General features: G+C 37.6%; 2 protein-coding genes and 1 pseudogene across 2 annotated transcripts; 2 read left to right on the forward strand and 1 right to left on the reverse strand.

The window, feature by feature from the left end:
- The first annotated feature begins 41,468 nt into the window (after window positions 1-41,468).
- Window positions 41,469-197,544, forward strand: TMPRSS15 (transmembrane serine protease 15). The gene is made up of 26 exons (XM_042230017.2): window positions 41,469-41,742; window positions 46,170-46,300; window positions 46,796-46,863; window positions 56,440-56,591; window positions 58,677-58,721; window positions 60,366-60,401; window positions 73,609-73,740; window positions 82,080-82,191; window positions 100,643-100,749; window positions 109,337-109,477; window positions 110,164-110,313; window positions 118,055-118,160; window positions 118,507-118,657; window positions 120,937-121,072; window positions 128,048-128,137; window positions 133,781-133,906; window positions 136,021-136,161; window positions 148,414-148,524; window positions 150,213-150,345; window positions 164,987-165,082; window positions 169,682-169,731; window positions 169,890-170,064; window positions 185,971-186,152; window positions 187,849-187,944; window positions 192,498-192,637; window positions 197,182-197,544. The coding sequence occupies exons 1-26, from the start codon at window positions 41,598-41,600 to the stop codon at window positions 197,335-197,337; spliced, it is 3,108 nt and encodes a 1,035-aa protein (XP_042085951.1). The 5' UTR covers window positions 41,469-41,597; the 3' UTR covers window positions 197,338-197,544.
- A 2,319-nt stretch (window positions 197,545-199,863) lies between these two features.
- On the reverse strand, window positions 199,864-224,647 carry CHODL (chondrolectin). The gene is made up of 6 exons (XM_004002816.6): window positions 224,182-224,647; window positions 212,977-213,286; window positions 212,675-212,832; window positions 207,364-207,450; window positions 204,318-204,420; window positions 199,864-201,248 (listed from the first exon to the last, which is right to left on the reverse strand). The coding sequence occupies exons 1-6, from the start codon at window positions 224,258-224,260 to the stop codon at window positions 201,164-201,166; spliced, it is 822 nt and encodes a 273-aa protein (XP_004002865.1). The 5' UTR covers window positions 224,261-224,647; the 3' UTR covers window positions 199,864-201,163.
- Window positions 224,648-282,793: 58,146 nt separating this feature from the next.
- Window positions 282,794-283,594, forward strand: LOC114109637 (dnaJ homolog subfamily A member 1-like; annotated as a pseudogene).
- The last annotated feature ends 4,764 nt before the right edge of the window (window positions 283,595-288,358 follow it).

A 288,358-nucleotide genomic window follows, 5' to 3' on the forward strand; every position in this document is an offset into this window, starting at 1 on the left:
CATCTGAGTTAAAATCACCCATTCCAGTCCATTTTCGTTTTCTGATTCCTAGAATGTTGATGTTCACTCTTGCCATCTCCTATTTGACCACTTCCAATTTGCCTTGATCTATGGACCTGACAGTCCAGGTTCCTATGCAATATTGCTCTTTATAGCATCAGACCTTGTTTCTATAACCAGTCACATCCACAACTGGGTATTGTTCTTGTTTTGGCTCCATCCCTTCATTCTTTCTGGAGTTATTTCTCCACTGACCTCCAGTAGCATATTGGGCACCTACCGACCTGTGGAGTTCCTCTTTCAGTATCCTATCATTTTGCCTTTTCATACTGTTCATGGGATTCTCGAGGCAAGAATACTGAAGTGGTTTGCCATTCCCTTCTCCAGTGGACCACATTCTGTCAGACCTCTCCACCATGATCCGTCCATCTTGGGTGGCCCCACACTGCATGGCTTAGTTTCATTGTGTTAGACAAGGCTGTGGTCCATCTGATCAGATTGGCTAGTTTTCTGTGAGTATGGTTTCAGTGTGTCTGCCCTCTGATGCCCTCTCACAACAGTTACCATCTTACTTGGGTTTCTCTTACCTTTGATGTGGGGTATCTCTTCACAGCTGCTCCAGCAAAACGCAGTCACTGCTCCTTACCTTTGACAAGGGATATCTTCTCATGGCCGCCCTTCTTGACCTTGAATGTGGAGTAGCTCCTTTCAGCCCACCTGAGTCTAAGGATTGATAAAGATTAACCCTTAGACTTCACCCTGTTATCTCACTATCAACGAATCAGAGAATTGTATATGAGAGGATCACATATCTTGGGACTCCCTTTCCTCACTCACCTAATCTCTAAGAACACTTTGCTGAAACCCACTGGAGAATTTGAGTTTTGGGGAATTCAAGTTTTTCGGTTGGACTCCTTGCTTGGTGCCTTATAATAAGTGCTGCACTTTCCTTCAAAACAACCTACTGTTAGTAGATTGGTTTTACTTCGTCTGGGAGAGAGGACATAGGTTTTGGTTTATTAAAAAAAAAAAAAACAAAACAAACAAAAAAAACGGATTAGCAGTCCCCATCTCACAGCATTACTATGTGCATGGAATAGAATTCAAAATATGAAAGGTTGTTTTTTTGTGTGAACTGTTAAATTTTGTATTGTATATAGAAATTCTATTTTTCATATAAAACTACATTTTCAAAAACTCCTGGAATTAGGTCATAATTCATTGGATAAATAGTAGCCTCTTCCCTTCTTTTTCTCAAATAAACAAACAAAAAGATCAGCAAATTTTCGCAGTGTGACCTTAGGTCAGAAGAGCAATTTATGTTCATATATTTTAATTTCTCAAATTCTTTAATTTCTTTAATTTAATTCTTTAATTTCTCAAATTTCTCAAATTCTTCATTTACCAATTAGTTTCATATAACTCATGTATACCAAAAGCATAATTATCAGACATGTTTTGAGAGTCATTCTTGTTTCAAAAAAAAAGAATTAAACATACTGATATATTGTAAAATATCAGGCCACTTTCAAATCATTGATAAAAATGTTTTATGTTACTATGTAGTAATTAATTTGTTTGGTTACAAAGCCTAACAGCAGAAACAGTAAATAACAGCTTATCTAAGAATAGTCTCGGCATTACAAATAAAAGTTGTAAAACAAATGCAAATATAATGGATTCTGGGTGTCTGAATATCAGAATGAAGCCACATTGCAAACGATTTAAAATTATATAAATGCCTCATGTTGTTATTATAAAGATTTCTTTGGTGGTTCAGTGGCTAAGACCCCATCTCCCAATTCAGGAGGCCAGATTCAGTCCCTGGTCAAGGAACTAAATCCCACATGCCTCAACTGAAAGATCCTACAGGTCACAATGAAGCTCAAAGAGCCTAGTTTTAGTGCTGCAACTAAAACCTGGTGCAGCCCAATAAATAAATAAATAAAAATTTTTTTTTTAAGCATCTTCTTGGATTCGCTAGGGCAAATGAAATCAGAATGCTTGGTGATGGGTCCGAAAATATATATCTTTTAGTCTAACTTTAACAAAATCCCCAAATAATTCTCAAACCCATGATATTTGAACAACTCTATATGCTTTCAAAACAGGATACAGTCTGTGTTCTCAGCCCCTAAAACATACACAATAGGTAAACTCAATAAATATGTTAAACAAAATAAATAATGTATGTCAACAAATCCTTTCCTTTACAAATCAATAATAAATAAAAGTGTTAGGTAGGTAGAATAGGGAAAAGGAGTCCAAAATGGCGGTGGCTAAAAGACTAGGAAGGTCCAAGGACTGGAGTGAGGCCTTCGGGTAGAACAGCACTCCTGACTAAACCCAATTTGCATAGGGCAAGCCCAGAGGGAAGAAAAACAACATATAAAAAGAAGAGTCAAAGGACTCTCTCTCTCTCTCTCTTTCTCTCTCTTTCTCTCTCTCTCTCTCTCTCTCTCTCTCTCTCTCTCTCTCCCTCTCTCTCTCTCCCTTACGCATGCATATGCTTTTTCTCTCTCTCTCTCCCCAACCCACCCCCACCCTCACCCTCACCGGCGCATTCCTCCACTCTCTCTCTTCTTCAAGGATGAATTCTCCTTCTATCTTTTAAATAACATAGAGCTGTAACAGTGATTTTTCTAAAAGCTATGACACGGTTTGCTCAAGACCCGAGAGCTGTGACGTGCCAAGGGCTTTAGTGTCTACCACCCCAAATCATTGTTGTGACCAGACAAAGAACCGAAGAGCATACACTCACCTGACATGTATTAAAAGCAAATATATTTGCCATAATAGATGCCCCCCATATGCATATATGTTAAATCAAACCAGCTTTCTTGGCTTCTTTCTGCTCTCATTTTGCTTTACCTATTCCACCACCAGGTCAATCACTCCTGCACACTGCTCTAGGATTGATGAAATACAAAGGTGAAAGACTTTGGTATTATTTAAATATAAATAACTGCTTTGCAAAACAAACAGAAATCTCCTGTGAGGATCATATATGTCTAAAACACCAAACTTATTATTTTTAGAATTAAACACAGACAGGGAAAATATAAATATTCTCATTTTTAAAATTACAATTTTCACTGTCAACTTTCTGAAACAACTGTGTCTTTTATTTCATTTTCTTTTAATTTTTGCAATAATTTCCAAAGTTGTCTTTGCATATACAAGTAAAGGGTATCCCAGGTGGTACTAGTGGTAAAGAACACACCTGCCAACGCAAGAAGCCCAAGAGACCCATGTTCAGTCCCTGGGTTGCGAAGATCCCCTGGAGGAGGGCATGGCAACCCACTCCAGTATTATTGCCTGGAGAATCCCATGGACAAAGGAGCCTGGTGGTCTATAGTCCATAAGGTCCCAAAGAGTTGGACAGGACTGAAGTAACTTAGCATACACATACAACTACGAGTCCCAGTACAAAATATCACATGACCCTGGGTGGTATCTTTAGGCATCTATGACAAAAGAATACTCTCCTTTCCCACAATATTGGATATTTATGTTTGTTTTTTTTAAATATATGAATGTTTATTACTTTAAACTGAAATGATCATTAGAGAAGGCCTTACATCTATGGTTATCTGTAACTTTCCCTAAAAGTGATTGGGTTAATCACATGTTAGTTGTTGTTTGAAGACAAGATATATAAATTTGAAATGCCAACCTTGGAGAAGCTGTTTCCTTAGATGAGTTTGAATACCAAAGACGATTCTGCTTGTGCCTAGATGGTATGGATTACTGATGATCTCTGCCCTATCATCAGTAATGGGCATGAAGACCAAAACCAGGGCATGAAGATTTTCCTTTTTTGGACTGTAGGTATAAAACAGTTGTCTTAGACTATTCAAGCTGCTATAAATAACAAAAGACCATAGTCTGAGGTGTTGGGGGTGGTGCTTAAAAATAACAGCAATTTATCATTTATTTCTCACAGTTCCAGAGGCTAGAAAGTTCAAGATCAAGGCCCCTGCAGATTGTGTCTGGTGAGACCTCCTTCCTAGTTCAGGGGTGGCTGTCTTCTCTCTGTCTTCACATGGCAGAAGGGGTGGAGGAGATCTCTGATGTCCCTTTACAAGGGCAACTCATCCTATTCCTAAGGGCTCTATACTTATGACCTAATCACTTTCCAAAGGCCCCATCTCCAAATACTTTCATAGTAAGAAATAAGCTTCAACACATGCATTTTGGATGGGCACATTCAGTCTACAGCTGCGAGTTGTTTAAACCAGATTATTCTCTGGCAAGTTCCTATTAAACTGCTGTTAGTGGCTATCACCTGCTATTTATAAGTTCTTGACTTAAGCTGTGAAATATAATGGTAAAGAGCTGCTCCCCTTGAGGCCAGATTTGATAGTAAGAGCAGCAAATAATGTTCAGGGAAATTAGCCAAGGGAGAAGGGACTCATGGCTAAATTGAGTCTCCCCATTTCCAACAGAAACTTCAGAACTTTACTTTAGAAAGACAGCAGTCTTGTAATTTTTCTCCCTCAAGATTTAGTATCTCCCCTTGCCTCTTCTCTTGTTCTGTTTCCTCATGTCTTGTTATTCTACACTGATTTGATTTAAGTTAGCTTGTTGGTTTTTTCTTAACTGTATATAAACAGAGGCTTCTGCAGTGGCTCGGTGGTAAAGAATCTGCCTGTAATGCAGGAGGCTCACAAGATGAAGTTTCTATCTCTGGATTGGGAAGATTCCCTGGAGGAAGAAATGGCAAACAAACAAAATGTCCCTGGGTAATCTTCAGCGGTGGGGAATACACAAGGCCAACATATCTGAACATAATTGGTACCATCTTACAGAGTCACCTGCTTTCCCTAACCTGTTCAATAACTTTTCTCATAAAACCTTCTGATGACTGTATTTATCATATCCAGAGCTGATTTGTTTAGGCTATATAGAATTTATAAATTAGAAACACACTAAATGGATTCTACTTTGGCACTTATTTTATTCACACAGAACACTATCTGTGTGAACCCCAGAATGAAACAGTCCTAAAAAAAATTGGTTTTGGCTGTGCCACGCGGCTTGTGGGAACTTAACTCTTCAACTAGGGATTGAACCCAGGCCCCTTGCAGTGGAAGCGCATTGTCCTAACCACTGGACCATTGCTGATGGACAGGAAAGCTTGGAGAGCTTCAGTCAATGGGCTGAAAAAGATCAGATACAACCGAGTGACTGAACTGAACTGAACCACTGGACCACCAGAGAATTCGCACAATAAAATTCTTGATAAATAGTTTGACTTTAATTTAGAAAGAATTATCATTGACTACCTGAAAAAGAAAATAGACTGTAATATTTTGAATTTTTGCTCAACTAGCTGAAAAACTGAGAGAGCCTCATCAGCTGTCCCAAACTCACTTTGATAAGAAACAAGATTTTCAAGGTTGTGGGGCTTTGGCCTTGTATGATGGAGATTAATTTTCTCTCCTAAGGATGCCTACAGAAATTGTGTGTCATTAAAGAAAACCTGGGTTTCCCTGGTGGCTCAGCAGTAAAGAATCTGCTTGCAATGTAGAAGACCTGGGTTTAATCCCTGGGTCGGGAAGATCCCTTGGAGGAGGGCATGGCAACCCACTCCAGTGCTCTTGCCTAGAGAATCCCATTGACAGAGGAGCCTGGCAGGCTGCAGTCCATGGGGTCACACAGAGTTGGACACGACTGGAGCTACTAAGCAGCAGCAACAACAAAGAAAGCCTAGCATTGATGATCATGAATAATTTCTCTAAAACTACAAATAATTAATAGCTTAATTTCCATTTTAGAATATAAGTTTGAAAAAGTGAATGAAAAATACCTATGAGGAGAAAAATACAAACAAAAACATTTGTCGGTTCACTGCTTAGAGTAGATAATCTGTTTGATAACCATAATTGTGTGATCACTCACCTAGAGCCAGACATCCTGGAATGCAAAGTCAAGTGAGCCTTAGGAAGCATCATTACTAACAAAGCTAATGGAAGTGATAAAATTCCAACTGAGCTATTTCAAATCCTAAAAGATGATGCTATGAAAGTGCTGCACTCAATATGCCAGCAAATTTGGAAAACTCAGCAATGGCCACAGTCCTGGAAAAGGTCAGTTTTCATCCCAATCCCAAAGAAAGGTAATACCAAAGGACATTTAAACTATCACACAATTGCACTCATCTCACATGCTAGCAATGGCACCCCACTCCAGCACTCTTGCCTGGAAAATCCCATGGATGGAGGAGCCTGGTAGGCTGCAGTCCATAGGGTCGTGAAGAGTCGGACACGACTGAGTGACTTCACTTTCACTTTTCACTTTCAAGCATTGGAGAAGGAAATTGCAACCCACTCCAGCGTTCTTGCCTGGAGAATCCCAGGGACAGGGGAGCCTGGTGGGCTGCCATCTGTGGGGTCGCACAGAGTTGGACATGACTGAAGAGACCTAGCAGCAGCACATGCTAGCAAAGTAATGCTCAAAATTCTCCAAGCCAGACTCCCACAGTGAATCGAGAACTTCCAGATGTTCACACTGGAGTTAGAAAAGGCAGAGGAACCAGATACCAAATTGCCAACATCCATTGGATCATAGAAAAAGCAAGAGAGTTCCAGAAATATATCTGCTTTTTCTTTATTGATTATACCAAAGCCTTTGACTGTGTGGATCACAATAAACTGGAAAACTTTTTAAGAGATGGGAATACCAGACCACCTGACCTGCTTCATGAGAAATCTGCTTGCAGCTCAAGAAGCAAAAGTTAGAACTGGACAAGGAACAACAGAGCTGGTTCCAAACTGGGAAAGGAATACATCAAGGCTGTGTATTGTCACCCTGCTTATTTAACTTATATGTGGAGTATATCATGTGAAGTGCTGAGTTGGATGAAGCACAAGCTGGAATCAAAATTCCCAGAAGAAATATCACTAACCTCAGATATGCAGATGACACCACCCTTATGGCAGAAAACAGGAACAGAAGAACCTTTTGATGAAAGTGAAAGAGGAGAATGAAAATGTTGACTTAAAGCTCAACATTCAGAAAACTAAGATCATGGCATCTGGTCTCATCACTTCATGGCAAATAGATGGGGAAACAATGGAAACAGCCCAAGATTTATTTTCCTGGGCTCCAAAATCACTGTGGATGGTGATTGCAGCCATGAAATAGAAAGGGGCTTGTTCCTTGCAAGAAAAGCCATGACCAACATAGACTGCATATTCAAAAGCAGAGACATTACTTTGCTGATAAAGACCTATCTAGTCCAACCTATGGTTTTTCCAGTAGTCATGTATGGATATGAGAGTTGGACCATAAAGAAAGCTGAATGCTGAAGAACTGATGCTTTTGAACTGTGGTGTTGGAGAAGATTCTTGAGAGCCCCTTGGACTGCAAGGAGATCAAAATAGTGAATCCTAAAGGAAATCATTCCTGAATATTCATTGGAAGGACTGATGCTGAAGCTGAAACTCCAATACTTTGGCCACCTGATGTGAGGAACTAACTCATTGGAAAAGACCCTGATGCTGGGAAAGACTGAAGGCAGAAGGAGAAGGGGATGACAGAGGATGAAATGGTTGAATGAATGACATCAGCGACTTAATGGACATGAGTTTGAGCAAGCTCCAGGAGTTGGTGATGGACAGGAAAGCCTGGCATTTTGCAGTCCATGAGGTCACAAAGAGACAGACACAACTGAATGACTGAGCTGAACTGAGATAATCTGCTAACAAATGCATTAAATGTGTCCACATGAGTAGTTAATGAGTAGCAAATTAGGAAAAATATCAAGATTTGGAAAGAGCTGTATTTGATGGAGAGATCAAAGAAGATGTGGAAATATTTCTTTTTTAGTGAAATTAATGATAATAACACTCAGGATAGCTATGAAAGAACATTCAATCATGTTAAAATTTAAACTGTGTCATTTGGGAAGATAGGAATTTAATAACAGAAAAGATGATCATCGTGAAATAAGGATACAGGAAGAGGAAAAAAATGAATAGAGATTGGCTTAAACTAAGGAAAAACTTGCTCATCAGAGAAGGGAATTTAATAAAATCGAGGTATCCTAAAGCAGATAAGTTTTATCATCTTAATTTTCTTCCAGAATCTCCTACATGTCCAATTGTTCACAGAGTTCATCTTAACTCTTGCTTTTGGGCAGTGCCTTGATCATTTTGCAACATTAAAATAATGATCTTTTATGCAGAGAAAAAAAATATCATCAATCACTATGTTATACTGATTTCCTTTCTAATTAGATCTTTAAAGAATGGAAGGAAAGCTATCATAATAAACATTCATATGAACTAACTAACATTCATATGAATAGGTCATGACAAAAATTTAATGAAGCACTATTTGAAATTTTAAATATACCACTATTCAAAATGCATGAATACTGTCTAATTGTTTAAAATTGAGGGTTTTTTAAAATTATTTAATATCAAATTTTAAAAATTATCACACTTGAAAGTATGTCCAGGATTCTTATATATAACAGATCCATGAATTTGACATGGAAATAGAGGTTTCAGTACTTACAATCTCAATGCTTTCTCCTTTCGGGTTACACAGACCCTTTGTACTGATCCTCATAGAAAGATATATTGTTGGGCTGCACCCCACAGGCCTACAAGATTTGCAGTTGCCCAGCTTTGAAACTGAAGAAAGAACCCAGAGACAACAGAGATATCAGTGGTTTAAAGGAGAGAGGATCCTACATGTCTGAATCAAGGACGTGGAGCCTGACAGGGCCAGACACCAAGGTAGCAGTCTTGGCTGGGGTGGAGGCAGAGGGTGAGGAGGGGATGAACTAACAGTTATTGGGGAATTGGTTGGTTTCAGGTGGACTCATTTGTTACCAGAGAAACCAGTAGAGAAACCAGTCGTACCCCTCAGCACTACTTTGATAAGAACAATCACTATTTCTGCCTTCTAAATAAGATCATCTATACCATTTTTCTAGATTCCACATACATGAGTTAATATATGATATTTGTTTTTCTCTTCCTGATTTACTTCACTCTGCATGACAGTCTCCAGGTGTATCCATGCCTCCCCAAATGACCCATTTTTTTAATGGCTGAATAATATTCTATTGTACATATGTACCTGTTGATAGACATTTAGGATGCCCTGACTGTTATATACAACACAGTGGAAACTAACACAACATTATACTCCAATAAAAATTAATAATAAAAAAGAACAATCAGTAGCTGGGGCTTGGAGCAAGTATGTACCAAGGTCAGTCACCTGTGTAACATATAGGTGAGTGGGCCCTGGTCAAATGGGGATGTACTGAGAGAAATAGAATAGCCATCTTGGGTGGCCTGACCATACATATCTGCAGTTTTTCCAAATAAATTCACATAGGTAAGATTTGTCTACAGGGATTCCCTGATGGCTCAGTGATAAAGAATCTTCCTGTCAATACTGGAGATGTAGGTTTAATCCCTAGGTCAGGAAGATCCCCTGGAGAAGGAAATGGCAACCCATTCCAGTATTCTTGCCTGGGAAATCCCTATGGACAGAGGAGCCCGGTGGACTACAGACCGTGGGGTCACAAAGGGTCTGACATGACTGAATACACACCTACAAGATTTGAACATAACTTTCCCTGAGCACTTTGTCTGGGAATCCAGCAACCCCATGCTCTATAATTATAAGACATTATGATAACTCCCTACCCTCTTTGCAACAATTCCACATGAAAATATTCTATGCCCTTTAAGTCATTATCTCAGACCTCTACTCTCTGTTCTCCAGTGATTTCTAGCTTTGTATAAACTTCTCTGAACCGGGTTGTACAGCTAACCACTCAGAAAACTTTGCATTTAAAAGGAGATTTGAAGATGATAGCCAGTCTCTCTCCATCCTATAACATGCTATAATTTTCTGCTTCTAAATCTAACCAGTCTGTTCTTGTCCACCTATAAATACAATGAAATATATGCCTCTCCTTAACCTGTCTTCCTGTTATTGACTTTGAGCATGATACTTTTATAACTCACCTTTCAAAATCTTATTTCTCTAAGAAAAGGTGATGAATGCTATTTGCAATGGAAAATACTATAAGTGTGAAATTTTCAGCTATATATTTTATAGTTTGATGACTCCAGAACGTAAATGTTTTTAAATAAAATTTAAAACTTATTCACTATTCTTACCTGAAATTCTTCCAAAACTTTATTATACATACTGAAAAAAGACCACTTCAAAGAAAGAAGACTGCTGAAAAATAGATATCCTTGCCTTGATATGATTAGCCAACTGTTCCCTTGTTGACTATTTGTGGGTACATTTTTTAAACCCTTAGAACTAAAGTTTCTCCATCAACAATATGATCACAGAAATCATTCTTTTCTTTTGGAGAAGTTAGCAGAATTACATTAATTTCTAAATGTAATGAACTATTTAAATGCAAAGCATTATAACAGACAAACAAAAAAGGGCCATTTGCCATGGGTAAATTTGTCAAAGCATATACAGAGATGAATATGCGTAAATCTCAAATGGCCAGCAGTAACTCCTGAGGAGTATAGAAGAGATTTTATCTGAAAGTGGATATGAAGGGAGAATTGACTTTTTAGAGCAGATTGTTTTCATCATTGTTCAACCCTAAGAAAAAAGATTTATAAGAAAGAATGCAGAGCACAGATTAATTAAAAGATTTCAAAGAAAACCATATGGATTAAAGGGCTTCAGACTTTAAAAAAGAACAAATGAATGATCTATAACATTCCGCAATAAAGCATTCTTTTGTGATGATTTGAAGTTGTTAATTAAATCTAGTTCAGGGTTCTCATAGTGAAATTTCAACTTCCTTTAAATGGTGGCTGCAAAAAGAAACCTAATTTGATGTGCATCCACAGCCGACACACAGATTTTCTGCTTTAGATTTATTTTCTAGGCCAACACGTACAATGCATTAGTTTTCAAAACCGCACCGCTCAGATTTACTCATGCATACACACGCAAAAATGCATTCATGCGTGCATATATTTTGTATATAATAGAGTATGATTGGATATTAGATTATTGCTTTTTTTCTGTTAATCTCCCTCCTGTGACTCAGAACCAGTTTTATACTGTTAGTAGTAATTTATAGTATGCAATGCCAGGTGGTTCAGCGGTTAAGAATCCACCTGCTACGCACGCGTCTCAGGAGATGCAGGTTCAATCCCTGAGTCAGAAAGTTTCGCTGGAAGAGGAACCCACACCAGTATTCTTGCCTGGAGAATCTCATGGACAGAGGAGCTTGGCGGACTACAATCTATAGGTCGCAAAGTCAGACACGACTGAAGCAACTTCACATGCATACAGTGATATGAAAGCCCTTGAAAAAGACCGCATAAAGCACCACACAAGTGTAAAGCAATATTTATAGTTGTTACTTAACCACTTTTATACCTTTTAGCTTACCACATGCTGATATAAAGGATGATCTGAAGAGACATTGGTAATTATATTAATCTTCCCTTGAATAATTATCATTTTACTAAGTAAAGTGGAATAAAATGCTGGACAGATGTTTTCAAATATTCAAGATGAGACAACAGTTAATTACGAAACTCCTACAAAACTGCAGAACAAATAAAGTTTTCGTGAAAATGTACAGAAATAATGTCAGTGCCTGAAATGTATATCTGAATATATTTGGCCTTTACCAAAATAAGAGGTGACTACTTTTGGGGAGATAGGCTAAATCTTTGTTATTTTTAAGAGAAATGATGTGACAAAAATTCCAAGACATTAGTCAAAGAGTTTCTCCTACTTCTTTATTTTCAACACTACCGTGTAGAGCATGTGAATAACATCAAACCGGCTTCATTCCACTATTCTTGAAACCTCTTTTTTTTTCCATAGGTCACAGAGGATTAGGCCACTCCTCCCCATCATCTGGGCCATTGGACAGTTCTAAGATTAAAAGGACAGATGCTCTTGGCAGTGGTAAGATCAGGCAATGTCTCCATTGCCCCAGGGAAAGCAAGCCTCATGAACAGCACACTTGCTATTATTTAATATTAACATTAAAAGAGTAAATTTGTATGCTTTCTGAACTGAGATTTTTTTTTACCAGGGTATTTAGCTCAGTTAGTAAAGAATACATCTGCAGTGCAGAAGACCCCAGTTCAATTCCTGGGTCAGGAATATCTGCTGGAGAAGGGATAGGCTACCCACTCCAGTATTCTTGGGTTTCCTGTGTGGCTCAACTGGTAAAGATCTGCCTGCAATGCTGGAGACCTGGGTTTGACCCCTGGGTTGGGAAGATCCCCTGGAGAATGGAAAGTCTACCCACTCCAGTATTCTGGCCTGGAGAATTCCATGGACTGTAGAGTTCATGGGGTCGCAAAGAGTACAACACGACTGAACAACTTCCACTTATTTTAGGTTTTACATGTTCCATTTCTCTGCAAATAAAAACTTCAATAAGACAGAAATCTTTGTGTAACTTAATAAAAATAGTTGTCATAAATGATTACTCCCAGTTTTTTGAAGGAAAAAATTATATAATGATTGATGAGTATAAAAGAGAATTTGACTATTTCTCATATTTAAGATATCCTTATGCATCAATTTCCTAGACTGCAATAACAAAGTACCACAAAATATGGGGCTTAAATGAAGTCCAAAATCAAAGTATCAGCCAGGCTGTTGTTTAGTCGCTCAGGCATGTCCATCTCTTTTGTGACCCCATGGACTATATAGCCCACCAGTCTCCTCTATCCGTGTACTTTTTACAACTCCATGGTTATAGCTCACCTGACTCCTCTATCCATGGGATTTCCCAGGCAAGAATCCTGGAGTGGGCTGCCATTTCCTTTTCCATGGAATCTTCGCAACACAGGGATCGAACATACTCACCTGCATTGACAGGCTGGTTCTTTACCACTGAGCCACCGGGAAAGCCTCCAGCCAGGCTGTACTCTCTCCAAAACCTCTCAGGGAGGATCTCTTCTTGTTTCTTCCAGTTTCTGAGTGCCTCTGACATTCTTTGGTTTGTGGCAGCATCAGTTCAGTTCAGTTCAGTCGCTCAGTCTTGTCTGACTCTTTGCGACCCCATGAATCGCAGCACACCAGGTCTCCTTATTCATCACCAACTCACAGAGTTTAGCCAACTCATGTCCATCAAGTCGGTGATGCCATCCAGCCATCTCATCCTCTGTCGTCCGCTTCTCCTCTTGCTCCCAACCCCTCCCAGCATCAGGGTCTTTTCCAATGAGTCACCTCTTAGCATAAGGTGGCCAAAGTATTGGAGTTTCAGTTTCAGCATCAGTCCTTCCAATGAACACCCAGGACTGATCTCCTTCAGAATGGACTGGTTGGATCTCCTTGCAGTCCAAGGAACTCTCAAGAGTCTTCTCCAACACCACAGTTCAAAAGCATCAATTCTTCAGTGCTCAGCTTTCTTCATAGTCCAACTCTCACATCCATACATGACCACTGGAAAAACCATAGCCTTGACTAGATGGACCTTTGCTGGCAAAGTAATGTCTCTGCTTTTCAATATGCTGTCTAGGTTGGTCATAACTTTCCTTCTAAGGAGTAAGCATCTTCTAATTTCATGGCTGCAGTCACTATCTGCAGTGATTTTGGAGCCCAGAAAAATAAAGTCAGTCACTGTTTCCACTGTTTCCCCATCTATTCCCCGTGAAGTGATGGGACTGGATGCCATGATCTTAGTTTTCTGAATGTTGAGCTTTAAGCCAACTTTTTCACTCTCCTCTTTCTTATATGTTACATAACTTATAAGAATCAAATGAGGATGTTTCCAGACCAGAAGAACTCTTTTTTGTGCAAGCAATGTACTTACGTGCATTATTAGAGACTTCATATACTGATATGAATCATTTCTTCCCATGTAGCAAGAAAGAACAGCAGAAGCTGCACTGGTGACACTGACCCCACCCTACTTTCCCTGTGCCTTGCACCCTTGAAATGATAGGAGACCACAAATCTAGGTTAGATCACCACTGTGTGTGTGTGTGTGTGTGTGTGTGTGTGTGTGTGTGTGTGTGTGGCTGATGTTGACAGTCCAATAATGTGTTATGTCACCAGCAAACAGAGCAGCAGATGGTGACAATCGTGATCACCCTTCATTTAAAATGTATGGCATAAGTGAAATGCAGATACTGTCAGAGATGGCTCTTATTAAGGCACACCAAACAAGCCAAAAAGTGCTCAGGTGTGTTTGACCTATTACAGCAGAGATGAATGGATCAATCCCCTTAGAATTCAATCTTCCTTTCAGGTCATCATCAGTATATTTCCTGTTCACAAAATTATAACTAGACCTATGATCAAGTAACAGAAAGTTGACCAAAGGGAAAAATAATTCCCTTTTCTGTGTTTACTGGAACTAAATGTTTTTAGCAGAGACTTAGAACTCTTCTAAGAGAAAATACCTAAACTATCAATATCAAAATAATATGAAACTTCCTTCAAGGAAAAAAAGTCACTACTTATTGTATATGTTACTACTCACTAACATGGATACACACCTAATAGGTAGCTTAACTCATAGCCCCAAATTTTACTGCCTCCTTAAAAAGGATTACTAAGAACGGCAACTTTTATAACTATGGCTGACACTAATACTATGTAAAGTTGATTGGGGCTAAGGCTCATCAGTCAGTCATGATAAATATAATGGGACGATTTATGAGCTAAAAACACATCCATATACATACGCATATTTTTAATTAGTTGGAGTCACGTTCAGTGAACTAAATCTATATCTAAAATCAAGAAATGATTTGAACAGAAAAATTATATCTGTCTTTAAAATTCTTAATTAATGTGAGAGACATCAAGAGATTCAATGATAGTAGAGTATGTTGGATGATTTTCAAAAGAAAACTAGATGAAACTGCTAATACAAGGCAAGTGATCCCTACTTACCAAAACTAGATTTGAAACTTGGTTCATCTAAGCAGGACCTCAAAAAGGTCATTCTAGTCACTTAAAAGCAAAACAGAAGATTGTTAGAGCAGAGGACTCAATACAGACTTCCTACTACAAGATATTAAGGAAAATATTTTTAAATATTTTAAGTAAAAAAGAAAGAAAGCTCACTCTCCTTGACCGGTAACAGTGATCTTAAAAAGACACATGAGACACATTAAAAGTCAAGATCAAGCTGACTAGCTTTTTTTTTTTTTTAACGAAAGGCCAGGCACATTTTAAAAATTGATTTCTGGCTATCCTGGCTCTTAGTTGTGGCACATGGCCTGTTCAATGCTGCCGCAGGCTTTCTCTACTTGGCGGTGAGCAGGGACTACTCTCTAGTTGCCACGTGCAGGCTTCTCATTGGAGTGGCTTCTCTGGTTGCAGAGTACAGACTTGAGGGCACATGGACGCAGTAGTTGTGGCCACAGGATTAGTTGCACACGACGTGTTGGATCTTAGTTCCTGGTCAAGCCATCTTCCCTGCATTGGCAAGTGGATTCTTAACCACTGGATGACCAGGGACATCCTGAGTTGCCTTACCTTTAAGAAAGGATCCAAGACAAGTCACACAACATGTACAATGACAGCTAGTGGAGGTCCAAATCACTCTGCATTTGGGGCACATGTATGCTAATTAGTGAAAAGGCTGAATGAATGGGCACCCCCTCAGCTCAGGGAGGTTGTCAACCCAGGAATCCCTTCCAGCCTCATATCTTTCTCATCATATAGCTTCTTTGGGCTGTCTAGTGCCATTCTCCAATGTGGCTGCATCTCACCCATTACTAGTTATTCAGTGCTTACAGAATCTTAGGAAGAATCTTGCTAACCCACAAGACAGGCCCTGAATTGGCATAGAGTATATTCTGCAATGTTTTCCACTGTTCATTTTGATCCTCTGAATGTTCCTTAAGTTGGTGTTGCAAGAGGCATTTCGCCAGAGGAAATGTCACAGATCCAATAGTAATTCTTTCTTTCTGGAGAAATATTTCACCATGATTTCCAATTGGATTAAATGAAGGAGAAAATTTTGAGACAATTAAAAACTTTTCAAATGAGCAACATTTGTACCAAATTGAAAAGCTGAAAGAAGTATGCTGAATACTGAAGACATATAAATCAAGGACATAAAAGACCAGCTGAAGACACTGGGCACCAGAGGAAAAGCCTATGTTTGTGTGTATGTTTACACATGAATATTTATTAAGTAGTAAATATTATGAATATGAAAATTTAAAATTTTAAGAAGCATGATTGCTAAATATAGATGCTTTCTTATATGTGAATTGGAATTTCTAAAAAAAAAATTACATAGGGGCTTCCCTGGCAGTCCAGTAGTTAAGACCTCACCTTCCAATGCAGGGAGTGCAGGTCAGGGAGTTAAGATGCCACATGCCTCCTGGCCAGATAACCAAAACCTAAAACAGAAGCAATATTGTAGCAAATCCAATGCAGGCTCTAAAAGAAAAGAATTACAAAGAGGAAGAAAAGGGAATAATTAAATAAATATTAATAATAGAAGAACACTTTCCTGATTAAGTCAGACACGACTGAGTGACTGAACTGAACTGAACTGAACTGAACTTCCTGATTTAAAGAAAGATTTGAGCAAATGCGTTTATTAGGCCAACTTCATAATAAAATATAAATCCCCAGACACATTTTAGTGAAACTTTTTGAATTTTAAAGATCTGGCGGGAGAGGACATAACAAAGTTATCATGGAAGAAGCACATTTGCCTCAAATAATGCTTTGGTCTTTAACATCACCAAAATCTGCTCCTGGATAAGACAAAGGAGTTAAACCAAGAGCAATAGAACCCTGCATCTATGACATTTTCTTGAGAGAAAATAAACCAGTGAATGGAAATACGATGGGACAACCTTTGGTGAAATCAAGCAGTGCTGATCAGTTCTGCTTCTGGTAGTAAACTTGTAATAAATGGCTGTGACTAAGGTCCTCCACCAGCTGTGACTACAACAAAACAGTTTTTATTCACACGGAGTCATGAAAACAGGAGGCTCTGCTTGAATCAAAGCAGCTGCTTAATGATATAAAAAGGTAAGAATTTTCTTTTTAATCTTTAGCATATTGACTTCATTTTCTTACATATAATAGCAAGTGAGATGAGAAATGTAGAAAATAGGTAGGTCAAAGATTAGACTAACCGTGATGGTTTGTTGAAGGCTGCATACTTTGACACCCTCCTCAAATTTGGGGTTCTGTTAGCAAAGAAGAAGGGAAGCAGAATTTTGGTTGTGCATCTAACCCTGTATGCCATAGACAGAGGCAGATGAGTAAGTGGTAGGCAGGGCTGAATCCATTCTCAGAGAACCATTGCCATGCATACCTTACCTGTTAACTTGACTCTTAAAGCCGATCACTTTCTCTGTAAGAACCAACTAAACCAACAAGCAAAACCGTTGCAATGAAAGGGATTCCAATGACATATTTTATCACAAATGCAAACTCTAAATAGGATTAATTTACCCTAAACCAGGCATGGTGGAGGATGGGAATCGGAAAGGAGACTTTTTTTTAACTTTTCTATTTCATAACATTAAATTTTTTTAAAAAAAATTGTCATTTAATGCCTGTGGTAAGAAGAATTCACATTATGACAATGTGAGTAAGCTAGGAAGAATTGAAATATATTATCACTATACTATTAGCATAATTGGTGAACCAGTTGGCAACACATTTTCCCACCTCTTTAGTTTTCAAATTTTTTTTTTTTCAGCTGTGCCCTTATTTTCCCAACCGGAGATCATAACTGGGCCTAGAGCAGTGAAAGTATGAAGCCCTAACCACTGGGACACCTAGGAATTCCCTATTTTTTCAAATTTTATCATTGAAAATATACAATTTTATAATGATGGGACTCTTTGGAAAGCAGGAAATAATATAACCTGAATTCAACAGAATTAAATAATGGAACAAATTTTATTGAGATGGTCAATCTATCAGAAAGGATACTTTAGTAAAACCAAGAAGTAGGAAGTTTTCTAATTGGTGAGCAGAAGACACTGAATTCAATTCCTCACTGAGCCTCTCATTACACATCACAATATTGCGCAGAAGAGAATGTAAATGTGACCAGGTCAGCTGACTCCAGAATCTGCCACTTACTTGCTAAGTGACAATCCAAGAGTGAATTAACTTCTCTATTTTTTGGTATCCTCTTCCATTTAAAGGGAATATTATTATTTCCTACCTTATAGAATACATATGCTGGAGAAGGCAATGGCACCCCACTCCAGTACTCTTGCCTGGAAAATCCCGTGGACGGAGGAGCCTGGTAGGACTGAGCGACTTCACTTTTCACTTTCATGCATTGGAGAAGGAAATGGCAACGCACTCCAGTTTTCTTGCCTGGAGAATCCCAGGGACGGGGGAGCCTGGTGGGCTGCTGTCTATCGGGTCGCACAGAGTCAGACACGACTGAAGTGACTTAGCAGCAGCAGAATACATATGCAGATTAAATGAGGTTACATCTGTAAAGTATAAGTATTTAGGGTATCTGTCACATATCTATATGTGTGTATAGTTATACAGACATAGATCTACATATATACCTAGTGGCTAAATAAGAGTTTATGAAATAAAGTAAATGTATGTCTTTGGAGACAGAAAGGAAAACAAAGACATCATTACAGGAAAAAAGGTATGAAGAGTTGAAAAAGGTTTCTTGAAAATATTTAGGGAGGAAATAATTATATCAATACAAAGAGATATTTTGTTAACATTTATCACATTCATAGCATTGAACCTGTGCAGAGCCAAAAATCAATGTTAATGTCTTTCTCTTTCCCACAAAATACTGTATTTTTGTTTCATTCAGGTTTTTGACATCAAGCATGCTTGAAGGTCAGAATATCAATATATCTGAATCATCACAATCTCCAAGAGAAAGATGTACAAGTATATTTGGAAGATATTTTTAAACATTTTTTCCTTCCTGAATGTGATGTAACGTATAATATTATTTAGGTCTTGGTGGTTCGGATGGTAAAGAATCTGCCTGCAATGTGGGAGACACAGGTTTGATCTCTTGATCAGGAAGATCCCCTGGGGAAGGGAATGGCTATCCACCCCAGTATATTTTCCTGGAGAATACCATGGCCAGAGGAGGCTGGCAGCTAACAGTCCATAGGATTTCACAGAGTCAGACACAACTGAGCGACTAACACTTTCACTTTTTTTCAATATTATCACAGCATTTAAAACTTTGGGAAGTTCTTATCTGCATATATATTTGGTGGTGGTTTATTCGCTAAGTAGTGTCTGACTCTTGCGAGCCCATAGACTGTAGCCCACCAGGCTCCTCTATCCACAAGATTTTCCAGGCAAGAATACTGGAGCGAGTTGCCATTTCTTTCTCCAGGGGATCTTCCTAAACCAGGGATTGAACCCTGGTCTTCTGCACTGAAGGCAGATGCTTTACCAAATGAAAGGGAATTCGTGTGTGTATGTGTGTATATATATATATATATATATATATATATATATGTATGTATGTATATATGTATATATATATATGTATATATTTAAACTTCTCAAATGGTTTATATATGTTACTACATAAGTAGTTGCTAAATAATAAGATATTACTTATGATGGCATGCGAATCAAGACTGACAGAAATAGACACATCGCAGGAGAAACCAAAAGAGCCATAGTTTCTCCAACAATAGAGATATTTTAGGTTACTAGTGGAAACTGTTTGCTCAATGAAAATTTACATTATGGGACTTCTTTTCTTTCTATCCCTTATTTTTTAAATTATTCTTAAAAACTGTAATAAATATTGTAACCTAGGCAGATTTTCTTTAAGTTTCATTCAAAGGCAAGACAGCAGAAAAGTTTTGAAAACCTACTATCCATAATTTTAAATTCAGATTTGACTGTGGGTTCCTACCAGGCAGATTTGCTGATTGAAACAAAACATGGATGGCCAATCAATATGGATGCAAATTTCAATAAAAATACTTTTCTGCTGGCAGGCAGTTACTTTACTACTTTCCTTGAAGAGATTATAGTGTCAGCATTCCAATGATGTCTTCCTTTATTTTGGCTTCTTTGTGAACAGATACTATTCTGTATTGTATTAGTCGTACATTGCTAGGGAATTCTTTGCCCTGAAAATCTCTGGCATCTTACTTTTTCAACATTCTATTCAGTCCCCTTTGTTTAGTTTTTTCATCCTTTCTACTGCTGTATTTACATGAAGAAAACATAAACACCATGCAACTTAGTAAATTGCCCTTGCTTTTCAGCCTCTTTTCTAGCTGTTGGATTCCCAGCCTTTCTTGAACCATCAGCTGACAGCTTGCAACTTTTCACAAAGCATAATTCATTCATGTGTACAGTCTTTGTTGCCCTACTGCTCCTTCCTTTTGTCAGTTCTTTTTTGAATCTGCGGAGTTGGCATTGCTTAGCTCTGATTCTGAATTAAACCTATCAGGGACTTGCTTACTTTGTGTTTCTTATTTTAAGCAAAACAGCAGCATAGATTTTATGAATCAAAGGATTAATGAGCCCTCTGTCATATTTTGCAAGAATGCCTCTGTGAATCACTTTTCTGACTTTAACTGGCACTGGGAAATTACTACCTGTAAATAGACTCTCAGAAATGTCAAACTAGAGGGTAGAATAAAGGAATGCCTGTATGGTCTTCACAACGTTCGGCTGGGCTGAGAGCTTTGTTAGACCACTGGGAGACATCTGGGCACTGGAGGTTAAGCAAGATGTTCAGGATGTGAAAAGGAGTATGAAAGAGCTGGAGAATAGAATTTTCTTTCAAATGAGCAGAAGTTATGAGCTTTGGAAATTATTGCTGAGCTAAATGGAAACCAAAAGAATAAATACAAGGTCTCAGATAACATTATGAATCTATTGGTGAACATTTAAATTATTTTCTTTGGAAGTGGAAAATATAATGGCTTTCCATTTGAGAATTTAAAGAGGAACTCTCTATAAAAATATTTAGGCAAACTCTTGACACCTAGTTGAAATGACTTTTTCTTTAACTAAAGCAACTTTCCATTTTGGTTCATGTTGTGATAAGTCTTCTATTAAGGAGGATGAAGATCAAGATGAGGTTGATATGAAACATCACTGAGTCTTAATGTCCCTTGCATCATGCTAAACACATTGAGCTGTAATCTGTTAATACAAGGAAAGAGTTACTTTTATAGATAATTAGTATTTTTATTTTAAAGAGAAACATATTAGTGAGGATTCTACTAAGGAATAAGAACCACTGAATAAATAAATTCATTTGGGGGATTAGAGTCTCCCCAGTTATGAAAAAAAACACCAAAGGAAAGATCAGGAAAGGTATGGCTGGAGGATGAGAGAAAAGTCACTAACAAAGAATCACAGACAAGAGTTGGTGAAATGTATGGAAAACTGTTTGCAGAAGAAAATGCAACCCATTCCAGAATTCTTGCCTGGAGAATTCCATGAACAGAGGGGCCTGGTGGTCTACGGTCCACAGGGTCGCAGTGTCGGACACATCTGAGTAACTAACACACACATAGAAGACTGTTGCCTCTGCATTTGGAAGTGGACAGACAATAGATCAGCAGGGTTGCACCTAAAATGAAAATAATTGAATAAGAACCCATGAGGACAAACCAAAATCCACGGGGATTAAACTAAAACCTGTATTTTCATTCATTCCTTCCTTATCGTCTCTAATGCAACACATAGCTTTGAATGACCTGCAGAAGAAGCTGGGGCCCTTCACCTTGGCACTGCATAGGAGCCTGGCTGACAACTTAAACCAGAGGGAGTTCTGTGCTGGCTGCCCATGCTGAGATGAGCTAGCCAGTCAGCAGCAATGTGAGACCCACAGTAATGCCTGGATCCTTTGCACCAATCTCCTACTAATAGCTTACTAGCTGCTTTTTCATACCCATCTTCCAAATCTCATTCATTTATTTGGTGGCCACCCTAGCCTATGTCGACTTCAAAAATGTAAAATGTGACAGTTTTGAGTTAAGTTTTATTTGGAGCAAATGAAAACAATAGACAGAGAGGCAGCATTTCAGATAGCTCTGAGAAACTGCTCCAAAGAGGTAGGAGGAAGGTCAGTATTTATGTGACTTTAGTGAAGGGAGAGTACACACAATCAAGCACGTATTCTTTGCAGAAGGTTTCTGCTAATCTCATGAGGTTACTGCTAATCATGAGGCTCAGATGTCACCTTAAAGGAATTTAGTGCTTTTCTAGATATGAGGAGATGCAAGAGCTGATGAGATGATAAATCAGCTCCTAGAAATATCTGACTACTTGAAGACTTGTCCTACCAGTTTTTCCCAGATCACAGAGTGCCTTATTTCTGCTCTCCACTCTGAACTCTTCTCATGGAGTGTTGAAGGTTAGCGGGTATTGAAGGCCAGCAGGTGCAGCAACACATGATTTAATCCTTGGAAAAATAGACAACAATTACCAATTTGTAGTTGACACCCAGAACCATACAGAGAAGGACACTTGAAACATCATGCTAATTTACATAAATGGACACATGTAAAACCATTGAATTTGCTCTTTAAACCTAGATTACTTGAATTTCCTGTATTTGGTGTTTACTGGCTCTAGTACCTCAGGCTATTCAAATGTTCAGTGTCTCAGTTTCCATATCCGTCAAGTGGGAATAACAGTAAAACCTTACCCATAGTGTTATTATAAGAAGCAAATAAGTAAATACATGTAAAGTTCCTAGAATGACACATAGCCTAGAAAATGACCATTAAATATAAGTAATTACATATTATTTTATTTAATCTCTTTTTACTATATTTTCAAAATAGTCTCCTGAAATGGTGTCTTGAGATCTGTTCTTAAATAGCATGCTTCTTCTCTAGTTAGAGCATGCTGTAATTTTTAAAAACCATAATAAGACAAAATATCAAGACTCCAAGGGTTTTATTCTCTATTTATTGTCTATTAGGGGTAATACGTTGCTTTCAGCCCTCTGCTTGAAGGCAGAAACACCAGAAGTGTAAGAAGACTTTTGCTCCAAGCTGGCATTATAATTTTCAGTGGACATAGCCAAAGGGATGTGTCAATGACAATTTTTCTTAGGGCAGTGAAGGTTGAACTTAAAACAGATGATGAAATCTACTTACAATCTCCCTGAGACTTAATCCGTTATCATTCCAGGCAAAATTTGATATCAGAAAAATGCTACTCAGACCTTAAACAAAGGAGCAAACTATTCCATAATAGAGAAAGGATAAATACATTCATTGGTATAGGAGAACTATCCCCAAACAAAAGGATGGAAATTGCACGTTATCTTTTATCTTTAATGAAAGTGGGTAGCTATCTTCCAAAAATATGCTGACCTCTGGCATGTCTAAATTAAAACACTAGGTAGAATCTTATTAGAACTGTAAGAAAGGAAACATTGTTATCTGACCAGGCATAACAATATCTGGTATCAAAGGAGAACTTTTTTGAAGTTTTCCTTTAACAGATAATTATCATATCCATTGTATTGATAAGGAAACCAATGGTCAGGGAAATTAGGTAAAATCTACTTACATCTTTATAATTAGTAACAAGAGGCCAAGATCTGAACTCAAAGTCAGTGTTGTTTTATTTTTAATAAAGCAATGCCTTTGATTCACAATCAGCAGGGAACATTGAAAACTGTGGCCAAGGTCTTAGAACATAAAGTTACAGATTCTTCTATGCTAGACCAAGAGCTGATTTGAAATGTTTAATATATTGCATATTTTTATATCATTGCAGGTCACATTAATTCTTTATTAATGCTCTTTCTCAAAATTAGCATTTATTAATATTTATTTTCTCAATGTTTACAGTTATTAGTAGATAGTATTCCCTAGTAATACTCAGTGCTATATTAGTCCCAAGTCAGATATTTAAAATAACAGTTAAAAAAAGAATTTCTGAGTTTCTCCCTAAGCTTATTCTTTGAAAAGTCTGTACTTCCAGAACTTTTATATGCATATAAGTCATCTGAGCATCTTGTTAAAATAGAGATTCTTGGTAAATTATTCGGGTGAGATTCTGCATTTCTAACAAGCTTCCAGTTGATGTTCAGAGACTTAACTTTGAATGGTAAAGGTATAACCACTTCATGTCCTCTCTAGATAACTCATAGGAGAGAAAGAAAGCCCACACACCAGGAAACTCTTTGATTATATATTGCTGGGACAGACTGCAGTGAGGTCTCTAATGTCACTAAGCCCCAGGATCACATCTACATGGTGAATCCCACTAGGAGTATCTTCCCACTGCCCAAGCCTGGCCATGCTATTTATACTAAACAGAAAATCAGAAATCAAAAGCTTGTTTTACACAGCAGCAAGATCAAGCGTGCTTGTTATATGTTACACATCTTAATCCAGTATGGTGTCATAAAGAATAACAATATCACTAAATCAAATTGCTAATTGTTTGAGGAAGTATATGAGTTTTACTATGTGTAAGGTAGTAATGGTGATTGATCTGATTCTTACTACAACCCATGAATTTTTATTATGCCTCTTAAATGTTGAAGATTTTTTAAAGCACATAGAAATAGCAAATTCAGTTGAGTTTTTATTCTCTCCAACTACAAAGTAACTTCCTGTTACCTAATAAAGAAATAATGAAAGGAAAGATTATGGCAAAGCTTGATCATAGAGTTAAGGGTTAAATGTTTGTGTTTCTCCCAAATTCCTCCAAATTCATATGTGTACCTCCAATATTCATATGTTGAAATCTCAGCTCCAAAAGGTGGGGGCTTTTGAGAGATGATTAGGTCATAAGGTAAAGCCCTCATCAATGGGTTAAATGATCTTAATAAAGGGGCCTCAGATTGCTCTCTTGTCTTTTCTGCCATGTGAAGATACAATGAGAAAATGCCCATCTGCAACCAGAAGGGAACCTTCACCATAATTTGATCATCTGACACCCTGATCTCAGACTTCATACTCAGTTCAGTTCAGTCATGTCTGACATTTTGCAGCCCCATGGACTGCAGCACAGCAAGCTTCCTTGACCATCACCATCTCCCGGAGCTTGCTCAAATTCATGCCCATCAAGTCGGTGATGCCATCCAACCATCTTATCTTCTGTCTTCCCCTTCTCCTCCTGCCTTCAACCTTTCCCAGCCTCAAAGTCTTTTCCAATGAGTCAGTTCTTTGCATTAGGTGGCCGAAGCATTGGAGCCTCAGTCCCTCCAATGAATATTCAGGACTGATTTCCTTTAGAATTGACTGGTTTGATCTCCTTGTTGTCCAGGAACCATCAAAAATAAATTTCTGTTGTTTATAAGTCACCCAGTCTATGGTATTCTGTTGTTAGCAGACTGAAAATAAAACAAATGGTGACTTTAGGAATGCTGCTTAAGGTTACTCTTACCATAGACTCAACAGTGTTATAGCTGGCCAACTTTGTCTCATCCAAAATATTCATTGTATAAATGCAGAAAGTGAAACTTGAATAATTCAGTTAAGTTGTTTAAGAAAAGGATTTTAAATTTTTAGCTCTTAGTCTGGTGTTTAGGGAAGAATGACTTTCTATTTGGATATACCTACCTCCACTATGGGCGCCAAAGAATTGATGCTTTTGAACTGTGGTGTTGGAGAGGACTCTTGAGAGTCCCTTGGAGATCCAACCAGTCCATCCTAAAGGAAATCAGTCCTGAATATTTATTGGAAGGACTGATGCTGAAGTGGAAACTCCAAAACTTGGGCCACCTGATGCAAAGAACTGATTCATTTGAAAAGACCCTGATGCTGGGAAAGATTGATGGTGGGAGGAGAAGGGGATGACAGAGGATGAGATGGTTGGATGGCATCACCAAATCAATGGACATGAGTTTGAGTAAACTCTGGGAGTTTGTCATGGACAAGGAGGCCTGGTGTGCAGCAGTCCATAGTTGTTGCAAAGAGTCGGACATGACTGAGTGAACTGAATGACTGACTGACCCCACTATTATTATTAGATCAATCAGGACAGGCCGAGCTATGCTGCATTAGAAAATGATTCTCAGGTCTCAGTGGCACACAACAACATCCCTTTCTTACCCATATTGCGTGCCCACAATTGGCCAACTGTGACTCTGCTTCATGTTATCTTCATTTTGTGGCCCAGGTTGATAAAGCAGTCCTGTGTGAGAGATTGCTTTTCTCATTGCAAAGGGAAAATAATGATTTTTTCCACTCACATTTCATTAGTCCAAAACAACCATAAAATGACTGCATGCATTTTCTATTTGCAGAGAGGAACATAGCAAGGGCCATGGTCACCCTTGATGTCAATGGAGTAGAGAAGAGTATTTTCCTATTAAGTTAGTGTAAAGACTTCCCCTGGTAGCTCAGACAGTAAAGAATGCACCTGCAATGTGGGAGACCTGGGTTCGATCCATGGGTCAGGAAGATTCCCTGGAGGAGGAAATGTCAATCCATTCCAGTATTCTTGCCTGGGAAATCCCACAGACAGAGAAACCTGGTGGGCCATAGTCCATGGGGTCAGAAAGAGTCAGAAATGACTGAGCGACTACTCTCAATACTTTCAGAGTAGAATAAATAGTATTTTTAAATGACACAGTTTTCTACAATTACAAATAGTGTCAATTCTGTTGCTTTGGCATAGATCTAGTGCTTATAGTATATACTCAATAAACAGCCCATAATTAGTCCATTTTCTTCCCGTGGTGGTTCCAATTTCAATGATGTTTGCTAGCAGAGATTGGTCAGGTTTATTCTGAAGAACTGAAATGAGAGTATCCTCTTTTGTGAACTAAAAATATAGCTTACATATATATGTGTGTATATATATATACATATATATATATTATAATTATAGAAGCAGTTTTGTTTGCTTGGTATCAGCAAAAGGCAACATCTACGGGAACCTCCAAGCACAAGAAGGTTGACTCAAGCTTAAGGTTATAGCCCAGACGTCTGATGTATACATGTGGATAATTCACTCTCACAAAGACGTGACCGCTGTTATTTCTACTTATGTGCCTATAACGTCATCAAGAGTCTAACCCACTGGCTACAAAATGACACCCTCATTCCAGCTGGCCACTGCAGATAAAAATGAGAAGATGCAAGAAAGACCACAGGGCACTTCTCAGAAGAAGGACAACTCCCTCATGCCTAATCCACAGAAGCAGGGTACCCCTTAGACTCTTTTGGATATTGTCTGCCAGTTAGTACCAAATATTAACGTTGATGGATGAAATGAAGCCAGAGGGGAGGGTGTGTTTGGGAAAGATGGAGAGAAGGTATCATTTCTTCTGCGTTCATTGGTTTTGACTGAGAGAACAAATGAATAACACATTTAGTTGCCATTTCTCTGAAGAAAGAGACCAGGATACAATGACTGTTTTTCTTAAATCACTAGGCAAGTTCAGTTTCTTCCAACAGCTCTGCAAAGGGAAGATCAGCTCTTCAATTTCTTCTAATGGATTACTTGTGAAATAAATAAAGCATTTTTAGCAGTTGTACTTTAATACGCTTATGTGTGTGTGAATATATGTCTGCTCTTGCAGGAAAATGTATGGATTCTGAGTATGTGTGTGTACGTGTGCACGCTTATGCACAGGTGCATGTGTGTGCTGCTTATGTGCATGGCTGTCCATGTGAGTCTGTGTACATGTTCATGCTTATATGTATGTAGGCTACCAGTCTGACTGACCCTTTAAATCTGTTTATGATGATAACTTCTCATTATTTTTATAACATGATCCATTCACACTAAGCAACAATAGTTTCTGACAATCTATTTGAATCGTTGCACTGAATAGTTTATTTTCTAGATCAGAAACATCTAGATACAGACATATGAGAAGGCTGAGTCTGTTTTAACATAAGGTTGCTGAGTTCAAATTGCATTGTGAATATAGCAAAATTTGTTTGACACAGATGCTACTTAAGTAATCATTGAAGTAAAGTGCTTCAAATAAATGTTTGTTTGTTTGTTTGTTTGTTTTAAAGTAGTCTTCTGCTATTGAAAGGAAATGTGGTAGCTATTTCAACTGCATTGTGTGCTTTAATTGAACATTTTAATTACATAACCATGTTTGGGACTCTCTTCCCAAGTGGCGCTAGTGGTAAAGAACCCACATGTCAGTGCAGGAGACATAAGAGATATGAGTTTGATCCCTGAGTCAGGAAGATCCCCTAGAGAAGGGAATGACAATGCACTCCAGTATTCTTACCCGGAGAATCCCATGAATAGAGGAGCATGGCAGGCTACAGTCCATAGGGCTGCAAAGAGTCGAACACAACTGAGGCAATTCCGCATTTAGCACTGAAACATCTCTTCTTTTATTTCTTTTTTCTAAATGAAATATAGTTGACTTAAAATGTTGTGCCAGTCTCTGTTGTAAAGCAAAGTGACCAGGTTATACACATATGTACATTCTTTTATATAGTCTTTTCTATTATGGTTTATCTTGGGATACTGAGTATAGTTCCCTGTGCTTATGTTGCTGCTACTGCTGCTAAGTCACTTCAGTCATGTCCGACTCTGTGCGACCCCATAGACGGCAGCCCACCAGGCTCCCCTGTCCCTGGGATCCTCCAGGAAGGAACCCTGGAGTGGGCTGCCATTTCTGTCTCCAATGTATGAAAGTGAAAAGTGAAAAGTGAATGTGAAGTCGCTCAATTGTGTCCAACTCCCAGCGACCCCATTGACTGCAGCCTACCAGGCTCCTCTATCCTTGGGATTTTCCAGGCAAGAGTACTGGAGTGGGCTACTATTGCCTTCTCTGTGCTTTATGATAGGATCTTGTTATTTATCCATTCTGTATGTACCAGTTTGTATCTACCAACTCCAACTTTCAGTCCATCCCTCTTTATCTACTCTCCCCATTGGTAGCCACAAGTCTGTTCTGTATGTCTGTGAGTCTGTTTTTGTTTTGTAGATAGATTAATTTGTGCCATATTTCAGATTCCACATATAAATGATCTTATATGGTGTTTGTCTTTCCTTTCCTGACTTACTTAGTATGATAATTTGTAGCTGAATCCATGTTGATGCAATTGGCATGATTTCATTCTTTTTTATGGCTGAGTAGTACTCCATTGTATGTGTGTATTAATATACCACTTTTTTTTTTTTTATCCATTCATCTGTCAATGGACATTTAGGTTATTCCCATACTTTGGCTATTGTGAACAATACTCCTATGAACATAGGGGTGCATGCATTTTTTTAAATTATAGTTTTGTCCAGGTATATTTCCAGGAATGTGACTGCTAGATTACATGGCAATTCTATTTATAGTTTTCTAAGGGACCTCCACTGGTTCCCATAATGGCTATATCAATTTATATTCCCACCAACAATGTAGGAGGATACCCTTTTCTCCAAACCCTCTCCAGAATTTGTTATTTGTAGACTTTTTGAGGATGGCCATTCTGACTAGTGTGAGCTGGTAATTCATTGTCATCTTGATCTGCATTTCTCTAATAATGAGTGAGGTTGAGCATCTTTCCATGTGTCTACTAACCATCCGAAGCAATGTCTCTATTCTTTATCTTTAGAGACCTCAGGTGGGCTGTCATTGCACCTGCTTACTTGCTCTGGCATAAATTTATATACAAGGGAGACAATAGTAGGATTATGTAAAGTGCAAGAATGCTTCATTTTTGCCTTCTTATCTTCACAAAGTAGAGACTTTCTGATTGAATTTTTAATAACATATTTTTGGTGAAAAGGGGTAAAAAAAAAATTAAAGCAGAATGGACAAATAAATGGTGATTAAACATGTCCAAAATCTTGAAACTATTTTTTGAGCCATTTTATGTAAATTTGGCATAAATATTACAATCAATGTGACTTTTTGATTACAGTTAATTCTATATCCACTCACTTCAAGCTGCTATATCACACAAAAACATTAATCTTACAATTATCAAAATGTGAATTGATATGATCATTTTATCATTATCATCAAAGAGATAGAAAGTGGACTGGCCTGACAATTCAAATTAATCTAGTGTGAGCAGACTTTGCCTTCAGAATTAATGTCTTAAAACCTCATTAAGGCAACATAAAGATCATTGAAAATGTGTCTACAATAGACAAGTACATTAAAGGTATCAGCAGGATACAAATGTGTATATTCTTGAATGAATAAGCTTATTATATCCAATAGCAAGAGATAAAGAAAATCAAAAGCTCTGGGTATTTTACAGTAAAAAGTAAGAACACATTTTTAAAATGCTTTAGAGTATGCTGCAAAGAGCTTGTGACTTTATCAAAGAATTTCACATTGTGGCTAAATATTAGAACTCCACAAACTAAAGTATCATTCTCACTTTGTTAATAGTATAGATAAATCTATACTGTTAGGAATCAAACCAGGTCTCCTTCAATGCAGTTGGATTACTTCCCAAGAGAGTTATCAAGGAAGCCCATAGATAAATCAGAGGGACTCAATCACACATGTCCACTATTTAAAAGATATTTAGGATGATCAGCGGAGAAGACAATGACACCCCATTCCAGTACTCTTGCCTGGAAAATCCCCTGGACGGAGGAGCCTGGTAGGCTGCAGTCCATGGTGTCGCTAAGAGTCGGACCCGACTGAGCAACTTCACTTTCACTTTCCACTTTCATGCATTAGAGAAGGAAATGGCAACCCACTCCAGTGTTCTTGCCTGGAGAATCCCAGGGATGGCGGAGCCCGGTGGGTTGCCGTTTATGGGGTCGCACAGAGTTGGACACGACTGAAGAGACTCAGCAGCAGCAGCAGCAGGATGATCAGAGTTTTAATTTAGGATATCCTGGAAAATTAACAGTTAACAAGGAGTATAAATACTGTAAAATCATAAGAATTAGAAAAACTTTTAAAGAAACTAAGGAAAATAGATAAGATATTTTAATTAATATTCTAATGGCAGTGTATTAAGTTGAGAACAAATACATTCCTACACTTGAATAATTACTCATGGAAAAGAAAATGTTATCAAAATATCATAATTAGAGAATTTCTATTTTTAAATAAACAAAGAAACATTTTCTAAAGATGTTTTTAAAATCTTTTAAAAGTATATCATGGATTATATTGAAATTCCTCATAAAACTCACAGTAACAGTTTACTGTATAAGTGAGATAAAGAAGTAATAAGTTGATTAAATAACACAGATGTTTGTTTTCCTCTCTATATTAGTGCAGACACAAAGGACCAGGGCATGTGACTGGCTCTGCCATTCACAAGTATTAAGAGTTTCCAAGACCACTACTTTTCCTCATTTTCTAGCCTTCAGAAAAAAAGGAGAAAATTCTAGCAAGTCTCTATAAAGAGATGATCCAGAAGTTGCACATGTAACCTTCTCTCATACCCCACTCTCCTGAATTTAATCACATGGCCACATCTAAACTGAAAGGGCTGTTGCTTGTGGCTCACAGGGAAAACTCAGGGAGTTCCATGATTAAAAGGATGAAGAGAAAATGAAAACAGGGAAAGACTGATCTCCACTACATTTTTGTTTACATAATTTTTTTCTTATTTTAATGCAATCTCTCCAATGACATAATGTAAGAAATCTTAGTTAATATATAAATATATATCCTGCTTAATTCCTGATGCCTAACTAACTTTGCCAAACTCATGCCTCTATCATTGACTTTGCATCTTAAAATAGTGGCTTAAGATCAAAGCTACACTCCTGGTTACTGCAAGTTATTTTATTTTTAATGTGTATAATCCCCTCTTAGCAGTAGCGGCAAGAAACATTTATTAAACACACAATTCTGGATACATTACATTATTTAAGCAAAAACTGCATACCTGACCACTTTCATCTAGAAACTGACACTCAATAAAAAAGAAGTAAACAAAATTCATATAAAGAAGATATGCATTGATATTTACTGATATTCCCTGGTGGCTCAGAGGTAAAGAATCCGCCTACAATGCAGGAGATACGGGAGATCCCTGATTCGAGAAGATCCCCTGGAGGAGGATATGGCAACTCACTCCAGAATTCTTGCCTGGAGAATCCCATGGACAGAGGAGCTTGGTGGGCTACAGTCCATGGAGTTGCAAAGAGTCTGACACGCACGCATTACACTTACTTGGTAAAAATATTGCCAAAAGAATTTATCTGGGTGTCATCTAAAAAAGCATAGTCATAGAAAATGAAGTGCAGAATTTTACGTGGGAGGTTGAGATCTGGATCAAGGTGGAAAACTTTAGTTTTCTTAAGTAGATGATTTCTTAGTTGGATTTTTATTTTTTTAGTTAGGAAAGAAAAGAAAATGAGCTTTCTGGAACTGTTTTAATGACAGGACAGTGAAAACTGCTTTCGCAAGTTGATGTGGAAAACTTGTTCTATGGAAAAACTAATGCTTGATAGAAAACTTTAGTGATGATAGCAGGGCAATTAGATGAAAAGGAATTGAGAAAATTTGACAAGTAGGCTGATTCCCTTTCAATATCCAAAAATCTTTTGACCTCCAGGAACTGAGATGATTAAAGTAAAAAGAAACATGGTGAGATGATAAAACCAGCCTGAGCTACAGATGTGACCATCTCAACAATATAAAATCGTGGGGTTGTGAATTGGTTGGGATTCTGGGTACATAGGGGGTTTCTTTGAAAATGACCTAAACTAGCTGCTTGTAGGGAGGAACATGCTGATATTTTTTCAGAGCTCCCTACTAACCAACTAAAATGCTATAAAAAGTGTGGTAACCCCTACTAGGAAAAACCAATCTCTCCCAGCCTAGTATATTTTTCTTTCCTGAAACACAAGTCTATTTTTCATTGCTGTCATTAATAGAGTTCTCTTTCGAAACAGTTAAGCGTTATGCAGTTCAGCATGTCCTGGTGTAATACCTTTGATTTAAAAGTTTCATAATCCACTTTATAGACAAAAGTAGATTAGGGAGATAGGCTTGGTGTGAGTGACTTTCATATAGCAAGGTAAGAAGCTACATGCAGAGCAGGAACAAAGGATGAACTTCAATGCACAATTTGCATTAGCAAAGGGAAAGTAAATAGGGTTTCACTGTCCTCAGACAAGAGAAGGCTAAAAAAGAAACAGCAGTGAGAATGAAAGGTCAGTGGGAGAGATGAAGGAAAAGATCTTAAGAAAATGTTTGAAAAGACATTGTCTCACATGGATAATTTTTTGGTGAATCTCTGAAAGAAATTTGGGAAACAAAGACTTTTAACGTGAAGGGTCATAAATCATATACTTTCCTTTGGAAGGCATCATAAAAGTCATAAACTCAGGAAATTTTAGAAATAAGGCTGATTTTAAGGTCAATAACTGTTCTCCGGATAATAAAACTGAAGCTCAAAAAGAGGTTTAGTGGAATGCCCCAGGTGCATGGTAAGGGTCTATGGCTTTACATAAAGGTGAGCTTACTGTCTACAAGACTAGTGCATTTTCCATAACCTCATGCCCCCTTCTTTGAATGGAAAATACATTTTTTTAACAATTAAAGACTGCAGTTTTACAATTTAAACAGAATATTTCAGTATGTAAAAACTTAAAGGGATTTCTTTTTACTATCAGCCTAAAAGTAATAGAGGAACCCAACAACTGGTTGATGGGACTGTAAAATGATGTAAGAGGTTACTATAAATTGAAAGGAGTGTTATTCTCTTTATTTTCAGTTTTCATGGATGCACCTTTTGGTAAACTAATATTTAGCTGAAAACATGGTCCATAAGTGAACTTAGTGCTATTGTATCCTAGGAATTTTTCAGAGCCAAGAACTTTTGATATGATATATAAATTAATGTTTAGGTATAGTTTTAGTGAACAAAATTTGTATAGTCTTTAGGTCTGAAATTACAGTGGATAGACTTTTGAGTAAAGTCTGAAATGAAGCCTAACACATCCTTCTCTAGAATGTAATTAAATGAGTCATAAACTAGTTATAAGCTGAAACTCACCAATGGGAGGGAGGATGGGGTGGTGCAGAAACCAAGCAAACAAACTAACGACAACAGCAATAAACAAAGTTCTTGGCAAAAACTTTGTCCAGTAGCAAGAATATTATGAGGCTCAACCTGTCTCTCTTTTTCTATTAGTTACCTAATAAACCCTATCCTCCCCACAACCCTTTGGACTGTAGCACACCAGTCTCCTCTGTCCATAGGATTTCCCAAGCAAGAATCCTGGGTTGTCATTTCCCACTCCAGGAGATCTTTCTGACCCAGGGATCCTGAGTCTTGTGCATTGCGAGAGGATTCTTTGCCACTGACCATCAGGGAAGCTCCCAATATTGCTGACGAGAACTAAAAATAGTTTAATTTTTTAAAATATCTTGCAATCTGTAGAAAAGCAGGTCAAACTGGTAAACCAGGTAGTGGTAGTGATAAAGAACCTGCCTTCCAAAACAGGAGTGTAAGAGACGAGGGTTTGATCCCTGGGTCAGGAAGATCCCATGGAGAAGGAACTGGTAACCCAATCAAGTATTCTTGCCTGGAAAATTCCATGGACAGAGGAGCCTGGTGGGCTACATTCCATGGGGTTGCAAAGAGTCTGACACACTGAAGCAACTTGGCACCCAGCACAGTGATCCCTAGTGACTACTGACTGCTAGGGCATCTCAGTGTAGACAAGTAGAAACCACAGGGCCTTTAATCTCTCAGTGCTATTCACAAATTTGTAGGAAAGAGTATAAAGCACAGTTGTACCTCACACACATTCACAAACAAAATAAACCCCCACATTAGTACAGGGGGAACTTTGTTGTAGGTTGTTTGACAAAATTGCAGGAGAGAAAGAAATATGAATGGTCATAAATATGGACTAGATAGCTTCTATGAGTTTGTTCTCCATCCTCAAAACCTTCTCCCAACTCCTCAGTTTACAAAAAACAAAAAAGCATATTGTATGAATTCCTCAAAATGTAGCTCCTACAAAGGCATGGAGAATTCACCAACTCTATGGGAAAACTATGGGAAAGAGTCTAAGAAAATGAAGCAAACCAAATAAAAAGAAACAGCATGGCAGCCATGTGAATAAACCTCAGAAGGAAAGAAGGGAGAAGGGAAGAGACTAATTTATAAAACGTTGTCCAAAAATCTGACTCTAGAAGCAGTTTCAACCAAAGGAAAGTCTTCTACAGTTTTGTTGTTGTTATTCTGTTGCTAAATCATGTCCAGCTCTTTACAACCCATGGACTGCAGCATGCCAGGTTTCTCTGTCTTTTCACTATCTCCTGGGGTTTGCTCAAGTTCATGTTTATTGATTTGGTGATGCCATCTAACCATCTCAGCCTCTGCTGCCTTCTTCTCTTTTTGCCTTCAATCTTTCCCAGTATCAGAGTCATTTTCCAATGAGTCAGCTCTTGGCATCACGTGGGCAGAGTATTGGAGCTTCAGCTTTAGCAACAGGCTTTCCAATGAATATTCAAGGTTGATTTCCTTCAGGATTGACTGGTTTGATCTCCGTACAGTCCAAGGAACTCTCAAGAGTTTTCTTGAACACCACAACTCGAAAGCATAAATTTTTCAGTGCTCAGACTTCTACAGTACTACTTATTAAAAAATGTGTTAATAAGAAAATAAGTTCAAGATAGTAGTAAATCAACAATAAGGTAATAAAACATAGAAGTGGTAAAAGATAAAGATTATTTAAGAAAAGTGCAATGTGAATCAACAGCATTATACAAACTATCAATAAATTAGAAACAACAGAAGAGAAAGCATAGAATTCAACATCATACATAACTAAAATATATGAGAAAGTTACAGATATGGTAATAATTAGAAGAAATGTATAAATATACAGAAATTACTGAGATAATACAACCAAAATAATTGGGCTCCAGCCCCCAATAAGATATCCAGTAAATTGAACAACGGAAAAATTTTTTAAATTTTGATAAAAGAAGATTAATTTGTATTTATTTTTTAATTAAATTTATTTATTTTAATTGGAGGCTAATTACTTTACAATATTGTATTGGTTTTGCCATACATCAACTGGAATCCACCACATGTGTACATGTGTTCCCCATCCTGAACCCCCCTCCCACCTCCCTCCCCATACCATCCCTCTGGGTCAGAGACTTCAATCATATGCTTCCCCTTTCATTATATATATATGTTGTGCTTAGTTGCTCAGTAGTATTCAGCTCTTTGCAACCCCATGGACTGTAGCTGGTCAGGTTTCTCTGACCATGGGGATTCTCCAGGCAAGAATATTGTGATGGGTTGCCATGCCCTCCGCCAGGAGACCTTCCCAACCATCAGAGCCACCAGGGAAGCCCAAGAATACAGGATTAGGTAGCCTATCCTTTCTCCAAGGGAACTTCCTGACCCAGGAATCAAACTAGGGTCTCCTGCATTGTAGGCAGGTTCTTTACCAGCTGAATTACCTTGGAAGCCCATATGAAGTGAAAGTCGCTCAGTCGTGTCTGACTCTTTGTGACCCCATGGACTGTAGTCTACCACACTCTTCCGTCCATGGGATTTTCCAGGCAAGGGTACTGGAGTAGGTTGCCATTTCCTTCTCCAGAGGATCTTCCCGACCCAGGGATCAAACCCAGGTCTCGTGCATTGTAGGCAGATGCTTTACCATCTGAGCCACCAGGGAAGCCCATATATATATATAAACGTATATATAAACTCTCTCCAGTGTTCTTGCCTGAAAAATTCCATGGCCAGAGGTGCCTGGTGAGCTGTAGTTCTTGGGGTCACAAAGAATCAAACATGACTGTGTGCACATACACACATACACAGACATACATATATCGTGTGCACACTCAATCGTGTTTGACTCTTTACGGACTGCAGCCCAACAGGTTCCTCTGTCCATGGGATTTTTTCCAGGCAAGAATACTGAAGTGGGTTGTCATTTCTTCTTCCAGGGATCTTCCCAACCTAGGCATGGAACCCACATCTCCTGCATTGATAGGCAGATTTTTTAACACTGAGCCACCTGGGACGACCATACATATATTAGAATAATGCAAAAAAACTATTAATTCATGTGTCCCAATCATCTACTTTGGTCAAGTTAACATGGTTCATTAATTTATTTCAAAATTTTTAAGAGAATCAACACAATGCAAATACAGTTGAAGTCCCCTTGGTTGGTATTCCATTCCCACACTATCCAATCCCGTTCTTAGCTAGAAGTAATCATTATATTGAATTTTTAATTTATCATTCATAGGTAAACTTCCATTACATGTAACTCATCCCTAAACAAATTTGTTTTCTTTTTTTACTTTAAAAAAGTTTAACACTGCATATATTCTTCTGCAACTTCTTTCTTGTTTTTATTGAAATATATTTTGACATACAATGATATATTAGTTCCAGGTGTGCCACATTGTAGCTGACTTCTAGTTCACAGTCTCTAGTCTCATCTCATAAGATGCTTAATATGAGTTCAATCTTCTTATATTTGATAGGCTTGTTTTGTATTTGGTCTAGTATTTGATCTATCCTGGAGAATGTTCCACATCCCTTGAAAAGAATGTGTATTCAGCAACATTTGAAAGGACCTTCTATCTGTCTGTCTGTCTGTCTCTCTGTTCGTGGACATGGCTAGATCTTGGGGTTTAACTGGTTTCTTTATGTAAAATGTTTATTGATTATTTCCAAACTGTTACATAGAGTTCCGATTTGTACACTTGTAACATGCGTAATATTTTATCATGTAGAAAGTACAATTCATTTCCCTATTGATGGACACAGCTTTCTCTCTACTTTGTGAGGCTTAAGGTAGTTTCATGATGAATATTGTCATATTGTCTCATTATCTGCATGTGTTAGAGTTTCTCTAGGAGGTAATTACAAGATGAACTTGGGAGTCAAATTCTATGTGTATATTTAGTTTTGAAAAATACTACCAAATTGCTCTTCAATATGATTTTAATTTTCTTTCACAACTAATAGTTGCCACTGCTTAGCAATACTAAGGATGTTAAATGTTGCTAGTATATTTGAAGTCAATAATATTTCATTTTTTAATTTTAATTGGAATTCTATAATTATTATTGAAGTTGACCATCTACTAAAATTGACTGCCTATAGATGTTTGTGTTTTTGTGTTTTATTTCTTTAAAATTTGTTAGAAAAAAAATAAATAAATAAAAATAAAATTTGTTAGGATTTGTGCTTTTGTTAATTTCTTGGTGTTTGTCTTTTAAATGTTATTTAGAAGAAATTCTCTGTGAATTCTTGAAAATATTTTCTCAGTTGGGAACTATAAGGGTCCTCCCCACATGTGCTCTCATTCATCTCTGCAAACTAAAAGCAATTTTTCATGAATGTTCTATACACACACAAGGTGAGCTGAAAGTAGGAAAGTTAAAGCCCCAGAAACTACTGTCTGCCGGTGAGCAAGGCTATTTGGTTAATAAACATCTCTGCTTCCTTGCCCATTAATTGGGGTAATCCTGAGGACTTTTCTCTCTGTTTCACACAGTCCACAGCAGGATTATGTTCCTGAGCCTACGGTGGTTTCTGGCTTGATTATAGTTTTATTGCCTTGATTGTTCCCCACTTTTCACTTCCCAACTCTTCTCATGGACTTTGTTTGAATTACCTTCCAAATAAATTTGAGACACTCATACAAAATCTTAGCCTCAGTTCTGTTCTGCTGTAGTCAAATAAAAACATACACAGTAAAAAATGAAGAAAAAAAAAAAGGAGCAATGTACTTTGTGTTTTGTTTTTACTTTCATTGTATGTCTTCTGTTTAAAATCCAGTTTGTGTTATTATTGGCTAAATTTATCAATATTCTTCCTAGTTCACATTTTTAATAAAATGACAATTTCTGTAGTTTTTGGTTTATTTATCCACCTGGAATTTATTTTTCTTATGATGTGAGATAAAGATCTAATTTTATATCCCTAGAAGAATAACCTGATGACCCAGTATTATTTATGAAATAGCATTCTTCTTCACATGTTAGTGAGACTATCTTTTTGACATATGAAATTTCCATATATGAATCAAGTTGCTTATGAATTCCTTATTCTGTTCCACTGAAATATTTTTTCACTTTTGGCCCAATATCACTCACTCTTTATTATAACTGAGTAATGAGTTTTGTTATCTGAGATGCTAAGTTCTGGGCTTCTCTGGGAGCTTGGGGGACTTCCCTGTGGCTCAGATGGTAAAGAGTTTACCTGCAATGTGGGAGACCTGAGTTTGATCCCTGGGTAGGAAGATCCCATGGAGAAGGAAATGGCAACCCACTCCAGTATTCTTGCCAGGAAAATTCCATGGGTGGAGGAGCCTGTCAGGCTATAGTCCATAGGATCACAAAGAGTGGGACATGACTGAGTGACTTCACTTTCTTTCTTGTAGCTCAGCTGGTAAAGAATTCACATACAATGCAGGAGACTCCGGTTTGATTTCTGAGTTGGGAAGTTCCCCTGGAGAAAGGATAGGCTACCTACCCCAGTATTCTTGGGCTTCCCTGGTGGCTCAGATAGGAAAGAATACACCTACAATGCAGGAGACCTGCATTCAGTCCCTGAGTTTGGGAGACCCCCTGGAGGAGGGCATGGCTACCCACAGACATGGCTGAGCAACTAAGCGCAGCACAGCATGACAAGTTCCATTTTATTTTAGTAACTTTTTCAGTTTCAAGACGTATAATTTGTCCTTTTTCATATTAACCTTTCGTCTTCTTTCAGTCTGTCCTTCATATATCAACATCTTTTTAAAGAAAAGCTATTCCTCCACTTATTTGTCTGAACATAATAAGCATAGTCACTTAAAGCATATAATTTGAGGAAAAATTATAATATGAATGCTGATTTCATTTCTGAACATAAGTATATAATTGATGATTTTCAATCTTCTGTTTAACATATTATTGCCCTGTGTGGAGGATAGTGCATGAACTAATTTTGCTGTCTTTTTCTTCCCTTATATAAAGTCAAAAGAAAATTCTACTTGGTTTTCTGAAAGCAATTGCCAATGCAACAGCTATAATGAAGAAAACAGTCATTTATCTCCATCTTATTGATTCTCCAAATTCAAGGGGACCCTCTCACGTCTCCCATTGTATAGGAGCGTCTCACCTATCATTAGAATCATCTCCTAGAACATGATGAAGATGAAGCTCTCCCAACTCCATCCATGGTTTCTCTCATTTCACGTGTATTTTAAAGTGATTAAGAACACTTAGTATGAACTTAGTTAAATAAAAAATATAAATATATTCCATGACATACCTTTATTTATTTATATTCCAAGTTTTATTAGTAAGGCTTTCAGAAAGCAACATGTGGTTCTTTTTATTCAAGAGTAAAGGAGAAGAAACAAATAAGTTATTGCTTATTTGAGCCAATATAATACGCCACCCTTTCAACACATTAACCCTGGACCTAGTACTTCCTTGCCTCTGACTAGTTTTACTCGTGGGAACCAGAAACAAATTGGCTTACTTCAGAACAAGTTTGGTTTTATTTATTAATTTGAATTCTAAATTAATTGTTATTCAAAGTGTGGAAGGCCTCATGATGAAGTGTACTTTTATTACCAAAGGACAGTCTTGGTTTTCACATAACTATCATCATGAGTGTGGTTATCTCAACCTGTCCTGTCATTATTGTGGGGATATTTAAAATAGTAAAGTTCAAGGCAAGTGAGTAATGTCTTCCCCACCCAGAATACTTCCTTAAAAGAGAAAAAAATGCTTCATTCCTCCCACAGCAGTTACTCTTGTTCATTGATAACTACGTGAGGAATTTAAAATGTTGGCATGTGATGCCTTGTTTACGTGGACTTTCCTTTAGGTTAGATCAATACTCCCTTGCATTGCGAAACTTTAGATGGGTGACATAATGAAGATTGCCAAATTTGTGATTGCTTCATGTTTGACTGTTTGTGACTCCCATGGACTGAGGCCCACCAGGCTCCTCTGTCCATGGAATTCTCCAGGCAAGAATACTGGAGTGGATTGCCATTCCCTTCTCCAGGGAATTTTCTCCACCCAGGAGTTGAATCCAGGCCTCCTGAATTGCAGAAGGATTCTTTATCATCTGAGCCAACAGGGAAGCTCCCAATTATATATGTGTATATATATATATATATATATATATATATATACACACACACACATATTCTCTCAATATATATATTGAGAGAGAGAGAAAGAAAGTGGGAGAGAGGGAGGGTAGGAAGAGATATAAGTGTTAATATATATGTTAGGCTATTTATCTGTGCTTAAAAGTTATCTTTAGAATGTCTAAACCTACATAAAACAGGAAAAATGCCTTAATAATGACCTGAGTCAGAGGGTAGAAGGTTAATCTGTTAAGGACTTACTACAAATATCATGTGTGTGCCCGATGACTAATTTGGCTATCGTGAATTTCATATTTCTTCTACCAGTTCTCAAAATGATAAAGTTTCATTTTTGTTTACAACATGCAGTTAGTTTCATTCACATTGACACTGACCTGCTTAGGTGATTAACATTTATGGCTCTAAACACCTCTGTACTCACTAATATTTTATTAAAGATTAACTTCTTACAGATTAAAGCTAGTTAATGTATAGAGATGCAATGCTGCCAAATACTTATATACAGTCACTTATATACACTGACTAGTAAGACTAATGTAGATTTGTTGTTTGACAAAACTTCTTGGAAAACTAGAGAGTTTCTGCTCTTCAACTGCTGCAAGCTTCTGTGCTCTTCCAGACTCCTTAGAGTAGCAAACCTTCAAAAACCAAAAATGGGGTCAAAGCGAAGTGCACCATCAAGGCGCCATTCTCTCACCACCTATGAAGTCATGTTTGCAGTTCTCTTTGTCATGTTGGTGGCACTCTGTGCTGGATTAATTGCAGTGTCCTGGCTGTCAATCCAAGGATCAGAAAAAGGTAAGTTACATAAGGTTGGCTACAGAAAGTGCTCACAGGTGAATATATACACTTCAGTCTCCAGAATCCTGCCAGCATTTTATATCCATTGCTTTGACTGGTTTCCTGGCAAGGTATTTTTATTGCATCCAGATGCTTCACCTTAGTTCACATCATAGGAATTTTTTAAGTTGGTATATAATTTTGAATTTAATTCAGAATTTGAATATGAGACTAAGTATTTAAAATTTAAAAATGATTAGAATCTCAGTTTCAACATATAACAAAGTAGGTTCATAGCCTTTGGGTCTATTCTAATAGAATTTAAATCATAAACACATTCAAACCTTGTTGACTATAGAAGTGGCTAAATAGGCCAATTAAAAAAATATATTGCTTATTTCTAGAGAATTATATCTTCATTCTTATTAGTACATCAATTTTAATTATAACAATATAAGGGACCCTTGGTATGACTGTGGATTTATAAACGTCTCAAGATGCCTGAGCAGCAATTTGTGATTAATAGAAAAAATAAATAAGAAAAAGAAACTCTTCTTTAGAGCTAAATGGCCTGTGTTGTGAAAATCACCCAGTCATGTCCAACTCTTTGTGACCCCATGGACTGTAGCCCACCAGTCTCCTCTGCCCATGAAGTTCTCCAGGGAAGAATGCTGGAGTCGGTAGGCATTCCTTTCTCCAGGGGATCTTCCTAACCCAGGGATCAAATCCAGATCTCCCGCATTTCAGGCAGATTCTTTACCAGCTGAGCCAGCCAGGAAGTCCAAATTACCTGTCCCAGCTGCTTTTAAAAGCTCTACAAATGTATTCTCTTGTTACAACAAACCTATGAGTTAGTTGCTATTGTTATGCCCATTTTACAAGTGAAAAACCAGAGGCAGAATTTAGGTAACTTGTTTCAATTTGGAGCATTGCCAGGTAGTACAAACTAGATAATCTAACTGGAGAATGTGCACTCTACCATTCATTCATTTATATGATTTTTTAAAAAAAATGTTAGCATAGCAGAAACCTTGAATATTGGATTTATTTTTTCTGAGAAAATTTTCACATTTTTATAAAATGATGAATTATATGGTATATTAATTCCTTCAAAACCATTTAATGGTAGTGATTTTGGTTTTACTGAGAAAATTCTCAACATTTGAGTTAGTTCTTTTCCCTTAGCAAATAAGTTTAAATTAGAAATAATAAACATGATTTATAGTTTTATAAAAGAATTCCCATATAATCCCTGGTTTATATTACTACTATGCTAAGTCACTTCAGCCGTGTCTGACTCTGTGCAATCCCATAGACGGCAGCCCACCAGGCTCCCCCGTCCCTGGGATTCTCCAGGCAAGAACACTGGTTTGGGCTGCCATTTCCTTCTCCAATGAATGAAAGTGAAAAGTGAAAGTGAAGTCGCTCAGTCGTGTCCAACTCTTAGCGACCTCATGGACTGCAGCCTTCCAGGCTCCTCCATCTATGGGATTTTCCAGGCAAGATTACTGGAGTGGGGTGCTATTGCCTTCTCCTATAGCTATATACAAAGAGAAGGAAGTCTTGTGAGTATAAAATTAAATAAAATTTAGAAGTTCCCTGAGCCTTTTAGAAAAGTGACCACTTTGATGTTAAATGCCCTGTGAATACCTTCAAGGACATGTAATCATTTGGAAGTCCATTGGAATGTTTCATACTCAATGAAAATACAAAAGTTAGTTTTTTACCAGGAAAATTAAAAAAAAAAAAACTTTTTAAAGCTAGTGTGATTTAATCATGAACAACTGAATATAAGAAGAGATTTGAAATAAAACTATAACACTACACCACAGGATGTAAGACATACTTTCAATACATACTTTAATATTTGTTGTTGTTCTTCAGTCGCTAAGCCTGTTGTACTCTTTGAGACCCCATGGACTGCAGCATGTCAGGCTTCCCTGTTCTCCACTGTCTCCAGAACTTGCTCAAGTTCATGTCCGTTGAGTCAGTGATGCTTTCTAAAACCCATCCTCTGCTGCCCTCTTCTCATTTTGCCTTCAATCTTTAGTTTACTTTACACTTACTTTAATGTATTTCATACTATACACTTGGGTATACTTAACACTTTTACTGGAAATCATTTTAGATTTCAAAAAGTTGTAAAAATTGTAGAATTATTTTATAACATTCATACAAGTTCCCCTAATGTCAGTACCTAGTATATACATATACAGCTATCACAACCAAGAAATTAATACAATTGTTACAATAATATTAACTAAACACTCTATTCAAATTTCACCAGTTTTTCACTAATGGCTTTTCTTGTTCAGGATTCAGTACAGATTCCTACACTGTATTTTGTTTCCATGTTTCTTCAGTCTCTGGCAATCCATGACAGTTCTTCAGCCTTTCCTTGCCTTTTAGATGCAAAAATCTACATATTATTTTGAGTATTGTTTAAAATATTAATTCTAAAGTTTCTTCTGAACTAAGAGATTTGTGTCAATATTAGCAGCAGTAGCATACAATATGGGAGACCTGGGTTCTATCCCTGGGTCGAGAAGACCCCATGGAGAAGGGAAAGGCATTCTTGCCTGGAGAATCCCCATGGACAGAGGAGCCTTCCAGGCTACAGTTGGCATGGGGTCGCAAAGAGTCAGACATGACTGAGCAACTAAGCACAGCATAGCATGACAGATCTTGAGGTTTGAAGTCAGTCAGTCCTTTGCAGATGACACCGCCCTTATGACAGAAAGTGAAGAGGAGCTAAAAAGCCTCTTGATGAAAATGAAAGAGGAGAGTGAAAAAGTTGGCTCAAAGCTCAGCATTCAGAAAACGAAAACCATGGCATCCGGACCCATCACTTCATGGGAAATAGATGGGGAAACAGTGGAAACAGTGTCAAACTTTATTTTTGGGGGCTCCAAAATCACTGCAGATGGTGACTGCAACCATGAAATTAAAAGACGCTTACTCGTTGGAAGAAAAGTTATGACCAACCTAGATAGCATATTCAAAAGCAGAGACATTACTTTGCCGACTAAAGTCCGTCTAGTCAAGGCTATGGTTTTTCCTGTGGTCATGTATGGATGTGAGAGTTGGACTGTGAAGAAAGCTGAGCAATGAAGAATTGATGCTTTTGAACTGTGGTGTTGGAGAAGACTCTTGAGAGTCCCTTGGACTGCAAGGAGGTCCAACCAGTCCATCCTGAAGGAGATCAGCCTTGGGATTTCTTTGGAAGGAATGATGCTAAAGCTGAAACTCCAGTACTTTGGCCACCTCATGCAAAGAGTTGACTCATTGGAAAAGACTTTGATGCTGGGAGGGATTGGGGGCAGAAGGAGAAGGGGATGACAGAGGATGAGATGGCTGGATGGCATCACAGACTCGATGGACATGAGTCTGAGTGAACTCCGGGAGCTGGTGATGAACAGGGAGGCCTGGCGTGCTGCGATTCATGGGGTGGCAAAGAGTCGGACACGGCTGAGCGACTGAACTGAACTGAAGTGAATCCTTTGTCCAAATTACGTATCTGTCACTTTTATAACATTGAAAATTTTTCTTAGTGAGTCTAATCCCCAATTTGCCCAGCTGGAAAGAAAAAAAGAGAAATAGCATCTTCTCATATCAGGTCAATGCATCATTATTAGCACATTTATTAATGATCTCATCATTGTACGAGCTTCATCTGAAGCAATTTGTTTTGAAGATACATTCAAGGAAAATAATCACATAATAGTATTATATTAGACTTAATGGCATATTTTATTTCCCACGTCCCCACCCAAATTGTTAGCTTTTTTAAACATATTTTTCATATTGAGATAATTATATTTTCTGCAGCATTATCGAAAACTTCCCCAATAATGACAGTCCCCATCTAATGGCAAAAGGTTATACATGTCAAGTTTATAATTATTAGAATGAAAGAAGTAGTTTCAAAGCTATGCTTCAAAGTAATGCACACACTGAAATCCTCACAGCAATCCACATGTAGAAAACCAGCAGTGTCCCTTGATGCTAGGTGTTCAAGAAGTATCTGAAAGCAACTACAAAACTTTTAATGGTGCCTTTCTCACCATGTTTCCCTGAATCAGTTCCCATAATTGGCGGAAGTTGATCATTCCTGTATCTTCCAACAGGAATCTCAATAACAAACAAAACCAAAACAAAACTTGGTAGTTTGCAGAGCTGGTTAGATTTCAAAGAAAAGAAAAAATATATACAATGGGACAGAGATGAAGTTTTAATTTTCAATCTTTTAAAACAACTAGATAGCTAAGAAAAAAATAAAAAGATAAAAGCAGCTGATAATGAAACCGGAAGACTAAAAAGAAAAAGCAAGAACTCCAGAGTCAACACATTAAGTAAGAACTTTGCTTCTGTGTCTTAACCAGAATGTGCATATTTTCTTACTCATCATTCACATTTTCAGTTTTGTTTCTTATAAAATCATCTAGATGCAGCATTTGGAAAAAGTCATGAAGCCAGAGGGACATTGAAAATAATATCTGGAGCTACTTATAATTCTCATTTGCAAGACAAACTCTCAGTGGACTTCAAAGTTCTTGCTTTTGACATTCAACAAATGGTAGGAGACTTTTTCTCTTTCTCTCTTTAACTATGTTAAAATTTCATAACATAATTTCACTAACTACTTGCTAAAGATACATAGCTCTTAAAAGTGAAAGTGAAAGTCACTCAGTCAGGTCTGACTCTTTGTGACCCCATGGACTGTAGTCTGCCAAGCTCCTCTGTCCATGCGATTCTCCAAGCTAGAATACTGGAGTGGGTAGCTGTTCCCTTCAGGAATCTTCCCAACCCAGGGATCGAACTCAGGTCTCCCATGTTGCAAGCAGGTTCTTTACCATCTAAGCCACCAGGGAAGCCCACATAGATCTTATTCTCTTTGAAAAAAATCAGCCAATAAATATAACTGCTCAGGATACTTAAATATGAAATGTATTATCACAGAGAAGGAAAGTAACCTAAAATAGTTCTAAGAAGAATATAAAAAAAATTTGTTTAATGTTTTATTTAATAAATAAAATATTAAATTTAATATGTCTTTTTAACTTTCTTTCAGATAGATGATATCTTTCAATCAAGTAATCTGAAAAATGAATATAAAAACTCAAGAGTTTTACGATTTGAGTGAGTATAGCTCAAAATTTTTATATAAATAGAAAGCACAGAATCACATCATAGTAATCTCTTTGCTGCTGCTGCTGCTGCTGCTGCTGCTGCTAAGTTGCTTCAGTTGTGTCTGACTCTGTGCTACCCCGTAGACGGCAGCTTACCAGGCTCCCCCGTCCCTGGGATTCTCCAGGTAAGAACGCTGGAGTGGGGTGCCATTTCCTTCTCCAATGCATGAAAGTGAAAAGTGAAAGTGAAGTCGCTCAGTCGTGTCTGACTCTTCACAACTCCATGGACTAATATTTGTAAAAAGAGCATTACAATTTTTAGGAGAAAATGGAATATTTTACATTTTCAACATTTTCTGAGAGGGTTGAGGAAAGTGGCACAGTATGGACTTTTATATTGGTAGAAAATAACAATGCTAGATAATTGATCTCATATTAACATATTCCCTTCATGTGAGTACAAAATCTTTCAGAGACACATGAAGAAGAGTGAGGTTGATTTTATGCAGATGTCTAGGAGTCTGACAGTTAACCTATATCCAAGGGAAGCCATAGGGGATTCCAGGTCATTGGAGAATACAAGAGCATCACTTTATTTAATTAATTAATTTACTTATTTCCAAGCTTCCCCAGTGGCTCAGTAAAGAATCTGCCTGCCATTGCAGGAGCCTCAGGAGATGCGAGTTTGATCCCTGAGTGGGAAAGATTCCATGGAGGAGGAAATGACAACCCACTCCAGTGTTCTTTCTGGGATAATTCCACGCACAGGGGAGCCCAACAGGCTACAGTCCACAGGCCTCAAAGAGTCAGACATGACTGAGCACTCATGCAATCTATCTCAGATCAGAAACAAGTAAACCAGAGAGTCTGCCACCAAAGATACTTGTTACATGGTCTTCACAACAGTCCTGACATTTGTATAACAGTCCTTTGGTTCACAGGGACAACAGAGATAGGTCAAGTCAAAGAAAAAGAGATTACACTTAGAAGAACAATGACAGAAGGTCAAATTAGTTAATGGGCAGAAGGAAATGTTAGTCCTTGCCATTTCTTGTTGGAACAAAATGAACAAAAGCACAAAGCTTTATTTTACCAAATACAAAAAAGAAAAAAGAAAAAAAGGCTATTTTTCACCTACTTATCTATTTATCTTTATCATTCTTTATCCCAGATAGCATATTCATGATATCTTAGTCTCAGTAGCCAGTCAACTCCACCCCATCTACTGTCTTCATTCCTGTCCACAACACAGAGGCCTTGACTCCTGTTTTCCAGGTTTATGATCACTAATAACCTCTTTCATAACCTAATTTCAGGGCTAGAAGGAGACATGTGGCCTCTCAGGAAAGATTTACTAGTGTTTTTTGTTTGTGTATTTTATTCAACATATTGTTTTAAAATATTTATTCAGTATTTATTCCATGTAGGTAAAGCCATGGATGCAAGATTTTATTTCACTTTAAGTTAATTATCTGTTTAGAGTAAGTGGAACTGATTTCTCTTTTCCAGTTTTAGAGGACTGAGTATGGAGATCTGCATTAAAGCTTCAATTAATATTTAGTTCTTAAAGGTTTTGCATAGATTCCCCTGGAGAAGAGACTGGCTATCCACTCCAGTGTTCTTGCCTGGAGAATTCCATGGACAAAGGAGCCTAACAGGCTAAACCCATGGGGTCACAAAAAGTCAGACACGACTGAGCAACTATCACTTTTAAGGAGCGGAATCCCATGTTCTTCCTCACCTTCAAAAGGCTCTGCCCAGTGAAATCCACGCTAAGCGCATTATGTAGTGCAAAGTTTATTAGGATAGTTTCCCTAATGGAACTGTTTGTCTTCTCTTGCTTACAACTTGCTGGATAACTTTGTTTTTACTCAACTGGGAAATTTTGCTGAATACAGACTTTTATATAAGGTCTGGTAGTTTATCAAAACCCTAGCATTTTCTTTGATATTTATTAAGTAACCTTACATTTCTCTAGATAGTAAAATCACTATATTTGAAACTGTAAATTATTTGAGCTGAGGAATTATTTCCTTCCCTTCCTTTAAACTACCTAGGAGACCAATATAGTGCCTAAACCTTGATACATATTTTATAGCAATTCTCAAATAATATACTTCATCAGTATAAAGAAACTTTCACCTAGTTGTAGCTGAACTACTTTTAAATCAGAAGTGAGTTTTTAAAAGATGCAACGCAAAGGAATTTCATGAAAATGTCTGTAAGATAAATTACAGGTAGGTGCTTTGGGAGACTGAGAAGAAAAGGAGGAGAAAAGAAATTTAGAAGCAGGAAAGAAAGTAACAAGCAAACATTTAGGTTTACTTTAACTAATATGATATGAAATGACATATTCCAGTTACAGAAAAAAGTGAAAATATCAGTTGCTCAGTCATGCCCAACTCTTTGCTACCCTATGGAGTGTAGCCCACCAGGCTCCTCTGTCCATGGGATTCTCCAGGCAAGAATACTGCAGTGAGTTGCCATTCACTTCACCGGGGGATCTTCCCAACCCAGGGATCGAACCCGGGTCTCCATTAGGCAGATTCTTTACCACCTGAGCCATCAGAGAAGCCTATAGAAATAAGTGGCAGACTCTTAACTGCTTTTATAAATTATTTGTACTTTAAACTGATTGATAAAATCAAGAAACAGAAATAACTGACTTCTCAACTAACAGTAGCCATATCAACTCTGAAAAATACATCTAAAAATTCTTAAAAATGCCTATTTCATTGTTTGTTACTGATTTTAATGAAACACACACTTTATGCATGTGTGTATGGTCAAATTATAACACTCAGAATATTACACTTAGTCATTAACCTATCTCTTCTTCCTTTTAAAAATATTATTTAATGTCAACTCTTTCTTCCACCATTAAGTTTTTTTTTTTTTTTTTTTTTTTAAGTTGGAAAGATATTTTTTTTTTTTTTAAGTTACTTTTTTTATTTTTTAAATTTTAAAATCTTTAATTCTTACATGCATTCCCAAACATGAACCCCCTCCCACCTCCCTCCCCATAACATCTTTCTGGGTCATCCCCATGCACCAGCCCCAAGCATGCTGCATCCTGCGTCAGACATAGACTGGCGATTCAATTCACATGATAGTATACATGTTAGAATGTCATTCTCCCAAATCATCCCACCCTCTCCCTCTCCCTCTGAGTCCAAAAGTCCGTTATACACATCTGTGTCTCTTTCCCTGTCTTGCATACAGGGTCATCATTGCCATCTTCCTAAATTCCATATATATGTGTTAGTATACTGTATTGGTGTTTTTCTTTCTGGCTTACTTCACTCTGTATAATCGGCTCCAGTTTCATCCATCTCATCAGAACTGATTCAAATGAATTCTTTTTAACGGCTGAGTAATACTCCATTGTGTATATGTGCCACAGCTTTCTTATCCATTCATCTGCTGATGGACATCTAGGTTGTTTCCATGTCCTGGACACCATTAAGTTTTGTGTACATGTGTGTATGTGTGTGTGTTGAGCTATTCTGCAGGACAAGCAAATGGTCTACCTATGTCTGGGAAGCCTTTTATTACTCTGCTTTGTGGAAAATGCTTTGACTCAGAGAGCATTTAAGAGTTGATTCTTTTAATAAAGTGCTGTTTACCCTTTGTAGCAATAGGAAGCTTATTTTGCCCTTTGAGCACAGATAAGTCATCAAGTTAGGAAAGGAAAGACTTTTGTTTACTCAGCAATCCTAGAGGTTATCAATGTCATTAAGGAAAATAAGAGATAAGAAACATTTGATTTATTGCACACAGGCTTTCTGTATAATGATAGGATTTATCTTTTTTTTTTTTTTAAAAGGATGAACTCAGATATTCCACTGAAAAAGGGCTTTGAAATAAAAGTGGTCATTGTTTCCTTTTTTGTTTGTTTTCTAAAGGAAAAATTCTCATTTTCTTAATAAATAAATTCAATCTCACAGCTGTGATAGAGATGATTACTAAACCACATAACAGCTTTATTATTAGGTGAAGCATACATGTTTAATATGGTTTCCCTGATTTCTACTGTATATCTTTCTTATCTCAATATTTATACTGAATAAGAAACAAATTTTAAAGAATGCAATTGTGTGTAGGTATAGGATATGTAACTCCTGTCTTTGCAAATGAATTATTAAATGCAATATACAGTTCACAACCAAAAAATCCCCACATCTTTTATGCAAAGATGTTTTATGTCTGAGAATAAACTAATCCAGTTACTTTCAACTCAGTGAAAGAAAATCCCAGATTTGTATGCTCTCTGTCAAAATTACCTTACCTCTTCTACTCCCTAATTCAAATAAAATAAAAGAAAGTGGTAAGTGAAATTAAATCTGCGAAAGTTACATAAAGAGAAAAAACTGTTTTAATCAGAATTAAAACTATATGCTGGGCAACCAAGGATGAGTTGGCAATGATGAATTGAAGACAGACATTGTTCACTCTTACTTTATCTTAACCACATTTAACTCTATTCATTTAAGAAGACTGGGATAAAGATTGGTAAGGAGACAAGGAAAAAGAGAAGGAACAAGAGGAGGAAAAGATGGAGAAAGAGTGAGAAGAAAAAGAAAAAGATGAAGAGCTATTAGAGGAGCAAGAGAGGAGAGAGAGAGGGAGAGAAAAAGAGGAGGGAAGATCCTGTTTCCCAAAAGTGTGAAGGCAATAAACTATCCATTCGCCATCCCAATTCCAACCAACCATTTCCCCATCTCTTTGGATATAAAGTTCTGGTAACAACGCAAGACAATAAAAACCTGGACCTGCATCTAGGCAAATGTATTATATTGTCTTCCGTATTAATAAATAGTTCATAATGGTGTTAATAGCAGTGCGGGGGGGGGGGAATCAGAACTATATCAAAACACATCTGGGACACAGAGTTTCTGGGTTTTATTCCTCTATCTAGGCACAATTACATATATGACTCTAAGTTTCAGTCTCCTTATTGCTAAAATTAGTGTTGGCCAACATCAGGTGAAAAATACTAGAGTCATTTTCCTTTACTCAAGCTTCTGTTTAAATAAATATAGCATGAAACCTGAGAGTTATATGCCTGTTAGGATTTTTAAAATAGCAATTAACAGAACACATGGCTGAAAGTACCCTAAACAAAAGTGATTATCATGCGACATTACAAGAAATCTGTAGGTTTCAGAAGAGGTTAATTCAGTGATACAGTGATTGTGACATGATCAAAAATGTATGTGTTTTCAATCTTTTATTATGCTGTCTGTAGCTTGACAATCATAACTTGCTTCATGGTTCCAAAATAGATGCAACAGTTCCAGCAATCACATGTAGACATAATAATAATCAACAACAGAGTAGTAGTCCACTATGAGCCTTTATTACATTAAATATGGAAACATTTTCTAGAAGTTTCCAATCAGTTTTACCTTATATTCCATTGGCCAGGTCCTGCCATGAATAGTCACATGCTCATAAATAAAACTATCATTGACATGAGCAATGGTTGCAGAAGTTATGTGAAAATGGAGCATTATTTTCAAATAAAAAGAGAGACTGACCGGCACGGAAAAATTCACAAGTGTGGAGGAGTATGTAAAAACCGTGTCTGGGATGAAATCTACTTTTATCATGGATAGCAGGTGATTTACATGTGTAGGTGAATTTGCGACATTGTTACTTAGTAAGTAGTTACTAAGGAGCCTTGCCATTTAAAAGATTTGGATAATTCGATTTAATCAAATGATTGGAAAGTTAAACATTCTAACATTTAAAAATTCTATACTTAATAGAGGAGAAATGTGCAATTATTGATCAGTCTGTTCACATCAATCATGAAAAACTGCTGCTGCTACTGCTGCTAAGTTGCCTCAGTCGTGTCCGACTCTGTGTGACCCCATAGACGGCAGCCCACCAGGCTCCCCCGTCCCTGGGATTCTCTAGACAAGAACACTGGAGTGGGTTGCCATTTCCTTCTCCAATGCATGAAAGTGAAAAGTGAAAGTGAAGTCGCTCAGTCCTGTCTAACTCTTTGCGACCCCCTGGACTGCAGCCTAACAGGCTCTTCTGTCCATGGGATTTTCCAGGCAAGAGTACTGGAGTAGCTACATAGAAAGGAATTACTTCTAAACTGTGAACTTGAATAGTAGCACAGAAACTAAAAAGGAATATCCTACTGAAGGGAAATGGTGATCTACTGTGATCTTTCAGGGACATTTTGATCCTGTATTTAGTCTTGGAGAGGAAAAAAAATACCTATATATATATTGTAGGTGTTACCAAGACATATATACATACAGATACTTAAAGAACCCTTCAGGAGTTGATGAAGCCCTTCAAGAAACTAATTAACTTATAGATATGAATATAAATGCCTAAATTCCAGAAATAGCAAACATATTATGCAAAATTCGGTTCTTTAGTCTGCCTTTTTTTTTAAAGATTCCATTCTCTTTAATGGATATTTATATATTTTTGGTTGCACTTTGGTTTTACTTATTTTATTTATTATTTTTGTTATTTGATTACCATTTATTTTATTGTTATATTAATATTATATTTTTATTATTTTGTTATTTTTATCTTTATTTACTATTGTTATTTATTTTATTAATTTATTATTTATGTTGCATTTTTGGTTTTATTTATTTCTAGTTGTGTCATGCAGGCTTCTCATTTTGGTGGCTTCTTGTTGTGGCTCTCACTTTATGCTTGCTGGCTTCCATAGTTGACGTGCTCAGGTCTTAGTTGCCCTGCAATGGGTAGAATCTTCCCAGATTAGAAAACGAACCTGAGCAACATCCTTGCATTAGCAGACATTTTCTTATTCATTGTACCACCAGAGAAGTCTGTTAGTCTGCCTCTTTTTTTTTTTTTTTTTTTTTACTTTATTTTGCTTTACAATACTGTATTGGTTTTGCCATACATTGACATGAATCCACCATGGGTGTATAAAAGCTCCCAATCCTGAATCCCCCTCCCACCTCCCACCCCATATCATCTCTCTGGGTCATCCCCATGCACCAGCCCCAAGCATCCTGTATCCTGTATCGAACATAGACTGGCACTTCGTTTCTTACATGATAGTATACATGTTTCAATGCCGTTCTCCCAAATCATCCCACCCTCTCCCTCTTCCTCAGAGTCCAAAAGTCCGTTCTATACATCTGTGTCTCTTTTGCTGTCTCGCATACAGGGTCATCGTTACCATCTTTCTAAATTCCATATATATGCGTTAGTATACTATATTGGTGTTTTTCTTTCTGGCTTACTTCACTCTGTATAATTGGCTCCAGTTTCATCCATCTCATTAGAACTGATTCAAATGTATTCTTTTTAAAGGCTGAGTAATACTCCATTGTGTATATGTACCACAGCTCTCTTATCCATTCATCTGCTGATGGACATCTAGGTTGTTTCCATGTCCTGGCTATTATAAACAGTGCTGCGATGAACATTGGGGTACATGTGTCTCTTTCAATTCTGGTTTCCTCAGTGTGTATGCCCAGCAGTGGGATTGCTGGGTCATAAGGCTGCTCTATTTGCAATTTTTTAAGGAATCTCCACACTGTTTTCCACAGTGGCTGTACTAGTTTGCATTCCCACCAACAGTGTAAGAGGGTTCCCTTTTCTCCACACCCTCTCCAGCATTTATTGCTTGTAGACTTTTGGATCACTGCCAATCTGACCGGTGTGAAATGGTACCTCATTGTGGTCTTGATTTGCATTTCTCTGATAATGAGTGATATTGAGCATCTTTTCATGTGTTTGTTAGCCATCCGTATGTCTTCTTTGGAGAAATGTCTATTTAGTTCTTTGGTCCATTTTTTGATTGGGTCGTTTATTTTTCTGGAATTGAGCTGCAGGAGTTGCTTGTATATTTTTGAGATTAGTTGTTTGTCAGTTGCTTCATTTGCTATTGTTTTCTCCCATTCAGAAGGCTGTCTTTCACCTTACTTATAGTTTCCTTTGTTGTGCAGAAGCTTTTAATTTTAACTAGATCCCATTTGTTTATTTTTGCTTTATTTCCAGAATTCTGGGAGGTGGATCATAGAGGATCCTGCTGTGCTTTATGTCGGAGAGTGTTTTGCCTATGTTCTCCTCTAGGAGTTTTATAGTTTCTGGTCTTACGTTTAGATCTTTAATCCATTTTGAGTTTATTTTTGTGTGTGGTGTTAGAAAGTGATCTAGTTTCATTCTTTTACAAGCGGTTGACCAGTTTTTCCAGCACCACTTGTTAAAGAGATTGTCTTTACTCCATTGTATATTCTTGCCTCCTTTGTCGAAGGTAAGATGTCCATAGGTGTGTGGATTTATCTCTGGGCTTTCTATTTTGTTCCATTGATCTATATTTCTGTCTTTGTGCCAGTACCATACTGTCTTAATGACTGTGGCTTTGTAGTAGAGCCTGAAGTCAGGCAAATTGATTCCTCCAGTTCCATTCTTCTTTCTCTGCCTCTTAAGGATCCAAGTAAACCCTGAGCAGCCCTAGATTACTGAAGCATACAGAATGAAGACCAGAGCTAAAGTTTGTTTTCCAAACAGTTGTATCCTAAAAGCACATTGCTCCTGCTCATCCACTTCAGTCGTGTCCAATTCTTTTGCGACTCTATGAACTCTTTGCCCCCAGGCTCCTCGGTCCATGAGATTCTCCAGACAAGAATACTGGAGTGGGCTGCCATGCCCGCATCCAGGGCATCTTCTTGACCCAACGATCGAACCTGAGGCCCCTGCGTTGCTAGTGGATTCTTCACCACTGAGCCACCAGGGAAGCCCTTAAAACATAGTAGCAAAGTAGAAACATAGATCAGAGAGCAAAAACCTCTGAAGCATTTCCACTGGGCCAAACATATATTCATTTTTTGATTCTTTAAACTATAAACAAATTACCAGTGAGGAAAACTTTAAAAATGCAGGTTTCAGAGGAGGAGAGAAGAGATGATGACTTGGGTCATGTACCTGAACTCTAACATCATGGTCAGAGATGAATAGACAACATAATCCCAACTCTTGACAATGACAGTACAGCCTACAACTTCCCAGTAACCCACATATGCTTGTCTTCTTTCTGCTCTTTGAAGTCAGGACATATTTCAATATTTTATATTAAGAATGAAGAAGAAAAAGAAGATAATTTATTAACAGATGTTATAAGCTTGCCATCAGGCCTTTGTAAACTACACAGAAAATATTTTTTCTGAAATCAGTGTAACTACTTTAGACTTATTCCTACTTAGAAGTCATCTGTGAAAATAAAAAATCCAATTACAAATCCTCATGTTTTCAAACAGTACAATAGGAATAAATGCCATGATATCATGTGATTTTATTTAATTTGACACAAGTGACTGTGGTTAGGCCTAGGGATTAGTGTGCTACTCTGGAACTGAGAAAAATTGGGTTCTAATTCTGGATATATCTTGTGCTCTTGTAGAAACAGTCATTGTTTAAGTTCTCTTTCCTCCACCTGTGAAATAAAGATAACACTTGACATGACCTTTCTTGTACAAGTGTGATAGGATTAACAAGGTGATGACCATAGAGAGTCAAACACAAATCATTCGAAGAGGGCTGAGTTTTTTCTCTTATGTCACTTTTTGCTTTGCAGAAATGGCAGCATTATAGTCATATTTGACCTTCTCTTTGTCCAGTGGGTGTCAGATAAAAATGTAAAAGAAGAACTGATTCAAGGCATTGAAGCAAATAAATCCAGCCAACTGGTCACTTTTCACATTGACTTGAACAGCATTGATATCACAGGTATCTGTGAACCTTATTTGATACTTTGAATCAATAAGCCATGAAATTAAAATTCTATGTACCAAAGGAGCAGTGGTATCACCCTGGACTTTTAGGAACCTGTCTTATTGCATGAGTAACACATTTACATAAGGATAGTGAAATATGGAGAAAATATATTAGAAAAAAAATGCCAATGAGAAAATCTTTGTAAAATATCAAATACCAAAGAAGTTCTGAAAATATTGGCATGCATAAATGTTTGCGGGCCTAATCACACTTTTGACATTGGCCAAGCACAACACTGATTTTCCAGGAACCCTCTATCTGAAAGCGACACATTACTTTCTGATAGTCATATTGTTGTTTAGTCACCAAGTCGTGTCTGACTCTTGCAGCACCATGGATTGACTGTAGCCCACCTGGTTCCTCTGTCTATGGAATTTTCCAGGCAAGAGTATTGGAGTAGGTTGCCATTTCCTTCTCTAGGGTATCTTCCCAGCCCAGGGTTTGAATCTGAGTCTCTTGAACCTCCTACATTGGAAGCTGGATTCTTTACCACTTCACTACCTGGGAAGCCCCTAGAAAACTTAATCTACCTCTAAATGGCTGCATTATTTAAGGCAATTTACCAAAATTTTCTGTATGTTTGTTATCTCATCTGGAAAATGGGACTAGTAAAGATACTGTGTAGTAGCATTGGTTTCAGGGGTAAGTGTGTTGATATAAAAAACACTTGTTCTAGCTAATAATAGTAGTATTTTTCAGCTCATTTGAATTAGACAAAAACCAAAATAGTCTCTGCTCCAGCAGGTGTGCCAGAGGGGACCAAACCATCAGTAGAGGAAGCAGTTAAGAACTTGAGTTGCCTTCTCACTAAACAGGCACAGCAGGATAAAGCAGAAAACTGGATAAAAGTAAACTGTGCTTGATGAGCCCTTTCTGTAAAAAAAAAGCAGCTAGAGGTCTGCAATTTTATATCTACTATTACAAAATCAAAGAAACAAAGCACTCATGTCTTTATATATTTGCTTAAGAGCAAATCAATATTGACTTATGCTGAAGTAAAACTATTTGAAGTGGCAATAGGCTACTTAGAGTGTGCATATAAGTGGATACTTATATATTGATGAGCTTTCTAACATCTAAAAATTTCTGAATTTAAAAGCATATTTAGCTGAAGGTTTACAGAGAAGAGACTTTGGATACAGATGGGCCTGGTATTTCATTTTAATATTTATTTGCATCATGTCAATTTTCAAGTTTGTTATAAAATTGGTTAATAATCCCACAAACATCTTAGATTTTTATACAGTAAACTGTCAAGCCAGACACAATGAAAAGATATTATCTTCTTTAAGAAAAATTCTTATAAAGTTGATTTTATCTTCTTCATTAATAATCTACCACATATTTAGGAAACTGTTACAGGTCTTTTGCAAAGAAGACAACGCAGTAATGAAGAAATAATGCAATAAACCATCTAGTTAGTAGAAGAAGACCTACCTCTTAGCCCACTTACTATAAATATTGTTTTGAATAAAAGCAAATTCATTAGATCAGGGCTTCTCAGGAGATATGGTTTGGTTTCCTCTATTTTTAACATAGCTGTCATGGTGTCTTTAAAAATATTAAACATGTTAAATGGTGAATAAAATAGCTATTTTTATCTTTTAAGTGAAAATCACTTTATGCCTAAACAGTTCTTAGTTCTCAATAGATACTATCGTGTACCAGATTATTTTGGCATCCATTTGTTTCATGCAAAACCATTGATTCTAGGTCCCACAAGATTGAGGGTATTAGATTATCTCTCTTAAATATAAATTATTCTATATAACTTTGATGAATAAGTAGATATCCTTCTTAAATGGGTAAAATAAATGAAACATTCTATACATGTAAATTTTATAGAAAGACTATATAAAGATTCTTAAAATTCATTGAATGTATCATAATCAAATAGTAATTAAATAAATAGGAACACTCAGGGTAAGAAAGGATGAAACGGAAACTCTAGATCAGACGCCCTTTGGATAACTATTTGAACTGCACTTGATGTTTTGTAATACTCTAAACACTATATTCAAACCAACTTTATTCCAGCCCCTTTGGAGAATTTCTCTACGATAAGTCCTGCAACAACGTCAGGTCAGTACTTAATGACATTTTAAAATATATAACTCGGTGACCATAAAACTTTATGACATTAAGCAAGGATTCTATTTTTTTCTGGTGGCTCTTTCTAAATGAGGTATTTAGTCTTCATTTAAAAATGTAAAAAGTATACATTTGGCCTGGAATAATGTAGTTCATACTTTGCAGGATTCGTAATGCTTAGGTATATATGCAAGGATATGCGTTTCAAATTGCAATTGTCCTTTCATATTTTAAACTCTATATACATATGCACACATATATGATGTGTGTGAATAGGTGTGTGTGATCTCAAAATATGACTCTGATTATGCAGCCTTGGAAATTAAGCCCTGACATTGCTAAGGTCACTATGAATGAGGGAAAGGAGTTTTAAAGATAATGAAATGATAACTTTCAAAATATATTATACTGTTTGGAAAGGACAATCTAAAGTTTAATATTAACTTTGCTCTATTCCAGCATTTTCTTCACTCTCTCTTTCTAACTACAATTGGTCACTGTGGCTCATAAAATTGAGGACTTCACTTTGTCTTATCAAGATCATACTGATTATCAAAAGAGAGCTTTGAGAAATTATCATTTTAAAATTAACCTGAGTTATCTTAAAATGTAAAATCATTTTGTTGTAGAAATCTTATTCAAATTGAAGTCAAAATATCTGAACACTAATCCTGTCTCTGCCAACTATCAGAATCACTGAGCATTTCACCTTCTGAAAATCTGTTTCCCATAAATTGTGAATAATAAAAGTTTTCTAAAAATGTTAAAAGTCATCCCAAACATCAAATTCATAAACAAGTGCTTTTAAACTGTAAACTGTTATAAAACTATAACCATATTAATTTTTATACCACTTGTAATCATGAACACTTTTATAATACTTTAAAAATATATTTTAGATATTGTATTTTACAAACATTATCTCAGTTAATTCCCAGAATGATTTTGTAGAGATGTAATACTTTTTCTACTTAAAAATACACAAGTAATAAAGAAAGTGCCCAGAGTCACACAGTTTAAATTTATCAAAGTCGGGAATTAAAAGTAATTCTCTGGACTCCAAGGCCAATAGTTTAAGCATATCTCAAGCTCCTATTTCAAATAGCATCAGATTAATCTAGAACATTTGTGTCTACAGCCATTACGAAATAAGTGAATTCTTATATTAGTTAATTAATTATTGAAAAAATCTTTTTTCCTTAAAAAAGTGAACACATCTAAAATTTTCTGCTATACAACTCTAAAAATCAATAAAAAACATAAAAGATTTGTTGTTTAGATCCAGATACAAATGATATATTAAGTTAATGAACATTAATAGTGAAGTGAAAGTGAAGTCGCTCAGTCGTGTCCGACTCTTTGCGACCCCATGGACTCTAGCCTACCAGGCTCCTCCGTCCGTGGGATTCTCCAGGCAAGAGTACTGGAGTGGGTTGCTATTTCCTTCTCCAGGAGATCTTCCCAACCCAGGGATCGAACCCAGGTCTCTCGCATTGCAGGCAGACGCTTTACCATCTGAGCCACCAGGGAATAATTCATGGTAATTTTAAAAACTCTCACATAAAATATTAAATGAGGAATTCCTAATAATCGGTTTAAAAATTTAATTTTTATTTATGTTATTTATTTTTACAGAAAAGCTAACAACCAGCATTCCTCTGGCAACCCCAGGTCAGTTTTAATAATATAATTTCTCTTGTTTTTTAAAAAGTTTTTATTATGTTTCGTTTTGGACTTCTGAGAATTATCTGATAAACAGCAGTTAACAATACCCTTATCATAGATAAGAAAAGTAAAGCATGAAAGTTTATAGTTAGCCTAAGTTTTTACCAAAAGGCAACAACATATTTGAGGTTAATTAATGCTTGTATTATCTAATCTCACTCCAGTCCTCCATCTATTAGAATCATGGTTATTATCTTTTGCTAAGTGTGCCAAGAGTAGGATCAAAATGTTTTCCAGAAAGGATATAGGTTTCATCAGATGTGAGGGACTTTTTTCTCTAATTATTCTCTCTGAATACAAGTGACACATACTTGCTCTCTCCTTTTAACATGGTATGGTTGTCAAATCAGTACCAAAGTTGCCTTGAATTCATTCATTCAACAATTTTTCATTAAGTGACTGCTTCATACCAACACATGGCATGTATTTGCTTTTAAATTTTCACTGGAGTACAGTTGCTTTAAATGTTGTGTTAGTTTCTACCATACAACAAAGTAAATCACTTATACGTATACATATATACTTTTTTTTAGATTTCCTTCCTATTAGGTCACCACTGAGCAATGAGTAGGTGACTAGAGCATTGAGTAGAACAGTAGTTCCCTGTGTTATTTGGTAGGTTCTCATTTGTCATCTTTTTTATACATAATAGTGTATCTATTTCAATCCCAATCTCCCAATTCATCCTACCCGCATTTGGCTCTCAGTTTGTTAAGTTTGTTAACAAACTTAAGCCTTTTCTCTACATCTGTGTCTCTATTTCTGCTTTGCCAATACATCCATCTGTACCATTTTTCTAGATTTCACAAGTAAGCAATCTTGTATAATATTTGTTTTTCTCTTCCTGATTTCCTTCATTCTGTATGATAGTCTCTAGGTCTGTCCAAGTTTCTGCAAATGGCCCTATCTCACTCCTTTTTATGGTTGAGCAATATTCCATCGTATATAGGTACCATATCCTCTTTATCCAGTCCTCTGTTGATGGACATTTAGCTTGCTTCCGTGTCCTGGCTATTGTAAACAGTGCTGCAATGAGTGCTGGGTGCATGCATCTTTTTGAATTATAGTTTTCTTTGGTCATACCCAGGAGTGGGACTGCTGGGTCATGTGGTAGCTCCATTTTCAGTTTTTTGCAGAACCTCTATTCTGTCGTCTAGAGTAGCTGTACCAGTTTACAATCCCACCAACAGTGTAAGAGTTCCCTTTTCTCCATACCCTCTCCAACATTTGTTATTTGTAGAATTTTTGATGATGGCCATTCTGACCAGTATGAGGAGGTGATTCATTATAGTTTTGCTTTTCATTTCTCTAGTAATTAGTGAGGTTGAGCATTTTTTCATGTGCATTTTAGCCATCTGCATGTCTTCTTTGGAAAAATGTCTATTTAGGTCTTCCATCCATTTTTTTTTTATTTTATTTTATTTTTTTTTCTAGTTTTACTTTTTTTTTTTTTTAGTTTTTTATTTTTTAAATTTTAAAATCTTTAATTCTTACATGCATTCCCAGAGATTAATCCCTTGGCAGTTCCTTTGGATGCAATATTTTCTCCTATTCTGAGTGTTGTCTTTTCTTTTTGTTTATGGTTTCCTTTGCTGTGAAAAGCCTTTTCAGTTTAATGAGGTCCCATCATTTATTTTTATTTTCCTTACTCTTCAGTTCAGTTCATGTCATGTCCAACTCTTTGCAACCCCATCAACTGCAGCATGCCAGGCCTCCCTGTCCATCACCAACTCCCGGAGTCCACCCAAACCCATGTCCATCATGTCGGTGATGCCATCCAACCATCTCATCCTCTGTCGTCCCCTTCTCCTCCTGCCCTTAGACTTTCCCAGCATCAGGGTCTTTTCAAATGAGTCAGCTCTTCGCATCAGGTGGCTAAAGTGTTAGAGTTTCAGCTTCAACATCAGTCCTTCCAATGAACACCCAGGACTGATCTCCTTTAGGATGGACTGGTTGGATCTCCTTGCAGTCCAAGGGACTTTCAAGAGTCTTCTCCAACACCACAGTTCAAAAGCATCAATTCTTCTGTGCTCAGCTTTCTTTGTAGTCCAACTCTCACATCCATACATGACTACTGGAAAAACCATAGCCTTAACTAGATGGACTTTTGTTGGCAAAGTAACTCTTAAGAGGTGGGTCAAAAAATATCTTGTTTGGATTTATGTCGAAGAGTATTCTGCCTATGTTTTCCTCTAAGAGTTTTATAATATCTGGTCTTACATTTAGATCTTTGCTCCACTTTGAGTTTATTTTTAAGTTTTGTGTACGTTGGTATGTGTCTTTAACATCATAATTTTTCCAAATTCTTAATAATTGTCTACTTTGCCTTTGTCTATCTGCTGCTTAACCAAAGTGTCGTCTCTAGTCCTCACTTAATCTTCATGTTAAACAGTCTGAATGTGTAAACAGTTTAAATGTGTACCTAATCTCTTTAGGTAAACTCCACGCAGGCAATATTGTATAACCCTTCAGCTCCCAAAATAATACTGCTATTTTCATGTTATTAGAATTTATATCAAGTATTATATAATACAAGGAGAGAACATTTGTGAAATTATAAGTGGTCTCTGGGTAAGACTTAGCAATTCCTAGATGAAACAGTAGGTGTAAAGTTTGAAAAGCAGAGTGATATGTGAATGATGTATCAGAATACTTTATGAAACAAATCATCCCCCCCTCTAAACCCATGGAGCGCTCTTATGGTAGGACAAGCCTGCCTGGAATTGTCTTTTGATGTTGTCCAGAGAGCAGCACAACACAATGAAAGATGGAACTGCTCTTCAGCCCACTGTCCCTTATGCATTGCAGAAAACTATTTACAGCATCTAAAATCACCTTTCAACACACTCTCAAAAAGTGATTTTAAGATGAATAATGACCAATTCACTTAATCTAAAATCTAAATAACTTTATATATTTTAAGAAACATTTCTATAACTTTACAAGTCAGCAACAAATACCAAAGTTAGTGCTGTGTTTTCTATTTACCTGTTTATTGATTCACTGAGTGATTCATACAACCCACAGTTATTGAGGACCTCTTTGGTGTATAAAATGCCCTAAGGGAAATATGTGGGAAGACATAGAAGAAAAAAAAGTGCTAGAGCAAAAAGTCTTTGGACTTAAATTTTCCTTCTTACTCTCTTGAAGACAAGCCCACCAAAAATATGAAAAGTGACTGAACAATATGCCCAGTTTCTTGCAAGACTTTTGATCCTATCCAGAATGCCCATAAGGCATCTGCCCACACCAAAATGGTCCTTGATAATTTGGTCCTGTCCAGAATTATTTGAAGGACTTCCCTGGAGGTGCAGAGGTTAAGGATCTGCCTGCCAATGCAGGGAGCATGGGTTCAATCCCTGGTCCAGGACGATTCCACGTGTTGCAAGGCAACTACACATGCACCGCAACTACTGAGCCCATGTGCCCTAGAGCCCACTTGCTCTGCAACAAGAGAAGCCGCCACACTCAAGCAGAGAGATGCTCACGCTCACTGCAACTAGAGAAGGCCCACATGCAGCGACAAAAACCCAGCTCACCCAAAATACATTAAGAAACAAAAAAGCAAACAACAACAAAACCCAAGCCATTTGAATGGAACAGATATGCTCTTGGACACTTTTTGTTATTACTTAGTCACTCAGTTGTGTCTGACTCTTTTGTGACCCCTTTTACTGTAATCTGCCAAGGATCCTCTGTCCAGGGATACTTTAGATAGGAGCAAATTTTAAGGAGCTTTTGGAATGGATCAAGTGTTTAAGATCCAAATGTCTTATGGACCAAAATATCCCACAAACCAAATGTATTATGACATTTTACGTGCTATGTACACACACACATCGTTGCTCAGTTGTGTCTATTTATGACCCTGTGGACTATAGCCCACCAGGCTCCTCTCTCCATGGGGTTTTCCAGACAAGAATACTGAAGGGGTACCCATTCCTTTCTCCAGAGGTCCTCTTGACCCAGGGATCAAACTCAGGTCTTATGCATTGCAGGTGGATTCTTTATCTTCTGAACCACCAGAGAAGCTGGGTAGGATCAAACTTTGGCTAACAGCCCAGCTTCTGGCAAAAGGATATGGTGAAAGGGAAACACAGAGTGTGAGGGTAATACTTGACCAGCACTTTTCTTTCCCAGAGAGTGGAACAGAAATCTTTCTAACCTGTAAACTATAAGAATGGAATCAGTACATATTTATTTATATCTTTCACATTTTACATGAACAGTTGATAATCATAATAAAGACCAAAAAGTAACATATAATTTTCAAACATTGAAAGTGTGTAGGTGAATCCACCTTAACTATTTCCACCCATTACTGTCACATAACGTTTGGTAAGCCACCTAGTTCTTGAACTTTGTATTTATTATCTGAAAGACAAAGATTTAAATATATGTCTTAAAGAGCAGTCATGAAGAAAGGAAATAATACAGATACCAATTCATGATTGGCATAAAGGAGGGCCACAACAACAGCAACAAAAAAAAGCAAGTTGTATACTTTTTGAAAAAGATCTTTTAAAAACTAGACTAAGGTTAAAACAAGATTGTTGTATTCAGTAGTGCTCTTTTTAATCTGATTATTTCTTTGTCCTCAAAAACTCCATTTCCAAAGCTTTCCTATTATTGGCGACCATATTGAATTACCTTACTCAATCCTGAAGAATTCTCATAATGTAAGTAGGTGGTAAAATATCACATTCCCTCTTTTACTAGATCCATGAGTCCCCAGTCACCATTCATTCCTATTCATTCCTCTCACACAGCAAGATACTCTAGATTTATAGAGGGGAACGGGGCAATTAAACTTCAAAACCACAGTTTCCAAGCAGTAATTTATTATGAATATGGCTTTCAGGGATGTTAAGTTTATTCTCATTTTTATACGCCTGGAAGACAGAGTTTGAGAAAAATCAACAAATGCATGCACCATATACCTGGCATTAGTACTATTATAAATTCTGCCAAAGAGAATTTTTATTCGATAGTGGGTACAAAGTCCATGAGGATTATGTTCTATTGTTCAACTGCCTTTGTTGCCAATTACCGTAAAGTTTTACTAACCCATTCAAAAGAGTAAAGGGAGAGATGGGAACTAAGGTTGCATTACACCGATTGATTTCTAGCTGTTGCAGTGTGCCCAAGAGGGGCTCTTTTGCGCAATTGTTCAAATGCTTGAAGGGTTTCTAGAATACAGCTTGTTCTACTCTTTTGTTGCTTACTGGGCAGGCAATGATTGCAGAAAAACAAGATTAACTATCATGGGCTTTCTCAGTCTCAACAAAATGTAATTTTCTATAGTTCCACCACGTGGAGGGGTTTGAGGATGGAAGGAAAAGAACTGGCTAATTTAGTAAAGAATGTGAAATTGGTTCAAGAGAATTTAAGGCAGAATTATACTCTTCAATTGAATTGATTGTCCCAGGACTCAGAAACAGGCACTGCAACCAACACCAAATGTTTTTTCACTTCAAGTATTTGTTTTCTCTGCATCTGAGAAAACAACATATATATACTGCTAAGCACTCTCCTCTAATTTAAGACACTCCTACACAAATAATAACAGAACCATTAAAGTATTTTCCTACTTTAATTTCATCTGAATTGAACAGCCACAGTCTTGCTAAAATAATTAAATTTGTTCTTTTAAAGTAGAGGAGAATTTCTGTAAAGTGATATTTCCCAAACACAGTTCAGTGAAATGAACTTGGTCTCTTAAAGCAGGCATTCATGCATTCAGATTCTGATTTCATTACTAAGTAAGCTATTAAATCTTGGATTTAATTTGTCTCATATTTGGTCACCAAGGATTATTACACCTATTTTTAGGGAAAATAAAAATCAGGGTGGGATGATTTGGGAGAATGTCATTGAAACATGTATAATATGATATATGAAATGAATCACCAGTCCAGGCTTGATGCATGATACCGGATGCTTGGGGCTGGTGCACTGGGATGGCCCAGAGGGATGGTACGGGGAGGGAGGAGAGAGGGAGGTTCAGGATGGGGAACACGTGTACACCCGTGGCAGATTCATGTTGATGTATGGCAAAACCAATACAATGTTGTAAAGTAATTAACCTCTAATTAAAATAAATAAATTTATATTAAAAAAATTTTAATTCAATTACAAAAAAATCTAATATTTCCCAAATATGATTTTCAAATTACTGTCTTGTATGTAATACTTCTTATAACTGGTTTGGTTTCAGTCTTTTTTTTCTCCACAATGCTTAGTCCAGAGTCTGCACGAGAGATTCCTCACCTCAAGTCACTGGACAGTGTTATGACCGTGGATTACTCTGAAGTAATCACATTTGAGTGTATACTGAATCCTTCATGATACAAATATAAATAGATGATAAAGCCTTCAATTTGCAGAATTACAAATAATACTAATTTATGGTGGGTTTCCATATTATGCCAAAAATTAATATCCTGAAGATTAAAATGGCATATAACATAAAAATATGCTAATCTTTTTTCCACTCAAGAAAACAGCAACTAATATTTAGACAATTTGAACAGATCTTAATAAACAGAATCAATTATTATTTTTGTACACATTTCCTTAAATAGAAATCCTTAACTGTTTTGTTAAATAGTCCTCAAAAGAATCACAGTAGAGATTCCCAAGAAAAAGAGATGTACTAAAGTAAAAACTAGTAGGTGAAATGGCAAACTAAGCAGTCCAGTCAAAGAACTCTAGTTTTAAGAATGGAAGGTTACTTTAAAAACTGGCATCTGGCTAATTTCTGCAGCAGTTAATGTTTTAATCAATGGCTTTGTTGGAAATGGACATCATACCTGTGTATGTAAGATGAGAGGGAGACAGAACACTAGGTAAAAATAAAATCTGATAAAATCCTAAAACATACTTTCTTTATATAAGAAGACTATATTCATAGTTTCTTTTTTTTAATTAACTTATTTATTTATTTTACTTTACAATATTGTATTGGTTTTGCCATACATCAACATAAATCTGCCATGGGTGTACACGTGTTCCTCATCCTGAATGCCCCTCCCACGTCCTTCCCCATCCCATCCCTCTGGGTCATCCCAGTGCACCAGCCCCAAGCATCCTGTATCATGCATTGAACCTGGACTGGCGATTCATTCCACATATGATAATTCATGTTTCAATGCCATTCTCCCGTATCATCCCACCCTCTCCCTCTCCCACAGAGTCCAAAAGACTGTTCAATACATCTGTGCCTCTTTTGCTGTCTTGCATGCAGGGTTATCATTACCATCTTTCTAAATTCCATATATATGCATTAGTGTACTATATTGGTGTTTTCCTTTCTGGCTTACTTCACTCTGTATAATAGGCTCCAGTTTCATCCACCTCATTAGAACTGATTCAAATGTATTCTTTTAATGGCTGAGTAATACTCCCTTGTGTATATGTATCACAGCTTTCTTATCCATTCGTCTGCTGATGGACATCTAGGTTGCTTCCATGTCCTGGCTATTATAAACAGTGCTGCGATGAACATTGGGGTATACGTGTCTCTTTCAATTCTGGCTTTAAATTAGAGGAATTTCTCTTTATTCATGGACCAAGACATATGAAGGGTGCTTATACAACAGAATATGGAGATATCAAGAGTACAATCTAAACAAGAGTGTAATATTTCCACCTTCATATCTAAATATTTCAAACTAGAGTCATTTACTAATCCCACCAGCTGTTTCTCTGATAATGCCTATTGTGATTAATGAACACTGGTATTTCATGACCACTCCAAAGTGCATCTACCATTCTGAGCATCCTTTTCTCCACCTCCCTCCAGCCAGGAGCATATCTGGCCACTAAAGCTCATCAATCCTACTTGTAAAATAGCATTTGAAATATATCCCCATCTCCCCTGCTAGTGCAAGAGTTCCAACTCTCATCAACTTTCACCTTGAATGTTGAAATGGTTGCTCAGTTGGTAGCAGAATTGTCTTTATGAAACATGGACTGGTCATATCACATATATATGTTAAATTTTTCAATACTGTTATTTACAAAAATATTTTAATATGTTAAAATGATTTGTAAAATGTCCCCCAGAATTTGACTAAACTCCCTTCCTGCCATAGTTTCAGTAAGCATCCCAACATCTAGATACGTTAGATGCCTCTGCTTTCCCTATAGTAATGTGACCTCTCTTCATTGTGCATTTATTTCTAAACATCTTTCAAATTTTAATTTATATGAAGATGTTTTCAATCTCAGACTCAGAAGGAAGATACTCCATGGCATAGCCCAGTTTTGATGTTCCCACATCACTTTTTTCTACCTCATTTACAAAATTTGCTAGCCAATGAATCAGTTGCCCACTAAACTCCAAACTCCATAAAAAAGTCATCCTATTATTTCTATCCCTTAAAAAGCCATGATGCAAATAAATAGGAAATAAATACTTGTAAAGTGAATGAATAATCATTAATGAGATAAAATGTTTCAAGGGGTATCTCTTGACAGTGTGGTTTTGAAGTTCAATCTATAAATTTCAATTAGCAATAGACAAAGATATGAAACGTCAGTAAGTGAAGTTTCCATAGAAAGCATTAGATCAGACAAAATCATAAAGTCTCTAGTTAAATGCCGAAATCTATTCTTATAGACGCTGAATACCTAGAACTCCTTCAACCACTGTTTAAAAGAGACAGTTACTACAGTGATGTCTTTTTTCTCATTATTTTTTATCAAGAATTTTTTGAATACTATCAACATGACACCTCTTATGGATTAGGGGCTCAATAATTAAGAACTCTTGATGAATATCTCATATGTGTCATAATATACAAGTTTATTTAATATATTTTAAAAAATTTTTTTCTCTTAAATGGGAGTATTTTAGCACTTGGAAATGATTCAGCTTTATCCTGTCCTATTTTAGATGTTAGGTGATCCATAAATTTCCCAAAGGTTTATATCTATTTTAATTACAATTATAAAAGACCAATTTAGTTGTATTTATATCCAGCATCTCTGTCTATAATGTTCTCAATTAAATATTATCTTAGCAGATTTATTAACAGAAGCACTTTCCCCAATTTATTTCTTGAAGCCTAAGAGAAATTTCAGAATCAAATCTATTTTTAAAACCCAGCAGATGGCAGTACAATGCTGGCTTTAAGATTAAGGCCAATAACAAAAAGAAAAAAAAAAATGCTATTGAGCTTAAAGATTTTCCAAAAACTTTAAATTTTCGTTGTTATTCTAATCATAAAGAAACATATTGAAATTATCACATGGCTCAAAAAATTAAAAACATATGTGGTTACCCAGTGGTCATATATTATTAGGATTGCACCTAAATTTTCCAAGTCGATTTCTAGAAGGAAAATGTTTCTCAGTCCATTTCTATATTTAGCAATGTGGAAAGAAGCAGGTGAAGGACAAGACAGGCTAAGAGGTACAAATTTATCAGATCCTGGTCAGAGTATGACATGGAATCCTTCTGGGGGATGTTTGCAACTTTCCTCCTAAGAAACCCTGACCCAAGAAGCAAGGAGATAATGAGCAGAAGACAACCATTGGGTTTTCTTGTTCAATGTACTGTGGACTTTAAGTTTCATTTTACTATAAAATAGTTTTCATTGTTCTGCAGGATACAAACCTTAACTTCAACCACTATATTTTCAGATCATAAGTTTATAAGTAAATGAAGTGGCTATTAGATACTGTAGATGATGAGATATGCATTGTAGCAAATTGCCCCACATTACACTTAACAATCCTAGGAGCTGTAAATATTGGGGACCAAATAATGCTCCAAACTGTAGCATTCATTTATTAAGATTAAAAATCAACAAAGTAGGGACTTCCCTGATGGCTTAGTGGTAAAGAATCTGCCTGCCAATCCAGGAGATACAGGTTTGGTCCCTGATCCAGGAAGATCCAACATGCCTCAGGCAATTAAGCCCATGCCCCACAGATACTGACTCTGTGTTCTAGAGCCTGGGAGCCAGAACAACTGAAGTCCACATGCCTGAAAGCCCATCCCTCCCTCCACAACAAGAAAAGCCACCTCAATGAGAAGCGTGCACACTGCAACTAGAGAGTGGCTGCACTTGCCACAACTAAAGAAAGCCTGTGCAGCAACAAAGACCCAGCACACACAACCAAAAGCAAATGAATAAATAGACAATCTTCTTTAAAAATCAACAAAGTAAGCATCATATTTATTTATTTATTTATTTTTAGTTTTTTATTTTTAAATTTTAAAATCTTTAATTCTTACATGCGTTCCCAAACATGAACCCCCCTCCCACCTCCCTCCCCATTACATCTCTCTGGGTCATCCCCATGCACCAGCCCCAAGCATGTTGTATCCTGCATCAGACATAGACTGGCGATTCAATTCTTACATGATAGTATACATGTTAGAATGCCATCTACAAAGAAATATGTATCATTTCTTCAAAATTTAAAACTGTAAGATCAATTCATTAAATGAAATAAATATTTTGGGGAGAAGTTAAAATAATTATAAATAAGCATATACTTACTTGGGCTTCCGTTGTGGCTCAGCTGGTAAAGAATCCACCTGTAATGCGGGAGAGCTCGGTTTAATCCCTGGGTTGGGAAGATTCCCTGAAGAAGGAAAAGGCTACCCATTCAAGAATGTTGGTCAGGAGAATTCCATGGACTGTATAGCCCATGTGTCTGCAAAGAGTCAGACACAACTGAGTGACTTTCACTTTCAATTTCAATATCAGTTCACCTCAGTTCAGTCGCTCAGTCGTGTCCGACTCTTTGCGACCCCGTGAATCGCAGCACGCCAGGCCTCCCTGTCCATCACCAACTCCCAGAGTTCACTCAGACTCACGTCCATCAAGTCCTTGATGCCATCCAGTCATCTCGTCCTCTGTCGTCCCCTTCTCCTCCTGCCCCCAATCCCTCCCAACATCAGAGTCTTTTTCAATGAGTCAACTCTTTGCATGAAGTGGCCAAAGTACTGGAGTTTCAGCTTCACCATCATTCCTTCCAAAGAACACCCAGGGCTGATCTTCAGAATGGACTGGTTGGAACTCTTGCAGTCCAAGGGACTCTCAAGAGTCTTCTCCAACACCACAGTTCAAAAGCATCAATTCTTTGGTGCTCAGCCTTCTTCACAGTCGAACTCTCACATCCATACATGACCACAGGAAAAACAACAGCCTTGACTAGACGGACCTTAGTCGGCAAAGTAATGTCTCAGCTTTTGATATGCTATCTAGGTTGGTCATAACTTTTCTTCTGAGGAGGAAGCGTCTTTTAATTTCATGGTTGCAGTCACCATCTGCAGTGATTTTGGAGCCCCAAAAAATAAAGTCTGACACTGTTTCCACTGTTTCCCTATCAATTTCCCATGTAGTGATGGGACCGGATGCCACAATCTTCGTTTTCTGAATGACGAGCTTTAGGCCAACTTTTTCACTCTCCACTTTCACTTTCATCAAGAGGCTTTTTAGTTCCTCTTCACTTTCTGCCATAAGGGTGGTGTCATCTGCATATCTGAGGTTATTGGTATTTCTCCTGGCAATCTTGATTCCAGCTTGTGTTTCTTCCAGTCCAGCATTTCTCATGATGTACTCTGCATAGAAATCAAATAAGCAGGGGGACAATATACAGCCTTGACGCACTCCTTTTCCTATTTGGAACCAGTCTGTTGTTCCATGTCCAGTTCTAACTGTTGCTTCCTGACCTGCATATAGATTTCCCAAGAGGCAGGTCAGGTGGTCTGTATTCCCATCTCTCTCAGAATTTTCCACAGTTTATTGTGACCCACACAGTCAAAGGCTTTGGCAAAGCCAATAAAGCAGAAATAGATGTTTTTCTGGAATTTTCTTGCTTTTTCCATGATCCAGCAGATGTTGGCAATTTGATCTCTGGTTCCTCTGCCTTTTCTAAAACCAGCTTGAACATCAGGAAATTCACAGTTCACGTATTGCTGAAGCCTGGCTTGGAGAATTTTTAGCATCACTTTACAAGCATGTGAGATGAGTGCAACTGGGCAATAGTTTGAGCATTCTTTGGCATTGCCTTTCTTTGGGATTGGAATGAAAACTGACCTTTTCCAGTCCTGTGGCCATTGCTGACTTTTCCAAATTTGCTGGCATATGGAGTGCAGCACTTTAACAGCATCATCTTTCAGGATTTGAAATAGCTCAACTGGAATTCCATCACCTCCATGAGCTTTGTTCGTAGTGATGCTTTCTAAGGCCCACTTGACTTTACATTCCAGGATGTCTGGCTCTAGATGAGTGATCACACCATCGTGATTATCTGGGTAGTGAAGATCTTTTTTGTATAGTTCTTCTGTGTATCCTTGCCACCTCTTCTTAATATCTTCTGCTTCTGTTAGGTCCATACCATTTCTGTCCTTTATCTAGCCCATCTTTACATGAAATATTCCCTTGGTATCTCTAATTTTCTTGAAGAGATCTCTAGTGTTTCCCATTCTGTTCTTTTCCTCTATTTTTTTGCATTTTTCTCTGAGGAAGGCTTTCTTATCTCTTCTTGCTATTCTTTGGAACTTTGCATTCAGATGCTTATATCTTTCCTTTTCTCCTTTGCTTTTCACTTCTCTTCTTTTCACAGCTATTTGTAAGGCCTCCCGAGACAGCCATTTTGCTTTCTTGCATTTTTTTTCCGTGGGGATGGTCTTGATCCCTGTCTCCTGTACAATGTCATGAACCTCATTCACTCTATCAATCAGATCTAGGCCCTTAAATCTATTTCTCACTTCCACTGTATGATCATAAGGGATTTGATTTTGGTCATACCTGAATGGTCTAGTGGTCTTCCCTACTTTCTTCTATTTAAGTCTGAATTTGGTAATAAGGAGTTCATGATCTGAGCCACAGTCAGCTCCGGGTCTTGTTTTTGTTGACTGTATGTAGCTTCTCCATCTTTGGCTGCAAAGAATATAATCAATCTGATTTCGGTTTTGACCATCTGGTGATGTCCATGTGTAGAGTCTTCTCTTGTGTTGTTGGAAGAGGGTGTTTGCTATGACCAGTGCATTTTCTTGGCAAAACTCTATTAGTCTTTGCCCTGCTTCATTCCACATTCCAAGGCCAAATTTGCTTTCAAGTATATACTTACCTAAATGACAAAGAATACATCATAACCTTTAAATTCAATCTTTTTTTTTTTTTTTAAGGAAATGTCTCAATAGAGTGCCCACCTGATTCAAGGCTGTGTGGTGATGCTCTAAAGTGCATAGCAATTGATTTATTTTGTGATGGAGAATTAAACTGTCCAGATGGCTCTGATGAAGACAATAAAACTTGTGGTAAGTGGTTAACTTCCCTTCCTCACTGTGTCCACACACACACACACCCCTCAGGTACCAGAAATTACTGGAGATTGAGATACACCCTTAGTCATGTTTATGATTTAAGACAAAAACATAAAAGTAATCATATTAATATTCTTAAACTTTATCTTGTTACATTAAACCTATTTTAGTTAAACAGAATTCCATTTGACAAGTATAGAAAGAATGCTGTGGTTAATAATATCTGAAAGAAGAAAATGACCTTATATTTCATCCATTATTAAATTGCTGTGAACTATTATGAATTTGAATGTTTTTCACCGTCATATCATAATACAGATCACTTTACTTTTGCCATGTTATCAGTCTTTAACTCAGGAATCATCACTCCTTAATTCAAATTGATGCCTTTATTCAACTTTTGGCAAAGAAACAAAAAGTAGGAAAAAAGTGTACTTGAGTTGTAGTTCTGTGAGTAAAGGAAATCAGTTAAGAATAAGATCTTCATGTCTGTTAAACTAAATATCTGTTTTATTTTGTTTTTGTAAATACTGGCATTTGTTTAGAGTGCTAATAGTTTTTTTAATCATTATTATTACTGTTAACACTTAAGTAGCACTTACTAAATGCCAAACATAGCTGCAATTTAAACATGTAACTTAAATATGCAATTTAAACATATTTCTTTTTTGGCTTATTTCTTCATTTTATTGCCTGTGTAATATAATGTATACACAATTGCTAAGTAATGTGAGGAACTACTTGAACAATTCTAACCTACAATTTTTTCTTGAAAAATTAAATAGCAGGAATTGAGCAATTTTTTGGTATAGTTTATAATCAGTTTAAAAATTGACCATGAGCACAGTTAGTTCCCGAAATGTGTAAAGGCTTTGGTTACAATTTACTTCACTTTACTTTTTATACTTTGCTCTTCTTTCTGATATTAATTTAAGACAAATGCTCGAATACCAACTGAAGTTTTAAATATTGCCTATCCACTCAGGACATACTTGAAAAGATAGGCAGTTGGTCTGTTTCCCAGAACCAACTCAAAAACCAGCAACTTGACTAAAGTGTCCTCAACTAAGCACTCCTAGTTCAAATGTTCTTGGATGAAATTCAAACTTCAAAGTTTAACTGCATACTTTGAAGTGCACTCAGAGCATACTGGAAGAAAGTGCAGGCTACAGAATATTTTTTAATCTATCTTCTATAACTAAATTACTCAAAGAAGAAGAAAGCAATGTCTTTGTTTGCTATGATTTTCAGGAAGTTTTCAAAACCTTTTCAGTGGGAATGTGATACAAGTGCGCCATCATGAGGTAGTAGAGGTGATGTTCCCCCAATTTATATTTCAAATATTATGTGTATCAAAGTGAGCCACATACCTTTAAGTCTATATGGTGATGATCACTAACTGTACATGGGGAGAAATATCTAAGATGTATAATCAGAAAATGAACCATAACTATTGTGTGCTCTCTACTGTTACAGGTTTTATAATTTTCATAACAAATTAGTATCCATGCATATCAAATAATAACCATAGAAATATACTGTATGTGGCAATTTGTCCTGAAGTAAGTTATAAGGCCATGAATTATATTTCTGAGTCACTATAAATGCATGACATGAACTTCAGTATGAGAACTGAATTCTGTAATTATGATTATGTGTTTGTATTAAATATATAACCAAACTGCATCATTTTCAATATCATGAAGATTTTGTGTTAATTGAATCTTACTATCAATTCACCATCCAAGTGATTAACTTTCTGAAGCCTATAGATCCTTGTCTGTCATCTTTCTTGATTCTCTTTATTATTTGCACTTTAAAGTTAGCATTGTATCTTTTTTTTTTTTTTTGCAAAAATAATATAAAGTCTTTGTGGAATAAAGAAGAGAAAAAAATCAATCAACTACTCTATCTTTATCCAGGATTTACAGTCATATAGGTTATTTTATTCATTATTTGGCTTCCCTGGTGGCTCAGATGGTAAAGAATCCACTCACAATGCAGGAGATCCCAGGTTTATATACTTGGTCAGATGCCTGAGTTGGGAAGATCCCTTGGAAGAGGAAATAGCAGCCCACTCCTATATTCTTGCCTGGAGAGTTCCATTGCCAAAGGAGCCTGGTAGGCCACAGTCCATGGGGTCACAAAACATTGGACATGACTTAGCAACTAGCACTTTCACTCTCATACTTTCATTCATTACTTAATCATAAATGATTGTGAGTATCTCACCTCAGCCCCGCCTCAAACTTGTGCTCAAATTGTAGCACAATTTCTAGAAGAAAGCCCTGTCCATCAATTTACATTCACTGAAAGATGATTTTGGAGAAGGAAATGGCAACCCACTCCAATGTTCTTGCCTGGAGAATCCCAGGGACGGGGGAGCCTGGTGGGCTGCCGTCTAGGGGGTCGCACAGAGTCGGACACAACTGAAGTGACTTAGCAGCAGCGAAGATGATCTTAAGAGAACTATCTGTGTAAAACTGACCTATGCTCTCACTTCTCTCCCTTATTCCTCCAGCTGTGAGCTCTAATTCTAGTCGGTGTTATTAATAGAGTCATATTAATGTTAAATTCCTAAACAGCTTCCTTTTTAGGCTTTAGTTATTTAGGTTTTCACAACTTATAGCTGACGATAGCAGAACCAAGATTTCTTTAAATTGTTTTTTTCTTCTGATGAGGATTGCATCAGCAGGAAAGTTCACTTTTTAGCTGACCTGTGAGAAAAAAAGTGCTGACCCACACCCTTCAGGCCAATGTTCAGGCCTATTTTGGAAGCTGGCAAGTGTCTCCATAGGTTGTTTGTCTGTCTCATATGTACATGCAAAATAGACTTGGGTGGATGGGCAGAGATCATGTTTGATTTGTGTGTGTGTGTGTGTGTGTGTGTGTGTGTGTGTGTGTGAGATAGTCCCTCAGTTATGCCTAACTCTTTACTACGCTATAGACTGTAGCCTGCCAGGCTCTTCTGTCCCTGGAATTCTCCAGGAAAGAATAATACTGGAGTGGTCTGTCACGCCCTTTTCCAGTTTGATGTATATTCCTGGAGAATTCAGTGTACTGAGCAAACACACTATTAAAAAATAATGAGCCAGCAGAGGGAGCTCTCAGTGGGTCCTAAGAACACACCTATATGAATCCCATTCCATTATAGTCAATTTTGGATATTGCAATAGAATAGCTGATAGTATAATATTGGACAGGTTCATTTATCTCCCACCGAGAGTTTTTTCCTAGCACCACACTAGAAAGCACTTAGTAGTCTAAAAAACTATAATTCTGAATACTTAGTAATCGTACTCAGCCATGGCTGGGTTATATCTGTTTTTCCAGAAGTATGCCCTGCTCCATGTCTTATGTAACATTCAGTTCACTTCAGTTGCTCAGTCATGTCCGACTCTGAGCCCCATAGACTGCAGCTTGCCAGGCTTCTCTGTCCATCACCAACTCCCAGGGCTTGCTCAAACCCATGTCCATTGAGTCAGTGATGCCATCCAACCATCTCATCCTCTGTCGTCCCCTTCTCCTCCTGCCTTCAGTCTTTCCCAGCATCAGGGTCTTTTCTAAAGAGTCAGTTCTTCACATCAGGTGGCCAAAGTACTGGGGCTTCAGCTTCCACATCAGCCCTTCCAATAAGTATTCCTGACCGATTTCCTTTAGGATGGACTGCTTGGATCTCCTTGCAGTCCAAGTGACTCTCAAGAGTCTTCTCCAACACCACTGTTCAAAAGCATCAATTCTTTGGTGCACAGCTTTCTTTATAGTCCAACTCTCACATCCAGACATGACTACTGGGAAAACCACAGCTTTGACTAGATAGACCTTTGTTGGCAAAGTGATGTCTCTGCTTTTTAAGATGCTGTCTAGGTTTGTCATAGCTGTTATAAGTAGTTCAATACTATTGTAACTTTATTTTAAATGCCTTCAGGAATGTTCTTCTTAATCTTTTCTCAAATGCAGAAATTCCCACAGTTCCTTTAGAGTATAAATTGATCTATAGATTATCCATTTCCACTAAAACTCAGCAACTTCATAGAAAACTGAACACACAAACTGATCATGTCCTTAAGGGCAAACTAAATATTATGAAAGAGGAGAGTGAAAGAGCTGGCTTAAAACTCAACATTCAAAAAAACAAAGATCATGGCATCTGGTCCTGTCACTTCATGGCAAATAGATGGGGAAACAATGGAAACAGTTACAGACTTTATTTTCTTGGACTCCAAAATTATTGTGGACAGTGACTGCAGACATGAAATTCAAAGATGCTTGCTCCTTGGAAAGAAAGCTGTGACAAACCTGAAGAGCATATTAAAAAAAAAAAAAAAAGGCATCACTATACTGACAAAGGTCTGTCTAGTCCAAGCTATAGTTTTTCCAGTAGTCATGTATGGATGTGAGAGTTGGACCCTAAAGAAGGCTGAACACTGAAGAATTGATACTTTTGAACTGTGATGTTGGAGAAGAATGTTGCGAGCCCCCTTGGACTGCGAGGAGATCAAACCAGTCAATTCTAAAGGAAACTAGTCCTGAATATTCATTTGAAGGACTGATACTGAAGCTGAAACTCCAATACTTTGGCCGCCTGATGCGAAGAAATGACTCGTTGGAAAAGACTCTGATGCCAGGAAAGATTGAAAGAGGGAGGAGAAGGGGACAACAGAGGATGAGATGGTTGGATGGCATCACCAACTCAGTGGACATGAGTTTGAGCAAGCTCTAGGAGATAGTAAAGGACAGGGAAGGCTGGTGTGCTGCAGTCCCTGGGGTTGAAAGAGTCGGATACGACTTAGTGACTGAACAACAAAAAATACTATGATAAATAATCTTAACAATATAAGAAAATTACAATTTATCACTGACGCTATAATTCAAGGAAGATGGCAAGAAGCTGTGCTCTGAAGCATTCAGGATTCCAGTGCCTCCACCATACCTTCTGAGCCAAGTTCTCCCCTGGATTCTTTGCAATCTGCTGACAGACAATGGAAGAATGTTAGAGAAGATCTTTTCAGAAATCATATCTGGAAATAAATACAATCATTTCCACCATAGTTTATTAACCAGACTATGTCATGTGACCCATGTGGAGGTATTCCATCTAGTCATGAACCTAGAAAGGGACTGAGTAAAGGTATAACAGACATACAACCATCTTTGCCAACACGGACATAATTCAGTGTTTTTTGAAGTTTATTAATCCCGTTGTGCAGCCCAAAGCTGTTGATACCTTTCCCCACAAGTATGTAGTGATTGGACGAGGCTGCTGCTGCTGCTAAGTCGCTTCAGTCTTGTCTGACTCTGTGCGACCCCTAGACGGCAGCCCACCAGGCTCCACCATCCCTGGGATTCTCCAGGCAAGAACACTGGAGTGGGTTGCCATTTCCTTCTCCAATGCATGAAAGTGAAAGTGAAAATTGAAAGCGAAGTCAGTTGTGTCCGACTCTTAGCAACCCCATGGACTGCAGCCTACCAGGCTCCTCAGTCCATTGGATTTTTCAGACAAGAGTACTGGAGTGGGTTGCCATTGCCTTCTCCAATGCATGAAAGTGAAAGTGAAAATTGAAAGCGAAGTCAGTTGTGTCTGACTCTTAGCAACCCCATGGACTGCAGCCTACCAGGCTCCTCAGTCCATTGGATTTTTCAGACAAGAGTACTGGAGTGGGTTGCCATTGCCTTCTCCAGAGTGGATGAGGAGGATTACTAAAATGTTATCATCTTTGCAAATAGGATTTATACATTCTAAAACTGGTCTTATTTTGTTCCCTTTTTTACTCCATATTTGTTTTTCTTTGTATTTCTCCTGTTTGTTGTGAAGTGCTATTGCAAATGTGATCTATATTATAATTTTAAAAACACTGGATTGATGAAATTCTTTTAATTTCATTTCCTCTTTCATTTATAATCTCTCTCTCTCTCTCTCTCTCTCTCTCTCACACACACACACACACACACACATGCACACACACGCACCCCTGCTTTTCAACTCTAAGAGATTTGAGTGATATCATTATGATAGCTTTATATATTGTGATATTAAGATAATATTAGGTATTGGGTCAGACTGCCTGTCTTTGAATTGTTGCTTATAAGCTGAGAGAACTTATGCTACTTACTTAACCCTCTGAACCTCAGTTTCCCCACCTAAAACATCATACGTTTGTGGTGAAGAGAACACTAGTAATACTTATATAGTGACCTTAGGGCAAGGCCATTACATAAGAAATACTCCACCAATGCTAGAAGCTGTTATTTTACTGCTGGTAGGATTAACTGCTTTTCCTCACTGAGTTCGTGACTATTATAGTTTAAATATAAACTATTTACAATAGCAGTGGATTTTCATGCATTGCCAATAATCTTGGAGTCCACATGTTTCTTTACAAATTGTGATTAAAAGGCTCCATATATCATTTAAAATACAAGCAGACGTTATTCTTACTTTTATGATCAATGAAGCTAAGGGATTAATGGTCTCATTTCTTTGGTGTGGTTTGTGATAGACAGCTTGGAATGAACAAGGGAGTTTTTTTACAACTAGAAAATTGTTTAGTTCTGCCTTAAAAACTCATATTTTCACTGTTTACTTTCAGATCATATAAACTAGCCTTAATTGTCTTTTTTGCTCCAGTAAGTATAACACACCAATTGAGTCAGTTTTCTCGACAGATCACAGATTTTTCCCTTTTATTTCCTGAAATCTGTGATATTAGGTTATTATCTTTCCTGTTCTTCATTCGTTCTTTTTTTCTTTCGTCACCTTCTGGGAACTAGGCTACAACAATCCCATGCACAATCCAATACAATTAACTCCTAGGCCATTGTTCTTAACAGACTTTGAATCTTAAAATGTACCTACCTTTTTTATGCCTTTACCTTATATACCTTTAAAACAAATATGCCCAAAGTAGTAAGAAGTCAACCAAAATGCAAGATTTTTGCCTAGATTTCCATGTGCTGTTCAATTTCTTTCTTTTGTTCATGTGAAATATTTCATGTCATGTAATAGTTTGTATTTTATAACTTGAAAGCATTTTTGTATAATGTTAGGATGGGCTTTTCCATCTATCAATTTAGGATTAGCTTATGCTAGCACTCATATTGCAAGAGCAGCAAGCTGATTTTGATAAATTTCCTTGATTTCCCTGCCCTCCATCAACATGTCTGGCATTAACAACATGCCAAGAGATAAAGGACACATTTCAGAAGTCTTTATTTTAGAATATTATGAATGTCAATAGAACTAAGTATACAGAAAATAACCTAAGAAAAACATTAATTTTATTTTAATACATATGATACATAGCAAGTATAAAATGAAAAGCAATTAATTCATGACTCCTGGTTCATGCTTTCAAAAAGGTTTACTCTAATTGGAAATGATTCATATGGAAACTAAGATCAGTAGTAATGCATGACATTAAAGAGAATGGCTTCCCAGGTGGTACAGTGGTAAAGAGTCCGCCTGCCAATGCAGGAGACGTAAGTGACACGGTTTTTATTCCTGGGTCGAGAAGTTCTCCTGAAATAGGAAATGGCAACACAGTCCAATACTCTTGTCTGGAGAATTCCATGGACAGCAGAGCCTGGTGGGCTAGAGTCCACAGGGTTGCAGAGAGTCAGATATGGCTGAGCACTGAATACTCCGACACTCTGATACTTTAAGACTTTGACTTGACATAAATATCTTCATGCTACAAGAATTAAAAGAGGAAAGTGAGTTGTCGTAGGAAGGAAAAACACATTCAGATACCCTGAATGAAAACACTGAACTAGATCATGAGTCCATCTAAAAGAAGCAAAAGTGAAGTCTAGAAGTTGTGTGTAGTAGAATTTGAATGCAAAGTTCTCTTCAAGCCACTTGCACCATATGTTTCATTTGCCTGGTCGTATTCTGACCATTTTCAGGAAGAGAGATCACTTAGCACACGTAGTTGAAACTCACTCTAGCTCCAACTTAATGGGGAAAATAAAATGAAGAACACAGTAGTTATTTGTTTAAATTAGAAGTTTATAATTCAGATATATATATATTTTTACAAATGTGGAAGGATATACTAAAATGCAACTTAGTTATGGGTATTTAGAAATAGAATGTTTTTCTATTTTTATGGACTCAGTGATGGGCTGTGTAAAAGTATCTGAAAATAATCAATAGATTTAAAACATGAAATTTGATCTACTTCCACTTGATCATTTTGGTTTTGTGAAATAGCCTCCTATAGATTTAGTCATGAGTGTTCTATGAAGATTCATTAGCCAATTTGAATCCCATTTCATTTGTGAAATGCTTCCAAGATGGTTTTTGTCTGAAATTAATTTCCTCTTCTTCACAGCCACAGCTTGTGATGGAAGATTTTTGTTGACTGGATCTTCTGGATCCTTTGAGGCTCTGCATTATCCCAAGCCTTCTAATAATACAAGCGCTGTTTGTCGGTGGATTATACGGTAATAGTGAGTGAAGTCACTCAGTTGTGTCCAACTCTTTGCAACCCCATGGACACCAGGCTCCTCCGTCCATGAGATTTTCTAGGCAAGAGTACTGGAGTGGGTTGCCATTTCCTTCTCCAGGGAACTTCCTGACCTAGGGATCAAACCCAGGTCTCCCACATTGTAGACAGTCGCTTTACCATCTGAGCCACCAGGGAAACCACCTTTTATTCCATGTACTTAAGTCATAAAGTCTTTCTCTGATGCAGGAAGTCTTAGCATCTGTAGTAATGCATTTATTTTCTAGACAGTTGTTTCCATTAGCTACAAAGAAAAGTCTTCCCATCTGATATACTGTCTAAGAAGTTTCTCTCTCATTCTTAACCTTTTAAAAAGAACTTTGCCCTATAAATGGGGCCATCTCATTGGGCTCTGTAGCAAATTTTTTCTTTTTTCCCCCATATGGTTGTCACAAATCAAGTGCTACCAAAATGAACAGCACACCTGTGTATCTGTATATCACAAGAAACCATATTTCCTTCAGCTGCATCCTGACTGCAGAATAGTTCCTTTCTCATTATGCTTTGTATCTGTATGAAATCTCCTATGTTGTGATTTGGTCATGCAGATCAAGATCTGAGACACCCTCTGTACTCATCCTCTTTGCTGTATCTTGAATAACACTTAGTTCACTTAATATATATTTGACCTCCAAATCTTAATTCGGTTGATGAATGCAATCATTATGATAAATAAAATTATCAAACTGCTGATAGCTGGTCTACCTTAATATATGCCTAAGCATTTTTCACAGAGGAGTAATGTTTCTCCCAGATATTCCAAGAGAAGTATCATTTGTACTCAAATAAATATAAGCAATACTGAAATAAACTCAAGTGCAAGACTTCTCATAGCCTTAGATAAGTTAAGATGCAAGTAAATCTCCCCCCAAATATACAGTTGACTTTGAACAGCAGAAGGCTTAGAGGCACCAACACCCTGTGTAGTCAAAATCTGTGTATAACATTATAGTTGGCCCTCTTTTCTGTAGTTCCCTATGGTTTGTGTAGTGTTGTAGTATGTTGCTGCTGCTGCTGCTAAGTCCCTTCAGTCGTTTCCGACTCTGTGCGACCCCAGAGATGGCAGCCCACCAGGCTCCCCCGTCCCTGGGATTTTCCAGGCAAGAACACTGGAGTGGGTTGCCATTTCCTTCTCCAATGCATGAAAGTGAAAAGTGAAAGTGAAGTCGCTCAGTCCTGTCCGATTCTTCAAGACCCCATGGACTGCAGCCTACCAGGCTCCTCCGTCCATGGGAGTTTCCAGGCAAGAGTACTGGAGTGGGTGCCATCACCTTCTCCAGTTGTAATATGCACTTTTTGAAAAAAAAAAAAAAATCCACATATAAGTGGACCTATATTCTTCAAGCCAGTATTGTTCAAGAGTCAACTGTATATTTCCTATTAAGCCACTGAAATTTTCCCCCCACAGAGTATTCAACACACATGTTCTGTGGAATTCACTTTGAGAAATGAATTCTAGTTCATTCATTTCTCTTAACAGCTGGAAGGGATTTTGGTTTCCCAATCTGACCTACTATATATTTATTTTAATCATTATGATGACTCAATAGAAAATGGGGAATCAATATAACAACTGATCAAACAAGGTTGAAAGACAGAGCCTCGGGTTCTTGCCAAACAAGTGATAGGAAATGGCCCCATAAATACTCACAAGAGTTCTTTTCCTGTGTAAACATATTCCAGAGAGGACATGAGGTATGAAGGGAAGATTGTTCTAAACACATTTACTTGGCATTATTCAGGGAACAAAGAACATGTTGTCCTGTTTAAATAATTTCTATTTTGGAGCTCAGCCCCATGTAAGTTATGTGATATAACTAGAAGCACACTTTCTTCTTTTCAGTGCTCTAAACAACATGTTGTTGCTGTTGTTTAGTCGCTAAGCCGTGTCCAATTCTTGCTACTCCATGGAACATAGCCCACTAGGCTCCTTTGTCTATTGTATTTCCTAGGCAAGAATACTTGAGTAGATTGTCATTTCCTTTTCAAGGGAATATTCCTGACCCAGGGAACAAACCTATGTCTCCTGCATGGGCAAGTGAATTCTTTACCACTGAGCCACCTGGGAAGTACCTAAACAACACACTATTTGTGTGTAAAAGATAAGATTTTGCGTATTAAAAATGGCAGTTCTAAGTAATTCTCAAGTGAAAAATTTTTTTAAATTTAATATTTATTTTAAAATATTAGGACATCATTTCTGATAATCACATTTAAAAAGAAGGTTTATAAATGGCTATTAGTACTGTTTTTAGTACAATGAAAAAACATTCCATTCTTTACCTAAAATGTCAGCAGAGAGTCTTAGAAAAATCTTAAATTACTTCCTTTAAAAAAGGGAAATAAAATGAATTCTAACTGATCTATGATGCATTCCTAACAGCACAATGATTTCTTCATGAAATCTTTGGAATTTTATCAACACTAAAAATTAATAATTTAATTTTTATGTAATTAATATTTAATCATCCTCCACTTGTTAGTAAAGCTATGTCAAGTCTTCAGGGAAGTCTTATAAGCAGACCACAATAAACAATATTATTTTTGCTGCAATAGTAATATTTATGCATAATCAACATTATGTTAATTAAAGATTTGTATGGTCTGTTCTTTTTACTTCCTTTCAATCACTTAATTTTAAAAACTATTTTAAGAAATCCACCATTAATTAGGGACATTTTAAAAACCTACAAAATCTAAAATATTACTCTAAGTAAATACTGTATTGCATCATAAAATTATTATTTAAAAGTATATAAATTTTCTAAGTGTATTTTCTTCTCCAAACTGATTATTACATTAGACGGTGGTCTGTTTTTCCTAATGGTGGTCAAAGTAGGGTATAAAAGCAATAATGTTTTCTTACAAGCTTGGAAACCCAGTAGCCAGTAGAGAAATGGTTATGATACAGTTAAGCTATATTTTGGAAATATATTAAGGCCCCATGTAGCAGAGTGTCAGTGATGAAGGATGTGAGTGCTGAAGACAGTCTGTGTGGCTTCAGACCTGGCCTCCTCACATTCAACATCTACGATATCAGGCAAATGTCTAAATCTCTTAGACTCAAAATTTCTACATCTATAGAGGTCAGGGCCTCTAACTACAGGCATCAAAGTCATCATGAAATGTAAAAGACTTTATGCTCTATTAGGTGCTCAATAAAAGTGGGCTCTAAGAAGAGTAGCTATTGATACAAAATGTAAAATATTAAAATGACATTTAGAAAAGTACCCTTTCCCTTAAAAAATTCATAAGGTAGCCAAGGCTAAAATTACCATTTAATCTCACCTTTAGAAATACCTGTGTTTTATTGCAAGTAAGTTGTGTTTTCTGAATCAGAAGTAGAACACAGCCTGCACTCAGTTCTCTCCTCCACCTTCAGTTATCTATTTTGAAAAAAGGAAAGGGCTTCTAAACATGAAGTTTCTAAGGGAGCTTTTCTTGATGCCTTAGTTTCAAGGCTTAAAAATAACATCAATTGTTGAAAAAAAGAATCACTATTTTCTTGCCTGGAGACACCAAAACTTTCATTAAAAGAACAAAAATCATTCCTGAGGGGGCTGCTTATTTCTTCTTCATCTGTCTTCTTTGATGTTGGATTCCCTAAAGGTCTCATTCACAGGCTCACTTCCCCTAATCCCTGAAGAGGCCTTTAGGAGGTGGAATTCCTCTAAACAGCTGCTACCACCTGCTTTGTTCTTTTCTCAGTCTGGGCCGGGAAGAGCTCATACTCCTCATATTGATCTCCTCCCACCTCTGTCAACCTCCTGTGGTTACTGAATACATCCGAGGGTAGCCCATGAGCGCAGCATCCTCTGTATCTGCCCATCTTCCTCCAATGGCCCTCACACCTGGAGCATATAAAAATATACATCCCCTAATCCACTCCAGAACCACTGAATCTGATACCCACAGTTGAAGTCCACATGTCAGTATTTAAAAAAATAAGCAACCTGCCAGTGCTCTACCCTCACTTTCCAGGCAATAAACAGTGGTCAGATCCAAAAACCTAGATTTCTATTTAGATGTCTTTTAATCCTGCACTGCTGGTCATGGCCATTTCAGTGTTGTCAGCCCCACTCCTTGACGACTAAACTCTAGTCCTGCCTCCAGCCCATCATCAGGAATATTATACAACGAGGTAGTGCCCCAACTTGACATTTTCCTACCATGAAATTCACAGTTTCAAAATTAACTATATCTGTTTTTTTTAACTTTCAAGTAATAGATTTTATTTTATTTTTATTATATTTTAAATTTAATTTTATTTTTTACACTAAGACTTTAGTGAAGTCGGTCAGTCATATCCGACTCTTTGTGACCCATGGACTGTAGCCTACCACACTCCTCCATCCATGGGATTTTCCAGGCAAGAATACTGGAGTGGATTGCCATTTCCTTCTCCAGAGGACCTGCCCGACCCAGGGATCGAACCCACGTCTTCTGCATGGTAGACAGACGCTTTACCGTCTGAGCCACAAGGGAAGTCAGTCCTAAATAGAATTGATAATATCAAACTTTTTTTTAATTGCTGATGTTATTAAGGGTTAAAAGTGTGTTGGTCTTAATTTTTTTCTTTTAATTTTTATTTTTTTTTCCTTTATCCCTGTTATTTTATTTGTGATGAATGTCCCCAGTTTCTCAATTGACTGAGTATTACTGATAACTTACCAAAAATCTGAACTTGCAATGTCCCTGGACAGGAATCCTGGTTCAGTCAGTAGCCTCCACAGTCAGCCTCTGAAGTCAAGAGTCTTTTCAGTCTCCTTATCTTTGGAGATTAGCCATCTCCCTATTATCAGCCCTTTCAGTATTTAGCCAGCTTCAACCTTATCACCCATGTTTTGCTCTACTGTTCAGCTTCCTCCTTTGTGAAGAGTTCAGGGGAACATTGTTCCTCCAAAACACTAAAGAATTATTTGCATTTCTGATCCCACACTTCAGTGAAGCAATGTAATTATAAATAGGCATTGCCCTAGATACATTTCCTCAATCTGAAAATTAAAATTTGAACACTTTCCCCACAGAGCATTCAGCATAATGTAGATCAGCCATTGGCAGTTTGATTATTGTGATCATCATAACAACTGAACCGTTCAACCAAATCAAGAATTTAAAGATCAGATATATAGCAACTGATCCAAATTTTATTCAAGACTTAGCAAAAAGGATGTATATAAATGATGCTCCCAGCTTTTAACCTGCCATGAATAAATCACACCATAGGAGATTTTCATACAGATGAGAAAGCAAATGTTCTATAGTCAGGAATGACTCACCTTTGTTCCCATACAGATATATCAAGTTAACAATGAAGTGTGGACCAAAAGATATTTATGAAAAGTCCAGAATTCCGTTTAGAAGTTGCATGCCCTGGGTGAGTGCAAAGACAAGAACAGCTCCAAGAAATGGGCAAGAAAATTAAGTTCATTTTAACCTCCATCAGCATTTCCCCCAACACAGCACAGCCCAACACAGGTCTTAACTCTCTCCTTCCTTGGAAGGAAAGACAAGGGTGGAACATGCGTCCAGTGTCCCAGCTTTTCCAAGAGTTTCCAGAGGAACTAGTTTCTGTTCTCATATATATAATGAATGGACCTGGCATTGTTTGAATGCCTGAGAGATGCTGAGAACAAATAGGAGTGGGTGCAGCTTGCTATGATCAGTAGGACTTGATACAATTATGAAAGCATGAACAAATCAAGACTTCTCCCTAAAGGCGAAAAGAAAGATGTGCAGGAAGTTTCCAACATTCTAGCTATTTCAACAACTTCCCCAGCAACTGGTGTGTACTTGCATGATGGGAAGCTGATGAACCAGCACAATTTGCATGACCTGGTGGCTGCAGAGAATAAGGGAGAGTGGGGTGACTTGCTGTGGTAGGAAGAGAAAACTTGCAGCCCACATTACAGACACCAGAGAGACTAAGAAACAGAAACTACCAAAGAAGAAACCTGCCAGCCTCTTGTTGTTGTTCTTCAGTCGCTCAGTCCTGTCTGACTCTTTATGACCCCACGGACTGCAGCACCCCAGGCTTCCCTGTCCTTCACCATATCCTGGAGCTTGCTCAGACTCATGTCCTATGAGTCAGTGATGCCATCCAAGCATCTCATCCTCTGTCATTCCCTTCTCCTCCTGCTTTCAATCTCTCCCAGCATCAGGGCCTTTTCCAATGAGTTGACTTTCTGCACCAGATGGCCAAAATATTGGAGCTTCAGCTTCAGCATCAGTCCTTCCAATGAGTACTCATTGTTGATTTCCTTTAGGACTGACTGGCTTGATCTCCTTGCAGTCCAAGGTACTCACAAGAATCTTCTCAAACAACACATTTTAAAAGTGTCAATTCTTCAGCATTCAGCCTTCTTTAGGGTCCAACTCTCACATCTGTACAAGACCACTGGTAAAACCATAGCTTAGACTATATGGACCCCTGTTGGCAGAGTCCTGTCTCTGCTTTCTAATACACTGCATAGGATTGTCATAGCTTTTCTTCCAAGGAGCAAGAGTCTTTTAATTTCTTGACTGCAGTCACTGTCCACAGTTATTTTGGAGCCCAAGAAAATAAAGTCTGTCACTGTTTCCATTGTTTCCCCATCTATTTCCCATGAAGCGGTGGAACCAGATGCCATGATCTTCATTTCCTGAATGTTGAGGTTTAAGCCAACTTTTTCACTCTCCTCTTTCACTTTCCTTAAGAGGCTTTTTAGTTCCTCTTCACTTTCTGCCATAAGGGTGGTGTCATCTGGATATCTGAGGTTATTGATATTTCTCCCGGCAATCTTAATTCCAGCTTGTGCTTCATCCAGCCCAGCATTTCTCATGATGTACTGCTGGGGTCCAGCCCCAGTGGATCCAGGGAATTCGAAGTGGGGACAGAGTTGGGGTCTGGGAAAGGACTATTTAATTAGAAATATAAAGAGATTAGGAAAGAATAGTGTAGTAGGAAAATTAGAAGAGAAAAAAGGCTGAATAACTTGGTTTATGCGGAAAACTAATAAAACTTCGAGACAAGAGGTTTGCACCATCTACGTTAGGCCACCGGTGCCTACTTGAATAGCAGAGGGTGCCCTGCCTTGGGCTCCCTCTTTCATGGATCTTAGAAGCCAGGGCAAGTAAGTAGACTTGGCAAGCCTCCGCACTCCAGATGGGAATTCAGCCAGAAAAGGGGAGAAAAGAACGACATTGGGGAGCCCAGCAATGGTGAAAGACTCAAGACTTTATTTTCAAAATCAGCTTATATACCCCAAGTTGTACATGAAGAAATAATGGAATATGCAGAGTTATGCAGGGGCAGCAGTCCTGACCCTCATTGAGACCAGGCTTTCTTTTGCATACCTTCCCATATACAAAAGGTCTCAGGTGGTTTACATTATCTTCTGGCCAAGAGGCCTGTTAACATTTTTATGGCTCTCTTCCTAGATAAATGTCTATCAACCAGAAAACTCTTTTTCCCTAGAAGTGTTTTTTCTTAACTCTGCATCACCCTCAAAGTACTAAATAAAGTTGTGTTCCTGTAGAACAAAGGTGCAGTGGGTTATAACAAAGAAAGTACTTAATTCAAAGATCTAATGATGCCAATTCCAGGTCTACTACCTGTTTTTTCTATATACCAACTATATCTACAAATAAAAGATATGAAAATTTGGCAGCAAGTATTGGCTCAACAAATGAAACGTTTAATCAGTCCTATTCTAATGATTTTGACTCCTCAGAAGCCCCTACATTCCTAGGATGTTTTAGGCTTCCTGTGCCTCTCATGGTGGGGAGGCTGCAAACAATCACATGCACAGCTGTAAGAGTCTAGCAGGCAGGCTAGAAAGCCATCAGAGGAGTTTTGGGATTGAAACACTCTTATTATGCCCAGGAGATTTATTATCTAAAAGCTCTAAATTAACTTTTTCCAGAAAAAGGTGGTGGGGGGACAGCCCCCTGTTAATGTCAGGAGAATAGGTGGAAAGCATAACACAGTAAGCAGGCAGACTCTGGTTTTTGGGGGGTGGATGCTCAGGAAATTCCAGGGGGAACCTCTGAAGCCTGATCACACCCTTGCATTTTGTCAGGCTTCCTTCCTCATGACCTTTGCCATGGGTGGGATTCCTCACGCTGGCTCCCAGCAATGTACTCTGCATATAAGTTCAATAAGCAGGGTGATAATATACAGCCTTGATGTACTCCTTTTCCTATTTGGAACCAGTCTGTTGTTCCATGTCCAGTTCTAACTGCTGCTTCCTAACCTGCATATAGGTTTCTCAAGAGGCATACTAACTGATGAAAAAGCAAAGACTTTTCCTCTAAGATCAGGAATAAAACAAGGGGTGCCCCCTCTCACCACATTTATTCAACATAGTACTGGAAGTTCTAGGCAGAACAATTAAGCAAGAAAAAAAAATGCAATGTATCCAAATAAGAAAGGAAGATGTAAAAATCTCTGTTCACAGAGGACAAGATCTTATATATAGAAAACCATAAATTTCACCAGAAAAAAAAGAGAAAAAATGTTGAGTACTAAAATAATTAAGAAAAGTTACAAGATACAAAAATTCACTTAGAATGATCACTTGTGTTTCTACACATTAATCATGCAAAAAGAAAATCAACAAAATAATCCCATTTACAATAGCAATGAAAAGAATAAAGAATAATACTTACAAATAAACTTAAGAAGGCAGAATTTTTTTTTTTAATTTTTATTTTTACTTTATTTTGCTTTAAAATGCTGTATTCATTTTGCCATACATTGACATGAATCATCCATGGGTGTACATGAGTTCCCAATCCTGAACGCCCTCCCATCTCCCACCTTATCTCATCTCTCTGGATCATCCCCGTGCACCAGCCCCAAGCATCCTGTATCCTGTATTGAACATAAACTGGCGATTCATATCTTACCTGATAGTATACATGTTTCAATGCCATTCTCCCAAATCATCCCACCTTCTCTCTCTCCCTCTGAGTCCAAAAGTCCATTCTATACATCTGTGTTTCTTTTGTCATCTCGCATAGAGAGTTATCATTACCATCTTTCTAAATTCCATATATATGTGTTAGTATACTATATTGGTGTTTTCCTTTCTGGCTTACTTCACTCTGTATAATAGGCTCCAGTTTCACCCACCTCATTAGAACTGATTCAAATGTATTCTTTTTAACGGCTGAGTAATACTCCATTGTGTATATGTACCACAGCTCTCTTATCCATTCATCTGCTGATGGACATCTAGATTGTTTCCATGTCCTGGCTATTATAAACAGTGCTGCGATAAACATTGGGGTACACGTGTCTCTTTCAATTCTGGTTTCCTCCGTGTGTATGCCCAGCAGTGGGATTGCTGGGTCATAAGGCTGCTCTATTTGCAATTTTTTGAGGAATCTCCACACTATTCTCCATACTGGCTGTACTAGTTTGCATTCCCACTAACAGTGTAAGAGGGTTCCCTTTTCTCCACACCCTCTCCAGCATTTATTGCTTGTAGACTTTTGGATCACTGCCAATCTGACTGGTGTGAAATGGTACCTCATTGTGGTCTTGATTTGCATTTCTCTGATAATGAGTGATGTTAAGCATCTTTTCATGTGTTTGTTAGCCATCCATATGTCTTCTTTGGAGAAATGTCTATTTAGTTCTTTGGCTCATTTTTTGATTGGGTCATTTATTTTTCTGGAGTTGAGCTGCATAAGTTGCTTGTATATTTTTGAGATTAGTTGTTTGTCAATTGCTTCATTTGCTATTATTTTCTCCCATTCAGAAGGCTGTCTTTTCACCTTGCTTATACTTTCCTTTGTTGTGCAGAAGCTTTTTATTTTAATTAGATCCCATTTGTTTATTTTTGCTTTTATTTCCAGTATTCTGGGAGGTGGATCATAGAGGAGCCTGCTGTGATTTATGTCGGAGAGTGTTTTACCTATGTCCTCCTCTAGGAGTTATATAGTTTCTGGTCTTACATTTAGATCTTTAATTCATTTTGAGTTTATTTTTGTGTGTGGTGTTAGAAAATGATCTAGTTTCATTCTTTTACAAGTGGTTGACCAGTTTTCCCAGCACCACTTGTTAAAGAGATTGTCTTTACTCCATTGTATATTCTTGCCTCCTTTGTTGAAGATAAAATGTCCATAGGTGTGTGGATTTATCTCTGGGCTTTCTATTTTGTTCCGTTGATCTATATGTCTGTCTTTGTGCCAGTACCATACAGTCTTGATGACTGTGTCTCTATAGTAGAGCCTGAAGTCAGGCAGGTTGATACCTCCAGTTCCGTTCTTCTTTCTCAAGATTGCTTTGGCTATTCGAGATTTTTTATATTTCCATACAAATCTTGAAATTATGTGTTCTAGTTCTGTGAAAAATACCACTGGTAGCTTGATAGGGATTTCATTGAATCTATAGATTGCTTTGGGTAGTATACTCATTTTCACTATATTGATTCTTCCAATCCATGAACGTGGTATATTTCTCCATCTATTAGTGTCCTCTTTGATTTCTTTCATCAGTGTTTTATAATTTTCTATATATACATCTTTAGTTTCTTTAGGTCGGTATATTCCTAAGTATTTTATTCTTTTCGTTGCAATGGTGAATGGAATTGTTTCCTTAATTTCTTTTTATACTTTCTCATTATTAGTGTATAGGAATGCAAGGGATTTGTGTGTGCTGATTTTATATCCTGCAACTTTACTATACTCATTTATTAGCTCTAGTAATTTTCTGGTGGAGTCTTTAGGGTTTTCTATGTAGAGAATCATGTCATCTGCAAACAGTGAGAGTTTTACTTCTTCTTTTCCAATTTGGATTCCTTTTATTTCTTTTTCTGCTCTGATTGCTGTGGCCAAAACTTCCAGAATTATGTTGAATTGTAGTGGTTAAAGCGGGCACCCTTGTCTTGTTCATGACTTTAGGGGAAATGATTTCAATTTTTCACCATTGAGGATAATGTTTGCTGTGGGTTTGTCATATATAGCTTTTATTATGCTGAGATATGTTCCTTCTATTCCTGCTTTCTGGAGAGTTTTTATCATAAATGGATGTTGAATTTTGTCAAAGGCCTTCTCTGCATTTATTGAGATAATCATATGGCTTTTATTTTTCAATTTGTTAATGTGGTGAATTACATTGATTGATTTGCAGATATTGAAGAATCCTTGCATCCCTGGGATAAAGCCCACTTGGTCATGGTGTATGATCTATTTAATGTGTTGTTGGATTCTGAATTTTGCTAGAATTTTGTTCAGGATTTTTGCATCTATGTTCATCAGTGATATTGGCCTGTAGTTTTCTTTTTTTGTGGCATCTTTGTCAGGTTTTGGTATTAGGGTGATGGTGGCCTCATAGAATGAGTTTGGAAGTTTACCTTCCTCTCTGGAATAGTTTGAGGAGGATAGGTGTTAGCTCTTCTCGAGATTTTTGGTAGAATTCAGCTGTGAAGCCGTCTGGACCTGGGCTTTTGTTTGCTGGAAGATTTCTGATTACAGTTTCAATTTCCGTGCTTGTGATGGGTCTGTTAAGATTTTCTATTTCTTCCTGCTTCTATTTTGGAAAGTTGTACTTTTCTAAGAATTTGTCCATTTCTTCCATGTTGTCCATTTTATTGGCATATAATTGCTGGTAGTAGTCTCTTATGATGCTTTGTATTTCTGTGTTGTCTGTTGTGATCTCTCAATTTTCATTTCTAATTTTATTGATTTGATTTTTCTCCCTTTGCTTCTTGATGAGTCTGGCTAATGGTTTGTCAATTTTATTTATCCTTTCAAAGAACCAGCTTTTGGCTTTGTTGATTTTTGCTATGGTCTCTTGTGTTTCTTTTGCATTTATTTCTGCCCTAATTTTTAAGATTTCTTTCCATCTACTAACTCTGGGGTTCTCCATTTCTTCCTTTTCTAATTGCTTTAGGTGTAGAGTTAGGTTATTTATTTGACTGTTTTCTTGTTTCTTGAGGTATGCCTGTATTGCTATGAACTTTCCTCTTAGCACTGCTTTTATAGTGTCCCACAGGTTTCAGGTGGTTGTGTTTTAATTTTCATTCATTTCTATGCATATTTTGATTTTTTTTAGTTTCTTCTGTGATTTGTTGGTTATTCAGCGGCATGTTGTTCAGCCTCCATATGTTGGAATTTTTAATAGTTTTTCTCCTGTAATTGAGATCTAATCTTAATGCATTATGGTCAGAAAAGATGCTTGGAATTATTTCCATTTTTTTTTAATTTATCAAGGTTAGATTTGTGGCCCAGGATGTGATCTATCCTGGAGAAGGTTCCGTGAGCACTTGAGAAAAAGGTGAAATTCATTGTTTGGGGGTGAAATGTCCTATAGATATCAATTAGGTCTAACTGGTCTATTGTATCATTTAAAGTTTGTGTTTCTTTGTTAATTTTCTGTTTAGCTGATCTGTCCATAGATGTGAGTGGGGTATTAAAGTCTCCCACTATTATTGTGTTATTGTTCATTTCCCCTTTCATACTTGTTAGCATTTGTCTTACATATTGCGGTGCTCCTATGTTGGGTGCAGATATATTTATAATTGTTATATCTTCTTCTTGGATTGATCCTTTAATCATTATGTAGTGGCCTTCTTTGTCTCTTTTCACTGCCTTTGTTTTAAAGTCTATTTTATCGGATATGAGTATTGCTACTCCTGCTTTCTTTTGGTCTCTATTTGCGTGGAATATCTTTTTCCAGCCCTTCACTTTCAGTCTGTAAGTGTCCCTTGTTTTGAGGTGGGTCTCTTGTAGGCAGCATATATAGGGATTTTGTTTTTGTGTCCATTCAGCCAGTCTCTGCCTTTTGGTTGGGGCATTCAACCCATTTACGTCTAAGGTAATTATTGATAAGTATGATCCCATTGCCATTTACTTTATTGTTTTGGGTTCGGGTTTATACGCCCTTTTTGTGTTTCCTGTCTAGAGAATATCCTTTAGCATTTGTTGGAGAGCTGGTTTGGTGGTGCTGAATTCTCTCAGCTTTTGCTTGTCTATAAAGCTTTTGATTTCTCCTTCGTATTTGAATGAGATCCTTGCTGTGTACAGTAATCTGGGCTGTAGGTTATTTTCTTTCATTACTTTATGTATGTCCTGCCATTCCCTCCTGGCCTGAAGCATTTGTATTGAAAGATCAGCTGTTATCTTTATGGGAATCCCCTTTTGTGTTATTTGTTGTTTTTCCCTTGCTGCTTTAAATATTTGTTCTTTGTGATTGATCTTTGTTAATTTGATTAATATGTGTCTTGGGGTGTTTTGCCTTGGGTTTATCCTGTTTGGAACTCTCCGGGTTTCTTGGACTTGGGTAATTATTTCCTTCCCCATTTTAGGGAAGTTTTCAACTGTTATCTCCTCAAGTATTTTCTCATGGTCTTTCTTTTTATCTTCTTCTTCTGGGACTCCTATAATTCGAATTTTGGAGCATTTCATATTGTCCCAGAGGTCTCTGAGATTGTCCTCATTTCTTTTAATTCATTTTCCTTTTTTCCTCTGACTCGTTTATTTCTACCATTCTATCTTCTATTTCACTAATCCTATCTTCTGCCTCTGATATTCTACTATTTGTTGCCTCCAGAGTGTTTCTGATCTCATTTATTGAATTATGCATTATATATTGACTCTTTTTTATTTCTTCTAGGTCCTTGTTAAACCTTTCTCGCATCTTCTCATTCCTTGTCTCTAGGCTATTTATCTGTGATTCCATTTTGATTTCAAAATTTTGGATCATTTTCACTATCATTATTCGGAATTCTTTCTCAGGTAGATTCCCTATCTCTTCCTCTTGTGTTTGGTTTGATGGGCTTTTCTCCTGTTCTTTTACCTGCTGAGTATTCCTCTGTCTCTTCATCTTGGTTATATTGCTGCGTTTGGGGTGGCCTTTCAGTATTCTGGGAATTTGCGGAGTTCTCTTTATTATGGAGCTTTCTCACTGTGGGTGGGGTTGTATCAGTGGCTTGTCAAGCTTTCTTGGTTAGGGAAGCTTGTGTTGGAGTTCTGGTGGGTAGAGCTGGATTTCTTCTCTCTGGAGTGCAATGAAGTGTCCAGTAATGAGTTATGAGACGTCTATGGTTTTGGGGTAACTTGAGCTGCCTGTATATTGAAGCTCAGGGGTGTGTTCCTGTGTTGCTGCAGAATTTGCATGGTATGTCTTGCTCTGGAACTTGTTGGCCCTTGGGTGGTGCTTGGTTTCAGTGTAGGTATGGAGGCATTTGATGAGCTCCTATCAATTAATGTTCCCTGGATTCAGGAGTTCTCTGATGTTTTCAGGATTTGAACTTAAGCCTCCTGCTTCTGGTTTTCAGTTTTATTTTTACAGTAGCCTCAAGACTTCTCCATCTATACAGCACCAATGATAAAACATCTAGGTTAAAGATGAAAAGTTTCTCCACATTGAAGGACACCCAGAGAGGTTCACTGAGTTACATGGAGAAGAGAAGAGGGAGGGGGTAGTTAAAGGCGACTGGAATGAGATGAGGTGGGATCAAAGGAGGAGAGAGCAAGCTAGCCAGTAATCACTTCCTTATGTGCGCTCCTCAGTCTGGACCGCTCAGAGATGTTCTTGGAGTTATACAGGGAAGAGGAGAGGGAGGAAGTAGACAGAGGTGACCAGGAGGATAAAAGAGGGAAATGAAAAGGAGAGAGACAGATCCAGCAAGTAACCAGTTCCCTAAGTGTTCTCCATCATCTGGAACACACAGAGATTCACAGAGTTGGGTAGAGAAGAGAAGGGGGAGGGAGGAGACAGAGACAACCTGGTGGAGAAAAAGGAGAGTGCAAAGGAAGAGAGAGTGGTCAAGCCAGTAATCTCGCTCTCAGGTAAACTTGGGTACTGAAGATTGGGTTTTTAAATGTACAAAATTGACAGCAAATACCAAAAAGCAAAGATTAAAAATCTAGGGTAGAGGTTGGATTTTCAAAAATACAATATTAAATAAAAGAAGAACAAGAAGAAAAAAAAAAGTCATGAGAATTATCAAACAACAACAACAACCACAAAAATATATATATACGGAATTTGCTTTAAAATTAGGGTCTTTTTTTTTTTGAAAAGTGATAGTAGGTTATAAAAATTAAAATTAAAGGAGTCAAAATAGAGGACTTAAAAATTTTAAAAAGTTAATTAAAAAAAGGAGAAGAAAGAGAAAAGAAGAAAAAACAATCAAACGTCAACAACAACAAAAAGAGAGAGAATGGTCGTAAATATAGTAAAGATATTTCTGGGAATTTCTCTGGTGTTGTGGTCAGTGTGGTGTCACTTCCAAGGCGGTTCCCTCTGATTAGCTTCTTCTGTTTGCTGGTCTCTTCAGTATCTGATTTCTGCCCTGACACAAGGAGGGCAGTGGTGAACACTTTTTTTTAGGCTCACTTGTTCAGTCGCGCTGTGGGGAGGGGGAGGATCCTGCAAACAAACAACAGTGGCGTGTGCTTGCAGTGTCTCAGCCACGCTGGGCATGCCCCTGCACACAGCGCACACTGCTCAGGCTCTATGTTGCTCCGCCGGGAACCGTCTGAGGCTGGCCCTGGGCTGCATGCCCCTCCCAGGTCTAAGCCACTCAGGTTCGGCTCTCAGGTAGCCCTTAGAGGTGCAGATTCGGTTGGGCCTGCGTTTTGTGCCCTTCCCAGGACTGAGTAGCTCAGGTGTTTGGCGAGCGCAGTCTCTGCGACTTATCGCCTTTCCCTGCTGCTCAGTTTTCTGGGTGTACCGCGGGCACCCCTTGTCAGGCAGATGGTGACTGTCCAGAACCCCAAGAAGTCTTAGTTAGCAAAGAAGTCTGCTTGCAGTTTGGTAGGTAAAGTCTCTCTGGGGCTCCAATTGCCCTCTTCCAGCCCTTTACAGCTCTGGCTGCCTGTCAGCGCAGGGGATGGTCTGCAGCCGGCTATTTTTGTTCTGTCCTTTGTTCTGTGCACGGTACTCCTGGTGTCTTATGTTAGAGCTTTTTGCGTGGTAGCTATCCCAGTCTGGCATGCTAGCCCAAGTTAGCCGCTCTGGTTACATTCAGGGCATTCCGGCCCAATTCTTAAAAAGCACTGCAGCCTGTGCCTCCCTGCCTAGCCCCCACTTGCTAGTGGTGGATGCAGGCATCTGTGCTGCTTCTCCACTGGGGGCGTTACCGTTGGGCTCATAATCTGTTGGTTTTAATTATTTATTTATTTTTATTCCCTGTTATGTTGCCCTCTGTGCTTCCAAGGCTCACCACAGACTCGGGAGTGAGAGTGTTTCCTGGTGTTTGGAAACTTCTCTCTTTTTAAGACTCCCTTCCTGGTGGGACTCCATTCCCAGGATGGAGCTCCCTCCCTACCTCCTTTGTCTCTTTTTAGTCTTTTATATTTTTCCTACCTGTTTTTGAAGACAATGATCTGCTTTGCTGGGTGCCTGATGTCCTCTGCCAGCATTCAGAAGTTGTTTTGTAGAATTTACCCAGTGTTGAAATGTTCTTTTGATGAATTTGTCGGGGAGAAAGTGGTCTCCCCATCCTATTCCTCCAGCATCTTCTGAATTCCCCGAGGTAGAAGTTTTAAACAGTGAAAATAATTAAACATGACTGATGTAATTTAAAGACAAATGGAAAAGCATCTCACATTTATGAATTGGAAGATAATGCTGTTAAAATATAGTAACATAATATAATGTCTCTACTACTGAAAATGATCTATAAGTTTATCACAATCCCTATGAAAGTCCCAATGACTTTTAAAAAACTTGGAAAAAAGAATCTTAAAATTCACATTGAATCACAAAGGACCCAAAATAGCTAAAACAATTTTGAGAAAGAGAATAAAGCCTCACATGTCTTGATTTCAAAATATATTACAAAGCTATGGTAATCAGTAAGTATGCTGCTGCTAAGTTACTTCAGTCGTGTCCAACTCTGTATGACCCCATAGATGGCAGCCCGCCAGGCTCCCCCATCCCTGGGATTCTCCAAGCAAGGACACTGGAGTGGGTTGACATTTCCTTCTCCAGTAAGTATAGTTCCAGTATAAAAATAGACATATAGACCAATGAAGAAGAACAGAGAGGACAGAAATAGCCCACATATATACGATCAAATCATCTTTTACAAGGATGGAAAAAACCACAAGATGGGGAAACAGCTTTCTCTTCAACAAATGGTGTTGGTAAAACTAGATATTCTAATACAGAACAAAATTTGCCTTTATCTTACACCATACACAAAACCAACTCAAAATTAAGTAAAGGTTTAAACATAAGATCTGAAATTATAAATCTCATAGAAGAAAATATGGAAGGAAAACTTCATAGCTTTGGTCTTCACAATGATTTCCTGAATTTGTAAACAAAACCACAGGCAACAAAAGCAAAAATCAACAAATGGCAGTATATCTCATTAAAAACCTTCCAGACAGTAAAGGAAACAGCATGAAAAGGCAACCTAAGGAATGTATGAAAATATTTGCAAACCATTTTCTAATAAGGAGTTAATATCCAAAATATATAAGGAACTCCTTCAAAGCTCAATAGCAAAATAAACTAAATAAACATTGGGCAGAGGTCTCAATAGATATTTCTTTTTTAAAAAAAAGACATACGAATGGCAAACATCAATAATCATCATGGAAACGCAAATCAAAATAATAATGGTCATTATCAAAAAAAATCAGAACGTTATAAATATTGATGAGGATGTGGAAAAATTGGAACACTTGTGTGCTGTTAATTGGAGTGTAAAATAGTATGTCGCTATAGAAAGCAGTATGAAATTTCCCTAAAGACATAAAAATATAACTACTATATGATCTAGCAGTCTGATTTCTTTGAGTATTTATTCAAAAGAATTGAAATCAAGATCTCTAAAAGATACACTCTCCCATGTTCATTATAGCATTATTCACAATAGCCAAGAGGTAGAAACAGCCTAAATTAGAAACAGCCTACACAGCCTAAAACATTTATTACTAGCCTACATGTTTATTGACAGAAAAATGGATAAAGAAACTATGGTTTCGCTATATATACAGTGCAATATTATTCAGTCATTAAAATAGGGAAATCCTATCTTTACAGCAGGAGAAAAACCTGTGATAACATGGTCGCACCTTAAGGACATTATACTAAGTGAAATAAACCAGTCACAGGAGGACGAATCTTGCATGATTTCACTTACATGAAGTATCTAAAGCATTCAAAATGATAGAGACAAAAAGTAGAGCAGTGGGAACAGTGGGGAGTTACTGATCAGTGGATACAGAGTTTCAGTCATGCAAATTAAAAGAGTTCCAGAGAGCTGAAGTACAATATTGTGTTACAAACACCATTCTTTACATTTAAATATTTGTTGAGTGTCCATCACAGGTTATATATTTTTATTACATTTGGAATAATACATTAAAATTTGAGAATGCATTGAGTTGTGCCAACTGTTAAATGTTTAATAACCTATCTTTTTTTGCTTTTAATTTAGTGTAAACCAAGGACTATCCATTCAACTGAACTTTGATTATTTTAATACATATTATGCAGATGTATTAAATATTTATGAAGGAATGGGTTCAAGCAAGATTTTAAGAGGTAAGTTAAAGCAAATATACAGTTCATTATCAAAATGAAAATATGTACAAAATTTATGGAGTAGATTGTGCTTTCACTTTGATTTTGAGCTGAATATGAATTTGTACTTTGTCTCTAAAAGGAAAAACTGATCTTCATTATAAAAATTAATAATTTAGTGCTCTGTGTAATCAATCTTCTTAGTAATAAAAGAGATACTGTTTCACATGATCCTCTTCATGTGGAATTTTACTCTATCCCGTGTTACTTCTCATTAAGCAAAATTCAAACAAACCCTAAAAATGACTATTTTTCTTCAACATTTGATTTTTTTTCTCTTTTTAATATGCACTCTGCTTCTCAGGCTCTTTCAGGACTATTACCAGTAAAATGGATAACACAGTGACTAGGTCAAGATGTAAGCTCTTTAAGTGGATGGTTTGGATGGTATTGTGCAACCATTTGTCATTGTGGACATAGACATCAGTGGGAGCTGAAAAAAGCACTAACAATATATGTGTGGCTACCCCACTTTATACCATCTGATCCCCAAATGCATAGACCTATTCATGGTAGCCAAAAAAATGGGAGTGAAAATAAAATAGGAATGAAGGAGGAAATAAAATAAGGATGAGTGTGGCAGTGAAATCCAGAGGATAACTAGTTTTCCTCACACTTTTGAGAAATAATCAAGTGCAGAGCTAAGATGAGTTTACAAGAGGTATCTCTCATTAAAGTTTAAATAATAGCTCCATATATTCATGAATGCCAAGTCATTTCAGTCGTGTCTGACTCTTTGCGATCCTATGGACTGTAGCCTGCCAGGCTTCTCTGTCCATGGAATTCTCCAGGCAAGAATGCTGGAGTGGGTTGCCATGCCCCCCTCCAGGAGATCTTCCTGACTCAGGGGTTGGATCTGTATTTCCTGCAGCTCCTGCACTGCAGGTGGATTCCTTACCGCTGAGCCACTGCTGAGCTGTATATATATATATATATATATATATATGTATAAAATTTTGGATTTTTAAATTGCAATTATGAGCAATGAAAAGTAGGTCTTATCTAACACATGCTTTGATTGACTTATTGATCTGAGAAATATTTGAGCATATGATAATAACATGTACTTTTTATTGGGTGCTTTCAATATGGCACTCAACATACTGAGTGCTCTATGTGGATATCTTATTTAACATTTTTAATAAATCTGCAAAATATGCATTACAAGAGAGGAAAGTGATGTCCAAGAAGTTAAATGACAACAAGTCCACAAAGGTAGTTAGTGTTGGAGATAGAAATCAGACCCAAATAGTCTTGACTTCAAACACAGTGTATTAATTCATTGTGCTTTAAAAGCTCCAAGTACAAATATAATAATGAGTATACATAAAACAGATGAACTCATGGTAAGTCACATTTGGACTTGAATAAATGGGCCAGTCATTTCATAATCTACTTATTTCTGTAGTTGATAAATCAAGTTCATTCCAATTATGTCAATATAAATATTTACATAGCTGGATAAATAACCCAGCTCATATAAATTTCTCCAAGGGCCAATGTGATGTTAATAATAAAATTTAGCATACTTTGATCACTTGAAATATTCAAAGTAGTGTAATCATTACCTTAACTCGAAAAAAAGCTCCTGTAAACCATATTATGTAGGTGTTGTTACAATCTTTATTTTACGGATGATAAAAACTAAATTCATAGAGGTTAACTGGCCAAAGTGGTAGGTGAAATTACCCTCATGCTCTCTTCTCTACAGCTACAATTTGCCTGAATGCTATTTTTACTTATTTTCACATGCTTAGATCATCAGAAATGTATAATAAAATCTTTGAGTCATTAGATTTAGTGATATGAATAATGCATAAATAATTATCATAAATATCCAATAAGAAAACTAAATATCCAAATAGAAAATAGAAAAAAAAAGAAAACTAATTTAAATTATAATAAATAGGTAGTTGTTTAGTTTTTAGGGTCTTTTTGAAATATGAAAATATTTCAAAGTTTCTTAAATTAAATATATTAGTTTAACTTGAAAAAATATGAGAAATGGCATTGTTATTAAAATTACATTTTAAATTTTAAAATAATACCTTGTTTGAAGATAGGTTAAACTATCTTACCTCTAGATTCTAGCACATGCCTGATATATTGTAAAAATTTTGTATTTTTTATTTAAATTCAAATCAATAGGTTTATATATTATGGTATATAGTAGTTAATCAATGGAGATCAATAATATTTATTACAGTTTTAAAGGTATTTTGTTTTTTAAATATGCTGATACTTTTATCTATTTTCTAAATATTTCAGTAAGTTTCTTTCTGTGAGAGATATGTACAAACTTACTTTTATTAAATTACAATTCAGAATAAAGATAATTAACTTTATAACATGGAAATAAACAGATATTTTAATTAAAGCAATGAAAATCAGATTATGTAAAGAAATATAAGAAAATACAAGTTTCCAGCACCATAAAATAGCTATTGCATACTTGATTAGGAATATGTCAGTATAAACAAATTTTAAAGGCATTTTGCAGTCATTTTAATATAAAGTCATGATGTAAAAGTTCTCTTGTGGAAGGTTTCAGAGGAAGATGGGCATTTCATAAAGACAGACGATATAGAGAGCAGTAGGAAGTATTTGGAAATACTTATTTCCAGGTAAGTATGAGAATCAGGGTAAATTAGAATAACAGAATAGTTCAAAAATGTTTTCTTTAAGTTGTAGTTATAAAGGAACAATATTAAATTCATTAGTGTTAATTATTATCAGTGCTGGGTATTGAAATGGTTTAGTTCAGTTAAGTCGTTCAGTCATGTCCGACTCTTTGCAACGCCGTGAACCGCAGCATGTCAGGCCTCCCTGTCCATCACCAACCCCTAGAATTTACTAAAACTCATGTCCATTGAGTTGGTGATGCCATCCAACTACCTCATCCTCAGTCTCCCCATTCTCCTCCCGCCTTAAATCTTTCCCAGCATCAGGGTCTTTTGCAATGAGTCAGTCATTTGCATCAGGTGGCCAAAGGATTGGAGTTTCAGCTTCAACAGAAGTCCTTCCAGTGAACACTCAGGACTGATCTCCTTTATGATGGACTGGTTGGATCTCCTTGCAGTCCTAGGGACTCTCAAGAGTCTTCTCCAACACCACAGTTCAAAAGCATCGATTCTTCGGTGCTCAGCTTTCTTCACAGTCCAATTCTCACATTCATACATGAACACTGTAAAAACCATAGGCTTGACTAGACGGACCTTTGTTGGCAAAGTAATGCCTCTGCTTTTTAATATGCTGTCTAGGTTGGTCATAACTTTCCATCCAAGGAGAAAGCATCTTTTAATTTCATGTTTGAAGTCACCATCTACAGTGATTTTGAGCCCCAGAAAATAAAAGTCTGTCACTGTTTCCACTGTTTCCAGTGTTTCCCCATTTTTGCCATGAAGTGATGCGACCAGATGCAATGATCTTCGTTTTTTGAGTGTTCAGGTTTAAGCCAACTTTTTCAGTCTCCTCTTCCACTTTCATCAAGAGGCTCTTTATTTCCTTTTCATTTTGTCATAAAGGCGGTGTCATCTGCATATCTGAGGTTTTTCATATTTCTCCCGGCAATCTTGACTCCAGCTTGTGCTTCATCCAGTCCAGGGTTTTTCATGAGGTACTCTGCATATAAGTTAAATAAGCAGGGTTACAATATATAGCCTTGAAGTACTCCTTTTCCTATTTGGAACCAGTCTGTTGTTCCATGTCCAGTTCTAACTGTTGCTTCCTGACTGCATATAGGTTTCTCAAGAGGGAGATCAGGTGGTCTGGTATTCCCATTTCATTCAGAATATTCCACATTTGCTATTATCCACACAAAGGCTTTGACATGGTCAATAAAGCAGAAATCGATGTTTTTGTTTTTGTTTTTGTTTTCTGCAACTCTCTTGTTTTTTCAATGATCCAGCGGATGTTGGCAATTTGATCTCTGGTTCTTCTGCCTTTTCTAAAACCAGCTTGAACATCTGGAAACTCATAGTTCACATATTGCTGAAGCCTGGGATAGAGAATTTTGAGCATTACTTTATTAGTATGTGAGATGAGTGCAATGGGGCAGTAGTTTGAGCATTCTTTGACATTGCCTTTTTGAAATGAAAACTGACCTTTTCCAGTCCTGTGGCCACTGCTGAGTTTTCCAAATTTGCTGGCATATTTAGTGCAGCACTTTCACAGCATCATCTTTTAGAATTTGAAATAGCTCAACTGGAATTCCATTACTTCCTCTAGCTTTGTTCATAGTGATACTTCCTAAGGCCCACTTGACTTTGCATTCCAGGATGTCTGGCTCTAGGTGAGGGATCATACCATCATGATCATCTGGGTTGTGAAGATTTTTTGTATAGTTCTTCTGTGTATTCTTGCCACCTCTTCTTAATATCTTCTGCTTCTGTTAGGTCCATACCATTTCTGTCCTTTATTGAGCCCATCTTTGCATGAAATATTCCCTTGGTATCTCTATTTTTCCTGAAGAGATCTCTAGTCTTTCCCATTCTATTGTTTTCCTCTATTTCTTTGAGCTGATCACTGAGGAAGGCTTTCTTATCTTTTCTTGCTATTCTTTTGAACTCTGCATTCAAATGGGCATATCTTTCCTTTTCTCCTTTGCTTTTCACTTCTCTTCTTTTCACAGCTATTTGTAAGACCTCTTCAGACAGCCATTTTGCTTTTTTGCATTTCTTTTTCTTGGGGATGATCTTGATCACTGTCTCCTGTACAATATCATGAACCTCCGTCCATATTTCATCAGGCAGTCTATCTATCAGATCTAGTCCCTTAAATCTATTTCCCACTTCCACTGTATAATCGTAAGGGATTTGGCTTAGGTCATACTTGAATGGTCTAGTGGTTTTCCCCACTTTCTTTAGTTTAAGTCTGAATTTGGTAATAAGGAGTTCATGATCTGAGCCACAGTCAGCTCCCGGTCTTGTTTTTGCTGACTGTATAGAGCTTCTACATTTTGGCTGCAAAGAATATAATCAATCTGATTTTGATGTTGGCCATCTTATGATGTCCATGTGTAGAGTCTTCTCTTGTTTCATGGAAGAGGGTGTTTTCTATGATCAGTGCATTCTCTTAGCAAAACTCTATTAACCTTTGCCCTGCTTCATTCTGTACTCAAGGCCAAATTTGCCTGTTACTCCAGGTGTTTCTTGACTTCCTACTTTTACATTCCAGTCCTCTATAATGAAAATTATAGAAGATAATAAATATTCAGTTAATATTTTATTCAAAAATACATATATATATTTATGGTTCTGCAAAGAAAGACATAAAAAAACAGCCTTTAGAGAATGCTGAAAGCAATTTCAAGTTTCCAGTCTCAGAAATTCATTTTTTCTGTGTGTGTACTTATTACTCTTTTCTTTATATCCTAAATGCTTAGCTGTTATTCCATTCCCAAAGGACTGTTAGACCAAAGGACTGTTATTATCATATTCTTAGTATTGGAAGTTATAGTTTAAGACTATGTTTTTAAAACTGAATCATACAAAAATGGAAATAGTATAGCTGAAGATATGTAATAAACATAATGGATCTTCTTGAGGTTCCTCTTGAATTGTCAACTTGTCTTATGACAAAAATAACCAGAGTGTGGTGTGTGTGTATTAGTCATTCAATCATATCCACCTCTTTGCGATCCCATGGACATTAGCCTGCCAGGCTACTCTGTCCATTGGATTTCCGAGGCATGAATATAGGAGTGGGCTGCCACTTCCTTCTCAGGGTATCTTCCTGACCCAGGGATCAAACCCACGTCTACTGCATTGGTAGGCAGATTCTTTACTACTGAGGCATGAGGAAGTCCCTATTGAACCAGTAGCCACAGTCAGATTCTACCAGAAGTCATTTTCCCAAAAACTTTATTGCTATAGAAAAGAAAGCAAGAAACATAGGCAGATAGCTTTGAAGCAAAATTTCTTAAATATTCACATCCTTTAAACAACTAGACATTTATGGACTACAAAAAGTTTCAGTGTGGAAACCATTGGATTGTGTGTGTGTGTTAGCTGCTCAATCATGTCTAGCTCTTTGCGACCCCATCAACTGTAGATCAGCATGCTCCTCTGCCCATGGAATTCTCCAGGCAAGAATACTGGAGTGACATGTATACCTGTGGTGGATTCATGTTGATGTATGGCAAAACTAATACAATATTGTAAAGTAATTAACCTCCAATTAAAATAAATAAATTTATATTACAAAAAGAGCAAATAGAAAAAAAAATTAATAGATATTTAAAGGTTCCTTTCTGGCTAGTTGAAGATGTGGGACAAACTTTTGTTTGTGTGTATGTGGGACAAATCTGTGTATGTGAGACAAACTTTTTAAAGTTAATTAAAGACAATTAACTTTAAAAACAACAAAAAAAGAATACTGGAGTGGGTTGCCATTCCCTTCTCCGGAAGATCTTCCCTACCATGGGATTGAACCCCAGTCTCCTGCATTGCAGGCAGATTAGTTACCATTTGAGCTACCAGAGAAGCCCAACCATTTAGACTACACAGTTACATATGCTAGTAGAAGGAATCCAAATAACCAATGGAATTCTTCAGGAGAGAATACTGAAAGAATGACATACAGCTTTATCGGGAAAAAGAGTAAAATATAAGTGAAAGCTTATCCATGGCTTTCTTTCCATTAGATGTTACTGAAACTGTCATGCATGTATCACATTTTTCACTGATTTCTACACAATAAGCACAGAATTTTTAAGTAGTTTTGAATGTATTTTTCTTTGGAAGTCAGTAAGTAACAGTGATGCTTTGTCTTCAACTTGCAAACATAGTAACTTTCATAAACTTGAATCTGATACCCAGTTCAAACTGTCACACTAAAATTTAAGCTACTATTTCCTACCCTATTTTATTATTCCTACTAAGAAACTTTTTAGATGTTTTTTCCCCCTGCTGCTCACCCATGAAATTTAAATATTTCAGATATTGTCTATACCTGTACTGTATGAATATCTAAGAATTTTTCTTCTGCTTCTGATAAAAATTTTACCATTTATAGTTTTTTAGCAATTATAAAAACTAAGAATTTTTCTTCTGCCCCTGAAAAATTTTACTATTTATAATTTTTACCATCTAAGAGGCAATATTACCCCTTTTGAGAGCGTATGTGCTAAAAGCAAATTTTTATAAAAAGAAAATACTATATAACAATACTTTTTAAAAAAATCACATAAGTACTTATTTCTCAAGCACTATATAAATTCGTGAGAATCAAAGATTTTGAAAGATAATACCTTTTGTAGCTAGAATTAAGATAGAAAAGTGACTAGATCAATATCGGCTTCCCTGGTGCCTCAGATAGTAAAGAATCTGCCTTCAATGTGGTAGACCTGGATTCGATCCCTGAGTTGGGAAGATCCCCTAGGGGAGGGCATGGAGACCCCCTCCAGTATTCTTGCCTGTAGAATGCCATGGACAGAGAAGCATGGCAACAGTCCATGGGGTTGCAAAGAGTTGGACACGACTGACTGGCTAAGCACAGCACACAAGATCAATATAGAATTCTGTAGGAAAAATACTTAAGTTGCCTGGGATTTTTGTGAGGTCCTGCTATGTTGCTTCAGTCGTGTCCGACTCTGTGCGACCCCATAGACGGTAGCCCACCAGGCTCTGCTGTCACTGGGACTCTCCAGGCAAGAACACTGGAGTGGGTTGCCATTTCCTTCTCCAATGCATGAAAGTGAAAAGTGAAAGTGAAGTCACTCAGTCATGTCCAACTCTTAGCGACCCCATGGGCTGCAGCCTACTAGGCTCCTCTGTCCATGGGATTCTCCAGGCAAGAGTACTGGAGTGGGGTGCCATTTGAGGTCCTACAGTTATATAAATAAAGAGAGAAACAGATACCCTCATTTCTATTATTTTGATGAAGTTTCAGTTCAGTTCAGTTCAGCTGCTCAGTCGTGTTCGACTGCGACCCAATGAATCACAGCACACCAGGCCTCCCTGTCCATCACCATCTCCCAGAGTTCATTCAAACTCAAGTCCATCGCGTCAGTGATGCCATCCAGCCATCTCATCCTCTGTCGTCCCCTTCTCCTCCTGCCTGCAATCCCTCCCAGCATCAGAGTCTTTTCCAATGAGTCAACTCTTCACATGAGGTATCCAAAGTATTGGAGTTTCAGCCTTAGCATCATTCCTTCCAAAGAAATCCCAGGACTGATCTCCTTTAGGATAGACTGGTTGGATCTCCTTACAGTCCAAGGGACTCTCAAGAGTATTCTCCAACACCACAGTTCAAAAGCATCAATTAGCCCCTATTAGTATAGCATGGGAAATACTGATAGTATTAAAGTCATTTTTTGTTTCATAACTTTTTAACATATACTTCTAATTTGAAATATTATTATAATAGAACAAGGGACATTTTATTTCAAATAAATTAATTTTAGGACTAATGCTTTCAGTTATCCTTAGGATCAGATAAAAAATTGATAGATCAATAGAATGATGAATGGATAGATGAATGATGAACACATCAATAGATAAGTAAATAGATACATATGTACATATAACATTCTTTTTTTTTTTTGTAGCTTCTCTCTGGTCAAATAATCCTGGCATAATTAGGATTTTTTCCAATCAAGTTACTGCCACTTTTCTTATACAATCTGACGAAAGTGATTATATTGGTTTCAGAGTAACATACACTACATTTAACAGCAAAGAGCTTAATAGTAAGTACTGTTTATTCCTTAGCCTTTGAATCTTCAAGTGCTTTAATGCTATAATGGAATTTTAAAAGCAACAGAACCTAATATTTTAGAAAAGGATTATTATCTGTTTCATTGTGCAAGTTCTTCAATGAGTATCTCTTATGAACACCTTTCTCCACTTGATACTTGGAAAGAAATGAGAATTTAGAAAATCACTCACGTCCTTCAAAACAATGAAATAACCAATTTGAAAAAATATATAATTCAATAGAAAAATTAAACTTTTATACTGCAAATATTCAAAGATTTAAAATTAGCATAAAACTAATTCTGAGAATGTTCCACATCAATTCAATTTTGACCAGATTATTAAATTTAGTAAATAGATAGGGGGAGAAAAAATGGGGACAAAGTTTATGCAGGTAAGTCAACAGAGGTAAGCTATAAAATTTAAAGAACAATAAGAGCAAAAGGCTTGTCTTGGCTAAAGCCGTAATGGGGCATAAGAAACATTAACACTGTTGGCAACAAAAGCTGTTTTTTTTTTTTTTTTAACTAAATCAAATTAAACAGCCAGCATTAATTTTAAAAAATAATTCTGTGCATGCCACTTGATTATAAACGGTATGAGTATATATTTTTTCAATTCAATCTATTATACTTAGTCATATCATTGACTCAATTTTAAGCAAATTTTTAATTTACAGATTATGAGAAAATCAACTGTAATTTTGAAGATGGCTTCTGTTTCTGGATCCAGGATCTAAATGATGACAACGAGTGGGAAAGGACTCAGGGAAGCACCTTTCCTCCATCTACTGGACCAACTTTTGACCACACTTTTGGCAATGAGTCAGGTATAATTCATATTTAATTCAGAAACCAAGAAGAAAGTGCAGTGTCTTGTTCCACAGTTCAAATTGAGCAGTATTAAATGCAAATTTAAATGCAAATTGAACAGTATTAAATGCAGATTTTTTTTTTGATCATGAACTAATAGAATGAGTTTAACTGAAAATGGTATCAGTTAGGCAAGTAAAAGTATTTCAAGAAATGTGTTTTTTACCTTGTATATTCACGAAATGTTGAAAAGAACACAGAGGCCATTAGAGACAAAGAGGCGGGTTGTCACCCTAGATTTGCCACTTTATTATTAACTAAGTGGACTTGTGCGAGGTAATTAACTTTTCTGAACTTTGGTCTACTATGTCTTAATTTCACTTTCTCATTGTTCACTGCTAGTGTAGAGAAATCCAGTTGATTTTGGATATTGACCTTGTGCCTTGCAGCTTTGCTGAAATTAGTTTTTTAAGACTTTTCAATAGATCAATATCATACCATCTTGAAATACAGATAACGAGGCAGGTTTACTTCTGATAAGCCTTCTTAGACTGTTCAGGCTGCTATAACTGAATTTTAGAGATTGATTTCTTAAACAATCAATATTTTTCACAATCTGAAGACAGGAAGTCCGAGGTCAGGGTGCCAGCATGGTGTGGTTCTGATGAGAGCCCTCCTTTTGGTTCACAGACACCAGCCTTCTTAGTATATCCTCATGTAGCAGAGAGAGAGAACATAGAGAGAGATCTCTCCTGTCTCTTCTTACAAGGTCACTTATTCCATCATGAGTGCTCATCTTCATGAAGTGGTTACCCTCCAAAGGACCCATCTCTACTCTCATCACATTTGGGCTTACGGTTTCAGCATATTGGGGGCAGAAGGGAGACCACCATTCAGACCATAAGAGAAAAACTATGGAAGATCTGATTCTAAAGCATGGTCCTAGAGGATAAGATGGTTGGATGGCATCAGCAACTCAATGGACATGAGTTTGGGTAAACTCCGGGAGTTGGTGATGGACAGGGAGACCTGGCCTGCCGCAGTCCATGGGGTAGCAAAGAGTAGGACACTACTGAGCGACTGAACTGAACTGAACTGAAGGGAAAGGTGATGTTTTGTAAATATATTTGTCACATAAGTGAGACATTAGAACTGGATTTCAGGTGGAAACATTAACATTAAGATAATAAAATTTGACTGAGAAACCCAGAAATTATTGGGGATTATTAAGGAATAAGGAACTTCTAGTGAAAAGGCCAACTACATATACCTTGGATGCATGTATTCATAATATTTGTTATTGTTGTTCAGTCGCTAAGTTGTGTCTGACTCCTTTCGACCCCATGGTCTGCAGCACACCAGCCTTCCCTGTCCTTCACTGTCTCCCAGAGTTTGCTGAGATTCATGTCCATTGAGTTGCTCTCTAACCATCTCATCCTCTGTCACCCCTTTCTCCTTTTGCCTTTATTTTTTCCCAGCATCAGAGTCTTTTCCCAATGAGTCAGCTCTTCACATCAGGTGGCCAAAGTATCGGAACTTCAACTTCAGCATCAGTCTTTACAATGAATATTCAGGATTGATTTCCTTTAGGATTGACTGGTTTGATCTCCTTTCTGTCCAAGAGACTCTGAAGAGTCCTCCATCACCAAAATTTAAAAGCATCAGTTTTTTGGTGCTCAGCTTTCTTTATCGTCCAGCTCTCACAACCATACATGATGCAAAAAACCATAGCTTTGACTAGATGGACTTTTTCGGCGAAGTTATATCTCTACTTTTTAATATGCTGCCACGTTTTGTCATAGCTTTCCTTCCAAGGAGAAAATGTCTTTTAATTTCATGACTGTAATCACTGTCATCAACGATTTTGAAGCCCAAGACAATAAAATCTGTCACTGCTTCCACTTTTTTTCCTGCCATTTGCCATGAAGTGATGGAACTGGATGCCATGATCTTATTAATAGTTTTTTGAATGTTGAGCTTTAAAACAGCTTTTTCACTTTCCTCTTTAACCCTCATCAAGAAGTTTGTTAGTTCCTCTTCACTTTTTGCCATTAGAATGATATTTTCTGCCTACCTGAGGTTATTAATATTTCTCCCAAGAGTCTGATTTCAACTTGTGATTCATCCAGCCCATCATTTCAGTGATTTACTCTGCATATATGTTAAATAAGCAAGGTGACAATATACAGCCTTGTCATACTCCTTTCCCAATTTTGAACCAATCTGTTCCATGTCCTGTCTGTTGCTTCTGGACCTGCATACAGGTTTCTCAGGAGATAGGTAGGTGGTCTGGTATTCCCATTGCTTTAAGAATGTTCCAGTTTGTTGTGATCCATGCAGTCAAAGGCTTTAGCATTATCAATGAAGCAGAAGTAGATCTAACTACAAATCCAGATGTAATATGGATCTTACAAAGTAAAGTGAAAGTTGCTCAGTCATGTCCAAATCTTTGCAACCCCATGGAGTCCATGGAATTCTCCAGGCCAGAATACTGGATTGGGTACCCTTTCCCTTCTCCAGGGGATCCTCCCAACCCAAGGATAGAACCCAGGTCTCCGCTTTGCAGGTGGATTCTTTACCAGCTGAGCCTCCAGGGAAGCTCAAGAATACGGGAGTGGGTAGCCTATCCCTTCTCCAGCAGATCTTCCAGACCTAGGAGTCAAACTGGAGTCTCCTGCATTGCAGGTAGATTCAATTCAAAAAAGCAATGCAGGTGCATTGCTTTTGATCTTACCAGCTGAGCTACCAGGGAAGCCTTTTAAAAATCAAAGAAAATTACAAAGAGGACAGAATAGAAATTCATGCTCTTAGATGATTTTCTTAGACAAAATCAATCCTATAATATGTTTTACTATTGAGATTTCAATTCAATTCAAAAAACACATATTCAATGCTTCTTTTAACTAAACATGGTTCTAGGTATTGAGGACATGGATCACACATCATAATTTCTACAAAGCCTTTCTGGAACTTTCAAGTTAAAATTCCTTTCCATTAAGCTTTAAAGCACCTCTTTTATTTTTCCTATCACATGACCTTATATCTGCTTACTTGTCTGTTTCTTTTCATCACAATGTTCTCTTCAGGAACAAGAACCTTGTCTTTTTCATCTTTGAGATGCTAGTGCATTTTCAATGCCAGAGTATAACATGTAAAATTATTTTTAATTAATGAGTGAATGTCTACACTTGTGACTCAATAAGTCATTTTTTAATAAGTGATTGACTATATGAAATTGCTTATAACATAAAAATAGCCTGAGCACATGTGCATTGTAATTTAATATTCCCTGGTGACTCAGACTGTCAACAATCGACCTGCAATGCAGAAGACCTGGGTTCGATCCCTGGGTTGGGAAGATTCCCTGGAAGAGGGCATGGCAACACACTCCAGTATTCTTGCCTGGAGGATCCCCATGACAGAGGAGCCTGGCAGGCTACAATCCATGGGGTCGCAAAGAGTCAGACATGACTGAGCAACTAAGTATAGCAGCACATATTACATAGATCAATATCCATGTTTTAATAACCTGAAAATTAACTAGCTGATCTAATGTCAATTGCAAATTACACCTAGTAAGAGCACACCTTTTTTATAGTAGAAATGTATCTGAATAATCCTAGTTCCTTAGAAATGCAGCCCAGGATAACAAAATACAGTTCACACAAATTACAGTTCATGAAGTATTTCTTAACAAGAATGTGACTGCTTTTGATCTATTTCTCTAAGAAATCATTGAAACTCCCACTCCATGTATTCATTCACTCCTTTATTTAAGAAGTATTTTTTTGAGTCCAGGCCCTATTCAAGACCTCTGGATGTATCTGTGAATAAAAGAAACCAGATTTTCTTCTCTTACAGAACACATTTTATAGCAAAGAAAAACAGAAAATAAGCACTATGCATCACAAATCGTTACATTTTGGGCATCTGTTTAATGTTAATGAGTACTTAGGGGAAAATACAGAGCTTGGTAAGGCCAATGGGGAGGGCAGATGTTGAGGTGTTTCTGCAAATTAAAATACAGTCATTAGTTTAAGTCTCATTGAAACAATAAGTGACATTTGAATCAAAACTTTACGGGACATACAGATTACTCCAAGCATAGGAAACATGCAGAGTAAAGGCTCTAAAAGACGCATGCCTGACCTGCATGAAGGAAAGCCAGGAAACCAGCATTGCTGAAACAGAATCAATAGGGCCAATAGGGTTCAGATAATAATGAATCTTCCGTGGCTCTGCCCTTTTCCCCAGTGAAGTGAGGAGCCACTGACGTTTAAGTGTAGGAATGAGAAGATTCACTTCAATTGGTAGAATAGTTTATGGAAGGGCAAGAGAGTTGTCAAGGAAACCAGTGAAAAGTTATCACTTAATCCAGAAAAGAGGCCATGGGACTCACATGTGGTGATATTAGGTCAGATTCTGGATATAATCTAAAAGTAATGTTAATAGGATCCTGCTAAATTAGTTACCAGTGTGACCCTATGGATAAAAAAAAATACATATACGCTCTGCATAGATGGCCAATCTCATTAGACTTACATGCTTAAAACTAAATATTATGACATGCATCATCTTATGAATAATTATTCTCCTTTGAATCAGTGATTTCCTACAGCCTGGTCCTCTAGGGATAAATTAGTAATCTGCACAGTTGAAGATTAACCCCCAGGTCATAATCACCCCCAACTCTCTAGAGAATCCTGCCCTAAAACAGTCAAATAATTTGACCACTTTTTTCCTTAGCTATAATAAAAAAAAAATTCTCTCTCACACTTGAAGTAGTTAGAGGGAAGTACAGAAAGCACCTATATCTATTGACTCTGACAGATAGCTTTTATGTAGTTGAAATCTTTGATGTTCAAATTATCATTTTCTCCTTTTATGTCATCATAATAAGAGAGAAAATCATTCCACTGGTATTTGAAGACTATAAGTACATTAGAGGAGAAAAATGATTTCAGCTTGCCAACAGATTAAATCACAAAAGAAATAAGATGAAACTGACCAAAGTGAGACAGGTTGAATGTCAGGTGGAGGTTTTAAATAGTTGGGTTGGAAATGCAGTCTCAAGAGAAGGTTGTGAAGCAGGAGTTATTTAAAATGAGATGAGTCAGAGCAGTTGAGAGCCCGCCAGAGGCAGCAGTGTAATGAGAATGGATGAGAGGCCTTAATAGGTCCTTCCCAAGTCTCATACCAGTGATTTCATAATCTAGCAGTCATTCCCCTCCAAGGGGTATTTTTCTTCCAGCTTGCTTTTTATGTGTCAGACATCCTGCCTCTGAGATGGAAGGGAATTAAGTCTTTCCTGCTGTTCCTCTTATCCATGCAGGATTTTTTTTTTTTTGTTCTTTACTTTCACTTTAAATGACAGGTAGGCCTAAATGAAACAGATAAACTTTGAATTAACACTGCTTTAGGGAAGAACAGCTAAACCCTTTAACTCTAAGTCTTTCTGAAGAAGTTTATCCTGGTGGAGCACCTGCTTTGAAATCTTTGTCAATGCTCCGTTTCTCTGTTCTTCTTAGAAACAAAAGCAACTGGTGGAGACATTGGTGGTGATACAGGGCAGCAGCCTGGGGTGCTCAGCAGAGACCCATTTGTCCAGAACATTCAGGGATACGAGATGAGTAACATAAAAATTTCAGAAATGGAGGAGTCACAAAACAGCTAGAAGAGATGAAGAAAGTATTTTTTGTTGGCCTTTCTCAATGAAATCATAATCATTCCAACACTTGGGGGCTAGCTAGCACTGTATAGTAGTAAGGATCCTTAAAATAGAGACCCTGAAGTCATAGCTAGGTTTACATTTGAGCTCTGCATTTACATCTACTCTGTTAGATGACTCGTCATCATTAATCATCTCATCATCTATCTCAGTTTCCTCATTGGGAAAGTGGGTTGATGATAATAGAACCTGGCTTTGGAGGAATATTATGAACATTAACTTAATATGTTTTTAAAAATCTTAGGAAAATGCCTGACATGAAGAATGCTTTACACATATTAGGTATCATAACTATTTTCTTTGCCTACCACAGAAACATTCAACAGAAACAAATTGGCTGCAATACTATTCTAAATATTATATCAGAGAGGAAAATAGTTATAGATTCAATTTTCAAAAGTATGTTAAGTCTTTGGGATATCTGCATTTTATTTAGCCTATAAACCTATTCTAAAATAAGAGTAATTTCAGTGTTTCAAAGTAAAATTGTTCTTATGTCCTTATCTTTCCTGTGATGTTGAATTTCAGAAAATAATGTTGCTCTTTAATATTGAGAGAATCTGGCTGAATTTGCACCATTCTCAATCTAAAACTTTTGATATTTATCTACCAGATTTGTGTCCAACTCTTTGCAACCCCATGGACTGTTGCCTATCAGGCTCCTCTGTCCATGGGATTTTCCAGGCAGTAGTACTGGAGTGGATTGCTATTTCTTTCTCCAGGATCTTCCCAACCCAGGGATTGAACCCGGGTCTCCCGGATCAAAGACAGACACTTTACCATCTGAGCCATCAGGGAAGCTTCAGTTAATTTTATATCCACCCACAAACTCACAAAGTGATTCTTAGAATAGCGTTTTCTTTCTGAGATGGCCCTCCAGTTTTCCAGAAAGTTCTACCCTCTCTGCAATTTCTGCTGTCTCTACATCAACATCCAACACTACTCCTCTTTGAAAGGGAAGTAGTACTACAACTTTTTTGGAGACTGGAGTGTTTGAGGGGCAGAGGTTAGATTCAGTTCATGAAGAAACAAGCAGAATAAAAGGATAGATGGACGTTGTAAGAGAAACCAAATGGCTCACAAAAACTCACTGAATGCTTAACTTACAAATTTTGAAGCTGACTCTGAGGTTAATTCCAAGAATTCTCAAAGATATTATAAAAGAATTATCATTTAACCTATAATTCCCCATAGGGTGTGGAAAATACCTATTTAATTATTTCAATTGTGTAGTAGTTTAATAAATTTAAAAATAAAAAGCCAAATTAATGTAGCATGAATATATTAAATAATATTTAGCTAATCCACACAGAGAATTAAGAAAATGTACCAAATGTCTTTCTTTTATCCAAACTTCTAACAAGTTTTTAACATCACATATGAATATAAATTTAATACACGGTGGAATACTCTAAGTGACATCAGAAGTACAAGTGTAACTAAGAATTCAAGAGTCACATCTAGTTGGGAAGACCAATAAGGATTTTCTGAAGATGTTAATTTGACTTAAATGACCTCAAAAATTAGTGACAGGTACAATTGTAAGGGGAACTCCAGTAGAAGAAATTGAACTTTCCCTTTGAATTTGTATTTAAGTACTTGCCTTCAGTGAGTTAGTCCATCAGCATATCTAAATATCTTCATGGTCCTATTGTCTCTAAAGGAGTGAATACTCAAAACATCTAATAAATTGGAACTAAAGTGGTATTTGCTCAAAGTAATAAGATGAAACAGTCATGTGAACTCTTAGTAACTTAGATTTTATTATATCCTTAAGGATGTTCCAGTTCAAGGCTATTGGGAAGCCCAAAGTTGAGAAGTGACTTTCTTAAATAATTGATTATGGAAGTTGCCTTCTGGCTTGTAGTATAGCTCCTTTCCATTCTATCTAAACATGTTTCTTGATATTTTCATGTTAAAGTTGTGCTTTCCTGTTTATAAATTATATAGAAGGAAAGCACAACTATCATTTCACACCAAAATAATTGCTAATATTTAAGTGAAGCAAATATTTCTGTTGTTTTTTACAGGATTTTACATTTCCACCCCAACTGGACCAGGAGGAAGACGAGAAAGAGTAGGACTTTTAACTCTCCCTTTAGATCCCACTCCCGAACAAGCCTGCCTTAGTTTCTGGTATGTTGTAGACACATGTTAAGTAATATCTTATTTAATGAGGGATGTTGCTTTTCTTACATTGCCAAGCTCAAATTTTACAAAGATGTTGCTCCAAGTTTTAACGCACTAGTCATTACTTTTCCCATTCATAAAGCAGCAAATACTGAAAACTTTCTTTTCTCTAGCAGCTCCCTCACCCAAGAGAAAAGAGGTATTTGAGTGAAGGATTTAGAAGAACCCTAATATATCTACATATATGTGAATATATCTACATATATGTGAATATATCTACATATATGTGAATATATATATATTTCTCCTAATGTTGTAGGAATTGATTAATTTTTGCTTGTTTCCAAACTAGGTATTATATGTATGGTGAAAATGTTTACAAACTAAGCATTAATATCAGCAGTGACCAAAACACAGAGAAGACAATTTTCCAAAAAGAAGGAAATTATGGACAAAATTGGAACTATGGACAAGTAACATTAAATGAAACAGTGGAATTTAAGGTGGGCAAAACACTTTATAACCATGTATTTGTATTATAAAATGGTGATACAATTATTGTTTATGGTGATATGTGAAAAGCAACTTACTTTCTGGCTATAGCTAAGTCATTTTCTCTTCTTTCCTTATCTTCCTCTTTTTTTAATATTTGAGTTCCTCTATTTTCAATTATTCACTGACATTAAAAACCACTTACTGGGAACAATTTACTACATGGAAGTACTACTTATAATGAGCCATAAAATTCATAGAGAACTTGAAGGATATTTCAGCTTTCTTCAGCAACTTTCTAGCACAAGCCAACCATGTCTTCCTATCCCACTGCCTAACTCGGTTTTCCAACTTTTCAAAAACACCACCTAAATGACCCATACACTTTTCTAGGGAATCACCTTTTCCTGTTAGGACATCCACACCCACCAGTATCCACACACGCTGCCCCATTCTGACTTAATCGCTACATATTTCCTCTAGAGACAAGTTCTATGAGCTGTATCATTGGGAAGTTTCTGATCATTTATTTCACTTTAGGGTGAATTAATTTTTCACATAATAGCTTAATGTGTTCTCTTCCCAAGGGTGTTTGCAATTAAAATATAGGATCATATAAGCTAATAGCTTGACCAAATTAACAATGTTTTAATTGGGCAATTTCAGATACAAGAGTATAACTTTCAGAAGATGTATGTTTGGACAGACATTGTCATCAGTGAAGATTCAGTGCTTTCCTGTGACTTGATATAAAGCAGGCGATAATCAATGACTCTCATTTGTATTCCTCCCAGCTTTCTTTTTTGTTGTTGTTTTCCTATCCTTTTTCCTTATCCTCTTTCTTCTGATTCTATAATTCTGTAAAGTTTTCTTTTCCACCTTAATTTTCTGACAATTCAAGGAAGAGTAAAGTAAAATGGAACATGAAGGAACAAAAAGATGGCAAAAACAGGAAGACAGGTATTGCAGTAACTAAATCTTGGGCAACTCATGGAGAGTCTTAAAAGTCACAAAACTGCATCCACTTTTTCATCAGGCAGAGTAAGAGGACTGAGTTCCATAAATATTTACACTTTGGCTTTGCCACTTCAGTTACACAATCTTGAAAAAGTTACTTTAGTCTCTTTGACATTCAACTTGTGTGTATCTGAAAGGCAAAGATACCGTGAAGTAGGTAGAATGAATGAACAAACCAGTGAATAGATGACTGTAAATTCAATTTAATTAGTGTCAGAAAAAGTAAATAAGATAATGCATACAATGCGCCTTGCATAGCAGTTAGCACATCAGGTATTCAGTTTATGTCTTTCCTTACCCAGACAGGAGAGGATCCAACAAAGTCCAGTCAAAAATACCCACTGTTCTTAAGAACCTAATGTGTTTCATCTGAACACCGGGCCTTCCCCCAGGTCTGGGTCTATGTCCTCTGGTCATCACCTTTGTAATATATCTCACACAAACTTCCCAGGTCAATTACGACCAGTACCAGCAGGCCTTCCCCACTCCAGGGGATCTTCCCAGCCCAGGAATCTAACTCTCTTGTGTCTCCTGCACTGGCAGATTCTTTACCACTAGAGCCACTATCTGGCTCTGAAGAACTATATCATATTCATATTTTCTCTTGTTTTCTTCTTCTTTCTTTTAAATTACCTAATCAATGTGTCTTCTCTTCAGGGCTGTATGCTCTAAGGGTTTCTAGGATAGCTCAGTTGGTAAAGAATCCACCTGCAATGCAGGAGACCCTGGTTCAATTCCTGGGTTGGAAATATCCCCTGAAGAAGAGAAAGGCTATCCACTCCGGTATTCTGGCCTGGAAAAATTCATGGACTGTATAGTCCAAGAGATTGCAAAGAGTTGGACATGACAGAGTGACTTTTACTCTCTTCAGGGTTATATGCTCTAGGAAGGCAGACAGCTGCCTGGATTTTTAATAATGTTGTGGAAGGAACCTAGAATAAGGTTGCTGTCCCTGCAAGACGACGTGTATATGTGACAGAGTACAGTGGAGCATGACAATATCATGAAAGAAAGAGCTAGAGACAGAGAAATTGTGAAGATGTTGCCTAACACAGAAAGAAGACACTAGCAAAAATTTAGACCACCGTGAACGCATAGTTAGGGAGCTGGGCTCAGCCGAAGGACCTTGAAAAGCAATATTTCACTGTGTGATAACTTGTCCACATTTACTTGGACATGACAGTATTGATTCTCCAGAGAATACTGGGCTACAAGAAGAATCAATCAGAAAAGATTAAAGTGGAATCATTTTATGTACCTCTCTAAATTACAGGTTGCTTTCTATGGGTTTAAAAACCAGTTCCTGAGTGATATAGCATTGGATGACATTAGCCTAACATATGGGATTTGCAATGTGAGTGTCTATCCAGAACCAACGTTAGTCCCAACTCTTCCTCCAGAACTTCCCAGTAAGTAACCTTAAAGTGTGTTTTCCCTAATTAGGTTATTAGTATTTCCAGGTAGATCTCTCTCTGACTTCTTTTTTATTATCTTGTCATAGTGCTGTCTTTTCACTGAAAATCAGAAACTTTAAGATATAAGTAAAATGGAAACTAGTAAAATATTACACACTAAATATAGATCACTAATGAAATAATACTGTACATCCTGTTATGCTTATGTTTATGATAGTTTTAGTACATTTTCATTTTTGAAAATAATTTAGGTGCTGATTGCCATTTTGTTTTCAATTTAATACAAACTAATGCTAGGTGTGGGGCTTCCCAAGTGGCCTTAGTGCTAAAAAAAAAAAAAAAAAAAAAATCTGCCACTGCAGGAGAAGTAAGAGACGTAGATTCAAGCCCTAGTCAGAAAGATCCCCTGGAGGAGGGCATGGCAACTCAACTCCAGTATTCTTGCCTGGAGAATCCCATAGACAGAGGAGCCTGGTGGGCAATAGTCCATAGGATCACACAGAGTCAGACATGACTGAAGTGACTTAGCATGCACACAATGCTAGGTGCATGTATGGATTATACATAAATTCTTCAATATTTGAAACAGTCATTCAAATTTTATAAATATTGCATACAAAGCACTTCATAAGAAAATGTAAGATATATCAATAACCACTATTACAAGGAAGAATAATCCATATAATATTAAATACAAAAAGCAACATATAACTATGTGCACCTAAAATTAATACATGAGAGACTTAAGTGGTAGAGTACTTTGGGGAAGAGAGTGTGAGCTGGAAAAAGCTTCAAGGAAACACTAAGATCAAGCAACAGAATGACATAAAAAAATTGAAACAAAAGAAGGAAAATACCAAGTGTGCCTGTATGTGTGCATGCTCAGTCATTGCTATACAATAATATTGCCCCCAAAATTGTCTTCTTGACACCAAACTCTGGATCTTAATCACCTTTGATTCACTGTTGTCTGGTTCTTAATATTGCATATATAGATCATCAATAAATACTGTTAGGTATAAACTAAAACCTCTCTCTCTCTCAGCTGTTTGTTCCTTTTGGTAACAAAAACATTTCTGCCAAACAAAATTTTAATACCAGAAATAAAGCTTGCAAATGATGGTGGGGCTAACGATAGAGAAAATATCAGTCTGAAACCAATAATTTGGGCTTCAAAACATTGTTTAAAAATAATTGTCTCACTTGATTTTGTGAAGGAGTCTCACATCCTTCTGGTCTATTATATAAAACTTTTTATATGCAAAAGTATTAAAATCATTAAAATAATTTCTGATTTGATAAATAATTGCTACGGATACCAAACATTACCAACATCTTGCTATTTTGATACTGCAATCATTTGAAAAATAGACTGTCTTCACAATCTTTTCTGTTAGCTGTTTCTCTATTCCTCAGTAAGTTGTCAGGAAGAAAACTTTTCTAGGTGAAAGTAACATAGTTTCATAGAATTGATATTTTAAAAGTAGCCAAATTTCATCACTATACAAAATAGAAAATTTGAGATAACTTTGAGATAACTTTTATCTGTAAAATCATACATATATAATTAAAACTTTAATTTTTTGTATTAAAACTTTATCTGCGTAATGCATAGTTCACTTAATCTATTCCAACATGAAAGAGAAAAATATAATACCTCAATGTCAAGGAAGCATGATATACCTGCATATTTTCACCATATTGAAATTATAACAGTAGAATAATTCATCTGATTTTAAAGTATAAACTTTAGAATTTGCCCAGAGTGTATCTGTTCCAGTTTCCAAATGGTTCACTTCAGGGCAATATTTAGCACAGCAAAAAATTTTAATTACCATCAAATGCATTCTGAACAATTTCATTCAAATGACATTTGCAATTGGTTCAGTGAAATTCTTATTTGAGCAGAGCTTTTCTGGTTCCAGATCCGCGGTTTGTTTAAGCAGAAACAAAAGGAAACCATGGCTGACTGCCTAATAGTCTTTTCTTTGGCTCTTAGAGAGCATTTAAATAAGAAAATATTGCCAGTCGAGTAACTGACTAGCTAAGGCCATTTTTCTCTGTTGTTTCTAGGGATTCAGGTTGTGCCCTGTTTAGGGAAATATAAGTTCAGTTTTCCAAACTGCAGGGATTTTTTTTTTCCTTTTCTTTTTATCACTTGCTGCTATATCAGCTCTATCATTTTTGCCCTGTGACATTGGCACAAGTAATTTAAATATGGGGACTATATTAAGAACACTTTAAAAAGTAAACATTCCATTACACAAATATAATGCCAACTTGCAACACAATCAGAATGATTCATCACAAGTCCTTACTAAATAGTATGCATGCGTGTGTGCTAAGTCACTTCGGTCCTGTCCCACTCTTTGTGCCCCTGTGACTGTAGCCTGCCAGGCTCCTCTGTCTAAGGATGCTCCTCTGTCTATGGGATTCTCCAGGCAAGAATACTAGAGTGGATTGCCATTTCCTTCTCCAGGGGATTTTCCCTGACCCAGGGATTGAACCTGCATCTCTTACAAACCCTGCCTTGGCAGGCGGGTTCTTTACCACCAGTGCCACCTGAGAAGCCCACTAAATACTGTAGATAATACAAAAAGAAATTCACATTTTAGCCCCTGGCTTATTTCTGAACTCTTAAAACTAATTAAAAAAAAGAAGAAGAAGAAGAAGCTAGTTTTAACTATTGTAAAACAGTTAAACAATTTTTGCTACAGTTTTGTTCTATTTGGACATTATTAAGCCATTTTCCATTTCCAAAAACAAAATAAAAGTTAATTTGGAAAGTTTCATGGGCTTGGTATTATACTTAGAGCTAAATAATCTTTGACTCTTGTTATTCATGTAAAATGAATTAGTACCTATTCAATTATTTTATAATTGATGGTCATGTAGATCTGCTTGCCTTTTATATCATTAGTATGATTCAATATTCAAACTCTTAGCAAATTCCAAATTAACTGCACTCATATGCTCCTATCAGTGTTTTTCACTATTCTATTGTTTTATTCTTTTACCTTCAAAACAGCCTACTTATTAGATCTATTATTGGCTAGATTGCTATTAATTATAAATAAAATGAAAATCACTGGGAATAAAAATTGACCTTTATTGCCACAAATATAATAAAAATTTTTATATTATGACTGGTCACTGTAACTTGTGAATGGAAATAAAAATTTTGACAAACCAAACTCCAAATTTTCTTTTTATATAGCAACCTAATCTTTTAAAATGTTGTCTGTAATATTGTAGGACTTATGTATTACTATGATTACAAGAAAATTCCTAATTTTAAAAATTAGCCCCTTTGAACATATTCAAATATTAATGTGAGTAGTATTTGTTAAACTGCACTTATTATTTCCCTCACATAAAAGTAACAATCAGAAACCTACCTTTATCACCGTTACTTCTTGCTTGAAATATCTTGACAGAAATAACTTTAATTTGAACCCTTTTATTGTAAGTGAAGGCCTGACTCTCCTTTCCACCATACAGTAAATGCCTCCACATTGACACATATCTCATTTATGTTAGAGGGTTAAGCATGGATTAAAAATGATGTGCCTCAAGGAAAATATCTATCCCTGACAACCACTTTGCAAAGTACTGCATATTATTTACATATTGCATGCAGTGAAGATCCCTACTGGCATAGGAAGAACTTAGTCAGAAAACAAATCTTTGAGAGAACAGCTCCAAAAAAAAGAAAAATGAGAAAGTTTAACAACCCTGAATAGTGTTCCCCATATCAAGAGGCTATTTGACTCTCATTCTCTGAGTGGAGATGGCTTATTAAATGACACAGCAGGACCTTGATCTCCAGAATTACATTTCATGAGTCTTTGGCTCCTCTATTGAGAAGCACATGCTACATCTCTGCTATAGCAACACTACCATTAAAATCAACGGTGTCATCATGTTTAGAATGGCTGAAAGTGCCTCTGCCAATTTCTTACATCCATTTATATACCAGAAGTAACTGATACTCATCTTATAAGGCCAATGAACAGAGATACTTACTAATCAGTTATATGATGTAAAATTACATTTGAAATATATTTCAAAAAGTACTTCTTCAGGATTTTATTATTTTTAAAAGACCTTTAAAGTATTGAATTTTCCAAGATTGCTATTCAGAAGAGAAATGCTAAGTCAACTGCCTGCCCTGACAGACTTAACAATACACTTAACAGCATTTTAGTTCTGATCGTGTATTTAAGTCCTATGTACTCATCTACATATAATATAACGTACTGTCAAGTGTTCAGAGAGGTGAACATGTAATGCATTCTCCAAAATTTTGACCATTTACTGTATTAGTATACAATTTAGAAATTTTCCTGTTCCTTGAAGAGAAAATGAGAATGATGTTTAAACAGCAGCATCCCTAGTCACCACACTGGGTATGGCTACACTTACAAAGTAGAAAGAGCTGGCTTCCTCCCTCCCCCACCATCCTTCTTCAATCTGCCGTGTTACTTTTGTCCTTGTAGTTACGTTCTCCCTTTCCATCAATTTCCTAGATGATTGAAGGAAGAACTTCAAGGCACTTAGAATTATAGAAAATTACAGGCACTGTATGTGGGGAAGAGTTGAGCGGTTGTAGTGGATCCCTTTTCAGGATCTTTGCAAGACAGCAAGTCACACAATCAAGGAGATGATTTGCCTCCAAGGGACAAATGCCTGGGAGCTCGAAGTTTCTTCAGCGTTTCTCAGTGGAGAAACTGCCCTAGTTCTGAATTACCACTTTCTTAAGAAATTGCCCTTGTTCTGAATTACCATTTTCTTTGGTTCCAATGTCTTCTTCAGCACCCTGTATACTCTGCTTTCTTCCTTCTATATCTGGTCATCATTGACTTTACTTTTTAGAGATCTCATCCAACTTCCCATCTGTCCTCCTTCTCCTTGTCACCTACCCATCAAGTGCCATTTACTGAGATGCAGTCTAAACCCTGCCTATGGTTTGGACCAGGTGGTTAAAATGATTCCATTTAATCAACCCAATAGGAGACAGTAACATACTGTGAGATGAGCTTGAGGTTCACTGAGTTGAAGCCTTGACACTAACTGAATGAGCAAAGCATTAGCAATTAATGGAATACCTCCAAAGTCTAGATTGCCCATTTAAAACTGAAATAGTCATAGTAATTACCTATTTCCCAGAGGTGCATTGAAAATCAGTACTGAATGTGCCAGGCATTTTTCACAAATTATTTCTGATTTTTACAACAACCTTGAAAATCTCTAATATATATCTAGTTTATATATGAGAAGACCCAGTCTCAAAAAGATGAGAAACTAACACAGAGAAACCGTTTTACTCCACCAGCTACAACACATCTTCCTTTTGCACACCGTGTTCTCTCTCCAGATGAGACAATGTGCATGGACCATGTGCAAGCAATGAGTTTTTAGAAAGATTTTATTATTCCTGCTGAACTCATCTGTTTCTGGATAAGCCAGTCCCAGGAGTTCATATAAGTTAGGCCAAGCCCTATCACCTAACAGAACAGGATATATTGGCAATGATACTAGTTAGAGCCACAGTAACTGTTTCTGTCCCACTGTGCATATCACAAAACCCAAATCAAAGAACATTATTACCTACAAGCTTGAAAAATGCACATAAATTGGAAGGATTCACATAAATAAGGCAGATGACATGTGGAAGAGGGATTAAACAAGAGTGTCTGATAGAAGGCACTGCTGTAGATGTAGAGACATTTAATTTTCCCTTCTCTAATCTGACGTATGTTATTGGGAGTAAATGTACCCTTATCAGGCTCCCCTGGTTGCTCAGCTTGTAAAGAATCTACCTGCAATGCAGGAGACTCTGATTGGATTCCTGGGTCAGGAAGATCTGCTGGAGTAGGGCTAGGCTGCCCACCCCAGTATTCTTCCTCTTCACTGGTAGCTCAGGCAGTAAAGAATCTGCCTGCAGTGTGGGAGACCTAGGTTCAATCCCTGGGTTGGGAGTATCCCCTGGAGGTGGTCACGGCAACCCACTCCAGTATTCCTGCCTGAAGAATCGCCATGAACAGAGGAGCCTGGCAGGCTACAGTTCATGGGGTTGCAAAGAGTCGGACATGACTGAGTGACTAAGTACACAGCCATATCATTATCATCTGCTTTAATAATAGGAAAATACATACTTATCTTGATTCTCTAGATTCTTTTCTTTAGGTTACTTTTATTCTTTTGATCTTAAATATAATATGATATTAAAAAGTAAGAACTGGTTTTACATTACTTTAGAATGGTCTAATAGGCAAGATAAATAAATATAAAGTAGGTTACACACTTCAAAAAGTTAGTTTACCTACTTGAACCATCATACTCGTAATTGGAAGATCGGTGCTGTTTTTTCTTATAAATTTGTGCTTAGTTCAGTCCCAACTTCACTCCTAGACAATCTACGGTAACTATTTAGAAAGTAGCAATTGTGTTTGTCTCCCTTTCTTGACCATCAAACGCCTCAATACAGTATACAAAATGGTGAAAAGTCTCTACTAAAGAAAAGTAGGAAAAAAAGAAGAAGAAACAAGAAATGATAGGATTAGTTATTTACTAGTCCTTCTCATAAGAGAGAGGCATATACTGTGTTTGTTCCATTACAAAGATTCATCTATTTTTTCTAAAGCAAGGAATTGATACTTTATTTCATGAAGACTACCTATAAAAGATGCTTGTCAAAATTGTTTCCTTGCCCAGATAATTTTGGAAAATGCAGAACACTATTATGCCTTCTTGGGGAATCACAAAGAGCATAAAAATATATAAGGGTTTGAGAAATTCTTCAGTAAAGAAACCTGTTAGCCTATATTTTCCCTTATACAAGCTCTAAAATGTATCTGCCAAAACCAGTATTCCAAGAAATAAAATTGGAAATTTGCTGGCATATAGTATTACAGCTCTGAAATAAATATTATGTTACTAATGATTTTTCATTGCTTTCCTTTTCAGCGGACTGTGGAGGGCCTCATGAACTGTGGGAGCCAAATACAACATTCACGTCTATAAACTTCCCAAACAACTACGCTAATCAGGCTTTCTGTGAGTCATTTCTTTTCCAGATCATGGAAAACAAATGTATATACCAAAGTTAGATTCTCCCCTTGACACAGCAAACTAGATTATAAATTTGCTATATCTGGATACAACTACTCCAGCTACGAAATCACTTAATATGGTGAGAAGAATAATGATTAATGACTAACATTTTTAGCATTTATTTTATGCCAGTCACAGCACTAGTGCTTAATATAACTTATTTTAGTCAGTTCTTACAATAATTCTTTAAAGCAGGTGATATTATGATAATTCTCCTATTTAAAAAAATAAGTAAAAGAGGTAGTAGCCTTATTCCAGATACCAGCCTCCTTGATTATGCATATATTGTTTATCTTGTGTATAACAAGGTTGAGTTACATAGTATAAGATCAGTGGAAAGTACATAAAGCAAAGAGCCAATTGTGACACCCACATTTTTTTCCCCAATGTTAAATGCTATTTATTTATACATATTTTAACAAGTGTAAAAGGTGAACAAAATTATTCTATTTGCTCAGATATTACCATTTCTGTTACTTTTACTTCTTTCTTGGCATTCCAGGGTCCCCTCTGCTATCATTTTTTTTTTACCCCTATGGACTTTCTTTAACATTTCTTTTAAAGCAGGTCCACTGGCAATGAATTCTCTTAATTTTCTTTCTTTTGAAAATGGTTTTATTCAATTTTCATTGTTGAAGGATACATTTGTTGATTAAACGATTCTGGGTTGATAGTTTTCTGTTTTGTTTTCAAAGCACTTTATAAATAGTGTTTCACTATTTCTGGCCTCCACAATTTCTTTTTTTTTTTTAATTTATTATACATTTTATTTTGTATTGGCATATAGCCAGTTAGCAATGTTGTGATAGTTTCAGGTGGACAGCAAAGGGACTCATCCATATATATATATATATATAAACTACAGATTAAAGAGAATAAAGCTGGCAGTGATTAAAATCCCAATATAAAGTGAAAGTATTAGTCTCTCTGTCATGTCTGACTCTTTGCAACCCCACCAGACTCCTCTGCCCATGGAATTCTCCAGGCAAGAATACTGGGGTGGATTGCCATTCCTTTCTCCAGGGAATCTTCCCCACCCAGGGATCAAGCCCAGGTCTCCTGCATTTAAGGCAGATTCTTTATCACCTGAGCCACCAGGGATAGAGGATGAACTAATATGAAGGATACTAAAAAATTCTAAGCCTAGAGAGAAGAGGCTTGTAAGATAAAACCAGATAAAGCTTATATCTAGGTCATTAGTCCTAAATAGAGACACTCATTAGAACTGCACAGAGATTGTTAGTGTTAAAGATGAAGATTCCATGGCCCATCCCTCCAAAGATTCCGCACTAGTATTTTGAGAAACAGACATGTTCTTCCCCTGCCTTCCATGGCCCCTGATAGCACCACCAATCTAAATGGAAAATTCTACCAGTGAAAAAATACCCCAATGACAGTGAAAAACATGTTATTAGAAAATGTCAGTGTTTCTTCCTTCAAATGATCCAGAGATCATATCATTTTGATAGGATAATAGAGTCACTATTATAGGGAGATATCTGATTAAAAAAATAAACAACCATTAATCTAATTTGACTTGTATGGGGAACCAGAGATTATCATCTCTACTTAGCATAAAACTATCTTTTAAACATTTGTACAAAGTAATAATGTAAAAATATGATTTGTACATTATCATTTGTACAAAGTAATGATGTAAAAGTATCCAAAAATAAGTGGAACATTGAAAGAATAATTTGGAGACATTTATTAAATTTATTAACTTATACATGAAATCTTTTTTGAGTGCTTTATTTGTTAGGTACTGAAGTAGGTAAAGGAGAAACAAACAATTCAGTCTAGATTAGGATTCAGATAAGTTGTCAGGCATCACACAATGCCTAAGGCTTTGTTTGTAATAAGGGCAAAGACAGGAGGCTGTGTAGGAACATAAGAAGTATTTAACATACAAAAGTTCAGAAGTAGAAGATCTTGATTTTTTTCTTAAATCTTCAAGCAAAATTAAGTAATGATAACAAATGAAAATGAAATGTGAAGTTATCTCACACCATATTAAGCAGTTTGAATTTTATTCTGAGAACACTGAGAAGACTTTCAATGGCTTACAGGAAAATAGTGATAAAATCAAGTTTGCGTGTTAGATGGATCCGTCCTTTTGTATTGCAGTCCATGGGGTTGCATAGAGTTGGACACTATGTGGTGACTGAGCAACAACAAATTCTATTGCGGGATCAGAGACTGGTTGAAAGGGAGCAATTAGCCTCACGAATTAGGAGATGAAAAATAACAGTGACTTGAACTTAGATAGTGGCATTGGAGACTGAGAAGGCAATGGGATCCCAAGGATATAGGAGCTAGTATTGGCAGCCTTGGTAATTGATTGTATATGGGAGGAGAGAGGAGGAAGATGAGGAGGCTTCTGGTGGAGAAAACTGTGAGTGGATGATTAGTGGTACTATTCACTAATAGGAAGAAGGAAAAGAGGAATGAGTTGGGGAAAGAGATCACTGTGTGTTCCCTTTATTACTTGTTCAGTTTGAGATACTTACGTTTATACACAGTAAATATTGGATAACTGGATCTACTTCTCAAGAAAATGTAGAAGATAATTTAGAGGTCCATTACTATGTCAGTGAAATGACTTCCTTAAGAGTGAATGAGAAATTCATGTAGAATGAAGAAAAATTCAGGAGCAAAATCTAAAGACTAAATCATTTAAATAGTCAATAATACACAAGGAGTGTTTACTGACACAACGTTGGTGGTGATGGTTTCGTCACTAGTTCAGTTCAGTTCAGTTCAGTTCAGTTCAGTCGCTCAGTCGTGTCCGACTCTTTGCGACCCCATGAATCGCAGCATGCTAGGCCTCCCTGTCCATCACCATCTCCGAGAGTTCACTCAGACTAACATCCATCGAGTCAGTGATGCCATCCAGCCATCTCATCCTCTGTCGTCCCCTTCTCCTCCCGCCCCCAATCCCTCCCAGCATCAGAGTCTTTTCCCAATGAGTCAACTCTTCATATGAGGTGGCAAAAGTACTGGAGCTTCAGCTTTAGCATCATTCCCTCCAAAGAACACCCAGGGCTGAACTCCTTCAGAATGGATGGGTTGGATCTCCTTGCAGTCAAGGGACTCTCAGGAGTCTTCTCCAACACCACAGTTTAAAAGCATCAGTTCTCCGGCGCTCAGCTTTCTTTATAGTCCAACTCTCACATCCATACATGGTCACTGGAAAAACCATAGGCTTGACTAGATGGATCTTTGTTGACAAAGTAATGTCTCTGCTTTTTAATATGCTGTCTAGGTTGGTCATAACTTTATTTCCAATGAGTAAGCATCTTTTAATTTCATGGCTGCAATCACCATCTGCAGTGATTTTGGAACCCAGAAAAATAAAGGCAACCACTGTTTCCACTATTTCCCCAACTATTTGCATGAAGTGATGGGACCGGATGCCATGATCTTAGTTTTATGAATGTTGAGCTTTAAGCCAACTTTTTCGCTCTCCTCTTTCACTTTCATCAATAGGCTCTTTAGTTCTTCTTCACTTTCTGCCATAAGGATGGTGTCATCTGCATATCTAGGGTTATTGATATTTCTCCTGGCAATCTCGATTCCAGCTGTGTTTCTCCCAGCCCAGCGTTTCTCATGATGTACTCTGCACATAAGTTAAATAAGCAGGGTGACAATGTACAGCCTTGACATATTCCTTTTCCTATTTGGAACCAGGCTGCTGTTCCATGTCCAGTTCTAACTGTTGCTTCCTGACCTGTATACAGATTTCTCACGAGGCAGGTCAGGTGGTCTGGTATTCCCATCTCATGAAGAATTTTCCACAGTTAATTGTGATCCACACAGTCAAAGGCTTTGGCATAGTCAGTAAAGCAGAAATAGATGTTTTTCTGGAATTCTCTTGCTTTTTTGATAATCCAATGGATGTTGGCAATTTGATGTCTGTTTCCTCTGCCTTTTCTAAAACCAGCTTGAATATCTGGAAGTTCATAGTTCACGTATTGCTGAAGCATGGCTTGGAGAATTTTAAGCATCACTTTATTAGCATGTGAGATGAGTGCAATTGTGTGGTAGTCTGAGCATTCTTTGGCATTGCCTTTCTTTGGGATTGGAATGAAAACTGAACTTTTCCAGTCCTGTGGCCACTGCTGACTTAGTCACTAAGTCAGGTCCAATTCTTTTTGGACCCCATGGACTAATAGTTCCCCAGGCTCCTCTGTCCATGGGATTTCCCAGGCAAGAATATTGGAGTGGGTGGCAATTCCCTTCTCCAGGGAGTCTTCCCAACTCTGGAATTGAACTGCAGAAAGTGAAGAGGAATTAAAAAGCTTCTTGATGAAAGTGAAAGAGGAGAGTGAAAAAGTTGGCTTAAAGTTCAATATCCAGAAAACAAAGATCATGGCATCCAGTCCCATCACTTCATGGGAAATAGATGGGGAAACAGTGGAAACAGTGGCAGACTTTGTCTTTTGGGGCTCCAAAATCACTGCAGATGGTGATTGCAGCCATGAAATTAAAAGACGCTTACTCCTTGGGAGGAAAGTTATGACCAACCTAGATAGCATATTCAAAAGCAGAGACATTACTTTGCCAACAAAGCTCCATCTAGTCAAGGCTATGACTAGGTTTTTCCAGTGGTCATATACGGATGTGAGAGTAGGACTGTGAAGAAAGCTGAGTGCTGAAGAGTTGATGCTTTTGAACTGTGGTATTGGAGAAGACTCCTGAGAGTCCTTTGGACTGCAAGGAGATCCATTCTAAAGGAGATCAGCCCTGGGTGTTCTTTTGGAAGGAATGATGCTAAAGCTGAAACTCCAGTACTTTGGCCACCTCATGTAAAGAGCTGACTCATTGGAAAAGACTCTGATGCTGGGAGGGATTGGGGGCAGGAGGAGAAGGGGATGACAGAGGATGAGATGGCTGGATGTGATCACTGACTCAATGGACGTGAGTTTGAGTGAACTCTGGGAGTTGGTGATGGACAGGGAGGCCTGGCGTGCTGCAATTCATGGGATCGCAAAGAGTTGGACACGACTGAGCAACTGAAGTGACTGTCTGATTGAACTCCTGCTTTGACAGGCAGTGTCTTTACTGCTGTGCCACCAGGGATTCCTGATACTAAGGCTGTAAATATTTTTTTTTGTTTTGTTTCAAAACGAACTGTCATCATATAACATATATAAATAACAGCAACATTTACTTAAAGAAATATTAAAGTTTAGTTGCCCTACAAATTACGTTGTAATTACCTCATTTCCTCTACATTTAATCTTGGAAATAAAATAAATAATAATAGAATATTCATATCTTTTAATGTTCATATGTTTTAGATTGTAGGAGTAAAAGGCTATTTGCAAGCTTTGATGAAGGTATTTCATTTATATGAATAAAATAAATTCAATTAGAATAAATGATCTCAAATTTAGTTGAAATTTTACTATAAGTATTCTAGAATAGATGAAATATTTCTTCACACAGACAAATAGTTTGGAATATTAGTTTTATAAAATGAAGAAAAGATTTTTGAAAGTGGTTTGAAATTCTCAGAAGGTTGAAGTAAGAGAAATCAAAAGACGTATATTTAAACTAACTTTATTATTTATTACTTTTAAGGTGTTTGGAATTTAAATGCACAAGAGGGAAAAAATATTCAGCTTCACTTTCAAGAATTTGACCTGGAAAATATTGCAGATGTAGTTGAAATCAGAGATGGTGAAGGAGATGATTCCTTGTTCTTAGGTAAGTCTCCAGTTTATTGTGAAAGTTGTATGACTCAAGAGAGAGTAATGGAGAGGGAAAATGAAAGTGACAGTGGTTCATTCATGTCCAGCTCTTTGCCACCCCATGGACTGTAGCCTGCTAGGCTCCTCTGTTCATGGAATTCTCCAGGCAAGAATACTGGAGCGGGCAGCTGCTCCCTTCTCCAGAGGATCTTCCCAACCCAGAGACTGAACCCAGGTCTCCCATATTGCAGGGGGCTTCTTTGCCAGCTGAGCTACTAAGGAAGCCCATGGAGAGAGAATTTCTCAATACATATAGTCACGTTTTTACAAAGAGCAAAGTGAAAACACAAGAGTAAAATAACACATCAAATTGTATGTGGCATTTCCAATATGGGGAGTGTTCACAACGATGACAGAAAAATATTCTTGAGACTTCTTGGAATATCAAGATTCATAGTTTTGAGTCAGCAGGTCCTAGTGATACTAACTTACTATAATAAGCATTATACTTTAGAGACTAAAAGCCAAGAACATCCATTATGCAGTTTTCTATTCTATGCATTTTGTATACATTGCATGTCCAAAGATAACTATTATAATACAGTTTATTTCATTTCAAACTGAAGGATCAGTTATGTTTATTATGCAAAATTTTGAAGTGATATTTACTTTGTGTTTCACTATTACTTTGACTGTGTCTCTAGTACTAGCTTCTTCTATATAAATACCTGAGAATGAGTCAAAAATTGATCAAATTGATTATTCCCAATCATGTATTGATCACTAATTTTTAATAGACATGGAGGAAAACTGTACTATTCGAGAAGTTATTATACCTAGATCATAAATACCTTTTAATATAATAAAATTCTATGAAATAGAATGGCTAATAGCTATTAAACTACTACCAACTTTTAAGAAAGAAGTGTCTCTTGATAAGTCATGCAAAACAGCACACTTTTCAGAAGTGTTTTATCTAACTGCGCTCTGTGTGTGTGCTCAGTCATGTCTGACTCTCAAAAGCCTCCTGGGAGAGGAGAGCCACACACAAAACAAATAACAATGAAAGTCTCAGTGGACAACAGTGCCTTGTACCAACAAGAACTGAGGAACTTCAAGTTTAACTTTCAATACAGTTATAAATGCATCTTGAGTAGTTTTTCCATTTTCACTTTATGTTGTCATTATAATAAAAATTTCTGTTCTTGTGATCGAAGGATAATCAGTTTTTATCATTTCACCTCTTAGTGTTTCCATCAATCATTGAAAAGTAAATAAGAATTCCAAAAGGATCTCATAATCATTGTTTTCAAATTTATCAGCAAGAAGCTCTTTTGATACAGAATCACTTTCAAGTATTCCAATATATAAAATATTTAACGCAATGAATGTATTTTTAAATTAACTGAAGCCAGTACTTTTTAACAGGGCTACCTTTGTGGCTCAGCTGGTAAATAATCTTCCTGCAATGCGGGAGACCTGAGTTTGATCCTTGGGTTGGGAAGATCTCCTGGAGAAGGAAAAGGTTACCAAGAGGATTTTATTGTTTATGAAACCCTGTAGCCCTAGAGATTAGAGGGGGGAAAATTGAATACTATCATTTAGGACTACGTTATCTGTCTCTAATATATCTTTCAGATAAGGTTAGTGATTCAATTTATTAAAAAAATAGCAAATGAATTTTAAACAAAAATTTATTAAAAAGGCATTTGAGTTATTAAGATAAAAATTCAGACTAAATTTATTGAGTCAAAAATTGTAAAAACTTATTTATAATCTCCATTATTTTATAAAGGTCTTTAAAAGCAGGCAAATAATTTTCTGGGGTAGCATGAGCTTTGAATAGTACTGGTGCTAAGTTAGACAATATTATGAGTAATTTCATCATTACAGTTCTAGAGCTGCAGAAACCTTAAGTAATACTGGAAAAGATCAACAGAGAAGTTGGCTTTCTTAGAAGCAGTGTCTAGAATATAAGAGAATGTACACATTTACCTACCTGTGGGTGCTTCTTGAGCAAGCCACACTGCATGTTGCATATGTCTGGGGGACAGAATTCAGAAAAAGGGTACATTTCCTTCTAGAGACAAATTATTATCTCACTAATTATCCCATTTTCTTTGGGAGCAGCTGTGTACACAGGCCCTGGTCCAGTAAAGGATGTGTTCTCAACCACGAACCAAATGACTGTGCTTTTTATCACTGATGATATGTTGGTAAAACGGGGATTTAAAGCAAATTTCACTACTGGCTATGGCTTGGGGATTCCAGGTAAGTAGGTGTGGGATTACATGCTGCCTTATAAGTTTTGGAGCCAAACAATAGAAACAGCCAGAATTTAATTTCAGTGTTTGCATTCTAGGTCATTCGTTCCTTTTTCCTCATCTTAAAAGAGAATTTCTTCCTTCCTTTATACCTGATTAACCACTAGTTGACTTTGCTTAAAGCAGGAATCCACAGGGGTTCGCACTTCTCTGCTATGTAAAGAGTTGTGCATCTTGTATCTGAAGAGGGCCATTTTAAACTGTAAAGGGGGCTTCTTGGCACTGTGAGGAAGGAAGATTGTCCATAACATTCCTTTTGCCAAGAACATTTTCAGAGAACAGCAGGGAAACAAGCAAATGAGCTGTTTGAATGCCAACAACATCCAATTAAAAAATTAACATTAACTTCTTGGAGACAGTGTAAAAAGGCACAGCCATGAAGGCAGAAGGAATTTAATGCTGATATTTGCTGGAATGCACAACCTTTTTGGTGGCTCAGATGGTAGAGTCTGCCTTCAATGCAGGAGAACCAGGTTGGATCACTGGGTCAGGAAGGTCCCCTGGAAAAGGGAATGGCAACCCACTCCAGTATTCTTGCCTGGAGAATCCCATGGACAGAGGAGCCTGGCAGGCTACAGTCCATGGGATTTCCTAGAGTCAGACAGGACTGAGCAGCAAACACTTTAACTTCACACTTTTCACAACCTTCTTACCCTATGTTACACCCATGACATAATCAGCAGGAAAAACAAAATCGTGACCTGCCTGCTCATCATGGAGTGATGTAGATATAGCTGTAGATACAGATACAGATATTTTCATTCATATAGGTGAGATTTAACTCTGCATTCAGTGGTCTGAAGATAATTTTTATGTCCTGCTGCGCCCCTGAACTATGATTTCTTAAAATACCTCTGCCCCACCACTTAGTGGTTCTCTAGGTGGAACTATGTCAGGAAGACAGAATACACATGGCTTCCTACATCTACATTTCCCTTCCATAGAAAATTGTGGTCAGTATGTCTTTAATTAGAATGTCTAGAAAAGAGGTAGGATTGTAGTATTGATCATCGTCTGGCCTATTCTCTAATACTAGAATCATCTGTACAAATATCTGTTCCTCTACTCACAACCTAGACCTCATCCCAGAAAGTTGTGTGCTTTGAACATTACTGCAAATGTGAAAAATGACCTGTAGCTTATCTATCCTCTGGACCTGAATATGAGTCATAACAATTGTTACTGTTCAAGCTACTCAGATGGGAATAAGTGGTAGCTTAGAAAATGATGCTATTCTTCTGGAATTTGTGATTGGTATTAGATACACCTACTTAGGATTTATAAGCAACATTGACATGAATCAACCAAAAAATCAACCAGTGAAGTAAAATAAACTAAACATCAATTACGGAGGTGAACAAACAAAAACATTAAGGCCTATGAAAGGATATACAGCACCAAAGAAAAGGAATAAAGACTTCAGAACAACTGAAATTAGAATTTATCTTAAAAAAGAGTACATGAAAAATGAGAAACATATAGAAAGTAATATGATTTACAATTATTTTAATATATAAAGAAAATTATTTATTTTAAATTATTCTTAAATTATTAAATTTATAATTATCTTTCAAAATAGCAAAAAAGAAAATATATTGATATGAAAATATAAATAGATGTCATGCTGCTGCTGCTGCTCCTAAGTTGCTTCAGTCATGTCACACTCTGTGCGACCCCATAGACAGCAGCCCACCAGGTTCCCCCATCCCTGGGATTCTCTAGGCAAGAATACTGGAGTGGGTTGCCATTTCCTTCTCCACACATGAAAATGAAAAGTCACAGTGAAATAGATGTCATATGTTTGTGTAAATATAATGTGTAAGATATATATAGAGAGTGATTTAGATAGATATCAGTTCAGTTCAGTTCAGTCGCTCAGTCGTGTCCGACTCTTTGCGACCCCCACGGATTGCAGCACACCAGGCCTCCCTGTCCATCACCAACTCCCGGAGTTCACTCAGACTCACGTCCATCGACTCAGTGATGCCATCCAGCCATCTCATCCTCGGTCATCCCCTTCTCCAACTGCCCCCAATCTCTCCCATCATCAGAGTCTTTTCCAATGAGTTAACCCTTCGCATGAGGTCACCAAAGTACTGGAGTTTCAGCTTTAGCATCATTCCTCCCAAAGAAATCCCAGGGTTGATCTCCTTCAGAATGGACTGGTTGGATCTCCTTGCAGTCCAAGGGACTCTCAAGAGTCTTCTCCAACACCACAGTTCAAAACCATCAATTCTTCGGTGCTCAGCCTTCTTCACAGTCCAACTCTCACATCCATACATGACCACAGGAAAAACCATAGCCTTGACTAGGCGGACCTTAGCCGGCAAAGTAATGTCTCTGCTGCTTTTGAATATACTATCTAGGTTGGTCATAACTTTTCTTCCAAGGAGTAAGTGTCTTTTAATTTCATGGCTGCAATCACCATCTGCAGTGATTTTGGAGCCACAAAAAATAAAGTCTGACACTGTTTCCACTGTTTCCTCATCTATTTCCCATGAAGTGATGGGACCGGATGCCATGATCTTTGTTTTCTGAATGTTGAGCTTTAAGCCAACTTTTTCACTCTCCTCCTTCACTCTCATCAAGAGGCTTTTTAGCTCCTCTGCACTTTCTGTCATAAGGGTGGTGTCATCTGCGTATCTGAGGTTATTGATATTTCTCCTGGATATCTTAATTCCAGCTTGTGTTTCTTCCAGTCCAGCGTTTCTTATGATGTACTCTGCATAGAAGTTAAATAAGCAGGGTGACAATATATAGCCTTGACATACTCCTTTTCCTATTTGGAACCAGTCTGTTGTTCCATGTCCAGTTCTAACAGTTGTTTCCTGACCTGCATACAGATTTCTCAAGAGGTGGGTCAGGTGGTCTGGTATTCCCATCTCTTTCAGAATTTTCCACAGCTTATTGTGATCCACACAGTCAAAGGCTTTGGCATAGTCAATAATGCAGAAATAGATGTTTTTCTGGAACTCTCTTGCTTTTTCCATGATCCAGCAGATGTTGGCAATTTGATCTCTGGTTCCTCTGCCTGTTCTAAAACCAGCTTGGACATCAGGGAGTTCACAGTTCACGTATTGCTGAAGCCTGGGTTGGAGAATTTTGAGCATTACTTTACTAGCATGTTAGATGAGTATAATTGTGCGGTAGTTTGAGCATTCTTTGGCATTGCCTTTCTTTGGATTTGGGATGAAAACTGACCTTTTCCAGTCCTGTAGCCACTGCTGAATTTTCCAAATTTGCTGGGATATTGAGTGAAGCACTTTCACAGCATCATCTTTCAGGTTTTGAAATAGCTCAACTGGAATCCCATCACCTCCACTAGCTTTGTTTGTAGTGATGCTTTCTAAGGCCCACTTGACTTCACTTTCCAAGATGTCTGGCTCTAGATTAGTGATCCACCATTGAGATTATCTGGGTCATGAAGATCTTTTTTATACCCTTCTTCCGTGTATTCTTGCCACCTCGTCTTAATATCTTCTGCTTCTGTTAGGTCCATACCATTTCTGTCCTTTATTGAGCCCATCTTTGCATGAAAATGTCCATACCATTTCTGTTCTTTATCAATCCCATCTTTGCATGAAATGTTCCCTTGGTATCTCTAATTTTCTTGAAGAGATCTCTAGTCTTTCCCATTCTGTTGTTTTCCTCTATTTCTTTGCATTGATCTCCGAAGAAGGCTTTCTTATCTCTTCTTGCTATTCTTTGGAACTCTGCATTCAGATGCTTATATCTTTCCTTTTCTCCTTGGCTTTTCACCTCTCTTTTTTTCACGGCTATTTATAAGGCCTCCCCAGACAGCCACTTTGCTTTTTTGCATTTCTTTTCCATGGGGATGGTCTTGATCCCTGTCTCCTGTACAATGTCACGAACCTCATTCCGTAGTTCATCAGGTGCTCTATCTATCAGGTCTAGGTCCTTAAACCTATTTCTCACTTCCACTGTATAATCATAAGGCATTTGATTTAGGTCATACCTGAATGGTTTAGTGGTTTTCCCTACTTTCTTCAATTTAAGTCTGAATTTGCAATAAGGAGTTCATGATCTGAGCCACAGTCAGCTCCTGGTCTTGTTTTTGTTGACTATATAGAGCTTCTCCATCTTTAACTGCATAGAATACAATCAATCTGATTTCGGTGTTGACCATCTGGTGATGTTCATGTGTAGAGTCTTCTCTTGTGTTGTTGGAAGAGGGTGTTTGCTATGACCAGTGCATTATCTTGGCAAAACTCTATTAGCCTTTGCCCTGCTTCATTCTGCATTCCAAGGCCAAATTTGCCTGTTACTCCAGGTGTTTCTTGACTTCCTACTTTTGCATTCCAGTCCCCTATAATGAAAAGGACATCTTTTGGGGGTGCTAGTTCTAAAAGATCTTGTAGGTCTTCATAAAACCGTTCAACTTCAGTTCCTTCAGCATTACTGTTTGGGACATAGACTTCGATAACTGTGATATTGAATGGTTTGCCTTGGAGATGAACAGAGATCATTCTGTCATCTTTGAGACTGCATCCAAGTACTGCATTTTGGACTCTTTTGTTGACCATGATGGCTACTCCATTTGTTCTGAGGGATTCCTGCCCACAGTAGTAGATATAATGGTCATCTGAGTTAAATTCACCCATTCCAGTCCATTTTAGTTCGCTGATTCCTAGAATGTCGACGTTTACCCTTGCCATCTCTTGTTCAACCACTTCCAATTTGCCTTGACCCATGGACCTGACATTCCAGGTTCCTATGCAATATTGCTCTTTACAGCATTGGATCTTGCTTCTATCACCAGTCATATCCACAATTGGGTATTGTTTTTGCTTTGGCTCCATCCCTTCATTCTTTCTGGAATTATTTCTCCACTGATCTCCAGTAGCATTTTGGGCACCTAATGACCTGGGGAGTACCTCTTTTGGTATCCTATCATTTTGCCTTTTTATACTGTTCATGGGATTCTCAAGGCAAGAATACTGAAGTGGCTTGCCATTCCCTTCTCCAGTGGACCACACTCTGTCAGACCTCTCCACCATGACCTGGCCATCTCTGCCCCGCAGGCATGGCTTGGTTTCATTGAGTTAGACAAGCCTGTGGTCCTAGTGTGATTAGAATGACGAGTTTTCTGTGAGTATGGTTTCAGCGTGTCTGCCCTCTGATGCCCTCTTGCAACACCTACCATCTTAGTTGGGTTTCTCTTACCTTGGACGAGGGGTATATCCTTATCACCGCCGTTCCTGACCTTCATCGTGGGATAGCTCCAATGTATACAAAATCAGAATGAGACCACCTGTTTTGGACTAAGTCACTTTTCTATCTCTATAGCCTATTCTCTTCCTTGAGAAGAGGAATTTCTTGTTGAAACTCTACCACAACCAAATTATTATTTCTGACTCCATCAGAGGTTTTTGGTAATCATGTGAACTGCACTGATTTTTGGTCAATCCTATACCTATGCAAAAACTCTGACAGCAAAATCCCACATTATCGCAAAAACGCTGCACAAAAAGCATGATCAAGAGTCAAAAATGATAGGTAAAGAGATGGTAATATATGGAAGTCTCTGATGTGCATACAGGAAAAACACCAACCCACAAAATGAAAGTAATAGTCATTCCCAAAGGAAGAGGGCCAATTAAAACTAACACTTAAAGTTATAATAGGAAAAAACAATACAATTTCTAGATCTGATTAAAGTGTCTGAAAAATCATGAAATATGATTGCTTACTGTAAAAATTTATAAGTAGGAATCAGTGTCAGAACATTTCATATTTAAAAATTTAAAGGAAAGTTTTCATAAAATTTTAAAGGAAAATAAGCAGAATCAGTTTTTAAAGATGTTAAAAACCAGTTCAGCTCTACCTTTTAGTCATTTCATGATGAATATTTTAAAACAGTGGCATGATATTTCTAAATTTTCGAGGAGAAACTTCTGCAATAAAGAAAATGTGTCACATAAGTGTCATTGTATTTGAATGAAATACAATTATGTGCTTGGTTCTCTATTTTAAAATAGAGCAAGAAAATACCTAATAGTTACTCTATTGGAGAGGTGGGCTTCCCAACTTTTTTCCAAAGATGTCATGGAAGGAACTTTTGAGGAGTACTGTAAATGGCACCCCGCTCCAGTACTCTTGCCTGGAAAATCCCATGGAGGGAGGAGCCTGGTAAGCTACAGTCCATGGGGTCACAAAGAGTCGGGCACAACTGAGTGACTTCACTTTCACTTTATATGCTTTTAAAATTTATTCTAATTATTTTATTTGTTATTACAATAAAATTCATTTTTCAATGTTTATTTCCAGTGAGCATAAAACATAGAATAAACCAAAAACTTGTAGCATATTATATTAACTGCAAATTGAGTTATTAGCTGTTTAATATTGTCCCATATCTATTCACCAAATTAAAATGAACTTCAGTTTTTTCTACTTTCTTTTTTTATTGAAGTATAGTTGATTTACAATATTGTATTATTTTCACATATATAGTACACTGATTCATTTATATGTTACATATATTATATATATTCCTTTTCAGATTCTTTTCTCTTATAGATTATTATAAAATATTGAGCACAGTCTCCTATTCTGTACAGTAGGTCCTTGTTGATTTTCTATTTCATATATAGTAGTGTTCATGTTAATCCTAACTTCCTAATTTATCCCTATCTCTACCCCATTTTCCCCTTTGATAACAGTAAGTTTAATTTCTATGTCTGTGAGTCTCTTTCTGTTTTGTAAATAAGTTCATTTGTATTCTTTTTAATTTTTTTTAAAGTTTTTGTTAGAGTATAGCTGATTTACAGTGTTGGGTCAGTTACATAGAAAATAATAAAGACATTACCAGAAAATAATAGAGCTCATCAATGAATTTGTTAAAGTTCCAAGATACACAATTAATACATAGAAATCTTTTGCATTCTTATAAATTAACAACAAAAGATCAGAAAGAGAAATTAAGGAACCAATCCCATTTACCATCTTACCATTGCACCAAAAAGGATAAAATATGTATCATTATTTTAGAGTCCATGTATAAATAATGTCATATGATACTAGTCTTTCTCTGTCTGACTGAAAATTACTATATTTTTAAAGAAATGAAGATGAATTGTAAAACCAATTGAACTAATGAGATTAAGAAAAACTAATAGCTGTAACCAATAAGGGAGTGAATGTATCCAAAAGAGTAATTATTGACCATCTCAGTTCAGTTCAGTTCAGTCGCTCAGTCATGTCCGACTCTCTTTGCAACCCCATGAATTGCAGCACGCCAGGCCTCCCTGTCCATCACCAGCTCCCGGAGTTCACTCAGACTCACGTCCATCAAGATCAGTGATGCCATCCAGCCATCTCATCCTCTGTTGTCCCCTTCTCCTCTTGCCCTCTACCATCTGTAAAAATCAAAATATCTTGGAACAAAATTTTAGAGAAATAGTAGGTCTTTAAGCCATATTTCAAATTGTAAAGGAAAAGGGAGGAAAGAATTATAAAGGGAATAGTTTGGGGAAAGGAAGGCAGCAACACCTCTTTCATCAAAAATATTACAGTTGCTAGCTTTATTCAAGTCTTCTAATAAAGTAAATACATTAGGACTTTTAAAAATATTACAAGCAATTTCTAGTCAAGATAAAAGCCAAAAGAACATAATCTATGGCTTACAACACAAAATAGATAGGAGATTTATGGCCTAGGTATTGTTTTTATTTGTTTGCCCTTTCAAAAGGCTTCAGTTACTATGATAATGTTATTTAGGCAATAAATCATTTAGAGAAAATTTCCTGGATTGAAGCTAAAATGGAGTCTTCCATGACCATCACTCTGTGTTGAATATGTTGAGAATGTGGTCTCACATTCCTCTTGGCAAGGGACCGTATACTGCTAGTGACTAGAAAATGGAGTGATTGAGTCATTATCAACAAAATCTTCTCCCAGAGGGATTTTTTTACACCAAAAGGCTGAAAAGCAATTACAGACACAGTGAACTGGCAGTGGCAGATAATCACACTGGTAATGGAAGGAGAGATTACGCACACACATCTTTACATTGGTGTCCTGTTTTGCCGGTCATTTTAGGAAAAAAAGGAGCAAGTATCATAAATATGGAGCATGAATGTGCTTCATTTATCTTCTAAGATATTTTAGGTCCCCCTTCCAAAGCACTTAAGTGACATGTAAAACTATTGTACAACATATTTTTTGTATCTCCTTTCTTTATCTTAGTTTTCACATTTTATTTACATTAAACTAGAGTATAAGAAATAGGATTTATTAAGATCACTCTCCTCTGAATGTCCCCTCATTGCTCTTTTCTGAATCTCAGAGTCTTACTTTGGAACTCAATAGTGCTTATCTGGCAACTATGGAAGTGGCGGCTGATTACATTTAGGGGTTCAGCACCCTCCCCAGATCATGTGGCATGTGCCTTAGAGATCAGTTCAGTTCCATTTAAAACCAGGCATATGTTGACTAAATGATGCAGGGCTATTGGAGACTTCTTAAAAAGGAGATGGGGAAATTTAGTTCTTAGCAATATTTCTTTATGTCTTTCTCACTATGGGCATAAAATGATCAGAAATAAGACTCCAGAGGACACAGAGAGTTAAACTTTTGGATTAAATTCTTGAAGTCGAATTGTTACATGCTGCAAAGAATCAGAATCCAGTTCATGTACATAAAGATAAATTTTGAAACAATTAATTTAAATTTATCAGAATTTGTCATTTATTTTCAGTTCAGCAGCAATAGATTATTTTTTTTCCCATTCAGCATTTTTTTTTAATCCAACAAACTCATCTTATGAAGATGGGGTAATTTTTCTATGTTCATTTGATATAACACTAACAGCTTTGGCTAGAGCAGAAAAATGAACTACAATTTTCAGATATTTGCACATGCTTTCATTCATGTTTTTATTCAGTTATTTATAGTTTAATTCAATGGATACATGCTTTTTGAATTAAATATAGCCTGGCTATACCAGTAAAAGAGTAAAATTATTAATAAATTATCAATGATTAAATTATCAGCATTTAAAACTCATTTTTACCTAATGACTTTAAAAATCTATGAAAACAAAGTAATGGGATAATTTTAAAATAACTAGTGGCGACTATCATTCTATAAGTATATTAAGTTATTTGATTATGGATACAAAATTAGGCTGTCAGCTTTTAAAATACATATAACATATATTAAAATATAGATTTAAAATAGATTTCAATTCAACACATGTATACCTAGTTTTAAGTATTTCTGCTTTCTAAACTCAATACTGGAAAGATTAAAATATAAAGTCAGTTAAAACATTGAAGCTTGCCTGTAGAATAAGTAGCTGTCTTTGCCCATTTATTGTCTCACTAATCTGGTTTAGAAATATGTGTTTGTGAAATAAATTGATAATTGCATTTACAAGAACCTTCCTAATAGCATTATATTTGATATATGTAACCTACGCTCAGTGGATAAACATTTGTAGAAGCAGCTATTCCAATCACGTCTTTCTTAAAGTATTTTTTATTAAAGTAACTTAAATTTGGGTTGAAAAAATATAGGCTTTATCAAGTTTAAAATAACAGATACAAATACCTCCAATTATTGCTGTGAGATACCTGGAGGAAAGCATTAGGTATGATTTCTTGCATTATCTGGAGAAGAAAGTAGCACAACCAGCACATAGAAGTATCAATGAAAGGATGACATCTAAGTATTAGTAGTACTACTAATACTTAGGGTTAGTAGTATTAAACAGTAGTACTACTTTTAAAAAGTACTTTTTAAAAGTAGTACTACTTTTACTGTTAAGGATAAAATTTATTCTGCATTCAGTGTATTCATATTGGCACAGTTGCTGCTGCTACTGCTAAGTCACTTCAGTCGTGTCCGACTCTGTGCGACCCAAGAGACGGCAGCCCACCAGGCTCCCCCATCCCTGGGATTCTCCAGGCAAGAACACTGGAGTGGGTTGCCATTTCCTTCTCCAATGCATGAAAGTGAAAAGTGAAAGTGAAGTCTCCCAGTGGTGTCTAACTCCTAGCGATCCCATGGACTGCAGCCTACCAGACTCCTCTGTCCATGGGATTTGCCAGGCAAGAGTACTGGAGTGGGTTGCTATTGCCTTCTCCAATTGGCACAGTAAATACATTCAATTTTTTAAAAACTGATTCTCATGATATACCTAAGATATAAGCAGTATTTATCCCACTTTTTCAAAGAAACTGAGTTTCTAAAAGATTAATTTATTTGTCCAAGGTCAAAAATAAATAAAAAGAAAATTTTTAAATTGAAGGTCAAATCAGTCACATGATTCCAGAGCTTATGTTTTAACCTGCACCCAATTTCAAACAATTAAATTTTATCTTCATAATTCATAGATTTGATTTTTATTTTTCAAGTCAATAGTTATCATCAGCCAATCAACTGTCTACTTTTTTAATGTATTGTTTGAAATCATACTTTTAGTGATTTCTTTGTATTGTGTTTATTATTAATGTGCATGCTGATTTTTGAGGCATACCCACTTACCTAATACACATTAATTCACTTAACATTTAACAAATATCTACTGATTTCTTACTTTGTTCCAGTCATTTTGTGAAGTCCTAGGCATGTAAAAATAAAAAAAACAAGGCATATAGATATTACAGCTAGTAAATTACAGATTCAATTTAATGAATGGACTCAATGAGAGCATTCATAGAAAAAGCTTTACTTTTACCCATCTTTGTTGTTGCTCAGTTTTGTCCAATCCTTTGTGATGCCTTGGAGCAGCACACCAGGTTTTCTTGTCCTTCTCTATCTCCCAGAGTTTTTTCAAACTCATGTCCATTGAGTCAGTGATACCTTCCAACCACCTCATCCTCTGTCGTCCCCTTCTCCTCCTGCCTTCAATCTTTCCAAGCACTGGGGTCTTTTCCAATGACTTAGCTCTTCACATCAGGTGTCCAAAGTATTGGAGCTTCAGGATCAGTCCTTCCGATGAATATTCAGGGTTGATTTCCTTTAGGATTGACTGGTTTGATCTTCTTGCTCTGTCCGAGAGACTCTCAAGAGTCTTCTCCAGTACCTCAGTTTGAAAGCATCAGTTCTGCACTCAGCCCTCTTTATGGTCCAGCCTTTCATCCGTACATGACTACTGGAAAAACTATAGCTCTGACTATACAGACATTTGCCGGCAAAATAATGTCTCTGCTTTTTAATACACTGTCTAGGTTTGTCATAGCTTTTCTTCCAAGGAGCAAATGTCTTTTAATTTCATGGCTGCAGTCACTATTTGGAGCCCAAGAAAAGCTTCTTAATACCCAACTGCTATTTTCTTTCTCAGAAAATCCAGATTCCACATGGCCCCAGTGGAGATTCTAATATCAGGATATAGCTACTCCTCCCAAGCCACAATCAGAAAACAACTCTAGGGTAGCAAACCCTTCTTTTCCAGTGAGATGAGGGCTCCCCCAGAGCAAAACTCCATAGAATAAACAAACATTTCCAGGAAACATAGTTCTCACTCCCTTTAAACAATGACTGTTTCAAGTACATATTTTTTGCACAACTCAAATTCTAGAAGCAAGCACTATATGTATTCTGATCCTCTCTTGTACAGCCTCTTCATTGTCCTTCTGTGTTTTCACGTCCAAGCACATTCCCAATAACTCCAGCCCTGCTCTCTCTGTTTTCCTTTCAAATTACTGCTATTGCAGTTTCCATTTCTTTAGATGACTTTTTCCCACCTGACTGTGCTTTAATTAAACTATTTCCAGCTTGGTTCAACTTTGATTCCACCAAAAGACAGCTTCCACATTTCTATGTAAGGAAGGTTTGGAGGTATCATTTAGATGGTAAAATCAAGATATCTCTCTATGCTTGTGAACATTCCAGTGGTTGTTACTTGTATACTCACATTCATTGGGTTGGAAGAATTTATAAGATTCACAGAGACGGTGTGGGATGGTATGTCCAAAATCTCTCACACATCGCTTGGAACTGCCCTGACCTCTGCTGCAAAGGAGATGTTTAAGGTTTTGTTCATATTCGAATTAAACCATGTCTCTAGCTTTATTTGAAGCAATTGTTTCATCATATTCAATATCAAAGTCAGCTTAACCAAGGACTGTGGCAAAGAATGGATGTTTAAAGGGACAGAAATGGGATGGGTACTCCAGAATGGTCTATTTGTCATTTCATTATCCTATACAATACATATTTTTTCCCTCCATAGAACCCTGCAAGGAAGACAATTTTCAGTGTAAGAATGGGGAATGTATTCCACTGGTGAATCTCTGTGATGGTTTTCCACACTGTAAGGATGGCTCAGATGAAGCACCCTGTGGTATGTTTTATTTTTAGGAAAAACTTTGATCATCTTAATTTCTATATTTGGATTCTACAAATACAAAAGGGAGATTATGACTATTTTTATTAGGACATATCTTGGTACTTATGGGTCATGATTTCCTGGTGATTTTACTGCCTCTGCCATCATTCTGGTTATAAGAAATGCTAACACGCAAACTTGTTTCTGTTTAAAGTTGACTACATTTAATACCTTTAAGTCTGTGTACGTTAAGTTGCTTCAGTCGTGTATGAATCTGGGCTACCCTATGGACTACAGCCTGCCAAGATCCTGTGTCCATGTGATTTCTGAGGCGAGAATACTGGAGTGGGTTACCATTTGCTTATCCAGGTGATCTTCCTGACCTGGGGATCGAACTCAAACCTCTTAGGTCTCCTGCTTTGGCAGGTAGGCTCTTTACCACTAGCACCACCCGGGAGGCCCAGCTTTAGGTCTGCTGCTGCTGCTGCTAAGTCACTTCAGTCACGTCTGACTCTGTGCGACCCCATAGACGGCAGCCCACCAGGCTCCCCCATCCCTGGGATTCTCCAGGCAAGAACACTGGAGTGGGTTGCCATTGCCTTCTCCAAGCTTTAGGTCTAGGACAATGCTTTACCTGAAAAAGTGCTTTTTTCAGGTAAAAAGCATAAAACATCTCAGAAAGAAAACAGCGCATGCCAGCCACTCTAGCCGCCACTCTTACTCTGATACTTTGTACATTGCCTATACACAGAGGTCCCCTCATGCTCATTTATAACTGACTTTCTTAGACTTGTCCTTGCATTCTTGATTCTTCAGTATCTAATTCTCCTCCTGCCTTGAGTCTCCTGCCCATCCCCTCTCCAGCTCTCTGTCGGGAATAATGACTACTTTTACTCTGTCCTACGTTTATTTCAAAAAAAAAAAAATAGTAAAAGCTATTTATGATGTGCATGTACTATAATGGGGTGCTGTAAAATGATCTTAACATAATTGGGATTAACTCTGTTTCACTGAAAACTGAGGCTTGGAGGAGTTAAGTAATTGCTAAAGATCACACATCTAGTAAGGCTTAGGGCTATGTTTTCAACCCAAGTCTGTCTAAATCCACAGGCAATGCCTTAATTCTTTTTATCATCAGAAAAAAATGGTAAACAGTAACAAACAGAATTATCGTATGGCATTTGTGGGTAAAACTACAATGGGTGATATTTTATCTGTTTGATAAACTCTCTTAGCCCAGTCTCCCTCCTAGCCTCTATTGACCTTAACGCTCTGTCCAAAATGGTTGTAAATTGAAGGGGGGATGACAGAATCCAAACAGCAGAAAAATAAGGTCAAAGAAAATACCTTCTGGAGAGAGAAGTAAGAAAAATAATGTTTAAAGTTGTTCTTGAATTTGTTTCCTTCATTTGGTAACTACGCTTATAAGATAAGCTCTTCAGATAGCTTTATTTTCTGTTTATGTGCTGTACTGATAGGCAATGAACTTACATATCTCTGCCGGTTCCATCTTTATAATGACATGAAAAAGCAAAATTTATACTACCAAACTTATCATTTTCAACTTAAGACTTACAGCATGTTCTTAAATCATACACTATCAATCTCTAAACGTTAAGAACATTACATGTTTAGCTTAAGAGTCCAGCATTTGCTTATTGGCTTGGGTCACAGTGACCCTATGAATGATCTAATCTTTTTAGTGCGTCTCTTCAATGGCACGACAGACCGCAGTGGTTTGGTGCAGTTCAGGATCCAAAGCATATGGCATGTAGCCTGTGCCGAGAACTGGACAACCCAGATCTCAGATGATGTGTGTCAGCTGCTGGGACTAGGGTAAGTAATTCCACTCAGCTCTCAAATTATTCTCAAGCTATTTTATGGGTTTCAAATTGGGTTTATTAAGAAATTTAAAATTTGTGGAAGTCATGAATTTAGAAAATACATGTGCTCAAAAGGAAGAAAACGTAAATCTTCTTTAAACCCATTCTCAAAAAGACAACCACAGTTAATAATCTTTCAAGAAATATTACATAAATATGAGTGTATAGAAATAGTATATTATAAAATCATGCAAAATACCATATTACAAGCTGTTTTGTAACCTATTTACACACGAACATTTCTCATGTCATTAAATACTGTCTATAAATTATCTTCTCTAAGAAAGGAAATATTCCATTTTATGCTCTATTATAATGTATATAATTAATCACATGAGTAATGGAGAGAACATACTTTTGCTGTGTCTTCCTGACCCATTCATGACCATTCTTTTGGAAAATTTGAGGAAGTATTATTGTCACGAGAAAGAAAATATGCAGGATTGCAAGACTTAATTCAAGTAATAATTCCATATTAATGACTCTCAAAAAATTACTATCAGTTCAGTTAAGCCACTCAGTCGTGTCGGACTCTTTGCTACCCCATAGACTGCAGCAAACCAGGCTTCCCTGTCCTTCACCATCACCTAGAGTTTGCTCAAACTCATAGCCATTGAGTCAGTGGGGTGTTGGTTATGGGGCATAATGTTTTTTAATGAAAAATCAACAAAACTCTGAAATGGATAGTTGAATATCCTCACTTCAAGTAAAGCACTGGATAAGTGGCACTGATTCGAGATTCCTACTTTAACGTTGTTTTTAGTTAAATAGTGAGTCCATGCAGGTGAGGCCCTAGGAAGTTATTTGCTTCCACTCAGTTCAGTTCCCTTGACCAGTCATGTCTGACTCTTTGTGACCCCATGGACTGCAGCACGCCAGGCCTCCCTGTCCATCACCAACTCCCGGAGTTATCCAAACTTGTGTCCATTGAGTCAGTGATGCCATCCAACCGTCTCATCCTCTGTCGTACCCTTCTCCTCCTGCCTTCAATCTTTCCCAGCATCAGGATCTTCTCCAGTGACTCAGTTCTTTGCATCAGGTGGCCAAAATATTGGAGTTTCAGCTTTAGCATCAGTCCTTCCCATGAATATTCAGGACTGATTTCCTTTATGATGGACTAGTTGGATCTCCTTGTAGTCCAAGGGACTCTCAAGAGTCTTCTCCAACACCACAGTTCAGAAGCATCAATTCTTTGGTACTCAGCTTTCTTTATAGTCCAACACTCACATCCATGCATAATTATTGGAAAAACCATAGCTTTGACCAGACGGACCTTTGTTGGCAAAGTAATGTCTCTGCTTTTGAATATGCTGTCTAGGTTGGTCATAATTTTTCTTCCGAGTAGGAAGTGTCTTTTAATTTCATGACTGCAATCACCATCTGCAGTGATTTTGGAGCCCAGAAAAATAAAGTCTCTCACTGTTTCCATTGTTTCTTCATCTATTTCCCATGAAGTGATGGGACTGGATGCCATAATCTTAGTTTTCTGAATGCTGAGTTTAAGCCAACTTTTTCACTCCCCTCTTCCACTTTCATCAAGAGTCTCTTTAGTTCTTTGCTTTCTGCCATGAGGGTGGTGTCATCTGCATATCTGAGGTTATTAATATTTCTCCCAGCAATCTTGATTCCAGCTTGTGCTTCATCCAGCCCAGCATTTCTCATGATGTACTCTGCATATAAGTTAAATAGGCGGGGTGACAATAAACAGCCTTGACATACTCTTTTTCTTATTTGGAACCAGTCTGTTGTCCCATGTCCAGTTCTAACTGTTGCTTTTTGACCTGCATACAGATTTCTCAGGAACCAAGTGAGGTGATCTGGTATTCCCATCTCTTTAAGAATTTTCTACAGTTGCTTCCACTACTTAATTTGATAGTCATGCTGAGGAGCTGTTTTATAGACTCAGGAACTTGGTACAGTTTAGGCTAAGGAGATTGGCTCCTTGACCTTGTGACCACAGTTGATGGACCTAAATGCCCTGGATGATTGGGCTTTGACTGTACAGGAGCTTGAGTTACAGTTTACTAAGTATCACTATATGATTGTCAACACAGTTGTTCTTTCCTCTGTGGTGTGGGAACCTTAGCTAAACTGTCTCCTCAAAGAGACAATGTTGGCATTAAGGTGAAGCCTTTAGAAAGATCAAAGATATCAAGATCTTCTTTGGCAAAAATATTTTTAATGCATTTGAATAAAATATGTTGAGTGATAGCATAAAGCTGACTCCAGTTGCATGCAAGAGCATATTGAAAAGGGAACATTTATCTTCATTATTTTTTCTAACAGTTGCTAATAGAAACACATTATTTTGATTATTCACAGTTAAGAAGTTTGTGCATTGGGAATGATAATGTGTCTTGTCTTTGGATAAATAAGACATAATTTTTACTTTAAATGCTTATGTGGTGGAGACAGACACAGAAATAGAGAATTACAATATATTGTGATAAATACAATGTCTTGTAGGGGAACCTCTACTCAATTTGGGCATGTCAGGGAAAGCTTTCTAGAAAGTGGCCTGAGCTGTATAGATGACGGCCAATTCCACATGACCATATACTATCTATTTACAAGTTTTTACCTTCAGCCAGATTTTACTCTCTAGTTCACTGATCTCATTTCTAATGGATCACAGTCACAATCACAGAGAGGGACAGAGAACTAGATTTTTTTTTTTTTTTTTTAGTGTGTGTAAAGCAAGTAGTACACCCCACTGCCTTCAATACAATGTTTTTCATGAGGTCAGGCACTCAGCTCTCTTCAGAAATGAGTCAGGTAATCTCTGCAAAGACTTTAATCTTTGGACCAGCACTTATTAACTAGTCTCCCTAGTGCTCTAGTAATTGAAAGAAAGTTATAGCCTTAATGAGAATTTGTGTAGGTTGGTGCATGCTAATGGAAGAAAACTTAGTGAGTTTAAAATGATGTGTTTGGTACAGAGGAAAGTAATTTAAGAGTCAATTTATTAAAAGGGCACTATAGCCTATCAAGATTATTTACACAGTTAGGGTACAAAATGCAATTCCCCACAGATTCTAGTAAATTATATGAGGCAGATTTCATCAGCTTTCCTATTTTTAATGAAATATTTTCATTCCCCACCATTGATAGCTGCCTAAGTAAAAAGAATTTTGAATAACATTTTCATGTCTCTGATCAAAGTATGAAAGAAAACATTTTAGACTGATGCAAGAATAAATGTTAAAGAAATATTGAGCAGTGATTTTTAGAATATTTCCTAGGAAACCACACTATCCTGTTATTAACCCAATAAATGAACGATGCAGTTGATGTGCTCTGCTAAGGCATTAAAATCAAGAAGTCATCAGGTCTGCAAAGCTCTACAAAATTTAGGGAATGCTAACACTTTAAAAATAGAATTAGCTATATGCATCCCCATGAGGAACTGATGTTAATTTTTAAATCCCATAGTAGTCTTGTGCTAGATACCTTCAGTTCAAATATCAAAAACATCTAATTGAACGTCTCATTCTGAAACCCAAAATTAGAAATAGAACTACTTCAATGTTCTCCCATTTCAGAGGTGTTTTGAAAATGCTGGGAGGTGAGTGGTAAATATTTTTTAAAATTAATGTTTCACATACATAGAGCATAATAGTTTAATTTCCTGTGTAAGCACTAGAACAAATTCGTATTCATAATTTAGCACTAAAAATAGGTTCATAGAAAATCGAAAGTAGAATCTGTATTTCCTATTAGTTTAAGAAATTGGTAGACAAATAATGCTCCTGTTCTTGTACATATTTTCTGTCACTATCCCTAAATTTTCAACTATGAAAGCAAAGCCTTAACACAAAAAGACAATAAAGATTAGATATAGGAATTAGTAGAAAAAGTATAACTGCTACATAAAATTTAAATAATTTTTTATTTGCTAACTTTATACAAAAATAATAAATATTCTGTTATTTTAAAATTTTAATTTATGAGTTCAACATGCAAAAAACATTTTAATTTTATTCTTAACTATGTTCCTTGGGTGGAATGGTTGAGGCAGTGGGCTAGTTGGGTAGGAAGGGCTGTGGGCAAAATGGTGAAAAAAAATTTTATTTTATTTGGTTTAACTGACCAAGCTAAGAAGCTAATCATTTGCCTGAATTGCAATTTGTACCTCTGATTTTTTTTCCTGTTTTAGAATGAGAAATACATTAATTAAAAATAAGCAAAGAGAAAATAATAGCAAACTATAATAATTTATAACTTCCTAAGATTAATCTGTAAAAGGCCTATCATCTCACAAAGATGTAGAAAACACAGGGCCCAGTGGTAGATAATTATATCTGCTATGGGCAAGGGCATGAAAACAAGCATACCACTGAAGTGTAATCCAAGAGCTGGATCAACAGTTCCCAAACCTGATGATACATTACATTCACCCAGTCATGTTCCCAGACATTCAGATTCAGGGTGGTCCAGGTCAGCGGTTCCCAGTGTTTCATTTTAAAATCAAATTAGTAACTGAATCACTTTTCTCTACAGCAGAAATTAACAGAATTTTATAAATCAACTATACTTCCATAAAGCAAATTTTAAGAAAGACAAATAGTATGTGATCTCATTTATATGTGAAAATTAAAAAGATGATACACATGATCATATTTACAAAACAGAAACAGATTGACAAACTCTGAAAAGCGACTTGTGGTTACCAAAGGGGAAAGGCTGAGGAGGGGGATAAAGTAGGAGTTTGGGATTAACATATACACACTACTGTATGTAAAATAGATAATCAACAAGGACATACTGTATAGCACAGGGAACTCTACTCAATATTCTATGATAACCTACATGGCAAAAGAATCTGAAAGAGGATGAGTACATGTATAAAACTGAATCACTTTGCTGTATACCTGAAACTAGCACAGCATTGCAAATCAACCAATATACCTCAATATAAAAGAAAAATTAAAATAAACAGTAAGATAGAAAAAGAATTAGCAGCATCTGTAACAATCACCTGGGATGCATGTATACAAATTTACATTCTGGAGCCCTACCTCAGACCCACTCATCTGAAAGTCTAGAACAGAGACCAACAGTTTGCATTTGAATAAGCCCTTAAGGTGATTCTGATGCTCTGTATAGTTTGAGAATCTCTTTCAAACTGTGGTTGTCCTTAACCTTCTTCGATGTGTCATGGACATTTCTGGCAGTCTTGGTGGAACTTACCAACCTCTTCTTAGGTGCATATTTTTAAGTTGCAAAAGAGTAAAATACACATAATTTTGAAGGAAATTCATTTCATTGAAAAAGCTATCAAAGTGTTAAAAATATAGTATGGTATTATATATTTCTTTTTTAAGAGAGTAAATAAGATATGCTGGTGATTCTAATGATTGCTGCGCTATCATAAGTGATATTTTTAGAAGAATGTGCTAAGATCTGAAGATATGTATAATTTGTCTTAGTGACAAAATTATTGGTGCTGCTAATAATATTGTGGTTAGTCACCTACATTTGTAGCAGAAATAAAGACTGTGTTTCAATTACAAGTTAGTAAAAATAAAAATATCGTTATTTCTCCTCCAACTATAAACTGGCTACATGTTACCATGAATTGCTAGGGGCTCCATAGAACTCAGGCTGGAATTTTGGCTAGAGTAAGTGCCAGAGGTCTTGGTTCTTTCAAGAACACTGGATGATTCTCCTGCTACAGGAAAGTAGAACTGTCATATCAAAAGAACCCAAGAAACCTTGTATATTTGTTTCAGTAGAAAACATAGAAATTATACAAAACATCTCTGAAGTTTGGCAGTTTGATTTCATCTGGTATTAAAAACAAAGTTCAGTTCAGTTCAGTTCAGTCGCTCAGTCATGTCCGACTCTTTGCGACCCCATGAATTGCAGCACGCCAGGCCTCCCTGTCCATCAAACTAATTAAACACTTTTTCTCCTCCTAAGAACATGAGTGCTAAGTTGTGTCTGACTCTTTGCTACCCTTGTGGACTGTAGCCTGCCAAGCTCCTCTGTCCATGGAACTCTCCAGGCAAATATTCTGTTGTGGGCTGCTGTGTCCTCCTCCAGGGGATCTTCCCGACACAGTGATCAAACCCTCCTCTCTAACTTCTCATGTATTGACAGGTGTGTTCTTTACCACTGGCACCACCTCGGCAGCCCAACATGAATTCTTAGCTTCCCTATGTGCAGGTCAACTCTGGCTTATTCCAGGGGATTCCTCAGCTTTTCATTCTCACACTAGCCTCTTTTAACTTCTCTGGAGAACTTTTTCGCTCAGTAGATCAAAACAAAATTAGAGTTTAAAAAGACCACTATAAGTAGGACATCATTAAAATGGTATTTTTTTCTTTAGAAAAAAGAAAAAGAATCAAGGCTAAGATTTCAACAAACACAGGTTGGTATTATTGCTTGCTTGGGAAAAATTCATTCCTGATGTATGCTAGTAAGTATTTGAAAGAATATTATTGGAAAATAAAGGATTCTTTTATAAGAAATCATTTATTTTTATTAATTCAATTTAGGGAGCAAACTCTTTGTTGCCTTTAACTTTTATTTTGACTTAAACATGAATGGGTATTTTGCAACCCAGAGAAATTTATGGGGCAAGGAAATTGCTAAGAATATAATTATACACATAAAGAGACAGAATTTCTTCTGGTCAATTGTGAATCATCTACCAATAAATTTTCTGCAACTTAGTTGTCTAGTCTGCAAAAGCCTGTTGTAGAGGTGGGGGTTTTTCATTTGTTTTTTGTTGCTGTTTCTGCTTTTTTAATCAAAGGCTTTTTTTCTTCACTTAAAATTTTTACATAAAAATAACAAATATTATAGTTTTCCCCAAACCAAAATATCTTTCACCATTCCCTTAAATCCTGATGTTGCGGAGAGGGAGGGAGGTGTCTATATTCTAAAATAGAAAAAGATAAGAGCAGGAGAAAACTATCATTCCCTGAATGAGTAACAAAAGTTTTCTTGTTCATTCTGATGTTGTTGTTTAGCCAGCTGTAAGTCTTGTCCAGCTCTTTTGCGACGCCATGGACTATAGCCCACCAAAGCGTCTCTGTCCATGAGATTTCTCAGGCAAAAATACTGGCCTGGGTTGCCATTTCCTTCTCCAGGGATCTTCTCTACCTAGGGATGGAACCTGCATTTCCTGCATTGGCAGGGTTCTTTACCACTTAGCCACCAGGGAAGCTCCTTGTTCATTTAGCCTCCTTCCTAAAAATTATTTCCAACTGATCAAACAGTAAACAATATGCTATATTTTTTGAGGTCGAGGACAATTTTGGATTAAATTGATGAAATCAAATGGGATAATATACTCTTTTCTCCTTTCCTTTAATTGCACCTTCCTCTTTCTCTTACTTACTTTCTTCCTTATTTTTTTTTTGCTTTCATCCTCACTTCCTTATTCCCCTCAACTTTTCATCTTTATTTCCTTCCATTCTCTCTTCTTTTCTTTACAGTCTTATATTTTCAAAATAAACTGTATTGATTTATAACAGAGTATATGTGGTAAACTTAATACACTAGGAAAGTAAATAAGGTCTAAGAAAGAAGGAACCAAATCGATACAATATACAGGGTCAGCACAATTACTAATACATGTGTTTTAGATTTCCTGGAAATCCATGCCAGAAAGAAAACATTAAAAACCACATAACTTTAATTATGAGATAAGCTGAATAATACCAGTTCCATAGGAGGAGAAGGTGATGGCACTCCATTCCAGTACTCTTGCCTGGCAAATCCCATGGGTGGAGGAGCCTGGTAGGCTGCAGTCCATGGGGTCACGAAGAGTCAGACACCACTGAGCAACTTGACTTTCACTTTTCACTTTCATGCATTGGAGAAGGAAATGGCAACCCACTGCACTGTTCTTGCCTGGAGAATCCCAGGGACGGGGGAGCCTAGTGGGCTGCTGTCTCTGGGGTCACACAGAGTCGGACACGACTGAAGTGACTTAGCAGCAGCAGCAGTTCCGTAGGAAAACAGATTTCTTCTGAAGCTTCAATTCTAAAGGAAATTTTGCATGTATGACCTTAAAATATAGTAAGGCATTAAAAAGCAAGCACTAGTGTCAGACTTTATTTTTGGGGGCTCCAAAATCACTGCAGATGGTGATTGCAGCCATGAAATTAAAAGACACTTACTCCGTGGAAGGAAAGTTATGACCAACCTAGACAGCATATTCAAAAGCAGAGACATTACTTTGCCAACAAAGGTCCGTCTAGTCAAGGCTATGGTTTTTCCTGTGGTCATGTTTGGATGTGAGAGCTGGACTGTGAAGAAGGCTGAGTGCCGAAGAATTGATGCTTTTGAGCTGTGGTGTTGGAGAAGACTCTTGAGAGTCCTTTGGACTGCAAGGAGATCCAACCAGTCCATTCTGAAGATCAGCCCTGGGATTTCTTTGGAAGGAATGATGCTGAAACTGAAACTCCAGTACTTTGGCGACCTCATGCGAAGAGTTGACTCATTGGAAAAGACTCTGATCATGACTCGATGGACGTGAGTCTGAGTGAATTCCGGGAGTTGGTGATGGACAGGGAGGCCTGGCGTGCTGCAATTCATGGGGTCGCAAAGAGTCGGACATGACTGAGTGACTGAACTGAACTGAAGAAAATTTTATAGTAAACATGGAAGTGTATATCGTATACCTCTTGCTGCTGCTAAGTCGCTTCAGTCGTGTCCAACACTGTGCGACCCCATAGACAGCAGCCCACTAGGCTCCCCCATCCCTGGGATTCTCCAGGCAAGAATACTGGAGCAGATTGCCATTTCCTTCTCCAATGCATGAAAGTGAAAAGTGAAAGTGAAGTTGCTCAGTCAACTCTTAGCGACCCCATGGACTGCAGCCCACCAGGCTCCTCCATCCATGGGATCTTCCAGGCAAGAGTACTGGAGTGGGGTGCCATTGCCGTCTCTGGTATACCTCTTATTCAAAGATAAATAAACTGCAGGGACTGAGAAAACAATGTTACAACTGAATCAAGAATATACTACAAGGGATAAATATCATTTTATCCAAGGTGCTGTCCACAGAGATCCCATCTCCCACGATCGAAGTATCAGTTTTCTCAGCCATGTTTTTGGTTTTTAGTAGGAGGTACAAGGAGTTTGTCTCCTTGCAAATACCATTAATATGGTAGAAAGTGGCTACCAGACTGACCTTATCAATTTCTCTCTGGTTCTTAATACAGTAGCTTGTACAAAGGGGTAAATTGATAAGGGAAAGAAAATTTTTTCTATGGCACTTTTTTTTTCCTTTTGTGTCTCATGAAATTTTGAGTTGAGAGCAGAAAATCTAAAATTAATTAAGCTTACTTGTTTTCTAAGAGCTAACATATGGCTGGGTAAGTGCTAGGTGAGTTGTTATAAATGAATAAGCTATTTTGGTTGCATTTTGGTTACATGTGTCCAGTTCAGTCATGATGCTTATGGAATTGTCCATGAGTCCCCACTTTCCTAGTTGGATGCTTTGCAATCCATTGCCTCAAATTCCTTTCATTCATCTTTCCCCTGCCTATTAAAATGGTCTCTCCTACCTTCTGTCCTGCCAAATCGATCCCCCTCTTTCCCTCCAATCGAAAGGGAAGGCCCATTCTTCTCCTAAAACATTTTCAGACTAATCCCATCTGGTTCCATTCATTACTTAAACCTTTTGGGGTGTGAAATGAGCTACAGTGCCTGACTGCAGCATTTGCAACATTTGTGATTCTTTGCAGCTTTAGTGAGTCCAAAAGCTTAAAACATCCCTACCTAAGCTCCAGCTTCAGGGAGGAATTCTTATCACAGTATACACAGTCTAAGGAGGGAGACGAAAGAGAGGAAACCTACAAGGGACCTGAGCAGAGAGGCAGAAGATTTAATACTGTGCAAGACACCTGGGGATAGGCTTCTTTTTCTCACTAGAATTCCTCTCTGAGTGTATTTTTATACTCCATATATGACCTCAAAAATAATAATGGTGGGCTGCATTTATATGCTTCTTTTCTCACAGAGAATAAGGTTCCCCTGAAGCCAGGGGAGCCCTTTGAGGGTGCACAACGTATAAAAATGGTAATAAAGTCTTAGAAATAGGCAGTCAGGAGGCATTACCATGTCATCAAGGTGATGCTATATGGATGCATTTTTATGTGGCACCAAACTGCAGTTTTCAAACAGTTATGCAAATATGCACAGAGTTATCTAAATCTGCAGAGCTGGGACCTTTTCAGAATTAAAAAAAAAAAAAAAAAGCAAACTCCAGTTGTAATCTTGACAGAATGCCTCTCAAAAATGAACAACTAGTTTTCTTGCAAAAAGGAGATTGAGTCAGGGAGTGCCTCAGTTACATGCTTTAATTAAAGAACTGAATATAATATATTCTCAGCAGTTCAATTTCTCAGTTCTGAGACTTTATTTCCATGAACCAAACAGTGACTTAACATATGGTTGCCAACCTTTTATTTTGCCAAGAATATTTTAAATGTATCCTCATTATCTCCATCATTTTCTAAAATAAGAAATAGTTTATCATAAACTTCCTCTGCTGCTTATATTTTGTATATTGTGAATACCAATTGGAAGACATCGTGTTTGGTTTGTAAAAGGTGAATTCAGCTTGGCAGGGTTTGAAATGCAGGTACTCTCTCTCAAATTAAATTCTAACTTTTAATATCCAGCACCGATGCCTGGAAATGTTTGTATGAACCAATGGGCTCTATATACCACCCTTAGGTTGCTGATATCAATATTTACAATAAAAATTAATTATGTGAGTACTTTAGAAGTTTTTTCTAAAAGAATGTTTTACCCAGTTGTTCTGAGTAACCCAAAACAATCTACGTGCACCATTAACTGCAGGTTTTTTTCTCATATAAGGTTTGAGTTTGCAAATTTAGAACACAAGCTTAGAATACAAGGTTTATGCGTGTCATTTTTTCCACATACATACATAATCTATTTTTCTTAGCCAGCTATTGAAAACATAACTATGAAATGGTACTTGAGAATCCCAGGTAGAACATTCAGCATTTACTAAATATTCTTCGTCCTTAAAGCTTTGCCTCTAGTCTTCCTTTCTTCTAGGATAGGCTTGTGTTAAAAATGTAATTGAAAATCCCACCACAGTGCAGCGCCAGTGGTAGGTGTGTGATGAACAGGTATTAGATTAAACACTGATTTATAAATAATTTTCAATATTTTTTCAATTTCATTTTGCTTAGACTTTGCTTTGAATTTCCACAGAAGTTAATACATCTCCTCAGGATCTATCTTTAAAAGACAATTAAGCAATAGACTAAAAGCAGCCAGAGACAAAGGAAGCCTTAAATCCACAACCTCAATGTGCATTTTTAATGAATAACTCTTCTGAATGTTCCCCCATGTAGTCACAAGTGCTGTCAAGTGACAAAACTAAACCAATTCAATAACCAGTGGATGTCCTTTATTCAAGGGGAAGGACTTCCCCCAGTGGCTCAGTGATGAAGAATCCACCTGCAGTGCAAGAGACGCAGGAGATGCAGGTTCCATCCCTGGGTCAGGAAGATCCTCTGGAGAAGGAAATGACAACCCACTTCAGTATTCTCGCCTGGAGAATCCCATAGACAGAGGAGCCTGGCAGGCTACAGTCCATGGGGTTTCAAAGAGGCAGACATGACTGAGCACACACATACACATGCATTCAGGAAAAAAATAGCCCATAGATTGGAGGGGACAATGCCTCACAAGCGGTGTAGCACTATTACTAAGGGATCTGGGGCAAGAGTGAGTTGAATGTTAGAAGAGGCAAGGGAGAAATAGGGTACCACTGGCTAAAAGGCCAAGGATTTCCTTATAGCCTTACAGGCTACCAGGTCATATTTTCTGGGGTAAGGTGAGTCAGCTAAGGCAGAAAGTGAAGAAGAACTAAAGAGTCTCTTGGTGAAAGTGAAAGAGGAGAGTGAAAACACTGGCTTAAAGCTCAACATTCAAAAAACGAAGATCATGGCATCTGGTCCCATCACTTCATGGCAAATAGATGGGAAAACAGTGAAAACTGTGGCTGACTTTATTTTGGGGGGCTCCAAAATCACTACAGATGGTGATTGCAGTCATGAAATTAAAAGACGCTTCCTCTTTGCAAGGAAAGTTATGACTAACGTAGACAGCATATTAAAAAGCAGAGACATTACTTTGCCAACAAAGGCCCATCTAGGCAAGGCTATGGTTTTTCCAGTGGTCGTGTATGGATGTGAGAGTTGGACTGTGAAGAAAACTGAGGGCTGAAGAATTGATGCTTTTGTACTGTGGTGTTGGAGAAGACTCTTGAGAGTCCCTTGGACTGCAAGGAGATCCAACCAGTCCATCCTAAAGGAGATCAGGCCTGAGTGTTCATTGGAAGGACTGAGTTGACGCTGAAACTCCAGTACTTTGGCCACCTGATGCGAAGAGCTAACTCATTTGAAAAGACCCTGATGCTGGGAAAGATTGAAGGCAGGAAGAGAAGGGGAACAACAGAGGATGAGATGGTTGGATGGCATTACCAACTCAATGAACATAAGTTGGTTAAACTCTGGGAGCTGGTGAAGGACTGGGAGGCCTGGTGTGCTGCAGTCCATGGGGTCGCAAAGAGTCGGACACGACTGAGAAACTGAGCTGAGCCAGCTAAATCTGAGTTGGAGGATTATGACTGGTGTTACATTTTCTTGACAGTGAAGCACTTCCTGTAAGTGCAGGTTGACTTAGATTTAGATTAGTAACATGGACCAGGCCCCTGGGTGATATTCATTTTGTGGATCCTGATTTATGAGTTAATTTATCAGTGCCTTAAACAGATTGCTTAGGTCCATCCATTTTGTCACAATTGGCAAAATTTTATTCTTTTGTATCCATTCCTCTGTTGATGGCCAAATAGGTTGCTTCCATATTTTGGTTATTGTAAATAATACTGCTGTGAACACTGAGGTGCATGTATCTTCTTAAGTGAGTGTTTTCCTTTTCTTTGGATGTCTTTATTCCTGTTTTCTTTTCTGAGCTATAACAACTATATTTTATATAAGTCTTTAAAAAAGATAATTATTCTTCCCACATGGAATGAATATATTAAACTTTAGCAATAATAGTACTAAGACTCATTTTCCCTTCGGTAAATCCATTTTAGATTTTATTAAAGGACTGCTCATTGATTTGTGTGCTTCAGTTACTTTCATCTGTTTATAAAATGAAAGTGCAAGTGCTGAATTCTGGGACATTACATAGGAGTTTCATTGTTCCAGCTTTCTGTTCAGTGGATGAAAGCTACTAGACACTTTCAGTGTCTTTAAGGTATTGTCTTACCTGAAAAAGAGAGGAAATACCCTCTCCTTATTTCTTTTCCTCTTACTGATCATAATAGCCATGAGTCTTCCTTGGAAACTCCTCTGTGTACAGAGTTAGGAAATGTTCAGCATTGACTATCGTCCAGGGAATACACTGGACCCTCTTTTAGAGAGGCAGTGGGCAAGTCCATAATGATATTCCAAAAGATAGGAACCACATCATCTTCCTGCCAGCCAGGAGGAGAGAGCAGGTACCAGGATGTCTCTAGCCTAAAGGCATAGTTTATATGAAGATTGAAATCTAGAATAAATAAAAGGCAGGAAAAATATTAAAAACTCAGAAGTTAAAGTTTCCAGCCTAAGCCTAGGAAAGAGTGGATAATTAAAATAAATCTTCCATGAAGGCTCACAGTTGACAGAATGGCTATAATAGGCTTTCAAGGACAACAAAAGCCAGTAACTTAATATCTTTTGTCACATAAAGTTGGGTAGCCCATTCTGGCTTGCTGGTTGACACTCAGAAGTCCAGGCTACATACTCTGTCTTTTAGAACAATCACACGGCTTATGACTTTAAATTAAGATGCTTATTAATAGGCTTTGCATTGAATAAAATATCAAGAACAGAGCGACTAAAATAAACACTCATATTTTAAAAAACCTTTTTCTGCAAGTAAACCTTTTTCTGCATTCTTAGACAATGTGCATGTTCTTAAAAGGTGAATTACACTCAACAGGAAAAAATGTTTAATAAATTATGGTGCAGCAAGTCTGTGAAGTCGTCATTATAACTGACCATTATGGAACTTTCTGGACAACATAGAAAAACTCAGATGACAAACTCAGACACTCAAGCGATGTGTGCACTGATCTTAACTCAGTTAAATAATAAATATGAGCAGGCAAATAAGAACTAGAAGTATTATACAAACATCATCGTCCAGTGTATTCCCTGGATGATAGTCAATGCTGAACACTTCCTAACTCTGTACACAGAGGCGTTTCCAAGGAAGACTCATGGCTATTATGATCAGCAAGAGGAAAAGAAATAAGGAGAGGGTGTTTCCTCTCTCTTTCAGGTCAGACAATATCTTAAAGACACTGAAAGTGTCTAGTAGCTTTCATCCACATTTTATGTCATTGTGAGTAATTCTTCTACAGATCTATAACATCTTTTAAACATTAAAACACTTGAAGTTGAATATTAAAATGTTAATCTCTTTGTCAGAAATTTGATAGTTTACTTCAATGTCCACAGCACTAAATAACTAGTAGTCTAATTTATGTTTTTGTTTGTTTGCTTGTATTTTTATTTCGTTCCTGGGTTTTTCCCTAGGACTGGAAACTCATCCATGCCAACCTTTTCTACTGGAGGTGGACCATTTGTAAAATTAAACACAGCACCTAATGGCAGCTTAATACTAACGCCAAGGTAGGTTACAAAATGCATTCTTTGATTAGATGTACGTGGACCAAATAATAGATTTCAAAGCCATTCAGATTTTGAAGCCATCCCATACTGGCCATATAATTTTGAAAGATATTTAACTTTTTGGTATTCAGGTAATCTCAAGAAGTATCTAATCCATCCTATTGGATAACATTACCTAATCCATATATATGGTAAGATAGTCAAATGAAGTATTGTCGTGTAACTAGCACCCAGAGATTCAAAAAGTTTTACATCAATATCTTTTTTATCCCTACTCTTGGATTTTAAAAAAGTAAATCCCATAGACAGGCTTCCCTGGTGGCGCAGACGGAAAAGCGTCTGCCTGCAATGTGGGAGACCTGGGTTTGATTCCTGGGTCAGGAAGATCCCCTGGAGAAGGAAATGGCAATCCACTCCAGCACTCTTGCCTGGAAAATCCCATGGACGGAGGAGCCTGACAGGCTATAGTCCATGGGGTCGCAAAGAGTTGGACACGACTAAGCGACTTAAATTGTGAGAGTTGAGATAAATAGGTACATATCAGACTAAACAGAGTGATGCCATTATGTATCATCAAAAGAGAAGAGAGAAAAACATAAGTCGTGGTATTCTTTTTCCTAGCAAATGTGTTCATGCTAAGTTGCTTCAGTTGTGTCAAACTCTTTGTGATCCTATTGGTTGTAGCCTATCAGGCTCCTCTGCCCATGGAATTTTCCAGGCAAGGATACTGGAGTGGATTGCCAGGAGAGTTCCTTACCACTAGAGCAACCTGGGAAGCCTCTTCCTTGCAAACAGAACATGGATATTAACTGAAGGAATCCAGGCTCTAAGTCGTGTCTGCATTTCTCTTTTACCCTTTAAAATTAGGTTTGCTTTTACTCATGTTTTAAAAGCAGCATCTTTCCTGTATTCAAATATCTGTTTTAGCTTAGATTATGTCATTTCTTCTGTTCAGGCATGAATGATAACTTCAGTTATTAACTAATTAATTTGATTGGCTTCAAATTTTACAGCTCCATTAAAGGCTAGCTTGAGGGTGGGTGGCATCACGGACTCGATGGACGTGAGTCTGAGTGAACTCCAGGAGTTGGTGATGGACAGGGAGGCCTGGCGTGCTGCGATTCATGGGCTCGCAAAGAGTTGGACACGACTGAGCGACTGAACTGAACTGAACTGGGGGTGGGTGGAGAAAGTTACTTTAAGAAAAGACTATAACTACAAGAATTTAAGATATTATTGCTGGTACATTAGGTTGTAGTTTTTGGTTTAATGTATTATATGGTGAAAAGTGAAATTATATAATTATTCAGCTGTTCATGAAAAGTTGCCATTTCTGTAAGTTCAACCAGTAAAACAAATGTTAAACGAGTACTTTTAGCACCAAAGTACTTTGCAGTTGAATATTTTATATGAATGCTTGCACAGCCTTAGCTGATATTATTAGTCTCATCGGGGATGAAGCAAAGAATCTGCAAGATCTCCTTTCACAGATTTCCTTTTTATAAGTCATGTCTAAATTTATATTACCATTACAGATGTTGAGCAGCTTGTATGTTGAGAATGCCTCCCATTTATATTTTACAAACATTTAAGGATGAGTTAGGAAGCAAGGGAAAAATACTAAATATTTTCATATTAATTATATGCATGTTTAAAATAAGAACTAGGTTATTCTATGCTTATCAACAAAATGGCAGTATCATTGTACATTGATGTCTCTATTGTATGTAGGTTTGTGTTATCTGAAAGAGATACCATTTATAGACAGAGATATTTGAAACTTTCAGTATATCAGTAAGCCAAGACATTCTTAATCTCTTTCTTGATTAGCCACGTATACTGGGTTGGCAGGAAATCAGATATATTTGCACTTAGTTAATTTATTAATATATTTATTTGTTTTTTGAAGAGACAGGTTTATTGCCCCATGTAATGTAATGTTTTGAAAATGCTCTTTCACTAGTGGTCATAATAAAAATATAAGAAAAGGAAGAAGATATCAAGGAGGATGATTCTTCTAACTACGGAAGCAACTTGACCTGAAATAACTGGAAAAGTAGAATTGCGCTACTTCCAGTACTGGGTTTCCTTTTTCTTTGTCTGGTAGTCCTAGACATAAGCAAATTTTGATTTTATACATATTGGTTGAGAATGTGTTCTAGATACAAGATGTAGAGTGCTTATCAACACTTTGCCCCTCAGTCGCTCAATCACGTCCAACTCTTTGAGACCCCATGGACTGTAGCCTGCCAGGCTCCCCTGTCCAGGCAAGAATGGAATTTTCCAGGCAAGAATACTAGAGTGGGTTGCTATTTCCTACTCCAGGGAATCTTCCTGACCCAGGGATCAAAAATGCATCTTCTGTATCTCTATTACAGTCTGCATCTCAGTTAAACATTACAATGCTACAGAGGGTATTTCCAGTTCATATAAAACCTCTGTGACTTAGGTAGTACTTCTGTACTCTAAGGTTAAGGAAACAAGCCTGGTGTTGATAAGTGATTTGGACACTTTCACAAAGCTGGAGGCAACATGAGATTTTAAGCCTTCCACTTTCCATTCTACCCTCCTATATTGTGAATGCTCCAAGGCAGCATATTACTTTAAATAGCAGTTTTAGAAAGGAAAAAGAAAGAAACAGGGCCAGTGTTGTTGGGCAAATATAGGAAGAGAATTTAGTTCACTTTGTCAACACAGCAGATACAGACATCCATTTGTATCCCAATGTTGTCCCACTGGACTGGGAGTAAGACACAGCATCATGGCATTGCCTATTTTCCCATAGAGGGGAATAACCTAGTTCTCACTCCAGGACCGAAGACCAGAACAGTTACTCTATTTTCTCTAAACTCTCTAGATATACCTAGACAAATGGACTCACTGCTCACTCTGACTGGAAGTGAAGCCTCTTACTGCTCTGTTCTGAGACTACATACGTGCTTGTGTATGAAAAGTTTGATTAAGCAAAACACGTGAAGAATGAGGTGCTAGTTCACTTTAATTTTCTGGTTAAGTTAGCCAAAATCGGTTAAGTTAGCCAAAATCGGTTAAGTTAGCCAAAAACTTTTCTGTGCTTGCTGAAAAGAAATCCATCCATTTTATACAAACAACATAACATTAAGTATTGCTCAACACCTAAGAATAGAAACCATTTTGAATATCAGTTTTTATTGATAAGTATGGTAAATGTAGTAAGTTTGGATGAAACAGGACATCATCATGGAAAATATCTTAAAAACTGCTTATCTCCTAACCCTAGGTGGATAACAGAAGGAGAGTTAACTGAGGCTTCTTCTTTGGGGAATGTTAGATGCATACTGATACATCTACAGAAAGTGAAATTTGCTCAGTCGTGTCCAACTCTTTGCAACCCCATGCACTATATAGTCCATGGAATGCTTTAGGCCAGAATATTGGAGTGGGTAGCCTTTCCCTTCTACAGGGGATCGTCCCAATCCAGGGATCAAACCCAGGTCTCCTGCACTGCAGGCGGACTCTTTACCAACTGAGCTATCAGGGAAACCATATAGATACATCTATATCTAGATAGATATACCTACATGCACATTGCTTATTAATAAAATATACATTTCCTTATATTTCAATTGAATATGTCTACTCTAAAGAATTTGTCCATTAGACAACATGAATGCCTGTGATCAAATACTTACCATGTATGTTCCAAAAACATTGAATTGCTCTGATTGTATTTATTATCTCACATGGATCTTGGGTCATGTTTCATGTTTTTTGATTTGGTCTTTTCTAAAATTTCAAGCATCTAAACAATGTGCACAAGAGATTGTATAAATATTTAAATAGAAACTTAAATTACATACATATGTGTGTTTTATTATAAGCGATAGCTACATAGCTGCATCAGGAAAAAGTGTTGGCAAGCTCTTTAATTCCTTGTATTATACTGATCTCTAGTGGTTGGTAAGTATAACATTTTAAAACAATTTTTCTTTTAATCTCTTTAAACGAGAATTCTTGGCTTTGAAATAAGTCGGTGTCCAAATATTTAAACAGGTAGTGAGTTTTTAATTATTTATGCCTGCACTTTAGGTGCCTGTTTACACATCTGTCTCCTTTGAAGGTAGGACCTATGATTTATTCATCATTGAATTCTGTGAATAAGTACACAGCCTCACACAGTGTTAGGCACCAAGGCATATTCTGTGTTATAGAATGATGAAATCCAAGGTTGATTCACAGAAGCTAACAGTAGGCATGGTTTATAGAATACTCATTCTGTATAATGCACAATAGTAATTCCATTGCAAATATTTCTTTATTTCTCACAAAACTCCAATAAGGTACTATGCCCCAATTAATGGATATTAAAACTGAGCCTTGGGGATATTGAGCAACTTATCTAAAATCACCTGAGTTGCAGAGTTAAAGGTTCAAACTCAGCTTTATTTGACTTTCAATTGAAGATTCTTTGCTGTGCATTTCAACCTCCCTACATTTTGAGTATGATATATTTAAAAGCCCATTGTACTAAAGAGAAAAAATAGGATAACCTATAATACTATGTTTTGTTTGAAATGTTATGTGCACCATTTTTTAAATATAGTTGCTCTTCTATTACAGCCAACAGTGCTTAGAGGATTCACTGATTCTGCTACAATGTAACTATAAATGTAAGTAAATATTTCCTCTTGTTCTCCTTCAAGCCTTCAGTTTAATGTCCTGGAGTCCCTGTCACCTTAAATTATTTTGTAATGGCCCATTCAATTTTCAGGATCAGAGGAAATTCACTGAAACTAACTAGAGGCTGTTTCTTCAATTATCTTAATAGCATGTGGGAAAAAACTGGTGACTCGAGAAGTTAGCCCAAAGATTGTTGGAGGAAATGACTCCAGAGAAGGAGCCTGGCCTTGGGTCGTTGCTCTGTATTTCAATGATCAACAAGTCTGCGGAGCTTCTCTGGTGAGCAGGGACTGGCTGGTGTCGGCCGCCCACTGCGTGTACGGGTGAGTGTGACGTCACTTCCCCAACAAGGTGACCCTGGCAGACCCTGTGCATCCCATTTCAGGCAGCCTCCCCAAATCCTCCCAGCAGGGAAACGTCCCCACTGTTTATAACACTATAATCTGTCCAGTAATTTTCCCATGAAAGTCATGTATAAAAATAAAGTACAATTAAAACTCATTTTCATTAGAGTCTTACATCAAGTATTATGTTTCCCACATACATAAATATTGAAATTTCCACTTATTCACAAGGTAAGCATTTTTAAAGGTATAAAATGAGCTTTTACCATATAATTTGTGCTGGTTATCAGTCATTTAGAACAATATTCATTGTCATTAAGTCATCAGTGTCAAAAAAAAAGCATGTATCAATAGATCTGGAGTTACAAACTAAAAAGTGTGCTCTTTGAAATTCATATGTAAGCACCTTGCTGTGAATTAGCTTAAAAAGGGTTCTTTAGTTCTCAAGTCAGATCTGTTTTGATGCTGGTGCTGCTGCTGAGTCGCTTCATTTGTCTCCCACTCTGTGCGACCCTATGGACTGCAGCCTGCCAGGCTCTTCTGTCCATGGGATTCTCCAAACAAGAATGCTGGAGTAGGTTGCCATGCTCTCCTCCAGGGACTCTTCCCAACACAGGGATAGAACCCAGGTCTCCTGCATTGCAGGCAGATTCTTAAGCGCTAAGCCATCACAGAAGCCCGTTTTGATGCCAACCGTAACTAAAACTTAGAACTAAGAATCAACCATGTCTAATGTGCTTCTTGTAGTATGATTTTACAAAGTACATGCGGAATTCTAGGATTTGTCTTCTCCCTGTAGAGCAGCCATCCTTAGAGCAGTGCCTCAGGAGAAATGAAAGTGGATGGAGGAGGTAGAAAATACACATCAATATTCCTGGGTCCAAGAATGTGTTAATTTCTTCATCTACCTGAAAGATGTCACCTCTTTATGTAATTATACTCCAACATTTCTGAATTAGGTCAGAAAAAGGTAGCTTCCTCATAGATTCCTGAGACCTCACAAGGGTGATTTCCTGCCCCTGATTGAGTAGGAGAGGCCTCCAGGAAATGACCTTAACTGTGAGGGTTAGAATGAGCTGCAAACATCCAGAATCTCTAAGTGAAAAAGTGCCGTGTGTGTGCAGAATGAAGGAGACAACTGCTGTTAATCAGGTTAAAAGACTAACTTTGTACAAACACAGACACTGAAAGTTCTTGGCTGAATGGAGATAAATCAACCACAAAGGCAGTCAAAATTGTTTGGAAGACACGGAGACCCAGGGAGAATGAGTATTAATGAATTGAGACTAATGTGAAATACCCATCATACCAGAATGAGAGCAATCTCACAGCAAGAATGCTGGGAGCCTTCTAGGCTAGTAAGGACCCTAATTTGTAGTTTGGCCAATTACCTTCATGAGGGCTCTCCAAGGTACTGTCTGCTTCTAAAGTTCTCAGAGTCTGTGCATTACACTCTGTATCTGGGTGACAATACTACAATCTCTCCCATATCTAAACTGTACCCTGACTTTGCTGCTTCTTGATAACTCTATTTTAATCTTTTTTTTTCCTACCATATCATAAAAAAATAAAAAATATCTGTAGTAGTCAATTTTCCCATTCCCTGCCTGCTAAACAAGACTTCAATCTTTACCTACACATGCTCTATGCATTGGGCATGTCACCAATGGGTGACCTGTATCCTAACTATGTTACAGGTGAAAGGTATCTTTAGCTGGAAATTCAATGTTTTCTGCTGCACCATAGGTAGTTCTTAGTAAGAGATCAATCTCCTGTATTAACGTCAGATTTGGTAAATTCATCCATTCGATATTCTTGCAGAACATATGTTTTCTAAATATCAACCAGCCTTGCCATGATGTTAATGACATCTTTCAATTATCTACTTTACAGCTGTACTTATTTTGGGTTAAGGATACCAATAGCATCTTTTGAAACCATGAATACATGAAGGAAATGGGAAAACATTTTCATCTAATATAAACACATGTTCAGTCATACAGGATATAAAATGACTTTTCATACAGTTTTAAATCTGAACAAAGGCAAGCAAGTGTAAGCTGTAATAGAATTGTGATGGCTCAGACTTTTCCTCAGCAACTTTGCATTGTTCACACTCTCCTTAGCCCCTCAGTAGCATTATATCTCATTCTTTTTCAGTTGCCAGGAGTTTTCTTGCTTTCTTATGTATATCTCTAACCAAGAAAGTTTCTGATATTATTTCAGAGAGTTTTATCCAAGAAAACTATTCTTATAAATATGCTTATACTGACTCTGATTTTTAAAACTCTACTTATACAGCAAAAAGTATAATTTCTTAATAAAAAGGAGAACCCAAATCAGGAAACTTACTGAAACTAAACCGTACAAATAACCTGTACCTGTGTGCATGTTAAGTCACTTCAGTTGTATCCAGCTGTAGCCCACTAGGCTTCTGGGCTCCTCTGTCCATGGGATTCTCCAGGCAAGAATACTGGAATGGATTGTCATGCCCTCCTTCTGTGGATCTTCTTGACCCAGGAATCAAACACTGATCTCTTATGTCTCTTGCATTGGCAAGTGGGTTCTTTAACACTAGAGCCACCTAGGAAGCTAGTGACCTGATCTGACCTGACCACGATGTAAATCTGCTCCAGGAGTTTCCACCTATGGATAGTTAAATGCTTTAATTGAAGAGTTCTTCTCTGTCTACATTTGTATGTTCACACCCCCTTTCCCATCCCTCAGCTTCAGTATTCCTGAATGTCACTAAATTTCCCTGTGCTTGTTCCATTTCTCCTTTACTATTGTGTCTGTTTTTTTTGTTTTTTTGTTTTTGTTTTTTTTTTTTTTTGTCCAACCTTAAAAGAGATATTTGAAAAGTATGAGCCGAATTTGCTCTGATTTAAAGACAAGGTGGACTTCAACTCAGAGAATAGGATTTTGATCCGACCTATGGTACTAACTGAATGAAGGGTACTTATGGTACTGACTAAAGGGGAAGCCCCCTTGTGGCTCAGATGGTAGAGAGTCTGCCTGTAGTGCAGAACACCCAGGTTTGATCCCTGGGTTGGAAGATCCCCTGGAAAAGGAAATGGCAAACCACTCCAGTAATCTTGCCTGGAAAATCCCATGGATGTAGGAGCCTGACAGATACAGTTCGTGAACTCGCGAAGAGTTGGACACCACTGAGCGACTTCACTTTCCCTTTTACTCTTTCAAGGCACTGACCTTGTGTGACTTCGAATCAATCTGTGGGTTTCAGGATCTCATCTGTAGAGTGTCCACAGAATATCTACCTCCTAGGGTGATTGCCAGGGCAAAATTAAGATGCTGCAATGCTTTTGTGAATTAGACAAATGTGCAACAAAATTTTTATTATTCCTGCTCAGGAAATGTCCTTGGAAGAAGACTCTAAGTCTTACCCACGAGATATTCAGCACATTTATTTTCTACATTTTTTATATTGATATAATTTTAGACATGCCCCCAAATTGCAAATAATAGTACAGAGAACTCCTGTGTACCTTCACTGACATTTACCATTTGTTTACATTTTATGCTATGAGAACTTTCTCATTCTTTCATTCCCTCCACTTTGGAGAAATATTTGTTTTCTGAATCATTTGACAGTGGGTTAAACATGTGCCTCTTTACTCTGTGTTCTTTGTTTTTTTTTTTTTAAACTAAGAACAAAAATATTTTCCTACATAATCACAGAAAATCATGGAAATTAACATGCACGCAATACAATTATCTAATTAACTAACACAGTATATATTTACTTTTGTCAATTGTCCCAAATATGTTTTTTAGAACATTTGTAGCTTGTATGTTTTCTCCACCCAAGAACCAATTAAGTATAAGGCACTCAATTTGATTGCAATGTCTCTTTCATCTTTAATCTAAAACAGCCTTTCTGTCAGCCTTACTATCTTTGTCTTTGTCAGTCTTTTTTTCTTGTTTTTGATATCTTTTTAATACAAGCAAGTTATTTTATAGAAAGTCTTTATATTTGGGGAAACCCTTCAAGCTTGCTCCCTTGTTGGTCTTGATATATCCCCATTCTTTGAGAACTTCCTTACTTTCTGGCAAAATAAAAAGTTCCAGGTTCATCTTGTAGTTTCCCTGCCCTTGCCCTCAAATTAAGCTTTCTATAAGAAACCCCAAATCCATTCAGCAATTTTAGTTCCTTCTACATTTAAAAAATAATATCGTCTACAGGCCTATAGTTGTTGGTATGCCCTGATTCTAGACCCTCTCAGTGGGCATATCTCTATACTCTCACAGCTCTATAAATATGAACTCAAAATGGAACAATTCAAATAAAACACAATAGAATACATTTCAGTCTTTTCTCCTTCCATATTTTTAACTCATCTCCAATTATGACAAAGCTTATTTATGCTGTCTACAAAATAACTATGGATTTGCTCAAGCTTAGAATGGAAAAGTAGTTTGAAAATTGTGAACCATAGCACTGTCTAAAGCAACCAGAGTTTAACATTGCTTTCATTTTTTCCCACTGACATATGCAAAATGCCTAATCGTAAATGTCTAATTTGATTAGTTTTAAAAATGCATATGTCTGTGTGACCACACTCTCATCAAGACATAAAACATTTCCACCACCTGGGAATTCCTCCCTTACCGCTTCCCAGTCATCACCATCCTTGAAGGAGACTCCAGAAGGGACCACTGTTCAGTCTGGGTGGGTCACTCATTTATAATTTACAGTATGGATCACATCTATTGAATAGACATCTATTTATGATGAAATTCCTGGAGGAGGAAATGCACCCCACTCCAATATTTTTGCTGGGAAAATCCCATTAACAAAGAAGCCTGGTGGACTACAATCAGTGGAGTCACAAAGAGTTGGACACAATTGAGCGACTGAGCACAATAATGAAATTACCATTGACAAGAAGCCTCTTGTCAATCTTCCATTCTTTAATTTGCTCTCAGAGATGATCAAATGCACCATATGGATTACCTCATTTCTCATTAAAACAATTTATTGAAACAGGTGTTAACATTTCTGAAATAGATGATTTCATAACCAGGTGTTTTGGTGTATGACAAGAAATACACACTACTATTTATGCTTTATTTAGTGCTAACTTAATTTAACTTATAGTGATAATAAAACTCTGAAAACCAACTTTTTAAACAGTATTGACTACAGTGAGCAATAGTCATTCAGTCGTGTCCGACTCTTTGTGACCCTATGGACTGGAGCCTGCCAGGCTCCTCTGTCCATGGAAGTCTCCTGGCAAGAATACTGGAGTGGGTTGACATTTCCTTTTTCAGAGAAACTTCCTGACCCAGGGATTGAACTCACGTCTCCTGGATTGCAGGCAGATTCTTTACCATCTGAGCCACCAACATTAATTAATTAATTGATACTGCAATTACAGTTTAAAATTTGGATTCTTTTTAATGCCTCAAACAGATAGATCTAGGACACAGAATCTACCCAAACATAATGTTTTAAAAATTATTTCATTTCTACTTAAACATACTCTAAAAAAATATTGTGGGTTTAGTTTCTCTATCTACCTATTCTTATGGTTTTATGAGATCAGCTAATAATAAATTATCTCCTTCAGGTTGCAGAAATCCTGTTACACTTTTTCAAGATTTTAGTAATTTGTACAGATCAAAAAAAAATGAAGAGTATTTTCCTGAGCCAGTAGGGATGTCAAGATTAGTGACTTATTGGGTTTTGGTTATGGCATGGATCTTGATTCCTTTTCTAAGAGATGCCAATTTCCAATCTGTTGTCATCTACTTAAAGTCACCTTTGGCCCATATCATATAACTCATTTCCTTCATAGTATTCTATCAGCACTACTTTTAATAACATACTTTCATTAACAGGTAACTTATTATTAGTCCACTCAGAAGTTTTATTTCCTAAATGTTTCAGTATCTGATCTCCGAAGCTACTTCTACTTTGAGAATGAATTCTTCATCTTGGATGGCATTACTGTGTGCTCTCTTCCCTTATTTATTTTGTGTAATCACGTGTGCTGATCTGGCTTGATCTGCACCTCGTCTCTCTACCTGGCTGATATGTGTAACCACTGGTTGTGCTCAATCTTTCTGACTCCTGGATTGCATCGTTTTTCATGTATTGCTTCAGTCGTTTTTTGTTCTGCTTTTGGCTTCACTGAGTCTTCATCGAGGTGTGTGAGTTCTCTATTGTGGCCCACAGGCTTAGTTTTGGGCTCCTAGTTCCCTGATCAGGGGTGTAACTTGTGTCCCCTGCGTTGGAAGGAAGATTCTTAACCACTGGACCACTAGGGAAGTCCCAGGGAACGCTTGCCTGTGCCAAGCACTGTTCTAAGTTTTAGGGATAATAATGTTCACAGACCAACAAAGTTTTTGCCTGAATGATGCTAATATTACAGGGTAGGGAAGAAAACAGAAACACTGAGAAACCTTTCTACCACTGTTAATCAGGAAGTGATTGATGGTGGGGTAGGAACAAGATATGAGATGTAAGCAAGACCATATCCTAGGCCCTGGGGAGGAATCCGTTGACTGCGGTAAGTGGGATGTGAGACTGTTTGGAAGGCGGAAGAGTGACCTTGTCTTGTCAGGTATCTGTGTAGAGATTCCACTGCTGAGGGGAGCAAGGATAAAGTTGGGAGAACCAGTCAGAAAGAAACAGTGGTGGCTCTAAGATTATGTTAGAGAAAGCTGGACAAATGTCTGGATCTTATTAATATGCTAAGACGCTGAGAGTCTTCTCTTGTTGCTAGTGATCTCAGAAAGTGAAGAGGAACTAAAGAACTTCTTGATAAGGGTGAAAGAAGAGAGTGAAAAAGTTGGCTTGAAACTCAACATTTAAAAAAAAAACCTAAGATCATGGCATCCAGTCCCATCACTTCATGGTAAATAAAAAGGGAAAAACCAGAGGCAGTGACAGATTTTATTTTCTTGGGCTCCAAAATCACTGCAGACAGTGACTGAAGCCACAAAATTAAAAGATGCTTGCTCCTTGGATAGAGAGCTATGACAAACCTAGATAGCATTTTAAAATGCAGAGACATCACTCTTGAGAGTCCCTCAGACAGCAGAGATCAAACCAGTCAGTCCTAAAGGAAGTCAACTGTGAATATTCATTGGAAGGACTGACGATGAAACTGAAGCTCCAATAGTTTGGTCACCTGATGGGAAAAGTCGACTCATTAGACAAGACCATGATGCTGGGAAAAGTGAAGTTGCTTAGTCATGTCTGATTCTTTGCGACCCCATGAACTGTAGCCTACCAGGTTCCTCCGTCCATGGGATTTTCCAGGCAAGAATACTGGAGTGGGCTGCCATTTCCTTATCCAGGAGATCTTCCTGACCCAGGGATCAAAGTTGGGACTCCTGCATTGCAGGCAGACCCTTTACCATCTGAGCCACCAGCAGATGCTAGGAAAGAATGAAAATAAAAGGAGACGTGGGCAGCACATGATGTGATGGTTGGATAGCATCACCAACTTAATGAATATGAATTTGAGCAGACCCTGGAAGTAGTGAAGGTCAGGGGAACCTAGCGTGCTGCAGTTCAAGGGGTCAAAAAGACATGATTTAGTAACCAAACTACAACAACAGATAGAAAAGGAGAAGAATAAAGGGTTTGTCTTTAAGCAATAAGATGAGTGTTGATATCATTTATTGAGACGATGAAAATGAGAAGAAACAGGATTGGAAAGGGAGTAAAAGTTCTGATGTTTTGTGTATTAAATTTGAAACTTCCTTCCAGAATCCAGGCTTCCCAGGTGGTGCTAGTGGTAAAGTACCTGCCTGCCAATGCAAGAGACACAAGAGACATGGGTATTTCTGGTATTTAAAGTCACGGCGTTGGATAAGATCATCACTGAAACTAATGTTAGTGAAGAAAAGAAGGCAGAAAGCAAATTCTAGAATATTCTAATATCTAAATTTTTGAGAAGAAAAGAGCTGGGAGAGAGAAACTGAGGAAGAGTTGAGTGTGAAATGAGAGGAAAATCTCAAATCTGTGGATAGTCCTGGGAATGAAGTGAAGAAATGCACTCAAAGATGATTTCTTAAGTTTCCAGATATAATCCTTGTTGTTGTTCAGTTGCTAAGTCATCTCTGACTCTTTGCGATCCCATGGACTATAGGCTACCAGTCTCCTCTGTCCATGGGATTCTCCAGGCAAGAATACTGGAAGGGGTTGCTACTTCCTTCTCCAGGGGATCTTCCTGACCCAGGGACTGAACCCACAGCTTCTGCATTGCAGGTATATTCTTTAACACAAAGCCACCTGGGAAGCCCAGGAGTAATCCACCAGATCAAATAGTGCTGAGGATTGTTTGGCTTAATCTTTGTTCCCTGTACTTATTTCTCTTTTCACACTTAAACACATAGATGCATAACTTTACTTTAAAAACATCAGTTCAGTTCAGTTCAGTTGCTCAGTCATGTCCGACTCTTTGGGACCCCATGAATCGCAGCACACCAGGCCTCACTGTCCATCACCAACTCCCAGAGTTCACTCACACTCACGTCCATCAAGTTGATGATGCCAACCAGCCATCTCATCCCCTGTCATCCCCTTTTCTTCCTGCCCCCATTCCCTCCCAGCATCAGAGTCTTTTCCAATGAGTCAGCTCTTCGCATGAGGTGACCAAAGTACTGGAGTTTCAGCTTTAGCATCATTCCTTCCAAAGAACACCCAGGGCTGATCTCCCTTACACTTAACAGATGAAATAAAAATTCCCATATGTATGAAACTCTTTCCTATTCATGAGAAAGGATAATAATGGAACACAACCTTCCTGTCAACCTTCCTTTACAATACATCTGCCTTTTTACACACTTGTCTTTTTTTCTTTTGAGTTTCTTTATGGATTCATGGCCCTTTATTAAAAATATATTTTATTAACTAGAATAATTATTGTGATTACTGAAGGAGAAGCTCTATACAGTCAACAAAAACAAGACCAGGAGCTAACTGTGGCTCAGATCATGAACTCCTTATTACCAAATTCAGACTTAAATGGAAGAAAGTAGGGAAACTGCTAGACCATACAGGTATGACCTAAATCAAATCCCTTATGATTATACAGTGGAAGTGAGAAATAGATTTAAGGGCCTAGATCTGATAGATAGAGTGCCTGATGAACTATGGAATGAGGTTCGTGACATTGTACAGGAGACAGGGATCAAGACCATCCCCATGGAAAAGAAATGCAAAAAAGCAAAATGGCTGTCTGGGGAGGCCTTACAAATACCTGTGAAAAGAAGAGAGGTGAAAAACAAAGGAGAAAAGGAAAGATATAAGCATCTGAATGAAGAGTTTCAAAGAATAGCAAGAAGAGTTAAGAAAGCCTTCTTCAGCAATCAATGCAAAGAAATAAAGGAAAAGAACAGAATGGGAAAGACTAGAGATCTCTTCAAGAAAATTAGAGATACCAAGGGAACATTTCATGCAAAGATGGGCTCAATAAAGGACAGAAATGGTATGGACCTAACAGAAGCAGAAGATATTAAGAAGAGGTGGCAAGAATACACAGAAGAACTGTACAAAAGGATCTTCATGACCCAGATAATCACGATGGTGTGATCACTCATCTAGAGCCAGACATCTTGGAATGTGAAGTCAAGTGGGCCTTAGAAAGCATCACTATGAACAAAGCTAGTGGAGGTGATGGAATTCCAGTTGAGCTATCTCAAATCCTGAAAGATGATGCTGTGAAAGTGCTGCACTCAATATGCCAGCAAATTTGGAAAACTCAGCAGTGGCCACAGGACTGGAAAAGGTCAGTTTTCATTCAAATCCCAAAGAAAGGCAATGCCAAAGAATGCTCAAACTACTGCACAATTGCACTCATCTTACACTCTAGTAAAGTAATGCTCAAAATTCTCCAAGCCAGGCTTCAGCAATACGTGAACCATGAACCTCCAGATGTTCAAGCTGGTTTTAGAAAAAGCAGAGGAACCAGAGATCAAATTGCCAACATCTGCTGGATTATCAAAAAAGCAAGAGAGTTCCAGAAAAACATCTATTTCTGCTTTATTGACTATGCCAAAGCCTTTGACTGTGTGGATCACAATAAGCTATGGAAAATTCTGAAAGAGATGGGAATACAGACCACCTGACCTGCCTCTTGAGAAATCTGTATGCAGGTCAGGAAGCAACAGTTAGAACTGGACATGGAACAACAGACTGGTTCCAAATAGGAAAAGGAGTACGTCAAAGCTGTATATTGTCACCCTGCTTATTTAACTTCTATGCAGAGTACATCATGAGAAACGCTGGACTGGAAGAAACACAAGCTGGAATCAAGATTGCCAGGAGAAATATCAATAACCTCAAATATGCAAATGCCACCACCCTTGTGGCAGAAAGTGAATAAAAACTAAAAAGCCTCTTGATGAAAGTGAAAGTGGAGAGTGAAAAAGTTGGCTTAAAGCTCAACATTCAGAAAACAAAGATCATGGCATCTGGTCACATCACCCTCATGGGAAATAGATGGGGAAACAGTGGAAACAGTGTCAGACTTTATTTTTGGGGGGCTACCAAATCACTGCAGATGCTGATTGCAGCCATGAAATTAAAAGACACTTACTCCTTGGAAGAAAAGTTATGACCAACCTAGATAGCATATTCAAAGGCAGAGACATTACTTTGCTGACTAAGGTCCGTCTAGTCAAGGCTATGGTTTTTCCTGTGGTCATGTATGGATGTGAGAGTTGGACTGTGAAGAAGGCTGAGCACCGAAGGATTGATGCTTGTGAACTGTGGTGTTGGAGAAGAGTCTTGAGAGTGCCTTGGACTGCAAGGAGATCCAACCAGTCCTTTCTGAAGGAGATCAGCCCTGGGATTTCTTTGGAAGGAATGATGCTAAAGCTGAAACTCCAGTACTTTGGCCACCTCATGCAAAGAGTTGCCTCATTGGAAAAGACTCTGATGCTGGGAAGGATTGGGGGCAGGAGGAGAAGGGGATGACAGAGGATGAGATGGTTGGGTGGCATCACTGACTTGATGGATGTGAGTCTGAGTGAACTCTGGGAGTTGGTGATGGACAGGGAGTCCTGGCGTGCTGCGATTCATGGGGTCGCAAAGAGTCGGACACGTCTGAGCGACTGAACTGATATGATACTAAAATTGTTAAAGCTAGCCAGTGTTATCCCATTTAATCTGGCTCCTTAGTTCTTTTAAAATTACCTCTGATACTCTTGAAAACTTTCTTGCTCTCTGACAACTGTAGCGCATTTCAGTGGCATTTCAATTCTTTCTTGCCTTTGAAAATTGAAGTTGGCAATTCCATTAGGAATTCTTTTCCATTCATGGAGAATGATAATAGAGACTAAAAGTTCTGTAAACATATGGTTGGGTTGGCAGTGGGCAAACTTGATGAGGTTGATTTATGCCATCATTAGTAATGGGAGAATATTAAAAAATTCAGTTTATAGTGTGCGTTCCCATTGATCTTTTCTTTTTTCCTTTTAGTATATTGTGCTGCTCTATGATAATTATGCTACCATATTTACTTCCTACCACAATGAAAGTCCCATTTACAAATGGACATTCTTTATTTTTTTAAGGATTTTTACAGATCAGATGACTATTTATATTTGCTTTTGACCATGTCAAGTGGCATATGGGATCTTAGTTGCCCAACCAGGGACAGAACCCATCTCCCTGCAGTGGAAGTGCAGATCCCTAACCACTGACCACCAGGGATGTCCCCTGGTCATTCTTATGTTTAGATTAGTGAAGTTATATACATCCCAGGACAAAGCAACAAACAGTGGACAGTATTCGGTCATCCCATCCAGGGCAGCATTTCTGAAGCACCTACTATATGCCATGAGGTGCACAGTCTTTGAAGTTGCAGATGTCAGGAACACACACTTTGGATTTCATTTCAACCTATGCCTTTCTTTCCCTCGCTACTGAGAAAAACACTTTGCTTAAACAAAGCAGATAAATATGAAATATAGCAGAAATTCAGACCACTCGCCCTAAGTAAAAATACCCTATTTCTGCATCTTTAGCTTCTGCTGGATTGGGTCTGCCTATCTAATGGGGTTATATACTATTCCCATCCCAACCTGTCTTCTGTCCTATAGCTTTTATTTGCTGTATGAGATTACAGATGCTTTAAGACAAAAATATTTTTGAAATATAACATTCTAACATGGATACTATCATGTAAGAATTGAATCGCCAGTCTATGTCTGACGCAGGATACAGCATGCTTGGGGCTGGTGCATGGGGATGACCCAGAGAGATGTTATGGGGAGGGAGGTGGGAGAGGGGTTCATGTTTGGGAACGCATGTAAGAATTAAAGATTTTAAAATTAAAAAAAAGAAAAAAAAAGAAAAAAGAAATATAACAAGTCCCCTTTCTTCATCTGTAGTGATTCCTCTGAAGATTTTCTTCCCCCATCTCTTGGCTCTGGATGAATGGGAAAGCTAGGAAGGATTCGTATTGCTCGATATACCAATAGTAATTATAAAGTACGGATTCTTGAGTCCCATGCCAACCTTCTAATTTAGAATTTCTAGAGATAGAATGTAGGAACCTGAATTTTTAGCAGATTTCTCCATTCATTCATAAGATTTAAGTACCATTGGTTATGACTTCTGTATTTTCAATTCCTTGTGCTCAGAGAAAAGGATGTAGTCATTTTACTGTGCTTGTGCTAATGTGGGGCTCATGCTGGGGGAAGTTAGTTACATAGACACAGAAAGTTATGCAGAAAGGACATGAGAGAGGTGTGCAAATGACACATGTTGGAGAGATATTTCTTATCCATAGTGCTGCTTACAGATGGTGGAAAAATAAAAACATGGAAGAGAGGCTCTATTCATTGCAGCACAATAATAATTTCAGAAATCACCAAGAATTATGTCAAAACAACATTGCTGAAAGCCACATTAGACAAGAAAATGAAAACATGCATGTTTAATCTTGATAGTTTGTTGTTTGTGCGGCTTTTCTATTTGAAATACCAAAATAATGAGAGAAAATGGTGATTGCTAAACTTTACATTACCTACAAGTTCTCTCATTTCAATAGTTCTCAGATAGAGTACGGTACATACAAAAGAGATAATTTGGGAATTTAGCTACTAAACTGCATTTTATCCGAGCTGCATTGTTTTATCAATTTAAATTGATAGCAAATAAATTGAATATACCACTGAGAACTTTTATGTATTTTTTCTGAATATAAAATATGTAGAAACACTTAAGGAGACAGTCATTTTTTTAAGTAAATGTACTCAACTTCAAAATGAAATCTATAAGATGGGGTCATACTTCCTTTGAGCAAATGTTAATAGTTATTATTGAAATATGCCATTAATATAGTGTTATAGTATAATAATTAGTATACCAATTATACCAATTAATAATACTTTATTATCATTCTTAATAGTCAATAATCTACTAAATGAATAACTTATTTCAGTATTTATAAGTGATTTGATTATGAGTTAATTATAAATAGTAAATTTAATAATTTATTGATAATAAATGAACAAAAGTAATAATGATTTATCATTACTAAATAATACTAACTATAAGTGATTAGTATGTATAATTTAATATATAAATAATAATATAATGCATTGGTTATATAAGCTATAATGCAAGATACAATATATATAAATAATATAATTAAATGCAAAGTAGGAAAATAGTGTGGCAATTTTAAGATGCATTTTTTGTAAATATATAAATTAAATGCTGAGTAAAAATACATACAACTTTTTCAGAGGCGTAATTGCCCGTTATTTAAGAGACATACATAAAGTAATGAATAAATAGGTAAAAACATAACAGATGGACTTGAAATAACTTCATGCCCTTTATGTATTTACATATATTTGTAGGTGACTTGGATTCTAATATTTGAAGTACCATGTTAAACTAGGCATTTGTGACCACAGAGAATTGAATGATTAGTTCTGTTATATTGCAGTTATTGGAAATTTCACTTCATTGTGAATATGGCTCAGTTGGCTTAATACCAGTTTTCCAATGGTAATTTCTTGGCATGAAGATGTTGCCAACCAACAGCACATTGAGGAATTTCTGTACACTTTCAAATTCTAATACAATCTTCAATTTAATCTGCCTATATATAATACAAATGTTATCCTTTACCAGTACATTATCAGTAGTCAACATTGTGTATGAAAATTTATGAGTTCATTATGCGAGGAAACTGCTCAAGTTCATGTATTACCTTATAAATATAATAAGTTTTATTGTTTATGTGACCTCTGTGAATTCAGTGATCCCCTAAACAGGAGGTGCTGCTGAACCTCCTTTCATTGTTACCATAGCTTCTGTGGTTGCTGGAAGAAGCCTTGGACCAAGAGGTGGTCTCCACACTGGAATGTGATCTATAGCAGTTGTTCTAAACCTTACCATCAACACAGAGATTTAATTTAACAATGAATATTTAAAAATGCCTCTCTCCATCCCAGACTCATTAAATCAGAGATAGGGAAGGGAGAGCAGTGTTATTTAAAAGTGCAACAGGTTATTCTAATGGGAAAAATAAGTTAAAAAACCACAGTCTAGTTCAGTTCAGGTGCTCAGTCGTGTCCAGCTCTTTGAGACCACATGGACTGCAGCACTCCAGGCTTCCCTGTCTATCACCAATCCAGAGTTTGCTCAAACTCATGTCCATCGAGTTGGTTATACCATCCAACCATCTCATCCTCTGTCGTCCCTTTTCCCCCCAGCTTCAATCTTTCCCAGCATCATGGTCTTTTCCAAGGAGTCAGTTCTTCACATCAGGTGGCCAAAGTAATAAAGCTTCAGCTTCAACATCAGTCCTTCCAATGAACACCCAGGACTGATCTCCTTTAGGACATAGATGTTTGATCTCCTTGCTCTCCAAGGGACTCTCAAGAGTCTTCTCCAACACCACAGTTCAAAAGCATCAATCCTTCAGCACTCAGATTTCTTTAAGGTCCAAATCTCACATCCATACATGATTATTAGAAAAACCATAACTTTGCTGCTGCTAAGTCGCTTCAGTCATGTCCGACTCTGTGCGACCCAAGAGACAGCAGCCCATCAGGCGCCCCCGTCCCTGAGATTCTCTAGGCAAGAACACTGGAGTGGGTTGCCATTTCCTTCTCCAATGCATGAAAGTGAAAAGTGAAAGTGAAATCACTCAGTCATGTCAGACTCTTAGCGACCCCATGGACTGCAGCCTACCAGGCTCCTCCATCCATGGGATTTTCCAGGCAGGAGTACTGGAGTGGGGTGCCATTGCCTTCTCCAATACCTTTGACTAGAGGGATGTTTTTCTGCTTTTTAATATGCTGTCTAGGTTGGTCATAGCTTTTCTTCCAAGGAGCAAGCCTCTTTTAAATTTCATGGCTGCAGTCACCATCTGCAGTGATTTTGGAGCCCCAAAAAACAGTCTCTCACTGTTTCCATCGTTTCCCCATCCATTTGCTGTGAAGTGATGGGACTGGATGCCATAATCTTAGTTTTTTGAGTGTTAAGTTTTAAGCCAGCTTTTTCACTCTCCTCTTTCACTTTCATCAAGAGGCTCTTCAGTTCCTCTTCACCTTCTGCCATAGGGTGGTATCATCTGAATATCTGAGGTTATTGTTATTTCCCCCAGCAACCTGGATTCCAGCTTGTGCTTCATCCAGCCCAGCATTTTGCATGATGTACTCTGCATGTAAGTTAAATAAGCAGGGTGACAATATATAGTCTTGATGTACTCCTTCCCCAATTTGGAAATTAAAGGAAATATTTTTAAAGAAGAATTCCTCAGAGAACTGCAAGATTACCTGAGGATAGGAACAAGTGGTTCTGAAATATCCACTGTGAATTTCTCTAGAGTCTAACTGTGGTGGATGGGAAATTTCTTATTCTTTTGTTTTCATAATCTTTAGGAGAAATTTAGAGCCGTCGAAGTGGAAAGCAGTGCTAGGCCTGTATATGGCATCAAATCTGACTTCTCCTCAGATAGAAACTAGGTTGATTGACCAAATTGTCATCAACCCACACTACAATAAACGGAGAAAGGACAGTGACATCGCCATGATGCATCTTGAATTGAAAGTGAATTACACAGGTAAGAGAAATCAGCTTTAGTCATCTTATCTGACCAAATTAATTCAAAATCATATTTGAAATATTATCAGTACCAGTGTATTAATAGTCCATAAAAGTTGGATAATTTGTTATAGACATCATTATAATTTAAATGGAATTGGGGAATGGAGAGAAACATTAAATTACCTTCATCAAGGCGCTTAAATCCAGCTTTCTGGAAAATTGACCAGTAAAATAAAACTCTCAGAGCCCTGTATAACAGTCAACTCCAAGGAGCAACCCAGAGAAAATAGGTCATGCTTTACTGCACGCCACCTCTCTTTCTCATGGAAAAGAAAGGTAGGTTCACCTGCTACAAATTCTGGAATAGGACAAAGCGAAACGAGCATGTGTTCAAAGAGCAAAGGAAGTGAGAATGGCTATCCGTGTGTGTGCGTGTGTGTGTGTCTGTGCTCAGTCATGTCCGACTCTTTGTGACCCCATAAACTGTAGCCCACCAGGCTCCTGTGTCCATGGAATTTTCCAGGCAAGAGAACTGGATTATGTCGCCATGTCCTCTTCCAGGGGATTTTTCTGACTCAGGGGTCAAACCCATATCTCTTCTGTCTCTTGCACTGGCAGGTAGACTCTTTACCACCCTGCCGCATTCATAAAGAGAGTCAGTGATATTAATGAAATGGCAGATGGAGGGCTTCCTCCAAATATGTAAATAAGGTATAAGAAATCACCTGAGAGAGTAAACCTTATCCTGAAGGGCTCTGCTGAGCTCCAACCTTTACTCTGAAGACTTTCCAGTCCCCAGTCAGGAGAAAGTGTTGGAATTCCTGTGCTTCTAAGGAATTTGGTCTCCGTGTGTAGGAGTATGTGTTAGTTGCTCAGTGTGTATAACTCTCTGTGACTCCATGGACTTTAGCCTGCAGGCTCCTCTGTCCATAGGATTCTGCAGGCAAGAATACTGGAGTGGGTTGCCATTTCCTTCTCCAGGGGATCTTCCCCACTGGTCTCCTGTATTACAGTGGATTCTTTACCATCTGAGCCACCAGGGAAGCCCCCACATGTAGGAGAGCACTTCTCAAAGGCACATGTTTGCTGCAGTTGGTTGTATTAGCCTATCCTTTTATTTACTTTTGCGTCTGAACTGTGTTTTACATGTCTTGGATGCTGAATAAATGTTAGGAGGCTTGAAAATTGTTGGAGAAGGGCTTCAAAAGTCAGAAACCTATGCTAATGCCTCCAAAGTACCCTGTAAAACAATCACCTAAGACCCTTTTTAATGTGGGGATAATTGGGGGAAAGAAAAATCCCCCATAGAACATTTGCCTAAATTTCTCTTAATTATCCCTGAAAAAACAGCCTTACCAGGATTTTCACAGAACTGGCACCACATTCTGTTAAGTACCATGATGATCTGAAAATCAAATGTATATGACTAATTCCAGAACTAAGATGTGTACATTGCAGCAGAGTAGTTGAGACAATGTGGGGGGGGGGGTCCTAAGAGGCCGCTAGTGGTACCTAATCCACTTTCAAAGAAGTGCTGCTCTGCAATGCTTCTTTCCCTTACGACTGAAGTCTACACCATGCCCAGGCAGCATAAAATGAAAACACCAGTGGTTTTTTTTTTTTTTGGATGAAATGTTGAAAAGGATTGATTTTTTAAACTTTTGGAAATGCATATGTATTTGTTCTTATTTTGTTTTCTTTCATATTTCTAGATTATATACAGCCTATTTGTTTACCAGGAGAAAATCAAGTTTTTTCCCCAGGAAGAATTTGTTCTATTGCTGGCTGGGGGACACTTGCATATCAAGGTAAATTGTCAGACTCAAAAGAAAATATAAAAAGCTTGCTACTGCTCTACCCTGTGACTATTTTAAAAAGACTCATATTATAACACTTTTCTGCAATGTGTCTTAAAAGCGCTGTCAGGCTTATATTCATATGTTCTGTATTTGTATAGTTAAAAATTTTATTTCCAAACTGCACGTGCCATATTATAAAATAATAATTATTATAAGAGGGAAGTCCAAGCATCCCCCAAGCTCAATATCTAATATTAATATTAATATCATAAACTATCTGATGAAAGGATATAGTCACGGAAGTGAATACAGCCAAAAGTTACAAAAATGTATTTTTGTAAAGCATATGGATGAAGTCTCATCAGAAGCCAAATTATTTTCTTTTTAATTAATTTTTTATTGAAGGATAATTGCTTTACAGAATTTTGTTGTTTTCTGTCAAATCTCAACATGACTCAGCCATAGGTATACATATATCCCCTCCCTTTTAAAGCTCCCTCCCATCTCCCTCCCTATCCCACCTCTCTAGGTTGATACAGAGCCCCTGTTTGAGTTTCCTGAGCCAACTGTAAATTCCTGTTGACTATTTTACATATGGTGATGTAAGTCTCCACCTTGCTCTCTCCATACATCTCACCCTCTCTCTCCTCTCTCCTCATCCGTAAGTGTGTTCTCTGTGTCTGTTTCTCCATTGCTGCCCTGTAAATAAGTTCTTCAGTACCATTCTTCTAGATTCCATATATATGTGCTAGAATATGATATTTATCTTTCTCTTTCTGACTCGCTTCACTCTATATAATAGTCTCTAGGTTTATCCACCTCATCAGAACTGACTCAAATGTGTCCCTTTTTATGGCTGAGTAATACTCCATTGTGTATATGTACCACAGCTTCTTTATCCATTCATCTGTCGATGGACATCTGGGTTGCTTCCATGTTCTAGCTATTGTGAATAGTGCTGCAGTGAACAATGGGATACATGTGTCTTTTTCAGTTTTGGTTACCTCAGGATATATGCCTAGGAGGGGGATTGCTGGGTCATATGGTGGTTTTATTCCTAGTCTTTTAAGGAATCTCCATACTGTCTTCCATAGTGGCTGTATCAATTTACATTCCCACCAACAGTGCAAGAGTGTTCCCTTTTCTCCACGCCCTCTCCAGCATTTATTGTTTGTAGACTTTTTGATGAGGGCCATTCTGACCAGTGTTGAGGTGATATCTCATTGTAGTTTTGATTTGCATTTCTCAGATAATGAGCGATGTTGAGCATCTTTTCACATGTTTGTTAGCCATCTATATGTCTTCTTTGGAAAAGTGTCTGTTTAGGTCTTTTTTCCACTTTTTGACTGGGTTGTTTGTTTTTCTGGCATTGAGCTGTATGAGCTGCTTGTATATTTTGGAAATTAATCCTTTGTCAGTTGTTTCATTTGCTATTATTTTCTCCCATTCTGAGGGTTGTCTTTTCACTTTGCTTATAGTTCCCTTTGCTGTGCAAAAACTTTTAAGTTTAATCAGGTCCCACTTGTTTACTTTTGTTTTAATTTCTATTACTCAAGGTGGTAGGTCATAGAGGATCTTGCTTTGATTTATGTCATCAAGTGTTCTACCTATGTTTTCCTCTAAGAGTTTTATAGTTTCTGGTCTTACATTTAGGTCTTTAATCCATTTTGAGTTTATCTTTGTCTATGGTGTTAAAAAGTGTTCTAATTTCATTCTTTAACATGCAGCTGTCCAGTTTTACCAGCACCATTTATTGAAGATGCTATCTTTGCCTTATTGTATATTCTTGCCTCCTTTGTCAAAAATAAGATACCCATGGTGCATGGGTGTATTTCTGGGCTTTCTATCTTGAGAAGACAAGTTATTAACTACTACTTTTCCCAAAGCAATGAAAGTATTTGTATTAATCATAGAAATTACATAATTTATATTACATAAATTATCATATAAGTGTTTGCATAAGAAATCATATAAATTAATCATATAAATGTAAAGATGAGTAAAAAATTCTTTTCAACATGCTGATTCCACCTATTGACAAGAAGACTCAGATATGGCATGAATGATACACTGAATACTATAAATTAATAAACCATTGGCTCACTAGCATTTTTTGATAGCATGCTTTCCAAACAAAGAAAACATGCCTATATTAAAAATAATCAAGCATTTAAAAATAAAAAGCATTCTAGTACTTCATACCCCATAAATGTAACTGCAAGTTTCATTGGTTTCAAAATTCCTCATGAGAGTTAACTCCATGTAGGAAAATTTGACCACTCGTTCATAGCTAAGCAAAAAGTTAAAGAACTATTGTCAGGTGGAAAAACCTGGTCTCTAGAATCACAACAGATAATTGCCATCTTAAGCAAAAATCCTAATTACATTTAAGATGAAAACACAAAATCTTGTGGAGAAGAGCATGTCCCCAAAGCAAAAGATGCAAGCTAAAATATCCTTACTTCTTGTAGGAGAGAGTGTAAAATGTGAGTCAAATCATTGCCTGATGGTTCCAACAAAGGTTCTCTACTGCAATTACGTTATGTAGCTGAAATGCTTTGCTTCTGCTGCCCGGAAAGTATATTGAAGTCAAAGACTGTTTATTATTCTATTTCCTCCATTTGAAAAATGTCATGACTTATTAACTTTGAAATCTGAAGAGTAAAAATGATTCTTAGATATTTTTTCTATCAGACTTCAAGCTAAAAGACATTTATGACTACAATGTACTCTTTAAAAACAAATTATCTACTAACAAAATTTAAGACTTTATTGCATAAGAAATTATTTTTTTAAGAGTTGAGTAAACTTGTTCAGATTCGCTTATTGTTACTAAAGATATGCATTTAATTGACTTAAGAAAAGACTCTGGGAGTGGTATGGAGCCAAGAAAAAAAATCTGCCTCTGAGATCAATTTCTCTTAGAAATAAACAAATCATATTTAAATACTTCCTGGGTGCTGGCAATTTTAACGAATTTTATGAACTTTGTCTTAGGGTTTCCATCTATTTCTAAAATCCCACTTTTTCCCCTTTGAGTATAATATACTAATTAATTTTCTAAGAAGATTATGAACATATTGTTTACAAAAAAAAGAAATAAGTATTAGTTGATTAAATCAAGGCAACTAGTACTATTAAAATATTAAAATAACTTCACCAACATTTTTGTGTAATTTTTTCTGTGTGAACATGTGAACATGTGTATTTTCAATTGTCTTCTCATGTTGTCAACTCATGTTGACAAGTATTAACTGTAAGATCACTGCTCAAAGTTTTTTAACTTTTTAAAAAGTTTTATCATATAGCCAACCAATTTTTTTTATTTCTTGACAAGCAGCAAAATTGTCTTTGATTTTTATCGTAAAACTAAGTCCACCAGGCCATACTCAATCTTCATAAAATAAATGACAGTGAGATGCTGAAAGTTCTCCTCCATCGTAACCTCTATAATTCACTTTTTAAAGTCCATTGTCAAACTTTAAAAGTCATCCAGCCTCTGAAGTCACTGGCACCAGTTGGAATCAGTTCCCAAATACATGTTCACTGTCATACTGATGCCTTGAAATTGACCATGTTTGGGGTGCTTATAACAGGCACATTGACAGATGATACATACTGCGGCTTTGTCTTCATTTCTTGAAAACCAGTTATTGAACATTTACAAACATACCACTGGGTTATTTATACATTGCTTTGCACCTAAATCACACACACACACACACACACACACACACACACACGTGTGTTTCTCATCTTTTAGTGTGACAATGAAACGTAACTGGAAATGAGGTCACACCAACACCGGCTGTCACATTTTCAACTTTCTGCCTCTCTTGAGAAACCAAATAGAATTGCTAATGATTGGAAAGTGCTTATCATGTACCTTTTCTAGGGCACTAGACACCTGCTTTTTTCACATCCCTCTTAGGATTGGTGCTTCGGTAAACAAGGACTCATGCTTTCAGTGGATGAGTCATTTTGTAAAAAGCATGGAAGTATGGAAGTATGATCTGCTACTCAATGCCTCCTTTCTCTCTGCTTGCACGTGGATGACAAGCTGATTGCCCTGAGACCAGGGCACAGTTCCTCTGAGCTTTGTCTCCTGCTAAGTTCGCACCTGTTTGCTCACAAAGGAGCTGAATACCATCATAAGGGAGCACCTATTCAGGTGGCAGATGAAAAGCACTTCTGGATTTCTGAGCCTTTGCTAATTTTCATGAATGAAGCTTTTTGTGTTGGTGGGCTTTTTCCCCCCATGAACCATGTGGTCACCGCTTGAAATTACTGAAAATACCCAAAGACTGTTTAGTCCAATCGACCATCCTGCTAACCCTTGCGAACTAAAGAAAGTGCTTCACTGTCACTCATTTGGCAAAATCCACAGATGGGCTTTATTATGTGCTTTAAAGTACAAGGTTTAGCATTTAGTTTCATTATATATGCACACAGTACTCAGTAATGAGATGGAACTGTTGAAATAAATAAGACTGATGGTGGCTCATTCACTGATGCATGTTGATCACTTCTGACTGGCTGGCTGCATTATCCATCTCTAACAGGTTCTACTGCAGACGTACTGCAAGAAGCTGACGTTCCCCTTCTATCAAATGAGAAATGTCAGCAACAGATGCCAGAATATAACATTACGGAAAATATGGTGTGTGCAGGCTACGAAGCAGGAGGGGTAGATTCTTGTCAGGTAAATATGTAAAATTGCTCACCCTCAGTTTCCAAAAAGCATTTCTACATGATGAGTTCATCATTTAAGATGACCAGGGAGTACAGAACTCACCAGGATCTTAAGTATTTCTTTTTTTAACACAGCTGTGACTTTTCACTTTTATTTGTGGCTTATCTGAATAGTCCTCCAGGGTAGACCTGAGCGTTAGAAACAAAGCTAATTTTACCAACAAGAGTTACAAATCAGATTTTTTAGAGGCTAGGCATAAAATAAGAATGTGTTCAACTGCCAAGTGAAATAGAGTGGGCCTATAGGGGTGGGTGGGCTGGAGAGGTACACCTTAGCTAGAAGCATTTACTTTCAGATTTCTAATTCTTTAAAAAAAGAAAAAACCCTAATACAAACAAAACAGATCTGTAGGCCAATTTGGCCTATACTTCTCCCTTTCTCAACCCTTATTCAGAGTCTGGTCACCCAAAATAATTTCTGGATGAAAACCAACCTGAAGAGCGTGCAAGGTATTTGAAGTATCACTAGCTTTTGACTTGTGTGACTTTCAGAAGAAACTCTTACCCACAAAATAACCCTCATGGAAAATAAAATCATCTTACCACCTAGAAATAATGTAGCCATCTATCAGTTCTAGGAAATCTACATACACTCAACAAATAAAAAGTAAATTCTGCTAGATTTTAGAATTTAATTAATTTTAGGTACAGCGTAACCTCAGGTAACCATGAGGGCATGGATTCTACACTCAAACTATTTGACCCTTGCTTTAAAACTTACCAGTGAGAGTGGGCAAGTCACATAGGTATGATTAAAGTGAGTTTTAAAAGCAGTAACACATGTAAGGCACTAAGTAAGCACTCAAAAAGAGTAAACATTTTTATTGTAAGACTGTAAATAAATTTTGTGGCATGCTTTCTATATTTGAAAATTAATAAAATATTTATGCATCAACATCTACTGGATTAGATTAAATCTGATAACAAGATTGTGAGGTTTGTCATGTCTGACTCTGTGACCCCATGGACTGTAGCCCGCCAGGCTCCTCTGTCCATGGAATTCTCCAGGCAAGTATACTGGAGTGGGTAGACATTCCCTTCTCCAGGGGGTCTTCCCAACCCAGGGATCAAACCCAGTTCTTCTGCATTGCAAGAGGATTCTTTACCATCTGAGCCACCAGGGAACCCCATGTTTTCTATATTTGAAAATTAATAAAATATTAATGTATTAACATCTACTGGTTTAGATTAAACATGATAGCAAGATTGAGCCAGTGAATAATTCACAAATGAAAATGTAGCAATTTATCCAGTGCGGAAATGGCTTGACTTTGTTAAGGTGTAAATAACTTGTTGTATACATGAACACGTATTAATACATATGTCATAATAATCTGACTTGATACAAGACTTTCTTAGACACTTAAGCTGGTAGATCTGTATGTGTCCTCTAGTTGAGTCCATGTATCATGTCATCTTAAATGTTCAGCTTAGTTTTACATTTATTCTGCTTTGATGAACACTTGCACAGTCAAGACGAATAGGATTGCATTCTTCTTTAAAATTTATCTCTGATATCTACTACCTTTTAAAATGAAAAGTGTGCTAAAGGTAAGATATATTGCCACTTAGAGGGAGATTTATATAATTATTGTTTAGAAGGGAAATCAGCAATACACCTTCAATTAGAGTTAATGGGGGTTGTGTAGTGGCCCCCCTCACACGTGAGGTAGAAAGTATTACTGCTGGTGCTATCGATGCTCGGGCTATATTAAGCCAGTAACTCATGCCAGATCTCTGAAATCTGTTTGGCTCTGGTTTCTAGAGAGTCAAGTGTGTTATTCATTAGCAAGTAAGAAAGCTCCCACACAAGACAATTCTTTGTAACATAATATTGTCCTGATTCAGGAATTGATAGTCTGGAGATTACATGATTTTCTTTTTTTAAGAAACTACTTAATAGATGTTGTTAAAAATGGGATCACATTCTAGTTAAAGCCACTCGATCTATACTAAGAGAATTACTTGATTTTCTTTGTTCAACTTTAATATTGTGTTAAACAGAAGGGTTGATTAAACAGATACATTATTTTAAATTATGCCTATGTTATTATTGGTACATTACTTAAGTTCTTCGAAACATTATATTTTTCCCCTCTAGTGGTGAAGAATTTGTCTTAGTCATTCACACATTCTTCAATATCTTCCAGTTTCCCAAAGGCTTGTGGTTGCTAAACAGTTGTTTGGATTTTACAGCACTGTGATTAGCTGTCAAAAGTCCCCGTGAAACTAAGTGAATGACATACAAAGAGCAAACCTGTTCTGCCAACTATTTTGATCCTTATTCTATAAACTGGTTTTCAAAGCATGGCCTCCAATCCAGATTAGCATCACCCAAATACTTGTTATAGGTGCAGATTCTTAGCTCTGCCAGAGAGCCACTAAGTCAGAACCTCTAGAGGTGGAGGTTCAGAAATGCATATGTGAGCAAGCCCCGCCCCCAAGTGATTCTGATGCAACCCAAGGTTTAAGAACCACTACCCCAAACAAAAATGGTCTCCAACCCTCCAATCCTCATACTCAGATTATTAGTCATAGAAGTTAGTGATTTTTGTTTTCTTCACAAATATAGCATCTCAGTGGAAACACACTTTAGATTAATACTTTGTGTTCCGAAAGTGAAATTGAAAGTCACTCAGTTGTGTCCGACTCTTAGTGACCCCATGGACTATACAGTCCATGGAATTCTCCAGGCCAGAGTACTGGAGTGGGTAGCCTTTCCTTTCTCCAGGGGATCTACTCAACTCGGGGATCAAACCCAGGTCTCCCTCATTACAGGTGGATTCTTTACCAGTTGAGCCCTTATGTTCTGAACTTTCACTCATATTTTTGAAGTAGTTACACACCTCAGAGATAGTGGAAGAAGATTATACCTTCATTGAATAAATCAGAAAATAAAGGCAAAGAGAAGTTACACAGTGGGACTGACACGGTGCATTTTGATGATGGGAAGAAATAGCCCCAGACGTAGGTCTCTCAACCAGACGGACCACCCAGTTGTTTGGCCTCAAGCCTGCTGGTGGATTCTTCAAATAATTTCAAATGAGCCAGTCTCTGCTGGGTAGTTTAAAATCCTTGTTCATGTAATCAGCATCTGGATTCTGCCATCTATTAAAAAATTATTTTGAAAATATGAAGAAAACCAAATGAGTCCTTTCAAAAGCACCCAAAGAGTTGGAGTTTATTTTTACTAATTTCTAAGTCACATATCACTTAGAGTCAGTATTTATTCTTATCTTGAATTGACACTGTTCCATAAATATTTCTGAACCTATTTTATGGGCTGAGGGTTGAGGATGTAGAAGTATTAATCAAATCACAAGCTCTGCCTTTAAACAGCTTGGGTGCATTTGTTACATCTAGGAAAGAAATTAACCAGTGGTTGCCCATATGACTTATGCCCCTCTGCACCCAGGAGAGAAAGGGTGATTTTCTAAATACATTTTTTCCCCTTAAATGTAGGCTTCAAAGGTAATCAAGAATCAGGCAAAAAAAAATCTCTCAGGATAATTTTTTAAATAAGTTTGTGTGAAATATTCTATCGTACCAGTGATTTCAACCACAGTATACAGGGCTTTATGTTCCTTCATAAATATAAAAAAGGAAAGGTTAATTAAAATGTTTCACAATTAATGTGGGAAAATATTTGTCAATTCTCTATCATTAAATAATGGTATTATACATTTGCATTATATTCCTTTCCATTACACAGGAACAGTCATGTGTAAGTAAACTATGTAAATAACTAAGAATTGCTATAATTAATATTTATTAAAATTACAGACATTCCATCAATTGAAATCTCAGATGAAAACATGTGTACCTGTCACTAGAAATTATATTATAAATGTGCCCATTTCCATTGAAGTATTATTTTTTCAAATCTGATTATGCTTGTCTAATACCCAAACCTAATGCTACTCAATAGAATTAAAATCAATTTTATGTGTGAGTTCTTAGTCATCCTAAAGCACATAATGTGGAATGACTGTCTTCCCACAAAGTCCCTCATAATACTTAGGATAAATTAATATCTCCTTTAATAAAAAGATTAGCTTTTAACATATATTTTGATTGGGACGCTCTCAGAGTTGTGCCTTAGAAGGTATCTTCGTTGTTTAGTCCCTAAGTCATGTCCAATTGTTTGAGACCCCATGTAATGTACCCCACCAGGCTCCTCTGTCCATGGGATTTCCCAGGAAAGTTTCTTGGTACCCATTAAAATGCCATAATTAAAGGGAATGCTTGCTATAAAAGTGAATCATAAAAAATTACACACAAATTTTGTTTTAGTTGTCATAGTTTCTGTGTCCTTACTGACAAGCTAAATGTTTTCATTCTTGATCTAGTGTGATGATGAGACTATTCATAGATGACTTGCAATGAAACCATATTTTTGATCTTCAGTTTTGGATTTATTTGCTAAACAATTATATACATATTTATATCAACTGACCACACATCGATGATTTTCTTTGGCAATTTACTGTTTAGGGGGATTCAGGCGGACCACTCATGTGCCAAGAAAACAACAGATGGCTCCTGGCTGGCGTGACGTCATTTGGATACCAGTGTGCACTGCCTAATCGCCCAGGGGTGTACGCCCGGGTCCCAAGGTTCACAGAGTGGATACAAAGTTTTCTACATTAAAGTGTTTCGAAAAGCAAAGATGAAAATCAGGCAGTTTTCCCATTGCACTTTAAGAAGCATGGAAATTGAGAGTTAAAAAAAAATTATTTATAAAAGTCTTGATTCTTACCTAAGCCACTAAAATGCTACAGGAAAAAAAAAAGCAAAAAATAATCTTTATAATACAAAGTAACTGTAAAATAATAAATTTTGATTTTATTGTAAACAGTTATTCTTTCACAGACATCATTATTTCCTTTGTTCTTAATCATTATTTTTATTGTATTCTCTTATTTAAAGAAATGTTATTTTAAAGCATGTAATATAATGTTTAAGCAAAATTAGGAAGAGACATGAAATAAGCTTTTACACAAAGTATGGTATTGTTTGAAGTAGATTGCTGTAAGTTATCTAATTCTAGGATGCTGCTGCTGCTGTTGCTGTTGCTGCTGCAAAGTTGCTTCAGTCATGTCCGACTCTGTGTGACCCCATAGACAGCAGCCCACAAGGCTCCCCTGTCCCTGGGATTCTCCAGGCAAGAACAACGGAGTGGGTTGCCATTTCCTTCTCCAGTGCATGAAAGTGAAAAGTGAAAGTGAAGTCACTCAGTCATGTCCAACTCCCAGCCACCCCATGGACTGCAGCCTACCAGGTTCCTCCGTCCATGGGATTTGCCAGGCAAGACTACTAGGATAGGTCAGTATTATCAGCATCTCAATCATCTTGCTATTTTTCTATCCAAGTGCATTTTCAATCCATCTTGAGCACACCCCTAATATTTTCCCCATAATAAAATATATTTATTGTAAGCTCATGTCACAAGCCTGGACTAAACTGATTGTACAATCTTTTCAAATAAGCTAGTTCAACAGCAAACTAGCACAAGTCTACACATTGCCCTTGCATCAGAATAAAAGCTAAACTAATTAACATTGTCATTCTCTCATCAGATCATTTTTACTTGGATTATTATACCACAGTCCATTTATTTCAAGCTGGCATTTTTTGGCTTTCCAAAAAGTTATCAGTCATATCAAAGAGATACAAGTATTACAAACGTGGGTTTTCTCTGACAGATGTGTTTATAGTGGGTATTTCTAACATGTCCAAAGCTTATTTAGACACAGCTGAATTGCCCATTACAAGGCCAAAAATGTAGAATAAATGCATTTGTTCCACAGCTTTAATCTCTTGGATCACTTCCAAAGTACAAACCAATTTAGCTTACCCCACAACATCTACTAATTTATTCAGAAAGAAAAAATTTATGCGAATTAATACAAACACACACACACACACACACACACACACACACACACATTCTTACATGGGTCTGTATGGTCCAAAGTAACAGAAAAGTTTCAAGCAGTTGAAAGAAGAGATACATCAGTTCATATGGAAGAAAGGAGACTTGGGCTAGACCTGAGTGAATAATCGTTACCGATGGACTAAAAAGGCATCAGCACACGTAGGTGACTCCCATGTAGGTGAGAGCGGCTCTGAAAGTTCAGAGAGAAGGGACAGTAGACAATCATGAACTGTCCTAGTAAAAGGTGTTCTTTCTGGGCAATGGTCAGAGAAAGGGAAAACAATGTCATGACAAGAAGGTATGGCCAGATGATTGAGGACTACATATTCATGGAATTTATTATTAGAACAAAAATTGGGAGTCCTTGAACACACTATTCTTATTAAGACCTTTCCAATGACCTGTTCTTAATAGAAAGGATGAAGTGATTAGGAAGGATAGAGCATCGAGGGTAGAGTGTGTTATTTGATTTTATTCCCCAAATATCATTCCACAAATGTTTCACCTGCATTTCAAAACATTTATTAGAAGTATGTTCTGAAAATTACAACAGATCTATCATGCACTCCTTTTTATTTTTCAAAGGTCAGCTTTAGAAACCCTTAGGACAGTCACTCTTTACCATCTTCTATTACAAGAGAAGTTCCTTATCCCATCCCTAGGAACTTATGGGTTTAGTAATTGATACCAGAAGAGTAATCCAGGTCTGGAAAAGGATAAAAAGCAAAACCAAGTCCCTTCCCCATTACTTTGCCTCTCCCTCCCTGCAGCTGTTGTAGCTGTGGGTGGCACAGACGTTGGGGAAAGCCCAGTCTCCCTCCATCCAGTCTGGACTGAAGGAAATAATTTATGGTGGGGGCTTGGAGAAAAGAGGTGGGTCTCAGCAGCTAGTCTCCTATTCTGCCCAGAAAGATGGGTCTCCAAGAAAGGAAAGAGGAGTGTTAAATGTGGGCAGCTGTAAGCTTAGAAGGCAGCTGCCCATTTTCTCAGTCTCTAAGCAGCTGAAAACAGACCACTACCCACTAATTTCTATTTTGTCTCTTAATTTTACCAAACAACTGGAGTTGTGAATTCCCACAATGAAAGCACATTCATTATCTAATTGAAAAGATGAGGTTTAGAACACCCTGCAGCTGTAACTTCCATTCTTACCACACTTAAACAGTCATTTGTTTCCATGCATTATTGCAAACACATCTGTACTTTGTTCATGTAAGGGATTTAGACAGCACCAACGATCATTCTTCAGAAACAAGAACTTTTTATTTGGTTAAAAGGAGCACAGAGACATTTGAAGACCAGATAGTTACATCTCTCTCTTGAGAGGAAGGAGCCACAAGCATTGAAGAAACTAGAAGATAGTACAAAGCCGCCCCAATTTATTCTCCCAGCCAAACCCTGGACAGGGAACACATGATCACTGACGCCTACAAACACATTTTTACACTATTTCAGTTTCTTTCCTCGTGGAAATGTCAACGTGCTGTGCTTAACTCTACACTCATGGTGACCACTCAACTAGTCCCCACTCTTAAACCCCCTTATATGCTGATAGAGGCTAAACGGAGCCAATCAAGCTCTGCAGGAGTTTGCCTCCAGAGTCAACACCAGAACCATCTTTGCTTTGCTGGCAAGAGAGGGACTGATTTCAGAACCCTCGGAGAGCTACTTGTGGTTATACAGGCAACATGTGAAGACATTATCTTGATTGTGTATGCCACCTTTTTTGTTCTAGATTGAGTATATTGTTTATACAGCTATTTAACAAAGTTATTACAAAATCTGTTGAACTTTAAATTCAAAATAATTGTAAGGCACATGTCTTGCACAATTGAAATTAGACAATTCTTGCCTCTAAGTAAAATATTTGAGTAGATACCACAGTTAATGAAATAACTTCTTATTTCTGAAGACATTTCCTAAACTTCCTCTGACCCAAAGCAGAGAAACTAAAAGAAGATAAGCCATTTCTAGAAAATGAAACTTTTTCTACGGTAATAGATTTATGTGTGTGTGAATTCAGTTGACAACAGCGATACATTTCTTTAATCAAAACAGCATGTATTGAAAAATGAGACATCATAAAAAATAAATACTAGAACAGTCCATTCTATCAAACACTCATGTAACGGAAAAATATTTTGCACACTGTAAATTTCAATGCAATTTACATTAACTAGATTACAACTTATGAAAGATGAAAGAGACAAAGATAACTGCTTCCAATGCACACATTGCTCTGATGTGTTCACAGCAATTTTATCTGCATCTTATCCATCTCATTGACTTGAAGTTTGGATGCATCCTTTAGCAAAATAAGCATGTCTCACTCCATGATTAGCACAGCATTATTTTATAAATGAGATAATGAACATATAAAAATTCTTTTAGTATTTGCCTCAAGGGGGAGCTTACAGTTCATCTTGCACATCCTTTGAGATTTCAAGCCATTCCAAGCTAATGTTCTGATGCCATTCCTTATACAGATCCAGAATTATAAAACTCTATTTTCTTTTCTGGAGCCAAGTCAATGGATTATTATACTTCCATGCCACTTTCTTTCCTGGTGCTTTTTGAAATCCACAGTGTGGACTGGTTTGGGCTAGTTTTTGTTCTTCCTTTACTGAAAAATAGAAGAAGAAGTAAATTCAATATCTGAGACTTCTCATCAAACTAGGCATGTCTTGGCTCAAATGGAGCTTTGTCAGACTTATTATAAAAGTATCTTTCTTCTCTCATCAGCAGATTCTTTCATTCCTACAAAAAATTCTAGATTATTCCAGTATGTGAAACGGATAAGCAGTTCATATAAGATAATGGAAAAAAAAAATCTCTCTGACCCTTCATATTTTAGAATTCAGACACATTCACAAATATGTTCAACTCAGTTTCAAAATGGTTATTGTAATCACCAATAAATCTTCATTTTCTTTGATCAATTATTTTTATAATTTTGCTTTTTGAATAATCTGCAGTTGTTAAAGTACATATGATGTACTTTAATGTCAAATCATCAAAATAGTGTTTTTGTCTTACGTATAAAAATTGTCCTATCCCCTCCACCCATCACTTTTTTTCTGTCCTATAGTTAAGTCATTTAATTCCTCAAAGCTTAATTTTGCTATAGTTTCTGAAACAAAGACAGTTCAAGGCAGATTCAGGCCTGAGAGAGTTCCTCTAGCTCTCAGGCTGACCTGCACTCCATCCTATCCCTCAAGCTGTGATGTCTTCTAAAGTGAAAAGTGAAAGTGTTAGTCATTCAGTCATGTCCGACTCTTGGCAACCCCATGGAATGCAGCTCCTGTCCGTGGAGTTCTCCAGGCAAGAATACTGGAGCAGGTAGCCATTCCCTTCTCCAGGGGATGTCTTCTGAGTTTTTCCAGAAGATGGCCACTTCTTAGACTCCTGCAAATGTGACTGTTTCTGAGTTTCTCCCTTCCTGAGTTGAAGAGAAGTCAGCCTCTTCAAGATACTTATCAAGATTGAGGCTTTTTGGATTGTTTCCTGGGAATGAGCCCTCGCCTAGATCACTAACCCCTGGTGGTTCCTGTTCATTTTCTCCTGTACTTCCTTGCTCCTATAGATGCTTCCTTCAATAGCATCTGCCTCCACCCCACGCCCCAGGCATTCCTCCTACTTGATCCCATTTGATCTCTGTCTACAAGACACTGTATTGCTGAATTCCTTCAAAGAAAGAGTCTTTCTAAATAAGCCTGAGCCATAGAATTTTATAATATTACTTAATCGACTTAAATTTAACTGTAAATTTATTGCTAACACATGATTGTATCTAAATGATGTATTTTGGAGATATGCATCCAAACAAGTAAGATCAACACATCTCTACCTAGGAAGTTATTTTACATGAATGGAAAATAAGCCAAGCAAAGTTGATGAAAAACATGAAATTCTCCTCAATGGTTGAAATGAAAGAGTGGTTAAGTTATTCATGTGGCTTTGGGGTAGCATTAGTATTTACTTGATTTAAGAGTTATCATGGGTTAAGGAAACAAGACTTCTTATTTTGAACTTGACATGGAATGACAGAAGCCATCATGTGTACCCAACCGGAATTTAAACTTTCTGCAAGGAACTCAGATGACAATGGATTGGAGTCTTTGATGAAGATTTTCCTTGCTTTCCTGCAAGAAAGGAAAATGGGAGGATCTAAGAGAGAATGAATTAAGCACTAATAGCTAATTCTGGTGTCTGGAGATGGCTTATGTTTGAGTGAGTATATTTCCTCACCCTTGAGAATTTCCAGCATGTGAAAACTCCAAGATCTTCAAAGTATAAAGACCTGGAAGACTTGAGAATGAGCAGAGTCTCCACAATAATATACTATTTTAAAAGAAGGAAAGCGAACTTCAGAGAAAACTCAGTTACTGATACTTTGGTAATTTTACTTTTAGAAATGAGAAGATCTACATAATTTTTCTCAAATCTTTGTTCACAGCGATTAGCTATTTACAGCTCTTCATTACAGTTTGGCTGGATTATGGAGGGGGGATTTATATCAAATCTTCCCTCTGCTTCATTGTTTTTCATACTGATAAATTATCTTTTCATCTATAGTCTTAGAATTAAGGGTAAAAGTCAGATACTTACTATTGTTTTTATTCTGTGTAAAATATTGAAAACATATATATGTATATATATAAACTGAGTACTCAAAATATAGAGTTAATTTGCCAAGCTTTATTTATCATTATTCAAATATAGCTTCTTTAAACAGTCAATATATCACAGCTTGGATTCTTTAAAAAAATTTCTTGTGTACCATTTAGGGTTTATATCTTTTTTTTTTTTTCTGGAGCTTTTTAACTCAGTAAATTCCTTAGGGTTCATGAAAAAGAAAATGAAGTTAAAAGAAAAAAATTACTCATCTGCATATCCTTCCCTGTTGGAAACATTCTATCATTTTTTATTTAGAATACTGACAAAAATGTCTAGTTTATTCTAACAAGCATGTACTAATTTAAATCCATATCTTCTTTTCTTTGATACATACTTATATTTTACATATTAACATTTTATTTTAACTGTCAAACTGACACATAGGAAAAAATTTCACCTGTAATTCAAGGGTATGAGTAAACAGATATAAAAGAATACTCTCAAGAGTCTTGATGTTAAGATATATCACTTTATTTCAAGATGCCTACTAAAAAGTGACTCATTTTACCATTGTTCCTATACTTAAAATATCCTTTGGAAATAAAACAGAAGGCTGTTTTTGCAAAAGGTACTACAAAGTTCACATACAAAAATCAAGTCTGGCATGCAACTTGAGGTCAAGATTAAAAGGTTTAGCATTGCTGCCTGTACTTAATAGAAAGAGACAGTACAGTATAGTTGCTTATGTTGTGGACTTAAAAACATTCACATTTCAGATTCATCACACATATTAGCCATGAGACCCAAGGCAAATTGTATGACCCATTTAAGCAACCATCTTCCTGAAAAAGAGAAAACAGAAGAATACCTACTTCATATGGCCTGTGAGGATGAAATGAGATAATTCATAATCCTATGGTCAAGGTGTATATTATTAGATTATATATACTGCATTTGTACTGAAAGAATAAGAATCACAATTTTCTTAAGGCAACTTAAAAACATAATTTTTTAAAGAGTTCTGAAAACATATTTAAAGATTCTCAAGTTGTCTCTCCATGTATGAATTATTTACCTTTTATGCAGCATCTGGAAACAGCAGGTTCCAAAAGCAACCAGGATCAGTAAGAGCAAAGGGATTGTTGGTATAACAACATAGATTAGATTGGGAATTATTCCTACAAAAGTAAAACAGTCTTAATGTAAACAGATAGTTGAGGCAGGATTCTGACATTATGGTTCTATAAAAGCTTTCCAAAAAAATTAAGGCAAAATAGAATGATTATCAATAAGCAGATACCAAGTAAGGTCTTCCCAAAATACTGAATAATCTAATGAAGTAATATATTTATGTTTGGTTAAAAGTTAAAAACAAAATCATGCTGCATGGTTGCCATGCTTCAGTTAAATGTCCATATTTCCAAAACTATTATTAAATTTGCAATTCAGATAGGGGCTGGCTTTCATAACATATTAATAATCTTAGCTATCTCACTTCATTAATCCTTCTCAGTTATTACTTTGAAAACAAGCACTGATTATTAAAGAATAATCATGATTAAAGTAATTGTTGATTTATTGGATATGTAATTATCCTAACTAATGAGCTCAGTGCCATGATGACATGCATAAGTCTCTGGGATTAAGCCAAAATACGTAAATATTAACTGATGATAGAGTCATAACCTAGAGACATAAGGCTCCAGAGGCATAAATATTTGATCTTAATTAAATTCTAAGATGAATCACTTTTTAATCCTGTTCCATCACACTAGATAATGTTAGGTATTCTTGGAAAAATAAAAAAACTGCCACACAGAACCCCCAGATAGCTTGCAATGACTTTATTACACAATTTTTCAATGTCATAAGAGGGAAAATATTCCTAATATAATTATTTACTGATCTGTTTGATTAGATTTACATGGTCTGCATGGTTTTAAAATCAGACGACTGAAAGTGAAAAGCACTAAGGTTTAATATCACATCCATACAAGAAAAGCAAATTAGAAAGCTATATATTGAGATAGCAAATTGAAAGCCATTATCCTAGTCTAAATGCGTGTGTGCTCCGTCATTCAGTCATGTCTGACTCTTTGCAACCCTATGAATTTTAGTCCACCAGGCTCCTCTCTCCATGGAATTTTCCAGGCAAGAATACTGGAGTGAGTTGCCATTTCCTCTGCCAGGGTTTGAACCCACATCTGCTGTGTCTCCTGCACAGACAGGTGGATTCTTTACCGACTGCACCATGCTAAAACAAGCCCCTCACTGATACTAAGAACAGTTGTTCACTAAAAAGAGATTTGCACTGGGATTGTGTTGTGTGTCTTTTGCAGACAATGGTGTCCCAATAGGCACTGAGTTGAAAGCTCATTGTATGTGTCCACTACCCAATCTGCTCTTCAGTCATGTCACTTGGTAGCTGGAAATTGGCCAGGGTGGCAGTTTTCCATACCACAGAAAACTCAAAGCCTACAAATTGGACTTTTTAAATACTAGCTTACTCCAGTCAATCCCTAAACATTTACCAGTTCCTTACTGTTTATAGGCTACTGAATGTGCCAATTTACATTATAACACCTACAAATTGGGGAAGATCTTTATGAATCCACATTTTAACATGGGATACTTAGTTTAGTATTAGATACAGAAAACAAAATTTCTATTCAAAACCTGGCTTAGGGGACTTCCTGGATGTCCAATGGTTAGGACTCTGTGCTTCCACTGAAAGGGGCGTGGGTTCGATCCATGGGGAACTGGGGAATTTAGTTCCCACTTAGTTCCCTGGGGAACTAAGATCTCACAATCCACACTGTGCGGCCAAAAAAGAAATACCCACAAAAACTAGCTTAGCATCATTTTTTCCAATGCAATTCTTTTTTTTTTTTTTTTTTTCTGGTTTTATTTATTTATTTTTTTTTTAAATTTATTTTTTTTTAAATTTTTTAAATTTTAAAATCTTTAATTCTTACATGCATTCCCAAACATGAACCCCCTCCCACCTCCCCTCCCCATAACATCTTTCTGGGTCATCCCCATGCACCAGCCCCAAGCATGCTGCATCCTGCGTCAGACATAGACTGGCGATTCAATTCACATGATAGTATACATGTTAGACTGTCATTCTCCCAAATCATCCCACCCTCTCCCTCTCCCTCTGAGTCCAAAAGTCCATTATACACATCTGTGTCTCTTTCCCTGTCTTGCATACAGGGTCGTCATTGCCATCTTCCTAAATTCCATATATATGTGTTAGTATACTGTATTGGTGTTTTTCACTCTGTATAATCGGCTCCAGTTTCATCCATCTCATCAGAACTGATTCAAATGAATTCTTTTTAACTGCTGAGTAATACTCCATTGTGTATATGTACCAAAGCTTTCTTATCCATTCATCTGCTGATGGACATCTAGGTTGTTTCCATGTCCTGGCTATTATAAACAGTGCTGCGATGAACATTGGGGTACATGTGTCTCTTTCAATTCTGGTTTCCTCGGTGTGTATGCCCAGAAGTGGGATTGCTGGGTCATAAGGTAGAAATGCAAATCAAAACCACAATGAGGTACCACTTCACACCAGTCAGAATGGCTGCGATCCAAAAATCTGCAAGCAATAAATGCTGGAGAGGGTGTGGAGAAAAGGGAACCCTCCTACACTGTTGGTGGGAATGCAAACTAGTACAGCCACTATGGAGAACAGTGTGGAGATTCCTTAAAAATTGCAAATAGAACTACCTTATGATCCAATGCAATTCTAAAATAAATTTCCATACGCCTATCTTTAGTGCACTTTTTCACTAAGCAACAAGAAAATTGGGGCCAACATGAAGCAGAAGTGAACTGAGAGAGTAGCACTGACATATATTCACTACCACGTGCAAAATACATAGCTAGTGAGAAGCTGTTGTGTAGCATGGGGAGCTCAGCTCAGTGCTCTGCGATGCTCTCAAGAGGGAACTCAAGAGGGAGGGGATATATACACACACTCATAGCGGATTCACATTGTTGTACAGCAGAAACCAATATAACATTATCAAGCAATCATCCTCCAATCAAAAAAAAAAATTAAGTACATTTTCTTCTCCTATAGGTGAGTTAAACACATATGAACTAATTACCTGCCTCAGTAACAACTACATTTTGATGCGTGTCTCCAGGTTGGTTGGTAAAATACGTCTTTTCTACAGGAGCTGTTGGATTAATCTCTGTAAATAATAAGTACAGTTATCATGTATAATGATAAATAAGACAAATGCAAATGTAGATGAAAATAAAAGCTTATTACAAAACAAAATAAACATTGATTTCTGAACAACTTCCAGCTAATTCTATTTTGAATTTAAATTTATATGAAATGATTTAACAATAAAGGCAGCATTTAATTGTCTCTGAATAAAAGATCTGCCTGGTAACTCTTTGCAACTTGGATCCACTGGGTGAATTCCTGTAACCCCAGAGTGCATTTAACAATCCAGAGCATCTGTGCTGATGATAACCTATTACAGGTAATAATGACAAAGAAGGTATAAAAGTAGGCAAAGATAGGCAAGAATTGGAAAGCATAAGAAAGTGAGGCACTAGCTGTGAATAAAGACCAACAAAGATGATTTTTACTATTGTTGTTTAGTCGTTAAGTCACATCTGACTCTTTTGCAACCTCATGGACTATAAGCCTGCTAGGCTCCTCTGTTAGTGAGACTTCCCCAGCAAGAATACTAGAGTCAGTTGCCATTTCCTTCTCCAGGGGATCTTCCCAACCCTGGGGCTGGCAGACGGATTCTTTACCACTGAGCCACCAGGGAAGTCTTTATACTATTATGGTATATAATTTAGATTTCTCCTCACAACAAAAAAACACCAGATAACTGCATATGGACAGTATCCGGAATTGATGATTCAAATAAAAATGTTCTAAAGCATATTTCTGTCCCTTACGAACAATGCCATCTTTAGATTTCCTTCTCAACCATATCTGCATCTTTAAAAAATATATCATAAATTAAGGCTTGCAAATTGTTTCTCTCCCTCCTTTTTCTGAGGCAAGATTTTTCCAGTTGCCACATACTTGAAAAATACTGATTTTTTTTTATAACAATCTGGTACTGCTCTCTTGTCTAATATATTTTTCTAGGGCACTATTGTTAAGAATCCACCTACAGTGCAGGAGACCTGAGTTCAATCTCTGGATTAAGCTGGAGGAGGGGATGGGAACCCACTCCAGTATTCTTGCCTGGAGAATCCCCATGAACAGAGGAGCCTGGCAGACTACAGTCCATGAGGTTGCAAAGAGTCAGACACGACTGAGCAACTAAGCACAAGCAGTGGCTGAATTAATAGATAAATTAAATAGAATTACTAAGAAATAACCTGTACATTTGTTTTCATTTGTTCCAAAAGTATAACTCTGTTTATTTTTCTCAATTAATGGAAAAGAAAAAACACATGCAGCATCTTACACTAGTTTCAGAATATTAAACCACTTCAATGTAATCTTTACTATTCCAGTTTGGCCATATAGTCTCTCTTCATTAGAAACTTAATCATACACCATCCTATAATAATATTTACTATTCTTTTAAACATATCTTACCCTGACACTTTGCCTCCTCTAGTCTTCAGTCCTACCCTACACTCATTCTTCTACAGAATTTAGACACTCCTTGCTTCTGGTGTTCAGCTGGTATTTGCTGAACAAATAATACAGATATTATGCAATTCATCAATAGAGAACTGGTTATATTTTAAATAGTTCACAAGTTTTAATGCAATTGCTGATTAACTGAGAAAATTTTAGAAATACAATCTAATACATACCGTTTTTATTATCTAAGAATAATAGTGCTTAATGTAATTTTAATAAATTAAAAAATTGGATTCAATATTCAGAAAACTAAGATCATGGTATCCAGTCCCATCACTTCATGGCAAATAGATGGGGAAACAATGGAAACAATGACAGACTTTCTTTTCTTGGGCTCCAAAATCACTGCAGATGGTGATTGCAGCCATAAAATTAAAAGATGCTTGCTCCTTGGAAGAAAAGCTATGATCAATCTAGACAGCATGTTAAAAAGCAGAGACATTACTTTGCCTACAAAGGTCCATCTAGTCAAAGCTATGATTTTTCCAGTACTCATGTATGAATGTCAGAGTTGGACTGTAAAGAAAGCTGAGCACCAAAGAACTGATGCTTTTGAACTGTGGTGTTAGAGAAGACTCTCAAGAGTCCCTTGGGCTACAAGGAGATTCAACCAGTCCATCCTAAAGGAAATCAGTCCTGAATATTCATGGGAAGGACTGATGCTGAAGCTGAAACTCCAATACTTTGGCCCCTGGATGTGAAGAATGAACTCATTGGAAAAGATCCTGATGCTGGGAAAGATTGAAGGCAGGAGGAGAAGGGGATGACAGAGGATGAGATGCTTGGATGACTTCACCAACTCGATTGACATGAGTTTGAGCAAGCTCCAGGAGTTGGTGATGGACAGGGACACCTGGCATGCTGTAGTCCACAGGGTTGCAATGAGTAGGATGCAATTGGGCCACTGAACTAAACTGAAAAATTGGATTCAGAAGCATCCTGTTAATAATGTGTCTGGATAACAGTGATAGACCCAAAGAATAAATATGCTGCTCATAGGACAATAACAAAAAATATTGGAAAACAAAGTGAGAAAATTTAGAAGTGAATTATTCAGTTTCTGTATAACTAGGCTAATTTTTTTTTAACCACTTTTGTATATCAGTAGTCATACTCTTGTGGTGCTAGAGAAGACTCTTGAGAGTTCGTTGGACTGTAAGGAGATCAAATCAGTTAATCCTAGAGGAAATCAGTCCTGAATATTCATTCCAATACTTCAACCAACTGATATGAAGAGCTGACACATTGGAAAAGACCCTGATGCTAGAAAAGATTGTAGGCAAAAAGAGAAGGGGGAGATAGATGATGAGATGGTTGGATGGCATCATCGACTCAATGAACATGACTTTGAGCAAACTGTAAGAGATAATGAAGGACAAGGAAGCTTGGCATACTGCAGTCCATGGGGTCACAAAGAGTTGGACATGACTTAGCAACCAAACAAGTCATGCTATTAGATAATATGCAGGAGCAGAAAGCGGAGACTAAGTTCAAGTCACATAGTACCTCTGGTATAGTTGGAGAATAAAGTTCAAAATATTGTTACAATTTGTAGATTAGTTTTACTGCTTGCTCCTCCAATCCCCACACCACTAAAAAGCTAACTACTCACCACCAAAATAGCATTGAGCATACAAGCAGGGAATTTAATCAAGCCAACATCCTTAATAAATAAGATACTAAGCTCAAGGAAAGAAAATCAGTTACATATGTGTGTGTGTGTTAGTCACTCAGTCATGTCCAGCTCATTAGTGACCCCATGGATTGTAGCCCACCAGCCTCCTCTGTCCACGGGATTCTCCAGGCAAGAATACTGGAAAGGGTTGCCATACCCTTCTTTACTGCTGAGCCACTTGGAAAGCCCTCTCCATCAGTTACATACAAGGTAAATAAAATGAAAATAAAGTACATAAATTCTAAGTACATTAATAAGACCAACCATGGAAATGTTCAAGTACTTCAAAAACAATAAGTACATAAAATAATCTTGCTCAAAAGCTACCCATATTTGAAGATTTAGGTAGAATATAGAAGATAAAGGAAAAAATAATTTTACATCTAAAGTGCTGTTCCATAAGTAGTGTAAACTTAGACTACCTAATACAAAACAAGATTCAGAGGTACCAGTGTCCTGAATAAGGTGGTAAGTGTGATGCAAGATAAAATAGTATATAAAGGTCAGCTAAAAGTTCAAAGAAAGGAGAAGATAATATTGTATTAAGAATATACCATAATATACTTTGTTTCATTTAACAGTTTCAAGCACTTAGTGTCACTAAGTTAAAATGTCAGAGAATTTCAACTTTATATTTTCCTAAGGAAAAAAATCTAGACAAAGAACCTAAGTGCACAACAGATTTCATTTTGCAAAGGCTTCTAAGAGGGTAATGATAGATTTAACCACCAAGAGGTTTAAAGAATAAACTCACCAGGGATAAAGAGAGAAGGCTAATATACTCAAGAGCAGAATAAATATAAGAGAAGGGTAAATCTAATCCAAGTAATCCCTTGTGCTTTACAGTCTTATGAGTAAAGAAGAAGTATAATTTCAAGAGAATAATGGAAATAGCAGCACTTGATTATAATTGCCTGCCATGAACATATGCTTCGAGGTCAAGCAGACAGCCCTTGGGAGAGTTCAAATGAAATTTCCAAACACTAAGAGGAGAAAAACAGCAAAAAGACCTCAAAGCCTAAATGTCTAAGTTGACTTTCTCAGATCATTAAAAAGATGAGTTTACATAGTTCTGATGAGTCTCTTTTTTGGTCAAATTTCAATTCAGTTCAGCTGTCCTGTTCAAGTAATTCAAGTTTACCATTTCAGTAGGAAACCATACTACCGTAGCTCAGGTCAGAGCAATCTCTCCATGTTCTGCATAGGGTAAGAAAGTTGGAGACTTCAAACAGAAGGAAACTGAGGAGGCATATTCCATAGACTGAGGGCCACAGCAAGAACATGGCACACGCCCCTACTTTTCTGCACCAGGGTTCTCTGACATTCAGATTTTCACTGAGGAGTACAAGCCAAATATCCTGCCATTATATGATAAGCTAATATCCCAGAAGAATGGTGCTTGGTTCCCTTAAATATACCTGAAAATGTCCTCCTGCTGCTGCTAAGTCGTTTCAGTCATGTCTGACCCTGTGCGACCCCAAAGACAGCAGCCCACAAAGCTCCCCCATCCCTGGAATTCTCCAGGCAAGAACACTGGAGTGGGTTGCCATTTCCTTCTCCAATGAATGAAGTGAAAAGTGAAAGTGAAGATGCTCAGTTGTATCCGACTCTTAGCGACCCCATGGACTATAGCCTGCAGGGCTCCTCCATCCATGGGATTCTCCAAGCAAGAGTACTGGAGTGGGTTGCCATGGCCTTCTCCAGAAAATGTCCTAAAAAACTACGAATGACATGTGTAAACTCATAGGTGCTTTGGTAACATACCTACTTCACATGCACTATACTAAATGCTCAAATGTTTATAAATAGATATTTATTCTTCATAAAACCTGTTTACAAAAACACAATTTGGCCTTAATATTAAAAATAATTACTGTCCCTTAAAGACACCTCTCTGGATATTTCTAGATACTCCCTTCTATTTAACTCATTGGGCAGTTGTTTGCTTTATAGCTTACTGTGCTTTAATACTCTGCCATCGAACTGCAAAGTAATTTTGTGTTTCACTGAAGAAAAAACAAAAAAAAAAGCCCAGGTAGCATAGGTTACAGATGAAAAATATAAGCCAATACACATATACAATCTGCTCCTACTGACCTACAATGCTTCCTACCTGGCTCATACTTGCAGATGTAATTGTGCTTCATGTTGCACCTGTCGTCATTCCACTGGTAAAGGTAGGGGCCCCCGAGGCCAGGGTTGGCCGTTGGCTGATGATACATCACAACACACTTCTCACTTCCACAGGAAGGTTCATCAGTATACCAGTTTCTGCAAGGACAGAGTACCAGGGACACTTCTCAGTGACTTCGCCTGTTCTACTCCGACATCCTCTACAGGTAACGGACATCTGCCCCCATTCTTTGCCCTCTGAGTCCCCTTAGAGACCTCTGCCTCCTCAGGATCCCCGCTCACCGGTACTGGGAACTGCTTCCATCCGACCACTGGTAGAGATCTGGGCAGGCACCGGATGTTTGCCCCTGGCCGTTTCTCCAAAGCCCTATCCAGAAATCACTATCAGAAATTCCTATTCCTGGCTTTGTCAGGTTCTGCAACATGCTTTCTATTAACTTCTGTTCTGCTTCATTCTCCAGGCTCAGAAGGGCTCCCCCTTCGCTCTCACAAGCCAGCCGTGCCTCCTGAAAGCTCACGCGGCTGGACAGCTCGTGAAAGTAGGCCACCTTGTAGCAGAGATGCTTGAAATCAGCAAAACATAATTTTTGGCCTGAAAAAAAGAAAAGATGTCCATGTACTGATTATCTGAACTATCTTCATAATGCTACTTACTACATGTTAAAATGAAAGAACCAATCAAAACAAAGATTCTACCAAGAATGTTTCTCCCACTGAACCACTGCATAAAGTCTAGAAAATATTCTAGATTCCTACTTCAATCTACTAAAGCTAATTGATTCCCTAACAAACTAGTAACCCAAACTTTTCAAAACAGGGAGAAAGAAAGTATAAGTGGCTCAGTCGTATCCAAATCTTTGCAACCCCATGGACTGCAACACACCAGACTCCTCTGTCCATGGAATTCTCTGGGAAAGGATACTGCAGTTAGTTGCCTTTCCCTTCTGAACCAAGGGATCTTCCTGACCTGAGGATCGAACCCGGATCTCCCAACTTGCAAGCATATTCTCTACCATCTTAGCCACCAAGGAAGCAGTACAACTAGGAAATTTTTGTAAAGAGAAGTCATAATTCTTCTGGCTTACCTTTTGCAAACTGATAGCTAGAGCACGTGAAAGTAGATAAAGAAATGTCAAGTACAGACAGTAAAGGAAGCTAAAAGGTCAAAATTATGAAATAAGAATCACAATTCACAAAGGAATTAATAAAAAGTAAAGAAAAAAAAGCAATTTTTACATAAGGCATCATGAAGTGAATACATTTAAATAATTTAAATTTAAATAAAGTGGCAACTATAAACTGTAAATATTTGTTTTTCTTGTATATATCTGAGAGCAAACATATTAAAACTCAAAGGTAATAGAAGTCAGTATAAAGGTAAGGGTAATAATAAACAATGTATTAATATAGTGTGATATTAGAAGTGACAGGTAAACCTTCTAGAGTACTCTAGGATACTCAGAATTTGGAACAGAAATTTTAAATGCAAATTTTCACTTGTATTTTAAAGGCTTTTATAAGTCACAACACTCAGTTCAACCATCTATGCTGATATCTATGAATGATTTTAAAAGTCACTATATAGAGAGAGAATACAAATTTATGTCAAGATATTAGATTGAACCACAAATGAAGTTTAAGATAATTCTCAAGAGTTCTTAATGAAATATCACCTTTTATCAAGCTTCACTGCTATGTCATCACTAACAACATCTGTGAAGACTTACATACATAGGCAAACAAAAGTTTGACTTAGAAGGCCTCTCAAAATTGAATTTCACATACCTCTGCATATAGATCAGAATGAATACTCCTAATTATTTCATGACAGAACTACAAATATCAATGATCACACTGCGTCATATAAAAGCCGTATAAATAACAGGAATAGTGTCCAGGATTTAGCAACGAAATTCCTATTGTTCTCTTGTTTGCACTTGCCTCTTTTTATCATCAAGTAAGTATGCCAAGGTTATAGACACAGCCTCCACAAAGGTCATGCCGCTTTGTTTTGTTTTTCATTAGCTTCCATGATTCACCTCAAATCTTTGCTATCAACTTTAAAAACCACCACGGCTCTATCTCTGTCATTATTCCTTATCCCCTAGCCCCAGCCTGCTGTCCAGTCTCCACCTCCCTTTCAGTCTCTCATTTCAGCTTGAGGTTTGCCCTTGGAAAATAGCTAGTATTTTATGTAAAATCAAGGCCAGTTACTTTATACCAAGAAATCAAGACATAGCTTTACTGCTTACAATTCTTATTCTTCTTGGGATTGAAGGCTTTATTCACTGTGTATTTAATTTTGTAGCTGATCAAGAAAGTCTGTCAGCATTAGAGGGCTGTTATAACACTGTTTCTAGCCAGTGTTATAATATTTAAAATAAAGCATTCAAGCTTTATACTGTTAATTACAGTACATCACACTGAGCCAGTGTTTGTATCACATCCATTCTCCCCCACAATCAGCAATTAATGACCTCTGATGACACTTAGAGGCAGGAGGGAAGAAATCAGTGGAAGGCCATTAACCTCACACCAGTGTTTGAGTGATAGGCATTCAGTATCTTGATACAAGCTGAGAACAGCCAACTAACAACACAGAAGTTCCATCAATGCAAGCAAGACAGCCAGGTGTCCTCTCTGTCTCATTAACTGTGATCTGGACTCAGGAGTAACGCACTGAATAATAAGAACAAATTAAGAGACTGCCCCAACTAACTGTTAATGAAAAATAACATGTTCATATGAATGACTACAGGAAACTTGAATTAAAGAGACACCAGACAAATCAGCCTGAAATAAATAATCTGGGGGAGATGACATGGAAGTCCCAATAGTTGATTCTAATACAATTTTTTTTTTAATTTTTAATTTATTATTAGGGTTTGTGATGATGTCAATGTTCAAAATGGTTGTCCCTGGCAATACATTATGTAATGCCATTAAGCCTAGTGATTTTTAGGCTTGTATTTTCAAAGCAAGCTCTATCTCTATTTTCATTTCTACATCTTTTACATATTTCTAAATCTCAAAATATATCTGAGCTGCATTCCCTTGAGCTTTTAATTTGTTCAATTTTCCACCTAAGAACTCTCAGACTTCAATGTGATCCTAGCACTTTTGAAATATTAACTTGCCAGTGAGATTGTTTGGCAAGATAACAGAAAGAAACCAAATTAAAAAAAAAAAAAAAAAAGATTAGCCAGAAATTTTAATGAGCTAAAAATTATTTATGTAACAAAGCCAGCAGCAGTAGTTCAGAGGATATGCCTAGTTCACTTTATAAGCTAAAAGTCTCTGCTCATTATCTTTGACATATTGAAAGATAAATGCAGAGATTTATTATTTATGATGAGGATACAAGAAAAATGATGAAATTTTATTTATAAAATTAAAATAGCACTTCTAATTAAATGCATAAGAGAGCTTTAAGTGTCCTGTGGAAATTCCTAATACCACTACTAGGTATTAGAAATGTCAACCTGTAGATAAATATTAGTCTATACAGAAATAATAATAATAAAGGAAAAATCTAGAGACAGGGATTATCTTTTAAACAGTTAAGAACTAATACTGTAGGAGCCCTGGACAATAGCCAGCCTTTGCACTCTCTGCGCCAGGTACCATTTCTTTGCAGTGGATGATGGAATGGTCCAGGATCCTGGAAGATGGGGTGTAGACTGTGGTGGCTGCATACCATGGGGACTCTTAGAGGATGAGGACAATGACCAATTACCAATTACAAATATATGTTAACTGCAAAGTGTATTAGTTGAATATCAGCTGTGTCCACACATTTTAAAACTGAAGTTACTAGCAGTTCAGCTTTAGCAAGGCAGTTTTGAGGAAATTATTAACTATATGGAACATTTTTATGGTATTTATATATAAAATCAGTTAAAGCTGACACTGAATTTCTTCACATTCAATTCTATTTTATTATCGACTTCCACCTTATTCAGCAAACTTGGTCCAAGTTGCAGCAAAATCAGCAGAAGCAACCGCTACTGAACCACTCACCACCATTTCAGCTGACCACACTTGGCTGTAAGAGCAGTGGAACTTTCAACAGCTGGGAAACAAATGTTGCCCTAATTCCCAGAAAAGTCCCATTAATACGGGCCTTCTGGAAGCAACTTTCCCACTTCTCTGAAGGCTAATCTTCTTAGGGAGGCATTATGACTACATCCCTTCTCATTCTGTGAGATCACATGGAAAATTTCCTTTTCTCTTGTTTTTAAATATTCAGAATAAACCCTCCATTGACTTTTTTGAACAACAGGAAGCTAGTCTTCCACTTACTACATATAACTCCATCTACTACATCTAATCTGCCACCTACTATTCTACCACCTGTAAAATAATCAGATAACCGCCTAGCAGTTTTTATTACACTAAGGCTAGCTTGATGACAATTTACTAAAACTTACCTAACGTCTGTGGTGGGAAATCTCCCTTTATTGTTGGCTTATTTACAAAAGAGAAAGACTTTTGACCTAGGAGTCCACAGCTCCTGGTTTCATACATACATTCATACATGCATGTACACACACACACACACACACACACACACACTCACACACACTCACACACACACTCACACACACTCACACACACTCACACACACACACACTCATACAACTACATAGATACATATGCACTTTAATTCAGCAATAATTTTTAGTATTGCCTGCTAAAATAATCAGTCCTATCATTATCATAGCTAAGATTCTACTATTTCCACAAATAGAGAATTCTGTCTTTTTTCTTAGTCATAAAAATTCCTAGAGATCTAAATATTGGCAGAGTTTTAAATGTTTTTGGTAACAATGTAAGAGTGGGACCAACTCATAAAGTCATGGGAAGAATTTTTCTTTCTGAATAGAAAGGATCTATGATTTGGTTTGGGGGTGTGCATGCTAAGTTGCTTCAGTTGTGTCTGACTGTGTGACCCTATGGACTGTAGCCTGCCAGGTTCCTCTGTCCATGGGATTCTCCATGGACAAGAATACTGGAGTGGGTTTCCATGCTCTCCTCTGGGGGATCTTTCCCACCCAGGGATCGAAAGCCATGTCTCTTACATCTCCTGCATTGGCTGGTGGGTTTTTACCATGAGATCTACCTGAGAAGCCTATGATTTGGTTGGGTTTCACTTATATTTATTAAATTTCTGGAAGTTGAGTCCTCAGTTATTAAAGTAACAACATTTTTTTCTTATACATCACACTATAATCACATATTATCAACATTAAATAAGTATTGAATTTTATCATATTTTTCAATAAAAACATGGAAGTCGTACTATGAATTCCAGTTGTTCAATTATGATCTACCTTTAGTTGCAAAGAAAAAAGCAAGTTGTACAAAAGAGGACCTACATGATAAATCTTCCCCAAATCAGACTAACTGGACTTTGGACATTTCACTAGAATACCATAAACCAATGTGCTTTTCATGGTTCTTTTTTACTGTACTCAAAATCAAAGGGATAAATATGCTGAAACTGTAACATACAATGTGACATGGCTTCTGATCATAATGCCCAAACTTTGAAACTATAAAGGAAAGCTATCAATTATTCATTCTGCTTTTACTGTTCAATATTGCACCAACTTTTTAAGACTTATTCACCATAAAAATGTTTTGCTATAATAAACTTTACTTTTGCAACAGATTTTGTAATATAATTAATTGCATAGTGCACTATTAAGATCGTGCTGGAATCCGTCTTCCTATACTGACAAACAGCGAAAACTATAGTCTTGGCCATTGGTTGAATAATGGTGGCATCATAAATCCTAACTCTCCACCTGGGAAACACCACAAGTCTTCTGAGAAGGGGAAGAAATGTATTTCATTAACCCAGTATTTAAAATAAGATCTAAATAATACATGTAAACCAAGTAATCATGTGAGTGAAGAATTCAAGCACTGAATCACTAAGAGCTGACTTCAGTCAATAAGAGCTTTACTTGAACAGTGGAAATATTAGGGACATTATTTAAAACTTTTCTGGCCTCAGTTTTCTTACCTAAAAAGTGTGAGTAGCTCGGCGATTTAAAGAAATAATGATAATAGCCTGAGATTTATCAATAGCTAAGTGTGCAAACCCTCACAGCTAGCACAATCCACTGTTGTTTTTCAGTTGCTAAGTCTTGTCCAACTCTTTGTGGCTTCATGGATTGCAGCATGCCAGGCCTCCCTGTCCTTCACTATCTCCTAGATCTTGCTCAAACTCATGTCCATAGAGTCGGTGATGCCATCCAACCATCTCATCTTCTATTGTCCCCTTCTCCTCCTGTCTTCAATCTTTCCCAACCTCAGGGTCTTCTCCAGTGAATCAGTTCTTCACATCAGGTGGCCAAAGTACTGGAGCTTCAGCTTTAGCATCAGTCCTTCCAATGTATATGCAGGACTGATTTCCTTTAGGATTGACTGGTTTGATCTCCTTGCAGTCCAAGTGACTCTCAGAGTCTTCTCCATGCCTTTGGGTAAATTAGGAAAGAGGATCTCTCCTGGTGATATAGGCTGCTCTCCTGTAGGTGGCCTCAGTGATAGCTGTGGGGCCTAAATTCCTGAGTGCCCTCTCACAGCTTCTTGGTGGAGCCTGTGTCCATGACATGACCTACACTATTGTGTTTGAACCCCTTTAACCCCACAACTGGGATGCTGGGAAAGATTGAAGGCAAAAGGAGAAGGGGATGGTGGAAGATGAGATGGTTATACAGCATCACAATTTAATGGACATGAATTTGAGCAAACTCTGGGAGATAGTGGAGGACAGAGGAACCTGGCATGCTGCAGCCCATGGGGTCACAAAGAGTCGGACACCACTTAGCAACTGAACAACATCAACAACAACCCCACAGCAACCCTGTGGTGTGGATGCTGTTATCCCATCTTAACAATGAAGCAAGGGAGACACAGAAAAATTAAATCATTTGCCAAACTCACACAGCTCATAAATGGTTAAGTGTTTGGAACCAGGCAGTCTGGGTCCACAGTTCACACATATCCCCAAATTTCGAGGCTGCCTCCATGGAGGTCTCAGGTATATTTTTCTAAGGTGAACAAATTCATGAATAAAGGGACTGACTCATATATCCATAATTGGTATAACCTACGCTCTCATGTTTAGCATTGGCTCATGATTGATTACCAGATGGCTAACACATGCTCAGGGTTGTACACGTAGAGTTTCCCTCTAAGCAGAATGCAGAATTTCTTTCAGTTAACATTTAGACATAGGTTTCCTATTGCAAAATCTATCTCAGATCTTCAGACCCCATATCTCCTCAATGATTTTTAAGTCTAGACCTTCTATTTTCCAAACAACATAGACAAGGTCCAATCTGAACATTTCCCCAACAACAAGGAATATTAGTTCAGTTCAGTTCAGTCGCTCAGTCGTGTCCAACTCTTTGCGACCCCATGAATTGCAGCATGCCAGGCCTCCCTGTCCATCACCAACTCCCGGAGTTCACTCAGACTCACGTCCATCGAGTTGGTGATGGTCCATCCAGCCATCTCATCCTCTGTCGTCCCCTTCTCCTCCTGCCCCCAATCCCTCCCAGCATCAGAGTCTTTTCCAATGAGTCAACTCTTCACATGAGGTGGCCAAAGTACTGAAATTTCAGCTTTAGCATCATTCCTTCCAAAGAAGTCCCAGGGCTGATCGCCTTCAGAATAACTTTAGTCAAATTGTCAGGCTATGTTCTATCATCAGTGATATGTGAGAACATGAAAGAAACAATCTCGCCTGATAGTTGTATCCATCATTTACCTGTGTGCTAAGCATCTAACCCAGAAGACAGAGTTGGAGAAGGTCAGCATTGCTAATGAGACCATCAGCTGAATTTCCACTTTGAACATCTTTATATAATACTGTCCCTTTTTAATGTTAATGTAACAGATATTACCATCTTCCAGTAAAAGAATTATGAAAGTAAAACCATAAAATAATGAAAAACGGCAGGTAAGGATTAATGACTATGATGAATGTGTAGTTTATTAAGTGACTGCTAATAAGATTAATTCATTCCTCTCTTGCCCAAGAGATACTTAAAGTAATTGCATCTGTGAAAACTGCACTGTCATCACTTTATGCTTTTGATGATGTCATAGAATAGTACCACAAGCTGGAATACTCTCAGCAGGTTTTTGCAATTAAAAAAAAATCTTGTATGTCCCTTGGTATTAATCTATGGGCTACTGGTCACCACCTATGATTTTGCAATATTCTGTGTCATTTAGGTGATCAAAATGGAAGTCTCTAAATCATTCAGTCTTCTAAATAAAATGTTTGCCAATTTCAATAATTTCAAGTGAATACATATTAAAGTGTTCTGCAGAAATGTGAAGGTACCCTGAAACATACGTAATGTACTTTGCAGTATAAATAGGTTAATGGGTTACTGCTGGGTGCACTTAAAAAGAGAAAGTAAACACACATACATTACTTCAGAACACTGTAAATGCTTAAGAATATCCATGTGCTCTTCAGATATATTCTCCCATCTTAGAGACCTGAATTTTGAATTATTTTTCATATGTATGCATATACCCCCAAAGTAAAATCATCTTACCTTTGTCCTAAAGAAGATGTCATTATCCTCCAGTCACTTCACAAATTTAAATGATTGCACCCCACCCCCCGCAGAGATATCCTCTACACGAGGGATCCCCAACCTGCCTGATGGTCTGAGATACAGTTGATGTAATGATAATAGAAATAAAGTGCACAATAAATGTAATGGGTTTGAATCATCCCAAAACCACCCCCTTACCCCACGTTCCATGGAAAAACTGTCTTTCAGGAAATCAGTCTCTGGTACCAAAAAGGTTGGGACCATTGGTACACATCTGTGTAGAGCAACAAATCAGTACTGGTCTAAGATCTTAAAGTAATTCCCAAACTAGAATTAAAAATTCACTAGATATTCTGTGATCACTATCCTCATGGTTATATATTTTTATTGCATGTTCATGCATCAAAATAAGCATAGCCAGGAGTTTATAAACATACTTTTCTATTACTGCTAGATGCTATGAAATCTTATGAGGCAGGTCAAGATAATGTTTCATAAGCTTATTCTCCTTAAAATGCTTTCACTTCATTTATAAATAATGCTCTCAACTTTTAAAAAGTGGTGTATGTAACAGTATTGGAAAGTATCTTATTGAATAGAGTTATGAGTTCTTATCTTTTTTCCCTAGGATAAATGGTTATTTTTCATACATTATATGGAAATTATAATGGTTATAATGATCTTTAATAACTAAAAAATGCATTCCATATATTGTAAGTATGTTCCTAATAATGGCCCTAAAAAGCTTGTTTCAGTTGACAGACAGTTAAGTAGAATTTTGGTAAATGATCCCTAGTGGCATGAAAAAGTTGACGCACCTTTCAAAGCTTAACAGCATCCAGGGAGACATTAGACCTAATATTTCCGAAATATCAGGCTTTAGACTGCTCTGTTCTCATGCCATTATGGCTGATATGTACATTTTTAAAAATTAGTCTTCAGAGGATAAAATTACAAATCAATTTATAATGGTTAGATTTCAATGTGAGTTTGTATGGCAAAGACAAATTATTCACAAGATGAACATAACTTGGTAATTATTTTACTATCAAGTAAACATCATCATTTATGTTAAATTGAATAAATCATGTTCACTTAATTAGAAATTTTCCAGATGTCACCTACAAGATGTCTATAAATACTTACTAGAAGAACACAGCAAAAGGTTTGTAAGCATTTATGCAGTAATAGAACACAACATAAACTTTTCATCAATGTTTTTTCTCAAGGTCTGCTTTATGTATTCTTCTTCTCCCTTTGCAAGTTTTGAGATGAAACAAGAATATACCTAATGGAGACTATTTAAGTCAGTGAAGTTTTTCCATGTGTTTAAGAAACACCTTAAGCTCAGAGCCTGATCTCTGCTGTTCATTCATTTGCGTGAATAATTCTGACAGAGACAAAGGCAGTCAGATGCTTAATTCACACATTCAGATGAGTTTGTATGCTGGACTTTTCTTTGAAGCTAACATCAGCAGGAGGAATCCAAAGCTAGGGCTTGTGTAACCTTATTTGATTCTGCAATGTTTTCATTTTATAATTAAATATTAACAGCCTGGAAAAAAATGTAAGCAATATGTATTTCCAAGTGACCTTTCACACAATGTATTTAATTCCAGTATTTCCAGAGGGCCCAAAAGTTAGTGGAGAGTAATTGATACGCAGACATTGAAGGATTGTATTCAGAAGATGCAGAACATCACATTGCTGAGGGGAATATCAGTAACAATTAGGCTTAATAGGCCAATTTCTAAAGGTCTGGCATCACTACTGATTAAGTCGCTGTCATCTGTCATCTACCTCTAGTGACACCTGTTATACAGACGCACAGAATGTGAAAAGGAATCTGTGCTTTCCACATTAAAAAAAAAAAAAATTACACACCGAAAACACAACCCACATACCTTCAACAAATGTCTATTGCAACACTATAATTAGCATCACAAGAAATTTCAATAAGGGTAGCTATGCTCAATTTTCCTGTAAGGCCAGATTCATTCATCCTAGGCTTTCGAGAATCTTCGCTTTTTTTTTTTTTTTTTAAAGAGACCTGCCCCCAAAAGTAAGGGAGAGTGAATGTGGTATGAATTGCTCAACAACAGGACAGTATAAGTCGTCGGAGAAAAAAAAAGAAAAAAAAAAAGGCAAAGCAAGGGCCGGGAAACTTGCCAATTCTGATCCCTTTCCTTTGCACAGATTCGAATCGACCTAATTGGGCACCTACTGTGTGCATAGACCTGCACTGATGATCATGCACACCTCAACCCAACTCGAGCCGGTTTCGTGTTCTGAGACGTCCCCAACTTGCAACAAGGTGTGTGAAAGAAAGATCTCCTCCCACGACGACCAGTGGTCTGGTCTTTGTCAGCCCTCCCGAGAACAAAGGCTGAGCACCCCGGGGTCGGTGAGCCACCCACAGCGAACAAGTCTGGTCTCAGAAATCAGCTGCATGAACCCCGTGCGGGCGGGCGGGGACTGGAGTCGAGCCAGGCCAACAGGGGGTGGCATTTCTGCAGCGGCTCTTCTGTCTCTGGGCTCTGTCTGCCTCCGCGGTACCCCACCCCTTCTACAGGTACTAGCCCTGCGGCCAACTCTCTTATGAAGAAAGTCGAAATAAGTCCTAGAAAATGCTGTACTGCCCAGGATGAAGCAGAGCTCGCTTCGCAGCTACTAAACCAGGCACTTCCAAAAGAATGTAAACTTTCCTGGGTGTTTAGGGAGGGATGGGGAGAAAGCAGCATGCAATCAATTCCCTCCTGCCTCCTCCGGCCCCCTACCTACCCCTCACGGGTTTCCAACCCCTGGGAGAGCCTCCACCCCTGGACACGCAGGCCCTCGCCCGCGCGCCCCGCGATCCCCTCTCCCGGCTTGAGAGCCCGGCGGGCTGCCCTGGACTCACCGCTGACCACCCGGCGGCAGAAAGCTCCGTGGCCGCAGAGCAGCGCGGCGCCCAGCAGCAGCGATACCACGCGGCTCATCGCGACGGGGCGGCAGGTGTGGCGTGGAGCGAAGGTGGCCTCTGCCCGCCTGGCGGCCCGGCTCTAACCCCGCAATCCCCCTGCCTCCCCGTAGGAGGCCCTACTCCCGCCGCCCGAGCCCGGCTGCCCGGCCGCCTGAGAGCATCGCCTCGGGCCGGACCTGGCGCCGGGCGCGCTGATGCCGCGCGCGAGTGTGCCGGGTTGGAGCGCACGACCCTGCGGGTGCGCGTCTCCAGAGAGGCACCCGAAGTGAAGGGGTCCCTTGTCTGTCCCAGAGAAGAAGGAGCCCCGGTGAGGCCCGCACCGTCCCCCTGACTCCTCTCCTCGGTCTCTGGCCAGCGAGGGGCTGAGCCCGTGCGCCCAGGTCGTGGCTCCTACAGACGCAGCAGCAGCTCTGCGCTGGAGGCGCCTTCTTATATACCCACGTACCCGAGCTTCCAGCCCCTCGCCAGTAATAATGTTTAACTACTTCGTCTCTCCTGCCCTGCGGAGCATCCTTGGCCCCTCCCCTAAAAACTGGAGCCACTTTGAAAACAGTCCAGTCAGCAGCCCCACCTCCTCGAGCTCTCCTCTTTCCATTCGCTAGCAGACTCATTTGTGTAAAATGAGACAGTTTTGCTATTAAACTCTGGCAAAAGTTGGATCCATTTGATTTTCTCAAAGATTAATGGCCACGGGGATGCCAAGTTGTGGGGCCTTTCTCCCTCTCTCTCTCTCTCTTTTTTGGTGCGATATTACTTGATCATATGTATTGCTAGATGCAGGGCACTAGCCACTATTTAAGATGGATTGGTGGAGTGGGAGCCAAAACCTATTCGGTGAATTATACTGTTTGGCAGGTTTTCCCCCACCTCGGTTCTGCAAGGAGATTACTTCCAAGCAGGGTTGTTTGACTAAACTGCCACAGGAGTAAATTGAAGAGAATATTTGAAACACAGTTTTCCCAACAGATTTTCATTTCAGTATTTTGGAATACTGGGGAATTTCCTGGACATAAAGGTAAGTATTTATTTGCAATCATTTATCAGTGAGGTATGGTGCTGGAGAAGACTCTTGAGAGTCCCCTTGAACTGCAAGGAAATCAAACCAGTCAATCCTATAGGAAATCGGTCTTGAATATTCACTGGAAGGACTTATGCTGAAGCTTCAATACTTTGGCCACCTGATGGGAAGAACTGACTCATTGGAAAAGACCCTGATGCTGGGAAGGATTGAGGGTAAGAGGAAGAGGGGAAGGCAGAGGATGAGATTGTTGGATGGCACCACTGACTCAATGGAGTTTGAGCAAACTCTGGGAGACAGTAAAGGACAGTGAGGCCTGGCTTGCTGTAGTCCATGGGGTGGTAGAGTCAGACAGGACTGAGTGACTGAACAAGAACAAATCAGTGAGGTATGGTTAACAAAAGAAGTAAACCCTCCTACAACCTGCAAACGAACTTTTCCATAACCTGATTTGGTCTTTATTGTAACAGTCCGCTCAAGGATGCTAAATTTTCCTGGAGTACTGAAAAGAAGTTCATGAGAGTTTTCTCTATATCTGGTCCATTATAGGAACTCTGAGGATGGTCTCATAGTGGGCTTCAGTAGGACTGATATTTTGCCATTATATTGCTTTAAGTGCATGAGAATTTGTTAAATAAAATCCTCTGTTTTTTAGTTATTTTAAAGTCCTTTGGCTTTTATAACACCTCCCTGACTTTTGTTTTCATAAGCCATGAGTACACTCAACATTTGTGGGACTGTTTTCTTAGGGAAAAAGTTAGTCTACAGTAAAGATAGATCTTACAGAATAAGACATTTTAACACTTGGAAGGATCTGATGGAATATTAAGTCCACCCTACTCAAGTAGAATCCCAAAGTGATTATAATGTCTATTATTTTATTTTCCTTATGGAACCATTAGAAATACTAGTTTATTCTAGGGTCAGGGCAATTAACAAATCATGTAAAGAATATGGGTTTTCACCACTATCTACAGATCCAAAAGAAAGAGTTGTTGCTGGGATTTTGATTGGAAAATGGAAAACCTAAGTCCTCAAAGCCATGAAGGAATATATAGCTCAGTCTGTAAGCCATGTCAAAGAGTGTCCCTGGGTGTGGCTATGTCAGAAAGTTACTCTAGGGGTTCTAGAGGGGCATGTTTTTGGGTTTCAGACTGTGGACTTCTGGCTAGGTCCTCAGGTGAAGGAAAGAAACCTAAAGAGCATTGGGGGCATCTTTAAAAAGGGCACTAGTTGCTTTCATGAGAATTCTACTCTCATGACCTAATTCCTGCCCAAAGGCCTGATCTCCTAATACTATCATATTGAGAGGTAGAATTTCAACATGTGGATTTGGTTGGGGGGCAGGGGTGGGGATACAAACATTCAGTTCATTGCAATGGGCTACAAAGGAGATTTGTTATATTTAAAATTATTACAACTTTATATGAATATTTTGAAATGTCATTGGAATTCAGTGGTAACTGAATTTACTCATTCTATTACAATTTAAAGATAGTAAATGATTCTTATGAGGACTATCAATACCATTGGTAGGACATAATAACATAAATATTTGAAAATGAAAAAATAAAGCTATAACCACATCAGTAGTAGGCACAAACTGTTATTTTCTTTTCTTTTCTAAATAATAGTTATCAGTCACTTCCAGGAAGAGACCACTGAATCCAAGGTTTTCCTTCCAGTTCTTCAGAGGTGACACCTTGGCATCTGTTCAGGCCTACAACTGACTCAAATGCAAGGATGAGCATTTGGTCAAATTCTCCCCAGATTTACTTTTGCCTTTCAAACCATGTCTGTGCTCTGGAATACATGACCTGCCTCATCCAAGGGCCAGTTTTACTCTCCCTCATAATTCTAGGAGAAGCCTTAATTGTTATAGTGTTATCTTATGAGCTCAGTGTTCATAATGCTGTTTGAAATTTAATGAAGAATTATGTGTGTGCATGTTTCATTGTGTTCAACTCTTTGCGATCCCATGGACTGTAACCCCCCCCGCCCCCAGTTCCTCTGTCCATGGGATTCTCTAGGCAAGAATTCTGGAGTGGGTTGCCATACCCTCCTCCAGGGAATCTTCCCAACCCAGGGACTGAACCCCCTTCTCTTACATATCCTGCATTGGCAGGCGCCATTAGCACCACCTGTGGAATGAAACCTGCCTTCCTATCATTTAAAGTTTAAATTCAGGAACTCTTGAGTCTGTTACACGTTTTAACCATTCAGGTGATGAGTTAGTATTTATGGAACTCAATTACTAGAAGGATGTTATCAGATCTGAAGATTCATATGAATTTATATGAATATGTAATTAAATATCAACTCAGTAGATTGAAATTTCCTTTTAGTGCCTCTTTATTAATTGAAAGCAATGCATTCAGTACCACTGCTACCCATTTATCACGGGCCAATACTTTTTACTCTAATCTTTGCTGAAATACTAAATCTGATCTCAATATACATTGATACAAACAAGCAAAATTGAGGTAATTAAACCAAAAAAAAAAAAAAAACCCCTATAAGCTAAAGTCATCCTTACTTCAAGTGTCCAGCTTGAATTCTCTAGGTATATAATTGACAAACTCCTTCCTGTGTATTGAAGTATGAAAAAAATACTTGGCTAAGAGAATGATTAATCTAGATTTAATATGATCTTAGGCAAGTTTCTTCATTTTTTTGGTTTTGAGTTTTAAAATATACAAAGAGAATGAGTTGAAGTTCTGTGCTCTCTGACTGGTTGGCATTCTTGCCCAGAAAGGTTTATTTCACAACATTTTCAAATATTAATCTTTATGTTTACCAAGAATTATCCCCAACCAAGATAAGTAATGATGTATATAATTGCTGTTGTTCAGTCACCAGTCATGTCTGACTCTTTGCAACCCAATGGACTGCAGCACGCCAGGCCTCCCTGTCCCACACCATCTCCTGAAATTTGCCCAAGTTCATGTCCGTTGCATCAGTGATGCCATCCAGTCATCTCATCTGCTGACACCCTCTTCTTCTCAGTTTCAGTCTCAATTCACTTGCTCACTTGTGTCTCACTATTTGCGACACCCAGGTCTTTAGTACGCCATGATTTCCTGTCCATCACCAACTCCCAGAGCTTGCTCAAACTCATGTCCATCGAGTCAGTGATGCCATTCAACCATCTTATTTTCTGACATCTACTTCTCCTCCTGCCTTCAATCTTTCCCAGCATCAGGGTTTTTACCACTGAGTCAGTTCTCTGCATCATGTGACCAAGTATTGAAACTTCAGCATCAGTGCTTCCAATGAATATAGGAATAAAGGACTGATTTCCTTTAGAATTCACTGGTTTTATCTCCTTGCAGTCCAAGGGATTCTCAAGAGTCTCCTCCAACACCACAGTTCAAAAGCATCAATTCTTCGGCATTCAGCTTTCTTTATGGTCCAACTCTTACATCCATACATAACTACTGGAAAAACCATAGCCTTAAGTAGACAGACCTTTGTTGGCAAAGTAATGTCTCTGCTTTTTAATATGTTGTATACGTTGATCATAGCTTTTCTTCCAAGGAACAAGTGTCTTAATTTCATGGCTGCAGTCACCATCTGCAGTGATTTTGGAGCCCAAGAAAAGAAAGTCTGTCAATGTTTTCATTGTTTCCCCATCTATTTGCCATGAAGTGTTGGGACCAGATGCCATGATCTTAGTTTTATGAATGTTGAGTTTTAAGCCAGCCTTTTTACTTTCCTCTTTCAGTTTCATCAAGAGACTCTTCAGTTCTTCTTCACTTTCTGCCATAAAGGTGGTGCCATCTGCATATCTGAGGTTATTGATATTTCTCCTGGCAATCTTGATTCCAACTTGTGCTTCATCCAGCCCAGCGTTTCTCTTGATGTACTCTGCATATAAGTTAAATAAGCAGGGTGACAATATACAGCCTTGACATACTGCTTTCCCAATTTGGAACCGGTCCATCGTTCCATGTCTCATTCTAACTGTTGCTTCTTGAACTGCATACAGATTTCTCAGGAGGCAGGTCAGGTGGTCTGGTATTCCCATCTCTTGAAGAATTTTCCAGTTTGTTGTGATCCACACAGTCAAAGGCTTTGGCATAGTCAATAAAGCAGAAGTAGATGTTTTTCTGGAACTCTCTTGCTTTTTTGATGATTCATCATATGTTGGCAACTTGATCTTTGGTTCCTCTGACTTTTCTAAATCCAGCTTGAACATCTGGAAATTTCTCAGTTCATGTACTGTTGAAGCCTGGCTTGGAGAATTTTGAGCATTAATTTACTAGCATGTGAGATGATTGCAATTGTGTGGTAGTTTATGTACTCTTTGGAATTGCCTTTGTTTGGGATTGGAATGAAAACTGACCTTTTCCAGCCCTGTGGCCACTGCTGAGTTTTCCAGATTTGCTGGCATATTGAATGCAGCACTTTAACAGCATCATCTTTTAGGACTTTAAATAGCCCAGCTGGAATTCAATCATCTCCATTAGCTTTGTTCATAGTGATGATTCCTAAGGCCCACTTGACTTTGCATTCCAGATGTCTGGCTCTACATCTGGCTCTACATGTCTTTTCCTTCTACCTTCATCTTTCCCAGCATCAGGGACTTTTCCAATGAGTCAGCTTTTTGTATCTGTTAACCAAAATACTGAAGTTTCAGCTTCAGCATCTGTCCTTACAACAAGTTCAGGGTTGATTTCCCTTAGGATTTCTGGTCTGGTTTTCTTGCCATCCAAGGGATTCTCGGGAGTTTTTTCCAGCACTGCGGTTCAAAGGCATCCATTCTTTGGTGCTCCACCTTCTTTATGGTCTTTCTCTCACAACCGTATGTAACCACTGGGAAGACCACAGCCTTGACTATATGGACCTTTGTTGGCAGAGCAATGTCTCTGCTATTCAACACCCTGTCAAGGTTTGTCATAGCTTTCCTGACAAAAAGCAGTCATCTTCTGGTTTCATGGCTGCAGTCACAATCCGCAGTGATTTTAGAGCCCAAGCAGAGGAAGTTTGTCACTGCTTCCTCCATTTCCCCTTCTATTTGCCATGAAGCAGATGGTGATTACAGCCATGAAATGAAAAGACGCTTACTCCTTGGAAGAAGTTATGACCAACCTAGATAGCATATTCAAAAGCAGAGATGTTACTTTGTCGACTAAGGTCTGTCTAGTCAAGGCTATGGTTTTTCCAGTGGTCATGTATGGATGTGAGAGTTGGACTGTGAAGAAGGCTGAGCACCTAAGAATTGATGCTTTTGAACTGTGGTGTTGGAGAAGACTCTTGAGAGTCCCTTGGACTGCAAGGAGATCCAACCAGTCCATTCTGAAGGAGATCAGCCCTGGAATTTCTTTGGAGGGACTGTTGCTGAAGCTGAAACTCCGGTACTTTGGCCACCTCATGGGAAGAGTTGACTCGTTGGAAAAGACTCTGATGCTGGGAGGGATTGGGGGCAGGAGGAGAAGGGGACGACAGAGGATGAGATGACTGGATGGCATCACTGACTCAATGGATGTGAGTCTGAGTGAACTCCGGGAGTTGGTGATGGACAGGGAGGCCTGGTGTGCTGCGATTCATGGGGTCGCAAAGAGTCGGACACGACTGAGCGACGGAACTGAACTGAACTGAACTGAACTGAACTGAATGGGGCCAGATGTGGCCACATTGGTTTCCAAATTTATACAGATGGAAGTTTAATTTTTCAGTATCAATAAATTCATAAAGCTCTTTTCCCTACATTTTTTATCAATATTTACTTAAAGAAATTAAGTAAATTATTGTTAATTATTATTAAGTAAATTATTGTTATTATGTGGGGTCATGCAATAATATGTTTAGTGAAATTACAGCATCACAGTCATAGAGGTAGAGAATCACTAAAGCATAATACATTACCTCTAAATTTCCTTTCAGCTTTACAACCTGTTCTCTCTAATGTTAGGAAAATCTAACACTTGTCTTTCTTCCTTCAACTTTGCTTTTCTTTCTGCTTCCCTCCCTCCTTTACTGTCTCTTTCTATTAAAAAAAAAAACCCAAAACAAAAAACAGTGTCAATTTACAATGAGTGGATATACCCCATCATTTGATTTCCAAGTTAATCAGAAGATAGGAATCCTGGAAAATTTTCCTATGATCTTTTGAGTATATTGCAGTTGCCACATAAATTGAGACTCCAAACATAGCAAAATAAAACTGAGTGCCAGGTTGAGTGAAATAAAATGCAATTAAGAGACTATAAAACTGTAAATAAATATTTGATGAACTCTGATTTTTTTCTATAAAAGTGCTCCATTTTCAAAAGGAAATTGTATCAGAAAGAGAAATAGCTAAAGACCCAGAAAACATAAAATATGCCTTTGTTGTATTCACAAATATTCAGTGTTTTTCCAAATATATCGAGTGACTAGAAAACAATGGTGTCAGAGCAACCATAGTAGCAATAAACTGAGTTATGTGGAATGACATATAAAGTTAGAATGGGGGCACGGAAATAATGGTTTTAGGACCGAAAAAAAAAAAATTTAAATTTCCTTCTGGAGGTACATCTGTCACTGTGATATTTGTTCATATACTATTTCCAAGGGCAAAGGCTTAGGTGCCAAATGCATGTTTATACTGCAGCACAGCAAAATGGAAATTGTAGGAAAAGCAAGGAACACGCTGTCAGGTAACTCGTAGTTACTGGCATCCATAAAAGTCTCCTTATCCTCTAAACTACGCTTTTTAAAATACACATATACAAGTTATCATTTATCTGTGTGTGCATGCTCAGTTGCTACAGTTGTGTCTGACTCTTTCTGACATAATAGACTATAGCCCTCCCGGCTCCTCTGTCCTTGGGATTCTCCAGGCAAGAATACTGGAGTGGGTTGCCATGCCCTCCTTCAGGGGATCTTCCCCACCCAGGGGTCGAACCTGCATCTCCTGCATTGCAGGAGAATTCTTTACCACTGAGCCACCAGGGAAGCCCCATTTATCTGTAAAAAGTTCTAAATAGTCTGCACTGTAAAGAAACTCTTTTAAAATAAACCTGAACAGAAAGGGGGAAAGAAAAATAAAAACAGCAAAAGTACGTACATTTCTATGGTGAAATCTTTTGTATCAGGAAAAATAAACTGTCCATATTACATAAGGTATTGATGCTATAATATTTCTCTCCAAAGAATGGACACATAAGATTCAGGAGACAGCCTTTATTTTCCAGCATTTTCAAGATCAGAGACAAGTTAGGGACAGTTAGAAAGTTTGGGATGGACATGTACACATTGCTTTGTTTAAAATGGATAACCAACAAGGACTTAGTATATAGCTCAATATTATACAACTCTACTCAATATTATACAACAACCTATTGGGAAAAAATTTTTTAAAGAATAGATAGATGTATATGTATAACTCAATCAGTTTGTTGTATGCTTGAAACTACTGAAACACTGTTAATCAACTATACTCCAATACAAAATAAAAAGTTAAAAACTAAAGAACAGAGAGGCAAGAAATCATCATGAATCTATGAGCTAAGTATCTTCTATCTTTTCCAACACTTAAGGGGTCATTTAATTGGATACTAAATGATTGAAAAAAATTAGCTTAGATTTTTAAATGTTTGTGAAGTCAAATAATACAACTGTTGCAAAAAGGTATAAAGTTCTTAATACAAACTGGGATGATCATTGTGGATTCTCATTCATCCCCACTGGAGGTCATTAGCCTGTAACCTAATGACTTTAAATATATATATTTAGGGAATGAAACGGGGAACAGAGGTAGCAGGTCTGGATGTCTTCATCCCCAAATAATTTCTGGACACACATGCATCAACCCCTCCCTAAACAGGTCACTTACTCTAACACGTTGAGGGCCACTAGAATGCTGGGGTCTTCTTGCAGACTACATTGATTTCTCTAACTAATTCGATTTCGTAGTTCATGGGGCTAAGAAGCTCTTTATGATGACCATAAAGGAAGTGAAGACACTGTCCTCCTTTTCTGCCTAGACCTCCAGAAAGATCTCCCTTGCGACACAACCTAAGTCTACCCCTTGTTTATCTCTCTCCCAGTTTTTCCAGTGACAGCATCTGTTACTCATTCAACAAACATTTAAGGAGCACATGTTGTACTCTTCTTCCTGTTAAAATCGGGGGTATACCTGTTTAGTTGTTTAATGCTTGCCTGTCCCTCTTAGGTTATAAGTTCTGAGCTGGTTTTATTTCCCATCAGTAGGTGCCTGATAATTATTTATCAGGTAAATAAGTGAAAGGATGAGGGAATCTCTGCATTAAACTTTTACCTTCACCTGAAGCCAATTTTGGCACTTCCTTTTCCTTTTCTGCTCACAGGAAAGGGTGGTGGGAGTGGGAGGGACCTCGCATGTGGCATCCAGCACAGAAAGGACAGTCTCTTTCCCTCCATCCTTACTCCATCACCTGGCAGGGATGAAAAGAGGCTTCCGAAATTCTGAAGAACTCTTCAAAACCTTATTTCCCTTGACTGATATTGACAGATCTTATGCTTGCAAATGGAGAGAGGTTTTCAAGAGTAATTCACCTCACTTGCATTCAAGAATCCTAGTTTAAACCTTTCTTCCTAATCTGCAGAAATCGTGGTCACACACATTTTAGCTAGATATTTTTTTGTGAGAGAGTGAACATGAATCTAAAATTCCAATATACATTCCTCGATGATAATGTTAGAGGCTTTAAATTTTGTTTCTCTATCTCCACACACCTCCACACACCCATCAGTAACATCTTCCATGAAGATGGTATCCACACATTCCAATTTGTCTGGCAAAGTTCTGCTTTGCCCAGAACATTGCCTGTCCACATCTTGATGGATGACTATCACTTTCTATATGAAGCTTATTTTTTAATTTCCAGAAAAGAAAATATTTTATTGCTCTGATTTTTAAAAAATATTATACTATATTTTTCTCCAATACTTAATTGGGTACATTATATCTCTTTATGTAGACACATCAATTTCCTTTAGGGTAGATTCCTTGTCATTAATATCCTGCAGTGCCTAGGAATTCATAAATGTTAACTTCAATTAAGCATTCTCAAAATCCTACAAACAGAAATTACAGAATAAAATTTAGCCTATTTGAAGGTTAATATAAAATTTCACTATTATTATATATTCTTATATAATTGCTTCTTTACCAAAATTATGCTTAATGTTTTAGGATGACTGTGATTATTTTATCATGACTATCTTTGCTTACATTTTCCTGTTTAGTATTTTACCACATTTATCCTTTCATATTCTATTTTTTACCTTTGAGTATAAGAGACTGAGGATATCTTATAAATACAAATAGAAAATATGTATTTATTGCTCAAATTTTTATCAAATTGCTGCAAACATTTAGAATTCTGAAATTACCTACTCTTTTGCTGAGCACCACAACTTCAATTTCTAGTGTGGTGGTAAGGTAAAAATCTAAAAGAAATAGAAAGCACCTAAACCAACTAACCATAATAACCACGCTTCCTTTCAAAGAAACCTTAGAGACAGTTTGTGAAACACTTGGGATTTATAAAACACATTTTGAAAACCAGAGTTTCAATCAATAAATAGCTATCATATGCTGAGCTAAGGGTCAAAATGTTCTGAATCTACCAAAAGCAATCAAAACTCAAGTAGATGAAGTAGACTTTTGAGATTTAAAAATAAAGGATGGTTGACTCATTTAATAACCAGCAGATGATGCAAGTATAACTGGATATTCTAAATCTATATGATTTTAAGGGGGAAAACTATTCAAAACATTGTTGAACACTAAAGAATTTTAAATTTTTCCCTGGATTTATAAAATTTAAAAAAATTAAAAAGAAATACCATCTAGCTAGATAGGAGCTATTTGTCTGTCTTTTTTGTCTCACATTTAATACTCTAGCTTCCAATTGCTCTTCTAGGTTGTCATGGCAACAAAATGCTATTTTCAATAAGTTTTGGTAGAAAACCTGTGTGGAACACCTAATTTAGTATAAGTGGAGTACATTAAGTTGGTTGCATGTTTGACAGATAGTTTAACTTTTTTACAGAATTATTTGATCATATTATTCCTGATGAGTACTGCTTCTTAAACTTTTTAAGACATAAAATAACTTTTACAATTCATTGACAATACTAGAAATAACTTCAGTGCAGACATACTTATAGCCAATCCAAACAGCTGCCTGGGATTTAGGCTTTTGCTTCCCCCAAACCCAATACAACCAATTATCCTCTATACCAGTAACACGTTGTTTGTCTGAAATATAGATTTCTCATATATTCATTATTTTAATTTCTTAATTTGCTTCCAGTATTAACATAAATATACTTGTAGAAAACAAGACAAATATCAGAAAAAAATGTATGGATGATGCCACTACCAAAAGCTCCTGTTACACACACACACACACACACACACACACACACACACACAGAGGTTTTCACATATTTTACATCTCAAAAGTTTTCAATTACATTCTGACTGGTAGAATAAAATTTTAATTCTTTTGTGCTGCATCCAAAGCCCTCCAATATTTGACCCTGTTTACCTTTCTAGATTTATTCCCACTTCCTACTATCATACATCAGCCAATATCACCAACCAGGTGACTGACAGTCTGTCTTTATGTTTTCTCACTTCAGTGCACACTGCTACAATTTTCCACACCTTTTCATGCTTTTCTCTCTCACCATGCCTATCATAAACATGGATTCCTCTTTTCTCAAAAAAAAAAAAAAAAAAAAAGAAGAGCCACTCAGTTAACTTCTTACCTTTCCCAGATTGAAAAAAAAAAAAAAAAAACACAACTTATTTGCCCTTTAATGGAATCTACTCTGTAGAATGTTTCATATTATCAATTTTCACAAGTTACTTAGCTGCTTACATGCAAGTATTTTATCTTCTCAACTGGAAGGTAAGTTCATTCAGAAATAGAACTATGTTTGGTGTGTCTTTGTTCCAACCCAACAACAATTTTATCTATTTTACTAAAGGTGAAAGAGGAGAGTGAAAAAGCTGCCTTAAACTCAACTTAACAAAAACAAAGATCATGGCATCCAGTCCCATCAGTTCATGGTAAATAGAAGGGGCAAAAATGGAAACAGTGGCAGGCTTTATTTTCTTGGGCTCCAAAACCACAGTGGACAGTGATTGCAGCAATGAAATTAAAAGATTCTTGCTCTTTGGAAGAAAAGCTATAACAAACCTGCTGCTGCTGCTGCTGCTGCTGCTGCTGCTGCTGCTGCTGCTGCTGCTGCTGAAGTCGCTTCAGTCGTGTCTGACTCTGTGCGACCCCATAGACAGCAGCCCACCAGGCTCCCCCGTCCCTGGGATTCTCCAGGCAAGAACACTGGAGTGGGTTGCCATTTCCTTCTCCAATGCATGAAAGTGAAAAGTGAGAGTGAAGTCGCTCAGTCGTGTCTGACTCCTAGCAACCCTATGGACTGCAGCCTACCAGGTTACTCTGCCCATGGGATTTTCCAGGCAAGAGTACTGGAGTGGGGTGCCATTGCCTTCTCCGACAGCAAACCTAGACAGCATATTAAAAAGCAGAGACATCACTTTTTCCCAGCAAGGATCCTTATGGTCAAAACTATGCTTTTTCCAGTAGTCATATACAGATCTGAGAGTTGGACTATAAAGAAGGCTCAGCACCAAAGAATTCATGCTTTCAAACTGTGCTGCTGAAGAAGACTCTTGAGAGTCCTGTGGACAGCAAGGAGATCAAACCAGTCAATCCTAAAGGAAATTCATTGGAAGGACTTATGCTGAAGTTTCAATACTTTGGTGCCTTGATGCAAAGAGCCAGTTCATTGGAAAAGACCCTGATCCAAGGAAAGATGGAAGGCAGGTGGAGAAGGTGGCGACAGAGGATGAGATTGTTGGATGATATCACTGACTCACTGGACATGAGCTTGAGCATACTCTGGGAGATGGTGAGAGACAGGGAAGCCTGGCATGCAGAAGTCTATGGGGTGGCAAAGAGTCGGACTGAACAACAGCTTAATAGAAGAGACTTCAGGGTAGAAGTGGTATTCCAGATCCTTCCTGACTTCCAGTGATGCACTCCAATAATTCACTTTACTGCCATATGTTATCAAACATATGGGAACACTGTTGGGGAGTAAAGGTGAAAGAATGTATTGTCTCCTCCCTCTTTTAATTGTATTCTCTTATTTATCCGAGATATTGCATGATTGCTACAAACAACTACTTCATGAGTTACCTACCTAAGAGGTCCTTAGCATACACCCATAATGTACACAAGGAAAGCTGGAAAAATGGGTTAAGAGCTAGGAAGCAATACCAGAAACATGGGTGTTTCTTTTCTGTTTAACTACCAGTCCAGTTCAGTTCAATTGCTCAGTTGTGTCTGACTCTTTGCAACCCCACGAACTGCAACACCCCAGGCCCCCTTGTCCATCACCAACTCCTGGAGTCCACCCAAACCCATGTCCATCGACTCACTGATCCCACCCAACCATCTCATCCTCTGTTGTTCTCTCTTCCTCCTGCCCTCAATCTTTCCCAGCATCAGGGTCTTTTCAAATGAGTCAGCTCTTCGCATCAGGTGGCCAAAGTATTGGAGTTTCAGCTTCAACATCAGTCCTTCCAATGAACACCCAGGACTGATCTTCTTTAGAATGGACTGGTTGGATCTCCTTGAAGTCCAAGGGACTCTCAAGAGTCTTCTCCAACACCACAGTTCACAAGCATCAATTCTTCAGAGCTCAGCTTTCCTTATAGTCCAACTCTCACATTCATACGTGACTACTGGAAAAACCATAGCCTTGACTAGATGGACCTTTGTTAGCAAAGTAATGTCTCTGCTTTTTAATATGCTCTCTAGGTTGGTCATAACTTTCCTTCCAAGAAGTAAGCGTCTTTTAATTTTATGGCTGCAATAACCGTCTGCAGTGATTTTGGAGCCCAGAAAAATAAAGTCAGCCACTGTTTCCACTGTTTCCCCATCAGTGATGGCACCAGATCCCATGATCTTTGTTTTCTGAATGTTGAGCTTTAAGCCAACTTTTTTACTCTCCTCTCTCACTTTCATCAAGAGGCTCTTTAATTCCTCTTCACTTTCTGCCATATGGATGATATCATCTGCATGTCTGAGGTTATTGATATTTCTCCCAGCAATCTTAATTCCAGCTTGTGCTTCTTCCAGCCCAGCATTTCTCACGATGTGCTCTGCACAGAAGTTAAATAAGCAGGGTGACAATAGACAGCCTTGATGTACTCCTTTTCCTATTTGGAACCAGTCTATTGTTCCATGTCCTGTTCTAATTCTTGCTTCCTGACCTGCATACAGGTTTCTCACGAGGCAGGTCAGGTGGTCTGGTATTCCCATCTCTTTCAGAATTTTCCACAGTTTATTGTGATCCACACAGTCAAAGGCTTTGGCATAGTCAATCAAGCAGAAATTGATGTTTTTCTGGAACTCTTTTGCTTTTTCTATAATCCAGTGGATGTTGACAATTTGATCTCTGGTTCCTCTGGCTTTTCTAAAACCAGTTTGAACATCTGGAAGTTCACGGTTCACATATTGCTGAAGACTGGCTTGGAGAATTTTAAGGATCACTTTACTAGGGTGTGAGATGAGTGCAATTGTGCGGTAGTTTGAGCATTCTTTGGCATTGCCTTTCTTTGGGATTGGAATGAAAACTGACCTTTTCCAGTCCTGTGGCCACTGCTGAGTTTTCCAAATTTGCTGGCATATTGAGTGCAGCACTTTCACAGCATCATCTTCCAGGATTTGAAATCGCTCAACTGGAATTCCATCACCTCCACTAGCTTTGTTCGTAGTGATGCTTCCTAAGGCCCACTTGACTTTGCATTCCAGGATGTCTGGCTCTAGGTGAGTGATCACACCATCATGATTATCTTGGTCTTGAAGATATTTTTTGTACAGTTCTTCTGTGTATTCTTGCCACCTCTTCTTATTATCTTCGGCGTCTGTTAGGTCCATACCATTTCTGTCCTTTATTGAGCCCATCTTTGCATAAAATGTTCCCTTGGTATCTCTAATTTTCTTGACAAGATCTCTAGTCTTTTCCATTCTATTGTTTTCCTCTATTTCTTTGCGCTGATCACTGAGGAAGGCTTTCTTATCTCTTCGGAACTCTGCATTCAGATGCTTATACCTTTCCTTTTCTCCTTTGTTTTTCACTTAACTTCTTTTCACAGCTATTTGTAAGGCCTCCTCAGACAGCCATTTTGCTTTTTTGTATTTCTTTTTCTTGGGGATGGTCTTGATTTCTGTCTCCTGTACAATGTCACGAACCTCCATCCATAGTTCATCATGCATTCTGTCTATCTGATCCAGTCCTTTAAATCTATTTCTCACTTCCATTGTATAGGCATAAGGGATTTGATTTAGTCATATCTGAATGTTCTATTAGTTTTCTCCACTTTCTTCAATTTCAGTCTGAATTTGGCAGTAAGGAGTTCATGATCTGAGCCACAGTCAGCTCCCAGTCTTTTTTTTTGCTGACTGTATAGAGCTTCTCCATCTTTGGCTGCAAAAAAATATAATCAATCTGATTTCAGTGTTGACCATCTGGTGATGTCCATGTCAGGCAGTTAAGCCCAGTTTCTTGACAAGATATTCTACAATTTAAAGTTAAAAAAAAAAAAGTGACTTGTTTTCTTGTACTTTAGTTAATACATACAGTTAACCAAGAGCCTTGGGCATGGAAATTTTCTTTATCTTAGCATTTTAAAAGTTAAGCTTTATTGATTCATTCTATGAATAATATAATTTGGAATATCACCCTTTAACATATCACTAGAGAATTTAAATACCATGCAGTCTGTACTATGTCTTTTTGAAAGTTGTAGTCAGTCTATAGACAGTATTTTATTGACTTAAACATTTAAGCTTTGATAGGTTATTTTAAGTCACAGTGTAAAGCAATAAATAATACAATCTTGCATATGAAATCTTTTCATTGGCACTTCAGAAGAGCAGAAAAGAAAATGCATAGAGCCTTACCAGAAGGAGCCTAAAAATTATAAATTAAAGCCAAATTATCTAAGTAAAAGAAAATTTATATATATATTCAATATATTCAAAATATTTGGCTTGATGTTTTAGCAAAATATTAGATGGGCCATAAAAACTAAACTCAGGCCATCATATCATATAATATTATGGAGACTATGAGTTTCATAGAAGAATAATAATAATGATGATCAAATCAGTTTATAGTTACAATGAGAACAGGAACTATTCTGAAAGATTTATATTGTCAATACATTGCATCCTCACAAAATCATGATGTTCCTGTTATTCTATTTATTTTATTCTAAAGATTTTTTTTGATGTGGGCCATTTTTAAAGTTTGATTGTATTTTGTTGCAATATTGCTTCTTTTTTTATGTTTTAGCTTTGTGCCTGAGAAGCATGTGAGATCTTAGCTCCGCAGGCAGGAATCGAACTAGTACCCCTTGCACTGGAAGGTGAAGTCTTAATCATTGGACCACCAGGGAATTCCCCCATTTCTCAAGATAAAGAAAATGAAGCACAAGGATGTTAAGCGACTTGTCCAAGGCTACACTTGGCTGAAAGATGAGAGCGGGAATCTGAACCCAGGAGATAGGTTCTAGAATCTTGGCTTTTAACACAACATCAAACCAGCTGTCAAGGGTAAGTCCTCCTGAGTGATAGACACAGAAAGACTGGAGCTTCCTCTAGCTTCTGTTTCCCAAGGCTGACTTTTTATCCATTTCATATACCTAATCCTCCATCCATCACACACCCATCTACCAACACTTTTAAAATTTTAATAGCTATATGTTAACCTTTATGTGTATTAAGAAATCAGCATAATTAGCACATCAACCACATGATCATACAGATATGAACTAGACTGAATAGTGAATAATTTAGATCATTTTAAAGGAAAAATATTAAGCAAGTAATAGGACAAATGGGGCAGAAATATTGAAGATGGCATGTAACCAATGGATATTTGCTAAACATTGACCTCAGCAGTGCTTTTTTCTGAGAGCTAAATTTCTAGATAACCAGCCCTAGAGTGTCTTAGTTAATCTAAGGCAGAATTATTCTAGTTGCATCTCCTTTGCCACCATTTTTCTTTTATTGGAATATAACTGCTGTACAACATCATGTTAGTTTCTGCTGTACAAAAAAGTGCAGCAGCTATATGTGTACGTATATCTCCTCCCTCTTGAGCTTCCCTCCCACTCCCATCCCAGCCCTCTAGGTCATCACAGAGCATCCTATCACACCACCCAGGGTCGCCAAGCAGTCATATGCATTTTTCAACTGTGGTCTTTCCAAACAGAAGCCTATCTAGCACCCAGTGAGGCTCATGTCTCTTTTATTTTCAGAACACCTGGCCAGGTCCCTCTGTAGAGGCCCAAGCAGCAAAAATAAGGCTTCCCAAGTGGCTAAGTGCTAAAGAATCTATCTGCCAATGCAGGAGATATAGGTTCAATCCCTGGGTCAGGAAGATGTCCTGGAGAAGGAAATGACAACACATCAGCATTCTTGCCTGAAAAATCCCATGGCCAGACAAGCCCTGTGGGCTATAATCCATGGTGTCACAAAGAGTTAACCACTGCGCACACATACACACACACACACACAAGCAGCAAACAAGGGCATACATGAATAGAGATGAAAAGGAAAAGGAACTGTGATTCTTGGAAGATGAAAAAGGGAAAGCACTTACATTGTGCTGACTACTGTCTTTAAAGCACTGTACCAACTAGGTAGTTTACTCTTCCAAATAACTGATCTGAAGACATCATTGTCCCTGTGTTTTAGAAAAGGACACCAGAGCCCACAAAGCCTCTTTGATTCTGAAGCTGGAGGATTTCTACTGTAGTGTGGAATAGAGGCTGAAGAAGAGAAACAATACATAGTGAAATGAAGCTGAAAGAAACCTTGAAATGATATATTTCACATCTTTTTAATAGATTAAAAATTAAAGTAATGCAGAGCCAAATGGCCATGCACCCAGACCTACAACATGGATATTCAAACAGCCAGTTCAATGCTCTTTCTAGCACCCTTTTCAGAAAGGCGTAGGTATTGGCTAAGGTAGAGAAAATGTTTGGCTGAAGAAGATGCTTAAATTAAGTCAAATGGAAGGAAGCTTTGCTGTGCCAAGTCACAGAGTTAGTACACGCCCAGTGGCCAGCAGCCATGGAAACAATTTCTGCTGAATAGGTTATAAAACAAATAGGCGACTGCAGGGAACTCTCCAAGCACTATCATTTCATGATGTTGGAACCAAAAACACTGAGCACGTTAGTGGACTGGCAGGGAGAGGAGCTGACAGTTACCTTGTCAAAATCTTTATTAGAAGTACCATTACTTTTTTGTAACATTGATTAGTACTTTTTTAATATTTAAAAAGCTGAGTAAATTTGCTTCTTCTAAGACAAGCTACACCAGACATTCTCCCCAGTGAACCATAATATCACCAACCATTATATCCCCATATCGGCATGCCCATGATTGCAGATATAATTTTGTTGAATTGAAGCAAACACATTATAAAGGTTGGAACACCTGTGCAGGAATAAATGAAGATCCTCTAAGTGTAAGTGAAAGAAAAATCAGAAAATAAAAAAGTATTTGTATGTCTAGTAGTTTGTATTTATCTTCTTTTAGAGATATCTTTTGAGAAAGTCATTATCATAAAAATAACTTTGGCCAATTATGATATATATTATGCTAAAATTATAACTCTACTACTCAATGACTCATAGTCATATTTTACCTTCTTCTTTGGTATTTTAAAGCATAATGCTGCTATTAAGAGGTACATTAGCCCACCTTGTAACTCCAACAGTCCTCTAACCAAATTTTTATTTATAAAATAATACCAGATATAAATTTTCTGTTATGTTAATTCCTTTGCATTTGTGAATATTTACTTCCACTTTGTCTTTCTTTTAACATTTTATAATAAATTATAAAGCCATATTATATGGAGTCAATGAACATTAGCGGTAATAAACTCCAGGTAATCAAAAGCCTAAATACTTAAAATTCTTTTTAGTTTCTGCTTCCCTTTCTTTTATTTAGTGATCACAGAAAGGTAGAGCTATTTAAAAGGTCACAACCTCCCAAGGAATTAATAATGCTAATTTTGTAATCTTGAAGTATGTGATTCTCTGATTGAAAATAACCTTTTCAAGGGAATACAAAACAACTATCAGGGGCATACCATTTGAGTGGTTTTTGTTTTGCTGTTTTTGTGTGGTTCTACTTCCTGGCTTTTTTCACTACAAGGAGTATTCTAGCAAAGCCAGATCTTGTGTAGAACTAGAACTATGAAGACCCTGAATGGCATTGAGAAAATTTCCCAAAGAAACAAATGAAGATATTGTAAAGGTAATAGCTTCGACTTAGCATAAGTTCAGAAACTTTTTCCCACTAAATTCCATAAGTACGTTTTATCTGGCGACATTGCACTTAAGCATTTGACATAGATTGTACTATTTGTTTTTAGTCACTAAGTCATATCTGACTCTTTTGCGACTGGGATTTCCCAGGCAAGAATACTGATACTCAAGTGGATTGCCATTTCCTTCTCCAGGGGATCGTCCCAATCCAGGGATCGAACCTGCATCTCCTGCGTTGGCAGGTGAATTCTTTACCACTGAGCCACAGGGAAGCCCTATGGATGTTTCTAGTTTCACAAGTATTTACTCCCCACTTGCGCCTTCCACAGGAGGAGTAACATTTCCCATTTAATTTGTTTCAATTTGGGTCATGTGACTTCCTTTGGCCAACAGTGGGAGAGAATGAGACATAAGCCACTGTGCATAGCAAGTCGATTTGGTCATATCCAACTCCTTGCAACACTACGGACTATGACCCACCAGGCTCCACTGTCCATGGGATTTTCCAGGCAAAAATACTGGAGTGGGTTGCCATTTCCTACTCCAGAGGATCTTTCTGACTCAGGGATCAAACCCACGTCTCTCATGTCTCCTGCATTGGCAGGTGGGTTCTTTACCACTAGTGCCACTGTGAGGCCCAACATAAGCCATATCAAAGCAAAAACCTAAGATACGCTTGGGTGATTTTTCTTGTTCTTTCACACTCTAGATCTCTCCACAAAGATCACGCCCTAGCCGAAATCTCTCCCTATCTTTTAACACAGATAAATCCTGTGTTATCCTAGCACAGGATAACAAAGACCTGGCACCAACCAGATCCACACGGACAGCCTAGAGCAGAGCCTCTGCAGCCTCCACACACAGGACCATTTTTAGAGATTAATTGTATGTCATTGCAAGTTACCAGCATGCTTCAATCCACTGTTACTACCATCAGTATAGCAAAAACAAATACAGATATTGTTACCAGAAATGGGATGCCTGAAGGAAAATGTAAAATTAATGACAATGGCTTTAGGGCCAGATGTGGGTGGCCAGGAAACTTATATTTTTAGAGATTAGTCTACTGTTCCACCTCTGGATATTGCTTGGAGATGGGGGAGGGCCAGCTATGATGTAGAGGCTACCATACAATTTTGAACTTCAAGTATGATGCCATAAAAGCATAAAACTTTGAGGGAAGGAAAGGGTCTTCACTGGCATAGGGATTAATACATTTTATGGGTGGAACAAAGGAAAGGTGGGCTTCCCTGGTGGTCCAGTTGTTAATCTACCCATCAGTGCTGAGGACGTGGTTCAGTCCTTGGTCTAGGAAGAACCCACATGGTGCAGGACAACTAACCCCATGTGCCACAACCATCGAGCACTCAGTCCAGAGCACGTACTGCACAGTGAGAAAAGGCACTGCAGTGGAAGCCCACACAGGTGCCGAGAGAAGAGCCCCCACCACTCAGCCAGAGAAAGCTTGCACACAGCAGTGAAGGCCTAGCCCAGCCAGAAAGAGAGTAAAAGTCAACATCTGTCTTCCAAAGAACAAATTATAGATTGCATAATTATAGCACAAATATTCATTCTCCCAACCCACATTACTGGAGAAGTACATATTTTCACACTGTTGATGTTTGCCTTGACCACTGGAATATGACAAACAGCCAACTCAGACTGAGGCTTCGAAGGTGCTTATGTGTTTTTGGTTTGGCCTTATATCTCTTCTTTTCTGCCATGAGAATAATATGCTCTGGTTAGCTTGCATCTTAGCATGGCAGGTATATTGAACATATCAAAACACACCTAGAGTCTCAAGAAGAGACGCCTCAGCCCTCTACAGGACCCTGAGTAAGAAATGAATGTCTTTTGATGCAAGTCATGGGAATAAATATTCATGTTATGTGACATTATCACAGAAAATGACTAGTATACAGTTTCAAAATAATGTGTCTGTAATCTATACAAATCCTACTTTTGCATTCGAGTCCACTATAATGAAAAGGGCATCTTTTTTGGGTGTTCATTCTAAAAGGTCTTGTAGGTCTTCATAGAACAGTTCAATAACAGCTTCTTCAGCATTACTGGTTGGGGCATAGACTTGGATTACCGTGATATTGAATGGTTTGCCTTGGAGACAAACAGAAATCATTCTGTCGTTTTTGAGATTGCATCCAAGCACTGCATTTTGGACTCTTTTGTTGACCATGATGGCTACTCCATTTGTTCTGAGGGATTCCTGCCCACAGTAGTAGATAGAATGGTCACCTGAGTTAAATTCACACATTCCAGTCCATTTTAGTTCACTGATTCCTAGAATGTCAATGTTTACTCTTGCCATCTCTTGTTTGACCACTTCCAATTTGTCTTGATTCATGGACCTTACATTCTAGGTTCCTATACAATATTGCTCTTTACAGCATTGGACCTTACTTCTATCACCAGTCCCATCCACAGCTGGGTACTGTTTTTGCTTTGGTTCCATCCCTTCATTCTTTCTGGAGTTATTTCTCCACTGATCTCCAGTAGCATATTGGGCACCTACTGACCTAGGGAGTTCCTCTCTCAGTATCCTATTATTTTGCCTTTTGGTACTGTTCATGGGGTTCTCAAGGCAAGAATATTGAAGTGGCTTGCCAGTCCCTTCTCCAGTGGACCACATTCTGTGAGAATAGAGTTTTGCCAAGAAAGGCACTGGTCATAGCAAACACTCTCTTCCAACAACACAAGAGAAGACTCTACACATGAACATCACCAGATGGTCAACACCAAAATAAGATTAATTATATTCTTTGCAGCCAAAGGTGTAGAAGCTCTATACAGTCAACAAAAATAGGACCAGGAGCTGACTGTGGCTCAGATCATGAACTCCTTATTGCCAAATTCAGACTTAAATTGAAAAAGCAGGGAAAACTGCTAGACCATCCAGGTATGGCCTAAACCAAATCCCTTATGATTATACAGTGGAAGTGAGAAATAGATTTAAGGCCTAGATCTGATAGAGTGCCTAATGAACTGTGGAATGAGGTTCGTGACATGGTACAGGAGACAGGGATCAAGACCATCCCCATGGAAAAGAAATGCAAAAAAGCAAAATGGCTGTCTGAGGAGGCCATACAAAGAGCTGTGAAAAGACGAGAGGTGAAAAACAAAGGAGAAAAGGAAAGATATAAGCATCTGAATGCAAAGTTCCAAAGAATAGCAAGAAGAGATAAGAAAGCCTTCTTCAGAGATTAGTGTGAAGAAATAGAAGAAAACAACTGAATGGGAAAGACTAGAGATCTCTTCAAGAAAATTAGAGATACCAAGGGAACATTTCATGCAAAGATGGGCTCGATAAAGGACAGAATTGGTATGGACCTAACAGACGCAGAAGATATTAAGAAGAGGTGGCAAGGATACACAGAATAACTGTACAAAAAGATCTTCACTACCCAGATAATCACAATGGTGTGATCACTCATCTGGAGCCAGACATCTTGGAATGTGAAGTCAAGCGGGTCTTAGAAAGCATCACTACGAACAAAGCTAGTGGAGGTGATGGAATTCCAGTTGAGCTATTTCAAATCCTGAAAGATGATGCTGTGAAAGTGCTGCACTCAATATGCCAGCACATTTGGAAAACTCAGCAGTGGCCACAGGACTGGAAAATGTCAGTTTTCATTCCAATCCAAAAGAAAGGCAATGCCAAAGAATGCTCAAACTACCATGCAATTGCACTCATCTCACATGCTAGTAAAGTAATGCTCAAAATTCTCCAAGCCAGGCTTCAGCAATACATGAACCGTGAACTTCCTGATGTTCAAGTTGGTTTTAGAAAAGGCAGAGGAACCAGAGATCAAATTGCCAACATCCTCTGGATCATGGAAAAAGCAAAAGAGTTCCAGAAAAACATCTATTTCTGCTTTATTGACTATGCCAAAGCCTTTGACTGTGTGGATCACAATAAACTGTGGAAGATTCTGAAAGAGATGGGATACCAGACCACCTGACCTGCCTCTTGAGAAATCTATATGCAGGTTAGGAAGCAACAGTTAGAACTGGACATGGAAAACAGACTGGCTCCAAATGGGAAAAGGAGTACGTCAAGGCTGTATATAGTCACTCTGCTTATTTAACTTCTGTGCAGAGTACATCATGAGAAACGCTGGACTGGAAGAAACACAAGCTGGAATCAAGATTGCCGGGAGAAATATCAATAACCTCAGATATGCAAATGACATCACCCTTATGGCAGAAAGTGAAGAACTAAAAAGCCTCTTGATGAAAGTGAAAGAGGAGAGTGAAAAAGTTGGCTTAAAGCTCAACATTCAGAAAACAAAGATCATGGCATCAGGTCCCATCACTTCATGGGAAATGGATGGGGAAACAGTGGAAACAGTGTCAGACTTTATTTTTGGCGACTCCAAAATCACTGCAGATGGTGAGTGCAGCCATGAAATTAAAAGACGCTTACTCCTTGGAAGAAAAGTTATGACCAACCTAGATAGCATATTCAAAGGCAGAGACATTACTTTGCCGACTAAGGTCCGTCTAGTCAAGGCTGTTGTTTTTCCTGTGGTCATGTATGGATGTGAGAGTTGGACTGTGAAGAAGGCTGAGCACCGAAGAATTGATGCTTTTGAACTGTGGTGTGGGAGAAGACTCTTGAGAGTGCCTTGGACTGCAAGGAGATCCAACCAGTCCATTCTGAAGGAGATCAACCCTGGGATTTCTTTGGAAAGAATGATGCTGAAGCTGAAATTCCAGTACTTTGGCCACCTCATGGGAAGAGTTGACTCATTGGAAAAGACTCTGATGCTGGGAGGGTTTGGGGACAGGAGGAGAAGGGGACGACAGAGGATGAGATGGTTGGATGGCGTCACTGACTTGATGGACATGAGTCTGAGTGAACTCTGGGAGTTGGTGATGGACAGGGAGGCCTGGCGTGCTGCAATTCATGGGTTCCAAAGAGTCGGACACGAGTCAGTGACTGAACTGAACTGAACCGAATCTATACACATAAGAAAACAGTGATATTTCACCTGATCTTGTGTTCTTCCGTTTCCATATGTTTTATATGTGCAATTTTTGTAGTTTTATTTGTAGGTCTGTTTCACCATACTACAAAAGTACACTTTTGTTGGTGTCTGTTGTATTCACCCATGCTTCCCTAAGACATCCAAGGGACTTAGAATATTCATAAATTGTTGGGCTTGTGAGGTCAACCAGAAAGACCTTATAGAAGATTTGTCTTTTTGTAATAAATTACGGAAGTTTTACATTAGCCACTACTTTTATTTGGTGAGTTAAATAACAACACAACCTTTGTACTGCATCTAATAGTAACATAATTCATAACCTACATACATTTATGTCAATGATTTAGTTGAAATAAGCTATCGTCTATAATCCTAAATATCATTATTCAAAACTAAAGAGAAAAAGCTTTTGATAAACCAACCAATTTAAAAAAGAAGTACATCAGAGTAGATTATTAGGGTTTTAGGATTTAAGAGTTCTCTTCTAACCACTGGCAGAATTAACAAGAGAATTAAGTTGGCTTGTGAACACCTTCTCGTGCCAAAGTAGACATCAGGGAACTGAAAACACAGCTGGGATGCTTAGATTACGTGTGTGACATCCGCACGAGGGACTGCCAACCAGATGCCCACAGAAACTCCAGCATTCCTTGTGCTGTGTAGACATGAAACTAACGATGCGATACATGATGTAGCCATTGAGAGAAAACCATCTGTTGGTTTATTCACCTACCATTTTGTCACTACAGATGAGCATTAAGGAAAAAACATGGCATAAAAAGTAATTTACATAGGGAGGTTTGTGGTGTGTAGACACTCCCTAATGACTATATGCAACCATAAATTTGCAACTGTCCATCCACAGCACGGTCTTATGTTACACTACCTACATAAATTATGCTTGTGACTCCAGCAGGTTGCAAAATTAAACTATTGGCTGCAGTAAGTAAGCCATCAGATCAATTAATTACTATAAAATCTTGATGTGAGGTATACAAAGCCTTGAGAAAAGTCAGATTAAAAAGTTGACTTTTTAAAAACTGTAAACAAATAGCATTGCCACACTGAATGGTTGGGTTTATTCCTATCAAATATAAAGATGCAAAACTGAAAAATTAGCAGCCCCAACCATAGCCAACACAATATTCTGAATGCTTGTGTAGTAGTAATACTTGTAATAGAGACTTCAACACAAAAGTCTCGGTCTTTTAGAAAGCTTAAAGTTTTTATCACAAACCACTATTTTCATTCAGATATTGTCACTCACAATATTCTGCTTTGCAGATATATATAGCATTGTGGAGAAACAAATTTTCTAGTTAACTTACACTATAAGCAAGTGAATAATAACATTTTATAAATAACTACAATTTAGAAAATGTTTTTATACAATTTTACAGGCATACCTGAGATTGCAGGTTTAGTTCCAGACCACTACTATAAAGCAAATATCACAGTAAAGTGAGTTACATGAATCTTTTTTCTTATGTATATAAAAATTATATTTATACTACACTGTGGTCTATTAAGTGTACAACAGCATTATGTCTCAAAAATCAATGCACATACAGTAATTAAAAATTATTTTGTTGCTAAAAAATGCTAACCATTGCCTGAGGCTTCAGTGAGTCCATCAAACAGCAGTGATCACAGATCCCTATAACAAATATAATAACAAAAAAATTGAAATATGTTAGAATTACCCAAAGTGACACAGACATGCAATGAACAAATGCTGTTGGAAAAATCATGATGATAGACTTAACACAGTGTTGCTACAAAGCTTCAATTTGTAAAACAAACAAACAAAAAAAAATCCCACAACATCTGGGAAGCACAAAGAAGGTATGCCTGTGTGGTTGATTCAATTAACCACCTAGTGTGTTAGTTATTATTATCTGCATTTAACCATGAGGCTCCTGAGATAGAGAGAGGGGCATGACCCTGTCTTCCTTCCCCATCACAGAGCTGGGAATTGGAAGAATTTAGACTTGAACCTAGATTTTTCTAAATCCAAATCAAGTTGAATTTCTGATAAGCGAACAGATTGTTTTTATTTACTAGTTAAATTAACATGTTTTCTCTCTTCATATGAGTATTACATTAACAAATGTTAAATACCCACTACATAAAACAAGTATGCTTAAACAATAATATTAAAGAGTATTTTTAATGTAAATGTCAGACACAGGAAATCTTGGCAAGTTTCATATTCAGAACCTTGATTCCACAGTAGAATTATTTTACATTTACCACCATTAGAAACGTTTACATTATTTAGGTCACTTAAGTTCAAGTTCAGTCGCTCAATCGTGTCTGACCCTTTGCGACCCCATGAATCGCAGCATGCCAGGCCTCCCTGTCCATCACCATCTCCCGGAGTTCACTCAGACTCATGTCCATTGAGTCCGTGATGCCATCCAGCCATCCCATCCTCGGTCGTCCCCTTCTCCTCCTGCCCCTAATCCCTCCCAGCATCAGAGTCTTTTCCAATGAGTCAATTCTTCCCATGAGGTGGCCAAAGTACTGAAGTTTCAGCTTCAGCATCATTCCTTCCAAAGAAATCCCAGGGCTGATCTCCTTTAGAATGGACTGGTTGGATCTCCTTGCAGTCCAAGGGACTCTCGAGAGTCCTCTGCAACACCACAGTTCAAAAGCATCAATTCTTCAGCGCTCAGCCTTCTTCACATACCAACTCTCACATCCATACATGACCACAGGTCACTTAGTTTCCCCAAAATCTGTTTGACAAGAAGATGCAGATAAATAAGAATTGAATGAATTGATGCTTTCAAATTGTGCTGTGGAAAAGACTCTTGAGAGTCCCGTGGACTGAAAGGAGGTCAAAGTAATTAATCCTAAAGGAAATCAACCCTGAATATTCATTGGAAGGACTGATGCTGAAGCTCCAACAGTTTGGCCACCTGATGCGAAGAGCCAACTCATTCGTAAAACTCTGATGCTAAGAAAAATTGAAGGGAAAGGGAACAGGGGGTAGCAGGGGATGAGATGATTAGATAGCAACACCAACTCAATGACATGAATTTGAACAAACGCTGAGATGTAGTGAAGGACAGAGGAGCCTAGAATGCTGAAGTCCACGGGGTCTCAAAGAGTCAGACAGAACTTAGCGACTGAACGACAACAAAAACCTAAAATTTTAGGAGCTTAATGCATACAAATGATGAACCTTTTCTCTGGGATATACAACTATTATTTGTTGTTGTTTTTTTTTTTTTTTCTCTTGCCCCAGAATTTTTTTTTAAATTTTACTGCTTTAAAATAGACTTTAAACAACTACTTAAAATAAATGGATCCATATATTTATTTTATTACAAATGACAGGAAACATGAAAATTTCCACAGGACTATAATAAAAAAATCAATTTATATAAAAAACAAGATATTATAGCTTCACTTCAATGAATATTGCTAAGAGACAGGAAGAGTATCTTCTATTTAGGATAGAAAAAGCAAAACATTTCCTTTCAATCACAACTCATTTTCTCTATAACTTAAAATAATGAATCCATCCCTTGGAACTGGCAGAAATAAGCATTCCATCTTCCCAAGCGTGAAGGGGAAGAACCCTTGTGAAAATGATGTACTTCAGGTTTTCCCCAAACTTGGCAGCCCTTACATTCATTAAAGGACATACTTACAACATAGTAGAGTTTACCTTTGGCTCCTGTCCCATATCACTTTTAGATCCCTCCTCTTTCCCCTCTTCCTGTCTTTTCTTCTGATGCACTAGATTCCCTTACTAACAGAATTATGTGTCCAGATGGACTTTATTGTCTGTGTGTATTCATTTATTTTACATGGGTCTTGAAGATAAATACCCCTAAAATCTAAAGATTTACTATCTTAAGACAGTTACAGTGTGCTTGTGTGTTAATTTTGAGCATGTGAAAGTCAAAGTGATAGCTGCTTAGTTGTGCCCAACTCTTGGTAACCCTTGGACTGTAGCCTGCCAGGCTTCTATGTCCATCGAATTCTCCAGGCAAGAGTACTGGAGAGGGTTGCCATTTCCTTCTCCAGGGGATTTTCCCAACCCAGGGATCAACCCGGGGTCTCCTGCATTGCAGGCAGATTCTTTACAGTCTGAGCCACCAGTGAAGCCCAATTTTGAGTATACAATCAATTTATATTTTTCATTAACTTGAAATGAAAGATACATAAAGTGTCATCTTGCTTCAATTGCTTTCCAAGTTTTCCTGGTTTCCACTCATCCCACCAAAAAAAAAAAGTTACTCTATCTGTCTCATGTGTTCTTTCAAGTATATTTTAAGCATATGTAAGAAAAAAAAAAGTCTATCTTCTTCCCTACTAAAATTGAATAATGTAAAAATATTTATGTTGCTTTTTTTTAAAGTTTACAGTATATTCTGAAGATTTTGCATTCAACTGCATAAGAAATCTTTCTTTTAAATTGTTAAAATGTATTTCACTTATATTAACAATATAAGAAAGTCTGTATGTCTTCAAATAGTTTAAATAGTGAATAAAATAATAATTAGAGAAATGCAGTTCAAAACTGCAATGAGGTATCATATCACATCAGTCAAAATGGCTACCATCAAAAAGTCTACAAAAATAAATGCTGGAGGGAGCCTGGAGAAAAGAGTACCGTCCTACACTATTGGTACGAATGTAAATTAGCAAAGTCACTATGGAAAACAGAATAAAAGTTTCTTAAAAAACTGAAAATGGAGTTACCATATGATCCATCAAACCTACTCCTGGGCATATATTTGGAAAATATGAAAGCTCTTTCAAAAAGTTACATGCACTCCAATATTCACAGTGGTACTATTTACAATAGTCAAAACATGGATTCAACCTAAGCGTCTGTCAACAAGCAAATGGATAAAGAACACGTGGCATACGTGTGCACACACACACACACACACACGCAAACACACACACACACACAGGAATATTACTCGGCCATAAAAAATAATGAAATAATGCCATTTTCAGTAACATGGATAGACTTATAGATCATCATACTAGGTGAAATAAGTCAGACAAAAAAAGAAATAATATTTCACTTATATGTGGAATCTAAAAAACATTAAACAAATAGAGAACTTTGCTGATCATCTAGTAGCTAAGACTCCAAGCGTCTAATGCAGGGGGCCCAGATTCCATCCCTGGATAGGAAGGTAGATTCTGCAGGCCAAAACTAAACATCCTGCATGCTGCAGCTAGGACCCACTGTGGCTAAATAAATGTTTTTTAAAATTATACAGATATGTTTACTTATAAAACAAGAATACTCAAACATAGTATGATGACCAAAGGTGGGGGGAGGTATAAATTGGTAGTAGGGATTAACAGATGCATACCACCATAAATAAAATAGATAAGCAACAAGGTTTACTGTATAGCACAGGGAATTATATCTATAATAGACTATAATGGAATAAAATTTAAATATATATATATATACACACTCATATAACTGAATCACTATGCTGTATACCTGAAAGTCAATACTGTAAATCAAAAGTACTTCAATTAGAAAAATATTAACACCTAATCAAGTTGCATAATTCATTTAACAGAACTTTTTCCACTGGTGGGCAAATTGAGTCTATAAGGTAACACCTACAAATAATAGGCAACTGCCCTGTAAGAATTAAAGATTTTAAAATTTAAAAAATAAAAACTAAAAAAAAAAAAAAAGACCAAACACATTAGATACACAATCAGGAGTAAACCAAAGACCTGGTGTTTTTTTTTAAGAAAGACAACATTTTAAGTGAACATATGTATGTTTAACTCAAATGAAACATGTCACCTTTAATAATTGCACACTTAAGACTATTACATAAATCACTATTTTATGCAATATAACTATTTATGTAATGCCACAAATCATAAAATGAGTGTGTGTGTGGGGAGGGGTGTAAAACTTTTCCAATATAGTAGAAAAATCAACTCTGTAATGTAAAGAATACTAAACTGCACTTCTATCCAAGCCTTTTTTAAATGTAAAATTTAGGAAGTAAAACATGCATTCAGAAGAGTAAACATATCATCATAAGTGTTCAATACACGCGTTTTCACAAAGTGAACATACCTGTGTAATCAACATCCTCATAAAGAAACAGAAGATTTACCAGCGCCCTGAAGACTTATCCTGAGCTACCCTGGTGGCTCAGATGATCAAGTCTGCCTGTAATGCACGAGACCCAGGTTCAATCCTTGGGTTGGGAAGATCTCCTGGAAAAGGAAATGGCAGCCTGCTCCAGTATTCTTGTCTGGAGAATTTTATGGACAGAAGAGCCTGGAGAGCCCCAGTCCATAGGGTTGCAAAGAGTTGGACATGACTGAATGATTAACACCTCACTTCAAGATTTGCCCATGTGAAAAAAAAAGAAAGAAAGAACAGGCAGAAGTACTAAATAGACTTAAAAAACAAACAAACAAAAAAGGAGAACAGTTGCCTTTTATGAGAAGTTGAAGGAAAACCATTAAAACTCTAAAAATATTAACTCCAACACCTCACCTCTCTCTCTCTTCATTTATATATATAGAAGGTCTATAACTTCCTACCCTCTCAGTTTTTATACAATGCTGAAAATATACTTGATGTTTGAAATCCAAGGAGTGTGCAGGTTTGAAGAGTGGGACATATTCAGGAAGGGAGAAAAAGATGCTAATTTCTCAATCTTAAGGGAATAAAACAAACTCCCTGCTAATTTGTGTCTAGGATTTAAATTTCAGAGATTAGATCCAAAATGGAAAACCAGGAAGTGCCAGGAACAGTGGGCAATTACAGCAACTACTTGTTAATTACAGCAATTGACAATAGGAGGGCAAAAATGGCTGAGAATTTTGCCATGACAGAAAGTATCCTAGGCACTTTATAGGATTATTTCATTTAATCTTCATATCAACTTTATGAGATCAGAATAATTATTATCTCTACGTTAAAGATGCACAAAGGTAGAGAGGGACTGAAGTGATTAAAAAAGCAATTTGGAACAGATCATCCAGCTTGGAAGTGTTGGAGGCAGGATTTTATAGCCAGTCAGTCTGATTTCCAGCACAGCAGTGGCTCAGAGCAAGTCTCTAACAGGAGTCTGAGGTATGGAAGAGTTAGCTTGGCAAGAAATAGTGAGCATGTGAGGGACCTCAGTCAATCAGACAGCAGTGGACTATAGGGCTCCAGGCACAGGAGCTCAGAAAATGGGGTCCAACTCAGTAGTCAGAATCCCAAGGAAATTAGCATGGTCAGTGTTGGGGTCCTCATGTCTTTCCACTGTGACTCCCTGACAATAGTTTAGAGGGTCTCCAAAATTGAGGTGATTTTCCTCTAGCAGCTGGTATTCTCTCAGTCAACCTCTAAAGCTGGCCTCTTAGTAATGATAGGTGTCTTTCAGTTTTATGATCCTTTCCACAGAGGTATCATAAGGCTCATAGATATATTTTTTTCTTGAGAATTCCTTGACTTCTTGTATTAAAAATATACCTGTGTTAATATGTATTTTATAATTCAATGCCTTTACAACAACAATATTATTTTATGATCATAGACTCTGATATGGGTTCATTTAATCTTTTAGTTACGCCATCTGCCACTGGTGAGAACTGATAGACAAACGGCAAAAGCATACCTACTGAGAACTGCCTCAACCCATAAGTTCTAACTGCAGAGGAAGCTGGGGAGCAGAGTGGGACACATGGGGTTTGGTGGACCCTATGTGCCCACCACAAACAGCCTACTCTTTCAGAAGTTAGACATTCCTGTCGCCTTTTTTCTTGTTCTCGATTATTGACTTTGGCATTCTAGTTGGTCCATTTTGAGTCTCAAATTTCACAGGCCATGTCTCCTCAGAGGCCTCCAAGTCCCTTGTACAATTGTATTTATGATAGGGAATGCTGTGATATCCCAATGTGGATACGATCCTCTTTAAAAATATGAAAAATATTAATATAATTAGAATTCACTTTGAAACTCAAGAAAAAAGAAATCTATGGTTTTCTCTTGGTGCCAGTGACTGCACTTTACAGATATTGCAGATAAAGCATCCTAGAAAATATACTGAGTTCTTTGGACCAGTAGCTTTTGTTTCTAAATTTCCATGACTTTTACTGATTATCACTCTTCAATTTCTGATCATTTCTCCCATTTATGTGATTAAAAACCTTCTAGTCATTGGTGCTTTCCAGTTTGTAATAGTTTTGCTATTCAATTCCTCTTCAAACGAAATATTATGACAGTTTCATATCAATAATATAGAATTTTACTGGCAGTGAGGTTCTTTGTATCCCTGTATTTATGGTGTTCCTAGGAGTTTTCTCTTGCCTGGTTGTACTCAAAATTCACTGTCTGACTCCAGTTACAAAGCTGAATGATAATAATGTGTGTGCATGCATGCTCAGTCACATCCGACTCTTTGCAACCCCCTGGACTGCAGCCCAACAGGTTCCTCTGTCCTTGGGACTTTCCAGACAAGAATACTGGAGTGGGTTGCCATTTCCTACTCCAGAGGATCTTGCCTAAATCAGGGATTGAACCCATGTCTTCTGTGTCTCCTGAATTGCAGACAGATTCTTTACTGCTGAGCCACCCCAGAAGCCCTGAAAAAGCCATGGTTTTTGTTCAATCATTAAGTTGTGTTTGATCTTTGCAACCCCGTGAGCTGCAGAATGCCAGGCTTCCTTCACTGTCTCCCAGAGTTTGCTCAAATTCACGTCCACTGAGGTTGGTGATGCCATCCAACCACCTCATCCTCTGTCCCCAATTCTCCTCCTGCCATCAATCTTTCCCAGCTTCAGGATCTTTTCCCATGAGTCAGCTCTTTGTATCAGGTGGCCAAAGTATTGGAGCTTCAGCCTTAGTCCTTCCAATGAATATTCAGGACTGATTTCCCTTAGGATAGGCTGGTTTTATCTCCTTGCTCTCCAGGGGACTCTCAAGAGTCTTCTCCAGCACCAAATTCAAAAGAATCATAGGGTAGGACGGTTAGCTCCATCACCTAAGCACAAGGGACTCTCAAGAGTCTTTTCCAACACCACAGTTTGAAAGCATCATAGGGAAGGAGGGTTAGCACCACCCCAACTGAGCAAGTTTATTTTGGAATCATAGGAGTTTCCCACTGGAGGTGACTCAGAGAACAATATTTTTGCTTATATTGGTAGAAATTTAAGGATATAAGCCTGAACTCTCTCTTCCACCCATGAATTACTTAACATGAGCCCACGTGTGAAGGGAATAATGAGGCAAGATGCTTTCAGATCATGGAGAGCTACCTCAAGCCACAGCACTTTACCATAATTATGCTTCGTGTTTTAGGATGACGGCTGTTATTTTATCATGACTATCTTTGCTTATATTTTTCTGCTTAGTATTTTAATCTACCAATTTTATCCTTTTTGGATTCTACTTTTTACCTCTTATTGTTCATGTGTTGCTAATTCTACTTTCTTTTTATTTCCACACTCCTCTTTTTAAAAAGTATCACCCAAATGAAACCATCAGAGCAGGGGCTTTGATGGGAGCCATAGGTGGGAGATTGATCCATGCTGTAAATCAAGGATATTAGGTGGCTATCTCATTGTGATATTGGCCAAAGCTCAAATGCTGTCTACACTGAGCTAGCCCAAGAGGGATTCCTCTAGCAATAATGATGCTCAAAAATGTGCCTGGAAAATTTTAGATGCTCAAAAACTATGTACGCAGTCAATGACTGTCTTCCCTGTGTCATCCTTGTTTGGATTTCATAACTATAAAATTAATCTATAGTGAGATTAAATTGGTGGTGGTGGTTTAGTTGCTCAGTCACATCAGACTCTTGTAATACCATGGACTGTATCCCTGCCAGGCTCCTCTGTCCATGGGAGTTTTCAGGCAAGAATCCTGGAGTGGGTTGCCGTTCCCTTCTCCAGGGCATCTTCCCAACCCAGGGATCAAACCCAGGTCTCCTGCATTTCTGGCAGATTATTCAGCACTGAGCCACCAGGGAAGTTACTGAAATTAAATTATCCCCCTTTTATTTACAAATAAAGAACTGAGGGAAAGACGGGTTTAGTAACCTGAGAACAATAAATGATCCATTGAGTCTGGCTTAGAATTTGTGTAAATATCAAGTAACCTTATTGAAACGATGTCAATTAATGATTACTACAGGCAAACCACTTTGCTAGATGCTAGTGAGATAGATAATTAAGACATTCTTCCTATGCATATTAAGCTTACAATTTAACTGGTAAAATATAGAAACTGAAATAAAGCATGAAATAAGCACTACTTAGCCTTAAAGAAGCAGAAAGTCTAGAGGAAGATGTGACTCATTATGATGAATAGACCTAGTAAAGCTTTAAAGATGAGGTGACTTAACATTCCTTTAATGGATAAGACTTTAAAAGGTAAAGAAGGGAGAATGCTGAGCTAATGTAATAATACAAGTCATAATTCAAACCACTGCAAGCTGAAGGAAATTGGATATGGGGAGAAAATAGATGGTGATAAAGTTAACATTACAAATTTATTAGATTCCATGGACAGAGAAAAAAATAATTTCAGAGACCGTAGACTCATTGAAATTTTTAAGGCAAGATTCGTCATCAGTTCAGTTCAGTCACTCAGTCATGTCCGACTCTTTGTGACCCCATGAATCGCAGCACGCCAGGCCTCCCTGTCCATCACCAACTCCCAGAGTTCACTCAGACTCACGTCCATCGAGTCCGTGATGCCATCCAGCCATCTCATCCTCGGTCGTCCCCTTCTCCTCCTGCCCCCAATCCCTCCCAGCATCAGAGTCTTTTCCAGTGAGTCAACTCTTCCCATGAGGTGGCCAAAGTACTGGAGTTTCAGCTTCAGCAACATTCCCTCCAAAGAAATCCCAGGGCTGATCTCCTTCAGAATGGACTAGTTTGATCTCCTTGCAGTCCAAGGGACTCTCAGGAGTCTTCTCCAACACCACAGTTCAAAAGCATCAGCTCTTTGGTGCTCAGCCTTCTTCACAGTCCAACTCTCACATCCTTACATGACCACTGGAAAACCATAGCCTTGACTAGACGGACATTTGTTGGGAAAGTAATGTCATAGCTCCCCATATATTTTAGAATTTCTAGGTTGAACCCTTCCAGTAGAGGAAGAATAAACTAGCTGAGATACCACGGATCCCTCTCCTACCTTTCTCAATCTAGTTCACTGTTTAGAGTGGTGGGAATACTGCCCCTTCCTGAACACTGACAACTATTGAATAAACTCATTTTGACCTAACCCATTGACTGGGTTCAGTTCTTATTCCAGTGTTTCAATTTTATAGATAAAAATCCTTCTATTGGCATAGTTAATTGAAATCTCCATCATGTATGGATGTGAGAGTTGGACTGTGAAGAAGGCTGAGCGCCGAAGAGTTGATGCTTTTGAACTGTGGTGTTGGAGAAGACTCTTGAGAGTGCCTTGGACTGCAAGGAGATCCAACCAGTCCATTCTGAAGGAGATCCAACCAGTCCATTCTGAAGGAGATCAGCCCTGGGATTTCTTTGGAAGGAATGATGCTGAAGCTGAAACTCCAGTACTTTGGCCACCTCATGGGAAGAGTTGACTCATTGGAAAAGACTCTGATGCTGGGAGGGATTGGGGGCAGAAGGAGAAGGGGACGACCGAGGATGAGATGGCTGGATGGCATCATGGACTCGATGGACGTGAGTTGGTGGGAGTTGGTGATGGACAGGGAGGCCTGGTGTGCTGCGATTCATGGGGTCGCGAAGAGTCGGACACGACTGAGCGACTGAACTGAACTGAAGGTAGCGTTTAAGATGCACACCCAAAATTAGAACAGGTGTCCTCAGGTTCTTAGTCTCTGGGCTTGTTTACCCCACCCCTGTTCTATTTTATACTTAGTCTCATCTCATCTCCCTTCACACCCAAGCCTATCCCCAACATTTTCATTTCTTTTATCTTCCTATTAATTTCTTCTACCTCAAAGTTTAGTCCACCAAATGACTGGCACTGTGCTAAGATATCTGAACCCTACTGGTTGCGATGACAAAGAAGCATTCTTTGTGTGCCAACACAGGCAAAAATGAGAATTGGTGAATAATAGCATTTCTTGTTTTATTGGTGTATACTAAATAAGATAAAATGATCCATCGTCCCTTTGGACATTTTGTTTTAATTCTAGATCAGAAAGGATTGCTTTCTATCTCCTTAGAAATTATACCCATTTTGGTCAGGCTAATAATCATTTCAAAAACAATAAGCAGTCTGTACTGATACAAGCCTTACAGATATTACATGCTGAAAATGTACAAACAGCCATCTAAAGCAGCAAGGCTGGTTAAATTATAAGAGTGTCTCAAAAGATGTACCTTTGATCAGAACATTACTCACAATTCCAGTAACACATGCCAAAAGAAGAATTTTTCATCTATCAGAAATTGGACCCAGGTAATTTGCTTGACATCACCTAACAACTTAGAAAACAAATAAATCATTGCACTTTGTTAGTGTTTCCTGAATGATGAAAGCAATCAATATAAGTGATTGCTCTTTAAATGAGAACTCCATCACTTCTTCCAAATAATGTGATGGTCTTTGGCTTTTTGCTTTCATCTTCGTTTGTATGTCTAGCTAAGATAAACAAGGTATTTATACATGCCAGTGCAGGATAATTAGCAATTTCTCTTTGAAGACAAATATTTTAAAATATGATACTGTCATAGGAGAATCTCAAAATATAACATGTATAAAGAACAAAAGAGACAAATGGAAACTATTCTCATTTCAAGAGAATATTTACAGAAATCTTTCTATAAATTTGTTTCTAGGTTAAGTTTATTTTTAAAATCTAAATTTATCTCAGTATATTTTGATAATTTACTATTTAAGCTGTAATTTATGTTGCTCAGAATTTATTCTGAACATGATTATTTAGTTGTGGCTTTCTGAATTCTTTCTGTTTAATGCATATTTTCAATGTAAATATGTAGACTCATTAAATACTAACAAAGTGTAAATGCCTGTTGGCACTGTTTTAAGTCTAAATTTACAGACTTTAAAATTAAACATTCTTGTTTACATTTAGGTTTCAAACTAATTTTAAATTTATCGAGATTGCCATGATCGAAAGCAACCTTTGCAAGATGTGATATATTGCTCAATACTCATATCTAAAACCAAAAAGACTCTCCTATTGATCTATTGACTTCTGAGGGCAATTACGGTGGTTTCAGACTTTAAAATTGCTATTAACCATGATATTGTTTGGGCAGTGGTAAAGCCATGCTATTAGTTAACGTTCAGACTGATATTGATTGGCTTTTTTTGACAATAAATATAAACTTACTAGACATCAATGTTCAACTATTTCTTTTCTGACAGTTATGGAACTAGCAAAAAGAGATTCAAAACGTGTGCTGCATGACCAAACCCATACCTGTGCCACAATTAATTACTGCTTTATTTATGCCCATATAGCACTCTGTATATGCCTTGAGTAGCACACTCACTACCTAATATTTATTGTTTACTTTGTGCATGAATTCTAAGTTCTTTAAAATTCCAGGGTCCTACTTACTTGGAAGGCTTTCATATATTCATCATGGAATAAATATTTTTAAATGAATGCACTTATGATAGACAAATTCCAATCAGCAACAGTAAGTCTAGAGAGTAGTATCCAATAAAATTTTGAGTGCAAATTGAAATGTCCTAGATCAATGCTATTTAATACAGGAGCCACCAACCACATATGACTGTTACACACAATATGTGGCTACTACCACTGAATTTAAAATTTTATTTTTCTTTAGAATTAAACTGAAATATAAAGAGACATATTGCAGTTATTGTACTGGACAGCACATTTCTAGATGCTCTTTAAGAAATACACTTTATCTATACCTCTGAAATATTGCAAATTCTCTTCCCAAAATGTCAGGAAATCATAAAGCTATAATGGGAATTCAACCATTAGTGAGATGTTATAGTGACGTCTGCATTGATGGAGATCAAAAAACACCAAAATTTTAAATAAAGAGTGAGAAGATATCCCACAACCATATCTAAAGACTCAAAAACTGTTGCCTTTTGCTGCCATGTCTATTTACTGAGCCCCAAAGGAAAATTGAACTGAAGCAGATGAACACAGAAAAAGGAAATTAAATGTACAAGAGGGTGATGACCAATAGAATTGGCTATTAAACAAACAGTGAGTATAATCAGAGTTCATCCTTCTTGAAACATGCAGACCTCAGACATGAATTTCCAGAATGTAATAGGCAAATTCACAATGCGCCAAGACCACGTGCTGTGCCACCAAATTTCCCTGGAACTATTACGACTCTGACATTAACCTCCCTTTTGAACTCATTGTTTAGCCACTGATTGCTTTTAATTTGACTTGCTTTCCTCCAACTTAAGTAATTCATTCGTTTAATGGTTATTGGGTATTACCTTACAGGCTGTTTAGTGTCCCAGACACTGGGGTACAGGTCTGAACAAAAAAAAAAACAAAATCCCTGCTTCCTAGAGCTTACAGTAAGGGAATGAAAAAAATGAACAAATGACAGAATTGAAATATGCTAGTGGATGACAAGGAGAAGGCAATGGCACCCCACCCCAGTACTCTTGCCTGGAAAATCCCATCGATGGAGAAGCCTGGTAGGACTGAGCGACTTCACTTTTCACTTTTCACTTTCATGCATTGGAGAAAGAAATGGCAACCCACTCCAGTGTTCTTGCCTGGAGAATCCCAGGGACAGTGGAGCCTGGTGGGCTGCTGTCTATGGAGTCACACAGAGTTGGACACGACTGAAGTGACTTAGCAGCAGCAACAGCGGCAGTGGATGGCAAATGCTATGTAACAAAACCAAGCAAGAATATGGTGTGTGTTTGTGTGTGTGTGTTTAGGAAGCCTGTGTACATGCTAAGCTGATTCAAAGTCTGACTCTTTGAAACTATATGGACTGTAGCCTGCTCCTCTGTCTCTGAGATTCTCCAGGGAAGAATTCTAGAGTAGGTTTCCATATCCTCCTCCGGGGGATCTTCCCAATCCAGGGATTGAATCCATGTCTCTTATGTCTCCTGCCTTAGCAGACAGATTCTTTACCACTAGCCCATATGTTTAGGATGCAAGGCAACAAAACATTTAGTTCAGTTCAGTTCATTTCAGTCACTAAGTCGTGTCCGGCTCTTTGCAATCAATTGGACTGCAGCACGCCAGGCTTCCCTGTCCATCACCAACTCTTGGAGTTTACTCAAACTCATGTCCTTTGAGTCAATCATGCCATCCAACCATCTCATGCTCTCTCTCCCCCTTCTTCTCCCGCTTTCAATCTTTCCCAGCACCAAGGTCTTTTCCAATGAGTCAGTTCTTTGCATCAGGTGGCCAAAGTATTAGAGTTTCAGCTTCAGCATCAGTCTTTCTAATGAATATTCAGGACTGATCTCCTTCAGAATGGACTGGTTGGATCTCCTTGCAGTCCAAGGGACTCTCAAGAGTCTTCTCCAACACCACAGTTCAAAAGCATCAATTCTTCGGCACTCAGCTTTCTTTCTGGTCCAACTCTCATATGTGTACGTGACTACTGGAAAAACAATAGCTTTGACTAGACGGACCATTGTTGGCAATGTCTCTGCTTTTTAATATGCTATCTAGGTTGGTCATAGCTTTTCTTCAAAGGAGTAAGCATCTTTTAATTTCATGGCTGCAATCACCATGTGCAGTGATTTTGGAGCCCAGAAAAATAGTCTGTCACTGTTTCCATTGTTTCCCCATCTATTTGCCATGAAGTGATGGGATCAGATGCCATGATCTTAGTTTTCTGAATGTTGAGCTTTAAACCGACTTTTTCACTCTCCTCTTTCACTTTCATCAAGAGGCTTTTTAGTTCCTCTTCACTTTCTGCCATAAAGGTGGTGTCATCTGCATATCTGAGTTTATTGATATTTCTTGATTCCATCTTGTGCTTCGTCCAGCCCAGCGTTTCTCATGATGTACTCTGTAAATAAGTGGGGTAACAATATACAACCTTGACATACTCCTTTCCCTACTTGGAACCAATCTGTTGTTCCATGAACAACAGCACACCATATGAGTACTTAAAGCAAAGGTTTTTCAGTCAGGGGTAAACATAGGGATGGGGGCAGAGCAAGAAAACTGTGTGTATCTGGAACAGAATACAATAGCAGAGCAGTGGGAGGCAAATCAGAGAAGTAAGGAAGCTAAAGAGTATAGACTTTGAAGACGATTTTAAGGACTTTTAATGTTTATTCTGTAATATAAATTTTGATGGGATTAGTCTGCACTCTGACTACTGTGTTAAGATTGCAAAGAGTCAAGGGAAAAAGGAATCAGGGTCAGGAGCTCCGGATTCAGAGACTTTGCATTTGCTCAGGTAAAAAATGATCAATTTCTAGATACAGTTTTAAGGTACATCTAAGGGACTGGATGGACTGGATGGATCTACTGTAGATGTGAGAAGAGTCAAGATGTTTAACCTGAATAACTGATTGGAGTGGTATTTATTGACATAGAAGCAACTGAAAACTAGGAATTTGGGGAGAGACTTATCGGGAGCTAAAATCTGAATTCAGTTGATTTGAGATATTTCTTAGACATCTGTGTGTAGTCACAGATTTTAAAAATTCTAGAGTTTAAAGAAAATGAGGACAAGTCCAGATATAAATTTGGGAGTCATCAAAATCTAAACTCTCTTTGAAACCCAAAGGCATCATGGAAGACTACTAAGACCAAAAAATAGTAAAAAAGTAAAAGTGTTACTTGCTCAGCCATGTCTGACTGCAACCTCATGGACTCTAGCCCTCCAGGTGCCTCTGTCCATGGAATTCTCCAGGCAAGAATACTAGAGTTGGTAGCCATTCCTTTCACCAGGAGAACTTCCTGACCCAGGGATTGAACCTGGGCCCCCTGTGTTGCAGGCAGATTCTCTACTGTCTGAATCATCAGAGAACCCCACTAAGACCAAAGAAGGATACAACTGTTTGCAGGGAATGCAGAAGTGTCCATGATGAAAGCAAGGTGAAAGGCATTTCCTAGAAAAGCCATGAAACCTAAGGATAAGAATAAAAGAAACTGATGTTGCTTACTGGCACATGGGAGGGTCAGAGGGCAACAGATAAAGATCATAAGGATGAGCCTGAATTCCTAAAAGAGGAAAAGCTTTGCATGGTATTCAGAATATATGTTCATTCAAAGGGAAAATCTGAATTATATTTTTAAAGTGTTCTCCTATAAAGGTTTGCATATAAACATTAACTTTTTTTTTTAATTTTCAGTAATTTGGAAAATCTAGTTCAAGAGACATATACTTACCATTCTAAAAACTGAAATGCTACTGTTATCCCCACCTGTGGTATGTGGTCCACTGGAGAAGGGAATGGCAATACTACATCAGTATTCTTGCCTTGAGAATGCCAGGAACAGTATGGAAAGGCAAAAGATAGGACACTGAAAGATTAATTCCCCAGGTCAGTAGGTGCCCAATATGCCCAATATGGAGAAAAGTGAAGAAATAAATCCAGAAAGAATGAAGAGACAGAGCCAAAGCGAAAACAACACCCAGTTGTTGATGTGACTAGTGATAGAAGTAAAGTCTGATGCTGTAAGAATAATATTGCATGGGAACCTGGAATGTTAGGTACATGAATCAAGGTAAATTGGGGGTGGTCAAACAGGAGATGGCAAGAGTGAACATTGAAATTTTAGGAATCAGTGAACTGAAATGGACTGAAATGGGTGAATGTAACTCAAATGACCATTTTATCTACTACTGTGGGCAAGAATCACTTAGAAGAAAGTAGCCCTCATAGTCAACAAAAGAGTTGAAAACGCAGTTCTTTGATGCAATCTCATAAGCAACAGGATGATCTCTGTTCATTTCCAAGGCAAACCATTCAATATCACAGTATTCCAAATCTACGTCCCAATCACTAGTGCTGAAGAAGTTGAAGTTGAAGAGTTCTATGAAGACCTACAAGACCTTCTAGAACTAACAAGAAAAAAAAAGAGAGATGTTCTTTTCATCATAGGGGATTGGAATGCAGTAGTAGGAACTCCAGTAGAGATACCTGGAGTAACAGGCAAGTTTCGCCTTGGAGTACAAAATGAAGCAGGGCAAAGGCTAACAGAGTTTTGCCAAGAGAATGCACAGGTCATAGCAAACCATCTTCCAAGAACACAAGATAAGACTCTACACACAGACATCACCAGATGGTCAATACTGAAATCAGACTGCTTATAATCTTTGCAGCCAAAGATGGAGAAGCTCTATACAGTCAGCCAAAACAAGACTGGGAGCTGACTGTGCCTTGGATCATGAACACTTTATGGCCAAATTCAGAATTTAAATTTAAGAAAGTAGGGACAACCACCAGACCATTCAGGTATGACCTAAATCAAATCCCTTATGATTATACAGCAGAAGTGACAAACAGATTCAAGGGATTAGATCTGACAGCATGCCTGAAGAACTATGGACAGAGGTTCATGACATTGTACAGGAGACAGGGATCAAGACCATCCCCAAGAAAAAGTAATGCAAAAAGGAAAAATGGTTGTCTTAGGAGGCCTTACAAATAGCTGAGAAAAGAAGAGAAGCTAAAGGCAAAGGAGAAAAGGAAAGATATACCCATTTGAATATGGAGTTCCAAAGAATAGCAAGGAGAGATAAGAAAGCCTTCCTCGGTGATCAATGCAAAGAAATAGAGGAAAACAATACAAGGGGAAAGACTAGAGATCTCTGAAAGAAAATTAGAGATACCAAGGGAACATGTCATACAAAGATATGCAGAATAAAGGATAGAAATGGTATGTCAGAAGCAGAAGATATTAGAAAGAGGTGGTAATAAAACAGAGAAGAACTATACAAAAAAGATCTTCACAACCCAGATAACCATGATGGTGTGATCACCCACCAAGAGCCAGACATCCTGGAATGCAAAGTCAAGTGGGCCTTAGGAGGCAACCCTGCGAACAAAGCTAGTGGAGGTGATGGAATTCCAGTTGAGCTATTTCATATCCTAAAATATGATGCTGTGAAAGTGCACAGCATTCTCACACTCAATACGCCAGCAAATTTGGAAAAGTCAGCAGTGGCCACAGGACTGGAAAAGGGCAGTTTTCATTCCAAACCCAAAGAAAGGCAATGTCAAAGAATGCTCAAACCACCGCACAACTGCACTCATCTCACACACTAGCAAAGTAATGTTCAAAATTCTTCAAGCCAGGCTTAAAAAGCACATGAACCATGAACTTCCAGCAATCCAAGATAGATTTTAAAAAGGCAGAAGAATAAGAGATCAAATTGCCAACATTGCTGGATCATCGAAAATGCAAGAGAGTTGTAGAGAAACATCCACTGCTTTATTGACTACCAAAGCCTTTGACTGTGTGGTCACCATAAAGTGAGGAAAATTCTTAAAGAGATAGGAATACTAGACCACCTGACCCACTTCCTGAGAAATCTGTATGCAGGTCAAGAAGCAATAGTTAGAACAGAACATGGATCAACAGACTGGTTCCAAATCTGGAAAGGAGTATGTCAAGGCTGTACATTGTCACCCTGCTTATTTAACTTAAATACAGAGTACATCATGCAAAATACCATGCTGGATGAAGCACAAGCTGGAATCAAGATTGCCGGGAGAAATATCAATAACCTCAGATATGCAGATGACATCACCCTTATGGCAGAAAGTGATGACAAACTGAAGAGCCTCTTACTGAAAGTGAACGAGGAGAGTAAAAAAGCTGGCTTAAAACTCAGCATTCAAAAAACAAAGATCATGGCATCCATTCCCATCACTTCATGGCAAATAGATGGGGAAACAGTGGAAACAGTGACAGACTTTCATTTCTTGGGCTCCAAAATCACTGCAGATGGTGACTGCAGCCATGAAATTAAAAGACATTTGTTCCTTGGAAGAAAAGCTATAATCAACCTAAACAACATATTAAAAAGCAGAGACATTACTTTGCCAACAAAGGTATGTCTACTCAAGGTTATGGTTTTTCCAGTAGTCATGTATGGATGTGAGAGTTGGACTACAGAGAGAGCTGAGCACCGAAGAATTGATGCTTTTGAACTGTGGTGTTGGAGAAGACTCTTGAGAGTCCCTTGGACTGCAAGGAGATCCAACCAATCCATCCTAAAGGAACTCAGTCCAGAATATTCATTGGAAGGACTGATGCTGAAGCTGAAACTCCAATACTTTGGCCATCCAATCCGAAGAACTGACTCATTTGAAAAGACCTTGATGCTGGAAAAGATTGAAGGCAGGGGAAGAGGACGACAGAGGATGGATGTTTGGATGGCATCACTGACTCAATGGGCATGAGTTTAAGTAAACTCTGGGAGTTGGTGATGGACAGGGAAGCCTGGTGTGCTGCGGTCCATGGTGTTGCAAAGAATCAGACATGACTATTGAGTGAACTGAACTATGGTATGTGGGAAAATTAAGAAACTTTTAGACAATAGTTAACAATGCTGTATTATGTGCTTGAAAGTTGCTAATCAAATAGATCTCAGAAGTTCTCAGAACAAGAAAAAATTTTGTAACCACATGAAGTAATGTATGTTAACTTGCTGTGATAATTATTTTGCTATATGTGTATAAATCACATTGTTTTCCTTTATACAATGTTTTATGTCAATTATATCTCAAAAAAACTGTGCGGTTACTCAGACAGGACAGCAAACTTGTCTTGTTCTTTATCTTATTCTTCTACCCCATCTGCTTATTGAGCTTTTAGAAAGTTCAGAATTATACATTACTAATGAACTCAACTATTTGGACCTACCATCTTTAGCCTAAAGAAATAATTGTTTTGTACATAAATTTTAAAAACAACCAAGTGACGCCTATTAAGTAAATCAAATCTTCGCTAGAAAGTTAAAGTGTCACTGGAATTAAGCAACTCCGTTTTCTCAATGGAGATCTTAATTCAGGAGTGTTTCATAAAGACGTAAACAGGATTGAGCAGATTGTTCTCTTTCCCGAGGTTACAGTCAAACGGTGGCCACAGAAAAAATAATTTCCAAGAGTTGCTTTGTTTGATCCATCAGGGAAGGAGGGAAAGAAAATATTTTAATAGTTCTATATATTGATAGTTTGTTAAAAGGAAAGCCTGTCTCCACTATTTTGTAAAATAGTAAAAATAGTAGGATTTGTCCAAATCCTACGCTTCATGTCTTGAAATTCACTCAGGGATGCTGTGTGTTTTCTCAGGTACTGTGTCTCAGAAATAATAAACTGCAATGGGAAAAAAATGGCGTATGGTTTACATTAAAAAATAAACTAAATATCATGGAATGGCAGAATCTGACCTTTAATGTGGCTGCAATATGTCTGGAAGTATGAGTATTACTGCCATAATTCTTAGTTACCTATTCCCCAGATAACTGTAGTACTCATTTTAAAACAGTCTTATAGGACCTTGGTATGACTTAGAATCAAGAATCCATAATGATGTCTTAATAGTTTCCAGTAAGCTTTCAGCTCCTATGAGTTTCTTTTCCACTTCCATAGCCACAACTTTTTTTAAAGTACACAGACTCTTAATTGGTAAACTACGGAGATCCCTTTAGATGTTTTTTGTCCCAAAGTTTAAAAAATTTCTAAATAGAATACAAAAAAAGAGGCAAAGTTTAATTTTTCTTTTTTTTTTCAGTGAGCTTATATTTTTTTAGGATTCTTTTTTCAGTCACTGACTTCTCCCTTAGATAGCACTCTGTGTGTTAGGAGCTCAGTCGTGTCTGACTCCTTGCAACCCCATGGACTGTAGCCCACTAGGCTCCTGTATCCATGGAGTTCTACAGGCAAAAGTACTAGAGTGGGCTGCCATTCCCTTCTCCAGGGGATCTTGCTGACCCAGGAATCGAACCTGAGTCTCCTGCATTATAGGCAGATTCTTTACTATTTGAACTACCAGGGAAGTCCAAGGGTATTAAAAATTCATAATAGTGTAATCTGAAAAAGAATATTATATATATAACTGAATCAATTTGTACCACTAAAATTAACACAACATTGTAAATCAACTATACCTCAATAAAAATGTGTAATAGTAGACTTTGATTAATCTGTTACTTTTAATTGAAACATTTCTATTGAGTTCATTTCTCAAATCTTATAGTGACTTTTGAGTGAAAATAAGGTATCAAATAACACCATGTTAGGTTATTTTGGCATAAATTGCATGCAAATACTACCCTAAGATTTATATCAATTGTCTTCAAGATGGTACTTCTCTATGAGTTTATCTATGAGCATAAGAATGAGGTCCAAAAAATTAATATTTCATAAGTATGAATCATAGCCATACCTTTGCTGTGGATGAAGATACTCAGGTTGTCTAAAATACCAGACTGTCTTTAACTGAAGTTATATCAACTTACTGGCTAAACTTAACGTGTCATGCTGAGCAGAGCACACTATTGCATGCGTTTCATTAATATAAAATCAGTTATGTATTATTTCTAAATACTAGTTATGATCAAAACCTTCCAAAATATATGATAGGTGAAAATAGTATTTCTAATTTTCATTAGAATGTAGTAGATTTACAATATTGTGTTAGTCTCTGCTGTACAGCAAAGTGAATCAGTTACAAATATATGTATGTCTACTCTTTCTTATGTATATATAGGTCCTTACAGAGTATTGAGAAGAGTTCACTATACTATATAGTAGGTCCTTATTAGTTATTTATTTTATATATATACTGTGTATATGTCAATACCAATCTCCCAATTTATCCCTACTTCAGCCCCTGCTTTCCCCCGGTAACCATGTTTGTTTTCTACATCTGTGACTCTATTTGTTTTGTAAATAATTTCATTTGTATTATTTCTTTTAGATTCTACACATAAGGGATATTAAATGATATTTGTCTTAGTGAGAAAAAGTAATTTAAAAAAAAAACCACCCTTAAATGAAAAACTTGGGAATGATAGAGTTTTAAGAAGCCATGATTAAAGACCTCAGGCTAATATAATCAAAAAACTTTATAATTTCACTTGTAATAAGATGTACAATGCCATCTAGAAACGAAACTTGAAATTATAAATCATAACAAACTTTTTGTTAATTTAAATGCAACTTGGAAGAACATTTGAAATTTTAAAGCAAACTGTATGATTGCTTTTATGTATATGCACATTTTTACTTGTAAATTATTTGGCAATCGCTTGAAAATATTGCAGAATTTCATTCAAAAGTTGAAAAGAAAGATATATCAGCTGTCTGAGTTGACTTTTCCTTCATAAGTCAAAAGCTAATGGATATACAAATGGCTCTAAAACTTTGTTTCTATCCTCACTCTTTCCCTTATGATCACAAAAATAAATCAGCAAGGATCCTCTAAGAATTTAGTGAAACAAAATTCTGGTGAACCAAAAGATCACCAAATAACATAAGAGAATAATTCCGATAGTTTCTAGATGGATTTGATCTGCACATCCAAAAACCCACTGTATTTCAAATTCAGAGTTTAATGACTAGATTAATCTTTACCATCTAAAGTATTATTTTTGATTTATGTTGGCTGACATTCTCTAACAATGATTTTTCAAGATGAACTTTCCTTTTAAATTATTCAAGTTCATCACTGACATTGAATGGTCAGCTAGTTTCAGTAGATGTAGACACACGCAGAGTATTTACTGTCTATGTTAAATTGTGCAGGATATTATACTTTTAAGGGCCAAGATGGACAAAAATGAAAATCTGGTCTTGTTTTGTTGAAAACAAAAAAGGTTTTTTTCTACTAGCCTCAGTCTATTTTATCAAGAGTGAGATTTATATAAAATTACTAAGAAACATAAAGTATTCAATTAAGAACTAATCCTGAGGTTGTGTGTTTTCCATTTTCCATTTACATCATCAGTAAATCATTTTAACTTGGAATGTATTAAATAAAACTATTTCATAATCTAAACTTCCACTTTCTCAGGATTTATTAGAATAAAAATTACTTTTTAGAATAACTTTTTAACAATTAAAAGCTGTCATAAGAGCTTTTGAACTTTAACAAAAATTATTTATAAAATATAAACTTCAAAATGTGCTTCTGCCTTTCTCTCGTATATAAGAAAGGAGGTGGGAGAAACTATTTGGAAATGATGTGACTGACAAAGGATTAATTAATTCACAAAACATGCAAACAGTTTATACAGCTCAATATCAAAAATAAACAAGCAAATAAAAACATGGGAAGGAGATCTGAATGGCCAGTTCTCAAAGAAGACATACAGATGGCCAAAAGGTATATAAAAAGATTCTCAATATGGCTAATAGAGAAATACAAATCAAAACTACAATGAGATTATCAATTCACGTTGGTCAGAATGTCCATCATCAAAAAGCCTACAAATAAGAAATTCTGGAGAGGGCATGGAGAAAAGGGAACCCTCTTACATTCTCGGTGAGAATGTAAATTGGTGCAGCCACTATGTAGAAATATACAGATGTTCCTTAAAAAACTAAAGAGCTATCATAGGATCCTACAATCCCACTCTTGGGCAAATGTCCAGAGAAAACCAAAATCTGAAAAGATATATGCACATCAATGTTTACTGAAGCACTATTTATAATAGCCAAGATACAGAAGCAACCTAAAAGTCCATCAACAGATGAATGGATAAAAAATGGTGTATGCATGCTAAGTCATTTCAGTTGTGTCCGACTCTTTGCAGCCCTATGGGCTGCAGTCTGCCAGGCTCCTCTGCCCATGGGTTTCTCCAGGCAAGAATACTGGAATGGGTTGCCATGCCCTCCTTCAGGGGATCTTTCCAACCCAGGCATTGTGTTTCCTGTATTGGAGGTGGGTTTTATACCACTAGCACCACCTGGGAAGCCACAAAGAATGGTATATATACACAATAGAATATTACTCAGCCATAAAAAGAATGAAATAATGCCAATTGCAGCAACAAAGATGGACCTAGACATTATCACATTAAGTAAGCCAGAGAAAAACAAATATCATGTCTCTTATATGTGCAATCTAAAACACACACACACACACACACACACACACACAAATGAAGTTATTTTCAAAACTGAAAGAGACTCACAGATGTATGAAGACAAGCATATGATTACCAAAGGGGAAGAGGTGGGGCAGGGAGAGGAATAAATTAGGAGGCTGGGATTAACTTACACACATTAATACATATAAAATAGGGAACCTACAAGGACCTACTAAATAGCACATGGAACTATAATCAATAATATATAATAATTATAAGAAAAAATATGTATATAATGAAATTAAAAGACGTTTATTCCTTGGAAGGAAAGTTATGACCAACATAGACAGCATATTGAAAAGTAGAGATATTACTTTGCCAAAAGAGGTCCATCTCGTCAAGGTTATGGTTTTCCCAGTGGTCACGTATGGATGTGAGATTTGGACTATAAAGAAAGCTGAGTGCCGAAGAATTGATGCTTTTGAACTGTGGTGTTGGAAAAGGCTCTTGAGAGTCCCTCAGACTTCAAGGAAATCCAAAAAGCACATCCTAAAGGAAATCAGTCCTGAATATTCATTGGAAGGACTGATGTTGAAGGTGAAACTCCAATACTTTGGCCACCTCATGCAAAGAGCTGACTCATTTGAAAAGACCCTGATGCTGGGAAAGATTGAGGGCAGGAGGAGAAGGGGATGACAGAGGATGAGATGGTTGATGGCATCACCGACTCAATGGACATGGGTTTCGTTGAACTCCGGGAGTTGGTGATGGACAGGGAGGCCTGGTGTGCTGCAGTTCATGGGATCGCAAAGAGTCAGACACGACTGAGCGACTGAACTGAACTGAACTGATACACACATACACATGCATATATAAATACATATAACTGAATCACTGTGTTGTACAACTAAAACTTACTTGATGTCATAAATCAACTTCAAAATTTTTTAAAAAGAAGGCACAACATAAAATTTAAGAAAATAATTGTATAAAAGACTTAAATGTAAAAACGGGAATGGGCATTATCTCTAAATTCCAAATGGTTTTATGCATTTAAAGGATGGAGTTTTTAGAACATGGATTAAGTGAAATAATTTATTATATTAGATGTTCACTGTTGAATTAGAAATGGTTCTAGTCCTAGTTTAATATGTTAAAGAAAGAAAACACTTTTCAAAATAAGTGCCTATGAAATGCCTGGTTGTTCACATCCTCATTCAAGGAATTTCACTAAGTCAGCTAACCTTCTGGCCTTCACACTAAAAGACTTTTCTGTTATTCAGGGACGGAGGGAAAGATGGCGGAGGAATAGGACAGGAAGACCACTTTCTCCCTCACAAATTCCTCAAAAGAACATTTCAACGCTGAGCAAACTTCACAAAATAACTTCTATAGGCTGGCAGAGGACATCAGGCAACCAGAAAAGCAGACCATTGTCTTCAAAAACAGGTAGGATAAAATATAAAAGATGAAAAAGGAGACAAAGGAGGTGGGGAGGGAGCTCCGTCCTGGGAAGGGAAGCCCGTCCCGGGAAGGGAATTTTAAGAAGAGAGGTTTCCAAACACCAGGAAACACTCTCCCTGCCGAGTCTGTGGCGAGCCTTGGAAACACAGAGGGCAACATAACAGGAAGGAAAAATAGATAAATAATTAAAACCAACAGATTACAAGCCCAACAGTAACTCCCCCAGCGGAAAAGCAGCACAGACGCCTGCATCCGCCATTGGGAAGTGGGGGCAGGGCAGGGACGCGCAGGAGGCGCGGGCTGCAGAGCTTTGTAAGAATCGGGCAGGAACGCCCCACGCGCAACCAGAACGATCTAACTTGGGCTAGCAAACCAGACTGTGGGATAGCTACCGCGCGAAAAGCTCGAACATAAGACACCGCCAGGACTGAGCACAGAACAAAGGACGGAAAGGAAAAAGCCGGCTGCAGACCATCCCCCGCCGGGGACAGGCAGCCAGAGCCGTAAGGTCTGGAAAGGGGCAATTGCAGACCCGGAGAGACTTTACTTACCTAACTGCAAGCAGGCTCCTTTGCTAAGACTTCTGGGGGTGCTGGACAGTCACAATCTGCCTCACGGGGTGCACCAGCGGTCCACCCAGAAAGCTGAGCAGCAGCGGCAGAAAAGGTGACAAGCCGCGGCGATCGCGCTCGCCAAACTCCTGAGCTACTCAGACCTGGGAAGGGCACAAAGCGCAGTTCCAGCTGAATCTGTGCCTCTGAGGGCTGCCTGAGCGCCGAACCTGAGCGGCTTGGACCGGGGAAGTGCACGCAGCCTAGGGCCGGCCCCAGACGGTTCCCAGCTGAGCATCCTAGAAACGGAGCGGTTTGTGCGCCTCGAGAAAGGACAGGTCAAGCAGGGCAGAGATACTGTGTGCACAAGACAGTGCTATTTGTTTGCAGCATCCCCCCTCCCCACAGCGCGACTGAACTAGTGAGCCTAAAAAACCAGCAAACAGAAGAAGTTAAACAGAGGGAACCACCTTGGAAGTGATCCCACACAGCCCATAACACCAGAAAGGGCCTGATATATTTTTAATATTTTTAAAATCATTCCTTTTTTTTTTTTTTTTGCTTTTTTTCTAACTTTTTTAAAATTGTTAAGTCTTCTATTTCTCCTCTAATTTTTATTTCTATAATCTATTATTACTATTTTTTTAAAGACTTTTTTTTTTTTAAGGCAAACACCATATATAGTCTTTGGATGGTTGTTGATGGTTTTTTTTTCTTTTTTTTTTTTGATTGTTTGTCTGTTTGTTTGTTTTTTAATCATTCTTTTTCTTTCTTTTTTTCTTTCTTCCTTTTTCCTTCTGCTTCTCTTTAATATTGTATCTTTGAAAATCCAACCTCTACTCTAGATTTTTAATCTTTGCTCTTAGGTGTTTATTGCCAACTTTGTACATTTAAAAACCCAAACTTCACTACCCCAGTTTACCTGAGAGTGAGATTACTGGCTTGACCACTCTCTCCTCCTCTGGACTCTCCTTTTTCTCCACCAGGTGGCTTCTGTCTCTTTTCTCCCCCATCTCTCCTCTATCCAACTCTGTGAATCTCTGTGTGTTCCAGACGGTGGGGAACACCTAAGGAACAGGTTACTGGCAGGATTTGTCTCTCTCCTACTCATTCCTCTCTCTGATCCTCCTGGTCACTTCTGTCTACTTCCTCCCTCTCCTCTTCCCCGTATAACTCTGTAAATACCTCTGAGCGGTCCAGACTATAGAGCGCACATAAGGAAGTGACTACTGGCTAGCTTGCTCTCTTCTCTTTTGATCTCACCGCATCTCATTCCAGTTACCTCTAACTACCTCCTCCATCTTCTCTTCTCCCTATGACCCAGTGAACCTCTCTGAGTGTCCCTCAATGTGGAGAAACTTTTCATCTTTAACCTAGATGTTTTATCATTGGTGCTATATAGATGGAGAAGTCTAGAGGCTACTGTAAAAATAAAACTGAAAACCAGAAGCAGGAGGCTTAAATCCAAAGCCTGAAAACATTAGAGAACTCTTGAGTTCAGGGAACATTAAGCAATAGGAGCCCATCTAATGCCTTCATACCTACACCGAAACCAAGCTCCACCCAAGGGCCAACAAGTTCCAAAACAAGACATACCACGCAAATTCTCCAGCAACACAGGAACACACCCCTGAGCTTCAATATACAGGCAGCTCAAAATTATCCCAAAACCTTTGATGTCTCGTAACCCATTACGGGTTACTCCACTGCACTGCAGAGAGAAGAAACCCAGCTCCACCCACCAAAACTCCAACACAAGCCTCCCTAACCAGGAAACCTTGACAAGCCACTGATAGAACCCCACCCAAAGTGAGGAAGCTCCATAATAAAGAGAACTCCACAAATTACCAGAATATAAAAAGGCCACCCCAAACGCAGCAATATAACCAAGATGAAGAGACAGAGGAATACACAGCAGGTAAAGGAACAGGAGAGTTGCCCACCAAACCAAACAAAAGAGGAAGAAGTAGGGAATCTACCGGAGAAGGAATTCTGAATATTGATAGTGAAAATGATCCAAAATCTTGAAATCAAAATGGAATCATAGATAAATAGGCTAGAGACAAAGATTGAGAAGATGCAAGAAAGGTTTAACAAGGACCTAGAAGAAATAAAAAAGAGTCCAAATATAATGAATAACACAATAAATGAGATCAGAAACACTCTGGAGGCAACAATTAGTAGAATAACGGAGGCAGAAGATAGGATTAGTGAAATAGAAGATAGAATGGTAGAAATAAATGAATCAGAGAGGAAACAAGAAAAACGAATTAAAATAAATGAGGACAATCTCAGAGACCTCCAGGACAATATGAAACACTCCAACATTCGAATTATAGGAGTCCCAGAAGAAGAAGACAGAAAGAAAGACCATGAGAAAATCCTTGAGGAGATAATAGTTGAAAACTTCCCTAAAATGGGGAAGGAAATAATCACCCAAGTCCAAGAAACACAGAGAGTTCCAAATAGGATAAACCCAAGGCGAAACACCCCAAGACACATATTAATCAAATTAACAAAGATCAAACACAAAGAACAAATATTAAAAGCAGCAAGGGAAAAACAACAAATAACACACAAGGGGATTCCCATAAGTATAACAGCTGATCTTTCAATAGAAACTCTTCAGGCCAGGAGGGAATGGCAAGACATATTTAAAGTGATGAAAGACAATAACCTACAGCCCAGATTACTGTACCCAGCAAGGATCTCATTCAAATACGAAGGAGAAATCAAAAGCTTTACAGACAAGCAAAAGCTGAGAGAATTCAGCACCACCAAACCAGCTCTCCAACAAATTCTAAAGGACATTCTCTAGACAGGAAACATGAAAAGGGTGTATAAACCCGAACCCAAAACAATAAAGTAAATGGTAACGGGATCATACTTGTCAATAATTACCTTAAACGTAAATGGGTTGAATGCCCCAACCAAAAGACAAAGACTGACCGAATGGATACAAAAACAAGACCCCTCTATATGCTGCTTACAAGAGACCCACCTCAAAACAAGGGACACATACAGACTGAAAGTGAAGGGCTGGAAAAAGATATACCACACAAATAGAGACCAAAAGAAAGCAGGAGTGGCAATACTCATATCCGATAAAATAGACTTTAAAACAAAGGCTGTAAAAAGAGACAAAGAAGGCCACTACATAATGATCAAAGGAACAATCCAAGAAGAAGATATAACAATTATAAATATATATGCACCCAATATAGGAGCACCGCAATATGTAAGACAAATGCTAACAAGTATGAAAGGGGAAATCAACAATAACACAATAATAGTGGGAGACTTTAATACCCCACTCACACCTATGGACAGATCAACTAAACAGAAAATTAACAAAGAAACACAAACTTTAAACGATACATTAGATCAGTTAGACCTAATTGATATCTACAGGACATTTCACCCCAAAAACAATGAATTTCACCTTTTTTTCAAGTGCTCATGGAACCTTCTCCAGGATAGATCACATCCTGGGCCATAAATCTAAACTTGATAAATTCAAAAAAATCGAAATCATTCCAAGCATCTTTTCTGACCATAATGCATTAAGATTAGATCTCAATTACAGGAGAAAAACTATTAAAAATTCCAACATATAGAGGATGAACAACACACTTCTGAATAACCAACAAATCACAGAAGAAATTAAAAAAAGAAATCAAAATATGCATAGAAACGAATGAAAATGAAAACGCAACAACCCAAAACCTGTGGGACACTATAAAAGCAGTGCTAAGAGGAAAGTTCATAGCAATACAGGCATACCTCAAGAAACAAGAAAAAAGTCAAATAAATAACCTAACTCTACAACTAAAGCAACTAGAAAAGGAAGAGTTGGAGAATCCCAGAGTTAGTAGAAGGAAAGAAATCTTAAAAATTAGGGCAGAAATAAACGCAAAAGAAACAAAAGAGACCATAGCAAAAATCCGCAAAGCCAAAAGCTGGTTCTTTGAAAGGATAAATAAAATTGACAAACCATTAGCCAGACTCATCAAGAAGCAAAGAGAGAAAAATCAAATCAATAAAATTAGAAATGAAAATGGAGAGATCAAAACAGACAACACAGAAATACAAAGGATCATAAGAGACTACTATCAGCAGTTGTATGCCAATAAAATGGACAACGTGGAAGAAATGGACAAATTCTTAGAAAAGTACAATTTTCCAAAACTGAACCAGGAAGAAATAGAAAATCTTAACAGACACATCACAAGCACGGAAATTGAAACTGTAATCAGAAATCTTCCAGCAAACAAAAGCCCAGGTCCAGACGGCTTCACAGCTGAATTCTACCAAAAATTTCGAGAAGAGCTAACACCTATCCTCCTCAAACTCTTCCAGAAAATTGCAGAGGAAGGTAAACTTCCAAACTCATTCTATGAGGCCACCATCACCCTAATACCAAAACCTGACAAAGATGTCACAAAAAAAGAAAACTACAGGCCAATATCACTGATGAACATAGATGCAAAAATCCTCAACAAAATTCTAGCAATCAGAATCCAACAACACATTAAAAAGATCATACACCATGACCAAGTGGGCTTTATCCCAGGGATGCAAGGATTCTTCAATATCCGCAAATCAATCAATGTAATTCACCACATTAACAAATTGAAAATGAAAACCATATGATTATCTCAATAGATGCAGAGAAGGCCTTTGACAAAATTCAACATCCATTTATGATAAAAACTCTCCAGAAAGCAGGAATAGAAGGAACATACCTCAACATAATAAAAGCTATCTATGACAAACCCACAGCAAACATTATCCTCAATGGTGAAAAATTGAAAGCATTTCCCCTAAAGTCAGGAACAAGACAAGGGTGTCCACTTTCACCGCTACTATTCAACATAGTTCTGGAAGTTTTGGCCACAGCAATCAGAGCAGAAAAAGAAATAAAAGGAATCCAAATTGGAAAAGAAGAAGTAAAACTCTCACTGTTTGCAGATGACATGATCCTCTACATGGAAAACCCTAAAGACTCCACCAGAAAATTACTAGAGCTAATCAATGAATATAGTAAAGTTGCAGGATATAAAATCAACACACAGAAATCCCTTGCATTCCTATACACGAACAATGAGAAAGTAGAAAAAGAAATTAAGGAAACAATTCCATTCACCATTGCAACGAAAAGAATAAAATACTTAGGAATATATCTACCTAAAGAAACTAAAGACCTATATATAGAAAACTATAAAACACTGATGAAAGAAATCAAAGAGGACACTAATAGATGGAGAAATATACCATGTTCATGGATCGGAAGAATCAATATAGTGAAAATGAGTATACTACCCAAAGCAATTTTCAAATTCAATGCAATCCCTGTCAAGCTACCAGCCACATTTTTCACAGAACTAGAACAAATAATTTCAAGATTTGTATGGAAATACAAAAAACCTCGAATAGCCAAAGCAATCTTGAGAAAGAAGAATGGAACTGGAGGAATCAACTTGCCTGACTTCAGGCTCTACTACAAAGCCACAGTCATCAAGACAGTATGGTACTGGCACAAAGACACACATATAGATCAATGGAACAAAATAGAAAGCCCAGAGATAAATCCACACACATATGGACACCTTATCTTTGACAAAGGAGGCAAGAATATACAATGGAGTAAAGACAATCTCTTTAACAAGTGGTGCTGGGAAAACTGGTCAACCACTTGTAAAAGAATGAAACTAGATCACTTTCTAACACCGTACACAAAAATAAACTCAAAATGGATTAAAGATCTAAATGTAAGATCAGAAACTATAAAACTCCTAGAGGAGAATATAGGCAAAACACTCTCAGACATAACTCACAGCAGGATCCTCTATGATCCACCTCCCAGAATTCTGGAAATAAAAGCAAAAATAAACAAATGGGATCTAATTAAAATTAAAAGCTTCTGCACAACAAAGGAAAATATAAGCAAGGTGAAAAGACAGCCTTCTGAATGGGGAGAAAATAATAGCAAATGAAGCAACTGACAAACAACTCATCTCAAAAATATACAAGCAACTTATGCAGCTCAACTCCAGAAAAATAAACGACCCAATCAAAAAATGGGCCAAAGAACTAAATAGACATTTCTCCAAAGAAGACATACGGATAGCTAACAAACACATGAAAAGATGCTCAACATCACTCATTATTAGAGAAATGCAAATCAAAACCACAATGAGGTACCACTTCACACCAGTCAGAATGGCTGCGATCCAAAAATCTGCAAGCAATAAATGCTGGAGAGGGTGTGGAGAAAAGGGAACCCTCCTACACTGTTGGTGGGAATGCAAACTAGTACAGCCACTATGGAGAACAGTGTGGAGATTCCTTAAAAAGTTGCAAATAGAACTACCTTATGACCCAGCAATCCCACCGCTGGGCATACACACCGAGGAAACCAGAATTGAAAGAGACACATGTACCCCAATGTTCATCGCAGCACTGTTTATAATAGCCAGGACATGGAAACAACCTAGATGTCCATCAGCAGATGAATGGATAAGAAAGCTGTGGTACATATACACAATGGAGTATTACTCAGCCGTTAAAAAGAATTCATTTGAATCAGTTCTGATGAGATGGATGAAACTGGAGCCAATTATACAGAGTGAAATAAGCCAGAAAGAAAAACACCAATACAGTATACTAACACATATATATGGAATTTAGGAAGATGGCAATGACGACCCTGTATGCAAGACAGGGGAAAAGACACAGATGTGTATAACGGACTTTTGGACTCAGAGGGAGAGGGAGAGGGTGGGATGATTTGGGAGAATGGGAATTCTAACATGTATACTATCATGTAAGAATTGAATCGCCAGTCCATATCTGACGTACGGTGCAGCATGCTTGGGGCTGGTGCATGGGGATGACCCAGAGAGATGTTGTGGGGAGGGAGGTGGGAGGGGGGTTCATGTTTGGGAACGCATGTAAGAATTAAAGATTTTAAAATTTAAAAAAAAAAAAAAAAAGAAGGTGGAGCGGTCATTAGTTTTGGCTCCCCCATGGACATCTTTGATATGTTTTTTGGAGCAGGAGGAAGGAGGCAGAAAGAGAGGAGAGGTAAAAACCTTGTGCATCAACTCACAGTATCCTTAGAAGATTATATAATGGTGCAACAGAACACTAGCTCTGCAAAAGAATGTGATTTGTGACAAATGTGAAGGCCGAGGTGGTAAGAAAGGAGCAGTAGAATGCTGTCGCAATACCAAGGTACCAGAATGCAAATAAGAATTCATCAAATAGGACCTGGAATGGTTTAGCAAATTCAGTCTGTATGCATGGAGTGCCAGGGCCATAGGAGGCAGATCAGTCCTGAGGACAGATGTAAAAGCTGCAATGAAAGGAAGATAGTTTGAGAAAAGAAAATTATAGAAATTCATATTGAAAAACGCATGAAAGATGGCCAGAAGATAATATTTCATGGTGAAGGAGACCAAGAACCAGGACTGGAGCCAGGAGACACTATCATCGCTTTAGATCAGAAAGACCATGCTGTTTTTACTCCACAAGGAGAAGACATTTTCATGTGTATGGACATACAGCTGGTTGAGGCACTGTGTGGCTTCCAGAAGCCAATATCTACTCTTGACAGCCGAACCAAAGTCATCACTTCTCATCCAGGTCAGATTGTCCAGCAGGAAGATAGCAAGTGTTTGCTAAATGAAGACATGCCAATTATCGCAGGCCACATGAAAAGGGTCACTTAATCATTGAATTTAAGGTAAATGTTCCTGAGAATGGCTTTCTCTCTCCTGAACAACTCTGCTGGAAAAACTTCTGCCTGAGAGGAAGGAAGTAGAAGAGACTGATGAAATGGACCAGGAAGAATTAGTGGACTTCGATCCAAATCAGGAAAGACAGCGCCATCACAATGCAGAATCCTATGAGGATGATAAACATTATCCTTGGGGTGGTGTTCAGTGTCAGACTTCTTAATAGGGCCTGTGAATAATACTCATTGCTGGTGTTTTATTTACAGTAGTGATTGGGTAAAGGACTATAATCATAATATGCTCACTACTTGCTATTGTTTTGCTTTAATATTCAACTATAGTAGTCTTTTAAAAGTTAAATGAAGAATAAACTCAAATATAAAAAAAAAGACTTTTCTGTTATTCAGTTAGCATCAAATTCATAAGTAACATACTGTATAGTTCACTTTGATCTTCCTTGTGTGTCTGTGTGCAAAGTCACTTCATTCAGGTCTGACTTTGTGCACCCCTATGAACTGTAGCCTGCCGCACTCCTCTGTCCGTGGGATTCTCAAGGCAAGAATACTGAAGTGGGTTGCCATTCCCTTCTCCAAGGAATATCCCCCACCTAAGGATCGAATCCTCATCTCTTACATCTCCTGCACTGGCAGGTGGATTCTTTACCACTAACAGCCCCTGGGAAGCCCTTCTTGTGTGTTTGATTCCCTGCAAATTATAAGATCCCAAGGGCAGGGATCTTTGTTTTGCTCACTACAATAGTTCAGGAACAATGCCAGACACACATTATATACTCAATATATTTTGGACAAATTGCATAGACCATATCTCCACAAATTAATAAGCAACTAGTTTCCAATATAATAAGGTTAAATTTTGATCACCTTTCCCAAATCAAGTAAATTATTTTGTACCATAAGAATTTTTTGAAATAAAAATGTATATGAACATTTTAGCAATACACTATTAAATCCAAGCACTGCAATTTTTAAACCCTAACATGTTTACAGTGGTGAAATAATGAAGAATGAGTACCAATGCAAAAAGAACCGTGACTTATCTATAGTTAAGGGCTATACTCAGCTTCATTAAACTGATGGCCTGTTTCTTTACATCACTGTGTTACTGAGAGTAAGATATTAACCAGATACTGTTGTTGTTGTTCAATCACCCAGTCATATCCAACTCTTCATGACCCATGGATGCAGCACAGAGGGCCTCCCTTTTCTTCACCATCTCCCAGAGTTTTCTCAAGTTCATGTCCATTGAGTCGGTGATGCCATCCAACCATCTCATCCTCTGTCATCCTCTTCTCCTTCTGCCTTCAATCTTTCCCAGCATCAGGGTCTTTTCCAATGAGTCAGTTCTTTACATCAGGTGGCCAAAGTATTGGAGCTTCAGCTTCAGTTCTTCTAATGAACATTCAAGTTTGATTTCCTTTAGGATTGACTGGTTTGAGCTCCTTGTTCTCCAAGGGACTCTCAAGAGTCGTCGCTAGCACCACAGTTACAAAGCATCAATCCTTCTGTGTTCTGCCTTCTTTACATCCAACTCTCATACCTGTACATGACTACTGGAAAAACCGTAGCCTTGACTATATGGACCTTTGGTGGCAAAGTGATGTCTTTAATATGCTGTCTAGGTTTCTCATAGTCAGATATTATTCAGATATTAAAAATATTCTGTCTTTGCTGCTGCTGCTGCTAAGTCACTTTAGTCGTGTCTGACTCTGTGCGACCCCATAGACGGCAGCCCACCAGGCTCCCCCATCCCTGGGATTCTCCAGGCAAGAACACTGGAGTGGGTTGCCATTTCCTGTCTTTGCTAGGGCTGCCTTAAATTATCACATAGTAAGTGACTGAAAGCAGTAGATATTTATTCTCTCACAGTTCTGAAGACTAGAATTCTGAAATCAAACTTTTGGCAGGGCCACATTTCCACTGAAGGTTCTAGGGAAGAAGACGTCCTTGCTTCTTCCTAGCTTCTGGTGGCTCCTGGACATCCCTAGAATGCTTAACTTGCAGCTGCATCATTCCAAGCACTTCCTCTGTCTTCACATGGCTTTCTCCTTGCCTGTGTGTTTGTATGTGTGTCTGTATTCTCTTCTTATAAGAATACTAGTCATTGCATTTAGGGCCCACCTCAAGATAGGCTCAGATGGTAAAGAATCTGCCTTTGATACAGGAGACCCAGGATCAATCCCTGGGTTGGGAAGATCCCTGGGAGAAGGGAATGGCAATCCACTCCAGTATTCTTGCCTGGGAAATCCCTAGGACAGGCAAGCCTGACAGGCTACAGTCCATGGGGTCTCAAAGGGTGGGACAGGACTGAGTGACTAACACTTTCGCTTTCACTTTCAAGATCCTTAATTAAATCTACAAAGACTTTTCAAACACAATCATATTTACAGATAATAGGAGCTAGAATTTGAACATGATTTTTTGGATTACAATTCAGTGGACTGCAGTCTCTAAGCAGTTAGACTGAAATATTGACTCCATTCAATCCCTTTTCTATTTTAAGAATTCTTAAGCTTTTGCCAAATATATCACATGTCTAAGGTATGTGGAAGAGTATCTCTGAGAGAGATAAAAAGATGGGAATACAGACCACCTGATCTGCCTCTTGAGAAATCTGTATGCAGGTTAGGAAGCAACAGTTAGAATTGGACATGGAACAACAGACTGGTTCCAAATAGGAAAAGGAATATATCAAGGCTGCATATTGTCACCCTGCTTATTTAACTTATATGCAGAGTACATCATGAGAAACGCTGGGCTGGATGAAGCACAAGCTGGAATCAAGATTGTCAGGAGAAATATCAATAATCTCAGATATGCAGATGATACTACCCTTATGGCAGAAAATGAAGAAGAGCTAAAGAGCCTCTTGATGAAAGTGAAAGAGGAGAGTCAAAAAGTTGGCTTAAAGCTCAACATTCAGAAAACTAAGATCATGGCATCCAGTCCCATCACTTCATGGCAAACAGATGGGGAAACAGTGGCAGACTGTATTTTCTTGGTCTCCAAAATCACTGCAGATGGTGACTGCAGCCATGAAATTAAAAGATGCTTACTTCTTGGAAGGAAAGTTATGACCAACACAAACAGCATATTAAATACCAGAGACATTACTTTGCCAACAAAGGTCCATCTAGTCAAAGTTATAGTTGTTCCAGTAGTCAGGTATAGATGTAAGAGTTGGACTATAAGGAAAGCTGAGTGCCAAAGAATTGACGCTTTTGAACTGTGGTGTTGGAGAAGACTCTTGAGAGTCCCTTGGACTGCAAGGAGATCCAACCATTCCATCCTAAAGGAAATCAGTCCTGAATATTCATTGGAAGGATTGATGCTGAAGCTGAAACTCCAGCACTTTGACCACCTGATGTGAAGAACTGACTCATTGGAAAAGACCCTGATGCTGGGAAAGATTGAAGACAGGAGGAGAAGGGAACGACAGAAGATGAGATGGTTGCATGGCATCACCGACTCAATGGACATGAGTTTGAGTAAATTCTGGGAGTTGGTGATGGACAGGGAGGCCTGGCGTGCTGCAGTACATGAGGTCGCAAAGAGTCGGACACAACTGAGTGACTGAACTGAACTGAACTGAAGGTATGTCAGAAATGAGGTGGAGGATATAAAGGGGAAAATTAGTTATCTTTATTTATAATTACTTGTTATATTCATCTTACTCTCTGAAATTAATTGTATATGTAAAGGAGTAAAAAGTATCTTACCCTCAATAATTAAAGTACATTCTTCAGGAATAAAAACAAAAAGAGCATTTAGAAACATACTGTATTAAGATTTTTACCTTGAAATAACAGCTTACTTAGAAGTTTAATTTAACAGACTATTGAATTAATTTATATCCTAATTTTATATATTTGTCAGTGTAATTCTTTAGATGCAATTATATCTACCATTTTTCATTATATAAATTTTATTGTCTTAATGGTATTAAAACTATGAATATTGAAGAGACTTTTTTTTTAAAGCCCTGAATCAACACTAAGCCAAAATCTCTAATGGCTAAAATCCAAAAAAGCAGGCAGTGAAAAAGTGAAAAATGCTAGCAAAAATGCAGAGCAAGAGGAAAAGTTGTTCTTTGCTGGTGGGAACACAAAAGTGTATAGCCACTTTGCAAGACAGTTTGGCAGGTTCTTGCATGCATTTTATCATAAGATCCAGCAACAGACTTCCTACATGCTGCTGCTGCTGCTGCTAAGTCACTTCAGTCGTGTCCAACCCTGTGCGACCCCATAGACGGCAGCCCACCAGGCTCCCTCATCCCTGGGATTCTCTAGGTAAGAATCCTGGAGTGGGTTGCCATTTCCTTCTCCAATGCATGAAAGTGAAAAAGTCAAAGTACCGTCATTCAGTCGTGTCCAACTCTTAGCGACCCCATGGACTGCAGCCTACCAGGCTCCTCCGTCCATGGGGTTTTCCAGGCAAGAGTACTGGAGTGGGGTGCCATTGCCTTCTCCCAAGCTCCTACATACTTATCCAAATAAACTTAAAATATATATCCACACAAAAATCTTCATATGAGCTATAGAACTTTCTTCATAATAGTTCCAAACTGGAATCTACCAAGATGTCCTTTAAAAATGAACGGGTATACATATATTTACTGTTCATGGAGTTTTCAAGGCAAGAATACTCGAGTGGTTTGCCATTCCCTTCTCCAGTGGACCACATTTTGTCAGAACTCTGTCCATGGGGTCCCAGAGTTGAACATGACTTAGCAACTGAAGAACAACAATCTATGCATTTGTATACCAAGGGGGTAGAGGGGGATGGGATGAACTGGGAGATTGGGGTTAACAAATATCCATATCGATACTATGTATAAAATAGACAGCTACTGAGAACCTAGCTTATAGCGCAGGAAACTATTCAGTCTTCAGGGTGACCTAAATGGGAAGGAAATTTCAAAAGAGTTGATATATACATATATATATATATATATATATATATACACATATATATATAATATAACTATATATATAACTA

This window comes from Ovis aries, chromosome 1 (assembly GCF_016772045.2).
Source record: "Ovis aries strain OAR_USU_Benz2616 breed Rambouillet chromosome 1, ARS-UI_Ramb_v3.0, whole genome shotgun sequence".
Lineage (NCBI taxonomy): Eukaryota > Metazoa > Chordata > Mammalia > Artiodactyla > Bovidae > Ovis > Ovis aries.

Coding starts and splice junctions, on each gene's coding strand:
- TMPRSS15 (XM_042230017.2), top strand. CDS start 41,598: ATGGGGTCAAAGCGAAGTGCACCATCAAGGCGCCATTCTCTCACCACC. Junction 73,741..82,079: donor TGAAGACAATAAAACTTGTG/GTAAGTGGTTAA, acceptor TCTTCTTCACAG/CCACAGCTTGTGATGGAAGA. Junction 109,478..110,163: donor TAACAGCAAAGAGCTTAATA/GTAAGTACTGTT, acceptor TTTAATTTACAG/ATTATGAGAAAATCAACTGT.
- CHODL (XM_004002816.6), bottom strand. CDS start 224,260: ATGAGCCGCGTGGTATCGCTGCTGCTGGGCGCCGCGCTGCTCTGCGGC. Junction 212,833..212,976: donor GGAAGCAGTTCCCAGTACCG/GTGAGCGGGGAT, acceptor CTGTCCTTGCAG/AAACTGGTATACTGATGAAC. Junction 201,249..204,317: donor TTCCAGATGCTGCATAAAAG/GTAAATAATTCA, acceptor TCTATTTTTCAG/TAAAGGAAGAACAAAAACTA.